General features: G+C 50.6%; 6 protein-coding genes across 32 annotated transcripts in view; 4 read left to right on the forward strand and 2 right to left on the reverse strand.

Annotated features, from left to right (window-relative positions):
• Positions 1 to 14,779: 14,779 nt before the first annotated feature.
• On the forward strand, positions 14,780 to 91,550 carry LOC105480444 (dystroglycan 1). 19 transcript variants are annotated; one of them, XM_071091726.1, is made up of 4 exons: positions 15,812 to 15,992; positions 22,440 to 22,496; positions 64,915 to 65,312; positions 86,741 to 91,550. In XM_071091726.1, the coding sequence occupies exons 3-4, from the start codon at positions 65,031 to 65,033 to the stop codon at positions 89,141 to 89,143; spliced, it is 2,685 nt and encodes an 894-aa protein (XP_070947827.1). In that variant the 5' UTR covers positions 15,812 to 15,992; positions 22,440 to 22,496; positions 64,915 to 65,030; the 3' UTR covers positions 89,144 to 91,550. The 19 variants fall into 19 exon arrangements, with proteins under 19 accessions (XP_011737634.1, XP_011737638.1, XP_011737637.1 ...); XM_071091725.1 differs by having other exon boundaries at positions 22,440 to 22,491; XM_071091720.1 differs by having other exon boundaries at positions 15,870 to 15,992; positions 22,440 to 22,491; positions 64,915 to 65,330; positions 86,741 to 89,275.
• A 20,951-nt stretch (positions 91,551 to 112,501) lies between these two features.
• LOC105480446 (bassoon presynaptic cytomatrix protein) lies at positions 112,502 to 230,875 on the forward strand. Of its 3 annotated transcripts, none has more exons than XM_071091728.1 (12): positions 112,502 to 112,858; positions 182,749 to 183,157; positions 200,960 to 201,844; positions 209,298 to 209,765; positions 210,229 to 216,891; positions 219,462 to 221,541; positions 221,855 to 222,687; positions 222,808 to 222,907; positions 223,452 to 223,583; positions 223,829 to 223,883; positions 224,264 to 224,353; positions 226,921 to 230,875. In XM_071091728.1, the coding sequence occupies exons 1-10, from the start codon at positions 112,635 to 112,637 to the stop codon at positions 223,867 to 223,869; spliced, it is 11,835 nt and encodes a 3,944-aa protein (XP_070947829.1). In that variant the 5' UTR covers positions 112,502 to 112,634; the 3' UTR covers positions 223,870 to 223,883; positions 224,264 to 224,353; positions 226,921 to 230,875. The 3 variants fall into 3 exon arrangements, with proteins under 3 accessions (XP_070947829.1, XP_070947831.1, XP_070947830.1); XM_071091730.1 differs by having other exon boundaries at positions 209,298 to 209,693; XM_071091729.1 differs by lacking the exon at positions 226,921 to 230,875 and adding an exon at positions 226,188 to 226,209.
• Positions 230,876 to 233,251: 2,376 nt separating this feature from the next.
• On the forward strand, positions 233,252 to 242,420 carry LOC105480452 (acylaminoacyl-peptide hydrolase). The gene is made up of 22 exons (XM_011739357.3): positions 233,252 to 233,401; positions 233,477 to 233,609; positions 234,164 to 234,290; positions 234,664 to 234,757; positions 234,861 to 234,936; positions 235,027 to 235,190; positions 235,349 to 235,486; positions 235,580 to 235,671; positions 235,748 to 235,788; positions 235,874 to 235,995; positions 236,545 to 236,605; positions 237,786 to 237,883; positions 238,535 to 238,586; positions 239,458 to 239,546; positions 240,019 to 240,157; positions 240,640 to 240,723; positions 240,806 to 240,886; positions 241,259 to 241,347; positions 241,457 to 241,647; positions 241,754 to 241,856; positions 241,951 to 242,057; positions 242,148 to 242,420. Exons 1-22 carry the CDS (start codon positions 233,390 to 233,392, stop codon positions 242,251 to 242,253), a joined length of 2,199 nt encoding a protein of 732 aa, XP_011737659.1. The 5' UTR covers positions 233,252 to 233,389; the 3' UTR covers positions 242,254 to 242,420.
• The window catches only part of LOC105480449 (ring finger protein 123), a 41,308-nt gene continuing 3,594 nt past the window's right edge, over positions 242,076 to 279,789 (forward strand). The window contains exons 1-35 of one of the 5 annotated variants that reach the window (XM_011739349.3): positions 242,076 to 242,095; positions 249,997 to 250,114; positions 250,292 to 250,376; positions 257,390 to 257,469; positions 257,610 to 257,704; positions 258,133 to 258,187; positions 258,300 to 258,385; positions 258,688 to 258,774; positions 259,002 to 259,069; positions 259,227 to 259,352; positions 259,730 to 259,844; positions 259,931 to 260,035; positions 260,490 to 260,615; positions 260,735 to 260,827; positions 260,899 to 260,972; positions 261,758 to 261,875; positions 262,076 to 262,175; positions 262,350 to 262,411; positions 262,600 to 262,671; positions 262,899 to 263,019; positions 263,668 to 263,769; positions 265,205 to 265,311; positions 265,539 to 265,737; positions 266,088 to 266,233; positions 266,541 to 266,624; positions 267,356 to 267,463; positions 273,996 to 274,173; positions 275,382 to 275,456; positions 275,606 to 275,693; positions 275,780 to 275,867; positions 275,960 to 276,044; positions 277,424 to 277,563; positions 277,671 to 277,859; positions 277,953 to 278,028; positions 278,259 to 278,343. In XM_011739349.3, coding sequence (XP_011737651.1) covers positions 250,033 to 250,114; positions 250,292 to 250,376; positions 257,390 to 257,469; positions 257,610 to 257,704; positions 258,133 to 258,187; positions 258,300 to 258,385; positions 258,688 to 258,774; positions 259,002 to 259,069; positions 259,227 to 259,352; positions 259,730 to 259,844; positions 259,931 to 260,035; positions 260,490 to 260,615; positions 260,735 to 260,827; positions 260,899 to 260,972; positions 261,758 to 261,875; positions 262,076 to 262,175; positions 262,350 to 262,411; positions 262,600 to 262,671; positions 262,899 to 263,019; positions 263,668 to 263,769; positions 265,205 to 265,311; positions 265,539 to 265,737; positions 266,088 to 266,233; positions 266,541 to 266,624; positions 267,356 to 267,463; positions 273,996 to 274,173; positions 275,382 to 275,456; positions 275,606 to 275,693; positions 275,780 to 275,867; positions 275,960 to 276,044; positions 277,424 to 277,563; positions 277,671 to 277,859; positions 277,953 to 278,028; positions 278,259 to 278,343 — 3,500 coding nt within the window. In that variant the 5' untranslated portion in view covers positions 242,076 to 242,095; positions 249,997 to 250,032. Of the gene's footprint in view, positions 242,096 to 248,375; positions 248,479 to 249,996; positions 250,115 to 250,291; positions 250,377 to 257,389; positions 257,470 to 257,609; positions 257,705 to 258,132; positions 258,188 to 258,289; positions 258,386 to 258,687; positions 258,775 to 259,001; positions 259,070 to 259,226; positions 259,353 to 259,729; positions 259,845 to 259,930; positions 260,036 to 260,489; positions 260,616 to 260,734; positions 260,828 to 260,898; positions 260,973 to 261,757; positions 261,876 to 262,075; positions 262,176 to 262,349; positions 262,412 to 262,599; positions 262,672 to 262,898; positions 263,020 to 263,667; positions 263,770 to 265,204; positions 265,312 to 265,538; positions 265,738 to 266,087; positions 266,234 to 266,540; positions 266,625 to 267,355; positions 267,464 to 273,995; positions 274,174 to 275,381; positions 275,457 to 275,605; positions 275,694 to 275,779; positions 275,868 to 275,959; positions 276,045 to 277,423; positions 277,564 to 277,670; positions 277,860 to 277,952; positions 278,029 to 278,258; positions 278,344 to 279,789 lie in introns of those variants that run through there. The other 4 variants (XM_011739348.3, XM_024792538.2, XM_011739353.2 and 1 more) reach the window with 4 other exon arrangements.
• On the reverse strand, positions 242,831 to 248,350 carry LOC105480450 (macrophage stimulating 1). 3 transcript variants are annotated; one of them, XM_011739354.3, is made up of 19 exons: positions 248,035 to 248,350; positions 247,455 to 247,635; positions 246,613 to 246,760; positions 246,424 to 246,536; positions 246,232 to 246,346; positions 246,017 to 246,153; positions 245,815 to 245,935; positions 245,552 to 245,670; positions 245,181 to 245,349; positions 244,936 to 245,066; positions 244,735 to 244,837; positions 244,475 to 244,611; positions 244,348 to 244,383; positions 244,139 to 244,259; positions 243,889 to 243,966; positions 243,615 to 243,761; positions 243,427 to 243,533; positions 243,191 to 243,330; positions 242,831 to 243,065 (listed from the first exon to the last, which is right to left on the reverse strand). In XM_011739354.3, exons 2-19 carry the CDS (start codon positions 247,546 to 247,548, stop codon positions 242,904 to 242,906), a joined length of 2,178 nt encoding a protein of 725 aa, XP_011737656.1. In that variant the 5' UTR covers positions 247,549 to 247,635; positions 248,035 to 248,350; the 3' UTR covers positions 242,831 to 242,903. The 3 variants fall into 3 exon arrangements, with proteins under 3 accessions (XP_011737656.1, XP_011737657.1, XP_024648307.1); XM_011739355.3 differs by lacking the exon at positions 247,455 to 247,635; XM_024792539.2 differs by lacking the exon at positions 246,613 to 246,760.
• Positions 278,695 to 279,789, reverse strand: part of LOC105480448 (adhesion molecule with Ig like domain 3) — a 2,920-nt gene continuing 1,825 nt past the window's right edge. The window contains exon 1 of the mRNA XM_011739347.3: positions 278,695 to 279,789. This exon is cut by the window's right edge and continues 1,825 nt beyond it. The gene's annotated coding sequence lies outside the window, so the exon portion shown is untranslated.

Raw genomic sequence — 279,789 nt, forward strand, 5'->3', positions numbered from 1 at the left:
CCACTGCACCCAGCCTTTTTGCTGCTTTTCTAAGGGGGTGAGCCAACCTGGAGGCCTCTGCCTTTTCTTCCTTACTGAGGTTGCCCTGCAGCCTCTTATCTCTGTCTCTGGATCCTGACTACTATCACAATTCAACAATGTCAAGACTCCACCAAGGTAAGTTCAAAGTAGCTGCTGGCCATGTGCCCAAGGTGGGAGAGGGACAGAAACCTAGCTTTGTTCCTCCAGGACTGGCCTGAAAGCCCATTACATGGCTCCAAGGCCTCTGTGTCCTGGGCCCCAGGGTTGAGTAGGTCCTGGTACCTGCAGTTTTGATGGAATTGTATCCATTCATTGACTCATTCAGCAAGCATTAGTGGAATTCCTATTCTGGGCCAGGCCCAGTAAAGGTTACAAAGATAAGCACAGATCCATAGCTTGGCCACTTACTGGCTATGCGACTTTTAGTAAGTGACTTAACCTTTGGGCCTCAGTTTTCTCATCTGTAATGTGGGGCCAATAATAACTATGACAGAGGGTTGTTGGAAGTCATGGTGAGATATTGTGTGCCAAGGATATAGGACAGCTCTCAGTGATGGTAACTTATTATCAAGGGCAATCGTTGCCCTCTAGAAGCTTGAGGTTTCCTAGACAATGAGGAGTCAGATGTCAGGAAGGCTTGGGGGTATTGTTCTTGAGTGGGGTGGGCAAAACTTGGGTAGGTGGAAGAAGAGGAGCCCTCACAAGTGAGAGTATCTACAGGGGGCTGAGGAGAGAGGAGGAGACTGGTAAGTCTTGACCAGCTCCTCCTCCATGTGGCCTTCTCACATGGAGGTCCCTGTTGTTCAGGGTAGGGTGAGGGTGGGGCTTAATTTATTCTGCAGGTGGCTGGGCATCCTTGAACGTCCTTGAAAGTGTGTGGGTTTGTGGAATTTGGGCTCAAAAATGCCAATGTGGAAGATCTCTCCAGAAGGCTACAGGTCTCCAGCACAGACTAAAAGATCCAAGAGGCCTATTTTTCTTCTTCTTTTTTTTTTTTTTTTGAGACAGAGTTTCGCTCTTATTGCCTATCCTGGAGTGCAATGGCGCAATCTCGGCTCACTGCAACCTCTGTCCCCCGGGGCCAAGCAATCCTACTCCCTCAGCCTATGGAGTAGCTGGGATTACAGGCACGTGCCACCATGCCTGGCTGATGTTTTGTATTTTTAATTAATTACTTGTTTTTTGAGACAAAGTTTTGCTCCTGTTGCCCAGGCTGGAGTGCAATGGCGAGATCTCAGCTCACTGCAACCTCCGCCTCCCGGATTCAAGCGATTCTTCTGCCTTAGCCTCCCGAGTAGCTGGGATTACAGACATGTGCCACCACGCCCGGGTAATTTTGTATTTTTCAGTAGAGACGAGGTTTCTCCATGTTGGTCACACTGGTCTCAAACTCCCAACCTCAGGTGATCCACCAGCCTTGGCTTCCCAAAGTGCTGGGATTACAGGTGTGAGCCACCACACTTGGCCAATTTTTTGTATTTTTAGTAGATATGGGACTTCACCATGTTGGCCAGGTTGGTGTCGAACTCCTGACCTCAGGTGATCCACGCGCCTCAGCCTCCCAAAGTGTTTGGGTTACAGGGACGAGCCACCATGCCCAGCAATAGGCCTAACATTCTTTTTTTTTTCTTTTCTTTTCTTTCTTTTTTCTTTTTTTTTTTTTGAGGCGGAGTTTTGTCACCTAGGCTGGAGTGCAGTGGTGTGATCTCAGCTCACTGCAACATCCACCTCCCAGGTTCAAGTGATTCTCCTGCCTCAGCCTCCTGAGTAGCTGGGACTACAGGTGCCCGTCACCACGACTGGCTAATTTTTGCTTTTTTTTTTTTTTTTTTTTTTTTTTGAGACGGAGTCTCGCTCTGTCGCCAAGGCTGGAGTGCAGTGGCGCGATCGACTCACTGCAAGCTCCGCTTCCCGGGTTCACGCCATTCTCCTGCCTCAGCCTCCCGAGTAGCTGGGACTACAGGCGCCACCACCTCGCCAGGCTAATGATTTTTGTATTTTTAGTAGAGACGAGGTTTCACCGTGTTAGCCAGGATGGTCTCGATCTCCTGACCTCGTGATCCGCCCGTCTCGGCCTCCCAAAGTGCTGGGATTACAGGCTTGAGTCACCGCGCCCGGCCTAATTTTTGCATTTTTAGTAGAGATGGGGTTTCACCTTGTTGGTCAGGCTGGTCTCAAACTACTGACCTCAGGTGACCCATCCACTGGGGCCTCCCAAAGTGCTGGGATTACAGGTTTAAGCCACCGCGACTGGCTAGAGGCCTAATTTTCAATCAGAATTTCATTCATGGCTAGGCGCAGTGGCTCACGCCTGTAATCCCAGCACTTTGGGAGGCCGAGGCGGGCTGATCACAAGGTCAGAAGTTTGAGACCAGCCTGGCCAATATGATGAAACCCCGTCTCTACTAAAAATACAAAAATTAATTGGGCATGGTGGCGGGTGCCTATAGTCGCAGCTACTTGGGAAGCTGAGGCGGAGAACTGCTTGAACCTGGGAGGTGGATGCAGTTAGCCAAGATTGTGTCACTGCACTCCAGCCTGGGCAACATAGCGAGACTCCGTTTCAAAAAAAAAAGAAAGATGTGGAAGTGGAGAGGCATGGGGAGAAGTGGAGTGTGAAGAAGCAGGGGGAGGTGAGGTAAAGTGGAGAGGATAGGACCAGGAGGCTGGTCGGGGGGAAGTGAGGGATCCTTGTCCTCCAGCAGCTGGAAGATAGGAAGAATGCTAAGCAGGGCAGGATCACAGGTAGATCACAGGCTGCTGCCACAGTGGACTGGATTAGCAGTGTACTGCACGCAGAGTCTCCAGCTGAGGACAGGGCCCTGTAGCCCCTCCTTCTGCAGGCCATTGTTCTTAGGAGGGAGAAGATATTCAGATGACCAAGGCCCAAGAAGATGAGATGGGTGCAGAGAGAGGCTGGCACCTCAGGCCTTGGCCCTAGAAAAGCCTGGGAACAGCAGCAGCTGCTGCTGCTGGCAAGGCAAGCGGGTAGGCAGCCCACGTCTGTGGTGGCCAGTGGGTGCCAGGGTCTCCAGGATTTGAGGCCAAGGACATCTGAAAGGGTGGTCAGCAAAGCCATCAAAACAGGGGAGGAGGAGGTTCTGGCAGGTCACCCAGGGACAGTGTCCCACCCTCATCCAGCTGTCTGGGAACAGCTGCAGGAAGAGGGAGGGAGGAGGCCTGGCAGTAGCAGGTGAGGAAGCTCTCTAGTTGCCTGGGCATGGGAAAGGAGAGCTGGTGTGGGTGGGAGGGAATTGAGGGAGGGTACCCAGGAAACGCATGGAAGCCTGTCCACGCCAAAGGGACTGCCTTGTTCTCACGCATGCAAATGCGGCTGGAATTCTTCAGGGAAAGAATGTGTGGGGGTGGGGGATTGGGAGTAGGGAGGGAACCAAGTGCTCTCCTCTTCCTTCCAGAGGTTCCCCCAAAGGCTATACTCCTAGGCTGCTCTGCCCCACCTCAGGACTCCTCCCCTCTCCTCACTACTTGGTTGAATTTTCCTCTTTCCCCACCCTCCTCTTTCCTTATCCACTCCTGTGGCTTGATCCTATCCCTAGGAAGAAAAGCAAACAGAAGGCCGGACGCAGTGGCTCACGCCTGTAATCCCAGCACTTTGGGAGGCCGAGGTAGGCAGATCACCTGAGGTCAGGAGTTAGAGACCATCCTGTCCAACATGGCGAAAACCCCGTCCCTACACACCTGTAATCCCAGATGCTCGGGAGGCTGAGGGAGGAGAACTGCTTGAACCCAGGAGGTGGAGGTTGCAGTGAGCCGAGATTGCGCCGTTGCACTCCAACCTGGGCGACAGAGCGAGACTCCATCTAAAAAAAAGCAAACAGAACCTAGGATTCCTAAGGGCCCTTTGGAAAGCTCTGGTCCACAAGAGTCAGAGGTGGAAAGGATACAGAGAGAAATCTTTGCCCAAGGCCCCAGTCAGTCAGAGGCAGGGACCAGGGCACCTGCTTGTGCATACCCAGCCCTTGGGGCCTTGACCCTAGGTAAGACCTTGACTGTGACAGCAAGTGGGCCTGGGCACCCCTGAGCTCTGCCTCCTGTGAGCTGAGGGGGGCTTACTAGAAACAAGTCTGTTCCCAGTGGTTGTAGGTGTCCTCAGGAGGCCTGAGATTTCCCAATTCTCTACTGGCCAGGGCCTCAGTGCTGCTGACCTTGAACAAATCGCTGAGAGCCCCAGGCAGCAGAGTGAGTATAGGGGGGTTTTGGGCAGAGGGAGAGTAGGGGGTCAGCTGAGGCCAGGCTTTCTCCCTGGGATTTCCCCAAGGTAGGAGGAGCAGCTGCTGGACCCTGGAGCAACCTTCCTCACACCTACATGTCCTCACCTTTATATTGTATCAGCTGCTACATTCTTTTAAGTATCCCAGGGTACAGAGATGATGAAATATTTCTTTTAACCTTTTATAGAAAAACCCTCCACACACCATGAATGGGTTTTTGTATGGCATTCGGGACATGTCAGTGCCTCTGCAGAGAGCCATGCTATAGCCAGTCATGCCCACCCCTGAAGGCCCACAGGCTAGACTTCAAGCTGGGGTCTCTCTCTTTCTTACCTTAGAGGCCAGTTCTGAGCTCAGCCCCTAATACTTCCCACTCCAGGCCTTCCTAGTCCCTGGGGTCCCCTACCAGGTCCAGCACAGTTAACTCATCTGATGGGCATAGACCTTTTCCTGAGGGTCACACATATTCGTGGGCGACCCCAGCCAGGACTTCTGTCCAGCTTGGTTAAGTGACAGCTGCTGGGAGGGACATTTGAGGGTCACTGGCCCAGAGCATCCCAGAGATGGATGGGACAGCTAGCCAGGGCTTTGTGCCTACCAGGTGACCCTGCACCTGTCCTGAGGGCCTCCAGCATGCTTGTGTCAAGCAGTATCTCTGGGAGAGGTAGATGGGGGATTGCCCTGGAATCCATCTTAAGGCAGGACCTTCCCCAACTGCTCCCTGCTCGCCAGCTGCCCTCTCCTCTCCACTCTCTCCTTTCTCCCACATCTGCCATTGGCCCAGTCCATGGGTTTCCTTTCCCCAGGCAGTTGACACTGGGCCCTCTCTGATGGGCCATGCTGGGTCTCCCCTGAAGTCCTTACATACAGAGTATAACAGGAGTTATCCAGCCCCAAGGTAGCCTTTCCTCCACCATGTCCCTTCCCCTTCCACCTTTCTCTCCTGGGGCTGGAAGGAGGGAAGTGGCCTCTCTGCATTCCAGGGAAGGTGGAGGCAGGAAAAGTGAGAAATTTTCTCTCTAAATGCTTGTTCTGACTTGACTTCCCCAGTGCCTGTTGTCCCTCGTCCACATGACCCCCATCTCTGCCTCCACTCTGCCTGCTCTCTCCTCCCCGACCCCTCCTCTGTGCTCCCACTTTTCTTTCCCCACCTAAAAGGGAAGGAAGGGCTGCAGGCCTGGAGCTCAGCTGCTGTCCCCTCACCCCTCACCCAACTGCATTCCTTCCTGGAGGCCTGAGGGCACTGCCTGCCCTGGCCCTCCCACCCTCCTTCTCCTCCTCCTCCTCCTTGCTCCCATCTTTCAGATTCCATGCCCCTTGCTCTTGGGATCCTACCTTTCTGGCAAAGTCCAGCCTAGTTAAATCTAGCGCTGGTGTCTGCTCTCCCATCTGTTGCTTTCTCTCCTTTATCACCACTTCATTCGCTGCTCAGGCCTTGGGGATTTCCAAGGTCTTTCAGGCCTGCCCTGACCACTTTCTCCTAAGCCTTCACTGTGGCCTTTCTCCATTCATTCTCCAGAAAACTGCAGGCTTTCCTCCTTCACCTCCTACAGGCTCTGCCTTCAGAGTGGATTTCCCTGATGTTCTGCACCACACAGTACACCCCGATTCCCCGCTTCCCTCTCATCCCCTACCTGATTATTACATTTGTATCTACTTATTTCATTTACTGTCTTGTTTGTCTGGAATTTGGGCTCCACAAGGGAAGGGCTTATCCCTTTTATTTCTTGCAGTGTTCCTAGCATACAATAGACTCAGTAAATTGTGGATTCAACAAGGCATGGATGGATGTTTCACCCCTGGCCCTGACTCAGTCACATAATCTGGTCTTCTGTCACATTTAGTGAGCAGACAGGGCCACAGCCCACATATGAAGTCACTTGATGATGAGGTGACCAAGGGGCTTAGAGAGGGCAAGCAGCTTTGCAAAGTCATACAGTGAACTTGGCTCTGAGTCTCATCAGGGGCTTATTCTTTATTCTTTTTTTTTTTTTTTTTTTTTGAGTTCGAGTTTCACTTTTGTTGCCCAGGCTGGAGTGCAGTGGCGCGAACTCGGTTCACTGAAACCTCTGCCTCCTGGGTTCAAGCGATTCTCCTGCCTCAGTCATCCAAGTAGCTGGGATTACAGGGATAGGCCACCACTCCCGGCTAATTTTGTGTTTTTAGTAGAGATGGGGTTTCTCCATGTTGGTCAGGCTGGTGTCTAACTCCTGACCTCAGGTGATCCGCCCGCCTCGGTCTCCCAAAGTTCTGGGATTACAGGCGTGAGCCACCACACCCAGCCAAGAAACACCTTCCCTGTGGGTGGACATACATGTCCAATGCCCCCTCCCTTAGCTGCATTCCGCTCCCTGCTGGCTCTGGGATAAGATAATCCCCCAAGGCTGACTTTGCATGCCTATTCCCAAAACACTGTATCTGTGGCCTTGAGCACTGGACTAAACACTAGATTAGGTTTAGTCTAGCCAGGCAGTCAGTGGAAGCAAGCAAAACTGGGGGGTCTGTTTGTTCATTCTCTTCAGTTACTGACCAGCTAGCCCCTAAATCCAGAGTCGTGGGGGACACCACCCATATTTGTCCAGTTTGGCAGAATTGTTCTGTTCTCCATCACATGTCAGTCCAAATCTGGCTCAGGGGTCAGCTGGGGCTTTTCTATGGCAGAAACACCTCTTCCTTTCAGAGCTGGCCAGATCTTATTTGGGCCTATCCTTCTCATTGGCCTGGGCACCCCTCAGTGGCCCTTTAGTCAGAGACATTGATGGGCTACCAAGCAAACACTGACTCTAACCCTGCTGTCATGGCTGATGAGTATGCTCCGGAAACACTGGAAAGTGTTGGATCCAGGTGAAAAGATAGCTTTTGCTTCTAGGCTGAGTGCTGACAGAGACAGGAAAGGCCTCTGAGAGCCCTACCTCTAATGTAGGGAATCCTCGACATTTCTGGGATGAGAGTGGTCCTGTGGCCATCTTGAGGTGAACTAATAAAAGAATAAAAGGTGAATGTTAGCTAATCAGTCACGTTTCCCAGTGTGTCCATGTAAAGAATAAGCCCCTGCTGAGGCCAGGTGCAGTGGCTCATGCCTGTAATCCCAGCACTTTGGGAGGCCAAGGTGGACAGATCACTTGAGGTCAGGAGTTCAAGACCAGCCTGGCCAACACAGTGAAAACCCATCTCTAGTAACAATACAAAAATTAGAAGCTGGGTGCAGTGGATTACGCCTGTAATCCCAGCACCTTGGGAGGCTGAGACGGGCAGATCACAAGGTCAGGAGATTGAGACCATCCTGGCTAACATGGTGAAACCCTGTCTCTACTACAAATACAAAAAAAAAAAAGAAAAATTAGCCAGGCGTAGTGGCAGGCGCCTGTAGTCCCAGCTACTCATGAGGCTGAGGCAGGAGAATGGCGTGAACCTGGGAGGCGGAGCTTGCAGTGAGCCGAGATCACACCGCTGCACTCCAGTCTGGGCGACTGAGCGAGACTCCGTCTCCAAAAAACAAACAAACAAATAAATAAATAAAATAAAAATAAAAATTAGCTGGGAGTGGTGGCGGGCACCTGTAATCCCAGCTACTCAGAAGGCTGAGGCAGGAGAATTGCTTGAGCCGGGGAGGTGGAGGTTGCAGTGAACAGAGATGGAGCCACTGAACTCCAGCCTGTATGACAGAGTGAGATTTCGTCTTAAAAAAAAAAAAAAAGATGGCCAGGCGTGGTGGCAGGCGCCGTGCCTGTATTCCCAGCTATTCAGGAGGCTGAGGCAGGAGAATCACTTGAGCCCAGGAGGCAGAAGTTGCAGTGAGCCAAGATTGCGCCACTGCATTCCAGCCTGGGTGACAGAGGGAGACTCTGTCTTAAAAAAAAAAAAGAAAAAAAGAATAAGGCCAGGCGTGGTGGCTCACACCTATAATCCCAGTACTTTGGGAGGCCGAGGCGGGTGGATCACCTGAGGTCAGGAGTTTGAGACCAGCCTGACCAACATGGTGAAACCCTGTCCCAACTAAAAATACAAAAATTAGCTGGGCGTGGCAGCAGGTGCCTGTAATCCTAGCTACTCTGGGGGCCGAGGCAGGAGAATTGCTTGAACCCGGGAGGCGGAGGTTGCAGTGAGCCAAGATAGCACCATTACAAACCAGCCTGGGAGACAAGAGCGAGACTTCGTCTCAAAGAAAAAAAAAAAAAAAAAAAAAAAAAAAAATAGGCCAGGCGCGGTGGCTCACTCCTGCAATCCCAGCATCTTGGGAGGCTGAGGCAGGCGGATCACCTGAGGTTGGGAGTTCACAACAACAGCGAAACTCCATAAAGAAAGAAAGGTGTCTTTTATTTATTCAACCAACACTCCCTCTTGCTATGGGGTTCCTGCCCCATAGGACTTTTATGTTTCTAGAGGGACAGGTGTGGAAGCTGTGGCCCAGTTGACTGGAGGAATGCTCTTTACCAGTCATATGTGGAGGGGTTTGGTGGAAGTGCTGGAGTGGAGGGCCCTGCAAGGGGAGAAACTGGCTTCTGGGAAGACCGGTGGTGACCCACAAACACGCCTACTGGCAGTTTCTCTGGGATGAACTTATCAGTCCTTTCTTTCTGCCAGAGCTGCCAAACAATCTGCCTTCTGTTAAATCCAGACAAAAGGGACTCCTCCCTTGCCGTGATTTGGCTGGCCCTGCTAGCTAGCCCTCTGCCTCAGGCAGGCCTGTGGCCCTGGCTTTTGGGTCAGGAGCCTCCACCCTTGACCAGCACCAGCCCCTGCCCCTTTCTGTCAGGCCTGGAGAGAGGAATCAGCAGCAGAGGCCTCCCTCCCCTGGGAAAAATTTGAGGATGAGCACTGGTCCTTGACCCTCAGCTTCTCAGAAACATGCCAGGGTAAAAAGCCCTGGAATCCTAGGACCATAGGAAAGTTTGGTCCAGGTAATGTCCCTTGGATTTGTTCTAATTAGAATCGAGGTCTTAGTTTAAGTCACATGAGCCCCTAGCAAATACTAGGACATTTGCCTTGGGCCTTGCACAGGGCATGGACCCTTGGAGATAACTGTTGACCAGGAGGTTAAGCAGGTAGCAACTTGCTTCCTTCCTTCCCAAACCAAAATTGAGCCTCTGCTATATGCCACTTTCTGTTAAGTGGTGGTTGCTATGTGGGGCCAAGCAAATTGGTCTCTGGCATCAAGGGCTCATACTTCAGTGGAGGAGACAAACCTTAATCAGATAATATTCCTGAATCCTCAGGCTGAGGGTCTATGTGGAGGAAACACTGGGGGCTGAAGGCCCAAGAGAGTTGGGAACTGACAGTCAGGCCGGAACATCCTCATTCTTTGCCTCCTGATCAGTCCTCCCCAGTCCATACCACATGAGTCCTTTGAGTAGCTGCTCCTGGGAGTAATCCAGACCTCTTTTTTTTTTTTCTTTCTGTCTTTTTTTTTGAGATGGATTCTCACTCTGTTGCCTAGACTGGAGTGAAGTGGCGCGATCTCGGCTCACTACAACCTCTGCCTCCTGGGTTCAAGTGATTCTCCTGCCTCAGCCTCCTGAGTAGTTGGGATTACAAGTGTGCACCACCATGCCTGGTTAATTTTCGTATTTTTAGTAGAGACGGGATTTCACCATATTGCTCAGGCTGGTCTGGAACTCCTGACCTCATGTTCCACCCACCTCGGCCTCCCAAAGTGTTGGGATTACAGGCGTGAACCACCACACCCAGCTTTTTTTTTTTTTTTTTTTTTTTTGAGATAGAGTCTTGCTCTGTCACCTGGCTGGAGTGCAGTGGCATAATTGCAGCTCACTGCAACCTCCACCTCCCAGGCTCAAGAGATCCACCTCAGCCTCCTGAGTATCTGGGACCACAGGTGGGTGCCATCATGCCTTGCTAACTTTTTACTTTTTTGTAGAGATGGGGGTCTTGCCAACATGTTGCTCAGTCTGGTCTCAAACTTCTCCCATCCAAGTACTAACCAGGCCCGACCCTGCTTAGCTTCTGAGATCAGACGAGCTTGGGTATATTCAGGGTGGTATGGCCATGGACAGCTCTTGAACTTCTGAGCTCAAATGATCCACCTGCCTTGGTCTACCAAAGTGCTGGGATTACAGGTATGAGCCACCGAGCCTGGCCCAGACCTCACTTTTGGTTCTGCCCTCCAACTGATTGTGAGCACCAAGCCTGGCCTGGAGTGGCCTAGGCTCTGTTGGGGTTTGGAAGATGAGTTACTGAGGACCTTGTGCTGAGCTTTAGAGTGGGCTGTCAGTTCCCACTGAGGGTAAAGGCTTTGACTCTTAGAACTAAAGGGATGGCCGGGTGCGGTGGCTCAAGCCTGTAATCCCAGCACTTTGGGAGGCCGAGACGGGCGGATCACAAGGTCAGGAGATCGAGACCATCCTGGCTAACACGGTGAAACCCCATCTCTACTAAAATATACAAAAAAAAAAAACTAGGCCGGGCGTGGTGGCTCAAGCCTGTAATCCCAGCACTTTGGGAGGCCGAGACGGGCGGATCACGAGGTCAGGAGATCGAGACCATCCTGGCTAACGTGGTGAAACCCCGTCTCTACCAAAAAAATACAAAAAATTAGCCGGGCAAGGTGGCGGGCACCTGTAGTCCCAGCTACTCGGGAGGCTGAGGCAGGAGAATGGCCTAAATCCGGGAGGCAGAGCTTGCAATGAGCTGAGATCCGGCCACTGCACTCCAGCCTGGGCGACAGAGTGAGACTCCGTCTCAAAAAAAAAAAAAACAAAAAAACAAAAAACTGGCTGGGTGAGGTGGCGGGTGCCTGTAGTCCCAGCTACTCGAGAGGCTGAGGCAGGAGAATGGCGTGAACCCGAAAGGCGGAGCTTGCAGTGAGCTGAGATCCGGCCACTGCACTCCAGCCTGGGCCACAGAGCGGGACTCCGTCTCCAAAAAAAAAAAAAAAAGAAAGAACTAAAGGGAGTAACGAGGCCTTAACTTTACAGCCCCAAGCCAGGCTAGGGGACCATGAAGACAGCTATTTCTGTGTCAGGTTTGGTATGGACTCCAGTAGGGGCGGGTTGGGTTCTGGTGGGGGGTGGTTAGGCCCCCTAATTGGCTTGTTCAGGTCTGGTCAGCCAAGCTTCCTGACTTTTTTTTTTTGGGACACAGTTTCCCTCTTGTTGCCCAGGCTGGAGTGCAGTGGTGTGATCTCGGCTCACTGCAACCTCTGCCTCCCTGGTTCAAGCGATTCTTCCGCCTCAGCCTCCCGAGTAGCTGGGATTACAGGCATATGACACAATGCCCGGCTAATTTTGTATTTTTAGTAGAGACGGGGTTTCTCCATGTTGGACAGGCTGGTCTTGAACTCCCGACCTCAGGTGATCCGCCCTCCTCATCCTCCCAAAGTGCTGAGATTACAGGCGTGAGCCATCGCGCTCAGCCTAAGCCTCCTGACTTTTTTTTTTTTGTTTTTTTTGTTTTTTGAGACAGAGTCTTGCTCTGTCACCCAGGCTGGAGTGCAGTGGCCGGATCTCAGCTCACTGCAAGCTCCGCCTCCCGGGTTTACGCCGTTCTCCTGCCTCAGCCTCCCGAGTAGCTGGGACTACAGGCGCCCGCCACCTCGCCCGGCTAGTTTTTTTGTATTTTTTAGTAGAGACGGGGTTTCACCGTGTTAGCCGGGATCGTCTCTCGATCTCCTGGCCTCGTGATCCGCCCGTCTTGGCCTCCCAAAGTGCTGGGATTACAGGCTTGAGCCACCGCGCCAGGCCGCCTCCTGACTTTTAAGGCCTAAAGAAAGAGTGGGTTGGGGGAACCCTTACTCCGAACAAAAAGGAAGAAAGGGCGCGGTGGCTCACACCTGTAGTCCCAGCACTTTGGGAGGCTGAGGCAGGTGGATCACAAGGTCAAAAGATCAAGACCATCCTGGCTAACATGGTGAAGCCCTGTCTCTACTAAAAACACAAAAAAATTGGCCGGCGGTGGCTCACGCCTGTAATCCCAGCACTTTGGGAGGCCGAGGTGGGCGGATCACGAGGTCAGGAGATCGAGACCATCCTAGCTAACATGGTGAAACCCCGTCTTTACCAAAAACACAAAAAATTAGCCGGGCATGGTGGCGGGCTCCTGTAGTCCCAGCTACTCGGGAGGCTGAGGCAGGAGAATGGCGTGAACTCGGGAGGCGGAGCTTGCAGTGAGCTGAGATTGCGCCACTGTACTCCAGCCTGGGCGACAGAATGAGACTCTGTCTCAAAAAAAAGGAAGAAAGACAGCAATGAGGCCCAGAGTTTTGGCTATTCTGGCCTGGGATCTGCCAAGGTTAGAGGGCTGGAGAAGAGGGAGGAGGAAAGCATTCCAGTCAGCCTGGGGCCTCAGCACCCTTAATTGAACCCCAAACCTGGGAAGGCAAGGACTGGAAAGGATTTGGCTATGAGGGCTTTAGGCAAGCTCTGGTTCTTTCTCTCTGCCCATAGTACTAGCAAGGGCCTATCCTATCCTTGAGCGCCAGATAATTAAAGTGGAGCCCCTCTCTCCAGTGGGGCTCTGGGGGTGGTTGGGCATGAGTGCTGGGACCCTGCAGGCCACCATAATCAGTCCTTATATTTCATAGCAAGAGCAACCCCCAAAAAAGGAAGATGGGGAGATGAGGCACTACTCTGGCATCTGTGAATGATCAGTGAGGTCTGAAGAGTGATGCTGCTTCTTTGTTTTTTGTTTTTTGTTTTTTTTTGAGATGCATTCTCGCTCTGTCGTCGCCCAGGCTGGAGTGCAGTGGCTTGATCTCGGCTCACTGTAAGCTCTGCCTCTCGGGTTCACACCATTCTCCTGCCTCAGCCTCCTGAGTAGCTGGGACTACAGGCGCTTGCCACCATTCCCGGCTAATTTGTTTTTGTATTTTTAGTAGAGACGGGGTTTGACCGTGTTAGCCAGGATGGTCTCGATTTTCTGACCTTGTGATCCGCCCGCCTTGGCCTCCCAAAGTGCTGGGATTACAGGCGTGAGCCATCGCACCTGGCCTGTTTCTTTTTTTTTTTTTTGGAGACAGGGTCTCAGTCTGTTGCCCATGCTGGAGTGCAGTGGTGTGATCATGGCTCACTGTAGTCTTTTTTTTTTTTTTTTGAGACGGAGTCTCGCTCTGTCGCCCAGGCTGGAGTGCAGTGGCGCGATCTCGGCTCACTGCAAGCTCCGCCTCCCGGGTTCACGCCATTCTCCTGCCTCAGCCTCCCGAGTAGCTGGGACTACAGGCGCCCACAACCGCGCCCGGCTAATTTTTTGTATTTTTAGTAGAGACGGGGTTTCACCGTGGTCTCGATCTCCTGACCTTGTGATCCGCCCGCCTCGGCCTCCCAAAGTGCTGGGATTACAGGCGTGAGCCACCGCGCCCGGCCGGCTCACTGTAGTCTTAACCTTCAAAGCTCAAGCACCTGGCTAATTAAAAAAATTTTTTTTGGAGAGATGGTTTCTCACTAGACAGTCTAGACTGGTCTTGAATCATGGGCTCAAGAGATCTACCCACCTTGGCCTCCCAAAGTGCTGGAATTACAGGCCTGAGATATATAACTATATAGTCAGACACAAAAATATGCAGCAGAACGTATGGCTGCAAAGCAGTGCACAGTGGTGGGGTGGGTGGTACACTCTCTGAGCCAAAGGAGTGAATGAGAGAATAGAATACATTTTGCTTAGAAACCCAAATAAATAATTTTCTGCATGGTTAGCCCCCCCCCGACTTTTTTTGGAGACAGGGTCTCCCTCTATTGCAAAGGCTGGAGTGCAGTGGTGTGAACACCCGCTCACTGCAGCCTCAACCTCCTGAGCTCAAGCAATCCTCCCACCTCAGCCTCCCAGGTAGCTGGGAGCACAGATCATGTGCCACCCCACTTGACTAATTTAATTTTTAATTTTAATTTTTTGAGACAGAGCCTTGCTCTGTTGCCCAGGTGAAGTTCAGTGGCAAGATCTCGGCTCACTGCAACGTCCTCCTCCCGGTTTAAGCGATTCTCCTGTCTCAGCCTCCTGAGTAGCTGGGACTACAGGCGTCTGCCACCATGCCTGGCTAATTTTTGTATTTTTAGTAGAGAAAGGGACGGGGTTTCACCTTGTTAGTCAGGCTGGTTTCAAACTCCTGACCTCAGGTGATCCACCCGCCTTGGCCTCCCAAAGTGCTGGCATTACACGTGTGAGCCACCGCGGCTAGTCAAATTCCTTTTTTTTCTTTTTCTTTTTTTTTTTGTATTTTTTGTAGAGGCGGGGTTTCGCCACGTTGCCCAGGCTGGTCTTGAACTCCCGAGCATAAGCTATCCATTCACCTGCCTAGGCCTCCCATAGTGCTGGGACTACAGGCAGGAGCACAGCACCTGGCCCCTTCCTTTTCTTGTCTCTGTGAATGAGGTTTGGAGCCTAGACACTGAAGTATAGAGAATTGTAAAAAGGTATGTTTTTGGGAGATGGGGCATTCCTTTCTTCTCTCTGTAACTTTCTTCTTCCAGACACTCCTGAGGAGGGAGCGAAAGCAAGGGAGCCCCAGAGCTCTCTGGGATCTAGGGAGGAGCCCATGGCTGGTGGCAGCCAGTTCTGTGTTCAGTATGTGCTTGCTGTCAAGAGTGCAGGCCTGGAATTCCAGGCTGGCCACAGGCCAAGGAGGTAATGGACCCATCCTGCCCATGGTGTGGGGATGAGAAGAAGCAGAGTCCATCACAGGTCTCATTCCCAGACCTATCCGGTAACTGTCAGGTTCAGTAACTGTAAAGTCTGGGGTTTTGGGGGTGGGGGGCTGCAAGTAAGTCCTGGGGAGAGCGAAAGCTACTTTAGGACCCTCCCCTTGAATGTTCCAGGCAGCAACCCCCGTCTCTTATTTCTTCCCCCACCCAAAGAATGCCGGCCACTAGGAGTGAGTGACCAGCGCCTGCGGGTTAGAGCTATTTTGGGCAGGAGAGCAGGCGTCGGATTCCAGCGTTCCAGGCAGGGGGAGGGGACGAGCGTTAGGCCTGAGGCGCTTTCCGACTCCCCAGCCTGCTGTGGGCGAGGCTCTAGGAGGTGAGCTAGCTTCCGGCCCCTCCTATCCCTGGCCTCAGTCTCCCATCCGTGTAAGGGCCGGGCAGCAAGGCTTTCATCTTTTGCAATTGAGAGAACTGAGAGAACGCTTCCTGATTGTTCTCATGGCTTAGAAATACCCCTTGATTTGCATTCGAAGGAAATTAGGAGCGCTGAACGCAGTCGACGGGTGGCCAGTTGCCGGGCCAGTTCGCAGTCCTAACTATCCCTTGACTAGTCTTAGAGGGCCAAAGGCCTTAAGTTGGGCGGGGCACCCCTCCCCCATACTCCTGGTCCTGAAGGCTCCGGACCACCCGGACCGGCCGCCGGGGTGTGTCCTGGAACGGACTTGCCTGGCCATGGGGGCGAGGCTTCCATGATGGGGCGTGACTTTTACGGTGGGGGCGTGGTTAGCCAATGAACAGAGAGGTGCGGGCCGGGGCGGGGCTTGCGCGCGGGTGTGGCGCGCTGCGGCGCGGCCGACGCAGGCAGAAGCGGGCGGCGCGCGGAGCTGGCCGCTGGATTGGCTGGAACACTCGCGTGTCAGGGGGTTGCTAGGCTCCGGCCGTGCGCCCCGCCCTCGCGCTCAGCGCCCTCTCACCGCCCGGTACGTGCTCGCGCGGAGGCTGCGGCGCGGCGCGGGGCTTTCGCTCCCTAGGCTTGGAGGCGGCAGCGGCGGCAGAGGCGGCAGCTTTGCGCCGAGTCCCCGGGGAGCGGCGGTGGCGGCGTCCTGGGGCCGGGAGGAGCGAACACCTGCCGCGGTCCTCCCGCCGGCGCTGGGTGAGTGCACTGCCCGCCCCAAGCCGCTGTGCCTGACTGCTCGGGCCCCCATCCCTGCTGCTGGCTGAGCCTTCCGCGGAACACCTGCTGCTGCTCGCTGTTAGGCCCGGGGCGGGGACACGGCCGCGGACGTCCTTGTGGGTGAGGAGGCGGAGCCGCCCATTTGCTCTCGGTCCCACAGGCAAAGGCTCGGAGCGTTCGGCTGCAAGGCCCGGGCCGCGCGCCGCGGCGGTGGGCCAGGCCTTAGCTCGGCCCGCGCTCCCAGGAACGCGGAGCCTGCGCTTTGGCCGCGGTCGTGAGCCGCCTGCGGGCCGCCTCCCGGGCTTCCAATAGGGGTTGTGGCCCATTTGGGCCGGATTCCGACTGTGGGCGTCGAGCCCCGCCAGAGGCAGGGAAGGGCACCGCTGCCACCACTGCTCGGTCAGAGCTGCTTAGAGCCTTGGTGGGTTCCCTCACCCTTACTTGAGCTCCTTTGGAAGCCTACTTACTTACTACCTTTTCATTTGTATTTGGCAGACCAGGTTCTCCTGGGAGTGTATTTGGATAGTGTCTCCATAGCAAATGTCATCTCGACTTGGAATCTTTTTGCCATAAATTCCAAGTTAATTTCCTACAGACTCATCTGGTAACTTAAAATGCATCCTTTAATCTCTATAACTTGAAAAGTTATTGTTTTTGTAAATCGAGTTACTGACGATGAAGTTTTGACTGATTGGGGCAAGAGCCTGGGACAGCACCTTCGTAGCGCAGAGTTCTAACTTAAGATTCCATCCTGCTGCTTCCCTAAATAAGCGAGTAGAAGTGACTCCTGGCATAGAAGCCAGACTTCGTGAAGGGAGGGTGGTGTTTATAGGACATAATTCCAGATAAAGAGTTGGATGTGCTTTCAGGTGTTTTGGAAAGTCTGGTCTAGATCGGGTATTGTAATTTTACCAGGTTCTATGCTTAGTGTTCAGAGACATTTTGGAATGTTCCTGTTCTAAAAAAGAATTTCACCTTACTACATTTTGGAGGCATAAAAATCCATAGTTTGAGTATGGAGAAGTTTAGTTGAACTTCTGTGCGTTTTGTTTTTGGCTGTGAACTAAGGAAGAAGAGCTCATGGCCTGTGTGCTTCAGAGAGGCTGAGGAGCTGTATTTTGGAGAAATCAGATTCAGTAGGGAGTTGGATCCATCATGTAAAGATCCTATGGGATATAAAAACTTGTGTTGATGTGTGCCTTTGGTAAAAGAAGCACAGTGCAAATCGTCACTGTTCTTAAAAATTGATTTGGCAAAAGCATTTTTTCATTTTAACAAGTATTTTGATTCACTACCTGCCAAATTCTGTGGTAGATCGTAGGAACCCATGTAAAAGAGTCTGCTTCTGCCCTTAAGGAATTCAGTTTAGCGGGCAGTGGGGACCGGGGAACCCATGATTAATAGTGTCTGCCCACTAAGCGTGCTCGCATAGTAGCCTGAGTGGAGAGGGAATTCCTGAGCTGTGGCTTTCAGGGCCAGCAGGAATTAGTGGGGGACATCAAGGCTTGGACACAGGGAACCACATGTACATGAGCACCTAAAATAGTGCTTGGGAGTCCTCCAGCTTGGCAGGTGGGAGCTCTGGGCCTGCCTTGTTTACAGGAGTTCCAACTTTGTATGCGGGGTGCAGGAGTCTAGGGAGCCTTTTAATTAGTAGAGTGGTGTGACCCAGACTTGTGTTTAGAAAGATACTGCTGGTGGAGGCCGGGCGCGGTGGCTCAAGCCTGTAATCCCAGCACTTTGGGAGGCCGAGACGGGCGGATCACGAGGTCAGGAGATCGAGACCATCCTGGGTAACACAGTGAAACCCCGTCTCTACTAAAAATACAAAAACTTAGCCGGGCGAGGTGGCAGGCGCCTGTAGTCCCAGCTACTCAGGAGGCTGAGGCAGGAGAATGGCGTGAACCCGGGAGGCGGAGCTTGCAGTGAGCTGAGATCCGGCCACTGCACTCCAGCCTGGGTGACAGAGCGAGACTCCGTCTCCAAAAAAAAAAAAAAAAAAAAAAGAAAGATATTGCTGGTGGAGTGTCAGGGAGAGGGAGGGGGCCAGGACCTCTGGCAGTTAAGTCAGCCAACAGAGGAGAGATGGGGAGGGAGAAGGGGCCATCAGAAAGGAGAGACTGAAAAGATAGTACAGAGGGGATGTCCTGCCGTGATAGGGGAGGAGCTACGTTCTGGAATGCCTGGGCCAGAAGACCAAGCATAACCAAGGATTTAAATTCCTTCTTGACTACCTGGTATAGTGGCCCACAGAGTTGCTTGTGTCTGGTTACTGTTGAGGATGGTGGGATTTGGAGGGACCACTTAGACTGCAGTCAATTCATGGGAAAGGAGGCCTGGCATTTGATCATTAAAAACTTTATCGCTGGGTGCGGTGGCTCACGCCTGTAATCCCAGCACTTTGGGAGGTTGAGGTGGGCGGATCACAAGGTCAGGAGATGGAGACCATATTGGCTAACACAGTGAAACCCCGTCCCTACTAAAAATAAAAAAATTAGCCGGGTGTGGTGGTGGGCGCCTGTAATCCCAGCTACTTGGGAGGCTGAGGCTGAGAATGGCGTGAACCTGGCAGGTGGAACTTGCAGCGAGCTGAGATTGCGCCTCTGCACTCCGGCCTGGGTGACAGAGTGAGACTCCTTGTCTCAAAAAAAATACAAAAAAACAAAAAACTTTATCTCCAGGCCGGGCGTGGTGGCTCATGCCTGTAATCCCAGCACTTTGGGAGTCCGAGGCAGGTGGATTACCTGAGGTAAGGCGTTCAGGACCAGCCTGGCCAACATGTTGAAACCCCATCTCTACTAAAAAATATAAAAATTAGACAGGCATGGTGGTGGGCTCCTGTAATCGCAGCTACTTGGGAGGCTGAGACAGGAGAATCACTTGAACCCGGCAGGCGGAGGTTGCAGTGAGCCGAAAGCCTGAATGACAAGAGCGAAACTCGGTCTCAAGAAAAAAATTAAAGAAAACCCAACTTTATCTCCTACTTGAACCTGGGGTATTGCATTTCCTCTTGGGCATAGCAGGCATCTTAACCCATGAGAGTCAATGTGTGTTCATGCTTGTGGAGGCAGATGAGAGCATACTTGATTTCTTTTCTTTCTTTTTTTTTTTTTTTTTTTTTTTTAGACGGAGTTTCGCTTTGTCGCCCAGGCTGGAGTGCAGTGGCCGGATCTCAGCTCACTGCAAGCTCCGCCTCCCGGGTTTACGCCATTCTCCTGCCTCAGCCTCCCGAGTAGCTGGGACTACAGGCGCCCACCACCTCGCCCGGCTAGTTTTTTTGTATTTTTTTTTAGTAGAGACGGGGTTTCACCATATTAGCCAGGATGGTCTCGATCTCCTGACCTCGTGATCCGCCCGTCTCGGCCTCCCAAAGTGCTGGGATTACAGGCTTGAGCCACCGCACCCGGCCAATTTCTTTTCTTTCTTTCTTTTTTTTTTTTTTTTGATACGGAGTCTTGCTCTGTCGCCCAGGCTGGAGTACAGTGGTGTGATCTCGGCTCACTGCAACCTCTGCCCCCTGGGTTCAAGTGATTCGCCTGCCTCAGCCTCCCAAGTGGCTGGGATTACAGGCATGTACCACCACGCCTGGCTAATTTTTGTATTTTTAGTAGAGAGGGGGTTTCGCCATGTTGGCCAGGCTGGTTTCAAACTCTTGACCTCAGGTGATCCACTCTCCTCGGCCTCCCAAAATGCTAGGATTACAGGCATGAGCCACTGCTCCCCGCCCTAATTTTTGTATTTTTTGTAGAGATGGGGTTGAACTTCTGAGCGCAAGTGATCTGCCTTCCTCAGCCTCCGAAAGTGCTGGGATTACAAGCGTGCTCTGTCGCCCAGGCTGGATGGAGTGCAGTGGCGCGATCTCAGCTCACTGTAAGCTCCGCTTCCCGGGTTCATGCCATTTTCCTGCCTCAACCTCCCAAGTAGCTGGGACTACAGGCGCCCGCCACCACGCCTGACTAATTTTTTTGTATTTTTAGTAGAGATGGGGTTTCACCGTGTTAACCAGGATGGTCTCAATCTCCTGACCTTGTGATCCGCCTGCCTCGGCCTCCCAAAGTGCCAGTATTAAAGGCGTGAGCCACCGCGTCTGGCTTTTCTTTTTTTTTTTTTACGATGGAGTTTCGCTCTTGTTGCCCAGATTGGTGTGCAATGGTGCGATATTGGTTCACCACAACCTTCGCCTCCCAGGTTCAAGCAATTCTCCTGCCTCAGCCTCCCGAGTAGCTGGGATTACAGATATGCATCACCACGCCTGGCTAATTTTGTATTTTTAGTAGAGACAGGGTTTCTCCATGTTGGTCAAGCTGGTCTCAAACTCCTGACCTCAGGTGATCCGCCTGCCTTGGCCTTCCAAAGTGCTGGGATTACAGGCGTGAGCCACCTTGCCCGGCCAGCTACTTTTTTTTTGAGATGGAGTCTCGCTCTTTCGCCCAGGCTGGAGTACAGTGGCGCGATCTTGGCTCACTGCAACCTCCACCTCCCGGGTTCAAGCGATTCTCCTGCTTCAGCCTCCCAAGTAGCTAGGATTACAGACATGTGCCACCACGCCCAGCTAATTTTTGTATTTTTAGTAAAGACGGAGTTTTACCATGTTGGTCAGGCTGGTCTTGAACTCCTGACCTTGTGATCTGCCTGCCTCGGCCTCCCAAAGTGTTGGGATTACAGGCGTGAGCCACCGCACCCAGCCAGCAATTTCTATATATAGGAATTTAGAGTAGCTTACAAAATTATACCAACCAGAAGGCTTAATTTAGTCTTAATGAATAGGGTTCTCTATTTTCCAATTTTTTAGGTTTGATAGCTAAGCATTTTCTCCCCCCCCCCCCCCCTTTTTTTTTTTGAGACAGAGTCTCGCTCAGTCACCCAGGCTGGAGTGCATTGGTGCAATCTCGGCTCACTGCAAGCTCTGCCTCCCGGGTTCATGCCATTCTCCTGCTTCAGGCTCCCGAGCAGCTGGGACTACAGGCACCCACCACCATGCCTGGCTAATTTTTTTTTTTTTTTGAGATGGAGTCTCGCTCTGTCGCCCAGGCTGGAGTGCAGTGGCCGGATCTCAGCTCACTGCAAGCTCCGCCTCCCGGGTTCACGCCATTCTCCTGCCTCAGCCTCCCGAGTAGCTGGGACTACAGGCGCCACCGTGCCCGGCCATTTTTTTTTTTTTATATTTAGTAGAGATGGGGTTTCACCGTGTTAGGATGGTCTTGATCTCCTGACCTCATGATCTGCCCACCTCGGCCTCCCAAAGTGCTGGGATTACAGGTGTGAGCCACCGCGCCTGGCCATAGCTGAGCGTTTTCTTGGTCTTACGCAGGATCCAGGGTAGGAAGGTGGATGAGATGCATTAGTAGAGGATCATAAACCGAGGGTGTCGGTTTATGATTGGTGAAGCTGGTCTGTGTTCTGTGTTGGAGTGATTAAATCTGAACAAACTTTAGCAGTATGTTGACTTAATTTATATTTATGTTTTAAAAGCAGGATTCTACTGGGAACAATCAGCTGCATATTTAAAAAATTACTTTTAGCCGGGCACGGTGGCTCAAGCCTGTAATCCCAGCACTTTGGGAGGCTGAGACGGGCGGATCACAAGGTCAGGAGATCGAGACCATCCTGGCTAACACGGTGAAACCCCGTCTCTACTAAAAAATACAAAAAACTAGCCAGGCGAGGTGGCGGGCGCCTGTAGTCCCAGCTACTCGGGAGGCTGAGGCAGGAGAATGGCGTAAACCCGGGAGGCGGAGCTTGCAGTGAGCTGAGATCCGGCCACTGCACTCCAGCCTGGGCGACAGAGCCAGACTCAGTCTCAAAAAAAAAAAAAAAAAAAAAAAAATTACTTTTATGACCAAATGTCTTTATCTTGCTTGTCATGAGATACATTTAATGGTGTTGAGGTTTTGGGCCGGGCGCAGTGGCTCACACCTGTAATCCCAGCACTTTGGGAGGCAGAGCCGGTTGGATCACCTGAGCTCAGGAGTTCGAGACCAACCTGTCCGACATGGTGAAACCCCTTCTCTACTAAAAAAATAAAAAAATTAGCTGGGCGTGGTGGCATGCACCTGTAATCCCAGCTACTTGGTAGGCAAATTGACTGAACCCAGCAAGTGGAGGTTGCAGTGAGCCAGGTTTGAGGTTTTGCAGTGTTGAGGTTTTGCTTCTCAGTTATACCTTTTTGAGCTAATCGTTTTAAAAAAACCCACTGTCTAAAATACGCTGAAATTAATTTTATTATTTATAATTTTTGGTTCTGGATTGACTGTACAGAAAATGTTTCATTTTCTTACTGTGACCTTTGACAAAGAAGGGTGACTAATTGGTGGTGTGGGCAGGAGACTCAGTGACATTCCCCACTTCCTCTGGAGTTGGTCAGTGTGGTATAATTCTATTTCAGTTGTGGGCATTCACCAATATTGTTTCCTCCTTTTCCTGCAGGGCCTCTGCTCTCCAGGAAGATAAGGCTTTTAAAGCAGCCTAGCACTAGAAGGTGAGGTAAGGTACTTGAAAAGAGACATTTCTGGCTGGGCGCGGTGGCTCATGCCTGTAATCCCAGCACTTTGGGCGGCCAAGACCGGCGGATCACGAGGTCAGGAGATCAAGACCATCCCGGCTAACACAGTGAAACCCCGTCTCTACTACAAATATAAAAAAAATTAGCTGGGCGTGGTGGCAGGTGCCTGTAGTCCCAGCTACTCGGGAGGCTGAGGCAGGAGAATGGCGTGAACCCGGGAGGCGGAGCTTGCAGTGAGCTGAGATCAAGCCACTGCACTCCGAGACAGAGCGAGACTCTGTCTCAAAAAAAAAAAAAAAAAAAAAAAAAAAGAAAAGAGACATTTCTGCAAAAGAAAGTTGAGGGATAGGCCGGGCGCGGTGGCTCAAGCCTGTAATCCCAGCACTTTGGGAGGCCGAGACGGGTGGATCACGAGGTCAGGAGATCGAGACCATCCTGGCTAACACGGTGAAACCCCGTCTCTACTAAAAAAAAATACAAAAATCTAGCCGGGCGAGGTGGCGGGCGCCTGTAGTCCCAGCTGCTCGGGAGGCTGAGGCAGGAGAATGGCGTAAACCCGGGAGGCGGAGCTTGCAGTGAGCTGAGATCCGGCCACTGCAGTCCAGCCTGGGCAACAGAGCGAGACTCCGTCTCAAAAAAAAAAAAAAAAAAAAAAAAAAAAAAAAAAAAAAAAAAAAAAAGAAAGTTGAGGGATAATCACATACTGGCCAAAATGATAACCACAGAATTATATTTATTTATTTTTTTGAGACAGAGTCTTGCTCTGTTGCCCAGGCTGGAGTGCAGTGGCGTGATCTTGTCTCACGGCACCCTCTGCCTCCTGGGTTCAAGCAATTCTCCTGCCTCAGCCTCCCAAGTAGCTGGGATTACAGGCATGCGCCATCACACCCAGCTAATTTTGTATTTTTTAGTAGAGGCGGGGTTTCTCCATGTTGGTCAGGCTGGTTTTGAACTCCCGACCTCAGGTGATCCGCCCATCTTGGCCTCCCAAAGTGCTGGGATTACAGGCATGAGACACTGTGCCCAGCTTATTTATTTGTTTTTGAGACAGGATCTCCGTCTGTCACCCATGCTGGAGTGCAGTGGCATGATTACAGCTCACTACAGACCTCGACTTCCTAGGCTCAAGCTATCCTCCGACCTTGGCCTCTCAAGTAGCTGGGACTACAGGGGCATGTCACCATGCCCGGCTAATTTTTTTAACTGTTTGTGGAGATGGGATCTCACTATGTTGTCCAGGATGATCTGAAACCCCTGGGCTCAAACAATCCTCCCACCTCAGCCTCTCAAAAAGTGCTGGGATTAATAGACATGAGCCACCGCACCTGACTTAGAATTTTAAAACATTAATAGCGGTGGAAAAGCTCTATTGGATAATACGTGTATTTAAGTAGTGTGGAAGATAAAAGTGGAAAGAGGCCGGGTGCGGTGGCTCATGCCTATAATCCCAGCACTTTGGGAGGCAGATGTGCACGGATCAACTGAGGTCAGGAATTTTGGACCAGCCTGGCCAACACGGTGAAACCCTGTCTCTACTAAAAATACAAAAATTATCTGGGCGTGGTGACAGGTACCTGTAATCCCAGCTACTTGGGAGGCTGAGAAAGGAGAATCACTTGAACCTGGGAGGTGGAGGTTGCAGTGAGCCGAGATCCCGCCATCCCACTACAGCCTGGGCAACAAGAGTGAAACTCCATCTCAAGAAAAAAGTGGAAAGAAAAGGGCTGGGCGCAGTGGCTCACACCTGTACTGCCAGCACTTTGGGAGGCCGAGGTGGGTACATCATTTGAGGTCAGGAGTTCGAGACCAGCCTGGCCAACATGGTAAAACCCCGTCTCTACTAAAAATACAAAAAGTAGCCAGGCGTGGTAGTGTGCACCTGTAATCCCAGCTACTTGGGAGGCTGAGGCAGGAGAATTGCTTGAATCTTGAATCTGGGAGGCAGAGGTTGCAGTGAGCCGAGATTGTGCTGCTGCACTCCATCCTGGGCGATGGAGTGAGACTGTGTCTCAAAAAAAAAAAAAAAGGCCGGGCGCGGTGGCTCACGCCTGTAATCCCAGCACTTTGGGAGGCCGAGGCGGGCGGATCACAAGGTCAGGAGATCGAGACCACGGTGAAACCCCGTCTCTACTAAAAATACAAAAAAAAAATTAGCCGGGTGTGGTAGCGGGCGCCTGTAGTCCCAGCTACTCAGGAGGCTGAGGCAGGAGAATGGCGTGAACCCGGGAGGCGGAGCTTGCAGTGAGCCGAGATCGCGCCACTGCACTCCAGCCTGGGCGACAGAGCGAGACTCCGTCTCAAAAAAAAAAAAAAAAAAAAAAAATGGTGGAAAGAAAAAAGAAAAGGAGGCGGATCTCATGCCTATAATCCCAGCACTTTGGGAGGCCAAGGTGGGAGGATTACTTGAAGTCAGGAGTTTGAGACTTAACTTGGGCAACAGAGAGAGACCCTGTCTCTACAAAAAATAAAATTAAAATTAGTTGAGTGTGGTGGCACGCGCCTGTAGTCCTAGCTACTCGGGAAGCTGAGGTGGGGGGATCTTTTGAGCCCAAGAGTTTTTATTTTTATCTTTTTTTTTTTTTTTTTTTGAGACGGAGTCTCGCTCTGTCGCCCAGGCTGGAGTGCAGTGGCCGGATCTCAGCTCACTGCAAGCTCCGCCTCGCGGGTTCACGCCATTCTCCTGCCTCAGCCTCCCGAGTAGCTGGGAGTACAGGCGCCCGCCACCTCGCCCGGCTAGTTTTTTGTATTTTTTAGTAGAGACGGGGTTTCACCGTGTTAGCCAGGATGGTCTCGATCTCCTGCACTCGTGATCCGCCCGTCTCGGCCTCCCAAAGTGCTGGGATTACAGGCTTGAGCCACCGCGCCCGGCCTTTATTTTTATCTTTATTATTTTTTGGCCGGGCGCGGTGGCTCAAGCCTGTAATCCCAGCACTTTGGGAGTCCGAGACGGGCGGATCACGAGTGCAGGAGATCGAGACCATCCTGGCTAACACGGTGAAACCCCGTCTCTACTAAAAAATACAAAAAACTAGCCGGGCGAGGTGGCGGGCGCCTGTAGTCCCAGCTACTCGGGAGGCTGAGGCAGGAGAATGGCTTGAACCCGGGAGGCGGAGCTTGCAGTGAGCTGAGATCCGGCCACTGCACTCCAGCCTGGGCGACAGAGCCAGACTCCGTCTCAAAAAAAAAAAAAAAAAAAAAAAATTTTTTTTGTAGAGACAGGATTTTGCCATGTTGCCCAGGCTAATCCGGAACTGCTGAGCTTAAGCGATCCACCTACCTCAGCCTCACAAACTGCTGGATTACAGATGTGAGCCAGTGGGCCTTAGCCTAGGAGTTCGAGGCTGCAGTGAGCTTTCGTCACAGCAAATCACGCCACTGCACTCCAGCATCGGTGACAAAGTGAGACCCTGGCTGAAAAAGAAAAAAAAAAGAAAAAGGAAAAATCCCTTGTTCCCCTTCCCTTTTTTTTTTTTTTTTTTTAAATGGAATCTCGCACTGTTGCCTAGGCTGGAGTGCAATGGCGTAATCTCAGCTCATTGCAACCTCTGCCTCCTGGGATCAAGCGATTCTCCTGCATCAGCCTATTTGAGTAGCTGGGATTACAGGTGCCCGCCACCACGCTGAGCTAAGTTTTTGTGTTTTCTTTCTTTTTTTTTTTTGAGACGGAGTCTCGCTCTGTCGCCCAGGCTGGAGTGCAGTGGCGCGATCTCGGCTCACTGCAAGCTCCGCCTCCCGGGTTCACGCCATTCTCCTGCCTCAGCCTCCCGAGTAGTTGGGACTACAGGCGCCCACAACCGCGCCCGGCTAATTTTTTGTATTTTTAGTAGAGATGGGGTTTCACCGTGGTCTCGATCTCCTGACCTTGTGATCCGCCCGCCTCGGCCTTCCAAAGTGCTGGGATTACAGGCGTGAGCCACCGCGCCCGGCAGTTTTTGTGTTTTCAGTAGAGATGGGGTTTCACTGTGTTAGCCAGGCTGATCTCCTGACCTCGTGATCCTCCCATCTTGGCCTCCCAAAGTGCTGGGATTGCAGGTGTGAGGCACTGCGCCCAGCCCCCATCCTGTTTTATTTTTTCTGTAAATAGGGAATACAACACATGGTACAAACTTAATTAAAAGTTCAAAAGGATTATACAAAGGAGGGAAAGAAACCTTCCTTCCATCTATCCCCTTAGCCTGTGGTTCGCCTTTCCAGAGGCATTTGTGATTCCTCCGATTCCTGGGTCTCCTCCAAAGATGGCCCTTGGCAATGTTTTTACCAAGTTTGAGTATAGATTTTTTTTTTTTTTTTTTGAGACAGAGTCTCTCTCTGTTGCCCAGACTGGAGTGCAGTAGCTTGATCTCTGCTCACTGCAGCCTTCACCTGCTGGATTCAAGTGATTCTCCTATCTCAGCCTCCTGAATAGCTGGAACTACAAGCGCGTGCTACCACACCCAGCTAATTTTTTTATATTCAGTAGAGACTAGGTTTCACCATGTTGGCCAGGCTGGCCTCGAACTCCTGAACTCAGGTGATCCCACCCATCTTGGTCTCCCGAAGTGCTGGGATTACAGGCGTGAGCCCCCATACTGGCCTGAATATAATATTTCTTTTTTTGTTTGAGATGGAGTTTTGCTCTTGTTGCCCAGGCTGGAGTGCAATGGTGCAATCTCAGCTTACTGCAGCCTCTGCCTCCTGGGTTCAAGCGTTTCTCCTGCCTCAGCCTCCCGAGTAGCTGGGATTACAGGCGTGCGCCATCACACCTGGCTAATTTTGTATTTTTAGTAGAGACGGGGTTCCTCCATGTTGGTCAGGCTGGTCTCGAACTCCTGACCTCAAATGATCTGCCCACCTCAGCCTCCCAAAGTGCTGGGATTACAGGCGTGAGCCACCATGCCCAGCCCTGAATATAACATTTTTTTCTTTTTTTTTTTTTTTTTTGAGACGGAGTCTCGCTCTGTCGCCCAGGCCAGAGTACAGTCGCGTGATCTTGGCTCACTGCAAGCCTCACCTCCCAGGTTCATGCTATTCTCCTGCCTCAGCCTCCTGAGTAGCTAGGACTACAGGCGCCCGCCACCACGCCCGGCTAATTTTTTGTATTTTTAGTAGAGATGGGGCTTCACCATGTAAGCCAGGATGGTCTCGATCTCCTGACCTTGTGGTCCATCTGCCTTGGCCTCCCAAAGTGCTGGGGTTACAGGCGTGAGCCACTGTGCTCAGTGAATATAACATTTCTAATGGTTAGTCTGTCCCTAGTTCTTAGACAGTTTGGTTCTTTTTTTGTTATTTTTTTTCTTATTATTTGTTTTAGCTATCTCCTACAGGAAAGAGGTTATTTCTTACTTTGGTTGTAATAGATAATGTTGCAATTAACATCTCTGCATAAAGTTTTTTAAAAGAGGTTTTAGTATCATAAGAAGTGACTTGTGATTTACAATTTTGTAGAAGCACATTTATCAATGTCAAGTAAGGCAGATTTGTAGTGATTTTTATTTTTAAGTATTGTGCACGTTTTCTATAGTCCTTTTTCTGTGACTTGCATGGATTTGTGATATTTATAGCCACGTAGAGACCTAGTCTCAGTGTTCCCTGCCCTTGGGGGCATCAGCAGCCACAGATTCATTCTTGCTGAGGCAGTCACGGCCCTTGGATACCCTAAGTATAGGGGAGTGTGCCAGTTGTGGGGAGCTCAAGGATGAATGAAGCACTTGGAAGGATATGTCGTATTCAGGGAAACAGTAGCCAGTGCCCAGCTTGGTTCTCTGTTGTGGCATTTACTCTTCATTTCTGTGGATGTTGTTTTTGTATATTAAGTATGAGAATCTACAAACAAGCACCTCTTACAGAGTTCTTTCTCCTAATCGGTACACAGTTTTCTGTATCTGTGGGTTCCACATCTGTGGATTCATCCAATTGTGGATTGAAAATATTTGGGAAAAAAGAATGGCTGCATCTGTGTGAAACATGAATAAACTTTTTCCTTGTCATCATTTCCTAAACGTTATAACAACTATTTTCATACCATTTACATTAGATGTTCGTACATTATTTGCAAATATTACACCATTTTATATAAGGGACTTGAGCATCTGTGGATTTTGGTATCCTGGAACCAATGCCTCATGGATACCGAGGGAAGAGTTTGTAAATGTATTAAAACAGAGTAGTGGGCCGGGCGCGGTGGCTCAAGCCTGTAATCCCAGCACTTTGGGAGGCCGAGACGGGCAGATCACAAGGTCAGGAGATCGAGACCATCCTGGCTAACATGGTGAAACCCCGTCTCTACTAAAAATACAAAAAAAAAACTAGCCGGGCGAGGTGGCGGGCGCCTGTAGTCCCAGCTACTCGGGAGGCTGAGGCAGGAGAATGGCGTAAACCCGGGAGGCGGAGCTTGCAGTGAGCTGAGATCCGGCCACTGCACTCCAGCCTGGGCGACAGAGCGAGACTCCGTCTCAAAAAAAAAAAAAAAAAAAAAACAGAGTAGTGGAATTGGAATTAAATTCTTTTGATTTTGCAGGTATCTCTGTTTAGCCTCTTCACTGTTCTGGGAACATTTTCCCGCAGGCATCCTAGGGGTTGACGGGAAATTTACTTAAGATTCCCAAGGCTGTCTATGGCAGAAGTGAACCAGTTCTGCCTTGGTTGTCATAAACACCTCTGTTAATTAGCTCAGTTGTTCTCCAGGGGTGGATTGATTCTCTAGCCAGCTTTTGCCAAGAAAAATGATGTAGTCAATAATGGAATTCCAAATAAGATTTCCTTTTTATTTGGCTATTAATCAGAACCTGGGTACCATCCATTTTCTGGGCCCTAATTTTACTATGGAATGTTTCCATAAAACATGCATCTGATTACTGTAAATGTCCTGTAAACACTCCTGCTTGGGCTGGTGGGTCATCTTTTTTTTTTTTTTTTTTTCTTTTGAGACAGAGTTTCAGTCTTGTTGCCCAGGCTGGAGTGCAATAGTGTGATCTCAGCTCACTGTAACCTTCCCCTCCTGGGTTCAAGTGATTCTCCTGCCACGGCCTCCCAAGTAACTGGAACGATACACCATGCGCCACCACGCCTGGCTAATTTTTATATGTTTAGTAGAGATGGGGTTTCTTCATGTTGGTCAGGCTGGTCTCGAACTGCTGACCTCAGGTGATCTGTCCTCCTTGGCCTTCTAAAGTGCTGGGATTACAGGCGTGAGCCACTGCACCCGGCCTGTAGGTCATCTTTATGTCCAATCTGCCCTGACCTCTGGGGAGGTCAAGGATACCTTGCCTTCTAGGATTTTTTATATTGGAGACCAGTCTGATGAGTAGCCCTTGAGCAGGGGGTGGATTCTAACTCTTGGAGAAAATGAGGAAGTTCTACCTCTTATGTGAGGTATGATTGAAGAAATTGTGTTTTCTTTGTTTTTTGACAGGCAGGGTCTTGCCCTGTTGCCTAGGTTGGAATGTGGTGGCATAATCATAGCTCACTGCAGTCTTGACCTCCTGGGGTCAAGCAATCCTCCCACTTCAGCCTCCTGAGTAGCTGGGACTACTAGCATGTGCCACTATGCCCAGCTAATTTTTTAATTTTTTTGTAGCGATGAGGTCTTGGCTATGTTGCCCAGGCTGGATCCTCCTGCCTCAGCCTCCTAAAGTGTTGGAATTATAGGGGTGAGCCACTATGCCCAGCCCAGAAGTGTCTTATATTTTTAGACTTTTGAGCAGTGTTGGAATGATTGAATCGCCTGAGTGGAGAAATTTGGTAGGAAGAGACTAGAAGAGAGGCTCTTTATTAAAGACCTAAAAATAGAATTCATTAAAGTCACAAATAGATAACAGTAGGATTCCTGTCTCACTCTCTCCTGCTTTGGGTTTGTGCTACCAGCTGTTGCATCTGCTTACCTAGAAAATAGAATAATATTTTGTCAGAAGGGTCAGCAGTATAGTCCTAAAACATTGTAAGTCTGAGGATGTGCTTTTTCCAGTTTTAAAAGTAGTTTAGAAACTGACCAGATTCTTTCATGTAGGGAGGAAATCTTAGCAGGAGACGTTGGTTCTTCTGCTCATAGTGCCAGTCCTAACCTGACAGGTCCTGTGGGGTCCCCCGTCTCTTCAGAGCCCTGAGCCTTTTTCCCTTCTAGTTAAACGTTGCTGACTAGGGAGGGATCTCCTATGTAGGTCATCTGATTACCTGATTTGATCATATGGTACTTCTGTTATTTTGGAGGAGAGGGTCTCCTTTTGATTCTAATAGCTGGAGATGAAAATGGCTCCGTATGCTTTCTTCCTGTGGAGGGCTCTGCTGCCCTGAGCTGCATGTGCCCTTTACATCTGTGTGAGGGGGTGGAGGAATGTCCTGGCCTCCCCGCTTCCATCCTGCTATGGGCTTCCAGGGAGAATGGGGCCCATTGTGGGCTGTGCCCAAAGGCACAGTCTTCTGCCTCAATGTCAGGCTTACTGTGGTCTCTGTGTCCAGTTTGCTGTGATCACTGGGTGCCAAGGGGCTGGGAGCTCAGGAAGCCATTGCTGCTTTTTTTTTTTTTTTTTTTTTGAGATGGAGTCTTGCTCTTGTCACCCAGGCTGTAGTGCAATGGCACAATCTCTGCTCACTGCAACCTCCGCCTCCCAGATTCAAGCAATTCTCCTGCCTCAGCCCCCGGAGTAGCTGGGACTACAGGCACCCGCCACCACGCCTGGCTAATTTTTTTTTTTTTTTTTTTTTTTTGAGACGGAGTCTCGCTCTGTCGCCCAGGCTGGAGTGCAGTGGCTGGATCTCGGCTCACTGCAAGCTCCGCCTCCCGGGTTCACGCCATTCTCCTGCCTCAGTCTCCCGAGTAGCTGGGACTACAGGCACCCGCCACCTCGCTCGGCTAGTTTTTTGTATTTTTTAGTAGAGACGGGGTTTCACCGTGTTAGCCAGGATGGTCTCGATTTCCTGACCTTGTGATCTGCCTGTCTTGGCCTCCCAAAGTGCTGGGATTACAGGCTTGAGCCTCCGCGCCCGGCCAAAATTTTTTTTTTGTGACAGAGTTTCACTCTTGTCACCCAGGCAGGAGTACAGTGGCACAATCTCAGCTCACTACAACCTCTGCCTCCTGGGTTCAAGCAATTCTCCTGCCTCAGCCTCCCGAGTAGCTGGGCTTGCAGATGCCTGCCACCATGCCCAGCTAATTTTTGTAATTTTGGTAGAGATGGGGTTTCACCATGTTGGCCAGGCTGGTCTCAAACTCCTGACCTCAGGTGATCCACCCGTCTCGGCCTCCCAGAGTTCTGGGATTACAGGTGTGAGCCACTGTGCCTGGCCTATTTTATTTTGATCTTATTTATTTATTTATATATTTTTGAGACGGAGTTTTGGTCTTGTCGCACAGGCTGTTGTGCAATGGCGCAATCTTAGCTCTCTGCAACCTGTGCCTCCCAGGTTCAAATGATTCTCCTTCCTCAGCCTCCCGAGTAACTGGAATTATAGGCACCCGCCACCACGTCCAGCTAATTTTTAAATTTTTAGTAGCGACAGAGTTTCTCCATGTTGGCCAGGCTGGTCTCGAACTCCTGAGTGATCTGCCTGCCTCAGCCTCTCAAAGAGCTGGGATTACAGGCATGAGCCACCGTACCCAGCCCCACTCTTGATTTTTAAATGGTTGCCTCAAACTCTGTCCTATGATTTTTCGGTTTAAAAACTTTTTCTGTGTTTGAATGCTATTTTAAAGCAGTTCCTTGTTTCTCCCTGTAGGGCATAGCCCAGAAATTGAGAAGTTAGCACAGCTGGAATTGAGTCTTTTTCATATCTATGTTATCAAGCCGGGTGGGCTGAGGTGAATATGGAAGGCTCTGTGGGCTGTGGTCATGGCCTCACCTGCTGGTCTCAAGCTCTGGGTAGAGAGACTTGCCTTACAGGATGGGATGTGTGTTCACTGCTAGTGCTGCTGCTATGCTGGCAGGTGGCTGAAGTTTTGAGCACTTGGAGGGGCAGAATGTTGATTAATTGTAGGATGGTCTCAGACTCCATGCCCAGGAACTTGTCAGCTGGTCTTGTCTTTCTTGTGTGCAGACCCTACTCCAGCTTACCCTGAAATTTGGTAGGCAGCCCAAGCCTGTGTCTTTTGTGAGGGTAACTCAGTGCTCACCTGAGAGACAGAGCCACTGCGTGATTGGCTGGCGCTATGAGAACGGAGTCTTGTTCTGTCGCCCAGGCTGGAGTGCAGTGGTGCGATCTCAGCTCACTGCAACCTTTTGGAGACAAAAGGCCATGGTCGTGTCTGACCTTTATCTTTGTTGTAACGACCCTGAAACCCTGGCCTGAGTCTTTGAGGTGGAATTTGCCCTAAGAGAAAGTGTCATGTAGTATACCAGAATTTATCAAGCCTTTCCCTAGTACTAGGACACTTAACATGTGCCTGCAGTATTTTTGTTCGTTTTGCTATTATTTCACATTTAATTTCATTTTTGTAAATACTTAAATAATTTTGAAGCCAAATTCAGATTTTTGCATCTTTATGTCCACTTAGGTTGCTTAGACCTCAGGTGGTAGACCAGGTTTTGTTTTCTTTTTCTTTTTTTTTTTTTTTTTTTGAGACGGAATCTCGCTCTGTCGCCCAGGCTGGAGTGCAGTGGGGCGATCTCGGCTCACTGCAAGCTCCGCCTCCCGGGTTCACGCCATTCTCCTGCCTCAGCCTCCCGAGTAGCTGGGACTACAGGCGCCCACAACCGCGCCCGGCTAATTTTTTGTATTTTTAGTAGAGACGGGGTTTCACCGTGGTCTCGATCTCCTGACCTTGTGATCCGCCCGCCTCGGCCTCCCAAAGTGCTGGGATTACAGGCGTGAGCCACCGCGCCCGGCCTTTTTTTTTTTTTTGAGACAAAATCTCACTGTTGTCCCCCAGGCTGGAGTGCAGTGGCATGATCATGGCTTAGTGCAGCCTGAATTCCTGGGCTTAAGCAATCCTCCTGCCTCAGCCTTCTGCAAAGCTGGAACTACAGACGTGTGCCACCATGCCAGCCTATTTTTTTTCTTTCTCTTTTGTAGAGACAGGGTCTTGTTATGTTGCCCAGGCTAGTCTCAAACTCCTAGCCTCAAGTGATCCTCTCGCCTCAGCCTTCCAAAGTGGTGGGATTACAGGTGTGAACCACCATGCCCAGTCTATTTTCTTGTTTTGAATTCAAGCTTTCTGAGGGTTGTCCTTTAGGAAGAGAATGTAAGGAATTCCAGAGTCAGGGAGGCATGGGCTGTGTTCTGGGAGAGGCCTAGGGAGGCACTGCTCTGGAACCGCCTGTAGGAGTGGGTGGGTGTCAGACTGCCAGCAGAAGCCAGGGTGGTGAGGGGAGGGATGAGTGTTCTGCAAGGGAGATTTATACCACTGTATTTTTTTTTCTTTTTTTTGAGACAGAGTCTCACTGTGGAGTATAGTAGAATGATCTCGGCTCACTGCAACATCCACCTCCTGGGTTCAAGTGATTCTCCTAACTCAGCCTCCCAGGTAGCTGGGATTACAGATGTGCATTACCATGCCTGGCTAATTTTTATATTTTTAGTAGAGACGGTTTCACCCTGTTGGCCAGGCTGGTCTCGAACTCCTGACCTCAGGTGATCTGCCCACCTCGGCCTCCCAAAGTGTTGGGTTTATAGGTGTGAGCCACTGCGCTCAGCTGGATATGAATATTCTTTTTTTTTTTTTTTTTTTTTTTTTGAGACGGAGTCTTGTTCTGTTGCCCAGGCTGGAGTGCAGTGGCCGGATCTCAGCTCACTGCAAGCTCTGCCTCCTAGGTTCAAGCCATTCTCCTGCCTCAGCCTCCCGAGTAGCTGGGACTACAGGCGCCTGCCACCTCGCCCAGCTAGTTTTTTTGTATTTTTTAGTAGAGATGGGGTTTCACCGTGTTAGCCAGGATGGTCTTGATCTCCTGACCTCGTGATCCGCCCGTCTCGGCCTCCCAAAGTGCTGGGATTACAGGCTTGAGCCACCGCGCCCGGCTAGATATGAATATTCTTGACAGTGTCTTCTGGGTATATACCTAAGAGTGAACTGTTAGATATATAGTATTTGATATATATACACACACACACACACACACATATATATATATATATTTTTGGAGATTCAGTCTCACTCTCTCACCCAGGCTGGAGTGCAGTGGTGTCATCTTGGCTCTTGGCTCACTGGATCCTCTGCCTCCCGGGTTCAAGTGATTCTCCTGTCTCAGCTTAACCATTAGCTGGGATTACAGGCGCATGCCACGACGCCCGGCTAATTTTTGTATTTTTAGTAATAATGGGGTTTCTCTGTGTTGCTCAGACTGGTCTCGAACTCCTGGATTGCTCAAGCCATCCACCTGCCTTGGCCTCCCAAAGTGCTGGGATTTACAGGTGTGAGCCACCGTGCCTGGCCTGATGTTTTAATTATTGAGAATTTTGTATTTTTTGTAGAGATGGGGTTCTTCCTCTCTCCCTAGGCACATGCCTGTCTATCCCAGATGGCGACACTGGCCTAGGACAGACGGTTCTACCCCCAGTACACCAAGGCCCTGGAGGGGCAACCTATAGAACAGCTGACCTCCTGTCTTCAGTAGTAGGACAAGTAACAAACTTAGACCCTGTCTTCAGTAGTAGGACAAGTAACAAACTTAGATTTGGCAATATAAATTTAGAAAAGGTTAATGTTTTCCAGAACAGTGAAACTACAGTATAAAGGTTAGACTTGAGAACCCAAAATTACTCCCTAGCTTCCGTTTCCTGCCCTTCGTGTGCTCAGCACTTGTATCTGTGTTCTCACTACCCTGAGCCCTGAGTTCTTTTGGGGTTGGCCCAGGAGTTGCCTTGGTCCAGAGAGATACCTGGGAGGAAACCACATGGAAGCAACAACAGTACTACGTATATGTTATTATTTGGAGTAATTAGCCCATAATTTTTTTTTTTTTTTTTTTTGAGATGGAGTCTCAGTCTGTCACCCAGGCTGGAGTGCAGTGGCGTGATCTCGGCTCACTGCAACCTCTGCCTCCCGGGTTCAAGCAATTCTTCTGCCTCTGCCTCCTGAGTAGCTGGGACTACAGGCGCCTGCCACCATATACGGCTAATTTTTTATATTTTTAGTAAAGACAGGGTTTCACCATGTTAGCCAGGATGGTCTTGATCTCCTGACCTCTTGATCTGCCCACCTCGGCCTCCCAAAGTGCTGGGATTACAGATGTGACCCACTGCGCCTGGCCAGCCCCATAAATTCTTGATAACAATTTTCCTGAGATACTCAAGTTTTACTAGAAAAACATAGCATCATGTTTTGATTCATTAGTTGTCTAGATGCTCATCCTCCTGTATTATACTGGCTATTAAGTACCATTACTCCCAGGTTGAATTTATGACATCTGCTGCCCACCATGCCCGTTAATCAAATCAATAAAGGCAGGGCAAACTGCTGTCTCGTGTTATTTCAAATTGCCCCACCTCCTTCCTCTTCCGTCTTATGTTATTAATGAAATAGTTTGACAATACTTAAATGTTAGTGAAAATAAGGGAAAAGTCGTTTGTATCTTTAGGTGAGGGTGTAAATTGAAGGACAGTTTTGCCAAATCTAACAATTCCAATGTACATATCCTTTGACCCAGCAATTCCACATCTAGGATTATATCCTTAGATATGTTCTAAGAAGAATGCAAGGATGAGTGTGAGAACACCCCGGAGAGCAAGATACGCAGGATATTTAGACATTTAAATGTACCATACACAATAGGGGTGAATGAAGAGATGGATCTACCCACTAGGGCTGAGGTCTCTCAGTTCTACTAAATTAGAAAAAGGAACAGTTACTTATTTTTGATACGGAGTCTCGTTCCGTCGCCCATGCTGGAGTGCAGTGGTGCGGTCGTGGCTCACTGAAACCTTTGCTTCCCAAACAAGCGATTCTCCTGCCTCAGCCACCTGAGTAGCTGGGATTACAGGCGCGCACCACCATGACCGTCTAATTTTTTGTATTTTTTTTTTTTTTTGAGATGGAGTCTGGCTCTGTCGTCCAGGCTGGAGTGCAGTGGCCAGATCTCAGCTCACTGCAAGCTCCGCCTCCCGGGTTTACGCCATTCTCCTGCCTCAGCCTCCTGAGTAGCTGGGACTACAGGCGCCCGCCACCTCGCCCGGCTAGTTTTTGTATTTTTTAGTAGAGACGGGGTTTCACCGTGTTAGCCAGGATGGTCTCAATCTCCTGACCTCGTGATCCGCCCGTCTCGGCCTCCCAAAGTGCTGGGATTACAGGCTTGAGCCACCGCGCCCGGCCTTTTTTGTATTTTTAATAGAGACGGTGTTTCATCATGTTGGCCAGGCTGGCCTCGAACTCCTGACCTTGTGATCCGCCCGCCAGTTGTGAGCCACTACGCCTGGCAAAAAAAGGAACAGTTTTGAAGAATTTGGTTTCATTTGAACGTTAAGAATGAAATAAAAAGAGATGTGCTTGTTTATGTGTTTAGAGATATTCAATGTGTCATATGTGGAGACCTACTGAGGAAAGTCAGTCTGCTCACCTGAGGACCTGGGAAGGAGACCTGCTTTTCACTTGTGTCCTAGTGTGGTGTTGGAATTTATTTTACCTCCATGTTAATTACTTTTTTTTTTTTTTTTTTTTTGAGACAGAGTTTGACTCTTGTTGCCCAGGCTCGAGTGCAATGGCATGATCTTGGCTCACTGCAACCTCCACCTCCTGGGTTCAAGCGATTCTCCTGCCTCAGCCTCCTGAGTAGCTGGGATTATAGGCACATGCCACCACACTCCACTAATTTTTGTATTTTTAGTAGAGACAGGGTTTCGTTGGCAGGTGATCCGCCCGCCTCGGCCTCCCAAAGTACTGGGATTACAGGCGTGAGTCACTGCGCCTGGCCTTTTTTTTTTTCTTGGAGACACAGTTTTGCTCTTGTTGCCCAGGCTGGAGTGCAATGGCGCGATCTCGGCTCACCGTAACCTCCGCCTTCCGGGTTCAGGCGATTCTCCTGCCTCAGCCTCCCGAATAGCTGGGATTACAGGCATGTGCCACCATGCCTGGCTAATTTTGTATTTTCATTTGAGAAGGGGTTTCTCCATGTTGGTTGGGCTGGTCTCGAACTCCCAACCTCAAGTGATCCGCCCCCCTCTGCCTCCCATAGTTCTGGGATTACAGGTGTGAGCCACCGTGCCTGGCCCGTGAATTACTTTTATTGCATTAAGTCAAAGGGGAGGACCAGACAGCTGATGACATCATTGTGAGATAGTGGGAACCAATAGTAGGGAATCAGATACTGGGAAACACCGGATGCAGCCTGCCCACATTTTGCCCTTAGCTCTGGGACCTCTGAACTTGGTAATGGTCTGATTTGGGTTTTTTTTGCTTTAGGAGGGAAGGTTCCTGGGAAGGGAAGATAGAATCTATTTTTAATATTAAGTAAATACAGCTCAATGTAGTAATTTTGGGCCCTAGTGTAACATTTTCTTCCATTATAACCCAAGTCACTTTTAAAACAAACAAAATCCTTTTTTTGGTGTATTTTGTGTTTGTAATGTTGCTAGAGGAAAATACTTTTGAAATATCCTCACTTCCCTTTGTAAACTTGGGAGAGCTTGGGACCTGGTGGGGTATGTGTTTTGAATCATGCTGTCTGGGGGATTAGTGCCTGAAATCCAGATTTCTACTGGACAAAGCGCTGGGGTTTGAGGTAAGTGGGGTGGGGTGGGGCGAGGGTTATATAGCTATCACAGATAACAGAGCTTACCTGCTGACTTTGCTTCACAATTGTCAGTGCATAGACCTGCTTTGGCACGGACATCCTGAGAGGGGACTTGGACCATGACCCGTATTCCTTTCTCTTACCACCGTGGCCGGCTATTTTAGTAACTTCTAAAAATTTTGGGCGCCGTGTCTCACGCCTGTAATCTCAACACTTTGGGAGGCCGAGGCGGGCGGATCACGAGGTCAGGAGATAGAGACAATCCTGGCTAACACGGTGAAACCCCGTCTCTACTAAAAATATAAAAAAAACTAGCCGGACTTGGTTGCAGGCGCTTGTAGTCCCAGCTATTCGGGCGGCTGAGGCAGGAGAATAATGTGAACCTGGGAGTAGGAGCTTGCAGTGAGCCGAAATTGCGCCACTGCCCTCTAGCCTGGGTGAAAGAGCAAGACTCCGTCTCAAAAAAAAAAAAAAAAAAATTTTTAATGTAACTTTAAATTTACAGAAAAATTGCAAGAATAATTCAAGAAACTCCCAAATACTCTGGAGTCACCATTTGTTTACATTTTGCTGTGTTTGCTCTGTCATTCTCTTTTCTATCTATATCTTTTTTTCTGAACCATCTGAACCATCTGTGAGTAATTGACAGAGATCATATCTCTTTACCCCTACTTTTTTTTTTTTTTTTTTTTTTTTTGGAGATAGGGTCTTGATCTGTCGCCTAGGCTGGAGAGTGGTGATGAGATTTCGGCTTATTGCCACCTCCGCCTCCCAGGCTTGAGTGATCTTCCTGCCTTAGCCTCCCTCTAGAGTAGCTGAGACTACAGGTGCAGGTTACCATGCTGGCCTAATTTTGTATTTTTTTGTAGAGACGGGGTTTGAGACCAGCCTGTTGCCCAGGCTGGTCTCAAACTCCTCAGCTCAAGCTATCTGCCCGCCTCAGCCTCCCAAAGTGCTGGGATTACAGACGTGAGCCACAACACCTGGCCTACTCCTAAATTCTTTTTTTTTTTTTTTTTGAGATGGAGTCTCACTCTGTTGTCCAGGTTGGAGTGCAGTGGCACGATCTTGGCTCACTGAAACCTCCAGCTCCCAGGTTCAAGCGATTTTCCTGCCACAGTCTTCCTGAGTAGCTGGGACTACAGGCACACACTACCACACCTAATTTTTGTATTTTTCGTAGAGACAGGTTTCACCACGTTGGCCAGGGTGGTCTCTAACTCCTGACCTCATGTGATCTGCCCTTCTTGGCCTCCCAAAGTACTGGGGTTACAGGCGTGAGCCACCGTGCCCAGCCCTCCTAAATTCTTAACTGTGTATTTCCTAAGGATGAGAATATTATCTTACATAATCACAGTATAGCTATCAAGGAAATTTAAGACTAGTAGAATACTGTTCTGTTATTTTTATTTTATTTTTTGAGACAAGGTCTGGCTCTATCGCCCAGGCTGGAGTGCAGTGGTGCAGTCTCGGCTTACCGCAGCCTTCACCTCTCAGGCTCAAGCCGTCCTCCCTCAGCCTCTTGAGTAGCTGGGACTATGGGTGCACACCACCATGCCTGGCTGATTTTTGTATAGACGGGGTTTTGCCATGTTGCCCAGGCTGGTCTCAAACTCCTGAGCTCAAGTGATCTGCCCACTTTAGCCTCCCAAAGTGCTGGGATTACAGGCATGAGCCACCATGTCTGGCCGAATACCGTTATCTAATCTACAGTCCATATTCACTTTGTCTCAGTTGTCCCAGTACATCTTTGGTATTGCCATATGAGTAGGCACAAGGTGCAGGTTTGTTTTGATGATCAACTCTGATTAAAGAGACACTTGGCAGTTTTCTCCATGAAAAGTTGATATTTTCTTCTTTGTAATTAATAAGTCATTTATGGGGGGAACACTTGAGACTATGTAAATATCCTGTTGCTTTCCTCATCAAATTTTGACCCTCTATCTTCAGCATTCAATGATGCTTCTGAGTCCATTAGTCCTTCTGCATTTGTTGTCACCTTACTGTAAGGAAGAGCTTTTCTCATCTCCTATGTTTACTCATTAATTGGTTATTTATATTCATATTAATAACTTATTCAATGTGGTGTAATACATTCATGTCACTGTTCATTTCTTTCTTTTTTTTTTTTTGAGACAGTCTTGCTCTCCCAGGTTCAAGTGATTCTCCTGCTTCAGCCTCCTAAGTAGCTGGGATTACAAGTGTGTACCACCATGCCTGGGTTATTTTTGTACTTTTAGTAGAGACAGGGTTTCTCTGTGTTGGTCAGGCTTGTCTCAAACTCCTGACCTCAAGTGATCTGCCCACCTCAGCCTCCCAAAATGCTGGGATTACAAGTGTGAGCCACTGTGCCCGGCCTTTTTTTTTCCCTCTTTTTTTAGAGACAGGATCTCACTCTGTTGCCCAGGCTGGTGTACAGTGGCATGATCATAGCTCACTACAGCCTTGATCTCCTGGGCTCAAGCAATCCTCCTGCCTCAGCCTCCTGAGTAGCTGTGACTACTGGCACACACCACCATGGCCAGCTAATTTTTTTCTATTTTTATTATTTATTTATTTTTTTGAGACAGAATCTCATTCTGTTGCCCAGGGTGGAGTGCAGTGGCGACATCTCGGCTCACTGCAACCTACACCTCCCCGGCTCAAGCGATTCTCCTGCCTCAGCCTCCCGAGTACCTGAGATTACAGGTGCCTGCCATCATGCTCAGCTAATTTCTGTATTTTTTTTAGTAGAGACGGGGTTTCACCCGTCTGGCCAGGTTGGTCTCGAACTCTTGACCCAGGTGGTCCCCCTGCCTCGGCCTCCCAAAGTCAGGGATTACAGGCATAAGCCACTGTACCCGGCATTTTTTTTCTGTTTTTAATAGAGATGGGGTCCCACTATGTTGCCGGAACTGGTCTCAAACTCCTGGGCTTAAGTGATCCTCCTGCCTCAGCCACCCGAAACGTTGGGATTACAGGCGTGAGCCACCGCTCCCACCCAAGTTTGTTTTTCGTTTCTTTTTTTTTTTTTTTGAGACGGAGTCTTGCTCTGTCCCCTAGGCTGGAATGTAGTGGCGCAATCTCGGCTCACTGCAAGCTCTGCCTCCCGGGTTCACGCCATTCTCCTGCCTCAGCCTCCTGAGTAGCTGGGACTACAGGCGCCTGCCACCGCGCCAGGCTAACTTTTTGTATTTTTAGTAGAGACGGGGTTTCACCGTGGTCTCGATCTCCTGACCTTGTGATCCGCCAGCCTCGGCCTCCTAAAGTGCTGGGATTACAGGCGTGAGCCACTGCGCCCGGCCTTGTTTCTTTTTTTTTTTGAGACAGAGTCTCATTCTTTTGCCCAGGTTGGAATGCAGTGGTGTGTTCTCGGCTCACTGCAACCTCTGCCTCCCAGATTCAAGCAATTCTGCCTCAGCCTCCTGAGTAACTGGGATTACAGGCATGGGCCTCCTAGCCCAGCTAATTTTTGTATTTTTAGTAGAGATGGGGTTTCACCATATTGGTCAGGCTGGTCTTGAACTCCTGACCTTGTGATCTGCCCCCATTGGCCTCCTAAATTGCTGGGATTACAGGCGTGAGCCACCGTACCTGGCCTGGCCCCAAGTCTATTCTTAAGACCACAGAACTTTTGATGTAAGATTCACTGGACAGATACACAACTACAAGACATAAATCTTTTATTTACAAAATAAGATCTTTAAGTAGTTAGCTCCCAGTTGAAATAATGATTTGCACTGAATGTGGTGGCTTATGCCTATAATCCCAGCATTTTAGGAGGCTGAGGTGGGAGAATTGCTTGAGCCCAGGAATTTGAGACCAGCCTGGGCAACATGGTGAGGCCCCATCTCTACAAAAGATAAAAAATTAGCCAAGTGTGGTGGTGTTATGCTTGTAATCCCAGCTATTTGGGAAGCTGAGGTGGGAGGATCACTTGAGCCTGGGAGGGCGAGACTGCAGTGAGCCATCATTGTGTCACTGCACTCCAGCCCAGGTGACGGAGTGAGACCCTGTATCTTTAAAGGAAAATTTAAAAAGGGATAAATGCAGGAGATCTTCATCTTATCAAAAGGGTGCTGTTGTAATTTATATATTTCTAAGTACTGGATGGGGAGGGGGAGTAGCAGCTCCAAGGTACTTTTCAGTGGTGGCCTTAATCTGCTGATGCGTGGAAGGTGTTTTCTTCTTCCAAATAGCCCTGGGATCTCCTGAATTTCTAGGTTGGGCCACTCAGGCATGGATTGACTCCTACAGTTCAGGTGGATGGAGATCCCACCAGCCCACAGCTTAATTCTTCAGATGCTTTATCTTCGTTTCTCATGTATCTTCAGTTGGCTTCTGATGTGAGCACATAAATACCCTGCAGAATTCCTTTCCAGTCTTTATGTAAATCATTAGTTTTGTTTTCTTTTTTTTTTTTTGAGACGACAGGGTCTTGCTGTGTCACACTGGCTGGAGTGCAGTGGCATGATCACGGCTCACTGCAACCTCAACCTCCCAGGCTCAAGCGATCCTCCCACTTCAGCCTCCTGAGTAGCTGAGATTTTAGGCATGCGTCACCACACTCAGCTAATTTTTAAAAATATTTTGTAGAGACGGTCTCTCTGTGTTGCCCAGCCTGGTCTCAAACTCCTGGGCTCTAGTAATCCATCCACCTTAGCCTCCCAAAGTGCTGGGATTACAGGCATGAACCACTGCCTTGCCTGCTTTTCATTTTTAATCCTTGGGTTCTAAAATGCAGGAATTAATTTCCAAATAATTAGTATGGAATGCAATCCCGCTTTTTCCTGTGTGCTGAGAGAATGATCAAAGACCACAGAAAGGAGATGGAGACAGAAGAAGGTGAGAGCAAGGGCATTTTTAAGGATTTCTTCAGTCTTGTTAATCTGGGTGTAAATTCTGTGTGGCAGATAGCAGCTGAGGATCCCCTGAAGTTTTGAGGAGGAGGAAAGCCCTTGAGAATAATGGGTTTTCTTGGTCTTACTTTGTATAAGAAGAGCCCGAACTGGACATATCTCCAGATATGTGCTATGGTCTTTAACAAGCAGCCCAACATCCTTTGCTGGGGAAGGCCAGCAATGTGGGAGCTAGTGGGGCCTGGCCCAGGAGCCTTGTGTTCACCAGGTCACTGGGAGCTGGTGCTCTCTGATGTCCTTCTATGCAAGCCTGATTCTGAAATCAGGTGTGGTGGGCATCATTGTCCATAGTGTTGGCCTGGCCTGTCATTTCACTGATCATAGAATGGCTGTGGCTTTGCAGAGCAGGGATTGCGAGAATGGAAGAATGTCTTTTGGCTCTTTTGCTCTAGTTTTTGGAAGCACGTCAGTTAGAGAAGTTTGTGATTTTTTAGAATTTGTTGCTGTGGTAAGGCTGAAGCAGGTAAAAGGGCCAATTAGAACCATCTGTGGGAGGGAAGGAATTCTGTTAGCAGGAAGGAAAACCTGAGCAAAGGGAGTGGGTGCTAGTTTTGTCTTGTTCTTTTATAAACAAAGTGTGTTGATATGGCAGTTTCTGGCATGGGTGAAATGTTTTTGATGGTTGAACATGAAGAATGTAGCCAAAAACAAGAATGGGGCTAAAAGCAAGTCACAACTTCAGACAATGAAGATTGAAGCATTTGCCTAGATAAATACTCTATAGTGAATATGCAAGAACTCCCACATACCTGTTTGGCTCCTGAGGCATTGTGCTTAGGGCCCCAGGCCTTTATTACAGAGCTGCTGGCAGGGTCAAGGGCTGGGTTGCCTGGAGTTTCGCTGACATTTCACCTCACTTCTCTGTTTTTGGAGTCTAATTAGCCAATTAGGTCAGAAAGGCCAGCAGCCAGCACACTTTTTCTAAATTTAATTCATCATTGCTAGATTAGCATATTAATTTTGAGCTGTGGCACTTACTTTTAATCTTTTGTAGTGTAATGGAAAAACCAGAAAGCTCAGCATTGAACTTCAAAGTGTGAAATCAGGTGATCATTGCCATTATGCTTGGTGAATTATTATTATTATTATTATTATTATTATTATTGAAGACAGAGTCTCGCACTGTCATCCAGGCTGGAGCACAGTGGCGTGATCTTGGCTCATTGCAACCTCCGCCTCGCAGGTTCAAGTGATTTTCCTGCCTCAGCCTCCCAAGTAGTTGGGACTACAGATGCGTGCCACCACGCCCAGCTAGTTTTTGTATTTTTAATAGAGACGGGGTTTCACCGTTAGCCAGGATGGTCTTGATCTCTTGACCTTGTGATTCGCCCGCCTCGGCCTCCCAAAGTGCTGGGATTACAGGTATGAGCCACTGGCGCCTGGCCACTTGGTGAATTATTTAGGGGATTTAGTGGAAGTTCCTTTCCTGTACTCTGCGGGCATCTGCTGAGTACCTGCTTGGTGCCAGGCATCTACTTGGAGAGAAAGCAGCAGAGTAAGTGCTGTCAAGACTCCTGTAGTGGACCTGTTCTCCCCCTTTTCTCTCAAGGGAACCATTGGCATCCAGCCTTGACCCCCAGTAGACACTGATCATCCTGCCCCCCCAGCATAGCCCCACTGTACCTTTGTACTGAGTTGGGGAGGGGATAGGATGGCCAGGGGGAGTTTCGGGAAGTCAGAAGGCAACTTCTAGTTTCTGTTACAGTAAGCACTTGGAAAATGACTGTTTATAATGTATTAGTATAAATACTTGGTTTGTTACCACTTGTGTTTCCTGATTTAGTAATGTATATAAACCTTAATTGAATATTTTTGTGTGAAACTTGGAAAGACTGCATCTGTAGCAAATAAAGCCTCACCTAGCACAGGGTAGGTAGTTGGTAAACATGTGCTGAAGTGTTAATTGTTGGGCTGTCTTCAGAGAATTGTAGTTTGCTTTAATTGCATTTTTGGATGCCACACGGGTACAAGGATGTGGTAATTCATTCCCACTTGGATTCTGCTGAGTCTGGCCACCCACCTCTCATACTTATTCCCCCACCACTACTCCACCTCCCACTCTAGCTGCTGCAGCCAAATGGACAGTTAGGGCCAGGCGCAGTGGCTCATGCCTGTAATCCCAGCACTTTGGGAGCCTGAGGTGGGCGGATCACAATGTCAGGAGTTCGAGAACAGCCTGGCCAATATGGTAAAACCCTGTCTCTACTAAAAATACAAAAATTAGCTGGGCATGGTGGCAGGCACCTGTAGCCCCAGCTACTCAGGAGGCTGAGGCAGGAGAATCGCTTGAACTCAGAAGGCAGAGGTTACAGTGAGCCGAGATGTCGCCACTGCACTCCAACCTGGGAGACAGAGCGAGACTCTGTCTCAAAAAACAAACAAAAAAAACCAGAAACCGAAATGGATGGTTAGGCCTGGTCCTTGTCCTTGGCCTCAGTTTATCCTTTTCTGTCTTCAGTGTCTTACCTGGGCACTGGTAATTAAAGGACTGGAGCATGTCATCACGGGGATATGCCCCTGAAAGCCTCCTAAATTATTTTCTTCTGAAGTCTAATTGATGTAACTCTAAGTGATGTTTTCTAAAATATTGTGGCAAAATATACGTAACAAAGATGGTGTATTTATTTATTTATCTATTTTGAGACAAGGTCTTGCTTTGTCACCCAGGCTGGAGCACAGTGGTGGAATCATGGCTCACTTCAGTCTTGACCTCCTGGACCAAGCAGTCCTCCCACCTCAGGCCGAGTAGCTGGGACTACAGGTGCATGCCCATATACCTCGCTAATTTTTTTTTTTTTTTTTTTTTTTTTTGAGACGGAGTCTCGCTCTGTCACCCAGGCTGGAGTGCAGTGGCCGGATCTCAGCTCACTGCAAGCTCCGCCTCCCGGGTTCACGCCATTCTCCTGCCTCAGCCTCCTGAGTAGCTGGGACTACAGGCGCCTGCCACCTCGCCCGGCTAAGTTTTTGTATTTTTAGTAGAGACGGGGTTTCACTGTGTTACCCAGGATGGTCTCGATCTCCTGACCTCGTGATCCGCCCGTCTCGGCCTCCCAAAGTGCTGGGATTACAGGCTTGAGCCACCGCGCCCGGCCTACCTCGCTAATTTTTAAAATTTTTTAAAAAATTTTATTTTACTTACTTTTTTTTTTGAGATTGAGTCTCACTCTGTCACCCAGGCTGGAGTGCAGTGGCGCAATCTCGACTCACCGCAACCTCCGCCTCCCAGGTTCAAGCAATTCTCCTGCCTCAGCCTCCTGAGTAGCTGGGACTATAGGCGTGCGCCTACCACGCCCGGCTAATTTTTTTTGTATTTTTAGTAGAGACAGGGTTTCACCATATTGGCCAGGATGGTCTCCATCTCTTGACCTTGTGATATGCCTTCCTCAGCCTCCCAGAGTGTTGGGATTACAGGTGTGAGCCACTACGCCTGGCCTAAATTTTTTTTTTTTGTAGGGATGGGGGTGTCACTGTGTTGCCCAGGCTTACGTTTTAATATGCCATCTTAACCATTAAAAATGTTTTTTTTTAGGGGCTGGGTGTAGTGGCTTGTCCCTATAATCCCAGTGCTTGGGGAGGCTGAGGCGGGAGGATTGTTTGAGCCAGGAGTTTGAGACTAGCCTGGGCAACATAGTGAGACCCTGTCTCTACAAAATAAAAACTAAAAAAATGGCCCAGCCTGATGACTCACACCTATAATCCCAGCACTTTGGGAGGCCGAGGTGGGCAGATCACCTGAGATCAGGAGTTCAAGACCATCGTGGCCAACATGGTGAAACCCCATCTCTACTAAAAATACAAAAATTAGCCGGGCGTCATAGTGGGCGCCTATAATCCCAGCTACTTGAGAGGTTGAGGCGAGAGAATCGCTTGAACCCAGGAGGCAGAGGTTGCAGTGAGCTGAGATTGTGCCGCTGCACTCTAGCCTAGGTGACAGAGCAAGACTGCATCTCAAAAAAAAATAATAAATTAATTAAAAAATGAACCACGCATGGTGGTGTGAACCAGGCTGAGGCAGAAGGATCACTTGAGCCCAGGAGTTCGAGGTTATAGAGGTTCATTGTACCACTGTACTCCACCCTGGGTGATAGATGAGAGACTGTCTCTCAAAACAAAACAAAACAAAAAAACAAACCCCAAACTCACCTTTTTAAATTGTAAAAAGCACAATATAAAACTTACCATCTTCAAAGTCAAGTATACTGTTCGGTAATGAATAATGTTTAACGCAGTGTATGGACTTCAGTGGAATGTAGAAGGAATTCTTTCAGTGAGCCCCAACATGTACCATGTTAAAATCTACTCAGATTAAAAGCCATGGTTCAGTGGAGAATGACTGTTCAGCCCTGGGTTTTGAACCTTGCCTTTCTTCCCTTTCCCTAGAACATGTCTGCACCTGGGTGGATTTATACCCAGGTTTTAAACCTTTGCTTCCTGTCTTTGTTGGAAAAAACCAAATCACCGCTAGCAGAAGCCACTGCCCTTGGTTTATCTGTGATAAGTGAGAATTTGCAAGAATTTTCCAAGTGAGAGAAGTGTTCAAAGTAGCTTTTCTGTTTGATAGAATGTTGTGTAGTGCTTGCCTCTCAGGGGTGGTATTTTTTCTCCCACATATTTTTACCTTTAAATCTCTTGCTGTATATGTGACCCTGACTTCCTTTGGTTGGTCCTCTAGCTCCCTGATGGTCCTGGGGCTGCCTCCAAATCGCTGGTGGTATTTCCACATTGCCTGCAGTTTAGGTAGGAACCTGTCCCATGTCAGGGAAACCTTATCTACCCCCTGAACTGAGCAATTTTAGGGTGATACCTTGAATCTTCACCAGTCACTTGGCTTTAGACGTTTCTCATCTGATGCCAAGGAGTCAAAAAGGCCTGTTTTTAACTAGAAGCAGAGAAATCTGACGGGTTTTTTTTTTTTGATATTTGGAGCTCAAATAAACAATGACTTCACACCATTGTTTTCCATTGTGTTGAGTACATCCTGTTGGCCATCATATTGAGAAGTTTTAAACTGGTTAACCTTTCAGAAACTACATTAATGTTGGACTGACAGTTAATATTTAACTTCTGAGTATCAAAGTGTTTTTTGCTAGATTGAACCTGAAGTGGTTAATATTTCTGCTTTTTGTGTTTTCCAAAATATTTACAACAGGAACATGGAATTTTATTATTTTAATCTGGTTTTAAAATGAATATCCCATTTTCTTTATTTTTATTTATTTATTATTTATTTTGAGATAGGGTCTTGCTGTGTCATCCAGGCTGGAGTGCAGTGTTGTAATCTCACTGCAGTCTCACCATCCTGGGTTCAAGCAATTCAGTCACCTCAGCCTCCCAAGTAACTATGATTACAGGCATGCGCCACCATGCCTGGCTAATTTTTGTACTTTTTTGTAGAAACAGAGTTTCGCCATGTTGCCCAGGCTGCCCTTGAACTCCTGGGCTCAAGCATTCTGCCCACCTCAGCCTGCCAAAGTACTGGGATTCTAGGTGTGTGCCACTGTACCTGACCATTCTTTAAATGTTTTAATTACTGTGGCAAATGATAGCAATTTAACAGCATAAGTACTATTTTTAGGTGACGTAGCTATTTGGGAGTAGGGGCTCCTAGGAGTGGTGGGATGGGCTACCTCTGCCAAATTTTGTGTGGTTAATAATGGGTTGAGTCTCCCAACTTTTCCTTTATTCTTGGGAAGCAAAAACTAGTAGAGAGCTGTTCTTTCAGAGTTTTTAGGTAAAATGTCTGAAAGTTTCAGAGCCAGGTCCTGTGCTTGTAGTCTCCTATTTGGGAGGCTGAGGTGGGAGGATTACTGGGGAGTTCAAGGCTGGTGAGGTATAATTGTTTCTGTGAAAAGCCACTGCACTGTAGCCTGGGCAACATAGTGAAACCCTGTCTTAAAACTAAACAAAGGTAGTTAAAAAAAAAAAAATATATATATATATATGTCTATATATCTATATATCTATATCTGAGGACTGGGCGTGGTGGCTCACGCCTGTAATCCCAGCACTTTGGGAGGCCGAGGCAGGCGGATCACGAGGTCAGGAGATCGAGACCATCCTGGCTAACACGGTTTGAAACCCGGTCTCTACTAAAAATACAAAAAATTAGCCGGGCGTGGTGGCGGGCGCCTGTAGTCCCAGCTACTCAGGAGGCTGAGGCAGGAGAATAGCGTGAGCCTGGGAGGCGGAGCTTGCAGTGAGCCGAGATCGCGCCACTGCACTCCAGCCTGGGCGACAGAGCGAGACTCCGTCTCAAAAAACAAAACAAAACAAACAAACAAACAAAAAATATATATCTGAAAGTTTCTTTCACTGAGTTTTTCTGTGGATGAGGAAACATTAAGTTTATTGCAAATTGAGTTGGTGCCAAATGTGCATTTGTTCCTCACATCTATTGAGTGGAGAGCATTTATTAACTGAGCTCCCTGTGTGCGTGGGGCACTCATAGCTCTGGGGAGGCAGTCTGAGTGGAACAGAGCTGTCTGTTCCATAAGGCTGTCTGGACAGAATGGGGTCATAAGGGCCTGGCTCTTCATGGGCATCTCCCCTTTCCTTCCACCAAGCAACATCCTTTGGTTTGCATCTTCCTGGCGAATGGTATTGGTGATGGTGACGGGAGGGTCCAGTGGGATCCTTACCTGCTGAACCTTACCCTTGGATGCCTGGTGTGCTTGCCAGTTACTGTATAATGTTTTGATTTCCTAGTTATTTCCCTGATGACTGATCTGATATATACTTTAAATATACCTGCCTCTAGGGCAGCTTTAATATACTTTGGCTACAAAAGTCACTACCTTTTAGGTACCATTGATAACTTGACATTTTACTTTACTTTTTTTTTTTTTTTTTTGAGACAGAGTCTTCCTCTGTCACCCAGACTGGAGTACAGCGGTGTGATCTTGGCTCACTGCAGCCTCCACCTCCCAGGTTCAAGCAATTTTCCTGCTTCAGCCTCCCCAGTAGCTGGGATTATAGGTGCCCGCCACCATGCCTGGCTAATTTTTGTATTTTTAGTAGATACAGGGTTTCACCATGTTGGCCAGGCTGGTCTTGAACTCCTGACCTCGTGATCCACCCACCTCAGCCTCCCAAAGTGCTGGGATTACAGGCGTGAGTCACTGTGCCTGGCCTGGCATTTTACTTCTGCCCATCACTTGAGAGTCCCACATATTACAACTGGGAGGAAGGGAGCGCCTGGTCATTGGCAGATGCGAGCCACTTACTGGGCCTACCCCAACTAGCTCTGGTTCTTCTGGCTGAGGGTGTTTATCTGCAGTGAGTCTCAAGGTCTGGGGCCTGGGGCAGTGCTGAGAGCTTAGACTCAGTTGTGGGTACTGCACTGGGTGCTGGCATAGAGGAATAAGGTTCCCATTTCCACTACTCAAAAAGGAGAGCTTCGGTAGCTCCTCTCAGCCAGTGGTGAATCCAGCTAAGACATGTTCTTGGGCTGCCTTGAGCACTTCCTACTCTTTTAGAGGATATAATGTGAATGAGTGTGAGGTGTTACAGTGGATAGCTGTGTCAGGAAGACTAGGTGGCTGTGGCCAGAATCTTTCTGTGGTTCCCACACTATTTTCTCCCACATTTTCTGGCCACCAAGCTGTAGGCAACCACAAATGAGTGTTTACCTCTGTTTGAAACTTGGTCTCTGAACCACGAGGTGGAGGATCTCTGTAGTGCCTCTATCTGAATGACTGAGGTTTTGAGTATGAAACTGTGTAAAAAAAAACTTCCAGAGGTACATTCTGATATAAGTATACGGATGCTACCTATCAGATTCCTAGCACAGGCAGACATGACCCTTGCTTATAGGAAGCCAGCATCAGAAAGACAAAAGGGTGTTTTATTACCAAGTTGCAAAAGAATTTTTCTCCTTAGAGCATGGAAAACCAACACATAGTAGATGGAGTTGTGCCCTGAACATCGCCCGCCTGCTAAATGCAGAGCACTTAGTCATGCCCATGAAACAGACACCCCATGTCGTCATGTGTCCGCAGATAGCAGACAGCTTAAGTTCCTGGTAAGGCAGGGTGTGTCTTATAACTGACTCTGTTTTCAAATAAGCTGAGAATTTTAAAATTCACAATCAGCTTAGAATAGTGAAAGATCAGCTGGATCTAATAAGTGAAGTAAAGACTAAAGATGATGGAAAGAAGCTAAAAGAAAGGTCCTGTGTCTCCCCATTCATTTATTAGGTGTATGGTATATGTCCGGCACTGGAAGAGTACTGGGCACATATTAGTGATTGCAACAGATGTATCCCAGCTCTCCCACCACTTACAGTCTTGTGAGGGTGTTGGTTGAGCTGAGCCATTTACTAAATTAGAATTAAAATGCGGCTGGGCACAGTGGTTCATGCCTGTAATTCCGGCACTTTGGGAGGCCGAGGTGGGCGGATCACCTGAGGTCAGGAGTTCAAGACCAGCCTGGCCAACACGGCGAAACTGTCTCTACTAAAAAATACAAAAATTAGCCAGGCGTGGTGGCAGGTGCTTATAGTCTAAGCTACTTGGGAGGCTGAGGTAGGGAGAACTGCTTGAACTCGGGAGGCAGAGATTGCAGTGAGCCGAGGTTACGCCACTGCACTCCAGCCTGGGTGACAGAGCGAGACTCCCTCTCCAAAAAAAAAAAAAAAAAAAAAAAAAAAGGATTAAAATGCATAAGGAAAAGGCCAGTAAAGAAAACACACACGATGCAGCAGTAAAGAAAACTGTAGTCCAGGCACAGTGACTCACACCTGTAATCCTAACACTTTGGGAGGCCAAGGCAGGAGAATTGCTTGAGCCCATGAGTTTGAAACCACCCTGGTTAATATAGTCTGTATCTCTTCAAAAAAATTTAAAAATTAGCCTGGTGTGGCGGCATACACCTGTAGTTCCAGCTACTTGAGAGGCTGTTAGGAGGTTTGCTTGAGACCAGAGGTTGAGGCTGCAGTGAGCTGTGATTATACCATTTCCAGCCTGGGCGACCAAAAAATCAAAACAAAACTACACAGAAAAGAGTTGAAGAAAAACGTTCAATTTGGAACACTTTCTAGAGACCTGAGGAGAACATCCTCACCAGAGTACTGGGAACGCTGGTTGTTGAGAAGGAGTTCCTGGTGGAGGACCCCTCAGACATCACTGGAAGTTAAATGGTTCTTGGAACTGATGCCCATAGGGCTTCACCCTCTATGTACATGGTCATTTGGTCCCTTTTGGTGAGTGTGGCACTTAACATTGCTGGTGAGCCTGTGGTGGGCAAAAGTGACCCAGCCATCTACTGATGGCAGCGGGGGAAGGTTCCTGCTGAGGAATGGGTCTGAAATCCTGTGAGAGCCACCTGGTCCCATGGGCCTTGGAGTGTGGGACAAGGTAGTAGAGAGGAAAGAGGACAATGTTTTTCCTATTGCTTATCTCACATTGATGAGAGGAATCAATAAAATTATATTGTGCTAAATTGTAAGACACCTAACTTTCTATGGCAGGTGAATTTCATTTGCTTTCTCATACCTTTGTAGAGCAGCTCAGTATGTTTTTCTGAGACTTTAAGGGGGAAGTAGTGTCTTAGGAACTAAGGATGTATGCAGACGTTGCTTTTGGGGTCAGGGGTTTGTGTAAACGTGTGTGACACAGACACTAAGAGATAGAGGTGGACAGAGATGGGGTGATGGGCAGGGCAGAAGCCCAGGGGCTGAGATAGGGCTTTTTGTTGTTGTTCAGAATTTGCTGAACATGTACATGAAGACAGGGCTTTCTAGTCCTAAGAAGATAGTGAAATAGAGCAAGAGTTGCTGGCTGTTTTAGGATTTTTAAAAATTTTTGAGATAACAGGATTCAGTCAAGCTCTGTACCTTCATGTGTTTCAAGTACTTAGTAGAGAACATAGCCTAACATCATATACCCCTAAGTATCTGCAACCCAACTGCTTTGTCACACCTTAATGTTGTTTCTTTCTTTCTTTCTTTTTTTTTTTTTTTTTGAGAATTTTGCTCTTGTTGCCCAGGCTGGAGTACAGTGGTGCGATCTCAGCTCACTGCAACCTCTGCCTCCTGGGCTCAAGCGATTCTCCTGCCTCAGCCTCCCATAAACATTTTACCTTAATGGTATTCTGTGTTCTGCAGTGGGCACTTTTCACTAAGCTTTTTTTTTTTTTTTTTTTTTTTTTTTGAGATGGAGTCTCGCTGTGTCTCCCAGGCTGGAGTGCAGTGGCATGATCTCGGCTCACTGCAAGCTCCGCCTCCCGGGTTCACGCCATTCTCCCGCCTCAGCCTCCCAAGTAGCTGAGACTACAGGCGCCCGCCACCACGCCCGGCTAGTTTTTTGTATTTTTAGTAGAGACGGGGTTTCACCATGTTAGCCAGGATAGTCTCGATCTCCTGACCTCGTGATCCACCCGCCTCGGCCTCCCAAAGTGCTGGGATTACAGGCTTGAGCCACCGCGCCCGGCGCATTTTTTTTTTTTTTTTGAGACAGAGTCTTGATCTGTCTCCCCACGCTGGAATGCAGTGGCGTGATCTTGACTCACTGTAACCTCTGTCTCCCGGGTTCAAGCGATTCTCCTGCCTCAGCCTCCAAGTAGCTGGGATTACAGGCGCCTGCCACCACACCTGGCTAATTTTTGTATTTTTAGTAGAGACGGGGTTTCACCATGTTGGCCAGGCTTATCTCGGGTTCCTGACCTCATGATCCGCCTGCCTAGGCCTCCCAAAGTGCTGGGATTACAGGTGTGAGCCACTGCGCCTGGCCTACCGACTTTAGGATTATTTTTAACTTTCCAGTGTTGCAGTGAACATGCTTGTGCCATCTCTCCATATATGTTTGCAGTTTCCTCTGTCTGTGTGCCTAGGAGTGGAAGGGCCCAGCTGAATGGTGAGTCTTCTCCAAGGTGTTGGGGCAGCTCACACTCCCACCAACAGCCATATGGTCCTGTCTCCTCAGTGGTGTCACATTGGAACATTTTGGCCCATCTGATTGGTGTGGAAAGGTTTTTGCTGTTACTTTAATTTTCTTTTCCTTGATTATTGGTAAGGTTGAGCATCCTTTTTGTAAGTTTACTGCTATTCAGGTTTTCTTCTGTGTGAATTACTTGTTGGTTCGTTCGTCCTATCTTCAGCCTATTTTTACTGTTTTGGGTTGCTTGATGTTTTTTGATAAGGATTCATTACCTATCACATGCATTGACCAGGCTGTGGTTAGCCATTTTTTTCTTTCTTTATGGTGTCCTTTAGGCCTTAAAAATTCTTGGCCAAGCCTAGTGGCACATGGTGAAATCCCAGAAGTTTGAGAGGCCGAGGTGGGTGGATTGCTTTAGCCCAGGATTTTGAGACCAGGCTGGTGCAACATGGTGAAACTGTCTCTACAGATACAAAAACATTAGCCAGGTGTGGTGGCACATGCCTGTGGTCCCAGCTACTTCGGAAGCTGAGGTGGGAGGATCACTTGAGCCTGGGAGGTTGAGGCTGCAGTGAGCTGTGATTGTGCCATTGCACTCCAGCCTGGGCCACAGAGTGAGACCCTGTCGCAAAAAAAAAGAAATTTAAAGCTTTTTTTTTGAGACAGTCTCACTGTCAGATTTAAAATTCACGCGGCCGGGCGCGGTGGCTCAAGCCTGTAATCCCAGCACTTTGGGAAGCCGAGATGGGCGGATCACGAGGTCAGGAGATCGAGACCATCCTGGCTAACACGGTGAAACCCCGTCTCTACTAAGAAATACAAAAAATAGCCGGGCGAGGTGGCAGCGCCTGTAGTCCCAGCTACTCGGGAGGCTGAGGCCGGAGAATGGCGTGAACCCGGGAGGCGGAGCTTGCAGTGAGCTGAGATCCGGCCACTGCACTCCAGCCTGGGCTACAGAGCGAGACTCCATCTCAAAAAAAAAAAAAAAAAAAAAAAAAAAAAAAGATTTAAAATTCACATTCAAATTTATCTTAAGATTTAAAAGATTTTTTGAGATAATTGTGGATTCACATTCAGTTGTTAGAAGAGGGATCCTATGTACAGTTACCCAGTTCCCCCCATGGTAACATCTTGCAAAACTGTAGTACAGTATATCACAGGCAGGATATTGAAAATGGTATAGTCAGGGTACAGAACGTTTCCATTACCACAGGATATTTTATGTTGTCCTTTTATAGCCACGTCTACCTCCCTCACACTCTGACCCCCTTCTGTAACTCCTGGCACCCACTAATCTGTTCTCTCTTTCTATAATTTTGTCATTTCAAGAATGTTATAAAAATGAAATCATATCGTATGTAACCTTTTGGGGTTGGCTTTTTTTTTTTTCGCTTAGCAAGATTGCTTGGAAATTATCCAAGTTGTTGAGCGTATCCATAGTTCATTCATTTTTATTGTTCATTAGTATTCCATGGTATGCATGTACCATAGTTTGTTTAATCATTCACCCATTGAAGGACATCTGGGTTGTACCATTTGTTGAAAAGGCAATTTTTTCCTCATTGAATTGTTTTTGCATTGTTGTCAAAAATCACTTGGGTATATTTGTGTAGGTCTATTTCTGGATTCCCTATTATATTCCATTGGTCTATGTATCTGTCCCTCCACCAATACAGCCTTTTTTTTTTTTTTTTTTTTTTGAGAAGGAGTCTCGCTCTGTCGCCCAGGCTGGAGTACAGTGGTGCGATCTCGGCTCACTGGAAGCTCCGCCTCCTGGGTTCGTGCTGTTCTTCTGCCTCAGCCTCCTGAGTAGCTGGGACTACAGGCGCCCGCCACCACGCCCGGCTACTTTTTTGTATTTTTAGTAGAGACAGGGTTTCACCGTGTTAGCCAGGATGGTCTCAATCTCCTGACCTTGTGATCTGCCCGCCTCGGCCTCCCAAAGTGCTGGGGTTACAGGCGTGAGCCACCGCCTCCTGCTTTTTTTTTTTTTTTTTTTAATTTTAAGATTATTACCATTATTTTTGAGACAAGGTCTTGCTCTGTTGCCCAGGCTGGAGTACAATGGTGTGAAAGTGACTCACTGAGCCTTGACTTGCCAGGCTTAAGTGATCCTCCCACCTCAGCCTTCCAAGTAACTGAGGCCACAGGTACATGCCTCCACACTTGGCTAATTTAAAAAATTTTTGCAGAGATGAGGTCTTACTATGTTGCCCAGGTTGGTTTCTCACTCCTGGGCTCAAGTGATCCTTCTGCCTCAGCCTCCCAGAGTGTTGGGATTATAGGTATGAGCTGCTGCATCCTGCCCTTATTGTTTTTTTAAATTACTATGTCGCCAAGGCTGGTGTCAGATTCCTGGGTTCCTCTGTCAGCCTGTTGCGTAGCTGGGATCACAGGTGTATGCATAGTTTTCAGCATACACATTCTGTACATGTTTGTTAGATTTACACCTAAGTGGGCCGGGCGCGGTGGCTCATGCCTGTAATCCCAGCACTTTGGGAGGCCGAGATGGGTGGCTCATGAGGTCAGGAGATCGAGACCATCCTGGCTAACACAGTGAAACCCCATCTCTACTAAAAATACAAAAAAAAGTAGCCGGGCATGGTGGTGGGTGCCTGTAGTCCCAGCTACTCAGGAGGCTGAGGCAGGAGAATGGCGTGAACCTGGGAGTTGGAGCTTGCAGTGAGCCAAGATCATGCCACTGCACTCCAGACCGGGTGACAGAGCGAGACTCCATCTCAAAAAAAAAAAAAAAAAAGATTTACACCTAAGTAATTTTTTGAATAGTTTAAATGATACTATATTTTTAATTTTGGTGTCCACATGGTTATTGCAGTATATAGAAATACAATTGATTTTTGAATGTTTTTGTGTTCTGTGACCTTGTTGAACTCACTTATTATAGAACTAATATAGGACTGTAAGGAGTTTTCTTTTTTTTTTTTTTTTTTGAGACGGAGTCTTGCTCTGTTGCCCAGGCTGGAGTGCAGCGGCCAGATCTCAGCTCACTGCAAGCTCCGCCTCCCGGGTTCACGCCATTCTCCTGCCTCAGCCTCCCGAGTAGCTGGGACTACAGGCGCCCGCCACCTCGCCCGGCTGGTTTTTTGTATTTTTTAGTAGAGACGGGGTTTCACCGTGTTAGCCAGGATGGTCTCGATCTCCTGACCTCGTGATCCACCCGTCTGGGCCTCCCAAAGTGCTGGGATTACAGGCTTGAGCCACCGCGCCCGGCCAGGACTGTAAAGAGTTTTCTTACAGATTCCTTGGCATTTTCTACATAGACAATTATGTCATCTGCAAATAAGGGCAGTTTTATTTTTTCTTTTCAATCTGTATGCCATACTTTTTTTTGTTGTTTTTTTTTGTTTTTTGAGACAGAGTTTCACTCTTGTTGCCCAGGCTGGAGTGCAGTGGCTTGATCTTGGCTCACTACAACCACCGCCTCCCGGGTTCAAGTGATTCTCCTGCCTTAGCCTCCTGAGTAGCTGGGATTACAGGTGCCTGCCACCACACCGGCTAATTTTTTGTATTTAGTAGAGATAAGTTTTCACCATGTTAGTCAGGCTGGTGTTGAACTCCTGACCCAGGTGATACACTGGCCTCAGCCTCCCAAAGTGCTGGGATTACAGGCATGGGCCACTGTGCCTAGCCACTACACTTTTTTTCTCACTTTATTGCACTAGCTATAATTTCTAGCATTATGTTGTGTACGAATGGTGATAGTGGACATTCTTTGCCTTGTTTCTGTTCTTAAGGATAAAACACTCAGTTTGTCACCAGTAAATGTTAGCTGTGGGGTTTTTTGGTAGATGCTCTTTATCAAGTTGAAGAAGTTCCCCTCCATTCCTATTTTTCTGAGAGTTTTTTTGTTATGAATTGGTGTTGAATTTTGTCAGATACTTTCTCTGCATCAGTTGGTATGATCATGTGATTTTTGTTCTGTAGCCTGTTAATATGGTTAATTTTCAAATATTGACCTGATTAATTTTCAGATATTGAGCTTTCCTTGCATCTGTGGAATAAGTACCACTTGGTCATGGTATATGTTTCTTTTAATATAATTTGCTGAATTCTGTTTGATCATGTTTTGTTAAAGACTTCTGTGTCTGTTTTCATGATAGATACTGGTCTATAGTTTTGTTGTAATATCTTGGTTTGATTTTGGTATCAGGATAATGCTACCTTAATAAAATGAATTGGAGGCAAGTGTGGTGGCAAATGCCTATAGTCCCAGCTACTCAGGAGGCTGAGGCGGGAGGATTGCTTGAGCCCAAGAGTTCAAATCCAGCTTGGGCAACATAGCAAGACCCCATTTCTGAAAAAGAAAAATGAAAAAAAAAAAAAAGAAAAATAGGTAAAACATGAAATAAAATTCAGTGTATTAAAACAAAATGAATCAGGATGTGTTTCCTCCTCGTCTGCTTTCTGGAAGAGTTTGTGCCTGCTGGTGGCTCATGCCTGTAATCCCAGAACTGTGGGAGGCCAAGGCGGGTGGATCACTTGAGGTCAGGAGTTCAGGACCAGCCTGGCCAACTCCTTCTGCAAAAAAAAAAAAAAAATTGGTAGAACTAACCACTCATGTCATTCGGCCTGTAATTTCTTTCTTTCTTTTTTTTTTTGTTGAGACAGAGTCTCGCTTTGTCGCCCAGACTGGAGTGCAGTGGCCAGATCTCAGCTCACTGCAAGCTCCGCCTCCCGGGTTCACGCCATTCTCCTGCCTCAGCCTCCCGAGTAGCTGGGACTACAGACGCCCGCCACCTCGCCCGGCTAGGTTTTTGTATTTTTTAGTAGAGACGGGGTTTCACCGTGTTAGCCAGGATGGTCTTGATCTCCTGACCTTGTGATCCGCCCATCTCGGCCTCCCAAAGTGCTGGGATTACAGGCTTGAGCCACCGCGCCCGGCCCCGGCCTGTAGATTTCTTTTTGTGGGAGTTTTAAAATTACAAATTCAGGGTCGGGCACCGTGGCTCACACCTGTAATCCCAGCACTTTGGGAGGCTGAGGTGGGCGGATCACCTGAGGTCAGGAGTTCAAGACCAGCCTGGCCAACATGGCGAAACCCCGTCTCTACTAAAAATACAAAATTAGGCATGGTGGCGCATGCCTGTAATCCCAGCTACTCGGGAGGCTGAGGCAGGAGAATCACTTGAACCCAGGAGGCGGAGGTTGCAGTGAGCCGAGATCACGCCATTGCACTCCAGCCTGGGCAAAAAGAGCGAAACTCCATCTCAAAAAAAAAAAAAAAAAACACAAAGGTTAGCTGGGCGTGGTGGCAGGAGCCTGTAATCCCAGCTACTTGGGAGGCTGATGCAGGAGAATGTTTGAACCTGGGAGGCGGAGGTTATAGTGAGCCAAGATTGTGACACTACATTCCAGTCTAGGCAATAGAGCAAGGCTCCATCTCAAAAAAAAAAAAAATTACATATTCAATTTCCTTAATAATTTTCTTCCTTTTCTTTTCTTCTTTATTTTTCTTTTTCTTTTCCTTTTTTTTTTTCCTTTTTCTTTTTCTTTTCTTTTGAGACAGAGTCTCACTCTGCCACCCAGGCTAGAGTACAGTGGTGTGATCATGGCTTATTACAGCCTTGAACTGCTGGGCCCAAGCCAACCTCCTGCCTTAGCCTCCTGAGTAGCTGGGACTTCTGTCTTTAAAAACATTTTATCCCTCCCTGCGTCTGTAGAAAAATTGTCTTAATAGAAATTATATCATATTAGATGAGTTATAGTTGTTTGTTTGTTTGTTTGTTTGTTTTGAGATGGAGTCTGGCACTGACACCCAGGCTGGAGTGCAGTGGCACAATCTCGGCTCACTGCAAGCTCTGCCTCCCGGGTTCACGCCATTCTCCTGCCTCAGCCTCCCGAATAGCTGGGACTACAGGCGCCCACCACCACACCTGGCTAATTTTTTGTGTTTTTAGTAGAGACAGGGTTTCACCATGTTAGCCAGGATGGTCTTGATCTCCTGACCTCGTGATCCGCCTGCATTGGCCTCCCAAAGTGCTGGGATTACAGGCGTGAGCCACCGCGCGCCTGGCTGTAGTTTGTATTTTTTCAGAGGAATCTGTTCGTTTAGTTTGATTCATATTTGTCTGTGTAGAGTTTTTTATAGTGTTTCCTTATTTTTCTTTTGATGCCTGCAGTATCTAGTGATATCTTCTGCTTCATTGTTGATGTTGGTAATTGCCTTCTCTTTTTTCCTCTATCATTCTTACTTGAGATTGATAATTTTGTTAATCTTTTCAAATAACTAGTTGTTTGTTTCATTGGTTTTTCTCTGTTTTTGTTTTCAGTTTAATTGGGTTTTTTTGCTTTTTATTATTTCCTTCTGCTTGCTTTTGGTTTATTTTGCCTTTTTTTTTTTTTTTTTTTTTTTTCCTTTAACGAGATGGAGTTTTGCTCTTGTTGCCCAGGCTGGAGTGCAATGGTACATTCTCAGCTTACTTCAACCACTGCCTCCTGGGTTCCAGCAATTCTCCAGCCTCAGCCTCCCGCGTAGCTGAGATTACAGGCGTCTGCCACCACACCTATTTTTTGTATTTGTTTGTTTGTATGTATGTATATATGTATGTATGTATGTATTGTTTTTGAGACAGGGTCTTGCTCTGTTGCCCAGGCTGGAGTGCAGTGGTGCAATCTCCGCTCACTGCAACGTCTGCCTAGCGGGTTCCAGTGATTCTCCTGCCTTAGCCTTCCAAGTAGCTGGGATTACAGGCACCTGCCACCACACCCGGCTAAATTTTGTATTTGTTTTTGTATGTATGTATGTATGTATGTATGTATGTATTGTTTTTGAGACAGGGTCTCGCTCTGTCACCCAGGCTGGAGTGCAGTGGTGCAGTCTCTGCTCACTGCAACCTCTGCCTCCTGGGTTCAAGCGATTCTCCTGCCTCGGCCTCCTGAGTAGCTGGGACTACAGGCGTGCACCACCACACCCGGCTAATTTTTGTATTTGTATTAGAGATGGGGTTTCACCATGTTGGCCAGGCTGGTCTCAAACTCCTGACATCAAGTGATCTACCCACCTAGGCCTCTGAAAGTGCTGGGATTGCAGGTGTGAGCCACTGCACCTGGCCGTAGTGGCTTTGTTTTCTTTAGAAATTTTGGGTTTATTTACTTTGCATTACTCAGGTCAGAAAATGTCACTTGACCTCTTAATAGCATGGGCTCAGGGCAGAGTTTAATCTTTTTCTAGAATGGAAATTGCTCATGATGGCTGTTGTCACCTGTGGGCCAGTAAGTTCTGAAAGGCATCTGTGTGCCTGCCAGCCTAGAGTAAGTGTCCTGAACTACCTGAAACTGATGGGGCCCAGAGTAAAATGTACAGATTTCTAGTCACTTTCTTGGGGGTGTGGGGCTTGTTTACTGGAGTGGAGTTTGCAAATATGTGTTTAATAAATGGGTCCTGTAGTGCCTAGGGTGGGTGTGAGGAGTGGGCAGGTGCAGCATTTCTCTATGCAGGTACTTTTTTTTTTTAAAGTCTTTTCAAAGTTTTTATTTTTTATTTTTTATTTTTTTTAATTAATTAATTTATTTATTTTTTTGAGACAGAGTCTCGCTCTGTCGCCCAGGCTGGAGTGCAGTGGCCAGATCTCAGCTCACTGCAAGCTCCGCCTCCCGGGTTTACGCCATTCTCCTGCCTCAGCCTCCTGAGTAGCTGGGACCACAGGCGCCGCCACCTCGCCCGGCTAATTTTTTTGTGTTTTTAGTAGAGACGGGGTTTCGCCGTGTTAGCCAGGATGGTCTCGATCTCCTGACCTTGTGATCCGCCCGTCTCGGCCTCCCAAAGTGCTGGGATTACAGGCTTGAGCCACCGCGCCCGGCCTAGTTTTTATTTATTTATTTATTTATTTATTTTTTTTTTTTGAGACGGAGTCTCGCTGTGTCTCCCAGGCTGGAGTGCAGTGGCCTGATCTCAGCTCACTGCAAGCTCCGCCTCCCGGGTTCACGCCATTCTCCCGCCTCAGCCTCCCAAGTAGCTGAGACTACAGGCGCCCGCCACCATGCCCGGCTAGTTTTTTGGATTTTTAGTAGAGACGGGGTTTCACCATGTTAGCCAGGATAGTCTCGATCTCCTGACCTCGTGATCCACCCGCCTCGGCCTCCCAAAGTGCTGGGATTACAGGCTTGAGCCACCGCGCCCGGCCTTTATTTTTATTTTTACTTTTTAGACGGAGTTTTTCTCTTGTTGCCCAGGCTGGAGTGCAATGGCGCGATCTCAGCTCCCTGCAGCCTCTGCCTCCTGGGTTCAAGTGATTCTCCTGCCTCAGCTTCCCATGTAGCACGTGGCATGCGCCACCACGTCCAGCTAATTTTGTATTTTTTGTAGATACTGTGTTTCACCATTTTGGTAGGGCTGGTCTCGAACTTCTGACCTTGTGATCCGCTCACCTTAGCCTCCGAAAGTGCTGGGATTACAGGCATGAGCCACCACGCCCGGCCCAAAGTTCTTTTTTTTTTTTTTTTTTTGGTGATGAAGTCTTGCTCTGTCACCCAGGCTGGAGTGCAGTGGCATGATCTCAGCTCACTGCAGCCTCCACCTCCTGGGTTCAAGCAATTCTTCTGCCTCAGCCTCCCAAGTAACTGGGATTACAGCCACGCGCCACCACACCTGGCTAATTTTTGTATTTGTATTTGTAGGTATGTATGTATGTCTATGTTTATTTGTTTATTGCTTTTGAGACAGGGTCTCGCTCTATCACCCAGGCTGGAGTGCGGTGGTGTAATCTCCGCTCACTGTAACTTCTGCCTCCCAGGTTCAAGGGATTCTCCTGCCTCAGCCTCCTAAGTAGCTGGGACTACAGGCACACACCACCACGTCCAGCTAATTTTTGTATCTGTAGTAGAGACGAGGTTTCATCATGTTGGCCAGGCTGGTCTTGAACTCCTGACCTCAGGTAATCCACCTGCCTTGGCCTCCCAAAGTGCTAGGGTTACAGGCGTGAGCCACCATGCCTGGCATATATTTTTAGTAGAGACAGGGTTTTACCGTACCATGTTGACCAGGCTGGTCTTGAACTCCTGACCTCAAGTGAACTGGCTGTCTCAGCCTCCCAAAGTGCTGGGATTACAAGCATGAGCCACTGCGCCCGCCCGCCCAGCCTCAAAAGTATTTTTCTAAGCCTCATTGTTACGTTTGCTACATGGCTGTATCTCTATATATACATGTATATATTTTTTCTTTGAATCATTTTGAAGTGAGTTACAAAGTGTTTGACACTTCATTCCTAAGTACTTCAAAATACAATTCATAAGATTGAGGATAATTCCCTGTAGAGTCATACTACCATCAGATCACCTAAGAAAATTAACAGTAAATCCCATTTCCAGTTTACATGCAAAATTCCTCAATTACCCCTTTGGGAGCTGGCATCATGTGTTTTTTAAAAAGTAAATCCAGGCCGGGCGCGGTGGCTCACGCCTATAATCCCAGCACTTTGGGGAGGCCGAGGCGGGCGGATCACGAGGTCAGGAGATCGAGACCATCCTGGCGAACACGGTGAAACCCTGTCTCTACTGAAAATACAAAAAAATTAGCCGGGTGTGGTGGTGGGCGCCTGTAGTCCCAGCTTCTAGGGAGGCTGAGGCAGGAGAATGGTGTGAACCCGGGAGGCGGCAGAGCTTGCAGTGAGTGGACATCGTGCCACTGCACTCTAGCCTGGGCGACAGAGCGAGACTCTATCTCAAAAAAAAAAAAAAGTAAATCCAGAATCCAGTCAAGATGTACACATTGGGCAAGATTGCTCACCTTTCTAATCCTGGGAGACTGAGGTAGGAGAATCGCTTAAGGCCAGGAATTTGAGGCCAGCCTGGGCAGCATAGTGGGACACTGGTCTGTACAGAAAAATTTTAAAAACTAGCTGAGTGGAGTGGTGTGTACCTGAAGTCCCATCTATTCACTTGAGCCCAGGAGTTCAAGGTTATGTTGAGCTATGAACACAATACTGTACTGTATCCTGGGCCACAGAGCAAGAGCCTTCTCTGTCCCCACTCCTCCACCCCCAAAAAGGTACACACATCAAGTCTGGTTGCTGTCTCTAAATTGAGAACAGTCATCTTATGTTTAGGAATGTCAGCATTTGGAGATACCAGGCCAGCTGTTTTGTAGAAGATCCCACATTCTAGTTTGTGCGATTTTTCTTTGCATGGCTCCCATATTTCCTGTAAATTGGAAGTTAGGTCTAAAGCAGTGCCACCCAACAGAAATATAACATGAGCCACATATGTCACTTAAATTTTCCTGGTAGCCACATGAATAAAAGCAGATTAAATTAATTTCAATCATATATTTTGTTTCATACTTTTTTTTTTTTTTTTTTTTTGAGGTGGAGTCTCGCTCTGTCACCCAGGCTGGACAGCAGTGGCTCAATCTTGGCTCACTGCAACCTCCACCTCCTGGGTTCAAGCGATTCTCCTGCCTCAGCCCCCTGAGTAGCTGGCATTACAGGTGCCCACCACCATGCCTGGCTAATTTTCATATTTTTAGTGGAGATGGGATTTCACCATGTTGGCCAGGCTGGTTTCGAACTCCTTATCTCAAGTGATCCGCCTGCCCTAGTCTCCCAAGGTGCCAGGATTACAGGTGTGAGCCACCACTCCTGTCCTATCTAATACATTTCTTTATTATTTATTCTTTGTTAATACTTATTGTTTACTTAATATATTTTACTGAATATATCTGACTATATTCAAAATATTACTAAAATACATATCATTTCAGTTTGCAATCAATATTTTAAAAGTATTCATGAGGCATTTTACATTCCTTTTTTATAAAGTTTTCAAAATCCAGTGTATATTTTACATTTAATGGACCAGCCACATTTCCAGTGCTAAGGAGTTGCACGAAACTGGTGGCTTCTGTATAAGAGAGCATGAGGGTAAGAGCCTTGATCCAACTCAGGGTAGATGTTTTTGGTAGTAACTCCTGGAGGATAGTATATGACTTTGAACCACTGGAATTGCTCAAGTCTGAATCTGCTTTTCTTTTTTTTTCAGGCTCTGTGTGCTCTGGGATGGAGCAGGTGTGCAGAGGGTGAGGACCCAGCTCTGGGACCAAGTCACTTGCTTCCTTACTTAGCAAGACTATCGACTTGAGCAAACTTGGGCCTCGAATGAGGATGTCTGTGGGCCTCTCGCTGCTGCTCCCCCTCTGGGGGATGGCACAAATCCTGTTCTCTGTGGCTATGGCTCAGTCCCACTGGCCCAGTGAACCCTCAGAGGCTGTCAGGGACTGGGATAACCAGCTTGAGGCATCCATGCACTCAGTGCTGTCAGACCTCCACGAGGCTGTTCCCACAGTGGTTGGCATTCCTGATGGCACGGCTGTCGTCGGGCGCTCATTTCGAGTGACCATTCCAACAGATTTGATTGCCTCCAGTGGAGACATCATCAAGGTGAGACTGGATATAGAGGTAAATGAGGAAGAGTTCTCATCTTCCGTTTTAGTTTTGGTGCCTTTTCCTTCTCAAGTCTAAGCTCCACCAATTCCGAGCTCAGTTCTTCCAGTACCCCCTTAGAAGAGGGACAGCCACTGATGTTCATGAGAGGATCCCTGTATACTCAGAATAGCATCCTAATCTTTATTCTTGTTCCCATTCTGAGGACATCACCATGTCACCTTTACTCTGGAAGTTCTACTGAAAACTGATTTAGGGATTTGTTGGAAGGGTCTGTCACATGTATAGGGAAAGGTTACCTTTCATAAATCACAGAGTTAAACCCAAAAAATATAGGACTTTTATGCTTTGAACTTACTTTTTAAAATAAGATATAAATAAATATAGGAGTTCTGCTCTGATTTGCTGATGTGTGTTTGCTAATGTAATTGATCACTTAAGAACCAAAATTAGTACCCAAACTTCAGCCTTGCCCCATATCCTTTAGAGAAGCCATCCAGAGAACAATGGAATCTGAGGCCCGTGTAGAGAAGAGTGTCTGGGTTGACCCAGGATAGAAATCAGGTGAAATAGGAAGCTTTTGTGTGATGAAGCACCATCTCTCTGTCTGACTTTGTGGAACCGTGGAATTTCCCCTAGGTCCTGAGTGAGTTTGTTTCACGGACAGGTGGGTGGCATGTACCCCTCAAGTTATGAACATCTTTTTTTTTTTTTTTTTTTTTTTTGAGACGGAGTCTCACTCTGTCACCCAGACTGGAGTGCAGTGACGTGATCTCAGCTCATTACAAGCTCCGCCTCCCGGGTTTACACCATTCTCCTGCCTTAGCCTCCCGAGTAGCTGGGACTATAGGCGCCCGCCACCTCGCCCGGCTAGTTTTTTGTATTTTTTAGTAGAGAAGGGGTTTCACCGTCTTAGCCAGGATGGTCTTGATCTCCTGACCTTGTGATCCGCCCGTCTCGGCCTCCCAAAGTGCTGGGATTACAGGCTTGAGCCACCGCGCCCGGCCGGGTTATGAACATCTTCTAGAGCAGAAGTCAACACACTTCACCCAAACTGGAGTGCACTGGCGTGATCATGGCTCACTGTAGCCTTGACCTCCCAGGCTCAAGTGGTGCTCCCACCTCAGCCTTCCAAGTAGCTGGGACTATAAGCACATGCCAGCACACCTGGCTAATTTTTGTACTTTTTGTAGAGATGGGGTTTTGCCATGTTGCTCAAGCTGGTCTCGAACTCCTGAGCTCAAACCATCTTCCTGCCTTGGCCTCCCAAAGTGCTGGGATTGCAGACATGCACCACTGCACCAAGTGCCACGCAGTAAATATTTTAGACTTTGCAGGCCATATGGTTTCTGTCAGAACTCTTCAACTCTGCCTGTGTAGTGTGAAAGTAGCCTTTACGATATGTGAATGAATGGGCAATAAAACTTTACTGTGGATACTTTTTCTTTTTTAGTTTTTTACACTTGTAGTCCCATTCTGACTTGAAACAGATTTTTGAATTTCATATGTCAAGAAAGAAATATTCTTTTACAATTTTTTTTTTTGAGACAAGGTCTTGCTTTGTTGTCCAGGCTGGAGTGCAGTGGTACAGCCATGGCTCACTGCAGCCTCAACCTTCCAGGTTTAAGCCTTCTTCCCTCTTCAGCTTCCCAAGTAGCTGGGACTACAGGTGTGCACCATCACACCCAGCTAATTTATTTATTTATTTATTTTTGAGACGGAGTTTCACTCTTGTCGCCCAGGCTGGAGTGCAGTGGCACAATCTTGGCTCACTGCAACCTCTGCCTCCTGGGCTCAAGCGATTCTCCTGCCTCAGCCTCCTCAGTAACTAGGATTACAGGTGCACATCACCATGCCCAGCTAATTTTTAAATTTTAATTTATTTTAATTAGTTAATTTTGAGATGGAGTCTCTCTCTGTCACCCAAGCTGGAGTGTAGTGATGCAATCTCAGCTCACTGCAACCTCCACCTCCTGGATTCAAGTGATTCTCCTGCCTCAGCCTCCCGAGTAGCTGGGATTACAGGCATGCACCACCATACCCGACTAATTTTGTATTTTTAGTAGAGACAGGGTTTCATCATGTTGTCCAGGCTGGTCTCAAACTCCTTACCTTGGGTGATCTGCCCGCCTCAGCCTCCCAACACCCAACTGATTAAAAAATATATTTTTTTAGTTTGGGTTTGATGACTTACACCTGTAATCCTAGCACTTTGGGAGGCTGAGGGAGGCAGATTGCTTGAGCCCAGGAGTTTGAGACCAGCCTGGGCAACATGGTGAAACCCCAACTCTACAAAAAATACAAAAATTAGTTCCAAAAAATTTTTTTTAGACAGAGTCTTACTCTGTCCCCCAGGCTGGTCTTGAAAACTTCTGGTTCCTGCCCTGCAGCATTCCTTCTCTAGAGGTGTGGCCTACATGTGAACTAAAAGTATTCTAAGACCTATACTTTGTTAGGTATTTTCTGTATCTTCTCTGCATTCAGACTTCTACATACATTTAGTGTTCTGGCTTTCTGTTGGTGTGTTTAAACCACCAAAACAGTGGTTTAAGACAACCAGCTTGTTTCACTCAACCAGGAATTTTTGACCAGGAATTCAGAGGTAAGGAACCTTGTCTCTGTTTCACGTGGTACTAGGTAGAGTGGCTCATCTGGGGCTGGGGAATCCACTTCTAAGTTGGCTAACACATGGCTGGCAAGTTGATGCTGCCTGTTAGGGAGCTTAGCTGGGGCTGTTGGTCAGTGTCCTTGTTTCCTCTTCATGTAGACCTCTCCGTGGGCTGCTTAGGTGTCCTCAAAGCACGATAGCTGGATTTTAAGATTAGATATTTTAAGAAACAGGAAAGGAAGCTGCCAATCTTTTAAGGCCCAGACTTGGAAACTTGCACAGCAACACTTCCATTTTACTTCATTGGTCAAAGCACATACAGGCTCTGATGGGTGTTTACCAGCTTGCCCCCTCTGACCCACAATCCCTAGGCTTCTAGATTAGAAATGGCCACAAGTTCTATGCCACTCTTTCCTTGGAGAGGTGAGTCTGTGCCCTTTTCCCTGAATCTGGGTGGACCTTCCCTTCAGCCTGCTTTTGTGCTCACCTCCTTTGCCCTGTTGGTCCCCTTCTTTTTAAGCCGTGACTTGTTCTCAGAGTGACCTTGAGGTCTCTGAGGCAACTGTATTTCTGAAGATCTTGGCCCATGTAGCAGCTCACATGTAGCAGTTTACAGAGCTCTTTCTAGTTTGCAGAGTGTTTGCATAAAGTTTCCTTATAATCTTTGTAATATCCCGGCAAGCCAGATGCTAATCTGACCATTAGATACAGAGTGGTAGTTCTGGAGGGTACATTTCTTGCCCAGCTTCAGATTTAATCCTGAATATCCATACCCTGCATTGGGTTGCCTTTGTTCCAGTAGCCATTGGAATGTTTTACATGGATTAATCTTAGCCAGAAGTGCCTTGAACTGATACAGCAAACTAGAGATTTGCTGTATTTGGCAGAGAGATGTTTAACAGGCTTATTTACCAGGGGGGTAAAGAGATTTTACTGAGAGAACAGGATTTTATCTGAGCCTATTTATCTGTGGAAAGCAGACCATTTAACAGCTGATGAGCTTGTAGAAAAACAGATGAAGATGTGTGACTTTTCTTTCCAGTCTTAACCACTAGGATTATATGGGTTCGGGAGTCAGAAGGTCAGAAAGCCTGATCTTGTTCCTGGAGCTTTGGTTTCTGCATCTGTAAAGCAGGATTTAGAAATTCTTTATATTAAAGGAATTTTTTTTCTTACTATAATAATGATGCATAAATGTACATTGTGGAAAATATAGAAAGGGAAAAAGAAAATCTGTGATTTCTAGCATTCGGAGTGAAGTCTACCATTTTCTGTGCTCATCAGGAGATGTTCATGTCACATACACACACAGACATCTTAACATATTAGACAGACCTAGGATCACAGTGGATATATTTTTTAATCTTTTTTTTTTTTTTTTTTTTTGAGGCAGAGTCTCACTCTGTTGCCCAGGCTGGAGTGCAGTGACACAACCTCAGCTCACTGCAACCTCCACCTCCCAGGTTCGAACAATTCTCCTGCCTCAGTCTCCCGAGTAGCTGGGACCACAGGCATGCGCTACCACACCCGGCATATATATATATGTGTGTGTGTGTGTATATATATGTGTGCGTGTGTGTATGTGTGTGTGTATATATATAAAAATATATTAAAAAATATAAAAATGTGTGTGTGTATGTGTGTGTATATATATATTATTATTGATCTCAGCTCAGTGCAACGTCCGCCACCTGGGTTCAAGCTATTCTTCTGCCTCAGCCTCCTGAATAGCTGCGACTATAGGCACACACCACCATGCCTGGCTAGGGTTTCACTATATTGGCCAGACTGGTCTCGAACTCCTGACCTCATAATCTGCCCACCTCAGCCTCCCATAGTGCTGGGATTACAAGGGTGAGCTTGCCCAACCCAAGTTTTGTATTTTTAGTAAAAAGAAACGGTTTCACCATGTTGGCCAGGCTGGTATCAGACTCCTGAACTCAGGTGCTGGGATTATAGGCATGAGCCACTGCACCGGGCCTATTTTTTTTTTTTTTTTAAACGTTTTTCATTCACTGTAGCTTGAGTTCTTTTTACCTGTAGTCATTAAATGTTATTTGGGAATGTAACTTTTAATGGCTGCCCAATATTCTTTTTTTTTTTTTTTTTTTTTTTTTTGGGAGACAGCTCTGTTGCCCAGGCTGGAGTACAGTGGCACTATTGTGGCTCACTGCAGCCTCCACATCCTAGCTCAAGCAATCCTCTCACCTCAGCCTTCCAAGTAACTGGGACTATAGGTGTGTGCCATCACACCCAGGTAATCTTTAAATTTTTTTGTAGAGATGGGTCTCACTTTGTTGCCCAGATTGGTCTTGAACTCCTAGGCTCAAGTGATCCTACTGTCTCAGCCTCCCAAAGTGCTAGGATTACAGACATGAGCCATCAGACCCAGCCTGCCCACTATTCTTGAGTGTGTGAGGAGCATTTCATATATGGGTCCTAAGGATGCTTGTTGAGGTGACCCCAGTCATATCTTGGGCTCACTGGTACTGCCCTTCATCCAAGCTACTGCTTGCTTACCTCTTCCTAGGCTCCCCCTGCCTTTGTTCTTGACCTCTCAATTTGTTCTCCATATTGAGTCAATAGATGTCTTTATCTTTCTAAAGCTTACATCTATTCAAAATCCCTTTTTATTGAGCTGCATCCAGAATTGAACCCCATACGATCTGGCCTATGACCTCTTCTCCCCCATCTTTTTCTTTGTATACTTTGTCCCAGCCACACTGGTCCTTTTCTGCCCAGTGAACACACCTAGCTTAGGGTCCACCCCAAGCTTTTGATTCTGTCTTCTTTTGTCATGGGTACAGCCACATCTTTCAGGCTCAACTTGGACATCATCTGTTGGAGCCCTTTCCTTCCACCCTGGTAAAAGCAGCTTTCCCACAAAACTCTATGTCATCTTCTAAACAGATTTCTGTACTTGAAATTCTTGGTTTTTTGTTAGTCATGTTTGCCTTCCATCACATAGTAGGCCCTCAAATGTTTGTAGACTGGCAAAGGGAATGAGCACCCATTCAGCACCTGCAAACCCGTTTTGGATTGTCAAAGCCTGCCTTGCTGTATGCGGGGAGAAATGCTAGCCTGTGTTGGGGCAGCAAGAGACTAAGCTCACCTGCTGCCCCACAGTGTACTATGGTCTTGCCGTGTATTGAGGCCTCAGGCCCTGTGACACACACACTTTCAAATGACTTCTTGTTGTATTTTTGCATTGGAAAGGGGCCCCACCCTGTCCCTCTAACTCTTGACTGTGTGTTTATTGATCCATTATTAGTACAAACTCAGTGTTTCTTAATAGTCAATAGTTTATTGCTCATCTTGATTATTGTGGTGGTCAAATTGTCCCAGATTTGACCATTGGGAGCCCCTTTAAGTTGGTTCCTGTGTTCTTGTGATATGCCCCTGTCAGTCATTTGAGTGCTTCCTTACTTTCTGGGATAAGATATTCCAGGCCCGTCTTGTATTCACCCTCCCTCAGCCATTTCTTCAAGGAGCCTGATTTCTTTTTGTGGTGAATGTTATTGGGGGTCCAGATCTGGGTGCCAGGTGAGTTCATTGCCACTGGAATTTCCTTGCTTCCGTGAGCCTTTCAGCAGATAATGTGGCTCCAGTTTTAGATGACAAAGTGGTAGCTAAGTGACTTATCCCAGAGCACATAGCTTGTAGGGACAGAGTTTATAGGGAGCACCCAAGAGGGTTTTTTTTTTTTTTTAAGATGGAGTCTCGCTCTGTCGCCCAGCCTGGAGTGCAGTGGTGCGATCTCGGCTCACTGCAACCTCCATCTCCCAGGTTCATGCCATTCTCCTGCCTCAGCCTCCTGAGCAGCTGGGACTACAGGTGCCTACTACCATGTCCGGCTAATTTTTTTGTATTTTTAGTAGAGACGTGGTTTCACTGTGTTAGCCAGGATGGTCTCGATCTCCTGACCTTGTGATCCGCCTGCCTTGGTCTCCCAAAGTGCTGGGATTACAGGCGTGAGCCATCGCGCCTGGCCCCCAAGAGGCTTCTTGAGCCTGTAGGATATAAGGTCTTATCTTCAGGTAACTGACCTGTGTTTATTTTGTATGGCAGCGTGCTTTGGAATTATAATTTAATGCTATGTTCTAGTCAGTTTTAGAAGACTTCCCTCGCAGTTGTCTGTTACCCTGCCTCTCACCTCCGACACTGCAGGGCTGTGGAAGAGAGAGAGAGACACTGAGTATGCCTTGACATGGATGGTGTCACATGTGGTGAGACAGGTTTGCACAACCTGCCATGCATGAGGGCATCTTTGAGCCAGAGCAGAAGCTGACCTATCATGGGGCTGGAAACTGTTTGCTAAGTATATGGCTGGTTTACAGTTCTGGCTTTTGGAATGAAGATTGTAGGACCACAGGTTTGGAAGATCAGGGCCAACCTTGGTGAAAGTGAAAGGAGAATCTGAGTGAAAGGTGATGTCTCTCTGGTAAGCTATCATTGTTCCCTGTGTAGGGTTCTAGATACTTGGCATAGGATCTGTTTCGAAGTAGATGCCTAATTGAAGTCTTGCTATGTGATAAAGCATTAACAGAGGTGGAGCAACAATGGGAAGACATGTGGGGCAGTGGTGGGTTGCAGAGCTCCATGTGGGGAATTTGAGAAGTTGTTGGGAGCACATGGAGTTGGGCTCCTCAGCAGAGAAAGGCCAGTGCCCACATGTGGCAGGGCTGTCAATTTGAGTGAAAGTAAATGGAGAGAGAAGTGCGTCCGTAAGGGGCTTTTCAAAGGCGTTCTTCCTCAAGTATCAGAGGAAGAAGAAGCTGGTGAAGAACTGAGGTAGGAGGTACTGAGCCTGGCCTGCTTCCTCCTAAGCTCCATGTGGGATGTCCCGATGAGGGTTAGTCTGTTTGGACAGGGCTGAGTTGCCAAATGAAGACTCAGGTGGAACATGATCTGCATGGTCTGTCCCAAGACCTGGTGAGATTAGATGGCATAGTTGTCATACCTGCTGACTGGTTAGGGGATATGCATGGGGGTTGGTGGTAGAATAATCCCATATTTGTAGCACACTTAGATGCTGGTCTGCTGAAGGGCTAGAAAATTAGGTTCTCATTCTAAGTGAGCTGTGTTGACTGCCTGCAAAGCCTGGCCTGACCTGTGTGGGCTGCTGGTTACTTTATTTCAGGAGGTTGTGCTTCCTGGTGTCAGTCTGTTGATATACCCAACAAAGCGCCTGAAGCAAATGCTTTGCTACTTTTTTTTTTTTTTTTTTTTTTGAGACGGAGTCTCGCTCTGTCACCCAGGCTGGAGTGCTGTGGCCGGATCTCAGCTCACTGCAAGCTCCGCCTCCCGGGTTCACGCCATTCTCCTGCCTCAGCCTCCCGAGTAGCTGGGACTACAGGCGCCCGCCACCTCACCCGGCTAGTTTTTTTGTATTTTTTAGTAGAGACAGGGTTTCACCGTGTTAGCCAGGATGGTCTCGATCTCCTGACCTCGTGATCCGCCCGTCTCGGCCTCCCAAAGTGCTGGGATTACAGGCTTGAGCCACCGCGCCCGGCCTTTGCTACATTTTTTATTGGTGTATACTTTACACATCAGTCTGCAGGGTCAGGACAATAAAGAAGGGACCTACCTGCCTGGAGGGTATAGCCCCAAGATCCTGGCTCTTTGCTCTGCCCCACACCTGACACTCCTTCATGTTCTGACAGCCCTTGTCCAGTCTCAGCCTGGCCGGCACTTGTTGATTAACCTGCTGTTCTCCAGTTCTGCCTTGAGAATTGATGTTCTGTTATTGACCCCAGCTTAACTCAAACATGGACTGCTTTGACCAGACGTGTGAGAAGGGACTGTGGGCTGCCTCGAGGGCCTCATGGCCAGCATAGCTTTTCTGAGAGACCTGTGCCATGGGGCTCCTGTCTCCTCTCTTGTGGCCTTAGGACACCCTAAAGCAGATAGTCTTGATGTTTGCTCCCTTGAATCAGACTGGATGCCTGTATACAAAGCTCAACCCAGCTCTTGACTCTCCTTGGCTCTCACAGCTACTTTTGGAGCTGAGAGGACCCTTTCTCCTTATCAGGGTCTGTGGGGATGGGTCCCACAGAAGCCAGCCTGGCCTTTGCTCAGTGGATCCTGGCCTGTCCTGGGCTGGCCACAGTATGAGCCACTCTTGTCTCCCTTGGGTTTGGTGCTGGATCCCTGCAGGTACCTCTCCTCTGACTTGAGTGTGGGCCTGGCTGAGAAGTGCGATTATATGCCAGGAGATGTTCTAACCTCTCCTCGAAGGCAGTCAGGGAGAGACATCTTTACATCCATGAAATGCCCAGGCTACCCCTCAGATGTCTCATTTTGGTAGATCCTGCAAGGATGGCTTTTCATCCCTGCTTCCCTTTAGCCTTCTTGCCTGCAGACAATGTGGACCTTCCCTCAGCCCAAGATGTCAGCAGGCTGGGAGCAGCCCTTCCTGGGACTGTGCTCTCAGCTGCTGGCATGGGCCCCCAATTGTTCCCCTGAGAACAATGGGCACTCTCTTTGACTAGGAAGGGGAGTTCATGAAAGGAGCATTTCTTTGGATGCTTGAGAGCTTTGTGGCAAACCCGCCTGTGTGAGATGAACTGCAATTTCTTCCTGCCTCGAGTGGGTGTTCCCCATTTCTGAATGGACCTCTTGTGAACAAAGCACACCGGGAAATGCTGGTTGGGGATGGAAGGCATCCTTGGGGGTGGGCTGTCAGAATGGCATTTGCCCAGACTCATCAACTCAAATGCTTAGTGAAAATATAGGCTTCTATGTTTAAAAAAATCACTGACAAAGACTGAAAGAGAACATAACAAAGTAAAATAGATGATGTCAGGGCTTCAGATTGAAGGACTGATTTGAGGATTTTATTAGTGGCTCTAACTATGTTAAGCTGCCCTTTACTTTTTTGGGGAAGAAGATTAATTTTTGCTTTTAGATGAGAACAGTGAACATGAGATAAAAATGCTTCGTAGCTCAGACCACAAGGGCATTGACTGGGCCGAACAGTGTGTTCAGTATTGATCCTGTGGCCTTGGTGTTTGTGGCAGGGGCCAGGTTCTGCTTTGAGGTTTGCATGTCTAACAGCAGGACCAATGATAATCTCTTGTGGGCGTGGCTCTGCTAAGGCCACATGTACTTAACTTCCCTCATGATTTTTTACCTCAGGTGGGGACAAAGGCCTGGCCCTCTGACCTTAAGCTAGAGGCTCTTCCTGTTGGTCTGTGCCATCTCTCTGCAGCACAGCCATGTGACTGCCCATGTTCCTCATTAGCAGAAGGCCACAGAGCAGATTTATCTCATTGTCTTAGTCCATGGCACAGACACAGGATAACCCTGAGTGTGAGTCAGCACCAAGGCTTATACTCCATCAGAGCGTCCATCTCCTGCTTCCCTAAGCAGAGGACACACAGTCAGCTTGCAGTGAGGAGGCTTTGACGGCCTTATGTGGGAGTGCCTCCAAGGTGTTGTCTATGGTACCCAGCCATAAATGGCTGCAGGTTGGCCCACCTCTGCAGCCTGACTAGGGATGAAGGAGCTGAGGGGTTGGGAATTGATGACCACGTCTGAAGGAAGGCAGGGACTTTGCCAAGGCAGGCCTCTACAGGTCCAGCATTGGGATGTCACAAGGCAGCAGTCTGTATCACTTTGAAATGGATCACTAAAAAGACCCCTAGGCATATCTGTTGGGGGACACGGCGAAGGGCCCAGCCCGCACCTTGGGGGCTGACATGTCCAGAGGTATTGGTGGAAGGTGCCACCACAAAGACCCAAAGTTCTCTCCAAAAGATTTGTAGTGAGAAGGAACGCTCACCAAATCAGTTTCTCGATTATATGTTATTCTTAGAATCCCTCTTTACTGGCCATCATCAGCTGTGAAAGTGCTCGTCTATCTGTCTAGAGTCTTTGCTTGCCATTTCTAAGTCCTGCGACTCCTGCATGGATAAGACATCATCTTGTGGGCCCTGAATGATAAAGCTTGTGTTTTCTTGGTTTCATAAGCCAATTATAGTTATTTGGCCCTAGAGAGAGCCTAATTCTTCAGTTTTGTTTTTCAGCTATGCATAACTGACTCAGACTGTGGGTGGAAACCTGCTTTTATGAGAACTAAGTAATAGAAGCTCCTCCACCCCTTTGCTCTTTCTTCAGGTGTGGAGTGGTACTGGCTTGGGGTGAGAGACTTTGCTTGTGTTTCGTGGTGGTTTTTTTTTTTTTTTTTTTGACAGAGTCTTGCTCTGTCACCCACGCTGGAGTGCAGTGATGCGATCTTGGCTCAATTCAAGCTCCACCTCCTGGTTCATGCCATTCTCCTGCCTCAGCCTCCCAAGTAGCTGGGACTACAGGCAACCACCACCACGCCTGGCTAATTTTTTTTTGTATTTTTAGTAGAAATGAGGTTTCACTGTGTTAGCCAGGATGGGCTCGATCTTCTGACCTCGTGATCCACCTGCCTCAGCCTCCCAAAGTGCTGGGATTACAGGCACGAGCCACCGCGCGCCCAGCCGTTTTATTGAGACAGGTCTCGCTCTGTCACCCAGGCCAGGGTGCAGTGGCGCAATCATAGCTCACTGCAGCCTTGACTTCCCCAGGTTCAAGCAGTCTTCCCACCTAAGCCTCCTGAGTAGCTGGGACCACCACAACCAGCTAATTTTTGTGTTTTTTGTAAAGATGGTGTTTCCCGGTGTTGCCCAGGCTGATGGTGTTTAGTGCCTATAGGTGCTGTATCTTTATCAAAGTCAGTGTGTGATGATCTATTGTGTGCAGGAGAGCACCAGTAAAACAGCTGGAGGGAGTGTCCCAGAGACTGAGGAGTGACCAAAATGTTCAAGTTTGGCAGTTCCCTGGTCGTTGGTCATGGTGATTTATTGTGGGCATCACAGTTTTAGAACTTTGCTTTTTTTTTTTTTTTTGAGACGGAGTCTCACTCTGTCGCCCAGGCTGGAGTACAGTGGCACGATCTTGGCTCACTGCAACCTCCCCTTCCTGGGTTCAAGCAATTCTTCTGCCTCAGCCTCCTAAGTAGCTGGGATTACAGGCATGCACCAACGTGCCCGGCTAATTTTTTTTTGTTTTAAATTTAATTTTGTTTTGTTTTTGAGACAAAGTCTCACTCTTGTCCCCCAGGCTGGAGTACAGTGGCGCGATCTCGGCTCACTGCAGCTTCCGCCTCCCGGGCTCAAGCAGTTCTCCTGCCTCAGCCTCCCAAGTAGCTGGGATTACAGGCGCCTGCCACCATGCCCAACTAATTTTTTAAATATTTTTAGTAGAGATGGGGTTTCACCATGTTGGCCAGGCTGGTCTCGAACTCCTGACCTCAGGTGATCCATCCACCTCAGCCTCCCAAAGTGCTGAGATTATAGGCGTGAGCCACCGCGCCTGGCCTTTTTTTTGTATTTTTAGTAGAGGTGGGGTTTCATCATGTTGGCCAGGCTGATCTTGAACTCCTGACCTCATGATCCATGCGCCTCGGCCTCCCAAAGTGCTGGGATTGCAGGCTTGAGCCACCACACCTGCCCCCGCACCCCCCTTTTTTTTTTTTAAGACTGCATCATGCTATGTTGCCCAGGCTGGGCTCAACTCCTGGCCTCTAAGTGATCCTCCCGCCTCAGCCTCCTGAGTAGCTGGGATTATAGGTGTGAGCCACCATGCCCAGCTCAGTCTTTGGATCTTTTTGTGGATCTGCCCAGGTTTTGTGGTTTTGATTCTTAATGTTTTGGGATGTACTTTGTGGGTCAGGATTTCAGAAGCTGGTTATATGGCTTTTCAAGATCTTTTTTTCCTTAATGCTAGACTCACTTTCTATCTCAGAAGCTCATTGTCTCTAAGGGTTGCTGAAACCGGAAGGTTTCCTGGCCTTTTGGGTGGCCTGTGAGCTAGAGCCTGTGATCTCGTTAAATCATGCTTTCTTGTGCAGTTTCTGCCTCCTGCAGATGTGCCTAGTAACTGTCTGAAGGCTTCTTTCAAGACAGCCTCTCCCAGCTCCAAGGCAGTGTTGGTGTTTAGTGTTGGCTGGTAGAGTGACCTGAAATGCTGGAGGAGTTCCATGGTGGGACCAGCTGGTCACCCCAAACTCATGTGCCTCTGTGCTTCTGCTGCTAAGGACCTCACAGCCCCAGTTCCTGCCTCTTTTCTGCCCTTCCTGGCCTGGCAGTCCTTAGAGGATTAGTTGTGGGTGACTATGTTACAGTAGGCAGAAATCTTTTTTTTTTTTTTTTTGAGATGGAGTCTCGCTCTTGTTGCCTAGGCTGGAGTGCAATGGCACGATCTCGGCTCACCGCAACCTCCGCCTCTTAGGTTCAAGCGATTCTCCTGTCTCAGCCTCCCTAGTAGCTGGGACTATAGGCATGTGCCACCACGCCCGGCTAATTTTGTATTTTTAGTAGAGATGGAGTTTCTCCATATTGATCAGGCTGGTCTCGAACTTCCGACCTCAGGTGATCCGCCCACCCCGGCCTCCCACAGTGCTGGGATTATAGGCATGAGCCACTGTGCCCGGTGGCAGAAATCTTTATACTCTAAAGTATTGGCAAACCAAGGACTCTAAGGATAGTCAGGATAGTCAAAATCCCATGCGTAAATGTGCCAGGATTTAGTGTACCCATTTTATTAATTATAGAGACAAAGTCTCACTATGTTGCCCAGGTTGGTCTTAAACTCCTGGCCTCAAACAATCCTCTCGACTTGGCCTCCTAGAGTGCTTGGGATTACAGGTGTGAGCCACTGTGCCTGGCCTAGTCCACCTGTTTTAGATTGAAGAAGTGAAAGCAGGTCTTTGGGTTCTCACCTGCAGCAGGTCCCCCACTTCCCCCATGCCCCTTAGTCTTTTCATCTACTTCTGGCAGACAAGGGTTGACAGGCAACTCCCTGAGCTTCCCCAGCCTCAGCTTTGTTTCTGCATATGATTTTGGCTCCCCCATTGCCTGTTGCCTCCCCACTTACCTTAGATACTTTGAGCTTCTGTTTTGTGGTATGAAGAGTTGAACAGGACCCCACTCTGCACTGGGTCCAAGGTCAGTTGGGAAGGAGAACTAGGAAGAGGAGCCTGGACATGCCCTGGGCTCCTTTATGCAGCAGCCTCAAATTACTGTTCTCAGAGCCCATGGGAGACATAGGAACCATTATTGGCAGAGTCCATCATGTACCTGGCACTATAATCATATGAGGTTGGGATTGTTTCCCTGATTTTACAGATGAGGACACTGGGGCCAAGGTTGGGTCAAGCGCCAGCCAGCCTGGAGCTGGGATTTGCAGTGAAAGATGGACCTTCTCATGGAGTGGGAGAATGAGGATTGTTATCCCCATTGTTACGGGGATGAGTCCTGGCTTGTCTTTGGACTGCATCTGTGAGAAGGAACTTTCATATCCTGTTTCACCCTTAGGCCTTGAGAGGAAGAGAAGTGATCTAGAGCCTGTAAGTTTTGAAAGCTGAGGAGGTATCCAGAGTTCCTGTGGACTGAGGGGCTCCTGCTTTGTTAGGGTAGAGCAGGTGCTTTATCCCCAAGCACCTCCAGGATGAGCTAAGCCCTGAGCTGAGTCCTTTTGGGAGGGTGGGGCTCCTAGTGGAATCCTCTGGGGACTGTGGACGCTGCCAAACCTTCAGGCATATTCAGACTTTCCAGGTAGGGGCTTTCCCCAAATGGCCTTGAAAATGCAGAGGTGCCAGTGTGCCTGTGACTTGGCTAGGTTCCTTGTGGAAATTAAGTTTGATTTGCTTCCTGTAGCCCTTCTATTAAAATGAATCATGACTGGGCATGGTGGCTCACACCTGTAATCCCAACACTTTGGCAGGCCGAGGCAGGAGGATCACTGACGCCCAGGAGTTCAAGACCAATCTGGACAACATAGCAAGACCCCATCTCTACAAAAAAGTTTTTAAATATTGGCCAGGCCTGGTGGCACACACCTGGCTCAAGTAGTCCCAGCTATTCAAGAGGCTGAAGTGGGATGATCACTTCAGCCCAGGAGTTTGAGATTGCAGTGAGCTGTGATTGCACCACTGCACTCCAGTCTGGTGACAGTGAGTGAGACCCTGGCTCAAAAAATGTATATTTAAGGGCTGGGCATGGTGGCCCACACCGGTAGTCCTGGGATTTTGGGACACTGAGGCAGGAGGATTGCTTGAGCCTAGAAGTTTAAAGCTAGTCTGGGCAATATAATGAGACCCTGTCTCTACAAAAAATAAAAAAAATAAAATAACCCAGGCATGTGCCTATGTCCCAGCTACTTGGGAGGCTGAGGTGGGAGGACTGCTTGAGCCTGGGAGGTTGAGGCTGCAATGTACCATGATCACACTACTGAACTCCAGCCTAGGCAACAGAGTGAGACCCATATATATATATATATATATAAAGAATCATTGCCACTGGAAGTGCTGCTTGGGCCTGATGTCACCAGTACCAAGACTGCTGGAGATGCAGGGGTTTTAGAACATTCAGGTTAATACTTTTTCTTCCTGAGTAGTACCCATGACCGTGGAGTGCCTGCCTGCTTCTGGGCTGTAGATCTAGACACCTGTCCTGCAGCCAGATAACGGCTGGGACTTCAGGACTCTGGGGAGCCAAAATTGCAGAGGGAAAAGCAGGTGACTAGGTTGGAAAGGCTTGGCTCTTGTATTAGTCTATTCTCGTGGTGCTATAAAGAAATACCTGCCGGGCGCGGTGGCTCAAGCCTGTAATCCCAGCACTTTGGGAGGCCGAGACGGGCGGATCACGAGGTCGGGAGATCGAGACCATCCTGGCTGACACAGTGAAACCCCGTCTCTACTAAAAAATACAAAAAAACTAGCCGGGCGAGGTGGCGGGCGCCTGTAGTCCCAGCTACTTGGGAGGCTGAGGCGGGAGAATGGTGTGAACCCGGGAGGCGGGGCTTGCAGTGAGCCAAGATCACGCCACTGCACTCCAGCCTGGGCGGCAGAGCGAGACTCTGTCTCAAAAAAAAAAAAAAAAAAAAAGAAATACCTGAGATTGCTAATTTATAGAGAAAAGAGGTTTAAAATTGGCCCATGGTTCTGCAGGCTTTACAGGGAACATAGTGGCTTCTGCTTCTGGGGATGCCTCAGGAAGCTTCCAATCATAGCAGAAAGCAAAGGGAGAGCTGGCACTTCACATAGCCGGCCAGAACAGGAGGAAGGCTGGAGGAGGTGCTACACACTTTTTTTTTTTTTTTTTTTTTTTGAGATGGAGTTTCGCTCTTTTGCCCAGGCTGGAGTGAAGTGGCGCGATCTCGGCTCACTGCAACCTCCGCTCTCTGGGTTCAAGCAACTCTCTTGCCTCAGCCTCTCGAGTAGCTGGGATTATAGGTGCCTGCCATCATGCCTGGCTAATTTTCGTATTTTTAATAGAGACAGGGTTTCGCCATGTTGACCAGGCTGGTCTTGAACTCCTGAACTCATTGATACACCCACTTCAGCTTCCCAAAGTACTAGCATTACAGGCATGAGCCTTTGCTCCCAGCCTATACTCTTTTAAACAACCAGATCTTGTGAGAACTCTATCATGAGAACAGCACTAGGGGGATGGTGCTAAACGATCCATGAGAAATCGCCCCCAAGATCCAGTCACCTCCCCCCAGGCCCCACCTCCAACACTGGGGGTAACAATTTGACATGAGATTTGGGCGGTATGTGAACCATATCAGCTCTGTTTTTCTGACATGACTTGCTCCAAAGACATGGGTAAACTTTACGTGGCTGCAAAAGCCATGGGTAGACGATAGTGAAATAATTTGGTCATGTGCAGTGGCTCATAACTGTAATCCCAGCACTTTGGGAGGCCGAGGCAGCCGGATCACTGGAGGCCAGGAGTTTGAGACCAGCCTGGGCAACATGGCGAAATCCCATCTCTAAAAAAAGAAAAAGAAAAAAAAATTAGCCGGGCATGGTGTCACTCACCTGTGGTCCCAGCTATTCAGGAGGCTGAAATTGGAGAATCATTTGAACCCAGGAAGCAGAGGTTACAGTGAACTGAGATCGTGCCACTGCACTCGAGCCCAGGTGACAGAGTGAGACTCTGTCTCAATAAATAAATAAATAAAATAGTGAAATAATTTGTTCTCAGTAGTCAAAGTAAAGCTCATTTCTCATCTCCTATCTCCCAATTTGAAATTGAGCATTATAACTTGCTTTGGTGAAACCTGAGGTTTCCTTTAGTGTTTGTTGTTTGTTACATGATATTAACATTTTTTAAAGTTACTTGGCATAGTTAAAATAAGTGTATGACTTCCAAGGATGGCTTCGCTGTGGGAGCCTTCCTATAGAATGGCCTGAGTTTGTTCTGTAGGAACTGCCTGATAGCAGAACTTTGGCTGTTGGGGTCAGCAGAATAGGAAGTGAGCCAGGCTGGGAAGCCCTTCTCTGTTTTCTCTGTTAAAAAGTGCACTTGTGGCCGGGCGCGGTGGCTCACGCCTGTAATCCCAGCACTTTGGGAGGCCGAGGTGGGCAGATCACGAGGTCAGGAGATTGATACCATCCTGGCTAACACGGTGAAACCCTGTCTCTACCAAAAATACAAAAAATTAGCCAGGTGTGGTGATGGGCACCTGTAGTCCCAGCTACTTGGGAGGCTGAGGCAGGAGAATGACATGATCCTGGGAGGCGGAGCCTGCAGTGAGCCCAGATCGCACCACTGCACTCCAGCCTGGGTGACAGAGCGAGACTCTGTCTAAAACAAAACAAAACAAAACAAAAGTGCCCTGTGTAGTTGAAGACAGACTTGCAGAGGCACCAGGCTGCTGACTTATCAACACTGATGGAGCACCTAGCCACTCAGGAATGTCCCGTGGTTCTAGAGCTTCTTTTTTTTTTTTTTTTGAGACGGAGTCTCACTCTGTCGCCCAGGCTGGAGTGCAGTGGCCGGATCTCAGCTCACTGCAAGCTCCGCCTCCCGGGTTTACACCATTCTCCTGCCTCAGCCTCCCGAGTAGCTGGGACTACAGGCGCCCGCCACCTCGCCTGGCTAGGTTTTTGTATTTTTTAGTAGAGATGGGGTTTCACTGGGTTAGCCAGGATGGTCTCGATCTGCTGACCTCATGATCCGCCCGTCTCGGCCTCCCAAAGTGCTGGGATTACAGGCTTGAGCCACCGCGCCCGGCCTTCTAGAGCTTCTTCTAGTCCCTCTCAACCTTGTTCAGTCTCCTCTGCAGGTGGCTTCTCCTTGGTTGACTTTACCCAGACCTCTATTCCAGGCCTTCCCTGTCACCTTTCTTCATCCTCCCTCTGCCATGTGAGCTCCTGTCCTACTGGTGGCCACTGGGATGGAGTAGAGTTAGGAAATAACCCTCAGGTGACCAAAAACCGGGGTCCACACCCTAATTCACCTACTCTCCACCTCTCAGGACCCTACTCCTGTCACACTCCTGTAAAGTCTCATGGGCCTTACTTATTTGCTTCATGGGTGGTTTTTTTTGTTTGTTTTGCAAAACAAGAGCATTCAACCTGTATTTTATGTGTTTACATACAGATGTGGCAGTTTTCTTATTTAACATAAATGAAAATGTAAAGCTTAGGTTTTTCAGCCAAAACATTTGAAATAAGTGTGATTTTTAGGCCGGGCGCGGTGGCTCAAGCCTGTAATCCCAGTACTTTGGGAGGCCGAGGCGGGTGGATCACGAAGTCAGAAGATCGAGACCATCCTGGCTAACATGGTGAAACCCCGTCTCTACTAAAAATACAAAAAACTAGCCGGGCGAGGTGGCGGGCGCCTGTAGTCCCAGCTACTCGGAGGCTGAGGCAGGAGAATGGCGTAAACCCGGGAGGCGGAGCTTGCAGTGAACCGAGATCGGGCCACTGTACTCCAGCCTGGGTGACACAGCGAGACTCCGTCTCAAAAAAAAAAAAAAAAAAAAAGAAATAAGTGTGATTTTTTTTTTTTTTTTTTTTTTTTTTTTGTGTGTGACAGAGTCACGCTCTGTCATCCAAGCTGGAGTGCAGTGGTGTGGTCTCTGCTCACTGCAGCCTCCGCCTCCCAGGTTCAAGCAATTCTTGTGCATCAGCCTCCCGACTAGCTGGGACTACAGGTGTGCACCACCATGCCTGACTAATTTTTGTGTTTTTAGTAGAGATGGGATTTTGCCATGTTGGCCAGGCTGGTCTCAAACTCCTGACTTCAAGTGATCCACCTGCCTCAACCTCCCAAAGTGCTGGGATTACAGGCGTGAGCCACCATGCCCAGCCAATAAGTGTGATTTTTATAGTTAAAAAAGATTTTAGAAGAAAAATATATTTAGTGTTTTTCATGAGTTTGAAGATACCCATGTTTACAGATATTTTAACATTTCTGATGTTTGATGGTGAGTGACAGGGTGGGAGATTCTTAATTAGATGATGGCACATCTTATAGTTGATGGAATGTGGTATCACAAAAGAAACACAATTTGCTGACCCTTAATGAGTGGCTCAGAGAGCAATTAGGAAATGATAACCCCGATAATAATAATTCCTTTTTTTTTTTTTTTTTGAGATGGAGTCTCACTCTGTCACCCAGGATGGAGTGCAGTGGCATGATCTCAGTTCACTGCAACCTCCGCATCCCAGGTTCAAGCAATTCTTCTGCCTCAGCCTCCTGAGTAGCTGGGACTACAGGCACACGCCACCACACCCGACTAATTTTTGTATTTTTAGTAGAGACAGGCTGGTCTTGAACTCCTGACCTCATGTTGGCCAGGCTGGTCTTGAACTCCTGACCTCAGGTGATCTGCCCACCTTGGCCTCCCAAAGTGCTGGGATTACAGGGGCGAGCCACCATGCCTGGCTCAATAATAACAACTCCTAACAATGTCAGTCATCTCATGGTTTAAAAAAATTTTTTTTTGAAATAAATACAGATGGGGTCTTGCTGTGTTGGCCAGGGTGGTCTCTAATGCCTCCTGGCCTCAAGCAATCCTCCTGAGCCTTGACCTCTCAAAGTACTGGGATTATAGGTATGAGCTACCATGCCCAGCTTTCCAATACGTTTTTGCTGGGTGTAGGTAATCTGTTTAAATTAGTTTAAAGGGGGGAAATTATCTAGTTTCTGATAAGGCTGCTGCTGCCTGACACCTGGGGACAAGCCTGGGGTCTCCTTTCCAAATCACTCAAGTACCTTGTCTTTTGGCAGGAGGAAGCTCAGGGAACCAGAGCCACTGGGGAACCCAGCAGTCATGGCTTTAGCTTTCCTGCCACAGGGACGGATCCTCATGTGGGATGAGGATCCCAATGTGCCTCCCTACCAGCCCCCACCGCCCTTCACAGCACCCATGGAGGGCAAGGGCTCCTGTCCCAAGAACACGACCCCACACCTGTCACCTCCTCCCTCTGTCCCTCCTTAACCCGCAAGCGCCTGAGTGGAGGCAGGGTAGGGCAGGGGCCTGAAGACAACATGGTGTTGTCTGTGGAGACCGGTGGCCTGCAGACCATCGCCCACCGGGAGCCGACACCTGACCTAGCACACACTGACACGGGCCTGGACAAGCCCGCCCTCTCTGGTCCTCCCAAACCCCAAAGCAGCTGGAGAGACTTTGGGGACTTTTTTATTTTTATTTTTTGCCTAACAGCTTTTGATTTGTTCATAGAGAATAATTATTCGCTTCGTTTTTGATGGCTGGCTCTGAAAGCACCATGTGGAGTGGAGGTGGAGGGAGCAAGGAACCATGAATGAACTCTATTGACAAGCAGTGGCTATGAAGGGCAGTCCTGGGCTAAGGCTGGCAGTGAGATGTACTGTGTGTTGGCCACTTTGTCTCTGGACTTGTTATAGGACAATGGAGATGAGAGTGCCTTCAGGCCAACCAGAGAATGGGGGGTGTCACCTTTCTTGCACTGGGGCAGGAGTAGGTGTTTCCCAAAAGTGAGAGGAGCCACACATGGGGCCAGGGCAAGAGCCAAGTCATATTTTCCTCTTGTCAGCTGATGGTGGAGGTTTCTATGGTGGCATTTCCGTGGGTGCTCTGAGTATGACCAGTTATATCTCTGTGGAAAGGGACTTCCACACTGAAAGAAGTCTGGGAGATGCTGTTGAGTTGGAATAAGGTGATGAGCTCCTTAGGCCTGCTTCTGTGCTTGGTCTCTCCAAGGGCAGAAGAGGGCTCTGTATATTTCCTGTACTTGATTGACTATAGAGCCTCTCTCTTTTAGAGAGACCAGAGCTCCTTGGGATTCCTTTAATAAGCACTATTCTAGAATAGTTGATTCTAGTCCCCGCTCCCTGGGCACCACAGTTTGTTTTAAGATTTGAGAAGCAGGGTAAATGAAAACATTAGATACAACTAACTTTCTTTGCTACACAAATGTGCCCCACTACACTTGAATGTAACGTGATGATGTAAAGTGAGTCCTTCAGGGCATTGAACCCTCCCTTGTACCCAGACCTGTATGCATCTCCACTTTGGGGCAGGAGGCATCCTCCAGGCCAGGCATGTGACCTGAGCAAAGATGTGGTGTCTGCAGAGGGTCAGGGAGAAGTCTGAGGCAAGGGTGGAAAGGATTGCTGAGGGCTGGGATGTGATTTGATTCTGCAGGTAGAATGGGCAAGTAGGTGGCAGGGTGTGTCACTGTTATAAAATCCACAACAGTCGTGAGCTCCATGGCATCAGTTCTCAGGAATGAGACATGTGCTTGAGTGCCAGCACTGCTGTCTCCCCACTGTGTGACCTTGGGTGAGATATTTGCCTCCCAAGCTAGCCCATCTCATAGCCCTAGTCTTGTGACAGATAAAGAAACTCAGTTGTGTCTCTCTAGGGGAGAGGAATTAGCTTCCCCAGCAGGCATTCTGAATTACACCCTAAGCTTGTCATACAATTCAGGTTAACTGTTGCGATCATATTCAGGTTATGCAGTGACAATAGTACTTTTAATTTATGCTTGTGTCTCTTCTAGGTATCAGCAGCAGGGAAGGAGGCTTTGCCATCTTGGCTGCACTGGGACCCACAGAGCCACACCCTGGAGGGCCTCCCCCTTGACACTGATAAGGGTGTGCATTACATTTCGGTGAGCGCTGCACGGCTGGGGGCCAACGGGAGTCACATCCCCCAGACCTCCAGTGTGTTCTCCATTGAGGTCTACCCTGAAGACCACAGTGAGCTGCAGTCAGTGAGGACAGCCTTCCCAGACCCTGGTGAGGTGGTATCATCTGCCTGTGCTGTGGATGAACCCGTGACTGTTTTGACGGTGATTTTGGATGCCGACCTCACCAAGATGACCCCAAAGCAAAGGATTGACCTCCTGCACAGGATGCGGAGCTTCTCAGAAGTAGAGCTTCACAATATGAAATTAGTGCCGGTGGTGAATAACAGACTATTTGACATGTCGGCCTTCATGGCTGGCCCGGGAAATGCAAAAAAGGTGGTGGAGAATGGGGCCCTTCTCTCCTGGAAGCTGGGCTGCTCCCTGAACCAGAACAGTGTGCCTGACATTCGTGGTGTGGAGGCTCCTGCCAGGGAGGGTGCTATGTCTGCTCAGCTTGGCTACCCTGTGGTGGGTTGGCACATCGCCAATAAGAAGCCCCCTCTTCCCAAACGCATCCGGAGGCAGATCCATGCCACACCCACACCTGTCACTGCCATTGGGCCCCCAACCACGGCTATCCAGGAGCCCCCATCCAGGATCGTGCCAACACCCACATCTCCAGCCATTGCTCCTCCAACAGAGACCATGGCTCCTCCAGTCAGGGATCCTGTTCCTGGGAAACCCACGGTCACCATCCGGACTCGAGGCGCCATTATTCAGACCCCAACCCTAGGCCCCATCCAGCCTACTCGGGTGTCAGAAGCTGGCACCACAGTTCCTGGCCAGATTCGCCCAACGATGACCATTCCTGGCTATGTGGAGCCTACTGCAGTTGCTACCCCTCCCACAACCACCACCAAGAAGCCACGAGTATCCACACCAAAACCAGCAACGCCTTCAACTGACTCCTCCACCACCACAACTCGCAGGCCAACCAAGAAACCACGGACACCCCGGCCAGTGCCCCGGGTCACCACCAAAGTTCCTATCACCAGATTGGAAACTGCCTCACCGCCTACTCGTATTCGCACCACCACCAGTGGAGTGCCCCGTGGCGGAGAACCCAACCAGCGCCCGGAGCTCAAGAACCATATTGACAGGGTAGATGCCTGGGTTGGCACCTACTTTGAGGTGAAGATCCCGTCAGACACTTTCTACGACCATGAGGACACCACCACTGACAAGCTGAAACTGACCCTGAAACTGCGGGAGCAGCAGCTGGTGGGCGAGAAGTCCTGGGTACAGTTCAACAGCAACAGCCAGCTCATGTATGGCCTTCCCGACAGCAGCCACGTGGGCAAACACGAGTATTTCATGCATGCCACAGACAAGGGGGGCCTGTCAGCTGTGGATGCCTTCGAGATCCATGTCCATAGGCGCCCCCAAGGGGATAGGGCTCCTGTAAGGTTCAAGGCCAAGTTTGTGGGTGACCCGGCACTGGTGTTGAATGACATCCACAAGAAGATTGCCTTGGTAAAGAAACTGGCCTTTGCCTTTGGAGACCGAAACTGTAGCACCGTCACCCTGCAGAATATCACCCGGGGCTCCATCGTGGTGGAATGGACCAACAACACACTGCCCTTGGAGCCCTGCCCCAAGGAGCAGATCGCTGGGCTGAGCCGCCGGATCGCTGAGGATGATGGAAAACCTCGGCCTGCCTTCTCCAACGCCCTAGAGCCTGACTTTAAGGCCACGAGCATCGCTGTGATGGGCTCTGGCAGTTGTCGGCACCTACAGTTTATTCCTGTGGCACCACCCAGGAGAGTGCCCTCAGAGGCGCCGCCCACAGAGGTGCCTGACAGGGACCCTGAGAAGAGCAGTGAGGATGATGTCTACCTGCACACAGTCATTCCGGCCGTGGTGGTCGCAGCCATCCTGCTCATTGCTGGCATCATTGCCATGATCTGCTACCGCAAGAAGCGGAAGGGCAAGCTTACCCTTGAGGACCAGGCCACCTTCATCAAGAAGGGGGTGCCTATCATCTTTGCGGACGAACTGGACGACTCCAAGCCCCCACCCTCCTCCAGCATGCCACTCATTCTGCAGGAGGAGAAGGCTCCCCTACCCCCTCCCGAGTACCCCAACCAGAGTGTGCCCGAGACCACTCCTCTGAACCAGGACACCGTGGGAGAGTACACGCCCCTGCGGGATGAGGATCCCAATGCGCCTCCCTACCAGCCCCCACCGCCCTTCACAGCACCCATGGAGGGCAAGGGCTCCCGTCCCAAGAACATGACCCCATACCGGTCACCTCCTCCCTATGTCCCTCCTTAACCCGCAAGCGCCTGGGTGGAGGCAGGGTAGGGCAGGGGCCTGGAGACAACATGGTGTTGTCTGTGGAGACCGGTGGCCTGCAGACCATCACCCACCAGAAGCCGACACCTGACCTAGCACACACTGACACGGGCCTGGACAAGCCCGCCCTCTCTGGTCCTCCCAAACCCCAAAGCAGCTGGAGAGACTTTGGGGACTTTTTTATTTTTATTTTTTGCCTAACAGCTTTTGGTTTGTTCATAGAGAATTCTTCGCTTCGTTTTTGATGGCTGGCTCTGAAAGCACCATGTGGAGTGGAGGTGGAGGGGGCGAGGAACCATGAATGAACTCGCAGGCAGTGCCGGGTGGCCCCCTGGCTCTCTGCGTTTTGCCTTTAACACTAACTGTACTGTTTTTTCTATTCACGTGTGTCTAGCTGCAGGATGTAACATGGAAAACAGTAACTAAAGATTAAATTCAAAGGACTTTCAGAAGTTAAGGTTAAGTTTTTACATTTAATCTGCTGTTTACCTAAACTTGTATGTATAATTTTTGGGTGGGTATGGGGAATTGCTTTGCTAAAAATAAGCTCCCAGGGTGTTTCAAACTTAGAGAAGACCAAGGGACAGTATTTTTTATCAAAGGAATCCTATTTTTTCACACTACGTCAACTTGGTTGCTCTGATACTCCAGAGCCTGATTGGGGGCCTCCCGGCCCTGGCTCATGCCAGGTCCTTGGTGCTGGGTTTGCTGTCCCGCTGTTGCCAGGGGCTGGAAGCTGGAGGGGTCTCTTGGGCCATGGACATCCCCACTTCCAGCCCACGTACACTAGTGGCCCACCACCAAGGGGTCTTCATTTCCATGAAAAAGGGACTCCAAGAGGCAGCGGTGGCTGTGGCCCCCAACTTTGGTGCTCCAGGATGGGCCAGCTGCTTGTGGGGTCACCCGGGAGGTCGAAGGTCTCGACCACATCAACCTATTTTGTTTTACCCTTCTGTGCGTGCGTTGTTGGTTTTTTTTTTCCTCCTAAAAGGAATACCACGGTTTTTTGAAACACTCAGTGGGGGACATTTTGGTGAAGATGCAATATTTTTATGTCATGTGATGCTCTTTCCTCACTTGACCTTGGCCGCTTTGTCCTAACAGTCCACAACCCTACCTGGACCCACCCCATCCCTTTTCTCTGGCACTCCAGTCCCAGGCCTTGGGCCTGAACTACTGGAAAAGGTCTGGTGGCTGGGGAGGAGTGCCAGCAATAGTTCATAATAAAAAATCTGTGAGCTCTCAAAGCTAATTTTTTACTAAAGTTTTTATACAGCCTCAAATTGTTTTATTAAAAAGATTAAAAATGGTGATGCTTACAGCAGTTTGTATGAGCTCTTAGTGTTGATTCCATGGAACTGACGGCTTTGCTTATTTTGATTTTTTCCCCCTACTTTTCCTAATGTTTAAATTCTGGAATTACACTGGGGTTCTTTTGCCTTTTTTAGCAGAACATCCGTCCGTCCATCTGCATCTCTGTCCCATGACTCAGGGGCGCCCACTCTGCTTTGATTCTCCTGTGGAAGAAACCATTTTGAGCATGACTTTTCTTGATGTCTGAGAGTTATTTTGGGTACCTTTTAGGGAGGAATGCCTTTTGCAATAATGTATCCCTTCCCTGATTGAGGGTGGGTGGGTGGACCCAGGCTCCCTTTGCACACGGAGCAGCTACTTCTAAGCCATATCGACTGTTCTGCAGAGGATTGGTGTGTGCTGCCTCAGGAGGGGAGGGCTGAGAGGAGGGGAGGGGTCTCCGTCCTACTGTTCTCCAGAGGGCATTTCCCCTTGCGCCTTCTCCCACAGGGCCCAGCCCCTCTCCCCTGCCCCAGTCCCCAGGGGTACTCTGGATTGAGCAGTGCTCCTGTGGGGGAGCCTGTAAATGCAGGCTCAGTGGACCACTGGTGACTGGGCTCATGCCTCCAAGTCAGAGTTTCCTTGGTGCCCCCAGAGACAGGAGCACAAGTGGGATCTGACCTGGTGAGATTATTTCTGATGACCTCATCAAAAAATAAACAATTCCCAATGTTCCAGGTGAGGGCTTTGAAAGGCCTTCCAAACAGCTCCGTTGCCCCTAGCAACTCCACCATTGGGCACTGCCATGCAAGAGACGTGGCTGGCCCAGAATGGCCAGTTGCCATAGCAACTGGAGGCGATGGGGCAGTGAACAGAATAACAACAGCAACAATGCCTTTGCAGGCAGCCTGCTCCCCTGAGTGCTGGGCTGCTGATGGCCGCTGGACTCTGTGAGATGGAGAGCCAATCTCACATTCAAGTGTTCACCAACCACTGATGTGTTTTTATTTCCTTCTATATGATTTTAAGATGTGTTTTCTGCATTCTGTAAAGAAACATATCAAACTAAATAAAAGCAGTGTCTTTATTACAACGCTGTTGCCTCTGGGCATCTGTTTCCCTGGCATCTGGAGAGGTTCCTGGACATGAGGGGTTGGGGGCTCATGTGACAGGGGGAAGAGGAGACTCAGCCAGGTCCACTTGGGGTTGGCCCAGTGGCCTCCACGTAAGCCTTACCATTTCTGTGCTGGGAGGGCTGGGTGTGCACTCCAGAAACTCTGCCGACATGTAATGCCCCCTTTGCCCCTCTTCTGCCTGTGAGCCAGCTAAAACAAGTCTCCTTCATCCTCAGTCCCCCATCTGTAAGGGGTGGGGAATAGCAGAGAACCCAGTGAGACTGGCTGGGAAGGAGGATGGTGGGAAAGATGTCACAGGTTTTCTGCCCCAGAGTGGGTCAGCCCCTGTACCTCCTGGGTAGGGGTCCTTCAGGCCAGGTCTCTGAAGATGGGGACCTAGGGATGCCTCTGGCTGCAGCTCTACCCCAGCTCCTGCCCACATTGTCTTGTGGGCTTGGGAATGGCTAGTCTCCCAGGTAGTCTCAAGGCAGGTTTGTGTTGGCTTCGGGGTGGGAACAATAGTTTCTGGCCAGGCTGCTCTGCCTTGGTTGACCTGTAGGTTCTGGGGGTTGGGGGGTGACCTTCAGTGTCTGGCTTGCGATGGACAGGCCAGCTGGGTAGGCTGATCATGACTCAGTGCCCAGGAAGGGGCAGATGGGTTGTCCTAGGACACTGCCCGGAGTGTGGGCGGCAGGAGATGCAGCAGCTGTATTTCAAGGAGCAAAGGGGCAGAATCAAGTGATTGGTCACAGAACAACTGGTGCCTCTTCTGGGCTCAACTCTGCCATCACTGGCTCCTTACCATGCCCCCTGCTCCTCTGCTCAAAGCTTTCAAGACCCAGAGAGGCAGATAAGAGCTGAGTCCCAGGGTCGGGGGTTGTTGAAGGTCCAACAACTACTTGGAGTTAAGACCTGAATGTGCACCACGCTAAGCACTGGGAAAGGCTGTCCCCAGCACACACTTCACTCCCTAGGCCTAGCAGCAGGGGCCCAGGAAATTACCCCATCCTTACTCTCTTGACCTCAGGAGGTTTTGCTTAACATCTAACCTGAAGCCACTGGGTAATGAGTGGACTCACTGTTCTGAACTCAAGTAAGGGAATACTTGATCTTGGCAGAGAACATTAAGGCCAGAAGGACCTCTGGCCTTGCCCTGCCTTGCCTCCTTTGGGGGATGGGGGAATATACCCTCTTTAGCCCAGCAGACCCTTGACCCCTGGCACTCCTGCCAGATCCCTGTTCCTTGATTTGGATGAGGACTGCTCAGGTCTTTTAAGCTGGGGTTAGAGGGTCGTAGACAAGAGGGCAGGAAAGAAGGAACATCAGACCTGCAGGAATCTACCTTCCCACATTCCTCTGACCTGGAATGACTCTGGCCTGGCTTGGAGACAGTGCTGGTCTTGGAAAATTCTAGAGGAATCTGCATTTTCTCTTGGCGTAAAGGCACTGCCTTGGGCCTAGATCTTTGAGCTAGTCTTGGGATCAGGGCTGTTAGCTGGAAAATCTTGTGATGTGTTTAGGCCAACCTGGCCTCTACAATACCACCAGTTTGGGACCGGGAACCGTAGCTCACAGCTGTAATCCCAGCACTTTGGGAGGCCAAGGCGGGCGGATCATGAGGTCAGGAGATGAGACCATTCTGGCCAACATGGTGAAACACCGTTTCTACTAAAAAATACAAAAAAATTAGCTGGGCATGGTGGCAGGCGCCTGTAGTCCGGGCTACTCGGGAGGCTGAGGCAGGAGAATGGCATGAACCATGGAGGCGGAGCTTGCAGTGAGCTGAGATGGCGCCATTGCACTGCACTCTAGCCTGGGTGACAAGAGCGAGACTCTGTCTAAAATAAAAAAAAAAGAGAAAAAAAGAATACCACCAGTCTTGGGGGGACTGGAGGCTCCACACTACTTACCTCATTGCAGCCCACAGCCTTGCCTCCCCTTGTTGCCAACAGGTTGAACAAGCTCCTAGGAGAGGCCCTTTCCTAGCTCCCCTAAAGCATAGAAGGCCCAATTCAAGCATCAGTCTTTCGAGAGTAAGCTTCATTTCTCTATTTCTTTTCTTTTCTTTTCTTTTCTTTTTTTTTTTTGTTTTGTTTTTTTAAGAGACTGAGTCTTGCTCTGTCGCCCAGGCTGGAGTGCAGTGGCATGATCTCAGTTCACTGCAACCTCACCCTCCTGGGTTCTAGCAATTCTCCTGCCTCAGCCTCCTGAGTAGCTGGGACTACAGGTGCAAGCTGCCATGCCTGGCTAGTTTTTTGTATTTTAGTAGAGATGGGGTTTCACCATGTGGCCCAGGCTGGTCTCGAACTCCTGAACTCAGGCAATCCACCCGCCTCGGCCTCCCAAAGTGCTAGGATTATAGGCATGAGCCACCGCATCAGGCCTATTTCCCTCCCCTCCCCTCCCATTCATTTCCTTTCCTTTCCTTTCCTTCTTTTCTTTTCTTTCTTTTTCTTTTTTTTTTTTTTTTTTGAGACAGTCTCGCTCTGTGGCCCAGGCTAGAGTGCAGTGGCGTGATCTTGGCTCACTGCAACCTCTGCCTCCCAGGTTAAAGCAATTCTCATGTCTCAGCCTCCCAAGTTGTTAGGACTACAGGCATGTGCTACCACACCCGGCTAATTTTTGTATTGTTTTTTGTAGAAATGGGGTTTTGCTATCTTGGCTAGGCTGGTTTGAAACTCCTGACTTCAAGTAAGTCATCATTCCACCTCGGCCTCCCAAAGCGCTGGGATTTCCTTTTTTTTTTTTTTTTTTTTTTTTTGAGACGGAGTCTTGTTCTGTTGCCCAGGCTGGAGTTCAGTGGCACCATCTTGGCTCACTGCAACCTCCGCCACCCAGGTTCAAGGGATTCACCTGCCTCAGCCTCCCAAGTAGCTGGGACTACAGGCGCGTGCCACCACGCCTGGCTCATTTTTTGTACTATTATTATTATTTTGAGACGGAGTCTTGCTTGCTCTGTTGCCCAGGCTGGTGCAGTGGTGCAGTTTCGACTCACTGCAAGCTCTGCCTCCCGGGTTCACGCCATTCTCCTGCCTCAGCCTCGCGACTAGCTGGGACTACAGGTGCCCGCCACCACACCTGGCTAATTTTTTTGTATTTTTAATAGAGACGGGGTTTCACCATTTTAGCCAGGATGGCCTCGATCTCCTGACCTTGTGATCCACCCGCCTCGGTGTCCCAAAGTGCTAGGATGACAGGCGTGAGCCACCGCGCCTGGCCTGGGATTTCAATATCTTAAAAATCCAAATCCATTGGTGACTCTTTCCCTGTTTTGCTCACTTTCTTGACAACTACCTTGAGGCAAAGGGACTGAGGCCCAGAGAGGGCAAGGGAGTTAGTTGGTCCGGGTCTTGTGGCTAGTGTGAGGCGTGTTCAGTTCTAAGTGTGACCCAAACACTTTAGGTATTATTATTATTATTATTATTATTATTATTATTTTATTATTTTGAGACAGTGTCTTGCTCTGTCGGCCAGGCTGGAGTGCAGTGACGCCATCTGGGCTCACTGCAACCTCCACTTCCTGGGTTCAAGCGATTCTCCTGCCTCAACCTCAGGAGTAGCTGGGATTACAGGCATCCGCCACCACAGCCGCCTAATTTATATATATGTATTTTTTAGGCGGAGTCTCACTCTGTCGCCCAGGCTGGAGTGCCGTGGCGCAATCTCGGCTCACTGCAAGCTCCGCCTCCTGGGTTCACGCCATTCTCCTGCCTCAGCCTCCTGAGTAGCTGGGACTACAGGCGCCCGCCACCACGCCCGGCTAATGTTTTGTATTTTTAGTAGAGACGGGGTTTCACCATGTTGGCCAGGCTGGTCTTGAAGTCCTGACCTCAGGTGATCCACTCACCTCGGCCTCCCAAAGTGCTGGGATTACAGGCGTGAGCTACCGTGCCCGGCCAGGTTTAATTCTGATCATGAAATTTTGTTCCTGTTGTAGAGCAGCAAAGAATTATTTGGGCCGGGCGCGGTGGCTCAAGCCTGTAATCCCAGCACTTTGGGAGGCCGAGACGGGCGGATCACGAGGTCAGGACATCGAGACCATCCTGGCTAATATGGTGAAACCCCGTCTCTACTTAAAATACAAAAAAAAAAACTAGCCGGGCGAGGTGGTGGGCGCCTGTAGTCCCAGCTACTCGGGAGGCTGAGGCAAGAGAATGGCGTAAACCCGGGAGGCGGAGCTTGCAGTGAGCTGAGATCCGGCCGCTGCACTCCAGCCTGGGCGACAAAGCGAGACTCTGTCTCAAAAAAAAAAAAAAAAAAAAAAAAAAAGAATTATTTGAAGCACCTATGGAGAAATGCTGGGTACCATTTCCCCGTGGGGAAGCTCCCATCAGCTGGAGTTCGGGAGCTCCTGCAGGAGGGGCCCTCCCAAGGACAGCCTAGGGCATGGGCAGCATGGAGAGCCGGTTGCTGGGGCCCTGGTTAGTAGCTCCACTACCCCTTTGGTGGCAAGTATCCTAGAGTCTCAGTTCGGATCGGAGGAATTATTCCGTCCATGTCCCGGTGAAGGCTCCGTGTGGCGAGACGCATGGCCTTGGGCAGGTTCGGGCTGGGGATAGGAAGAGCTTCCAACCTTGGTAGTGGCTCCAGATGCCCCCCAGGTGAGCCCAGCAGAGTGGACTGCCAGCAGCAGCTCTGTGCCGAAGAGGGAAACAGTGTCCGCTGCCTCCCAGGAGGTGGCGCCAGAGGATTAAGCCGCCAACGGTGGGCGGGGCTGAAGAGTCGCGCTGTGGGCGGGGCTAAGAACGCCGCCAGCTCCCGGAAAGCGCTAGCCGCAGGAGGCCGGCCGTGGGTCGAGCTGAGACGGCTCGGGAGTGGACGAAAGTCTCGGGCAGTGCGGGGCCGAACGAGGCTGTGGGCAGGGCTAAGGCCGTGGGGCGGGCGGGGCGGAGCCCGCGAGTAGCCCAACCGCTGGCAGCCTGTCTGAGCGCGGCCGCGGGCTGGTGGTGTAACTAGACTTGTCTTCTTTTTTTTTTTTTTTTTTGAGACGGAGTCTCGCTCTGTCGCCCAGGCTGGAGTGCAGTGGCCGGATCTCAGCTCACTGCAAGCTCCGCCTCCCGGGTTCACGCCATTCTCCTGCCTCAGCCTCCCGAGTAGCTGGGACTACAGGCGCCCGCAACCTCGCCCGGCTAGTTTTTTGTATTTTTTTAGTAGAGACGGGGTTTCACCGTGTTAGCCAGGATGGTCTCGATCTCCCGACCTCGTGATCCGCCCGTCTCGGCCTCCCAAAGTGCTGGGATTACAGGCTTGAGCCACCGCGCCCGGCCTAGACTTGTCTTCTGTCCACCACTGCCGCACAGCCCCTGAGGGCATCGGGGCGAGTGTAGCTGCAACCCGGGGAACCTGTGATTCGCCAGTGCCCTTCTCCCTGGGCAAGGGAAGCCGGCAGGCAATAAGAGGGGCGAGTCTGGGGCCCAGGCTTCCGCTCCCGAGACCCAAGTCAGCAAACCTTGAATTCAGAGGGCTCCAATAAGGAGCCCTCCTGTGCGCAGTCCCTCGCCTTAGCGTTTGCCTGCCTCCAGGCCCCGTGCCCCGCGGAGCCCAGCGAGTGACCTGCACACCGTATAGATAGAGCTCAGCGCTTACAGGAGGCTCTCTGTCTCTCCCTCCTCCAGCCAAAGAGCTCCTGAGGGCACCACCTAAGGGGGGTAGTCTGATAGGGTACTGTGAGATCTGGGAGGGTACTGGATGGAGATGAGGTGCCTCCACTTGTGTGATTGGATCCCCCTACTTGGCACTAGAAGCAGACGGGGGATGAGGCTGCTGCCGACTTACTCTTTCCCTGAGTGGGGGTACCCTGAAGCCCCAGGAAACACCTTTCCCAAAGCTGTCTTCACAGCTCCAGGCACGCATTGGGACAGCAGGGAACATGCAGTTGGGAGCTGGCCAGGGCCAGGGGTGAGGGTGCTGTTGTCTTCTGTCCGCATGGTGTCGCATCCTTAGGCTATAGAGGGCAAAACCAAGTTTGGGGCCTGCCAAAATGGTCCAGAGCTCACGCCAGACCAGCTCCCTTTCTAGGGAATTGGAACCAGTAGTCCAGGATCACTTCCCACTTCTATTGCAAAAGGTCTTGAGAGAGGCCAGGTGTAGTGGCTCATGCCTGTAATCCCAGCACTTTGGGAGGCCGAGGCGGGTGGATCACCTGAGGTTAGGAGTTCAAGACCAGCCTGGCCAACATGGTGAAACTCCGTCTCTACTAAAAATGCAAAAACTAGCCAGGTGTGGTGGCACACGCCTGTAGTCCCAGCTACTTGGGAGGCTGATGCAGAAGAACTGCTTGAACCTGGGAGGTGGAGGTTGCAGTGAGCCGGGATCTCACCACTGCATTCCAGCCTGGGCGAAACTCTGTCAAAAAAACAAAAACAAAAACAACAAAATCAACATTCAACTGGGACTTACTGACAATATAAAACCTAAACAGTTAATTTTCTTCTGCACTGTGGCCTGGCCACAGTACAAATTGAATAATGGCAGTTACTGGCCGGAAAGTGGCACTTTCAATCTCCAAATTCAATGCAACCTTTTTTTTTTTTTTTTTTTTGAGGTGGAGTTTCGCTCTGTCATCCAGGCTGGAGTGCAGTGGTACAATCTCAGCTCACTGCAACCTCTGCCTTCCACGTTCAAGAGATTCTCTTGCCTCAGCCTCCTTAGTAGCTGGGATTACAGGCATGCACCACCACACCCGGCTAATTTTTTGTATTTTTAGTAGAGATGGGGTTTCACCATGTTGGCCAGGCTGGTCGCAAACTCCTGACCACAGGTGATCTGCCTGCCTCGGCCTCCCAAAGTGCTGAGATTACAGGTGTGAGCCACAACGCCCAGCCCAAGCAATCTTTTTTCTTTTTCTTTTCTTTTTTTTTGAGATGGAGTCTTGCTCTGTCACCAGGCTGGAGTGCAGTGGCACAATCTTGGCTCACTGCAACCTCTGCCTCCCGGGTTCAAGTGATTCTCCTGCCTCAGCCTCCTGAGTAGCTGGGGCTATAGGCACATGCCACCATGCCCAGCTAATTTTTGTATTTTTAGTAGAGATGGGGTTTCACCATGTTGGCCAGGATGGTCTTGATTTCTTGACCTCATGATCTGCCCATCTCGGCCTCCCAAAGTGCTGAGATAACAGGCATGAGCCACCGCACCTGGCCCAGCCCAAGCAATTTTAACAATTTCTTACAATGAAATGGCAACTGGTCTGAGGTCCCCTATATCTAAGATTTCATGTATTTACACTCAAAACCTTCCCTCTATCAGTTTTGCTCCCTTCATCAAGTTTTATTGCTAAATGAAAACTCCCAGTCCCCTTTTCACCCCTCCCCTTCAGCCCCTGAAAGGAATTTTGACCCTGCTGAGGAATGTCCACCATATCTCCAGCCCCAGGCTCCCCAAGAGCCACCAGCACTATCGCCACCACCCTCATTGCCCTATCCTGCTGTCACTTGTTCAAAAAACAATCAGGGCTGGGTGTGGTGGCTCATGCCTGTAATCCCAGCACTTTGGGAGGCCGAGGCAGACAGATCACCTGATATCAGGAGTTCAAGACCAGCCTGACCAACATGGAGAAACCCTGTCTCTACTAAAAATACAAAATTAGCCCAGCGTGGTGGCACATGCCTGTAATCCCAGCTACTTGGGAGTCTGAGGCAGGAGAATCTCTTGAACCCAGGAAGCAGAGGTTGTGGTGAGCCGAGACTGCACCATTGCACTCCAGCCTGGGCAACAAGAGTGAAACTCTGTCTCAAAAAAAAAAAAAAAAAAAAATCAGACCCTGGCCACCCTTTCCCTCTGCGAAGTAGCCGGGGCAGAAGGCATAGTCAGGGTTCATGTTACCTTTTCAATCTCAGACATGTTGGCGATTAAGAGGCTCCTTGACTCTTTTTCCACTGGCCCATCCCACTTCCAGAAGGAATTTCTTTATATTACTCAGTCATATAATCTTACTTGGCACGACATTTATGTTATCCACTCTCACCCCAGATGAGAAAGAGCACATTTGGCTAGCTGCTGAAGCCCATGCTGACACACTTAATCAGCAGAATACAGTCCATAATTCTGTTGCGGCCATTGCAGTTCCCCTAGCTGATCCTGAGTGAACTTACCAACAGGGAGACCCTGGCATCCAATGCCATAACCATATGGTCACTTGTCTCCTGGCTGGCATGGAAAAATGTGCCCATAAGGCAGTAAATTATGAAAAAAATTAGAGAAATAACCCAAAGCCCAAATGAAAATCCAGTTCTTTTCCTATCAAGGTTATTAGAGACTATGCTCAAATACACAAAACTAGACCCTGAATCACAAGAGGGTCAAACCTATTTTCACTTACATTTCATTTCACAGTCAGCGCCAGATATCAGGAAACAGCTGCAAAAACTAGAGGAGGAACCCCAAACCCCACAAAGGGACCTTTTAAATCTGGCCTTCAAGGTCTTCAGCAACAGGGAGAAAGAACATAAAGTGCAAAAGGAGAAACAGGCTAAGATTAAATACCAGATGCTGGCCATTGCCCTCTAGAAGGAAAAATCACCTTCTCAGGGCCCTGGCACCTGTTTTTGATGCGGCAATCTGGGACACTGGGCAAAGGCCTGCCCAAACCCATGACCTCCAACAAAGCCTTGCCCTATATGTGGCATATGGGGACATTGGAAAATGGACCGCTCTCAACAAGAATGCCCTTCCCATTCAACAGCACCCTCCAGTCAGTCCCCAAACCCAACGCAGGGACACCTCTCCTCTTTGTTGGCACTAGCGGCCGAAGACTGATGGTGCCCGGGATTGCTTGTACCCATGCCATGTGAGTCTCCAGAACCCGGGGTAATTAGGATGGCATCTGGTAAGCCAATCTCCTTCTTATTGGATACTGGGGCAAGTTTCTCAGTTCTTCCAGAGTATGATGGACCCCTAAATTGTTCCCCCATTTCTGTAGTTGGGGTTGATGGCCACCCTACCACTCACTCTCAAACACCTCCATTATACCACACCTTATTCAATACTGCCTTTACTCACTCATTTGTAGTAATTCCACAGTGTCCTACACCTCTTATTAGAAGAGATATACTCAATAAATCTGGGGCCACATTACAATTGAATGCCCTACCTCAGGTGCCTGCATACTTGCTCCTTTGCCAGCCAGAAAACAATGAAGCCCAAACCCAGTCCTCAACAATTTCAGTCCAAGGGGTTAGCCCAATGGTATGGGACACTTCTCAGCCCACTGTTGCCATATACCACCAGCCATTTCTAATAAAACTTAAGGACCCCTCCCAAATTGTTTCACAACCCCAATATCCCCTCAGTCAGGCTGGACTTAAGGGAATAAAACCCATCATCACAGGTTACTAAAAGGTGGCATTTTGACAACCACCAATTCCCCCACTGCAACAAAATTAAATGGCATAGCTCCCTGGATACATTTCTCAAAACATAAAAGGGCTCCTCCTCTTAAACTCAACATGTCTCAATTTTCTTGTTTTCTTACAGGACTCAACAAACTCAAGATCACTTGACTCCCCACAATTCTTTAACCTCCAACTCTTCCAGTAATTTTATTTGCTGCCTTGTAGAAGACCTTTCCTGGTATCCAGGCTCCCCCCACCCCTCATAATTTATTTCTCCTCCTTTCATGAGGCATGGCTGCAGGAAACTTTTGCAGATTACACCCCATCTCAAATATCCTTTTTTTTCTTTTGTTCTTTGTCTCCTTCTAGTACCACTCTTTCCTTTTACTTAAACCATACCTTGCAGCTATCTTACAACTTACTAAAATAGGCCAACTTAGGCTCCACAGACCTCTGTTGGGTCTGCATGCTGCCCTTGTCCCCAATATACCATTATCTCCCTGGACCTTTAGAAGCCTGGGCCAATTCCTTGGCAACCCTCACCATTACCAAAACTACCTTAGGATCTGCATTCTGGGAATGAAGTACAAATCCTGTCACGGTCATAGCCGAAAAGGAACGTCAGGCCGTTCTCAAACAACTAACAACTTTATTCCCTATCCAAAGTCACGTGGTTACAGGACCTGTGGGAACCACCACTCTACTCACTACTCAGGCTCCTATATGTTTCACCTGCTTCTTTTTTTTTTTTTTTTTTTTTGAGACGGAGTCTCGCTCTGTCACCCAGGCTGGAGTGCAGTGGCCGGATCTCAGCTCACTGCAAGCTCCACCTCCCGGGTTCACGCCATTCTCCTGCCTCAGCCTCCCGAGTAGCTGGGACTACAGGCACCCGCCACCTCGCCCGGCTAGTTTTTTGTATTTTTTAGTAGAGACGGGGTTTCACCGTGTTAACCAGGATGGTCTCGATCTCCCGACCTCGTGATCCGCCCGTCTCGGCCTCCCAAAGTGCTGGGATTACAGGCTTGAGCCACCGCGCCCGGCCTCACCTGCTTCTTAAACAGAGTTCCAGTAGGGTCTTTAAAATGCTCGGACTGTAACCTCCCTCTTTCTTTCTCTCTCTCACACAACAGAGTCTAGTTATTCCTCTACAACAGGAGGAAGTGACCCATTCTCATCAGTGACCCAACTCATCAGCCATAGCCACTCCCCCTTACCCCTTCAGATTTTCTCTCCCTACATATAATAACGCTTATGAATGTAACCAAGGGTCAGATTTTTTTTTTTTTTTGGAGATGGAGTCTTTCTCTGTTGCCCAGACTGGAGTGCAGTGGCACAATCTTGGCTCACTGCAACCTCCGCCTCCCAGGTTCAAGCAATTCTCCTGCCTCAGCCTCCCAAGTAACCAGTATTACAGGCACCCACTACCACTCCTGGTTAATTTTTGTACTTTTAGTAGAGACGGGGTTTCACCATGTTGGCTAGGCTGGTTTTGAACTCCTGACCTCAAGTGACCCACCCACCTCGGTCTCCCAAATTGCTGGGATTACAGGCGCAAGCCACTGCACTCAGCCTGAAGGGTCAGATTTTTGCAGTGGGTGAGGGCCAGCTAATACATTGCCTTTATTCAATATCTATGGTAGACATGAAAAATCCAAATGCCAACTTCTTCCCCTTCTGGGTCCAACCCGATTCTTTCTCGATTCATCTGAACACAAACTATTCTCAGAAATACCTTTGGTAACTCATTACCCCCTTCTCCAACTATTAACCGATGCCCACCTAGCTTCCTCCTTTGTGTCATTTGAACGGGAAGGAGGATCAGGTCGGGATGCCTCAAACTACCACCTGTTATTTTAAGCAGATGTTGCTGCCTGTCTAGCCCCCTCCAGCCCTTATTTCTTCTTATGTTGACATAATTTCTACAGCTGCCTGTCTGCTAATTGGACTGGAACTTGCACTTTGGCTTAGTTACGCCTCCCTCGTCTGTTGCCACAAAGGACCAAGAATTTCTCCTCCCACCACACACACACACACACACATACACACACGTGTGCGTGCACCAAAATAAAAAGGGCAATCCAGCTAATTCCAATCCTCGCTGCTCTCGGAATCTCTTCTGCAATAGGTTTTAGTTCCGCAAGTTTATAGCTTTTTCAGTTCCCCTGTCTACCCAACTAAAGGAGGGACTAATGGAAATAGCAACTCAACTGGATCATATATAAGATCAGATAAACTCCCTTGCAGCAGTAGTACTTCAAAACCATAGGGGACTAGACATCCTCACTGCAAAAAAGGGAGGTCTATGCCTCTTCCTGCAAGAAGAATACTGTTTCTTTCTTTTCTTTCTTTCTTTCTCTCTCTCTCTCTTTCTTTCTTGCTTTCTTTTTGAGATGAACTTTCACTCTTGTTGCCCAGGCTGGAGTGCAATAGCATGATCTTGGCTCACTGCAACCTCTGCCTCCTGGGTTCAAGTGATTCTCCTGCCTCAGCCTCCCAAATAGCTGGGAGTACAGGCATGTGCCACCACACTGGGCTAATTTTGTATTTTTAGTCGAGACAGGGGTTCTCCATATTGGTCAGGCTGCTCTCAAACTCCTGACCTCAGGTGATCCGCCTGCCTCGGCCTCCCAAAATGCTGGGATTACAGGCATGAGCCACAGTGCCCAGCCAAGAATGCTGTTTCTTTACAAACAAATCTAGCTTGGTAAAAGAAGGAATATCCAAACCTAGATTGCAGAACGTCTACCCAAACAACCCGCCAATAACTTTTTCAGTTCTTTCATCCCTTGGGTACTCCTTTTCGTCAGCACTTTCATTGTTTTTACCCTGCTTGCTAAACTGTTTTCTTTTTTTTCTTTCTTTTTTTTTTTTTTTGATACAGAGTCTTGCTCTGTCACCTGGGCTGGAGTGCGGTGGCTCGATCTCGGCTCACTGCAAGCTCCGCCTTTGGGGTTCATGCCATTCTCCTGCCTCAGCCTCCCGAGTAGCTGGGACTACAGGCGACTGCCACCACGCCCGGCTAATTTTTTGTATTTTTAGTAGAGATGGAGTTTCACCGTGTTAGCCAGGATGGTCTCAATCTCCTGACCTCGTGATCCGCCCACCTCAGCCTCCCAAAGTGCTGGGATCACAGGCGTGAGCCACCATGCCCGGCTGCTAAATTGTTTTCAAAAGTTCATTTTAGAAACAGTTACTTCTTTTTTTTTTTTTTTTTTGAGACGGAGTCTCGCTCTGTCGCCCAGGCTGGAGTGCAGTGGCGGGATCTCGGCTCACTGCAAGCTCCGCCTCCCGGGTTTACACCATTCTCCTGCCTCAGCCTCCCGAGTAGCTGGGACTACAGGCGCTGGCCACCTCGCCCGGCTAGTTTTTTTTTGTATTTTTTAGTAGAGACGGGGTTTCACCGCTTTAGCCAGGATGGTCTCGATCTCCTGACCTCGTGATCCACCCGTCTCGGCCTCCCAAAGTGCTGGGATTACAGGCTTGAGCCACCGCGCCCGGCTAGAAACAGTTACTTCAATTGCTCGGGCCACCACAGTGGGACATATAAAGGTGGCATTCCTGCCACACCAACAACGAATGACTTCATCGCCAGAGGAAGGCTACCTCCACCGACACCATCACCCCTAAACCAGCAGGAAGCAGTCAGAACGAGTAGCTGCCCCTCTGCTAAAAACCCTATCCAAAGAGACAATTAAAACAAAGAGGGGGAGAATATGAGGACTAACAATAGTTATGCCATTTTACAACCTTGGCTACTGTGTCCTCAGAAACAAAGCAAATGTCAACCCTGCCTATAGCTTCAACAGAGCATAAGCGCCCTAACTACATCTACCCCCAGCTGGAAAAGTCCACAACAGTCCCAGCCAGCCAGCACTTCCCCAACCCCTCCCCAACAGAAACTTTGTTACAAAAGCCTCAGCTTGTCATGATCAGAGCCAGATGCTGACTGCCAGGCAGACTCCTGACTGGGACCCCTTGCAGGCTTATTTCTGTAAATAAACCTGTTTGGCTGTTTAGTTGCCTCCTGTCTTTTGCTCTCTTCCTATGCATCTTCCTAACAGTTTCCTGGGGGGATGCTGAAGATGTGTATTCCTGAGCTTCTTTGAGGAGCACATGGTATGCTTGGGGCAGGGGGCAACTCTGCCTTCCTGTGTCTAATGTAATGATTAGAATGCATATGAGAGGTTGAAGAGGTACTGAGTGTGACCCCAGTGGCTCTGACTCAGCAATCACTGTGCCCCAAACCCTGTCCTGGGTTCAGGCAGCACATGAGCTTACTCCTGGAACTCCATCCTCCTCAGAGAGGCTCGTGATCATGCAGGGCTAGGAGAGGGATGTGTCAACCCTGTGAGCCCCAAGAAGATCCTTGGAGCAGAGCTGGAGATGGAAGGTGGGCCTGGTTGGAATCTCAGCTGAATATGTGGCCTTTCTTGTTCTTTTGGTAGCAGATGATGTCCTTTGTCCAGCCTTAATAGGAATTCTCAGTCTGCACTGTCAGCTCATTGTCAGAAAGACTGCTTTCTCAGAAAGCTGATGTCCATTCCAGGCCTTCCAGCTGGAGGGGTTAATAATACATACATAGCTGTCGTAACCCAGATGTGGCTACCTGACTGATACCTGCTACCACCCAGCCCAGAACCTGGAGGAGCCAAGAGGGGTTCTCCTCAGACAACCCTGATGCCTGAGTATGACTTTAGTGCTCATGGCCTGGCCTGGTGATGCTGTGACCACACCCACCACTACAGGACAGGGCAGTGGTCCTGTATTGAGGGCCAGAAGTCAAGTCCTCCAGGTTCAGGGCCTGGTTTGAGCAGCAGACAGGCAAAGGCCAGACTTTGAAATCACAAGCTCAGTGAGGCCAGAAGGGTTTAGCAGTCTTGGCTTCTGCTGTATCCTGGGGGCCTGGCACAGTGCTGTCCTCATCCTAGAGCTCAAAAAGTGCCAATTTTTTGTTTGTGAGACAGTCTCGCCCTATTGCCCAAGCTGGAGTGCAGTGGCATGATCTCAGCTTGCTGCAACCTCTGCCTGCCGGTCTCAAGTGATCCTCCTGCCTCAGCCTCCTGAGTAGCTGTGACTACAGGCTTATGCCACCACACCTGGCTAATTTTGTATTTTTTGTAGAGATGGGTTTCACCATGTTGTTAGGCTGGTCTTGAACTCCTGGGCTCAAGCCATTTGCCTACCTCAGCCTCCCAAAGTGCTGGAATTACAGGCATGAGCCACCATGCCTGGCCCTATGGACCTTTCTCCTTGCCACAAGGCTCTTGCTTCACTATCAGAGACTCACTCTCTACCCCATTCTGTCTATCTTTCCTGGAAGGCAGAAGCTTTTCCAGTGGCTTCTGGGAGCTCCCTGGGCACTTGGTAAAGATGATAGAACAAACAAGCCCCTACTACAATCCATTCTGATTAGGACAGAGATAGAGCTCAGTGGAGAGAGTGGCTATGTCCCATGGCCTGAGATTCCTGATGGTAAAGGGTGATTCTCAGAAATGTCCTTGGGTTTGCAGTAGAAGAACCACAGAGGAGTCAGGAGGTAGGGACCTCTCTGAGAGACTTCCCTAAAGACATGCAGAACTGAGTCTGATAGAGGGGCTGAGCGAGCTGCCCCTTCCCATGAGCAGTCAGAGTCATGCCTGAACTGCTGTTGTCTGGGGTGGGACATCTGGGCTGGTCAGGAGAGGGCATAAGTGCATGACTTTCCACCCGGGCCTGTTCTCCCCCAATCTACGAAACAGAGATAGATGGGGACAGGATCACAATAGAGATTCTGGTGACATTTTCTATAGTTTATTGGAAACAATTTGTGTGCCTATCGCTGTCTTCCTGCAAACAGAGCTCCTCAAGGGCAGGTCTCACAGTCTTCTCTGGGCCTGGCATTATGTAGGAGTCAGGTATGCGCCGGCTGAAGGGGGATGAGCGCATGCATGCATGAGACAGGCAAAGCCAGCCCAGAGGCTTGTCTGGGGGAACACAAAGGGACAAGGGATGCAGGATTTTTTTTTTTTTTTTTTTTGAGATTGAGTCTTGCTCTGTCGCCCAAGGTACAGTGCAGTGGTGTGATCTCAGCTCATTGCAACCTCCGCCTCCTGGTTTCAAGTGATTCTCAGGCCTTAGCTTCCTGAGTAGCTAGGAGTACAGGCGCCTGCCACCGTGCCTGGCTAATTTTTGTATTTTTAGCAGAGACGGGGTTTCATCATCTTGGCCAGGCTGGTCTTGAACTCTTGACCTCGTGATCTGCCCGCCTTGGCCTCCCAAAATGCTGGGATTACAGGCGTGAGACACCACACTCGGCTGGGATGCAGTATGTTTTGACTTGGATGCTTACGACTTGGAGGAACCGTGTCTTCATTATTTTTTCTTGTCATAACAAACCTTCAGAATCATGTAACTCTAATAGCAATGGGCCTTAATTAGCTTTCTCGGGAGCAATGCATGGGTGGTGGGGTTAGGCTGGTGGTAAACATTTCTGACAATTTTTTACCAACTTTTTTCACATAATGCAAGCAAAGAGTTGCAAATTGCAACAGTAAAGGAATTATGTAGGCAAGGCATCAAGCAAATTCTGTATCTTCCAGGCTTATTCCTTTCTCCTGCTTTCCCAAGGGCCATGGCCAGCTTAAGACCTCAGTATACCAATGAGGTTGTCCAGGCCAGCCCAGGTGGGCTGCTGAGCAGAATGAAGGTACAATCACTTGTTTGTAGCTTCATGCCAGCCTAAGGCTTGCTTAGGGAACCGCCTTATTCTCTATGTTAGTGGGCAGTGCCAACAAACCTCGGCCAGGAAAGAAAACCTCTGTTTCTTTGGGCTTCCTTCCTTCCTCTTCAGTTCTGTTTCTCTCTCCCAAAGAAGGAACGGGGCAGGGAGCCAATTTCCTGAGTCGCTTCTCATTGGGAAGTGAGACAGGCCTCAGCAGCACTTTAGCAAAAAGAAGGGTGCAGAGTTCAAGGAGCCTTGTAGACAGGAGCCAGCTCTCTCAGCCTCTCTGGAATAGTCCAAAGTCCATGGCACTATATCCTCTAGATGTAGCCTATCCTGTGTCATCCTTCTCTATTGTCTTCCTCCTCTGATCTCTCTAATGCCTACTCTTGCCTGCAAAGTTTGCCATTCTTCTTCACCCCCATAGACATCTTCATCTTTGGATCTGGTGCCTCCCCATGGAGGCTGCCATGCTGAAAGGATCAGCCCAGGGTGAACTGGACTTATGGGGAAGCAGGGAAGAGTCTGAGCTCTACCTGTTCTCCCCTTCTTGGGGATGACCTGCATGGTGCTTTGCCCATGGCACAGCTGGCCTCTGGGTGTAGTTCCTAAGGTCCTGTCATCTCTTCATTCTTCCACGATTTGCCTTCTGGTGACTAATCATTTCCACTAATCCCAGCAGTGGGCTGGCTCTGATTGGGCCTTTTCCCACCTGAATTTTTTTGTTTCATTTTGTTTTGTTTTTTTGAGACAGGGTCTTGCTCTGTCACCCAGGTGGGAGTGCAGTGGCACCATCACAGCTCACTGAAGCTTCGACCTCCCAGGCTCAGGTGATCTACCCACCTTAGCCTCCCAAGTAGCTGGGACTACAGGTGCATGCCACCATACCCAACTAGTTTTTGTATTTAGTAGAGAAAGGGTTTAGCCACGTTGCCCAGGCTGGTCTCAAACTCCTGAGCTCAAGCAGTCCACCTGCCTTGGCCTCCCAAAGTGTTGGGATTACAGGAGTGAGCCACTGTGCATGGCCCTGGATGGTTTTTTGTTGTTGTTATTGTTTTCTGATTCCATTTTCCCTCTGGTCTTCTGCAAGTGTCTGAGAGCATAGGCTGGAGAAGCAAGCTGGGGGGTGTCCGTCAGTTCCATTTAGGCATGTGGATTGATTGTCCTCTCATCTGGCCATCTCCAAAATGGCTGCCATGTGTCACATGTTATGCTGAAGTGGGAAGATATTTCAGCAAGTGAAGCTTAGGGGACTGGGAAAATCCTGCAGGGTTTCTAGGTCCATCCTGTCCCTGGTGGGGCAGCAGTTGGACCCAGGAGGAAGCGATACTTGACATACCACACAGCTGGCTTGCACAAACTGAAAGGTTTGTTTATTCATTTGTCATAAAGCACAGTCAACCCTAGTGAATTCTCCTGGATGAGTGAAGACAGCTCATCAACAACCCCTCCATGAGGAGAAACCAAATGCAATCCCAGCACTCTCCCTGTTACTTATTAGGTCAGCAGCTAAAGCCAAAGATCTCTCTGGGTGTTTTTAAGCCTGGTGATTGGTGGACCCCTTAGAGGCACAGGTGAGGGAAATGCTCAGAGCGTCGTGGAGAATCCAGCACAACCATCAGCCTCAGAGGGCCTGCTGAAGGCCAGCCCAGGGGATAGGACCAGTCAGACAAGGTCCTGCTGTTGAGGAGCCCCAGTCTAGATCAAGAGGAGGTAAATAGCCTCTGGGACAGTGAATGAAAATGGGAGATTGAATCAGAGCCCCAGATAACCAGAGGCCAACACCATCCCATGGTCCGTAGGAGTCCCTGGGCTGAATGTTAGGGGTGAATGAACACAGGGCAGGCATGTTCCTGGGGATGCTCCTCAAAGGAAACAGAACTGGGAGAGTTTGAGAGGAGAGGAGGGGCACCTCTAACCTACATTTTCAGGTCCTCCTGGGTCCCCTGTGCTCTGCCCTTTGTCACCAAGGCAGCAGAGACCCTGGAGGTCTGCTAACAGCCAGGAATCCACTCTGAGGAGGGCAACTCCCCAGGCCTTCAGGCTGGGTAGAGCTAATTAACCACACAGGAACCAGAGGCATGTTGATTTAAATCTGTGGAAAGCCATAGCTCCTGTGGTTTCTACAAAAACAAAAAATAAACATCCTTTCCCCCATTTCAAGTAGCCCAACCCACACTGACTGGGGTCTGTGAAGCTATAACAGCCTGGGTTGGGACAAGGTCAGGCCACTGGCCTGCCCATAATGTTTGTGAGCATATTCTTCCCCAGGAGGAAATATGTGGCATAAGACTGCCACATCCCAGACCAACACCAGGGAGACAACTAATAACAGAGTTGTCATATATGTGCCAGTCACTTGTCCTGGTGGTGTACCTACATCAGCCTGGGTGCACTGACTCATGCTCATAATCCCAGCACTTTGGGAGGCTAAGGTGGGTGGATCACCAGAGGTCAGGAGTTCAAGACCAGTCTGGCCAACATGGTGAAATCCTGTCTCTACTAAAAATACAAAAACTAGCCAGGAGTGTTGGTGGGCACCTGCAATCCCAGCTACTAGGGAGGCTGAGGCAAGAGAATCATTTGAACCCGGGAGACGGACGCTGCAGTGAGCTGAGATCGCACCACTGAACTCCAGCCTGTGTGCTGGGTGACAGAGCGAGAATCTGTCTCAAAAAAAAAAAAAAAAAAAGAAAAAAATTAAGTATCGCCGGGCGCGGTGGCTCACGCCTGTAATCCCAGCACTTTGGGAGGCTGAGGCGGGTGGATCACAAGGTCAGGAGATCGAGACCACGGTGAAACCCCGTCTCTACTAAAAAAATACAAAAAATTAGCCGGGCGCGGTTGTGGGCGCCTGTAGTCCCAGCTACTGGGGAGGCTGAGGCAGGAGAATGGCGTGAACCTGGGAGGCGGAGCTTGCAGTGAGCCGAGATCGCGCCACTGCACTCCAGCCTGGGCCACAGAGCGAGACTCCGTCTCAAAAAAAAAAAAAAAAAAAAAAAAAATTAAGTATCTACATCAGCCACTTCACCCTTACAATCCCTCATATTCGAGGAGCTACTAAGATTCTAACTTTGCAGAATAGGAAATGGAGGCTCAGTGAGCCTAAGTCAGTTGCCAAGGGTCCTATCAGGGCTGAGATGTGGACTCTTTTGGAGCCTAAATGTGCACATGTAGTCACCACTCACGAAGCTGTATCAAACATCCTGCAGCACAGGAGGAAACACGGCAAGGACCATCATCTGCAGGAAGAGAGGCTCTCTTCATCCTAGGTCATCCCAGAGGGGCCAGGCAGTTTAGCGCAAAAGACGGGAGGTATAAAGTCAGGAGAAAGTGTCAGGAAGTGGGGGCTCTGCATTTCCTCTTTCTCTTACTTGCTCCATCCCAGAGGCCAGGAGTGGAGGGGGAGCAGCTTGGAGGGCACAGGGGAAGGCCCAGGGAGGGTCCTGGCTCCTCCTCACCAGAACTGACACAGCCACCAGTTTGTGCAGCAGGCTGGCTATCAGCATTCATTGGGATCCCTGGATTATTCTAGGTTCAGTTAGAACTGCTTACACCCGGCCGGGAGCGGTGGCTCAAGCCTGTAATCCCAGCACTTTGGGAAGCCGAGACGGGCGGATCACGAGGTCAGGAGATCGAGACCATCCCGGCTAACCCGGTGAAACCCCGTCTCTACTAAAAAATACAAAAAACTAGCCGGGCGAGGTGGCGGGCGCCTGTAGTCCCAGCTACTCGGGAGGCTGAGGCAGGAGAATGGTGTAAACCCGGGAGGCGGAGCTTGCGGTGAGCTGAGATCCGGCCACTGCACTCCAGCCTGGGCGACAGAGCGAGACTCCGTCTCAAAAACAAACAAACAAAAAAAAGAACTGCTTACACCCTATGTGATATATTCCACAACATTAGGAGAATTAAATGGGTTTGTAAAATGGGTTCAAGTTACTCAAGCCTTTCTACACAGTCATGATTTATGAAGCCAGAGATGAACTGGAATATAGGCTGCATTTCCTAGGAAATATTCTCCCATAGGAAAGTACAGGCTTGTGTGAGAAGCCACCAAAGCACACAATCCTGAGTAGTGGGCAGACACCGGTTGTAAATGTGAGGCAGCGGGGAAGTAATTCGGAAAGCTCTCAGGATAATGCAGAGGCAACATTATCCTGAGAGACAGCCCTGGGATCCACAGCTCCAGGCCTGAGAACCATAAACTCCTCTTCTCCATTCCCCAAGGTCACTCTCCCAGGGCTGACTGAGGTGGCCTCCCAGCTGGCTTCACGCAGCCCTGTCACACCCTCCATCTGTGCCCGGGGCACTTCCTGAGACTCCAGTTCCTCAGTGTGAATCCCAGATGGTTCCCATCACCATCTGGATAAAGGTTCCACTCCCCAGCTGGCCTTAGAGACCCTCACAATCCGGCCCGACCACCAAGCACCCTCCCTCTCCTTCCCTCTACGACTTCGCATCTCTGAACACACTTGTTCCTCTGCCTTCCCAACTCCTATGCATCCTTTGAGCCATCCTTGGGCCCCTCTCCTCTCCGAGGCCTGTCGTCACGACGTCTGCCCGCTGTGGCACTCCAGTTACCCGGAGGAGAGTTGCTACTCTCGAGTTCACCGAGGCGGAAAGCGCCCCCGGCTCCAAAGCAGGGCTCAGCGCGACGACCCCGAGGCCGCTTCTAGTGGCAGGTGCCCCTCCTCACAGGGCCCTCGCAGCGATCCCGCCGGGCCCCGCCCGGCTCCTTCTCAGCACGCGACAGCCGCGTGGGTCCTGGACAGCGCATGCGCGGGCGCCGGCGGCCGTTTCCCAGCGACCCCGAGGCTGGCGCGTGGACACACGTCCTAGCGGGCTGGCGGGAGCGCGCACAGGGGGGAGGGGGCGTATGCAGGGACGGGGGCCGCGAGACGCGCATGCGCAGCGGCAGGCGGCGGCGCGAGCCGAGCTGGGAGATGGCGGCGGCGCCGAGAGTGTGAGCACTGCCAGGCAGCCGCCGGCCCGGGCGCAGCGCGACCCCGACCCCGCCCGCCCGCCTGCCCGCCATGGGCAACGAGGCCAGCCTGGAGGGCGGCGCTGGCGACGGGCCGCTGCCGCCCGGAGGCGCCGGCCCCGGCCCCGGTCCCGGCCCCGGCCCCAGCCCCGGCGCAGGAAAGCCTCCTTCAGCACCGGCCGGCGGCGGACAGCTCCCCGCGGCTGGAGCAGCGCGGTCGACCGCTGTACCACCGGTCCCTGGCCCCGGCCCCGGCCCCGGCCCTGGCCCGGGCAGGTAAGCGCGTGTCTCGGCGCCCGGGGGGCGGTGAGCTGCAGCCTGAGGCCGGGGCCCGGGCCCAGGATCCCGCGATCTAGTGTGGACAGCGAGGTTCGACGTCCGGCCGCACTTTGAACCCTGCCGGACTGGTGTGAACTGGGTGGTCGCGGGAAGCGGCCCTTCCTTTCCAGCTGCCCCGCTTTGGCGTGGCAGGATGACGAGCGCAGGGTCAGTCGGGGCCTGCAGACCGTGACTCCGTCACGAACCCCAAATTCGTTTCTCCCCAACGCTCGGGCCTGACCGCTCAGGAGGGGCTTATGTAACCTTAGCCTGGTCCCTCCGCACAGGGGAGCAATGGGATGGAAAACGTCCTCCCTGTCTGCTGGTGTCTGCATGTGTCCATTGTGCTGGGCCGAGGAAAGAGCACAATGGGAGTGGCTGTCAGGGAAGATAAGTGTCACTGTGAGGAACAGAGAGATGAAAATAGTTGAACCATGAACTTGGTCTTGGGCTTTCCTTGGGCATTTAGTGGCTGTAATCACCTTTGGGGGAAAGGAAAATTGCCCACTGGACACCAAGAGGTGCTTATTTAGGCCCAACAATACTAATAGGATCATGTGCTTTCACCAAGGTTTAGGGAAACATTTTGGGGTGAAGCAAAAATGCTATTGAGTCATCCAGCACCAGATATGTTCTTGTTACCTTATGATTTAGATCAAACCAGTGGAAAAGCTGAAAGCCACACAGAATGCTTTAAACAGAACATATCTGATTAAATACTGTGAAACCAATTTGTTTTAAATGTATGCCAACCCAGGTCCTGCAAAAACAGTCAAGTGGCAGTGAAGGCTGTAAGGGAATGCCAATATATAATAAGTTGTAGACTGAAAACTCAGGAAAACTACTAAGAGATGACAGGATAAAATGGAAGGCATTATCTTTGCACCAAATAGGCTTGGGGAGTAGCAAAACCCCCGGGGGTGGGAGGGAGGTGCTTCCAGCTCCATGTGAGTCTGCTGATATATGTTGCCCTGGCTTTTCTGTGTGGGAGCACATAAACTGTGAGAATGCATAATTTTTTATTCTTTGGCTGCCCGACTGTATCTCTTGTGTGTTTATTTCCTCAGAAGTCATTTCTTAGACAACAAACAGTAATGAAAAGCTCTTAAGTAGCTTGAAACCTGCGGCAGACAGGTCAGCCTGTGAGCATCCTTTTTAGAGGTGGGATTTGTCCATTTTACACTAGCTATAATAGTAATGCAGTTGGATAGCACACAGCTCTTAGCACTGCAAACACTGTCCATTTTGCTGCGTGTTGAGTTGCTGTTTGGGTTTTAGCTTGACGGAGGCTCACCCAGGCTTTAGTGTTCTTCTTCTAAGGGAAAGCTTCTGTAGCTGAATGGAAAAACACCTTGTTGAGAGTTCCCTGTATGGGGAATTTGTCATTTCTCTTCTGATAACCAAACAGGCTGCTCTGCTTGTAGTTTATCAGATGTTGCAGAGCCAATCATACAAAATTCTGGAAAGACCTGGGCAGCTCAGAGGGACTGTAAGGAGGCTGATGTCTATTGCTCATATGCCTTTTTAGTGTTTCATTTCTACTTCATCTGTACATTCTGCTGCAGGGCAGACCCATGAACCGCTGTGGGTGAGGGGAACCACGGACTCTTGCTGGATTTAGTAGTCATACAATATCTTACCTGGCTGTGGGCAAGGCTCATACCTGGGCCTGTGGTGCTGAGGTCCTGCGACTATCAGGCTCAGGAAGTGAGAACCAGAGACCATTAGGAGGTGGGATTTACTCCTCCAGCTGATATTCAGCTTATCATAGCACCTCAGCTGAGCAGCACCTCCATGGCTTATCTCTCCTTCAGTATCACAATGGCTTCTACTTCCTCTCACTAGAGCATCTCAGGTACCTGATGCCAAATTTAGCATGTTCTCTTCTAAGATGCTACTGAACAGATTGGCCCATTGATGAGGAAAAAGCCCTGTAGATGTGCTTCTGGGCATTCAGGAAAGAGCATTAGCACAGAGACATATTTGCTTTCAGTAAGATTTTGAGTTTTGGGGCAGTCAGAAACCTCATAGAGGTGGGTAGAGGGCCAGGAAAAAGGGAGATGATTCTGGGGGAGTTAAATCCTATTGCCATATTACCTTGTCATCCCAGGCTGAATTAGTCTTTTCATCCTCATACTGAGCTGACTTGGACTCTGTGAGGAGGTGGCTCCAGCATTTGCCACTGAAAAGCCTGACTTGAATCCCATGAGTAGCAGTGCTGCCACACCCATAGTGCTGCCTCTTAGCCAGTTGGGATGATGTGGAGCTTTGGGCATTAGAGAATCCCTCAAGGAAGGTCTCTCTGTTTCTGGTGTCAAGGTGGCCATGTACAATTATATAATCTGTGTCTTTTCCAAGGAGTGCTGGTTTGGGAGAAAGCTGAACTCTATCCCAGGCTCCACTTTCCAAGCTGTGTGCCCTGGTGTAGGCTGCATCCTCTTAAAGGAAGGGGCATCATTCACTCATTAATTCATTTACTTATTTATGGAGATATGCCTAATGTACAGTGGAATGCACATATTGATGGGATTTTGTTTATACATACACTCATGGTACACTACCAGATCAAGACAGAACTTTATCGGTACCTCAGAAAGTACTTTTTAAAATAATTGCATGAAGGAGCCATGTAGACCAGTGGCAGCCTATCTAGTTCACACCAGCTCTGCGGCCTTGCACATGTTTTGTTGTTTGCAAATTGATATCTAGTCCATCAGCTAAGGTGTATTTGTCAGCTATCAAGAGCTATCAAGCACAGTTATTGGCTTTGTGGTGGGTATGGAAAGTATATATAGAGCTTCCCTGTCCTCCAGCAACTCACAGACTGGTTGGTCAGATAGCTCTTGAAGAGCCAAATCATGGAAGAACTCTAAGAGAGACACTGTGGGCAGCTCAGTGTCTGAGAAATGTCAAATAGGCAGTGCTTATAGGGTTGTTAATTGGGAAGAGTGGAGAGGCAGAGCTAGGCTTTAGGAGAAGTAGAGATGTAAGGCTGGAAAAGTGACTGGGTTAGGAGAGGTAGAGATAGAGAGAAATGGCATAAAGAATGTGATCTACACAGGCAGGGACAGTGACCAGAGAATGAGGCTGAGGTGGGGGAAAGCCAGGGCAAAGCCAAGAGAGGCCCTTCTCCCTCACTGCCCATCAGAATGCCAAATCAATGCCAAAGTCGCCTCTACTCACTTCTGGCCCATACGTTAAGGAGACAGACACCCTAAGCCAAAGGCAGCTAGGCACAGAGAACCTTGTTGTTTACTGGAAGGTGGGCAAGGCTGCTCTGAGAACCATACCCAGAATTCCTTTTTCAAAATGGATTTGTCAGGCATAGTATCTCTGGTCTGGGATTAGCCAGACTTGTTACATTTTATCAGCCAAGTCAGCCTCTAGAAAAATCTGACACTAACTTACAAAGATAAAATGAAAGGACATCATTGCCAGGTCTGGAAATAATGCTCCTTTGTCACTTAGAGATCTTCTTTGTCCCCAGTGGCTGGATCTCACAGAGGGTATGTCATGGAGTGTGACTTAAAGTAAACTTACATCTGAATGGTGATGATGTCAAAATTTTACCCAGAGGGCAACCATTTTTGCATTTCTCCATGGAAAGCAGGTTACTTTTGATAATACAGTTGCTCGCGGCATCATTAAGACTAATAAGGTGCTGTTGATTTAAAAAATGTAAAAATGTAATGGAGAGATTAGGAGGAGAAATACTATCTTTTGTTTGTTTGTTTGTTTTTTGTTTTTTTTTTTTGAGACAGAGTCTTGCTCTGTCCCCCAGTCTGGAGTGCAGTGGTGTGATCTCGGGTCACTGCAACCTCCGCCTCCCGGGTTCAAGCGATTCTCCTGCCTCAGCCTCCTGAGTAGCTGGGATTATAGGCACCCACCACCATGCCCAGCTAATTTTTGTATTTTTAGTAGAGACAGGGTTTCACCACGTTGGCCAGGCTGGTCTCAAACGCCTGACTTCAGGTGATCTGTCTGCCTCAGCCTCCCAAAGTGCTGGGATTATAGGCATGAGCCACTGTGCCTGGCCGAGAAATGCTATCTTAAAATTTTTTTTTATTATGGAAAATTTCAAGCATACATGAAAGCAGTGGAAATAGTCTAGTGAACTTCTCTGTTTCCATTGCTTAGCCACTGCCATCATCAACTTATGGCCAATTGAGTTTAATTTATCTCTCTCACATCCTACCCCCTACAAAAGCAAATTCCAGACATCCCAAAATTTCACCATCAGTATTTCAGTTTGTATTCCCAAGAAATAAGGGCTTTGGATGAACCTAACCACAGCACCACAGCCACATCTAAATAGGATAATGATCTCTTCTTAAACTCAGCAAATATTCAGTCAGGATTCCATTTTTCTGATTGTCTTATGATTTACTTTTACAATTGATTTGAATTGTGATCTAAACAGGGTCTACACATTGAATTTGTCTGATGCATCTCTCTAGTTTCTTTATGCATTTTCTCTCCTTTTTTCTCCTTGCTGTTTATTATTAGAGAACTGTGTCATTTGTCCTGTGGTTTCTCATATTCAGAATTATGCTGATTGCATCCCTGTGGTGTCATTTAAGATGTTCCTCTGTCCCATAGTTTTCTTGTATACTGGGAATTCTATCTAGAAGCTAATCAGATTCAGATTTTATTCTTTTGGTCAAGAAAGTCTAGCTTTTTAAAAAATGGTTTCTTGAAGGCTTCAGACATGGAGAGGCTGAGAGTTCACTGAAAGCAGAGCCAGGGTTTGGGCTAATTGGGAGCCAAAGAACAATGCAGTGGACTACTTTTCTGTTCCTTTTCTAAAACTCTCCTTCCTCTGACTCAGTTTGGTTCTCAGTTTAAGAAGCCTAAGCTTTCAGAGGAAAGCTTATTTTATTTTTATTTTTTTCCCAGAAAAGTCATGCCTTTCACCCCAGTTTGGGGGAGCCCTCCCTGCATATGTGAGTAGAAGGCTGCTGCTAGGATTTGGGGGCTTAATAAATCTTTCCCCTTATCACGGGTCCTGCATTTCTGAATTGGGCCCTTTCCTCTTGTTAATTGTGGGGTGTGGAGGGCCAGACCTACTATGTGTGGGCTATGTGAGGGGAACCTGCTGCTGGAGCCTGCGGGCCATGTGCAGTAAGTTGGGGCTAACTGTGAAGGTAGGTTGCAACACTGTAATAGCAGTTATAACTACCATTACTGAATGACTGCCTTATCACAGACATTCTGCTAGGCGTTATATTTCTTATTCCACCTGCTTGGCCTTTCAGCTTCTGCAGGCCTTGCCTGTCCTGGCTTTACTTACTGCCTGGGGACTAACTTTTTAAATGATAAAATGGTGGCTAAACCCTGCATGCCTACAGCAAGGGCTGACTGTCACTTTAGGACATGAAGCCTTCTGGGTAAGCTGGGACTTGGTGGACAATCTAACTGTGGGGGACTCCTGCTCAGTCCTTCCATTTGGTGCCAGGAGCATGTGATGCTGGTATTGATCCTGCATTTGTAGCACTTGTCCAAGCTCCTTTTCTGGAGGGACCTCTGCTATCTCCGTTCACTAGCATAGTGGTTGAAGCTGTGGAGTGAATTGGGACACTGGCCTGTGGGCTCCTGCCTGTGGTAGGGGTGATAGAATTTTGGTGTCTCATTCTCTGTGGTTCCTTCTGTACAGATTGGGCTTCTAGTGGGTGTCTGTTGTCCCCTGGCATTCTCTTGGCCCATTTGTCTTATACTTTAGGTTCTGGTCAGCTGTACTGTGGGATGGGATACTCTCTGACTCATGTGTTGTGCCTTGGGTTCCCAGGCTGGCCACAGGGCTGCTCTGATCTCTCCTTCTTATTCGTCTTTACGGGCACATAGGGTTCTAAAGACAGCTTTGCTCTAGCAGAGACCTGGTGCCCCTACTTCTTTCTAACAAGAGGGTCACATGGAGGCACACTGGAAGCCTCCAGGGAACTCTAGATCACCCCAGGATCAGATCAAATCTTGAATGGCCTGGAAAGGCCTGGCTGCCCCTGAAGTGGGTGGGACTGCTGTCAGGGCCAAAGGTGAAGAAGAGATTTTCCCTGAGGGGAAATAGAAGGGATGGCTTTTGGGTCTTGGTCCCAAACACTGAAAAGATCCAAGAGCCTCAGCAGCAAGGATCACCCCATGCAGTCCTATTTGGGACTGCCCCCTGTATACAGAGGAGCCCGAGCTCTTCAATGCCACTGGCTTGTGTGGGGAGCCAAACCTCCCAAAGATGTTGGAAGAACCACTAAGGCATTTGGGTACTTGGAAGAAAGGGTAGGTGAGGAATTTCCTAATAGTTACACTGTTACATTTGTGTTTGCAGGCAGGTAACAAGGGTCACTCCCATTTAAAAATGTTTTTAAATTAATTATTTAAATTGACAAAAATTATATACTGTATATGTATTATATACAACCTGATGTTTTGAAATATGTACATATTATGACATATTATGGAATGGCTAAGTCAAGTGAATTAACATAGTCGTGACTTAACATACTTACCATTTTTGTGGTGAGAATGCTTAAAATCTATTAGCAGTGATTTACAAGAATGTAATACATTGGTGTTAGCTATAGTCACCATGTTGTACAGTAGATCTCTTGTGTTTTTTTTTTTTTTTGAGACAAAGTCTCATTCTGTCACCCAGGCTGGACTGCAGTGGTGTGATCTGGGCTCACTGCAACCTCTGCCTCTTGGGATCAAGTGATTCTCATGTCTCAGCCTCCTGAATAGCTGGGATTACAGGTGTGTGCCACCATGCCTGTCTAATTTTTGCATTTTTAGTAGAGACTGGGTTTCACCATGTTAACCAGGCTGGTCTTGAACTCCTGGCCTCAAGTTATCCATCTGCCTCAGCCTCCCAAAGTGTTGAGATTGCAGACATGAGCCAGCCAGCATGCCCGGCCTTGATCTCTTGAATTTATTCCTCCTATCTAACTGAAATATCTCTTCAACCTTCCCATATGCCTCCTACCCTGTCACCTACACTTTTTTGTGTATGGGAGTGGTTGTGGGGATTTTTTTTTTTTTTTTTTTTTTTGAGACGGAGTCTTGCTCTGTCGCCCAGGCTGGAGTGCAGTGGCCGGATCTCAGCTCACTGCAAGCTCCGCCTCCCGGGTTCGGGCCATTCTCCTGTCTCAGCCTCCTGAGTAGCTGGGACTACAGGTGCCCGCCACCTCGCCCGGCTAGTTTTTTTTTTTTTTTGTATTTTTTAGTAGAGACGGGGTTTCACCGTGTTAGCCAGGATGGTCTCGATCTCCTGACCTAGTGATCCGCCCGTCTCAGCCTCCCAAAGTGCTGGGATTACAGGCTTGAGCCACCGCGCCCGGCCGGTTGTGGGGATTTTTACAGTTAGATTCTACATAGAAGTAGAACAATTTTAAAGTAAAATTTTATCCATGTATTCAGGAAACTCTGCTGAACATCTTTTGGATACCTATCCCTGGGTGAAGCGTGAGGAATAAAAGAAGGAGCACAAAATAGGCTCTGCCCTAAAGGGGCCCATGGTGTGGGGAGAGAGAACTCTTGTCCAGATCTTTAGCCTCAACTTCTTCTTTGTTAAATTAGAGATTGCTCCTGCCTTCTCTTTGTCTCACAGAGGTAAAAGAAATGAGAGTATGATTAAAAGGGGTTACATTATTTCATGTTCTAAAATAGTAGAGCATATATTTGTATGGTATTTTACAGCTTACAAAACACATTCATAACATTCACTTATTCTGTTGGGAAGCTCCAAAGGCCTAAGAGGAGTGATGTAGAAGAACAGCCAGCTAGCTAGCAGACTTTAGCAAACCAAAATGCCGAATGCTGCGGAAAACTGTGTGACTTCCCTGCCTCCTCCTCTGTGAAGATGGGAGATTTAGCAAGATGATGGGAACGGCTTTGAGGAGTGGGAAAGGGTTAGAAAGTAGGACATTTGACTAAAGGGCAGGGTAGGATGATGTGGAGGAAGAAGAATAGTGGAAGCATGCTGGCTGGGGGTTAGAAATTCGGTTTTTTTTTTTTTTTTTTTTTGAGATGGAGTCTCGCTCTGTCGCCCAGGCTGGAGTGCAGTGGCCGGATCTCAGCTCACTGCAAGCTCCGCCTCCCGGGTTTACACCATTCTCCTGCCTCAGCCTCCCGAGTAGCTGGGACTACAGGCGCCCGCCACCTCTCCTGGCTAGTTTTTTGTATTTGTTAGTAGAGACGGGGTTTCACCGTGTTAGCCAGGATGGTCTCGATCTCTTAGCCTCATGATCCACCCGTCTCGGCCTCCCAAAGTGCTGGGATTACAGGCTTGAGCCACCGCGCCCAGCCAGAAATTCAGTTTTAATCAATCATGACGTTGCCCAAACTTGGCTATGCACATTGGATATGTCCTTGTTTTTTTCATCTGTAAAATGAGAGATTTAACTAGATGATCTCCATAGTCTCTTCCAGCCCCGATGGCTGATTTCTGTGAAATGTGTAAAAAGGAAGGGTTATGCTTCCCAGTGTTCTTCAGCCCCACTGAGCATAGAAAACAAGGTCTAAATCAAAAGTACCTTCTGTACTTTTTAATTTACTTTGTAGCAGTTCTAAATGAAGAGGCTTGCCCTTCCATTGTGCGGCAGCGATTCTTCAGAATGAACAAGATGACTGCACATTCAAACCTGGAGCCAGGGGAGGGGCTGGCTGGCAGCCTGCCTCTGGGTTGCTTCTGGTAGGCAGGGGCTCTCGAAAAGCTGATGGCCTCCTCGTGCTGGGTTGGTTGGCCAGCCATCAAGGCTCCTACCCAGACCTGCAGAGCCTGCTGCAGGCTCCCTGTTCCCAGCTGTGCTCGGCTGCTTATCGCCCGAGTGTTGTTCCACCCACTTTCTACAGGTGCTCTAGCAGCAGCCAGTGGGCCATGATTTCCAGGGGAACTGGGGTTGGCAAATGCTTTGTGATGGGGAAGGATGGGGCATGGGAAGGGCTAGCCTGAAAGAGACTTTAGATCTGCAGACTCCAGTTTGAGCAGACTCCTTCATTTGTAGAATGAAGAGATAGATGTGGTGCACTCTGCAGCTTCTGCAGCTGTATGGGTTCTGTGGGCTCAGGCCAGCTCTCCAATGTCAAAGTCCAGTATGTGAGGCTGCTTCCTTCGGAAGTGTGGTTTGGCTTCAGCAGGTTATATGTTTGCTCTGATACCCTTTTATTTTGAGCATTGTATCCAACCCCCAACGAATGCCAGAATGTCTGTTGTCATACTCTGTATGGACTAGAGCTCTGCCTTGGTGTGAACACCCAAGATCAGCGGCCTTTGTTTCTTCTCAGGCAGATGATTCTATTGCTGGAGAATTCTTTTTTCCTGTTTGTCTGAAACAGGTTTCCTTACACCTCCTATCTGCTAGTCCTGGCTCTGCTCTCCAGCACCGCTGACTTATTTTTGCTCACAGGTTTAGCAGGCGCTCACTGTGCCTGCTATGTGCCAAGGCTGAGGACCCTGTGCTTACTTCCTCAGTCCTGATTTTCTTCTCTGGACTTCACTTCTCCAGCTCCTGTGGCTGCGATGGGACTCAGACCCTTGCCAGCCTGGACTGCCCTGCCCAAGGCTGTCAGTGTCCTCAAAGGACAGAGAGGACTTAGAGAACAGGGCCCAGGGCTCTGCATGTCACTTGGTCTATGAGTGACATAGTCTGAAGGACGTGGGGCCTTCCCTCTCACAGCATGAGAACACCCTTCCTACACCTTTATGAGAGCTTTTGGGAAGCTACTCCCACACTTATCTAGCCTCATGCCGGGCATCTTCACACGAAGTCTGGAGCCTTCCATCCTGGACTTACACAGCCCAAGTGTGAATCTGTGGAGGTCTGCATGAGTCTCTGCTGTTTTCTCTGGTTATACTTAGAGATCCTTTCCAACCTAGTGAGACTCTGACTGTGTTCCATGAACTGGGGGTAATAACTAAGTCAATGTGCTTGTTTCAGGAACCATACTGTGAGAACTTCTCCCCTTCCTAGGGCCCTGTGAGCCTACTTTCTAAACCCCTGCATCTGACCTGGAGTGGGGTGGCCAGTGTTGGATGCTCAAGGCCAAGGCCTTGCCAGCTCACGTTTGGAGTGATGATGGCTGAGTAGTGGGAGTAGCTGCCTGAGAGCACTCATAAATGTGTAGGAAGGGTGTTCTCATGCTGCAAGAGGAAGGCCCCTTGTCCTTCAGACTATGTCACTCATAGTTCAGGTGACATGACAGCTAGGGTTGGATTGGACAGGCAACCACCCCTTGCACCCTAACCATGGCAGCCCCTGTGCTCTGCAGAGGAAGCCCTTGTGCAGATTTGTCCTTTCCTGGTCAGCTATGTTATGCTGGCCTCTCTTTGGGGTGTACTGGCCTTTGGCTCTATAGGGTAGGTATCTCCAGGAGCAGCAAGTGCTCTGCAGATGAAAATTTCAAACACACATAAAAGGAGAAAGGTTAAAAAAAAAAAGAAGAAAAAAAGGAGAAAGGATGGTAGGCTGAAGTCCCTCCTGCAAACCTACCACCTAGCTTCAACAATTATTAGCATTTTGCCAACTTGTTTTATCTGTATTCCTCCACTTTTTTTTTTTTTTTTTTTTGAGACAGAGTCTTGCTCTGCTGCCTAGGCTAGAGTGCAGCGGCATGATCTCGGCTCACTGCAATTTCTGCCTCCCGGGTTCACGCCATTCTCCTGCCTCAGCCTCCCAAGTAGCTGGGACTACAGGCGCCTGCCATCACGCCAGCTAATTTTTTGTATTTTTAAGTAGAGACGGAGTTTCACCATTTTAGCCAGGATGGTCTCGATCTCCTGACCTTGTGATCCACCTGCCTCGGCCTCCCAAAGTGCTAGGATTACAGTGTGAGCCACCGCACTGGCCTTTTTTGGCTAGAGGATTTTCATTCAAAATAGAAATATATCATTTCACTCATAGTTTAGGATGTACTTCTAGTAGTTAGAGGGTGCTTTTCTATTTAATTCAATGGTATTATCACAACCAACAAAGTTAACTTTAATTTCTTACTATAACCCAATACCCAGTCCATGTTTAATTTTTCTTTATTGTTCCAAAAATGACATTTTATTTATTTATTTATTTATTTATTTATTTATTTATTTAATTTATTTTTTGAGACAGAGTCTCGTTCTGTCGCCCAGGCTGGAGTACAGTGGTGTGATCTCGGCTCACTGCAAGCTCTGCCTCCCGAGTTCACACCATTCTCCTGCCTCAGCCTCCCAAGTAGCTGGGACTACAGGCGCCTGCCACCAGGCCCGGCTAAGTTTTTGTATTTTTAGTAGAGACAGGGTTCCACTGTGTTAGCCAGGATGGTCTCGATCTCCTGACCTTGTGATCTGCCCACCTTGGCCTCCCAAAGTGCTGGGATTACAGGCGTGAGCCACCACGCCAGGCCCTACATTTTATTTTATTTTATTTATTTTTTTGAGACGGAGTCTCACCCTATTGCCTAGGCTAGAGTGCAGTGGTGCCATCTTGACTCACTGTAACCTCCACCTCTTGGGTTTAAGCAATTCTCCCTGCCTCAGCCTCCTGAGTAGCTGGGACTACAGGCGCACACCACCATGCCTGGCTAATTTTTGTATTTTTTAACTAGAGATGGGGTTTTGTCATGTTGGCCAGGCTGGTCTTGAACTACTGACCTCAGGTGATCTGCCCACCTCGGCCTCCCAAAGTGTTGGGATTACAGGCATGAGCCACTGTGCCTGGCCCCAAAAATGACATGTTGGTTTGTTCAAACAGTATCCAAACAAAGTCTACATATTGCATTTGGTTGATGTGTTCTCTAAGTTGCTAACAGTCTCCTTGCTCCTTTTGTTTTCAAATGCCATTTATTTGGTGAAGACATCAGGACATTTATCCTAGACAACCTCTCACTTTGATTTTGGCTAAGCACATCCTCTTGAGGTTATTTTACTTGCTTCCTAGTGTCCCCATATTTCCTATAAACTGGTAGTTACATCTAGATCAGAATAGATTCAATCTTTTTGGAAAGAACTCTTCATTGGTATTGTGTACTTCCTATTGCATCCCAGAAGGAGGCACTATGTCTGTCTCCTTGACCTGCTTTAGTGACGAAAAGATGGATCAGGCCTGGGTGCAATGGCTCATCCCTGTAATCTCAGCACTTTAGGAAGCTGGGATGGGTAGATTGCTTGAGCCCAGGAGTTTGAGACTAGCCTGGGCAATGTAGTGAGACCCCATCACTACAAAAAATACAAAAAAATTAGCCAGGCATGATGGCACATGTCTGTGGTCCCAGCTACTCGGGAGGCTGAGGTGGGAGGATCACTTGAAACTGGGAGGTCAAGACTGCAGTGAGCTGTAATCGTACCACTGCACTCCAGCCTGGGTGACAGAGTGAGACTGTGTTTCAGGAAAAAAAAAAAAAAGAAAAGAAAAAAAGATGGATTAGGAGATTCAGGTAGTATCAGTGATTAATCCATTATAAAGTCCTTATCAACTTTTTGCCTGATGAATTTGGCATTCACTAATGATCCTTAGCTAGATCCATTATTTAATAATAGGTTGCAAATTAGCTGAAATTCTTCTATAAAATTATCTGTCAACCTTTTTTTTTAATGCACCAAACATTTATTAAACATTGCAGTCAACAGCAGAAACACAAGAAGGAAAAAGACGGCCGGGCGCGGTGGCTCAAGCCTGTAATCCCAGCACTTTGGGAGGCCGAGACGGGCGGATCACGAGGTCAGGAGATCGAGACCATCCTGGCTGACACAGTGAAACCCCGTCTCTACTAAAAAATACAAAAAAACTAGCCGGGCGAGGTGGCGGGCGCCTGTAGTCCCAGCTACTCGGGAGGCTGAGGCAGGAGAATGGCGTGAACCCGGGAGGCGGAGCTTGCAGTGAGCCAAGATCACGCCACTGCACTCCAGCCTGGGCGGCAGAGCGAGACTCTGTCTCAAAAAAAAAAAAAAAAAAAAAAAAAAGAAGGAAAAAGACACAGTCCTACCCTCAAGATGCCCTCCAAACTGGGTTGAATCTCCATGTTTGATGCTCCTTTCAATGGATTGTTTTTAAATAATAATGTAGATATTTTTATTAACGATAATACTCATGAATGGTTTAAAACTTCCTTGTGGGCCGGGCGTGGTGGCTCAAGCCTGTAATCCCAGCACTTTGGGAGGCCGAGGTGGGCGGATCACAAGGTCAGGAGATCGAGACCACAGTGAAACCCCGTCTCTACTAAAAATACAAAAAATTAGCCGGGCGCGGTGGTGGGCGCCTGTAGTCCCAGCTACTCAGGAGGCTGAGGCAGGAGAATGGCGTGAACCCAGGAGGCGGAGCTTGCAGTGAGCCGAGATCGCGCCACTGCACTCCAGCCTGGGCAACAGCGTGAGACTCTGTCTCAAAAAAAAAAAAAAAACAAACAAACAAAAAAAACTTCCTTGTGGTTCCCTTTTCCCTTAGGTTATCCCTTTTCAGGGATATATAGTTCTCTGTTTTAGAGTTATTAGAAATGATTCTTCTCTGTGTGGTTATATGATTAAGAGGATATAAAATTAAGCTCTTTTTTTTCCAGTTTGTGTTTAATTTGTAAGGATTACTTTTTGATCAGTTTTCTGCTGTTACCATCATTCTGCACAATAAACCAGCCCAAACTCAGTAGCTTCAAATAGCAAATTTTTAATTCTCACTCATGCATCTGCATGCTGGCTAGAATTCACTGACCTAGGCTGGGCTCCAGGCTGCAGTTGGGTCCAGGTCAGATCCGTGTGTCTCTCATCTTCCCTGGACAGCAGCAGTCTAGCTGGGGCATGTTCTTCTTATGGTGATGAGAGACACACAAGAGGGTATGCCTAACCACACAGCACATTTCAAGCCTCTGATATTATGACACATCTGCTAACATTCCTTTAGTCAAGCAATTCATGGTTAAACCCAAGTCAAGGAGTTGTACTGCAGTTACTATGGCTGTGTAACACGTTACCCCAAAACTTAGTAGTGGAAAACAACCATTATTCTGGTCACAGATTCTGCAGGTCAGGAATTTGGGCAGGGCATAGTAGAATGGAGCTTGTTTCTGCTTCACAATGTCTGGACCTTCGGCTGGAAGACTTGAAGGCCAGAGATTAGAATCTTCTGAAGGCTCATCCTTATATGTTTGAGAGTTGATCCTGGCTGTTAGCTGGGAGCCCCAGGGCTTCTCCATATGATTTCTCCATATGGGCTAGTTTGGGCTGCCTCACAGCATGGCTGCTGAGTTCCAAGGGTGGGGAGAGGGCAAGGTAGGGGTTGGGAGACAGGTGGAAGACCATACTGACTTTTATGATTTAGTCTTAAAAGACATGCAGTGTCACTTCTGCCACATTCTATTCACTAACGCAGTCACAAGATCCTGCCTAGGTTTAAAAGGAGGGGACATGGACTCTGTAAGAACATGTGCGACTGGAAATCTTGCTGAGACCATTTTTGGAAAATACAGTCTGCCACAGCTGGAAAAAGTATATTCTGCCTCTAGTTGGAGGAACTGCAAAGACACATGGCAAAGAAGAGAAATCGATGGAAAGTAAGGAATTGAAAACAATGGCATATACCGTACTTTTTTTTAAATTTAATTTTTAAAAATTATATAAAGCTATCATATGATTCCAAATAAAACAAGGTATATTGAGAGAAGTCTAATTCCATCTTGTTCCCTCTACTTTATTCTCTCTGCCTTTCTGGTAAGAAACAATTTTTATCAGATTTTTCCCACTGTTTCTTTTTGCAAATTTAAGGGAAAAATATATTTGTTTACCTTTCTTTTTTTTTTTTTTTTTTTTTTTTTTTGAGACGGAGTCTCGCTCTGTCACCCAGGCTGGAGTGCAGTGGCCGGATCTCAGCTCACTGCAAGCTCCGCCTCCCGGGTTCACGCCATTCTCCTGCCTCAGCCTCCCGAGTAGCTGGGACTACAGGCGCCTGCCACCTCGCCCGGCTAAGTTTTTTTTGTATTTTTAGTAGAGACGGGGTTTCACTGTGTTAGCCAGGATGGTCTCGATCTCCTGACCTCGTGATCCACCCGTCTCGGCCTCCCAAAGTGCTGGGATTACAGGCTTGAGCCACCGCGCCCGGCCCTTACCTTTCTTTTTTATGTAAAAGGTAGCAGACTCTAAGTACTCTTCTGTACTTTGCTTTTTTCCATGTAATCAATCTTGAAGATCACCCTGTAGCAGAATATAGAAATTCTCCTGATTCCTTTTTGCATCTGCACTGTGCCTCACCATGTGGATGTGCCATGGTTTATCCATGGACATTGGGCTGTGTCCAGTCTTTTGCTCTTACAAAAAGAACCACAGTGAGGAATCTGGTAAATATGGCATTTTGTAATATTACCAGTGTGTCTGTGAGATAGTTTCCTAGAAGTAGGATTGCTGAAACAAAATGGTAAATGTATAAGTTGTTTTTCTCTGCGTTGCTAAGACTGAGGGCCAAGGGCAGAAGCAGTAGTATTCAGGCATGAGAGGATGATCATGGTAGGGTGTGGGGGGTTTGCAGGACAGGGAGGTGGGAAGGGGCTGAGTAGTAAGAGTGATGAAAAGTGCTCAACTTCTGAATATATTCTGGAAATTGAGCCAGAAGGTTTGCTGAAGGGTTGACTGTGAAGAGTTGAAGAGAGGAGTCAGGAGGAGCTCTGAGTTTTGGCCTGGGCATCTGGTGTACACAGGGAGGAGGAGGAATGGGCCTAGACCAGGATTTTGTTCTTGGACAAGTTGTTTTTTAGAGGCACCCAAGTGATATGTTAGGTAGGCAGCTGGGTATTCAAGTCTGGGCTGAAAAAATTAAGTAGCACTTCACCTGCAAATGCTTTCATATTAATGCCACCTGGTTCCTACAAGTACCCTGAAAAAGAGATATGGGAGAGGAGGAAATTGGGGCAATACTAGGGTTCTAAGAGAGTGAATCAAGTGCATTCAATTAAACAAATATTTACCTTATCAAATGAAATGTTGGAAATGAAAGCACTCAGCATGAGGCCTGCCATTAAGTGCCTACTAGTTGATGTCAGTTTCCATGCCCAGGACTGAGGATAGGAAGATGAACAGGTAGATTATGCCCTTATTTCCTACCCTAGATCATGTTTGAGTTAAACTTTATTGAGGGTATAGTCCCTGACCTCTGGGATCTCTGACTCAGTGGGGGATGCTTGGAGGGCCCAGGGGCCTACTGTGGTCCATCCTCCTCATCTTCACAGACAGCTGCTAAAACAGAATATAGAATCTGAGGCTCAGACTGGAGAGTTCACTTGAAAGGCCTGGCTCATTCTATTGGCTCTAGAATCTGCAGCTAGCCAGAGATGAAGCTCAGGCCACCAGAGCCACAGAGAATAGTCTCTGACTACAGGAAAAGTGTCAGTTTGATTCTTTAGCCCTCACTCCTGTTCAATAAACTTTATGTAGCCAGGTGGAGGGTGTTGGCCTTCAGCTGGAGTGACAGTCCTGTGAGACAGGCCCCCCTTGACAGATTTTGGGTATTGGGAAGAGGGCAGGAGGAAGGGAGTTTCAGGTCTGGGGCTGCTACTCTAGGGTTGTGATTTGCTGTTGGGCAGCTGAGCAGAGATACCATAATTTGACTTTGGGATGTATATTTCTCTGGACGTAGGGATCAGGATGCAGGCTGTAGCACATGAAGCTGGCTCAGAAGCCAGCAGACTGGAATAGGACTTTCTCAATGGCCAAGCACTCATCTCTGCTCCCTTCCTGTGCTGAAAGCACTTTTTGCAAATGATGGTACTTAGCACTGATTGCCTGGCAGTCTAAGATACACCACCTATAGAGCAGAGTCAGAGGGGTTTCCTGCCAGGGCACTTTTGGGGAGCTGTGATGCAGGCTAAGCCAGTGGAAGAAAGGGAGGAAGGGAGTAGACAGAACAGGGAGGCTTGATCTGGTGCTCCCAACAGACCAGGTTTGCCACACTGCTTCCCTCCACCCCATCCCTTCCTCCCCAGCTTTATTAGGGTGTGTGTTGGAGCCCACCCAAGGGTCCATGCTGTCATTAGTACTTTGCACCTACGTGGCCATTCTGTTGTTTACTTTGGTTTGAGCTGTGGAAACAGAGACTGAAGAGCAGCAGGCACCAGCCTCTCAGCTGTCCCTACTCAGGCCCCCATTTGGGAGTGAGGAGGCCTGGGAAGAGCATCCAAAGTTCCAGGGACAGATGCCAGAGCCACACAATCACCTCCTTTTCTAGATAGTAAAAAACAAAGAAAAACCCCTACACTCCTGAGAGTTGAGTGAGGAAAGCAAACATGTTCTCCCTGTATTCAACTTAGCCAGAGAGCCTGGTGGGGACTCTTGGGGACAACACCTCCCGTTCCAATGCCAAGACCCTGGCTCACTCCTCTGAGCCTGCCTGGTAGTGCTAATAACTTGTTTTCAGAGGCAAGAGGAAAGAGGAAACTAGAAGTTTGCCTTTTTGGAAAGCATCCTGTGCTACCTGCAGTCCCACATGAACACTGACTCTAGGGCTCCCAGGCCTGTGAAATGGAGCAGAAGCAACCCCAGGAGTACCAGAGCTGAGCCTTCCAGCAAAGTCTGGCAGGGAACGTGGGCCTCAGTCACACTCCTTCAGCTTCCTTTTCCTTAGTCCCTACTCGTGACTCAGGAAAAAAACAAGAAGTTCAGATAGCGACATGCATTGCTTTTGAAAAGATAGTAACAGTACTTAGTAGTAACTCAGGAATTTTTAAAATACACTCCTCTTTTTTTTTTTTAATTCTGTGTAGCTCTGGCCAATAGAGGGTTAAGATCACTGGTGGGATGGAAATACTAATTCCAGAGAGGTAGTGGGCATTTCCAAGCATCCCATAGCAAGTCAGGGGCAGGACAGGGAAGAGGAGCCTGGGTTTCCTAGCTCCAGCCTCTGCTTGGTGAATCTCCGTGGCTACTTTAGAATAAGAAAACTTTAGGCCGGGCGTGGTGGCTCAAGCCTGTAATCCCAGCAGTTTGGGAGGCCGAGACGTGCGGATCACGAGGTCAGGAGATTGAGACCATCCTGGCTAACACGGTGAAACCCCGTCTCTACTAAAAGAATACAAAAAACTAGCCGGGCGAGGTGGTGGGCACCTGTAGTCCCAGCTACTTGGGAGGCTGAGGCAGGAGAATGGCGTGAACCCGGGAGGCGGAGCTTGCAGTGAGCCCAGATCGTGCCACTGTACTCCAGCCTGGGCGACAGAGTGAGACTCCATCTCAAAAAAAAAAAAAAAAAAAAAAAAGAAGAAAACTTTCATGTGTACAGTGAAGGGTCAGGGCATCCAGTGGGTAAGAATGGCATACTTCCTGCTTCTGTTGCAGGGCACAGGCCTCTGGGTAGAGTAGACAGAGTAGACTGGGGTTGGGGAGTTGGGGATGGGCAGCTTCAAGTAGCTTTGGGGTATAAGGCTCCAGGGCCAGAAGAGCCCAGGTCTCATAGGAGGGAGTTTGGTGGCAAAGCCTCTGCCACAGCGAGACTACTTGGAACAGCCCACCTTGGTAGTGCACTCACTCTGAGCCAGGCCCCAGAGGCCTCAGGGTATAGTAGGGAATGAGGACAGAGATTGTTCATCCCTTTCTTCCTCCAACTGCCATGGACATGGGGGATAACTCTGTAAACAAACCGACATGTTCTAGATGCATATGGAGCACACAGCCATCAGGAGTAAGACCCACACCATGTAAGTGATTCTGGTAAAGTGTACTGATTATTATTCGATGGCATGCCATGGGGGTGGGTTTAGGCATAAGGGATAGAGGCAGCACCACCAACTCCCCATATCCCAATAAATTAGCTTTTCCAGAGACCCTGCTTTATCCTCAGAGAAGGCTTTGCTCCCCAGAGCACACAGCATTTTGAGAATGTTGTTTCTTTGTCCATTCATTCAACAAGCATTTAGCCCCTGCTGTGTATCAGAATCTGCGCAGGCTCTGAGTTCACAGAGGAAACACAACAATCAAGCTAGTTGGATCCCACAGATTGTATGAGCACGGAGGGCTCAGCTAAAGCCACGTAGAGGAAGGGGCAGACTTCTCCACAGTTCTCACTGTGGGTCTCAGAGTGCTGATGTCCTGTCACCCTTGAGCAGGGTTTCTTTTGTGGCTGGGCAGGCCTGAGCTTCAGGTGATGGCTGCTCTGCCCCAACACAGGCGCGCTCACACACACACACACACACACGTGCACACACCACACACCACATCCCACACTGATGCTGCTCCTAGGGCTTCAGGGATAACCTAATGGCCAGGTTCAGTGGATGCTCTCCTGTCTTTAACTGTGTAAACCTCTTTGTGGGGCTCAGATCCTTTTGACCACACTCTCCTAGAAATTCCCTTCTAGGTTTCTGTAGTGCCTCCTTGTTTACTTCTCAGTCTCCACTGTGGCACCACTTGCTCTGCCCGCCTAAGTCCCAGGACTCAGCCCTGAACCATCTCTGTTCTCCCTCTCACTGGCCCCCACACAGGGCTTCTGCTTGAGAGGTGCTGCATGCTGATGGTTCCAGACTGTCTTCAGCTCAGGTTCTCCAGTGCTCAGTGGACATCTCCATGTGGGCACCACCAGGCACCTCCCATGCAGAGTTCTATCACTTGCCCCCTTTGCTCCCCCTATTTCAGTATTTCAATACTGAAATAGCGTTGACCATTGGACTTGTAGGAGCTCTTTTCTTGGGAAAACTTTAGTCTATAATATGATGGAATTAATCTGACATAAAAGTTTTTTTTTTTTTTTTTTGAGACAGAGTCTCGCTCTGTTGCCCAGGCTGGAGTGCAGTGGCACAATCTCGGCTCACTGCAAGCTCTGCCTCCTGGGTTCACGCCATTCTCCTGCCTCAGCCTCCCGAGTAGCTGGGACTACAGGCGCCCGCCACCACGCCCGGCTAATTTTTTGTATTTTTAGTAGAGACGGGGTTTCACCGTGTTAGCCAGGATGGTCTCGATCTCCTGACCTCGTGGTCCGCCCGCCTTGGCCTCCCAAAGTGCTGGGATTACAGGTGTGCGCCACCGCGCCCAGCCGACATAAAAACTTTTTGAGGACAAAAATCAATGATTTTGTTTATTGTCCATAAGAGATCTTAAAAAGTCTTTTGTTTGAGAATGGAACCTCTTCTCAGACCCAGGTTTGGGCACCCTAGGGCCTCAAAGTCAGTGGGAGCAGCTGAGTAGGGTGTGGCTGATGGATCAAGGAACACGTTTAGAGGGAAATATCACAATCCAACTTGGACAGCCTCAGTTCAAAAGTGGGTGATATTTTAAGATCAAAGTGGTATCCTTTGGAACTCAAGGGTAGTTTGCAACCAGGTCTTGGACAAAGATGAGGAATCAGGGAAACCATCCCCTGTATCTACTTTCTTTCTTTCTTTTTGTTTTTTGAGATGGAGTCTCACTCTGTCACCCAAGCTGGAGTGCAATGGTGTGATCTCGGCTGACTGCAACCTCTGCCTCCCAGGTTCAAGCGATTCTCCTGCCTCAGCCTCCCGAGTAGTGGTTCAAGGGCTTCTCCTGCCTCAGCCTCCGGAGTAGCTGGGATTACAGGTGCCCACCACCATGCCTGGCTAATTTTTATGTTTTTAGTAGAGACATAGTTTCACCATGTTGGCCAGGCTGGTCTTGAACTCCGACCTCTAGTGATCCACCTGCCTCGGTCTCCCAAAGTGCTGGGATTACAGGTGTGAGCCACTGCGCCCAACCCCTACTTTCTTTCTTAATCTCCCTGCTGCTTCTTTCTCTTTCTGTAACCTGGCCATTTGGGCTTCTCCAGGCTGGTGGAATCTTGGCAACCCATGGCTCACATGCTCCTCTGCCTGCTCTCCTTTCTCTCCCGTTTTAGGTTTCCAGGGGGGCAATGTGGGCCAGGGACCAGCATCAGCTCTGAGCTGAAGTGCAGGTGGGGCTGCATCATACATGATCTGCACAGGACCTTCTGCAGATCTGGGGGGTGGTCCTAAAGGCAGCCTCTACAGTTGGGCAGGAGAGACAGAGATAAGAGATGAACTCGGGGGAAAATTCTGAAAGGTAAATTCATCTTTCTCACTCTCTTTCTCCTCTCCTCTCTCCCCCTCCTCTCTTAAGGCAAGACTAACCTCAGGGCCCTGTTCATTCTATTCTAGCCTGGCCCCCAAGGGTCTTGAGGCCTTCAGTCCCTGTTTGTCCACTGAGCCAGCTTCTCCAGTTTAGAGCTGTCCCTGCAGGGCTCATCTCAGTCTCTGCTTTCATAGATGATGGAATTGTGCTGCTCTTTCCAGTCCCTTTTTTTTCTTTTTTTTTTTGAGATGGAGTCTCGCTCTTTCACCCAGGCTGGAGTGCAGTGACGCGATCTCGGCTCACTGCAAGCTCCGCCTCCTGGGATCACACCATTCTCCTGCCTCAGCCTACTGTGTAGCTGGGACTACAGGGGCCCGCCACCATGCCCGGCTAATTTTTTGTGTTTTTAGTAGAGATGGGGTTTCACCATGTTAGCCAGGATAGTCTCGATCTCCTGACCTCGTGATCCGCCTGCCTCGGCCCCCAAGGTGCTGGGATTACAGGCATGAGCCACCGCACCCAGCCACCTTGCATTTTCATGGGCTCCTCAGATCCCTCAGCTGTGTGTGCAGAAGAAAGGGGAAAGGCCGGTGAATAGGCAGCAGCCTCTGCCAAGTACCTCTTTTGGGGATGACTCTCAGGTATTCTGAGACTGGGGGAGGCCAAGTCTTAGAGTACCTCAGGGACCCAGGCTCGTGGAGACGTCTCCACTCTATCTTTCCTAGGCGCTATGCTAGGGTCTCGGATGTAGTGGTGCGCAAAGCTGAAAATGCAGCCCTATTCTTAAGGAGATAAGGGCCTAATGGGAGAGACTAACTTTAATCACATACAAATCAAAATCAAAATGCTATTGAAGGAGTAGGACCAGAAGCCATGAGAACTCATGCCCAGAGGCAGTGATGCCAGGTGAAGACATGTGTGTGGCATGTGTCTGAGGGGTGAATAGGAATCAAGGAAATAGGTAGGTGGGGAGAAAAGGAGGTCAATCCTTTTAGGCAGGTGGAACCACATGTGCAAAGGCCCTGAGGCTCATGATTAAAGAAACAGGACATGACTTTTCAGTGGAAGATGGACCAGAAAGATAGAGGGGAGCAAAGGGACATGTTCTGGCAATGGTACACACAGCCTACTTCTAGCCAGGACATCCTCCTGCTATGATTGCTGGGGCTGGTTGTTCTGCCTCTCCTGTCCCCTTTAATTCCTCCCCAGCTTTTTCCTCTGGGCTCCAACAGGAGCTGACTGCCCCTCCCTGCTTTGGGGCTATTTGTCCAGCTAGTTGCTCCTGCCACTATGGGAGGACACCAAAATAGTTGTTGCCCCCCTGAGGAGAGGTAGAGAGGTAGCAGCAGTACTTTCTCTCTGTTTTTTTTTTTTTTTTTTTGAGACAGAATTTCGCTCTTGTTGCCCAGGCTGGAGTGCAATGGCGCAATCTTGGCTCACCGCAACTTCTGCCTCCTGGGTTCAAGCGATTCTCCTGCCTCAGCCTCCCGAGTAGCTAGTATTACAGTCATGTGCCACCATACCCAGTTAATTTTGTATTTTTAGTAGAAACAGGGTTTCTCCATGTTGGTCAGGCTGGTCTCGAACTCCTGACCTCAGGTGATCCACCTGCCTCGGCCTCCCAAAGTGCTGGGATTACAGGTGTGAGCCACTGCTCCCGGTCTCTCTGTTTTTGAGATGGAGTCTTGCTGCATTGCCCAGGCTGGAGTGCAGTGGTGCAATCATGGCCCATTGCAGCCTCAACCTCCCGGGCTCAAATGGTCCTCCCACCTCAGCCTCCTGGGTTGCTGGGACTAGTGGTGTGCATCACCACGTCTGGCTAATTTTTTTTTTTTTTTTTTTTGTAGAGACAGGGTTTAGCCATGTTGCCCAGGCTGGTCTTGAACTCCTGGGCTAAAGTGATCTGCCTGCCTCAGCCTCCCAAAGTGTTGCGATTATAGGCATGAGCCACTGTGCCCAGCCAACAGTACTTTTAAAAACATGTTTTTGGATGCATAGTGCCCATCCTCTCAGATTCTTTCTTCCCAGAGTCCTGCTTCAGGGGCCCCTTCTTTTGTTCTGGGACCATGAGTGTGCTTGATTGCTGTTTTCTACCCTGGAGTCCCCAACTTCCTTTGCTCCCCAGCCAGGTCCTTGTTGCTGGTCCCATTCTGTTTTCTATAAGTATACCTTCACCATGACATGGAGCCTCTGCCTGTGGCTGTGGCCTTAGTCCATGTCTTCATCTGTTCTTGTTGCTATAACAAAATGCCTGAGACTGGGTAATTTATAAAGAACAGAAATTTATTTTCTCATCATTTTGGATGCTAGAAGCCCCAGATCAAGGCACTAGCAGGTTCAGTGTCAGGTGAAGGTCAGGTCTCTGCTTCAAAGATGGCACCTTATTGCTGCAATCTCTGGAGGGGGCGAATGTTGTGTCCTCACTTGGCAGGAGGGACAGAGGGCAAAGAAGAGCCTAGCTAGTTCTCTCCACCTCTTTTATAAGGTTACTAATCCTATCCATGATGGCTCTGCTCTCATGACTTAATCATCTCTGAAAGGCCCCACCTCCTAATACTGTCACTTTGGAGTTTGAGTTCCAACATAAATTTTGGAGGAGACAAACATTTAAACCATAGCAGTCCAAAAACTTGGGACTGGGAGTGGGTGCAAGGAAAAGCTTGCTCCCTCCTTGTCTCATAGCAAAGCAGTGCTGAGAGGCTATCAGTAGCTACTGCGGCTCACTCACCAGGCTTCTCAAGGGCAAGAACTCCGTGTTACCCATCAGGAAACACTGGGGAGGAATGGAGCTCAGGGTCACCATAGCAAATTGTGGCCTCACTGTGGAGAAGCCTTGGCAGTGGGTGAACCCAGGTGTTTCTCCTGGAGTTGGAGGCTTGGTCTGTTTCATCTAAGGTTACTGCCCACTTCCCCTCTCTAAGCAGGTGTACAGCAAGGGCAGTAGCCCTCATTACCTATACCAGCCTGTCACAGGGTTCATAGGGAAGCCTTTGTTGCCAGTTTAGTCGAAAGACAAACCTCTTGAAACCCCAACAGCACAAGCTACACCTTTAGGAAGCCAAGACCAGACCTGCACACAGATGTAACAGGGACCCCCAGGGCTGACTCCATTGGTCTGCTGAGTTCATGAAGAAGAGATGTGGAGGGAAGAGACAGGAAGTGCATTGCAGGGGTGGGGACAGGAAAGCCTGCACATAGTAGCTTTTTTCAGGTGATTATGACACCGTTGACCACAGTTGGAGTGCAATGGCGTGGTCTCGGCTCACTGCAACCTCCTCCTCCTGGGTTCAAGTGAGTCTCCTGCCTCAGCCTCTCTAGTAACTGGGATTACAGGCACCTGCCACCACACCTGGCTAATTTTTGTGTTTTTCGTAGAGGTGGGGTTTCTTTTTTCTTTTTTCTTTTTTTTGTGAGACGGAGTCTCACTCTGTCACCCAGGCTGTAGTGCAGTGGCACAATCTTGGCTCACTGCAACCTCCGCCTCCTGCGTTCAAGCGATTCTTTTGCCCCAGCGAGTAGCTGGGACTACAGGCGTGTGCCACCATGCTCAGCTAATTTTTTTTTTTTCTTTTTAAGTAGAGATGGGGTTTCACTATGTTGGCCAGACTGGTCTTGAACTCCTGACCTCAAGTGATCTGCCCGCCTTGGCCTCCCAAAGTGCTGGGATTACAGGCATGAGCCACCGTACCCAGCTGGGGTCCCTTTTTTATATTACTCTTCTGAGTTCTGATATGTCCAGTACTTTTTAGTTTTGACTATGTTGATGAGATTCTTCTGGAATTTTTTCTTTTGGCTTAAAATTAGAAAAAAAATTATACAAGTTAGGCTGGATGTGTAATGCCAGCACTTTGGGAGGCCAAGGCAGGCATATCACTTGAGGTCGGGCATGAGTTGCCAAAGACCAGCCTGGGCAAAATGGCAAAATCCCGTCTCTACTAAAAATACAAAAATTAGCCAGGCATGGTGGTGGATGCCTGTGATCCCAGCTACTAGGGAGGCTGAGGCAGGAGAATCACTTGAACCTGGGAGACAGAGGTTGCAGTGACCCGAGATCGCACCACTGCACTCCAACCTGGGCAAGAGAATGAGACTCTGTTTCAAAAAAAAAAAAAATTATACAAGTAAGACACAAACACATTCTTGGAGTAATATTCAAACAATTCAGTCATATATTGAAGTACAGCATCTACTGCCCTTTTTTTCTAGTGCAGTCCATCTCCACCTGGGGTCAACTTCCACTGCCCCATCCTTTTCCAGCATTATTACTTTTCTGTGCATATTTCTAGGATCTTTTTAGAGGATTCTAGGATCTTTTTAGAAGATCCTAGAAATATGCATTTATATCTGTGAACCTATTGTGAATATACACACTCATACTTTTTTGAAGAAATGAGATCATTCTAAATGCATTGCTTTGCACCTTGCTTTTTTCACTGAACAATATGGGAGATACTTCTCCCCACCCTCCCACTTTTCAGAGAATTAGCTGTTTTGGTCCCAGATAACTTCTGTAAGAGACAAGGTATTGTCTCTTACTGAATTAGAGTAACCCCTGGTGCCTTTTGGGGCTGTTGGCTACCCCTATGTCCCAGGTGAATCTCCAAGTAAACCACTGTATCCTCTGTTCTAGCTGGATTCCTACTTGCTCCGTCTTTGAGGGCACTGTGAGCTGCAGCAGCATCCTACTTGGGGAGGACAGTGGCCTTGTCACTTAGGTTCTGCCTTTGGACTCCAGAGAGCTTCCAGGCTCTTGTCTCCCTTTCCGGCCAGGGCTGTCTCTCGAATGCAGGAATTTCTGGGAAATTCCCTGTTTCTTCCTTGGTATGAGGTGTGAATTCACTTTTCTTTTTTTTTCTTTTCTTTTCTTTTTTTTTTGGGGGGGGACAGTGTCTTGCTCTGTCACTCAGGCTGGAATGCAGTGGCACGATCTCAGCTCACTGTAACCTCCATCTCCTGGGTTCAAGCGATTCTTCCGCTTCAGCCTCCCAAGTAGCTGGGATTACAGGCACCCACCACGATGCTTAGCAAATTTTTTGAAATTTTAGTAGAGATGGGGTTTCACCATGTTGGCCAGGCTGGTCTTGAACTCCTGGCCTCAGGTGATCCACCCACCTTGGCCTCCAAAAGTGCTGGGATTACAGGCATGAGCCATTAAGCCTGGCCTCACTTTCTTTATTCATACCTTCATATCTGGGCAGTCTGCCTTGCTCAGACTGTTACTCATCTGAGCAGAAGACTGCTTTCAGAGGTTCCCTGGGAGCAGGGCCATTGCAGCATGAGCAGTCATTTACAGCCAGCATCCTGCCTTTCTTCTTGATGCCAGATGGTGCCCTACATTGGTATATGCTGCCTATGTCCCTTCAGAGATTCAGCCCCAATCCGGAAGGAGGGTGGTTCCCATCTCTCTGGAACTCTTCTCCATTAAGGGTTTTGGTGTTTGGAATTTGAAATTTTTTTCTAGTGCAGTCCATCTCCACCTCGGGTCAGACCTCCTCTCCAGGACAGGATAGTGCTTGGGGTCATTCATTTATTCAACAAATATGTATTGAACACCTGCTACATGCCAAACACTGTTCTAGGCAGTACTTAATGTTGGCTACTGATTATGTCCTGCTCCCGAATTTCTTCTCTATCTTGCTTGTTTCCCTACGGCTTGTGAGAGGCTTCTGCCTCTAAATTTACCCCAGGAATACGAATTTTGAATTACCAGACAATCAGATTACAAGAGTTTGTTCCAGGGCTTTAACTCAAATTCTACCTTACTAGGAACCTTTTTTATCTTCTATGAAATGGCAAACAGCTAGGAGACATGTTTCCTATGAACTGGCCTTCTTGGTGCATTTCAGAGGAAGCACTTCCTTTCAGAGGATTGAGATCATGAGAGTAGGGCTTAGAGGCCAGGAGTTCCCAGGCCAGGTCCTAGCCTTGCTGCCTGTTGTTCTGTTGACCTTCAGCTACTTTGTTTCTTTTTTCTTTTCTTTTCTTTTCTTTTTTTTTTTTTTGTAAGACAGAGTCCCGCTCTGTTATCCAGGCTGGGAGTGCAGTGGCACAATCATGGCTTACTACAACCTCCACCTCCCAGGTTAAAGCGATTCTCCTGCCTCAGTCTCCCAAGTAGCTGGGATTACAGGCACGCACCACCATGCCTGGCTACTTTTTATATTTTTAGTAGAGAAGGGGTTTCACCATGTTGCCCAGGCTGGTCTCAAACTCCTCACCTCAAGTAATCCGCCCACCTTGGCCTCCCAAAGTGCTGCGACTACAGGCGTGAGCCACCGCGTCAGCTTGCTTTGTTTCTTTCTTTTTTTTTTTTTGAAATGAAGTTTCGCTCCTGTTGCCAGGCTGGAGTGCAGTGGCACGATCTCGGCTCACTGCAGCCTCTGCCTCCCGGGTTCAAGCGATTCTCCGGCCTCAGCCTCCTGAGTAGCTGGGATTACAGGCGCCCGCCACCACGCCCGGCTAAGTTTTGTATATCTAGTAGAGACAGGGTTTCACCATGTTGACCAGGCCGGTCTTGAACTTCTGACCTCAGGTGATCCACCTGCCTCGGCCTCCCAAAGTGCTGGGATTACAGGCGTGAGCCAACACGCCCAGCAGCTTTGTTTCTTTAATCTTTAACTTTCTTGGAAAAAATGGAAATGATAAGAATACCCACCTGTGTGGTTGTTAGGCAGGTATTATGTAAAGGAAGAGCTTGGTACATAGAGTGAGCTGAGAACTGCTGGGCGTAGTGGGGTTACTGTCCTGATTCCCAGCAATGAAAGGCATTTAAATCATTACAGGTTTCACACCTAAGTTTTGTTTTTTCATTTTAAACATCACTTGTTATTTTCTAATTTTGTGGATGCTTAATACATTAGCACAGTAATACATGCTTACAATTTAGAAATGAATATTGCATATTTGGGGGCTGCAGTTTCAGCTATCCTTTTCTTAAAGACAGGGTCTTCCTTGTTGCCCACCCAGGCTGGTCTCAAACTCCTGGCCTCAATCCTGCCACAGCCTCCCAAGTAACTGGGATTATAGACGGCAAGCCACACTGTGCCTGGCTACTCTTTTAAAAATATCTTCCTGAGATATAATTCACTTACCATAGAATTCACCCATTTTAACTGTGCTATCCAATGGTTTTTAGTGCACTTAGAGTTCTACAACCAAAGCTACAATTTTTTTGTTGTTGTTGTTGACGGAGTCTCTCTCTGTCGCCCAGGCTGGAGTGCAGTGGTATGATCTTGGCTCACTGCAACTTCCGCCTCCTGGGTTCATGCCATTCTCCTGCCTCAGCCTCCCCAGTAGCTGGGACTACAGGCGCCCACCACCTTGCCCAGCCAATTTTTTTTTTATTTTTAGTAGAGACAGGGTTTCACTGTGTTAGCCAGGATGGTCTCAATCTCCTGACCTCGTGATTCACCTGCCTCAGCCTCCCAAAGTGCTGGGATTACAGCTGTGAGTCACCGCGCCCGGCCCAAAGCTACAATTTGAGAACATTTTCATCACCAAAAGAAACCCCATACCCAAAATGTCACTTTCCATTCCTCCCCCTCTATTTACCCTCCAGGCCTAAGGCAACCAGTAATCTACTATCCACCTCTGTGGATTTGCCTATTCTGGACATTTCATATAAATGGAATCATGCAATATGTGTTTTTGGGGTTTGGCTTTTTTTACTTAGTGTGTTTTCCAAGGCTCATCCAGAATGTAATATGTAGTGTGTATCAGCACTTCATTCCTTTATTCATTTATTTGTTTAGAGAGGGAATCTTACTCTGTCACCCAGAGGACATGGAGGCTGGAGTACAGTGGCATGATCATGGCTCACTGTAACCTCAAACTCCTGGGCTCAAGAGATCCTCCCATCTCAGCCTGCCAAGCAGCTAGGACTACAGGCATGCACCACCATGCCTGGCTAATTTTTTTTTTATAGTGACAGAATCTTTCTATGTTGCCCACGCTGGTCTCAAATTCATGGCTTCAAGTGATTCTTCTGCCTCAGCCTCCCAAAGTGCTAGGATTACAGGCATGAGCCACTGCACTCAGCCAGTACTTCATTCCTTCTTATTGCCCAGTGATATTTCATTGTATGGATGTACCACATTTTATCCATTTATCAATAAGTATAATTTTAGGTATGTGTTTTTCACAGATGCACTTTACAATTTTTTTTTTTTGAGACGAAGTCTCACACTGTCATCCAGGCTGGAGTGCAGTGGCACGATCTCTACTCACTGCAGCCTCTGACTCCAGGGTTCAAGCAATTCTCCTGCCTCAGCTTCCCATGTAGCTGAGATTACAAATGCCCATCACCACGCCCAGCTGATTTTTTTTTCTTTTTTTGTTTTTGTATTTTTAGTAGAGACAAGGTTTCACCATGTTGGTCAGGCTGATCTCAAACTCCTGACCTCGTGATCCGCCCGCCTCAGCCTCCCAAAAGTGCTGGGATTACAGGCGTGAGCCACCGCGCCTGGCCAGATGCACTTAAAAAAAATTGAAGTTCCTTTCTATTTCTAGTCTGTTAAATGTTTTAATCATAAAAAGGTATTGAATTGGAAAAGGTGTGAAATGCTTTCTGCATCTATCAAGATGATCATGTAGTTTTTGTAATCTTGATAGATGGTTTTTGTCCATCATTCTATTAATATGCTATATTAATTGATTTTTTAGATGTTAAACCATAATTGCATGTCTGAGAAAAATTCATTTGGTTATTATGTTAAATCCTTTCTATATGTCACTGGATTTGTTTTGCTAGTATGTTGTTTATAATTTTTGCATCTATAGTAACAAGATATATTGGTCTATAGTTTTCTTGTGATGTTTATGTCTTTTTTTTACAAATTTAATTTAATTATTTTATTTTGTTTATTTCATTTTATTTAGATACAGGGTCTCATTATGTTTCTGAGGCTAAATTCAAACTCCTGGGCTCAAGTGATCCTCCTATCTTATCCTCCTGAGTAGCTGGGACTACAGGCGCATGCCACCACATCCAACTTAAGTGTGGTTTTGATATCAGGGTAATTGTGGCCTCATGGAATGAATTGAGAAGTGTTTTATCCTGTTCTATTTTTTGGAAGAGTTTGTGAAAGATTAATATGAAATCTTCTTAAGACAGTTTTATTGAGATATAATTAATATGCCAGAAAATTTACCCATTTAAAGAGTATAATTCAGTGGTTTATTATATATTACATTATAAATTTTTTTTTGAGACAGGATCTTGCTGTGTTGCCCAGGCTGGAATGCAGTAGTGTGATCACGACTCACTGCAGCCTCAGCCTCCTGGGCTCAAGCAGTCCTCCCATCTCAGCCTCCCAAAGGAACTACAGGCATGCACCACCATGCTTGGCTAATTATTTTTTATTTTGAAGAGATAAGATATAGGTCCAGGCTGATCTCGAGCTACTAGACTCAAGCAATCCTCCTGCCTCTGCCTCCCAAAGTGCTGGGATTTACAGGCATGAGCCACTGTGCCTGGTCACATTATTAATCTTTTTAAAATGGTGATAAAATATAAATATCATAAATTTGCCATTTTAACCATTTTAAGTGTACAATTTAGTGGCATTAATTACTGCATATTCATGATGTTGTGCAACCATCACCACTGTCTATTTCTAAAACTTTTCTTCACCGCAAACTCTGACCATTAACCAGTATCTCCCCATTCACCCCTTTCTTCAGCACCTGTTACCTTTTTTTTTTTTTTTTTTTTTTTTTGTGAGACGGAGTCTCGCTCTGTCGCCCAGGCTGGAGTGCAGTGGCCGGATCTCAGCTCACTGCAAGCTCCGCCTCCCGGGTTCACGCCATTCTCCTGCCTCAGCCTCCCGAGTAGCTGGGACTACAGGCGCCCACCACCTCGCCCGGCTATTTTTTTGTATTTTTTTAGTAGAGACGGGGTTTCACCGTGTTCGCCAGGATGGTCTCGATCTCCTGACCTCGTGATCCACCCGTCTTGGCCTCCCAAAGTGCTGGGATTACAGGCTTGAGCCACCGCGCCCGGCCACCTTTTTTTTTTTTTCCTTTTTAAGACAGAGTTTCACTCTTGTCACTCAGGCTGGAGTGCAGTGGTGTAATCTTGGCTCACTGCAACCTCTGCCGCCCGGGCTCAAATGATTCTCATGCTTCAGACTCCCAAGTAGCTGGGACTATAGGCGTGTGCTACCATGCCAGGCTAATTTTTGTATTTTTAGTAGTAAAGACTGGGTTTCACCATGTTGGCCAGGCTGGTCTTGAACTCCTGACCTCAAGTGATCTGCTCACCTCAGCCTCCTAAAGTGCTGAAATTACAGGCATGAACCATTGTGCCCAGCCTATCTATTCAGTTATTGATGGACACTTGGGTTGTTTCTACTTTTTGACTCCAGTAGTCCCCCCTTATCTGCAGTCTTGCTTTCTGTGGTTTTAGTTACCCATGGTATGGTACAATCAGATATTTTGAGAGACAGAACACTTTCATATAGCATTTATTACAGTATATTATTGTAACTTCTATTTTATTATTAGTTATTGTGAATCTCTTTTTTTTTTTTTTTTTTTTTTTTGAGACGGAGTCTCACGCTGTTGCCCAGGCTGGAGTGCAGTGGCGTGATCTCGGCTCACTGCAAGCTCCGCCTCCCGGGTTCCCGCCATTCTCCTGCCTCAGCCTCCTGAGTAGCTGGGACTACAGGCGCCCGCCACCGCGCCCGGCTAATTTTTTGTATTTTTAGTAGAGACGGGGTTTCACTGTGGTCTCGATCTCCTGACCTTGTGATCCGCCCGCCTCGGCCTCCCAAAGTGCTGGGATTACAGGCTTGAGCCACCGCGCCCGGCCTATTGTGAATCTCTTATTATGCCTAATTTATACATTAAACTTCATCATAGGTTTGTATATGTAGGAAAAAACAAGGCCGGTCATGGTGGCTTATGCCTGTAATCCCAGCACTTTGGGAGGCCGAGGTGGGCGGATCACAAGGTCAGGAGATCAAGACCATCCTAGCCAACATGGTGAAACCCTGTCTCTACTAAAAATACAGAAATTAGCTGGGCATGGTGGCACGCACCTGTAATCCCAGCTACTTGGGAGGCTGAGGCAGGAGAATTGCTTGAACCCAGGAGGCAGAGGTTGCAGTGAGCCGAGATCGCGCCACTGCACTCTAGCCTGAAGAGAGAGCGAGATTTTGTTTCAAAACAAAACAAAACAAAAAAAACAACTTTGTGCATATAGGCATCTACTGGGGGTCTTGGAACATGTCCCCTGAGGATAAGTGGGGGCTACTATATTGTGAATAATGGTGTAATAAACATTGGCATTCAAGTATCTGTTCAAGTCCCTGGTTTTACTTCCTCTGGATATAAACCTAAGAGTGGAATTGCTGGATCATATGGTAATTTTATGTTTAGCTTTTCGAGGAGCTGCCAAAAATTTTTCTGTAGCTGCTGTACCATTTTACATTTCCACCATCATTGTATGAGGGTTCCAATTTTTCCACATCCTTGTCAACACTTGTTATTTTCTGTTTATTTTGTTTGTTTTTAGTAATAGCCTAAAGAGTATGAAGTAGTATCTTATTGTAGTTTTGATTTGCATTTTTCTAATCAATGGCTTACTGGCCATTTGTAAGTCTTTGGAGAAATGTCTATTCAAGTCCTTTGCCTTTTTTTTTTTTTTCAAGACAGGGTCTTGCTGTGTTGCCCAGGCTGGAGTTCAGTGGCTATTTACATTTGCAGCCATAACACACTACAGGCTCAAATTTCTGGGCTCAAGCAATCCTTTTGCTTCAGCCTGCTGAGGAACTGGAACTGCAGGCCCAGCTGAAATGAAACTGACTTTTGTGTGTTGATTTTGTATCCTTCAACTTTGCTAAAGCTGTTTATTAGTTCAAACTTTTTCTGTGGCCTGTTTAGGGTTATCTACATGTAAGATCATGTGGTCTGCAGGTAGAGGTAATTTTACTTCTTCCTTTCCAATTTGGATGTCTTTTTTTTTTTTTCTTGCCCAATAGCTCTGACTAGGACTTCCAGTACTATGTTAGATAGAAATGGTAAAACATCCTTGCACATTGTTGTCTTGTTTATGATTGTAGAGGGAAAGCTTCTAGTTTTTCACTATTGAGTATTGTGTTAGCTGTGAACTTTTCATAAATACCCCTTATCATATTGAGAAAGTTCCCTTCTATTTCTAGCTTAAGTCTTTTGAATCATGAATGCGTATTGACTTTTGTCAAATACTTTTTCTGCATCAATTGAGATAAACATACGGTTTCTTCCTTTCATTCCCTTCATTCTATTAATATGGGGTATTACATTTATTTATTTATTTATTTATTTATTTATTTATTTATTTATTTTTGAGACAGGGTCTTGCTCTGTTCCCCAGGCTGGAGTACAGTGGCACAATCTTGGCTCACTGCAGCCTCTGCCTCCCAGGTTCAGGAGATTCTCCTGCTTCAGCCTCCAGAGTAGCTGGATTACAGGTGTGCGCCATTACGCCTGGCTAATTTTTGTATTTTTAGTAGAGACGGGGTTTCACTGTGTTGGCCAGGCTATTCTCAAACTCCTGGCCTCAAGTGATTTGCCCACCTCTGCCTCCCAAAGTGCTGGGATTACAGGTGTGAGCCACTGTGCCCGGAACATTGATTGATTTTTGAAAGTTCAATCAACCTTGCATTCCAGAAACAAAGCCCAATAGAAGGATGTATAATCCTTCTAATATGCTGCTGAACTCAGTGTGCTAGTATTTTCTTAAGGATGTGTGCATCTCTATTCATAAGGAAAACTGACCTGTAGTTTTCTTGTAGTATCTTTGTTGATATTAATTTATTTTTGGCTGGGCACAGTGGCTCATGCTTCTAATCCCAGCACTGTGGGAGGCTGAGGTGGGAGGATCACTTGAACTCAGGAGTTCGAGGCTGCAGTGAACTATGATCCTGTCACTGCACTCCAGCCTGGATGACAGAGCAAGACCCTGTCTATTATAAAATAAAAATTTTTAAAAATAAATTCTTTTTCAATGGCTAGTGGAATGCACCAGTGAAGACAACTGAGCATAAGCTTTTCTTTATGGGAAGTTCTAAAATTACTTGTTCAGTTTATTTATGTGTTATAGGTCTATTCCAATTTTTCGTTTCTTCCTGAGTCAGTTTTGATAGTTTGCATCTTTCTTGGAATTTGTCAATTTCATCTAAATTGCCTAAGGACTTATGGTTGTTCATAGTATTCTCTTGCAATCCTATTTATTTATTTATTTATTTGAGATGGAATCTTGCACTGTCACCCAGGCTGGAGTACAGTGGTGTGATCTCGACTCACTGCAAGCTCTGCCACCCTTGTTCACGCCATTCTCCTGCCTCAGCCTCCTGAGTAGCTGGGACTACAGGCGCCCACCACTACGCCTGGCTAATTTTTTTTTTTTTCGTATTTTTAGTATTTTAGAGACAGGGTTTCACCATATTAGCCAGGATGATCTCGATCTCCTGACCTCGTGATCCACCCACTTTGGCCTCCCAAAGTGCTGGGATTATAGGCGTGAGCCACCACGCCCGGCCAAATCTTCATTTTCAATGACATTTGTTTTGTGTTGTAAAGTCTATTTAGTCTGGTATTAGTATAGCCATTACAGCGCTCTGTGGTTGCTGTTTGCATGATAATCTTTGCCCATTAAAAAAAATTTCAACCTATTTGTTTCTTTGAATCTAAAATATCTCCTTTAGATAGCATTTTGTTGGATTCTTTAAAAAAAAATCAAATCTGATAATCTCTGCCTTTAGATTAGATTATTTAATCCATTTTCATTTAATTAACATTATTGATATGGTTGGATTTATATCTGGCATTTTGCTTTTTTATTATTTGTCTCATGCTTTTTTATCTATCTCTTCCACTGTAATTTACTACTTTCTTTTTTTATTAAGTGGGCATTTTCTAGTGTAACATTTTTTTTTTTTTTGAGACGGAGTCTCGCTCTGTCTCCCAGGCTGGAGCACAGTGGCCGGATCTCGGCTCACTGCAAGCTCCACCTCCCGAGTTTACGCCATTCTCCTGCCTCAGCCTCCCAAGTAGCTGGGACTACAGGCGCCCGCCACTTCGCCCGGCTAGTTTTTTTTGTATTTTTTAGTAGAGACGGGGTTTCACCGTGTTAGCCAGGATGGTCTTGATCTCCTGACCTTGTGATCCACCCTCCTCGGCCTCCCAAAGTGCTGGGATTACAGGCGTGAGCCACCGCGCCGGGCCACGTAATTTAAAAATATATAACTAAAATGTTACACTAGGCCGGGTGCCTCCCGGGTTCAAGCGATTCTCTTGCCTCAGCCTCCCGAGTATCTGGGATTACAGGCATGCACCACCACGCCTGGCTAATTTTTGTATTTTTAGTAGAGACGGGGTTTTGCCATGTTGACCAGGCTAGTCTCGCACTTCTGACCTCAGGTGATCCACCCGCCTCAGGCTCCAAACTGCTGGGATTACAGCTGTGAGCCACCTTCCCTACCAATTATTTCTCAATTTTTTAAAAGTTGAGTTTCACATGCAGCTCTAAGAAATAATACAGAGAGATTCTTTTTACATTTTGCCCAATTTTTCTTAGTGGTAATGTTTAGCAAAATGGTGCGGTATTTATAACCCATATTCATAAAATCCACCAATCTTACTCAGATTTTTCTAGTTTAACTTGTACTTATTTGTGTGTGCTTAAGTTGTATACAATTTTATCACTTGTGTAGGTTTGTGTATCTATGACCACAGTCAAGATACTGAGCAGTTTTAAGCACAAGGATCCTTTGTGTTTTCTTTTTCTTTTTTTTTTTTTTTTTTTTGAGACGGAGTCTCGCTGTGTCTCCCAGGCTGGAGTGCAGTGGCCAGATCTCGGCTCACTGCAAGCTCCGCCTCCCGGGTTCACGCCATTCTCCCGCCTCAGCCTCCCAAGTAGCTGAGACTACAGGCGCCCGCCACCACGCCCGGCTAGTTTTTTGTATTTTTAGTAGAGACGGGGTTTCACCATGTTAGCCAGGATAGTCTCGATCTCCTGACCTCGTGATCCACCCGCCTCGGCCTCCCAAAGTGCTGGGATTACAGGCTTGAGCCACCGCGCCCGGCCTGTGTTTTCTTTTTACAACTACATTCACCTCCTTTTGCCCAACCCTTCTACCCCATCCCTAATCCCTGGCAACCACAAATCTGTCCTCCATTAAAATAAAATGTGTCATTTCAAACATGTAGTTAAAGTGGAATAATACAATATGTAACCTTTTGGGGCTGGCTTTTTTCACTCAGTATAATTCCCTAGAGATTCATCCACTTGTATCTGTCAATAGTTCATTCCATTTTATTGCTGAGTAGTATTTCATGGTATGTATGTATCACAGTTTGTTCAGCCATTCACTGTTGAAGGTCATCTGGGCTGACTCCAGTGTTGGTCTATTACAAGTAAACCTTTTATGAACATTGATGCACAGATTTTTGTGCACACGTAAGTCTTCATTTTTCTGGTATAAATGTCCAGGAATAAAATCACTGGGTCATTTGGTAGTCGCATGCTTAATTTTTAAAGAAATTGCCAAACTTTTCCAGGTTGATTGTGTCACTTACATTTCCACCAGCAACGTAAGAGTGATTCGGTCTCTCTGCATCTTTGTAAGTATTTGGTTGTTTTTCATTTTAGTTATCATTATAGGTCTGTAGTGAATCTTGTTGTGGTTTTAATTTGTATTTCCCTAATGGCTAATGATGTTGAACATCTTTTCATACTCTTTTTGCCATGTATATATCCTCTTCAGTATTCCTGTTCATGTTTTTGCTGTTTTCTAAATTTTTTTCTTCTGTTGAGTTTTGAGAGTTCTTTATATATTCTTGATATTAGTTTTTAAAAATTAGATATGTAGTTTCACATACATTCTCCCAGTCCGTAGCTTTTCTTTTCATTCTCTTCACATGGGCTTTAACAAAGCAAAACCTTTTAAATTTGATGAGATCTAATTTGTCAGTCTTTCCTGTAATGGCTTATGCTTTCAGTATCAAGTCTAAGAACTCTTTGTCTAGTTGTAGATCCTGAAACTTTTCCTGACATTTAAATCTATTCGCCATTGTTAGTTAATTCTTATATAAGGTTTCAGGCTTAGGCCAAAATTTATTTTTAAAAACAAATATGGATATCCCATTGTTCTAGCACCATTTGTTGAAAAGGCTATCTTTCCTCCATTGAGTTGTTTTTGCAGCTTTATAAAAAATCAGTTGAGTATATCTGTGTGGATCTATTTCTGAATTCTCTATTCTAAATCCTCTATTGATTTATGTGTTTATCCTTCCACCAATCATATACTGTTTTTATTACTGTAACTACACAGGAAATCTTAAATTGGGTAGAATAATTTCTCCCACTTTATTCTTTTTTGACAAGATTATTTTAGTATTCCAGGGTCCATGCCTTTCTATGTAAATTTCAGTATGAGTTTGTCTATGTCTATAAAAAATACTATGGAGATTTTGATAGGACTTGAATTAAATTTATGGATTAATTTGGGAAGAATGAACTCTTTTCTTTGTTTTTTTTTTTTTTTTTTGAGACGAAGTCTTGCTCTGTCGCCCAGGCTGGAGTGCAGTGGTGCAATCTCGGCTCACTGCAAGCTCCGCCTCCTGGGTTCACACCATTCTCCTGCCTCAGCCTCCCAAGTAGCTGGGACCACAGGTGCCCGCCACCACGCCCGGCTAATTTTTTGTATTTTTAGTAGAGATGGGGTTTCACTGTGTTAGCCAGGATGGTCTTGATCTCCTGACCTCATGATCTGCCCGCCTCGGCCTCCCAAAGTGCTGGGATTACAGACGTGAGCCACTGTGCCCGGCAGAATGAACTCTTTTCTACACTATGTTCAGTCCATGAACATAGTATATCTTCCCATTTATTTAGGTTTTTAAAAAATTTCTTTCATCAGCATTTTATAATTTTTAGCATACAGATCCTACAATTTTTTTGTGTGTGTTTAGAGTCTTGCTCTGTCACCAGGCTGGAGTGTAGTGGCACAGTCTCAGCTCACTGTCATCTCTGTCTCCCAGGTTCAAGTGATTCCCCTGGCTCAGCATCCCAAGTAGCTAGGACCACAGGTGTGCACCACCACCCGTGGCTAATTTTTTGTATTTTAGTAGAGATAGGGTTTCACCGTGTTGGCCAGGGTGGTCTTGATCTCCTGACCTTGTGATCCACGTGCCTTGGCCTCCCAAAGTGCTGGGATTACAGGCGTGAGCACCCTGGCCACAAATTTTTTTTTTTTTTTTTTGAGAGACAATGTTTTGCTTTGTTGTTCAGGCTAGAGTGCAGTGGCGTAATCATAGCTCACTGCAGCCTTGAACTCCTGGGCTCAAGGCATCCTCCCACTTTGGCCTCCCAAAATGCTGGGATTACAGGCATGAGCCACCACACCCAGCCCCTGTAAATGTTTTTTAAGTATATTCGTATTTCATTTTATTTGGAATTATTGTAAGTGGTGTTGTATTTTTATTTTGATTTCTTCACCTTCATTGTTAGTATATAGATATGTCATTGATTTTTATGTGTGTATTTTGTATCCTGCAACCTTGCTGAACTGGCTTAATAATTTTACATTGTTAGGCCGGGCGCGGTGGCTCACGCCTGTAATCCCAGCACTTTGGGAGGCCGAGGCGGGCGGATCACAAGGTCAGGAGATCGAGACCACGGTGAAACCCAGTCTCTACTAAAAATATAAAAAATTAGCCGGGCGAGGTGGCGGGCGCCTGTAGTCCCAGCTACTCAGGAGGCTGAGGCAGGAGAATGGCGTAAACCCAGGAGGCGGAGCTTGCAGTGAGCCGAGATTGCGCCACTGCACTCCAGCCTGGGCGACAGAGCGAGACTCCGTCTCAAAAAAAAAGAAAAAAAAAAAAAAAAAAAAAAAATAATTTTACATTGTTTTTTTTGGTAGATTTTTTTTTTTCTTTTTTTTTTTTTCTTGAGACAGAGTCTCGGTCTGTCGCCCAGGCTGAAGTACAGTGGTGTGATCTCAGCTCACAGCAAGCTCCGCCTCCTGGGTTCACGCCATTCTCCTGCCTCAGCCTCCCCAGTACCTGGAACTACAGGCACCTGCCACCACGCCTGGCTAATTTTTGTGTTTTTAATAGAGACGGAGTTTCACCTTGTTAGCTAGGATGGTCTTGATCTCCTGACCTCATGATCTGCCCACCTCAGCCTCCCAAAGTGCTGGGATTATAGGCGTGAGCCACCTCACCTGGCCTGGTGGATTCTTTAGGATGTTCTACATAGACAATTATGTCATCTGCAAATATATAGTTTTTCCAACTGGTTGTGTTTAAATATTAAAAATAGGAAGAAATATGTAGTTTTATTTCTTCCTTTCTAATCTATATGCCTTTTATTTCTTCTACTTATTTTATTTGCCTTATTGCAGTGACTAGAACTTCCATTACTATGTTGAATAACAATAGTGAGAGTGTATCTTTGCATCGTACACAGTTTTATGGGGAAAGCATTCTGTTTTTCACCATTAAGTATAATGGTGGTGGCCAGGTGTGATGGCTCATGCCTGTAATCCCAGCACTTTGGGAGGCTGAGGTGGGTGGATCACGAGGTCAGGAGACTGAGACCATCCTGGCTAACATGGTGAAACCCCATCTCTACTAAAAATAAAAAAGGTAGTCGGGCATGTTGGCAGGCACCTGTAGTCCCAGCTCCTGGGGAGGCTGAGGCAGGAGAATGGCGTGAACCTGGGAGGCAGAGCTTGCAGTGAGCCGAGACTGCACCACTGTACTCCAGCCTGGGTGACAGAGCAAGACTCAGTCTCAAAAAAAAAAAAAAAAAAGTATAATGGTGGCTCTGGTTTTTTTGTATGTGCTCTTTATGAAGTTGCAATAATTCCCTGTTATTCCTACTTGATGAGACTTTTTAAAATTAAAAACAATGTTTGTAATTTTAATTTTTTTGTAGAGATGAGGTCTCACTGTGTTGCCTTGAACTTTTGGCCCCAAGCAATCCTCCCAGCTTGGCCTCCCAAAGTGCTGGGATTACAGGCGTGAGGCACCATGCCTGGCCCTTTTGTAAACTCTAGAGAGGGTCTCGCTCTTTTGCTCAGGCTGGAGTGCAATCCTAGTCACAGATGTGATCATACCACACTACAGCCTTGAACTTCTAATATCAAGTGATCATGCTGTCTCAGCCTCCCAAGTAGCTGGGACTACAGCTGGGACTGCACCACTGCAACTGGTTTGCCGAAACTTTTTTTTTTTTTAAAGTCATGAGTGGGTGTTAGCTTTTGTCAAATACTTTTTCTGTGTCAATTGATGATATTATTAGATTTTTTTCCTTGTATTGTTGATGTGGTGGTTTACAATAATGGATTTTCAAAAGTTAAACCATTTGCTTTCATTTTTGAAAGATAGTTTTGCTGGATGTTAAACTCTTGATTGTCAGTTGAGCTTCTTAAATGTTTAGATTAATGTTTTCATCAAATTTGGGAACTTTTCAGACATTATTTCTTCGAACATTTTTTATGTTCCTTTATGTCTTATCCTTGTGTTCCCATATGTTGATACACTTAACGGTGTCCCACATTTATTTGAGGCTCTGTTCATTTTTCTTTATTCTTTTTTCTCTCTGTTCTTCAGATTGCCCAACCTTACTGATCTATATTTGAGTTCACTGTCTCTTTCTCCTGCCAGCTCAAATGTAGGATTTTTTTTTTTTTTTCGTTTCCATTAATGTACTTTTCTTTTCTTTTTTTAGAGATAGGGTCTTGCTCTGTCACCTGGGCTAGAGTGAAGTGGCATATTCACATCTTACTACAGCGTCGACTTCCCAGGCTCAAGCAATTCTCCCACGTCAGCCCCTTCTCCCCAACCCCCAGTAGCTGGGACTACAGGTGTGCCCCACCATGCCTAGCAAATTTTAAAATTTTTTTGTAGAGACAGGGTCTCACTATGTTGCCCAGGCTGGTCTTGAACTTCTGGCCTCAAGTGATCCTCTTGCCTTGGCCTCTCAAAGTGCTGAGATTACAGACATGAGCCACTGCACTTGGTTCATTATTGTACTTTTCAACACCATAATTTCTAGTTTATTTTTATAATTTCTCTTTATTGATAATCTTTATCTGATAAGACTTTGACATCATAGCTTCCTTTAATTCTTTTAGATGTGGTTTTCTTTGGTTCTTTGAACATATTTGTAATTGTTGCTTTGAAGTCTTTGCTAAGTTCAACATATAGACTCAAAAACAGTTTATATTGCTTAATTCATTTTCTGTGTATGAATGGGTTACATTTTCCTGTTGCTTTGCATGTCTCATAGTTTTTTGTTGAAAACTGGACATTTTAGGTAATATATTGTACAACTTGTTATTGAATCTGCCCTCTTTCAGGGTTTGATATTGTTGCTATTGTTTGCTTGGTCATTTGTTTAGTGACGTGGCTAAACTGACTCTATGGAGTCTGTTTTCCCTGAAGTGTGCAATTTCTGATATCAGATTTTTTTCTTGTTTTAATTTTTTATCCTAGGGGTCACCCCTGGGTCAGAGATCAAAGGTCAACAATTGATGAACTCTTGTGCTTAAGCCTCTTTGACCAGTCAGATTTTTACCCTTGAACTTTTGACCTCAAGCAGTCCTCCTGTCTTGGCCTCCCAAAGTGCTGGGATTATAGGAGTAAGGCACCATGCCTGGCCTTTTTGTAAATTCTAGAGAGGGTCTTGCTATTTTGCCCAGGCCAGAGGGATCCACTCACCTCGGCCTCCCAAAGTGCTGGGACTATAGGCATGAGCCACTGTGCCTGGCAACATCCATTAACTTAATGGTGAAAAACTGAATGCTTTCCCCGTAAAACTGTGTACAAAGCAAAGATATACTCTCACTATTGTTATTCAACATAGTAATGGAAGTTCTAGTCATTGCAATAAGGCAAATACAATAAGAAAAAGAAATAAAAGGCATATATATTAGAAAGGAAGAAATAAAACTACATATTTATTTCTTTTTTTTTAATATTTAATACATTGGATATACACATGTTTTGGAGGCGGCTATCACAGTTCAAGGAGTTTACGTTTTGCCCCACAGTCAGCCAGAAACTAGCAGGTTGGATTTTGATTGCTTCTGAGAGGTTGGAGCCTTGGGTATGTATAGAGTCTTCCAGGCAACTAGGGATGTGTGTAATTTTGCTTTTAAGCCTGTTTGCCCCTGGGTCTGAGTAGCTTTATTGCTCCATCAGTGTTTGGTCAGAGGTTGTGCTGAGGTCCTTCGTACCAGTGAGGCTTCCTCCTTTTATTGATAGAGACATTTGTTGCTTGGGGAATGTTTTCAAATCTGCCTTACATCCTGCTCTGATTGCTCATGAGTGAATGCGGCCTAGTGCATGTCCACAGCCTTCCTAATCCCTGGGGTTGACAGTGATCCTAAGCGGTATCTTCTTGGATATATCTTTCCCTGGAATACAGCTTCAGCAATGTGAACCTTTTTGGGGGTGGGTGTTGAGAAACCTGGAGGTCTGCCTCTCTTGGGGTGAAATTGTAGTCTTAAACTGGAAGTTGGGAGGAAAGGGAGCCCCATCTTCTTGGCCATACCTGCTGGGGGTAGAGCATCTGGAATAGCATTTTCATAAGACAGAGCTAGGGATGGGGGAGGGAATGAGTTGTAGTCCAAACACCACAGACTCTCACTGTTCTTACCAAGATTTAGTAGACTTTCTCGATTGAATATTTTTCCATTTGCTGTATGCCCTTAGGACAGTTAGCAGAGACTTTAAATGATTGTTCGTTATAATTTTCTCCACTTAAGTTGTTTTGTTGGAGAAATTGTTTACCAGCCTCTTCTCTCCACCATTCTAGAAGTCCTTTCCTAAGTTATTTTAAAATATTCTGTAACTCCTCAGCATAAAGCCAAATGTTGTTCTTCCTTATCAATTCTTATTTACTCCATGCATGGCCCTAGGAATCTTCCTGGGTGGGTAACATGGACTCTGTCGTTAAGGATTTGTCCAGTGGAGTAAAAAGAAGCAAAACACCTTGAATTTGCTTCCCCATATAAGCAACGAGGAAGGCCTGCTCTGTGCTTAGGCCCTGGCCTGCTGCCGGGGCCTGCACAGGGATAGGCCCTTTGTATTCAAGGAGCCAGAAGAAACCTCAGTGAGTGGCGAGCAAACCTCAGTGAGAGGCAAGCTCATCATCAAGTAATTTGCTGTGTAATGTATGAATTGGGAATGAAATGGTGGGTCGATGATTCCCACGACAACAGCTGTGTCAGTACTGGAGGAGGAGACAGAGGAGCTCAGAGGCAGATCCTGAATTGGCAGCCTGAGCCCAGGCCTTGAAGAACCAGGCCTTGAGCCTGGGCCTAGGGCTGGGATGTTGGCAGGGGAATGGGGGAGTGTTTAGGGAATGGGGGTCCAGGTAAGGAAGTCAGTGAAAGGATAATTATCTGTGCAGTGTGCAGGGGCTGTGAGGAGGCCAGCCTGACTGGAAAGGAGGGCTGGGCTAAGGGATCTCCATACATGAGATTGAGTAGGGTGGTAAGATCAGAAGCCAAGGGCTTGGAATGTCAGGCTAAAGCATTTAGACTTGAGTCTAAAGGTGGCAGAGGACCAGGTGCGGTGGCTTTGGGAGGCTAACACTTTGGGAGGCTGAGGTGGAAGGATCCTGTGCTCAAGCAAAACTCTTTGGCTGGAGCACAGGATTTTGGGACTGGCACAGGCAACACAGTAAGACCCTGTCTTCACAAAGGTAAAAATAAAAATAAAAAAATTGCCTGGTTGTAGTAAAGCATGCCTGTAATCTTAGCTACTCTGTAAGCTGAGACAGGAGGATTGCTTGAGCTGGGGAGGTTGAGGCTCCAGTGAGCTGTGATCACATCACTGCACTCCAGCCTGGGTGGCAGAGCAAGGCCCCATCTCTAAAAAATAAATAAATAAATAAAGGCAGCAGAGGAACCCTTAAGATTGCTAAGGTTTGTTAGGGAAATTCTTCTGGCTACTGTGTATGGTGTGCATGGAGGAGGGGAGCCTGTAGCCCTGGGAATGAGTGGAGGCTGTAGTCATAACCCAGAGGCCTCGTCTTGGAGCCAGTGACAGAGGTGACTGAGACAGAAGAATGGCCCCCCAGGAATGAGGAAGGAGTAGGTGAGGAGCCATCCCCAAGGTTTAGTCAAGGCAGGGCAAGAAGCCCCATTTATTTATACTTAGCTCCTGCGATATGGTCAGTAGCCAGTGGTAGATATCAACTCTCTCAGAGAAACTCCTCTAGGGCAGCAAACAGGAGAGCTGGTTCTCCAAGAGAAAGGCAAGTAGGGAGTGTCCTGGGCTCCAGAGAAAGGCAGCTAGTGGCTTAGAAATACGGCCAGAAAAACTGGAGGGACAGAGGAGGTGGTTTGCAGTGCAGGTAGCAATCATTAGAGCCATCTGGATGTCACATATGAGACCTTCCCCTTGAAGGTTGTGCAGGAGTTAAGGAGGTTCTTGTACTTCTGGGCATGACATGTGCTCAGCTCTGCCTTCCTTTCCAAGGTTTCATGGGATGTATCAGTGGCTGGAAGCCTGGAGAGACCTGAATAAGAGCATGGCTTCTTTGAGGTTGGTCTTCTGAGTATAGCACCTTCCTCCAGTGCCACCTTGTGACTCTGTGTCTTGGCCAAAAAGTTAAGGGTGAAGCCAAGTCTGGCAAATAGAGCCCAAGGCTTGGATGGGAGGACCAGGAGCTAATTCCTCTGGAGGCCATCGTTCTTACGGAAGCTGCTCCATGGTGTCGCTTTCAGAGTGAAGGCTGATTCTGAGTGTAACCTGGTTTATATCCAGTCTCAGAATGACACCAGAACAGTTTTCCAGTTTTTATATATATCACTAGCATGGTTTGCTTCTGAAGTATTTATTCTTTTTTTTTCTTTGTCTCGCTCTGCCGCCCAGGCTGGAGTGCAGTGGCGTGATCTCAGCTCACTGCAAGCTCCGCCTCCCAGATTAACGCCATCCTCCTGTCTCAGCCTCCCAAGTAGCTGGGACTACAGACACATGCCACCATGCCCGGCTAATTTTTTTGTATTTTTAGTAGAGACGGGGTTTCACCGTGTTAGCCAGGATGGTCTCGATCTCCTGACCTTGTGATCTGCCCACCTCAGCCTCCCAAAATGCTGGGATGACAGGCGTGAGCCACCGCACCCAGTCGTATTTATTCTTTTATTTTTCAATAGGAGGTAGTTATTAGATTTCTGAAAACTGTAGGATTTGTTTAAATGAGTCACAGCATTTGGCTGAAATAGAGAGGACTCCATCTGTTGCTTTTGCGTGGTCCCCAGTTCTGTTCTATGACTGAGCTATAAGAGAAGCAGGAGAACTTGATGTTCCCTGAGCTCACCATCACTGGCCCTGCCTGTCCGACAAGCCCTGCTCTAGTAGAGATGTGGGGAAGTGGGCCCTGTTTCCTGAGAGCCTCTCTACTTGGGACCCCTTTAATTAGCCTACTGTGTTTGGATGAGTTGGGTTAGGGGCTGGAGCCAAGGGCTCCTCATCCACTGAACTCTGCCAGCTCTTTCCTTGGAGTGCCCTTGAGTTTGCCCCTTGGATCAGAAAGAGGAGCATCCATTGCAGGGTGATTTCCTCAGGTCCTCTTGACCTGCTGTGCCCTGATGCTCTCCTCTGTGTCCCTAGGGCAGCAGGACAACTCATTCTGACTGAATCTGCCCCAGGGCAGCTGGCAGTGCCTCGAGTCAGGAAGGGTCATGGGAGTATGAAACAATACAAGGGAAACAGCATCGGCTTGGGGAAGGAGAGACCTAGGTACCAATCCTTGCTCTGCCTTATGTGCGTCACATCCTCTCTTTAAATCCTTTTTGTTTTCTTTTTTTGAGCCAGAGTCTCACTCTGTCTCCCAGGCTGGAGTGCAATGATGCTGTCTGGGCTCACTACAAACTCCGCCTCCTGGGTTCAAGTGATTCTCTTGCCTCAGCCTCACAAATAGCTGGGATTACAGGCTCACACCACCATGCCCAGCTAATTTTTGTATTTTTAGTAGAGATGGGATTTCACCATGTTGGCCAGGCTGATCTTGAACTTCTGACCTCAAGTGATCCATCCACCTTGGCCTCCTAAAATGCTGGGATCACAGGTGTGAGCCATCGCACCTGACCCTCTGTTTAAATCTCGATTTCCTCGTCTGTACCTCCAGTGCAGTGCTGTTAGGAGGATGATTAACTGATGGGTGTAAAATGTCTGGCACATGCTAAAAAACAACCAGTTTCCTGATCTTCTCCCATAGTCTGGCCTCCTCTCTTCTGCACACTCTGCCTCTTCTTCAGATCATGCTCATGAGCAGAGTGAAGGGAGAGGTGTGCTGTGAGTCAGGGCATGGCATGGAAGATGCTGACATCCCACGCAGCTCCCTGCAGGGTTGCTCCTGGCACTTCATGCTTGGCCAGCAGATCAGCCTGACCCACTTGGCCATACCTGCCTCTCACTGGACAGCTGGGGCCTGGTCTTCCACATCTGTGGCCAGGGCTGGGCCCCTCAAGTCATGCCCCTCCACTGCTGGCCCCTCCAGGACAACCAGCCTGGGAACTTGAGGGCCCCAGGTCCCACCCTGCTGCCTTCCTGCTCTGCACTAGGCCTGGGGACAGTCTCTGAGCTGTCACAGGAAGTGTGCTTGCCTCTGTAACTCACTCATCTCTGGTTGTTGGTGGTTGCTACATGGCTACTGTGGGATCTAGGTAAACTGTTCCTCCTGTAGGGCCAGTTGAAGTGGTGGTGAGCAGATGCCACCAGCCTTGCCCAATTCCTTCTTCGGTTCCTGACTTCTCAAGGTGTATCTTAGGAGTTGCTTGCTGAGGTTGCCACCCTAGGCAGTGTAGACCTGTTAGATTATACCACGATTATTGAATGAGCAAATGACTGGAGCTTTGTCTAAGAGGGTCCTCATGTATGAGGAGTGCTGAGTAGACCCTGTGGGTCAGAAAGAGGATGAAGGTCTGCAGGTTTGTTGGTGTGTTAGGTGAAGCCTACCTCATGGTAGGAGCAAGGTGAGGATCTCTGCAGTCAATTAGAAGTGTTCTCTGATCTTACACGTAAATTCTTTCTCTGAAATTCACATCACATAAAATTAACCAATTTAAAGTGAACAATTCAGTGGTATTTAATACATTCACAATGTTATGCAACCATCACCTCTATCTAGTTCCAAACCATTTTTGTCACCCTAAAAGAAAAACCCACACTCATTAAACAGTTGCTCCCCATTTCCCCCTCCCCTTCTAACCACTAGTCTGCTTTCTGTCTCTATGGATTTATCTATTTTGGATAGTTCATATAAATGGAATCATAAAATAGGTATCCTTTTGTACCTGGCTTTTCTCTTACTTAGCCTAAAGTTTTTGAGGTTCATCTGCATTGTAGTATGCATGTATCAGTACTTCATTCCTTTTGTTTTATCTTGTTTTGTTTTATTTATTGTGGTTAAAATATATAAATACACGTCACATAAAATGTACCTTTTTTTTTTTCTTCTAAAGAGATAGGATCTCACTATGTTACCCAGGCTGGCCTTCAACTCCTGGGCTCAGGTGATCCTCTTGCCTCGGCCTCCTGAGTAGCTGGGACTACAGGCACGTGCCACTGTGCCCAGCTCAAAATGTGTCATTTTAACCATTTTTAAGTGTACAATTCAGTGATATTAGATAAATTCACATTGTTGTGCAGCCATCACCACCATCCATCTCCAGAACTTTTTCATCATCCCAAATAGAAACTCTATACCCATTGAATAGTAGTAACTCCTCATTTTCCCCCAGCTTATGATAACTACTGTTTTAGTTTCTATCTCTATGAATTTGACAATTCTAGATACCTCGTGTAAGTAGAATTCTACAGTATTTGTCCTTTTGTGACTGGCAAATTTCACTTATCATCATTTCTTGAAGGTTCCTCCATATTGTAGCATGTATCAGAATTTCCTTCCTTTTTAGGGTTGAATAATACTCCACTGCATGTATATACCACATTTTTTTTTACCCATTCATCTATCAGTGGACATGGTTGCTTTCACCTTTTGGCTAGTGTGAATGATGCATGGATTCTTGAGTGCTGCAACAGGCTGGTGGACAGCTGGAGGAGGGACATACATTTGAGCACTGGACAAGATGCTGAGGTTTCCAAATGGGTCCAGGAACACAGTCTGCTCCCATTTTCCAGGCCTCCCACACCTACATCCCCTACCCCACCTCTCCCCATATTTCCCCTGACTATACCCCTCCAGCCATACTAGCCTGCTTGCTGCTCCCCACCTGCAATCCACAACCCTGCCTCAAAGCCTAAGACCCTGTCATTTCTTCCTCTGGGATGCCCTTCCTAGGGCCTTGGCATGGCCTCTCCCAATATATTAATATTTGCAGGCTTTTGCCATGCAGACATGGTGGTGGGTGCCAGTAATCCTAGCTACTTGGGAGGCTGAGGCAGAAGAATCGCTTGAGCCCAGGAGGCAGAAGTTGCAGTGGAGACCATGCCATTGCACTCCAGCCTGGGCAACAAGAGCGAAACTCCGTTTAAAAAAAAAAAAATCTATATCTATCTATATCTATATCTATATTTATTTATTTGCATGACTCTGCTCAGGGGTCCCCTTTTCAGAAGTGCCCCCTGACCCACCAGGGTAGTTTCTCTTCTTTCTCATTCATATTGTTCTTCTAAGCACCTATCATACTCTGAATGAATTGGACTTACCTATTTGTCTTCTTGGTCTTTGCTTGTATCCTGCACCATAAGACGAGTCCTATGAAATAAGTGGCCTTGTCTGCCTTGCTCACTACTAGGTAGCCAGCATCTGCAGTGCAGCCCAGTGCCAGGGGCCGTGAAGCTCCCAGTGAGGACCTGACATGTGGTAAAGCCACACACTTGTGCTGCTCTGGCCACCATTGGAGCCCTGACCCCTTCCACCTCCCCCTTTTGTATTTGGATTTGTATTCACATCCTCCATCCCCGGTACCCCACTCTGTTCTCTGGAACTCTCAAGCTGCCCTGAGTCCCCAGCACCTTCCCCAGACATTCCCTTTACCTTCTGCTAGGTAAAAACCTGGCCATGCCAAAATATTATTTGCAGGCCGCGTATAGGCTCACACCTGTAATCCCAGCACTTTGGGAGGCCGAGGCGGGCGGATCACCTGAGGTCAGGAGTTGGAGACCAGCCTGGCCAACATGGTGAAACCCTGTCTCTACTAAAAATACAAAAATCAGTCGGACATGGTGGTGGGCGCCTCAGTATGCAATATTCTTCTTACTCCCTCAGCAGGGCTGTGCGAACCTCCGTGCACTTGCCTGATCATCTGGGCCAGGGGGCCTTTGCATGAGCTTCGCTCTCAGACCCTGGTCTCTCCTCTTTTGTCAGACACAGGCCATACAGTTCTACCATTATCTCTCCCTTAGCACTGCTGCCTGGACTCCTCATTACTTCCCACTACCCTGAAGATTTTGGCAAAAGAATCCAGGCTTCGGCCGGGCGCGGTGGTTCAAGCCTGTAATCCCAGCACTTTGGGAGGCCGAGACGGGCGGATCACGAGGTCAGGAGATCGAGACCATCCTGGTTAACACGGTGAAACCCCGTCTCTACTAAAAAATACAAAAAACTAGCCGGGCCAGGTGGCGGGCGCCTGTAGTCCCAGCTACTCGGGAGGCTGAGGCAGGAGAATGGCGTGAACCCGGGAGGCGGAGCTTGCAGTGAGCTGAGATCCGGCCACTGCACTCCAGCCTGGGTGACAGAGCGAGACTCCGTCTCAAAAAAAAAAAAAAAAAAAAAGAATCCAGGCTTCCTGCCCACTCCACTTGTTGTCAAGCCAGGGAAGGAAGAAAGGGAGGAAGGCAAGGCTAATGTTTTTCTCAGTGCCTACTGGGCACTTGGCACTGCATTTCCTCATGCTGGGGTAGCCCTGGCCCCTCTGTTGGCTCAATCTGGCCCAGGCATTCTGGGTGTGGTGACTCAGGGCTGGGCTAGTCCCTCAGAGACTTGCCCTTCTCTCTGGGAGCAGGACTGCTTGGCAGTATATTACTCACTAGTCAGTGGCTAGCTACGTGCCATGGAGAGTGTGATCACATATGCTGTCACATGCTCTAACACACATGCACACAGTGCATGTGCATACTCACGTGTGAGCACACACTACGTGTGCACACAGTAGCTCATCATGCTTTTTTCTCAGGTTTTAGTCACCACTCTCAGATCAACAGGCGGATATTTCCTTTTTGAGAGCATCTGTCTTGATGGAATTTAGGCCACAGTAGCTGAATTTAATGGTCTCAATGTGTGAAAACATGTCAGGTAGGAACATGGGCATCCCTGAATCTGTGCTCCCCAGACGCAGAGCCCTAGAAAGGGGAAGAGAGTAGAGGAGGGAGCTCCTGGTGGTCTACCGGGGGAGGGCCTCTTCTAGTCAAGGGTGGGTCCAGTCACCTGAAAGGGATTGATGGCTCCTTGGATGGGAGGTTTTGGCCTTAGGCCGGGCCTTTGTGGCTGTTACCCCACATCAGGCTGAACAGTGAGGGGGACTGAGAATCAATCTCTGAGGCAGGAGGGAAGAATGGGAGGAAGGTATGGAGTGACGGCGGTCATCTGCAGGAAGCCTCTCACTGGGTGGTCTCTGCCTGCAGGAGGCAATCTCCCCAAGTGACCAATAGGGGAATTGTCCACAGGGAGAATCTGGAAATGAACCCCCAGCACCCTCCTGACTCTCACAGGCTGAGAGAGAAGGAAAGGCAGGAACCAAAGTGCCACAGATAGGTATTAGATTTCTCCTTCTGAGTTAGACCCCTCAAAAGTGAAAAACAAGAAAACCACAGAGGAAAGACTGCATAGTTGGCAAGAAAGGAAAACAAGCCACCATCTATGCACATTTTTCTGCAACTAGGCTGATAGGCATGTGGAACCATGGACATGGTAATGTCAAAGGCTGAAAAGTGGTGGATGGCTTTCCTTTTTAAATGTCCTTTGATGTTGCAGTAGGTATTATTTAGAAGAGGGGTTGTTTTTCCTGCTGGAATCTTGAGTCTCAGTTACTGTCTTGAGATGGCATTTTTTAATCATTCTCATCATCTTTCATAAGCCTTATAAAGAACTGTATTCAGGCTGGGCGTGATGGCTCATGCCTATAATCCCAGCACTTTGGGAGGCTGAGGTGGGTGGATCACGAGGTCAGGAGTTTGAGACCAGCCTGGCCAACATGGTGAAACCCTATCTATACTAAAAATACAAAAATTAGCCAGGCGTGGTGGCGGGTGCCTGTAATCCCTGCTACTCAGGAGGCTGAGGCAGGAGAATTGCTTGAACCCGGGAGGCAGAGGTTGCAGTGAGCCGAGATCGTGCTACTGCACTCTAGCCTGGGTGACAGAGCAAGACTCTGTCTTGAAAAAAAAAAAAAAGAATTACAGTCAATGGGTCAATACGTCCTTAACACCAACCCTGTCTGGGCATTTAGCTTCATGCTGCGTGCAGGTGAGGGGAGAGAGGGAGTCCAGAGGGAGCCCACAAGCTCACAAGGAGCCCTCCCTCATGAGGCCATGAAAAGTCTGCAGGAAGGCACAGCAGATTTCTGGGAACTGAGGAATCTTGTGAGGGTCCATAGCGGGCAGGATACTTAAACCAGGTTTTGAAGGTTAAATTGACTTTTTTTTTTTTTTTTTTTTTTTTTGAGACGGAGTCTCGCTCTGTCGCCCAGGCTGGAGTACAGTGGCCGGATCTCAGCTCACTGCAAGCTCCGCCTCCCAGGTTCACGCCATTCTCCTGCCTCAGCCTCCCAAGTAGCTGGGACTACAGGCGCCCGCCACCTCGCCCGGCTAATTTTTTTGTATTTTTTAGTAGAGACGGGGTTTCACTGTGCTAGCCAGGATGGTCTCGATCTCCTGACCTCGTGATCCGCCCGTCTCGGCCTCCCAAAGTGCTGGGATTACAGGCGTGAGCCACCGCGCCCAGCCTTTTTTTTTTTTTTTTTTGAGACAGAATCTTACTCTGTCACCTAGGTTGGATTGCAGAGCACAGTGGTGCAATCATAGCTTACTGCAACCTCAACCTCCTAGGCTCAAGGGATCCATTTGTCTCAGCCTCTCAAGAAGCTGGAACCACAGGCACATGCCACCATGCCTGGGTAATTTATTTTTATTTTTTTATTTTTTGTAGAGATGGGATCTCCCTATGTTGCCCAGGTTGGTCTCAAACTCCTAGGCACAAGGGATCCTCCCACCTCAGCCTCCCAAAGTGCTGGGACTATAGGTGTGAGCCACCGCACGCCTGGCCTGAATTGGCTTTTAAGGAAACTGCCTTGTAGAAAGAGAACACAGCATGAGCTGGTAGAGGTGGGGGTCAGATGAGGAGCCTCAGGAATCCCTGCTGAAGGCAGTGCAAGAAGAGGAAAAACTGCCTAGTTAGGAGGAGCCACATGGTAGAGTGCTTTGAAGGCTGTGGACAAGTGTGTCCAGGGTGGGGTGGTAACCCCGGATATGCTGCTGTGCCTGACATGCATATGGTGGGATTAGGTGGGAAGAGTGAGCACTTAGCATAATATAACTGGTGCGAGCTTTCACACGTGTGACTATGATCATGGCAGCTACCATAGGAAAGCCAGGCCTTTTTCAAACAGACTGTCTGAGTGAGACTCCTAAGCAGGGCCTACTCTCATGTCTCTGTACCAGGCTTCAGAGTCTTTTCTCCCCCAGACTTGTCTATCATCGGCCTGGGATGCCCTTGCAGGACCCGGGATTATTGCAGTGGGTCCTCTGTGTTCTATGCTCAGTGTGTCAGCCACTGCTACCACACAGAGCCTCTGCTTTCCTGATCAATCACCCGAGCCCATGGGCCATTCAGTCCACAAACATTTACTGAGCCCTGCTCTGGGCCAGGCCCTGTGCCAAACTCTAAGGACTCTGTGGTCACTGTGTGTAGAGGAAAGCCAGATGGCCCACTTTTCTCTGGAACCACCCCCCTTCCCCATGGCTTCCTCTAGGATTTTCTGGGACTCTGCCAGCCCACATTGATTTCTCCTTCTGGGAGCCCCCGGACCACAGACCCCTCCCACCACACACACACATGCACATTCAAGTTCCCATGCTTTTGTGTGTAACACTTGCTTTGTATTCTTTTGATGGCAATAAATTTGAAGTTGCAAGGCAAAGGTAGAGTTCAGAGGGTTTCATTCTCATTTTACTACCTGTTATTTCTAGGCGGGTGGATCACTTGAAATCAGGAGTTCAAGACCAGCTTGGCCAACATGGCGAAACTCCATCTCTACTAAAAATACAAAAAATTAGCTGGGCGTGGTGGCTGAGGGCTGTAATCCCAGCTACTCGGGAGGCTGAGTCAGGAGAATTGCTTGAACCTGGGAGGCGGAGGTTGCAGTGAGCCAAGATCACACCACTGCACTCCAGCCTGGGCAGCAAGAGCAAAATTTTGTCTCAAAAAAAAAAAAAAAAAAAAAGCAGACCTGATTTCTGGACAGAGAGGTTTTTAACATAGGATGAATAGATATTAGTTTGGTGTTTCTCCCACAAAATAGACAATAGGCATTATTTTTTAATTCCACTGATTTCCCATGAGAAATGTATTAAGGGGTCCCAGGCAGGGTTTCCCTGGAAGTCTCAAACAGGAGGCTCTGGGATGCCTCATACACTGGGATGTTTCTGGGGCCAGTCCAGTCCCCTGAGCACAGCGGATGTTCAGTGAATTCATGCATGCATTTAGTGTCTGCAAAGTGACGCAGACACTGGGTGATCTTGCCAACTGCATTGTTGGCCTGTATCTCTCTTCCTGTGCCTAGAGCAGGGCTGAGTGTGAAGTATACCCTTAGCCATCTTTGTGGGATAAAGATATGTCCAGGCAGCCCCTAAGGGCAGGCTGAGTGCTGAGTCTGTCATCAGTATTGGGTGTGATGACCGGTCAGGAACTTGAGCTTTCTGGGCCAGAGTCCTGGCTTCTGCCCTGTTGGGGGCAGGACTATGGGAAGTGGCTTGCTTCCTCCCTACTCACAAAGGCTTGCAGTTTTCTCTTAGTTTATCTTGACTTCCAGATTGCAGCAAAGTTTTGAAGAGAGCTGACAAGCACAGCATTGTCCCCTTGGTAAAAGGCTGCAGTAGCAGGATTTGCAGTAGCTGGAACCTGGGAAAAGCTGGCTCAGCTTTATGTAATGACTTCAGTCTCCTGATTTGAGCTTCCTAGCTTTAGGAGCTGACCTGGGTCAGAACACTGTGATGCTATACAACCCAAAGTTGTGTCATGTGGGGTCCTAATGCAAGTGTCTATGAGCCTGGGGCTGGCTGGGGAGCAGGAGCCTCCATGACTTGGGCTGCATCAGAACTCCTGGGCTATACTTGAGAGCCATGGTACTCCCAGAAGATGGGGTTAGGAAATGTGAAGAGGGCTGGCACTGGGGCCAAAGCTCCTTAGAAGTCTGTGGTGAGGTGGCTGAGAATTTACCTGGCCAGTTAGACGTTCCCTCAGAAAGCTGAGCCTAGTAGGGGAACATGTGGAGATAGCTGGTTGGCCTAGAACACTCTTTTTTTTTTTTTTTTTTTTTTGAGACGGAGTCTCGCCCTGCCGCCCAGGCTGGAGTGCAGTGGCCGGATCTCAGCTCACTGCAAGCTCCGCCTCCCGGGTTCACGCCATTCTCCTGCCTCAGCCTCCCGAGTAGCTGGGACTACAGGCGCCCAACACCGCGCCCGGCTAGATTTTTGTATTTTTTAGTAGAGACGGGGTTTCACCGTGTTAGCCAGGATGGTCTCGATCTCCTGACCTCGTGATCTGCCCGTCTTGGCCTCCCAAAGTGCTGGGATTACAGGCTTGAGCCACCGCGCCCGGCCTTAGAACACTCTTAAAAGGTGCCCCAGTCGGCCGGGCGCGGTGGCTCAAGCCTGTAATCCCAGCACTTTGGGAGGCCGAGACGGGCGGATCACGAGGTCAGGAGATCGAGACCATCCTGGCTAACACGGTGAAACCCCGTCTCTACTAAAAAAATACAAAAAACTAGCCGGGCGCGGTGGCGGGCGCCTGTAGTCCCAGCTACTCCGGAGGCGGAGGCAGGAGAATGGAGTGAACCCGGGAGGCGGAGCTTGCAGTGAGCTGAGATCCGGCCACTGCACTCCAGCCTGGGCGGCAGAGCGAGACTCCGTCTCAAAAAAAAAAAAATAAATAAATAAATAAAAAATTAAAAAAAAAAAAAAAAAAAAAAAAAAAAGGTGCCCCAGTCACTGTAGACTGGAAAGGCCAGGAAGGTCTTAGTGCAGGAATGCACTGTGACTTCTCAGAGAAGTGTCAATGTCTTGGGTTCTTCTGGTGTCCCAGGCCAGGGTCATCTGGAGAGTCTAGGAGATCATAGGGGGAGCTCCTCAAGGAGCTGCTGACCCAGGTCTTGGCTCTGGGTGGTGACTCTGGCCTGGCCACCTGCCTGCCTTCTCTTCCCTCCTCTCCTTCTCTTGGCTCCCAGCATGGGCTCCCACCTGTCCTAGCTCCCCTAGGAATTTCCTGCTGATGAGCTATTACCCAAGTCTGATGACTAGGTAGGAAAAAAGACATTTTTTCCTTCCAAAAACTGCAAGAAGAATAAGAAACAGAAAAGAAAACTCTACCTTCAACAAAAATAACAAACACCTGTAACCTGAAATACAACAAACAAAGATTGATTTTTGTTTGTTTGTTTTGTTTTTTTGTTTTTGAGACAGTCTTGCTCTGTCACCCAGGCTGGAGTGCAGTGGCATGCTCTTGGCTCACTGCAAGCTCCGCCTCCCAGGTTCACGCCATCCTCCTGCCTCAGCCTCCGAAGTAGCTGGGACTACAGGCGCATGCTGCCACGCTTGGCTAATTTTTTGTATTTTTGGTAGAGATGGGGTTTCACTGTGTTAGCCAGAATGGTCTCGATCTCCTGACCTTGTGATCTGCCTGCCTCAGCCTCCCAAAGTGCTGGGATTACAGGCGTGAGCCACCGCACCAGGCCAAACAATGATTTTCAAGTCCAGGATCAAAATCCGTCCAGGATGGAGGATTTTAGGAGGGGATACTTGTCAGAGTCCAGAGGACCAAAACAAATAACAATCTATTGGACCGGTTAGCAAAGCCAACATATGCAGACAAGCTTAGGGAGTATCTTTGAACCCTGTGTGATGCCAAGGAGTTACTAGGGAGGTGGAGTTACCCAAGGAATTGAGCAGAGTGTGGCAGGTGAGGGGAAAACTATGGGTTGCCAGCAGTTCAGACAATAGAAAAACAAAGGAAATTCAAAATAGGTGTAATTGGTATCTCCGGAGAAGAGAACAAAACCAATGGAACACAAAAATATTCAAAGATACAATAGAAGAAAACTTTCCCCCTGAAATAAAAGAACACATAAATCTTTTGTTTGAAAGGCTGGGGGCTGGGCATGGTGGCTCACGCCTGTAATCCCAGCACTTTGGGAGGCCAAGGCAGGCAGATTACCTGAGGTTGGGAGTTTCAGACGAGCCTGACCAACATGGAGAAACCCCATCTCTACTAAAAATACAAAAAACTACCTGGGTGTTGTGGTGCTTGCCTATAATCCCAGCTATTCAGGAGACTGAGGCAGGAGAATTTCTTGAACCTGGGAGGCAGAGGTTGCAGTGAGTAGAGACAGTGCCATTGCACTCCAGACTGGGCAACAAGAGTGAAACTCCATCTAAGAAAAAAAGAAAGGCCAGACTGAATTTTAGGAAAAATATACATATTTAACCCAAAAACATGACTTGGTGGTGTCACTGAATTCCAAAGAGAAAAAAATAGTTCTATTGCATCCAGAGGGGAAAAGTTTATATATATATATATATATATATATAAAACCCAGAGCTCTCCACAGTTATAATCAATGATAGAAAACAGAGGGGCTAGCTATATCTCCAAAGTCCTCATGGAGAGAAAGTGTAAACCCAGAATTTATATCCAGCCAACGTGTTCAAGTTTATTTTTTCATTATTATTATTATTTGGGACAGAGTTTTTGCTCTGTTTCCCAGGCTGGAGTGGAGTGGTGCATTCTCAGCTCACTGCAACCTCCACCTCCTGGGTTCAAGAGATTCTCCTGCCTCAACCTCCCAAGTAGCTGGGACTACAGGTATGTGCCACCATGCCTGGCTAATTTTTCTTTCTTTCTTTTCTTTTCTTTCTTTTTTTTTTTTGTATTTTTAGTAGAGACAGATTTTCTCCATGTTGGCCAGGCTGATCTCAAACTCCTGACCTCAGGTGATTGCCTGCCTTGGCCTCCCAAAGTGCTGGGATTACAGGCGTGAGCCCCCATGCCCAGCTGTAGTTCAAGTGTAAAGGTCATGAAGATGTGTTCAGACATTCAAGAACTCAGGAGACGTGGTTTCTATGAGTTCTTTTTAAATGAATGAATGAATAAAAACTTCTAGAGATAAATTCTATAAGACATACATGGAGATGCTGTGATTAAAGGAGTAGTAACCTCACCACCACTTACTTGCCCTCAGATGAGCCATCAATCACACAGTGCCTATTACAGGCACCTTGGTGCAAGAGACATTCAGTCTTTTTTTTTTTTTTTTTTTTGAGATGGAATCTCGCTCTGTCACCCAGACTGGAGTGCAGTGGTGCGATCTTGGCTCACTGCAAGCTCTGCCTCCCGGGTTCACACCATTCTTCTGCCTCAGCCTCCTGAGTAGCTGGGACTACAGGCACCTGCCACAACGTCCAGCTAATTTTTTGAAATTTTAGTAGAGACAGGGTTTCACCATGTTAGTCAGGATGGTCTCGATCTCCTGACCTCGTGATCCACCCGCCTTGGCCTCCCAAAGTGCTGGGATTACAGGCGTGAGCCACTGCGCCTGGCCAACATTCAGTCTTTAAAGTTATACTGAACTCATGGCATTTGACACTTCAGCTGACTCGTGGCCACATATATCTCTTGCTATTCTGGAAAAGCCATGGGATAGAGGTGAAAATGGGACTGAGGGGAAGATCAAAGGTAGACTCTACATGAACCACTACTGTATACCCACTGGTCTCTTTCTAGAATTTGGCCTGAGGTGGGCCTGGTGCAATTCTTAGTGAGACACTACAAGAATATGGATGTCACTTGAGGCAGGTCTAAGGGTTTGGTTTTGTTCTACATCATGGATGACAAGCCCATGACCTTTGTGCTTAATTGATGGTAACAATCTTTCCCGTGAATCCTTCCTGAACCTACCTCCCAGGCAGTCACTACCAATTCATTGGGGTTAAAGGAAAGTTACCCTTATTTCCCATCCTTGCTCTGGATTCTGGAGACTAGCTGGTCCCAGAGAAAACCAAAAGCAAATCAATTTGCCTGAGAGATGTTCTTTTTTTTTTTTTTTTGAGACGGAGTCTTGCTCTGTCACCCAGGCTGGAGCGCAGTGACCAGATCTCGGCTCACTGCAAGCTCCGCCTCCCGGGTTCCCGCCATTCTCCTGCCTCAGCCTCCCGAGTAGCTGGGACTACAGGCGCCCGCCACCTCGCCCGGCTAGTTTTTTGTATTTTTTAGTGGAGACGGGGTTTCACCGTGTTAGCCAGGATGGTCTCGATCTCCTGACCTCGTGATCCACCCGTCTCGGCCTCCCAAAGTGCTGGGATTACAGGCTTGAGCCACCGCGCCCGGCTCTGAGAGATGTTCTTAATCTAGTAGACCCACTCAGGCCCCAGGGCTGGGGAATGAGGTCTCCAAGGTTTACTCTTGTGGCAGTTATGCCCTGGCTTCCCTTTGCTCTCAGACTTCTGGTAGTCTCCCCCTCTGATGCTGGCAGCTTCTTCTAGCCTATGTTTAATGGCAGCAAGTCTTGTTCCTACCAGTCCCTCTTGTCACATTCTCCCCTTGCTGACCCACCTGCAGTCTCATGCTGGATTCTTTCTCTCAGCAACAGCACAGCAGTCAGAGCTCACTGCCTTAAACATGTTCTCTTCTGGCCCAAACAGGCTGGCCTGGAACAAATTGAGCCTTGTTGTTTGGCCACAGGAAGAGTCCCACCTGCCAGACATTTCTGAGTGGAAAGGATGAGTGGAGGTGGCAGGTGCCTGATAACACTGATGGTTCCTTCATATGGGTTTGTCTGCTCAGGGGTGTTGAGTGCATGTCTGCCCAAGGGCATCAGTATACACCTAGCATCACTGGGCCATCATGGTGCTTTGTCCCCAGCTCTACCAAGGACCTAGCTCTCTGGGTTATCTGGAATCTTTAGGGTCTTGAAAACTTACCATCAGAGTGGGACTACAACTTATAGGGGCTGGGAAGTTAGGAAGAGAAGATGTCAGCCTCAAGGGAGCTCTTGCCTGTGGCATGACCTCTCACCCTGCCCAGGAACCCTGGGTGTGGTACCTTACCTACCCAACCAGCAGACAGCACCTTAGAGGCTTTGAGCCCATGATACCATCTTCTTGGGCTCTTTCTGTGGCTGTGGCTGCGTGTTATGGAGATCCTTACCCTTGTGCTGTTGCCGTCAGTACTCCAAGTTCTTTTTGGCCCATAGGGCAATCAGGAAGCTGATGAGGCCAGCCCTTGATGGCTGGGGGCCTCCCTGTCACTGACCTAAGTACACTTTCCATGGAGCCTGGTGGAGGGTAGGACTGAATCTGGTCTGGGAAACCAACAGAAACTATTTTAAGGACTGGAGAGTGAGAGTTTAAGAATTTTCGGCCGGGCGCGGTGGCTCAAGCCTGTAATCCCAGCACTTTGGGAGGCCGAGACGGGTGGATCACGAGGTCAGAAGATTGAGACCATCCTGGCGAACACGGTGAAACCCCGTCTCTACTAAAAAATACAAAAAACTAGCCGGGCGAGATGGCGGGCGCCTGTAGTCCCAGCTACTCGGGAGGCTGAGGCAGGAGAATGGCGTAAACCCGGGAGGCGGAGCTTGTGGTGAGCTGAGATCCGGCCACTGCACTCCAGCCCGGGCGACAGAGCGAGACTCCGTCTCAAAAAAAAAAAAAAAAAAAAAAAAGAATTTTCGTAGCAGTGGCCTCAACTAGGACACATATGCCAAGGGGTCGAGGGATAGGGGAGGGACAAGGCAGAACATATGGAAATTTCTATTTACATTTATTGTCTATCCATCTTTTAAAACTTTTCCATTTGGGGAGGTGGGTTTTATAAAAAATAAGCATTTATATAATTGGTAGATGAATATTCACATGTTGGAGATGCTGAAACATGTTTTATTGATAGAGGCACATGATTAAAAAGGCAGGAGGCCACTGACTTGAAGGCTGGGCAGGCCAGGACATGTTTTCTTGTGCAAAAACTGGAATCTTTTTTCTAAGCCTAAACTTTCTAGATTTTCATATCCATTCCTGAGAGAGGAGCTCTAGGACACTGGACCTGGCCCCAGCACCCACTGCTCTGTAGCCTCTGCTGCCTGGGTGCACAGGAACCACTGGGGTAGCCCAGTAGTCCTTCCTGCCCTGGGCCTCAAAGGAGAGGGTCCTCCCACAGCATCTGCCCATCTCTAATTGCCCATTACAGAAAGGTCAGCCATGAATTTATCAAAACCTCTTTTGAAGCTTTGGGGCTTTTCTGTACACTCTGACTTAGAGAAACAGTTTCTTTAAGTTCACTGCCCTCCTGGTGAACAAAGACAGCCATTTATTAATGGGAAACATTTCTTTCAAATCCTCAACTGAAGGTGGTGGGGGGCATGCTCTGGAATGCTGCCTTGTGGAGCCCAGGTTGGTTTTCCCTCTGGCGCCTGCACTGGCCCCATGCCTGGCTGCTTTTCCTTCTGATCTGAATCAGCCTGGTCAGGCTCTCCTTCCCACTGTGTATCAGGGCAGCCACATCTCTCCTGGTGGTTCTGCCATTATAGATGTCCCTGGTGTCTGAAGCATTTTTTAGTCACTGACGCTTGCTGTCCTCATGCCTTTCTGGGGGCTTCTGACAGAGGGGAGCCTAGCCTCTCACCCGTGCAGTTGGGATTATGTCTCCCAGCAGTGGTCATGGGATGGGACAGGAGGCCACAGGGTACTAAGGATTGGTACGGGAGAGGCTAACTGAATTTGCTCTGTTCCCCTTCTTAGCAGCCCTCCTGTGGCCAGGGTGCTCCTTCCTGCCTTGGCAAACAGCCCTGAGTTAAGATTGTTTCTGATCAACTAATAGCCTTAAATGCTGAAAGGAAGAAAAGCTGGTAGAAATCCGGCTGTTTCTACATTGTTTACCTTTCTTGGCCATCTTAAAAATATATTTGTCCCAATACCTAATGCATATGGGGCCTAAAACCTAGATGACCAGTTGATAGATGCAGCAAACCACCGTGGTACATGTGTACCTATGTAACAAACCTGCACGTTCTGCACATGTGTCCCAGAACTTAAAGTAAAATAAAAAATTATATAGATAATTATATATATATATATCCCTAGATAAGGCATTTCTAGTCTTCCCTGTTTGGCTTCTAGCCACTCCTTCATCTTTCTGCCCTTTCCCTCCTGCACCTGCCTGTCTCCTGTGTGTCCTTTATGGCGGCACCCCTTTCCCCTCCTTGCTTACACACCCTTAAACTGGCCCTCCCCAGCAGTAGGGCTCCCATGGCTGCTGGGAGGAGCACTGGCTTCAAGGGGCCTCTCTGCTGATGAGGCCACATCCACGAGACCAAGTCTTCCTTGTGGGTCCTGCCTGTGGACACCTCCCTCTCTTTTTCCTCATTCCCTTCTTTCTCCTGCCCAGCAGCCATATTTTGGTGGAGACCTTTGTTTGTGTCTCTTAAGAAGAGCCTCCTGGAGGGCTTACTTCTTTCCTCCTGAGGAGGCCTTGGATGGTTGTAGTCACTGTGGCTCCCATGGAACGTGTGTTCAGGTGTATGGCACAGACAGTTATGACCCCTGGAGCTCCTGCCACAGTGGGCCCTCGTGTTCAGCTGGAGAAGGAACTGGCCCTTCCTAAGCTGGACTGGTTTGGGACAGGACTTGGGCATTTATGGTGTGTAGCCCTCATGGGTGTAGCCTTTCTTCCTGTGACTTCTTGACTTTCATATATGTAGACTTATCATGACAGGGGGCATTGTTGAGTGCTCCTCCTCATGGAAACTTCTATAACCCTGTGGGGTCATTCTCTTTTTTCTCCTTTCTCTGACTTCTCTGGTTCTGACATCTCCTCTACTCCTACCAACTTTGGTCCTCCCTACAAATCTTTCTTGGACCACTGCTCTCTGGGTGATTTCTAGCCTGAGAATTGTCTGTGAACAAGACCTATAAGTCTCCCAGATAAAAATATCTACACTTATCTGAATTGAACTGAAGCTGTGACCCATCTCTTAATGTCTCTTACCCCCTACCCCCACCTCAACACAACCAAACCCAAACTTGTGATTTTGTGATTTCACTTCCCATTTCTCACCCACTAATTGACTTCTCTCCTTGGATTCCCCATCTCAATTTAAAGGAACACTTCTCCCTGGAGCCAAAGCCAGAACACCTGCTGCTGTACCTTCCCTTCCTCTTGCCACGCAGACTATTTCCTGGGCCAGTGCCTTATTCTCATTGGTTTCCCTACCTCATCATCTTCTTGAAAAGACCCTAAACATTCCCCTATGTGAAAACCTTACAGGCTCTGTTCATTTTAGCTTTTAGCTTCCCAATTGGCTCAGGTAGTTCAACACACACTATCACATGATTGCTGGGAGCTGTTCTAGGTGCTGGGAGCAGCAAAGACTGACGTCTTCCAAGCTTACCCTGCATAGCTACTCAGACTGAGCATGCTCTGCTGTGCCTCTGAGTCTTCGTGCATGTTGTTGCCTCTGCCTAGCATGCCCTGTCACCTTGGCATGAACAGCCCATCTTTTAAGGCCCAGTTTAAATGTCTTCTCATCCTCAAAGACTTCTGCTTCTGTCCATCACTGGACCAGTGTGTCTTGCAGGGATTTGTTTGCACATCTGTCTCTACTCTAGACCAGAGGCTCTTGGAGGACTGGACTCCTATATGAATCATTTTTTAAAAAAATTATTTTAATTAAATATTAAATGATTGTTTATAAAGAATACAAGAATACTTAAACAACATGTATAAGATGTGAAGAATAACAATATGAACACCTGTGGACCCACCTTCCATTGAAGAGATATAATTCCTTTATACCATCAATACCTATTATAGGGCCTGGAAGTAATCCAGGGGTCAGTAAATGTGAATGCCTGAATGAATGAACATCTGTTGTTGGAGTCATTTTCTCTATGAGTCTCTCAGCGTTGCTAGTTAAGTCCCAGGTGAATGGTGTCATGGCCCTAGCCCAGCCCCACTCCGTGAGCCCATTCTACTGTTCACACATTGTTCTGGTCATTGTGCATGTCCTTATTGAGTGTCCACTCAATGCCAAGCGTGGCGCTGGGTCCTAAGGATATAGTGGGGAGCAAAATGGTGAAACCTCTTCCCAGGGAGCTTCCATGTAAGCAGCTCTTCAGAAAAAATAATCCAAAGAACCCAAACTGCAGTGTTTTCTACCCCCTCTACAGCTACATGGTGTTCCCCTGAAAGGCAGTGTGGGACATGGTTAAGGACATGGACTGGTGACCTAGATTTTGGAATCCCAGCTCCACCATTTGCAAGTCATGATGGCTTTGCATGTTACTTAACTTTTATGTATGGCAGTTTTCTCATCTGTAAAATGGGCAAAATAGATGCTATTCAGTGAATTTGCTGTGAGGCTTAATGCAGTTACTATGTGACAGGTGGCTCATGGTGAGGGCTCGGTCAGCATTACCACAATTATTGTCAGCAGAGCCTTCTATGGTATGGCTGGGGGTGTAGCCAACTGCTGTGGGGAGGAACTTTAGGTATTATTCCTGAAGTTCTCTCCTGCATGAAGTCAGACCCAGAGAAGGGCCGAGTGCCATGCCAGGCGCTTGCCGTGTTTCCTCAGCTTTAAAACTTTGGGGCCACATTTTACTACTCTGAGTCATTTAGTGCCTACAGTCAACCCATTCAGGAAATACATATCGAGTATCCAGTTTCTGCCAGGCACTGTGGTAGGCCCTGGGACACAGCTGTGAGGAAAGCACACGCAGGCCGTGCCCACACAGAACTGGCAGTTTAATTCAGGGATCCCAGAGGATATACAAAAGCAATAAATTTGTTATATGATGGGTCAGAAGGTGCTCAGTGCCACAGAGAACAAAGAGGCAGGGGAGACAAGTGCAGTTTTAAATACAGTCAGGTTAAGTGTCCCTGAAAGTATGCCACCAGAGCAAAGACTTGAGAGGGAGCAAGCGTCTGCAGAAAAAACAGCAAATCTGAGGCGGGCAGATCACAAGGTCAGGAGTTCAAGACCAGCCTGGCCAATATGGTTAAACCTTGTGTCTACTAAAAATACAAAAATTAACTGGGCGTGGTGGCTCATGCCTGTAGTCCCAGCTACTTGGGAGACTGAGACAGAAGAATCTCTTGAACCCAGGAGGGGGAGGTTGCTGTGAGTTGAGATCGTGGCACTGCACTCCAGCCTGGGTGACAGAGTGAGACTCTGTCTCAAAAACAAAACAAAACAAAAAAAGAAAAAAGAAGAAGAAGAAAGAACAGCAAATCCAATGGCCAAATACACATGTCAGGAGTGGGCCTGGCATAAGGGAAGTGGAGTCGGGGAGAGGGTAATCAGAGAGGAAGCCAGAGGGAAAGGGGCTAAATCTCATGGGGCCTTGTGGGCCATTGTAAGACTTTTGGCTTTTCTTTTGGGAGGTAAAGGAAGCCAGTGCAGGGCTTAAGCAAAGTAGAGAAGTCAAGCAAAGCCTGACTCGTGTATTTAAAGCCTTATCGAGGGACTGGGCGTGGTGGCTCATGCCTGTAATCCCAGCACTTTGGGAGGCCGAGGTGGGTGGATCACTTCAGGTCAGGAGTTCGAGACCAGCCTGGCCAACATGGCAAAACTCTGACTCTACTAAAAATACAAAAAATTAGCCAAGTGTGCTGGTGTGCACCTGTAGTCCCAGCTACGTTGCAGTGAGCCGAGACTGCACCACTGCACTCCAGCCTGGGCAACAGAAGGAGACTCTCTCTCACACATACACACACACAAAGCCTTATCCTGGCAACTGAGAATGGCTCAAACCAGGTGGGGTGAGGAGGAGGGTGTAGGTAGTAGTGGCCAGCTTCAGAAACTAACAAGCTATACTGCTGGATTGACTTAGGATGAGACAGGAAGGGAGGCAGAGACGGCACCAAGGGGGAGACTAGGAGGCCCACATTTAGGGGCAAGATCAGGGGCTCAGCTTGGGTGTGTCAAGGTGAAGATGCCTACAGGGCATCTCTGTGAAGATGTGGAGTTGGCAGTTAAACAGGTGAAGAGTTCAGAGCAGAGTTCTGGGCCAGAGATAGACATTTAGTGGGTATCAGTGGAAAGTGGATTTAAAGCCCTGAGACTGGGTAAGTCTTGAGACTTAGGGATTGTGAGTACTCACAGAAGCACATTTGTGTAAAGACTGAGCCCTGGGTCTCTCCAGTGTAAGGAGTGGGGTTCTGGGGTTGGCATATGAGGAAGAACCTGCAAAAGAGATTAGAAAAGTGTGGCCAGGCAGGAGGAGGAAATTCAGGAGAAGGTGGTATTCCTGAAGGCAAATAGAGAACTTATCTCAGGAAGGATGGAGTGATCATCTGGGATCAAGTGCTGCTGATGGTCAAATGAGATGAGAAACTGAGATGTGACTGTCGGATTTGACGATGTGGAGGTCCCTACTGACTGTGACCTGAGGAATGTCTGTGGAGTGATGGGCAAAAGCCAGATTGGAGGGGTGGGTTGAGAGGGAGAGAGGAGAGGAGTGGGAGGTAGTGAGTGGAGGCAGTTCTTTTATTATTTATTTTAGAGACAGAGTCTTGCTCTGTCACTCAGGCTGGAGCGTAGTGGCATCGTCCTAGCTCACTGTAACCTTGATCTCCTGGGCTCAAGAGATCCTCCTGCCTCAGTCTCCCAAGTTGGGGTTACAGGTGCAAGTCACCTTGTCAGGCAAGTGGAGATAATTATTTTAAGGAGTTTTGCTGTAAAGAAGAGGAGAGAAATGGGGCAGTAGCTGAAGGAGTAGTGGAGCAAAGTGCTGCTGCTTCTACTTTTTTGTTTTTTAGGATGGGAGAAGCTTGTTTGTATGATAATTGAAATGATCCAATAGAGAGGGGGAAATGGATGATGAAGGAGAGGGGAGAATTTGTGAAGGTGAGAAGTGGGCCTTGGGATCAGGAGGCAGGTGAACACTGGGGGACAGGAATAGGGAGGCTGAAGTTGTGCAGGTTTCTTCTGGTGGGTCCAACTTTCTTTGTGAGATGGTGAGCAGGTCATCAGTGGCAGTTAAGAGACAGAGGGAGGTGTTTGGAAGCTTGAAGATCAAGGAGAGGGTATAAGGAAGCATCTAGGAAGACAGGAGAGTACAAAGACCATGGGCATATATTGCGATCTCCAGGTGTCATGATGGCTACCATGAGGCGTGTGGGCACACATCAATGCCAGGAACATTGCCCTCGCATGCAGACTTTGCTGGGTGCAGAAGACATTGTTTGTTTATTCACTGTCACCACGGCTGAGTTTAGAACCCTAATCTTCATAAAAAATGTGTCCAGAAAGACTACACTGTGATACAACATTGATTTAAAAAGTCGCTGTGTATATAGATTGCCTGCTACTTATTGGGCAACACAAATACAATAGAAGTGGCTACATTTCTCAGAAGGCTTGCACAGCCTGGAGAGGGGTGGGGGCCACAGCCCATTCACATGTTTATAAAAGGCTCTCAATGTCTTCTGATTTGCTTTCAAGGGCTGCCTTTAAACTCCAGTCCCAAATAATTTAAGTAAAAAATGAAACTTAATTTGGACAAGTGGGAAATATTTCTTTAGGATACCTAGAAATTAGTATACTGAAAGGGCTCAGAGAAGCCCAGGTTCCCAATGTGGGCCACAGATGCTATGGCCACCACCATGCTAGGCTTCATAGCTGGTGGCAAAGATGGCCCTGAGGGGTTGGACTCAAACTCTGGTTGTCTTGCTGAAGAAGAAATTGGTGGGTCTGTGACTGGATGATTAGGTCTATGCTATTGATGGCTGATGACAGGAATGTTAAACACTGTAATAGTGTTTCTTTTTTTTTTTTTTTTTTTTTTTTTGAGGCGGAGTCTTCACTCTGTCGCCCAGGCTGGAGTACAATGGCGCGATCTCGGCTCCCGGGTTCGCGCCATTCTTCTGCCTCAGCCTCCCGAGTAGCTGGGACTACAGGCGCCCGCCACCGCGCCCGGCTAATTTTTTGTATTTTAGTAGAGACGGGGTTTCACTGTGTTAGCCAGGATGGTCTCGATCTCCTGACCTCATGATCCGCCCACCTCGGCCTCCCAAAGTGCAGGGATTACAGGCATGAGCCACCGCGCCCGGCCTAGTGTTTCTTTTTTTTAGGAGAGTCTTTTTTTTTTTTTTTTTTTTTTTTTGAGACGGAGTCTCGCTCTGTCGCCCAGGCTGGAGTGCAGTGGCACAATCTCGGCTCACTGCAAGCTCCGCCTCCCGGGTTCACGCCATTCTCCTGCCTCAGCCTCCCGAGTAGCTGGGACTACAGGCGCCCGCCCCTGCGCCCGGCTAATTTTTTCTATTTTTAGTAGAGACGGGGTTTCACCATGGTCTCGATCTCCTGACCTTGTGATCCGCCCACCTCAGCCTCCCAAAGTGCTGGGATTACAGGCGTGAGCCACCACGCCCGGCCTTAGGAGAGTCTTTATTAGATCAAGGATATGTTTCTCTACCTGCCAGTTCCTCAGAAGGGAGGAAGGACTGCAAAGTATCTTGGGGTCAGTGTCCCCAGGCGGGCTCCTCATCTTCCCCCTGAAATGACTTGTCCTAAGATGCCCTACCAGTTGGCTCTTAACTCTTTGGCAAGCAGATGGCCTTCAGATGGGGGCAGCAAACTTAGAATCTTCTCCTGTCAGTCAGACCCTGGGGCACTGAGGCAGAAGCTACCAGGGCAGTCTCCTGCACAGGCTAGGCCTCCACACTGCTCTCAGCAAGTCAGCCCTGTTTCCTGAGTGCCGGCATTCACCCCAATGAGTACAGACTAAAGCAGGAAGAGAATTTCAGGGAAGCAGTATAAAGCATTGCCTTTGGCTTTTTGTGCTCATCCTCTTTCAAACTAGAAAAGAGGAAAATTGCAGAGATGAACTTAAGTTGGGTCAAAGGAGAAGGAATATATGATTGACTTTTAGCCTGACAATTTGCTTTCTACCTCATGGAACTACCCAACACTGCTGGCTCCTCTGCAGCCAGATTGGGATGGAGGTGAGGGTTAGACGCATTGGATCTCACTCAGTGGTTCCTCAAGGCTGGATCCTGGAACTCCAACCCTACCCAACTTCACACTAGTGGAAAAGTAACACTTTATCCCATCTTGGTAGATTTGGTCTGGCATCAGGCTTGCCAGAGGGCTACCAGAAGGAAGGCTCCTTTGTGTAGAGGCAGGCCCCTGGTACAGGAGATGGCATTAACTAGGCATTGCAGTATCCCCCATCCCCAGCGATCTAGGTTCAGCCTCTGAAGGGGTTCAAGGCAGGATATAACAGATTGGCCAGTATAGTATCTCAGTATAGTAACTTGGGCTCATGTTGGAATCACCTAGGGAAGAAAAAATACTAATGCCAGGGTCCTGCCTCCACAGAATTTTATGTAATTCAATTTTTATATAATTCGGGGTGCAGTCTGGGAGTCAGAATTTTAAAAATCACCCTAGCTATTTCTTTCTTTTTTTTTTTGAAACAGAGTCTCACTCTGTAGCCCAGGCTGGAGTGCAGTGGCACTATCTCGGCTCACTGCAAGCTCCACCTCCTGGGTTCACGCCATTCTTCTGCCTTAGCCTCCCAACTAGCTGGGACTACAGGCGCCCGCCATCACACTTGGCTAATTTTTTGTATTTTTAGTAGAGACAGGGTTTCACTGTGTTAGCCAGGATGGTCTCGATCTCCTGACCTCTTGATCCGCATGTGCTGGGATTCCAGGCATGAGCCACCGTGCCCGGCCCCCCTTTTTTTTTTTTTTTTTTTTGAGACGGAGTCTTTGCTCTGTCGCCCAGGCTGGAGTGCAGTGGCGCGAACTCGGCTCACTACAAGCTCCGCCTCCTGGGTTTACGCCATTCTCCTGCCTCAGCCTCCCAAGTAGCTGGGACTACAGGCGCCCGCCACCTCGCCCGGCCAGTTTTTTGTATTTTTAGTAGAGACGGGGTTTCACCGTGTTAGCCAGGATGGTCTCGATCTCCTGACCTTGTGATCCGCCCGTCTCGGCCTCCCAAAGTGCTGGGATTATAGGCGTGAGCCACCGTGCCCAGCCTTTTTTTTTTTTTTTTAAGACCGGGTCTCACTCTCTTGCCCAGGCTGGAGTGCAGTGGCACGATCTTTGCTCACTGCAACCTCTGCCTCCCGAGTTCAAGTGATTCTCCCGCCTCAGCCTTCCATGTAGCTGGGATTACAGGTGTCACCACCAAGCCCAGCTAATTTTTGTAATTTTAGTAGAGACGGAGTTTCACCATGTTGGCCAGGCTGGTCTTGAACTCCTGACCTCAAGTGATCTGCCTACCTCGGCCTCCCAAAATGCTGGGATTACAGGCTTGAGCCACCATACCTGGCCCATCCAGGTATTTCTAATGTGTAGGTTTAGAATCTTGGTATTCAAAGCATGGGCCTCAGACCAGAGTACTGGCATCACCTTAGAGCTTCTTACAATGCAGACCCTACTCAGATCTACTGAATCAGAGTCTGTACTTTATCAGAATGTGAGAGGACATGTTCTGATCCTGCCTCATGCCCTGGTGCCAAGGGTTCAAGTTGGAGATGCTTGTCAAGGCTCAGCACAGGACACAGCAAATGAGGGCTATGATGATTCTTCTGGGCAGGAGGAGGAGGGTAGTGATGGGGCTTGGCAGGGTCACCTAGCTTGGTAGAGACCTCTGCAAGTTGATTGTTTAAGATGTATCTCTAACAGTCATTTTCAATGTCATTTCAGCACTTCCCGGAGACTGGACCCCAAGGAATCCCTGGGTAGCCAGAGAGCAGCTTCCCCAACTCCGAAACAAGCTTCTGCTACCACTCCTGGCCAAGAGAGCCCCCGGGAGACAAGGGCACAGGGACCAGCAGGCCAGGAGGCTGATGGTCCCCGCAGGACACTGCAGGTAGACAGCAGGACACAGAGATCAGGGCGGTCCCCCTCAGTGTCACCGGACAGAGGCAGCACCCCTACATCACCCTACTCCGTCCCTCAGATCGCTCCCCTTCCCAGCAGCACACTATGTCCCATATGCAAGACTTCGGACCTCACGTCGACCCCCAGCCAGCCAAACTTCAACACCTGCACCCAGTGTCACAACAAGGTCTGCAACCAGTGTGGGTTCAACCCCAACCCTCATCTCACCCAGGTAACCACCTCTGCGCCGGCTCCCCACTCACCTGCCACCTCATTAGCATGCCTCCCCTGGTTTCCTTCCCCTCTTTCACCAACTCTCTTTTCCTGGTCGTTTCCCTTGATCACCAGCATCTGTGTCCTCCTGCAGGGATGTGTCCTGGTTCCAAGATGTGGCAGCAAAGAACAGGGCCTGGTCCCAGATCTCCCAAGGGATTTCTGCATCCCCTGAAAGCTTGGGCAGAGTCTGAGAGTAGAAGATACTTTCTAACCTGGTCCAAGTTTGGTCTGGAAAAATGGCCTTCGAGAGGACCAAATTGTTCTTATGAACAATTTTTTCCCAATGGAACTTATTTGGAGTGGGCCATGAGCAGCTATAGGATACAGAGGGAGGCAAATTTCCCTGATCTAGGCCAGAAGGCCTCTCTCTTTGACAACAGTCTCTAGAGGGGGATGCTGGTGAGGGGAGAAAGGTTTCATGGGAGGCAGGAAACTGCTCTGGGAAGCACCTCCTCTGGGCTTTAGTTCTAGTCAGCTGGGGACCTGAGGTGGTGGGGCAGCTACCCCATCCCTAAAGAAATGACCTTAGGGTAAAGAACCAGGCTGGGAACCAAGCATTCACCAAGGATGACAGTGTCCCACACTCGCCAAGAAGCCACTGTAAGACCATTTCTGTGAGTTTGGCTTCTTTTTCACCCAAGAGGACAAGAGGACTCTGGGTCCACAGCCCCAGCCTGGCTTTGTTCAGGATGCTTTCAATGACTGTGGGATGTCTCACCAAGTGAATCGGGGCTGTCGCTTTAAAATGAACAGAGTAGGTCTGCTGATTTCCTCCTACTCCTCTGGGAGTGGAAGCCTCTGTTTCTCCCCATAAGGATCTGTCTTTGGATAGAATGGAGAGAGGCTGGCTGTAGGCACGGGCATGGCTGCCTCTGGAATTAACAGCAGCTGGAGCTGTTTGGACCATGTGGGAGGGGGCTGAGTGAGAATAATTGTTCACAGGTCAGGGTCTATATATGCCATGAGGTGCTGTGGGTGTGGGATGTGTGGTTTGTGAGAGGTAAGTGTGAGATTCTGAGGAAGGAGCTGTCGGTGTGGGGAGATGACTCAGTGCCTTTGGAGTCGCTCCTGGAGTGTGGAGGCTTCCTGAGGAGGCGTGCACGCTCGTGATTATTGCATCTGTGATTAGAAACAGGCCATCCTGCACTGTTCAGTTAGGTAAGCGCTTGCTGTTCAGAATTTAGAACAATACGATTAAGGCCAGGGAAGCTCACCTGTGTGTTTCTGCCAGTGAGAAGCCAGAAGCCCCTCACAGGAACAGGGAGGCTTGGCAGGTGGACTGTACCACTATGGGACACCCCCTCCTTATGCTGGCCTTGCCCCTCTGGGTTCCAGCTCCCTTGAGATGCACTGCAGCACCTGGACAACTCCGGGTGAGGTGGGTGGGGATAAGGAAGAGTCACACATGGTGGCCCCAGGCTCCTGGTGGGCATCCCATTCCTCACCAAACCATGGCCCCTGCCTGTAGGCTGTCCAAGCCCAGGACCTTCAGTGAGGTGGGAAGGGAGCCAGTCTTTGACTGTGCCTGGAAAAACAGCAGAGTAGGAAGACCTTGGAGACACTCAGTTCATCTGCCTCATTGTGCTGGGAGGAAGCTGAGGCTCAGGGCCAGGAGAAGATGGGGCCTCACACTTACTGCAGATCCATAGTGTTTTGTGAGGGGTGGATCTCAGCCAAATACTTCAAACAAATGCTGGGCCGGACAAATGAAATGTTTCTTTACTATGAGATTCCTTAGGACTTTCAGTGTCCTGAGGGGTACCACAGAGTTCCAGGACAGGACTGTGGTTGGCAGCCTTTCCCAGACTTGCTTTCACAGAACATCTTAGGAGCTGCTGTTCCATGGCACCCAGTTTGGGAATTGCTGACCTGGTCCCTTCTCCAAGTTCACACATTGTGAATACCCTTTTGTGCTGGGATTTTCAGGTAGAACCTTCACTTCTCCAGAGTTGGCTTTCAGTGTTGTTCTTGTCAAGGAAAAATAATCCTTGGCACATCTTCCCGAGGGGTGGCAAAGCATAATTCTTGAACCAGTGCAGTTGTTCTTTGTCACTTTGCTAAGAGCAGGTTCACCTTCCTGGTCATGCTTCCATGTGATGAGAAAACAGGTTTGCAGGCTTTGCTCACACACCTGCTGTTAGATCTGTTCTAGTCAGACTACATCTGTCCTGGCCACTTCTAACTTGATGTTATGTCAGCCAAGAAGGCTGGGAGTGCCCTGGTGTCTGTGGGCTGAACTCCTGCCTGGTCTGAAGTTCTGGGCATGTGTAAGGGGCTGGTTCTGAAGTTAGGTGTCTGGGTGACAGGGGGTCAGAGAGAGTGACTTTTTCCAGGAAACTCAGCTATAGCACTCACTTTCTTTTTCAGTTCCTCACTTCCCAGGAGTGGCCCAATCAGAGTAGAAAAAGATAGGGGTACTGCCAGACCCAGCGCAGATGCACTGCAGACACTGGCCACTGGAGAGTGTCCTGGGGACCCTGTGTGGACTGGGGAGTGTGCCTGGAGCTGCTAGTGTAGTCACTCTGAGCCTGGTTGAGGAGGTCCAGACACTGGCCACTGGAGAGTGTCCTGGAGACCCTGTGTGGACTGGGGAGTGTGCCTGGAGCTGCTAGTGTAGTCACTCTGAGCCTGGTTGAGGAGGTCCGGCAGCCTGGGTGCTGTGTCCAGGGCGTGTCAGCAGGATGCGTTGTTCCTCAACTTTCCAGTGGACAGAGGGATATAGCAGTCCCAGAGAAGGACGTGGGCCACACAAGTGACATGGAGGCTTTCAGGGCCTCTCCAAGACCACTAGTGAAACTGCTTGGAACTTTGAAATGTGACCACAGATAATGGAACTTTGTTCATGTGTGTCACTAATAGAGACTCACTGGCTGGTGTGGAACTCAAGCTGCTGCATAGATCTGGAGTGTGATTGAACAGTTGTGCCGAATGGCTGCATGAGGACAAATGCACAGAAAGGAGGGAAAGAACTTGGCCCCACTGGGCAGTGGTCACCAGGACTTGGTGTTTTTGTTTTTGTGTATGATGGCATCAGTCAGAGTTATTACTTTAGCTGAGTACTTCAGAAACAGCAGACCAGGTCTGGAGATGGGAATCACACACAGTTAGCCCCATTTGGCTAGAAGCAGTGTCTGAGATCTGGAATCACTGTTTTTCTGGCCAGCGGACCCAAGTTTCCCCTATCAGCCCTAGGCTGCTGGAGAGCTACTACACTCACACAGACTGACATGGTACTCACCATTCTGCCCATCCAACAGAGAGGAGGAAGCCTGCCCATGTAGTTTGGTGGGTTTCTGAGAGCCTGGAGCATGTTGAGACTGCATGGAAACTGGGGAAGGAGCTCAGAGCACAGTCCCTGTTTACAGATGAGGAGACTGAGTCTTAGAAAGTCTTGGCTTATTCTGGGTTATTCTGGAGCAAAAGAGCTGTGGACCTAGACCAGTGGCTTGGTCTCCAGCTTTCCCCCAGGGATATGCAGCCTCATTTTCCCCATTCATAGTCCATTTTGCTCAGGCTGAAGCTGGTTCAGAACAAATAGGGCAGTCCCAGATACTCTTCTTTTTTTTTTTTTTTTTTTTTTTTTTTTTTTTTTTTTTTTTTGAGACGGAGTCTCGCTCTGCCGCCCAGGCTAGAGTGCAGTGGCCGGATCTCAGCTCACTGCAAGCTCCGCCTCCCGGGTTTACGCCATTCTCCTGCCTCAGCCTCCCGAGTAGCTGGGACTACAGGCGCCCGCCACGTCGCCCGGCTAGTTTTTTGTATTTTTTTAGTAGAGACGGGGTTTCACCGTGTTAGCCAGGATGGTCTCGATCTCCCGACCTCGTGATCCGCCCGTCTCGGCCTCCCAAAGTGCTGGGATTACAGGCTTGAGCCACCGCGCCCGGCCCCCAGATACTCTTCTTGGTGGGGGCCATTTCTTTCCGGATTTCCCCAGTCCTGGTAGCTCAGGGTAAGTGAGTAATCTAACCTGTCCGAAACCACAGAGAAAGACTGGGTGTTTCTGTTTGAGGCCTCAACATTTCTCACCACTCACAAGAGATCCTCCCTCTGACAATGCACTGATGCCAGGGGGCCAGAGGTGTTAGCATTCAGTCCTCACTGATGAGAAGAAGGCAGGAAGACCATTCTCCTTTTCTCTCTATAGATGTGGGGTTTTAGACAAGTACTTGAATTTCTTGAATGTCAGATTTCTCTGAAGGAAAAGCAGGAATCCAGGGATTGGCGTCAGTGGCTTTTCTAATGCCCATGCCTGCTCAGGCCTGTGAGTTCACCTCTCCATTCTTTAGTGACTTACATGTAGGCCCGCCACCCCTTTCTGCACCAGAAGGGTGGCCCGTGTTGCCCTTGTTGGGCTTCTATTCCAACAGCTGGGAGTGGGAGACAAGGCATGGGCCTGAGCCTGCTAAGTAGAAGATGGGAAGGTGCAGTTGGGGTGGGCAGTGGGGATGGGAGTGAGTTGCTGGAGAATATGAACCATGGCCTGGAGCAGGCACAGCCTGCTTCTATAGGCCTCTCAGGGGCTTCCATGCCCCACTCAGAGCAGCCCCAGAAGCACATCCTAGCCTGGAGCTCCTCCAGATGCCAGTCTGTCCTCATCCTCAGAGTGGCATCCCAGGAGTGAGTGTGGTACAGAGGCCGCGTTGCCTGCATGCCCGAGCCTCCAGTCTGATCAGCTGAATCCTCCCAGAGCACCATCTAGAGTGAAGGGGCCCACCCTCTGCCCCTGTGGGGAGCAGCAGGGCTGCCACCCCATCCCCAGCCTTCCAGGCCAAGGTGGTCCATCTGCCTCCCACCACCCTTGCTCTAGTCAGAATTACTTATAAGCCTCTCTAGGAAGACTACAGAGGAGTAAGCGTGGTCTTCCCTCACCCATTCCAAGGTCTGGACTTTGCTGAGGCCAAGCCAAGGATGTTTAACCCATACCATCCCCTATTGCTACCCAATGGCAAGCCATGAGCCTACGCAGTTTCCCAGAGTGGGCGGCGTGGAGAAGGGAGGGAGAAAATGCAGGGGCTCTGAGCCTCTCTCTCTCCTGCCTGCATCCCACTGCTTTCCAGCAAGGGCCAGGGCACCAGATGGCTCGGGGGTGGTGCTGTGAGTTCAGCACAGATCCCTTTGCTGCAGCCAGCAGCCTTGTCTCATTCCCTCTGCTCCCTTCTGGCCACACTGCTGCCTGGGCCAGAGAGGAATGAGGAGCAGGTTTCAGGATATGGGACCAGCAGTGTACTGAGGGGAAGTAAAGGTGTCTTCCTCTTTCCTGGGCCTAGGGGTGTGTCTGCCCAGCCTTCCAGTGCTCACCTCCAAACAAAATGGAAGTGGACCTCTAGGTGGTAGGCTCTCCAGGAGGCCTTTCTCCCACCAAATAGCTAGTCCTTGGGCAATTTGCTTTAGAGTAGCCACTTTGACCTAAACAGTCTCCAAGTCAATAGAGAAATGCTCTCCAAACTTCAGTCACTCTGGAGCAGCCAGCCCTGTTGCTTAGTGCATGCCCCGAGGTGGTCCATGTTCCCAGAAGACAGGACCTTTGGCCTACTTACTTGCTTGGACCATGCAGGGTGGAGGCCAGAGCCACTGGGGCCATGAGGAGACAACAGGCATGGAATTCTACCTTTTAGTTATGGAAGAGGGCCATAAGTTAAGCTAAGAATGAATGTAAAATTAATTCAGATCTGAAAATATGAAATTTTACTCCTAAAACACTTGTTTTCATATCTAAGGGCAAAGGAAACAGAATAAAAAGAACATGCAGTAAAAATGGTAGAGAAAAAGAGAAATCCATAAATAAAGTAGGAGTGGGAAGAAGTGGAAGAAGGCACAAGAAGGGGAGGCAGGAAAAGGAGATGATGGAAAGAGAGCCAGAGGCAGGAAGAGGCAGGGAACAGGAAATCTTGGTAAAGTTCCCAGTTGCTGGCTAGTAACCTGTTGGTTTTGCTGCTTCCACTCTTTATTTTGCTCAGCCTTTGGCCTGGACAGGCATGCTTAACCTACTGAGTCAGAGGGTAGCCCTCTCCCTTCTTCCTGTCCTTGCCTCCCTCCACAGTGCTTTTCAGTCCTACTGATAGTCGGGAACTGTCCCAGACACTGGAGAAACAGGTAGAAATGAAGCAGATGTGTTGCTCAGCTCTGTGAAGCCTTCAGGCCAGTGCAGGAGGCACCACTGCCACCAAGAACCACACAAGCAAACACACAATCACATCTGGGGTCAAGGAGGGGAAGGTTGTGGGGGGTGCTGTTGGTACGATGCTGAGACAAGATTCCTGGAAGTAGCTGGGCATGGTGGCTCACACCTGTAATCCCAACACTTTGAGCAGCCAAGATGGGCAAATCGCTTGAGCCCGGGAGTTCAAGACTAGTGTGGGCAACAACATGGCAAAACCCCATCTCTATAGTATTTGGGAGGCTGACATGAGAAGATCACTTGAACCTGGGAAGGTCTAGGCTGCATGAGCCAATGATCATGCCACTGCTCTCCAGCCCAGGTGACAGAGTAAGACCCTGTCTCAAAAAAAAAGAAAAAAAAATTATTGGGGGCTTCTCCAAAGAGTGAGCATTAGGCTGTAGAATGTTAGAGCTGCTAGACAGGAGGCAGTTGGAAAAGAGGAGGCCTGAGGGGAGGTGCTTGGTCCATGTGAGGGCTTGGGAGCAAAGGTCCAGGACAGCTGTACCACAGGACAGGACCAGAAGGCATGCAGGTCCTGCTGGGCTTGCTGGGGTCTCCTGATGCACTCCCACGGTTTGGGAAGGTGGAAGTAGGAAGGTCAGATGTGTGTTTAAAACACCCCTCTGGGCCGGGCGCGGTGGCTCAAGCCTGTAATCCCAGCACTTTGGGAGGCCGAGATCGGTGGATCACAAGGTCAGGAGATCGAGACCATCCTGGCTAACACGGTGAAACCCCGTCTCTACTAAAAAATACAAAAAACTAGCCAGGCGAGGTGGCGGGCGCCTGTAGTCCCAGCTACTCGGGAGGCTGAGGCAGGAGAATGGCTTGAACCTGGGAGGCGGAGCTTGCAGTGAGCTGAGATCCGGCCACTGCACTCCAGCCTGGGTGACAGAGCCAGACTCCGTCTCAAAAAACAAAACAAAACAAAAAAACACCCCTCTGATGCAATCTCAAGGGCCCTTCAAATAGCCAAAACAATTGTGAAAAAGAAGAAGAAAGCTGAAGAACTCACATTTCCTGATTTCAAAACTTACTACAAAGTTACAGTAATCAAAACAGTATGGTACTGGCATAAAGAGAGACATGTAGACCAATGGAGTAGAATACATAGCCCAGAAATAAACCCTCACATATATGGTCAGATGATTTTTGGTAAGAGTGCCAAGACCATTCAGTAGGGAAAGAACAATCTTTCAACAAATGGTGTTGGGAAAACTGGATATCTACATGCAAAAAAATGAAGTTGGACCTTTTCCTTACATCATATACAAAAATTAACTCAAAATAGATCGAATACCTAAACATAAAAGCTAAAACTATAAAACTCTTAGAAGACAACATAGGGGATAAGCTTCACAACGTTGGATTTGGCAGTGATTTCTTGGATATGACACCAACAGCACAGGCAACAAAAGAAAAAATAGACAAAATAGACTTCATGAAAATTTAAAAATTTTTTACAGCTGAAGGCACTATCAACAGAGTAAAAAGGCAACCCACAGAATGGGAAAAAATACTTGCTAATTATGTACTTGATAAGGGATCGATATCCAGAATATACGGAGAAGTCCTACAACTCAACAACAAAAATAAACAAACTAACAAAAATCCAATTAAAAGTGGGCAAAGAGGCCAGACACAGTGGCTCACGCCTGTAATCCCAGGACTTTGGGAGGCTGAGGCAGGTGGATCGCCTGAGCTCAGGAGTTTGAGACCAGCTTGAGCAACACGGTGAAGCCCCATCTCTACTAAAAATACAAACATTAGCTGGGCATGGTGGTGGGCACCTGTGGTCCCAGCTACTCAGGTGGCTGAGGCAGGAGAATTGCTTGAGCCCAGGAGGCAGAGGTTGCAGTGAATCAAGATTGCACTACTGGGTGGCAGAGCCAGACTGTGTCTAAAAAAAAAAGGGCGTGGGGCAAAGAGGAGTCAGGTGTGGTGACACACACCTGTAGTCCCAGCTACTTTAGAGGCTAAGGCAGGAGGACATCTTGAGCCTAGGAGTTTGAGACCAGCCTAGGCAGATAGCTAGACCCTGTCTCTGAAAAGCAAAATGGGCACAGGACTTGAAGAAACATTTCTCCAAGGAAGATATACAAATGGTCAATAACCTCCCAAAAGATACTCAACATAGGTTGGCTGTGGTGGCTCATGCCTGTAATCCCAGCACTTGGGGTGGCCGAGGCGGGTGGATCACCTGAGGTCAGGAGTTTGAGACTGGCCAACAAGGTGAAACTCCATCTCTACTAAAAATACAAAAAGTTAGCTGGGTGTGGTGGTGGGCACCTGTAATCCCAGTTGCTCAGGAGGCTGAGGCAAGGAGAATCGCTTGAACCCAGGAGGCGGAGGTTGCAGTGAGCTGAGATCACACCGCTGCACTCTAGCCTGGGCAACTGAGTGAGACTCTGTCTCAAAAAAAAAAAAAAAAAGAAAAAGAAAAAAAGAAAATATACTCAACATGACTAATCATTAGAGAAATTCAAATTGAAACTACAATGAGATACCATTTCATACTTGTTAAGGATGGCTGCTATAAAAAAAACCCAGAAAATAAATGTTGGCAAGAATGTGGAGAAATTGGAACCCTTGTGCACTGTTTTTGGGAATGTAAAATGGTACAGCCACTCTGGAAAACAGTATGGCAGTTCCTCAAAAAATTATAAATAGAATTACCATATGATCCAACAATTCCACTTCTGGGTGTACACTCAAATGAATTGAAAGGAAGGTCTTGAAGAGATATTTGTACACCCATGTTCATAGCAGCATTTTTCACAATAGCTAAAATGTGAAAACAACCAACAGCCCATTGACAAATGAACAAATAAGCAAAAAAAATATATATACATACATACACACAATGGAATATCACTCTGCCTTAAAAGAGGAAGGACAATCTGACACATGATACAACATAGACGAACCTTAAGGACATTATGCTAAGTGAAATAAGCCAGTCACAAAAAGACAAATATGAGGTAGTTAGAGTAGTCAAAGTCACAGAGACAGAAAGTAGAATGGTAGTTGTCAAGAGCTGGAGGAACGGGGAGCCGGGTGCGGTGGCTCACGCCTGTAATCCCAGCACTTTGGGAGGCTGAGGCGGGCGGATCAGAAGGTCAGGAGATTGAGACCAGCTTGGCCAACATGGTGAAACCTCATCTCTACTAAAATACAAAAAAAATTAGCCGGGCATGGTGGCCCATGCCCGTAGTCCCAGCTACTTGGGAGGCTGAGGCAGGGGAATTGCTTGAACCTGGGAGGTGGAGGTTGCAGTGAGCTGAGATAGTGCCACTGCACTCCAGCCTGGTGACAGAGCAAGACTCTACCTCAGGAAAAAAAAAAAAAAAAAAAAAAGCTGGAGGAATGGGGAGTTTCATGGGCACAGTTTCAGATTTACAGGATGGAAAGAATTACAAAGATGAATGGTGGTGATGGTTGCACAGCATTATGAATATATTACCACCGACCTGTACACTTAAAAATGGTTAAGGTAGGCCGGGCGCGGTGGCTCAAGCCTGTAATCCCAGCACTTTGGGAGGCCGAGACGGGCGGATCACGAGGTCAGGAGATCGAGACCATCCTGGCGAACACGGTGAAACCCCGTCTCTACTAAAAAATACAAAAAACTAGCCGGGCGAGGCGGCGGGCGCCTGTAGTCTCAGCTGCTCGGGAGGCTGAGGCAGGAGAATGGCGTAAACCCGGGAGGCGGAGCTTGCAGTGAGCTGAGATCCGGCCACTGCACTCCAGCCCGGGCGACAGAGCCAGACTCCGTCTCAAAAAAAAAAAAAAGGTTAAGGTAGTAAATTTATGTATATTTTACCACAATAAAAACAATGCAAATTTTTGTTTATTTGTTTGTTTGAGACAGAGTCTCGCTTTGTCGCCCAGGCTCGAGTGCAGTGGCGCAATCTCGGCTCACTGCAACCTCCGCCTCCAGCCTCCCAAGTAGCTGAGATTACAGGCATGTGCCACCACGCCCGGCTAAGTTTTGTATTTTTAGTAGAGATGGGGTTTAACCACATTGGCCAGACTGGTCTCGAAATCCTGACCTCAAGTGATCCACGCACCTCACCCTCCCAAAGTGTGTGAGCCACAGTGTCCGGCCAAAAATAATGCAAATTTTAAAAACCCTCTGGAAATAGAGGTGATGGTTACACATTATGAATTATTAATACCACTGAACTGTATACTTTAAGATGGTTAAAATGGCAATTTTATATTTATTTTAACACACACTGTATATGTGTGTACATATATATACATATACACTAAAACAACACACACACATACACACACATATATATACACCACCACCCCCCACCAGCTGCTATGTGAAGAACAGCCTGTAGGGGTAGCGGGTGGGCGCTGGAAACCAGAGTGGCAGAAGGGGCTGAGGCTGAGGTTGGGGTAGTGGCAATGATGACTGTGAAGAGCCATGAGAGATTCCTGGTGTGTTTGGGTCCCTAAACAGACAGAATTGGATTGGATGTGGAGGGTAAGAGATGGAGACAGGGTATTTTTCTGTTTGGGCCATTACCAAGTTGAAGGTGCCTGACACATCTAAGACCCTGGCATGAAGCAGGCAAGTTGGGATGGAGACTTCTGTTTCATATTCACAAGCATATAATGACATTTAAAGTGCCATAGAAGAGATGTGGACAGAGAGAAGAGGTGCCAGGATCTGGGCTCCCCAGCACTGAGAAGAACCCAGCAAAGGTGGCTGGCAAGGATAAGCAAAGAAGAGTAGAAAGGCCAGCAAGTGGAGGGCCGAGGGATCCAGGAGGGGAGAATATCTGGGCAGTAGTAGGGAGTCAACTGCCAAGAGCCCATCACAGGAACTCTTGATGCCTTGCTGGGTGGAGCAACACAGAACAACCAGGTCAACAACTCTTTTACCCCCAACATCATGTTATGAACATTTTCAAGCCACAAAGTTGTTGAAAGAATTGTACAAGGAACACCCACAAAGCTACTATCTAGATTTATAATGAACCCCTCCTTTCCTGGCTTTGTCACATATCCATTCTACCATCTATTTGTTTTTCTGTCTGTCCATCTATCCATATATCTTTTTGTTGAATGTCAAAGTATATTGCAGTGTGCCAGGCATGGTCGCTCATGCCTGTAATACCAGCACTTTGAGAGGCAAAGGTGGGAAGATTGCTTGACCCCAGGGATTCAAGACCAGCCTGAGTAACATGACAAAACCCTGCCTCTACCAAAAAAATACAAAAATTAGCTGGATGTGGTGGCACCATGCCTGTAGTCCCAGCTACTCGGGAGGCTGAGGTGGGAGGATCACTTGAGCCTGGGAGGTGGAGGTTGTAGTGAGCCGTGATCATGGCGCTGCACTTCAGAACCAGAACCTGTCTCAAAAAAATAAATAAATAAAAGTACATCGCCGATATCAGTATACTTCCCACTAAGCACTTCACCAAGCATATCATTAACTAGAGTTCAGTATTTATTTAAGGTTTCTTTTTTTTAGGTAAAATTTACATATAATGCAATGTACAGAGGTTAATTATTCCGGTCGGTGAGCTTTGAGAAGCGGTCTGCAGCTCAGCCTCATGTGGGTTGCAGGTCATCTGGAGTGACCATGGGAGTCATTTAGCAGGAGTTTAAGAGGTGAGGGCCAAGGACTTGCAAGCCAGGATAAAGGGGCCTGGAGGGAGGGCAGCAGAAACCAGGAGGGAAAGCCGGGGATGAACCAAAGGGTCCTGGGGATTTTAAGGAGAAGTTGAGGCTAGTCCAAGGGTCCAGCCTCTTCTGGAAAGGGTGACTGGGGACTAAGAGGAGTGTGTATGGGGAGGGTGCAGGGGAGATGGCCGGTCATGGATGGGGTGTGTTACAGGGTGCACTGGATTGTCCTGTTGTTGTGGGGGAGGGGAGGCTGTCCAGAGCAGTGTGGGAGGGGTTGAGAGATATTGAGGGCAGAGAGACACATGTGTCCAGGGATCAGCAAGGGGATGGATCCTCTCCTTTCATGGAGATCCAAGCCAGTGAGGCCTTCTAGCCCCAGGAGCGATTAGTTTCAGCCTCCACTCCCCAGATCCTGACCTCAGGTGCTGGGCAAGTTCCCAAGACCTTCCTCAGGGCTCTGATAGATTGGCACAGGCCTCCCCTGGCTGGTCCAGCTCTGGATCAGTGTGACCCTGCCCACTGGGACCCTGTGGTACCTGCTTCCTGACCCTGAGGTCAGCCAGCTGACAGTAAGATGCTAGATGGGGCAGGCGACATGTCCATTGCTGTACCAGTGTGAATATCCAGGCCAGGCCTAACTCCTTCCCTCTCAGCTGCCACCTTAGCTGCCCTTCTGCACATTGGCCTGTCCTTGTTGTCCAGGGGGCATGGGAAGGTATGTTCCTCCTGCTGAGACCTGGCCAGTGACTCATAACCCAGAAAGGCATATAGTCACACTGGCCAGTGGGGACCTCCCAGGAACCTCTAGATTCCTGCGGAGAGGGCTCCTTTATGAGCTGTTTCTGTGATGTTTCAACTTGTACCAAAATGAAAAGCATGAATGCGGCATCAGGCATGATGTCAGTGCTGAGTGATCTGAAACACTGAATGCCTGCTCTCCCTGGTAGGGCTGGGTCTCTCCACAGGAAGAAGGCTGAGTGACGTCTGTAACCCTCCTTTTCCTTGCTGCTGGGGGAGGTGAGAGGAGGGGAGTGGGAAGAGAACTTGTGACTTCGGGGGGCTCTCAGAACTTCCTGACAGCCATGGAGGTGACCGTGAGGTAGACTCCACCCTGTGAGCATCCTTTGGGGCCAGATATGGCAAGCAAGTCTGAGTCCCACTCTTGAGGGCTGAGGCACTCTGTGTAGCCAGTGTTCCTGAAGGGAAGATGTAGAAGCTCTTCCCAGAACTGCCCTCCTTGCTCCAGAGCCCAGTGGAGGAATTAGCAGGGAGTGACCATTACAGACAGATCATAGCTGCTCATTCAACTTAGAGTTCATATAGCCTCCAGCTTGGGCCTCAAGCCTCTGGATCCTTGGCCAGTACCACCTTAGCTGCCCTTCTGCACACTGAATAGTTTGAGTAAGGAAGCAGCTAAGAAAGACTCTTCTCAGGGAGAAAGTCCTCTCAGAGCTACAGAGCCCACAGGGTCCTACCTTTCCAATTCCCTAGCAGACTCATGGCAGAGCAGGTGGCAGTGGCTCCCTGAAAAGCCTGTAGGAAGGCTTCCTGTAGCTTCTGCTTCCCCCACCTCTTAAACCACCTCTTGACCTTGTACTGCACTGAGCCTTCCCATCCTTACTGCCACCTAGGCCCCCGCTGGGCCAGGGTGCACAGGCTTCCATGGAGGTCCCTACCAGTTCTTGGAGATGGAAAGATGGGCTTCTTGCTAGCAAGAAGAGTCAGCTCGATCAAAGCTAATGTCTGGCAGAGCTGTCCACCTTAGGGTAGCCCCAGGAAGGCTCCTGAGACATGAGGCTCATGGCTGGTAGCCTGCACATCTCCTGCCCATGTGCCAGATCAGGATCTTGGAGGTATTAGATAGCAGAACCCTAGCTGAGGCATCTTGTCACACTGGTAAAAGTATAGTCCCTCTGATTCTAGTGGAGAGCCAGCTTGAGAGGGCCTAGGAGCCACAGGGAGCCTTCTGGGTTCATCCTCCTGATGAGGAGGCATCACTGTGTGCAGCTAAGGAAGGCTCTAATTGTACTGGCACTGAGGCCAGGGGAGTCTGCCACAGAACTATTCATGTATACCCAGGCTGGGTGGGCGGAGATAGGGCCTTGCAGTAGGGAGGAAGAGGCTTAGGTTGGGCTCCTCCCAGGAAACTCCTGGGGAGGCAGAGAGGGGGAAGTCTTGCTGGCCTCAGAAAGCTCCCTCAGCCAGTGTCCTCCTTAGGAGGCCTTGCATGCTGGGCCTGAGCCTGGGAGGGGTTGTGGGGAGGGTGCGGTCAAGGTTCCTCACTGTCTGGAAAAGGCTGGATAGAAATAGCTGCACCCATCTGGGCGATGAGTCACTGAGGGGCGTTTCAGCCTTTTCTTGGAGAAATTCTATTTTAGGTGAGATGCCTGTGCCACAGCCTGGATGATGGGGGCTGGGGAAAGGAAAGTTCTGGTGGTGAGTGCAGGAGGTTTGGCATGTGCCTTTGTTCAGCCTGATTCAGAACCCCAGGGAGAGTCACCCCAAAGTCCCAGGATAAGAAGCCTTACCTCCTAAATCCCCTTTCCCAGGAATAAGTCTCACCTCAGGACACGCTGCAGTGCCCAGGTGAATGAGAGCGATGGGACCTTGGGTGTGGGCTGGGCACCCACAGCAAGAACTGAATTTGTGGCTGCCACCCTGGGCCAGAGGCTGAGCTTCCCCTCTGGGGAGTAATCCCCTTCCAGAGTTCCTCTCCGAATGAGTAGAAATGGCCTGCTCTTGGGAACTCCCACTTTGATGGGAATAAGCCTCTCCCTCCCAAGAATGACCTTTCTAAAAAGGTCTTTAGACTGGGTTCAGGGACTGAAATTGTTTTCTCTCTGGCTTTCTCTGCCCAAACATAGACAAATAGACAAAGCTGCCTTGCTTCTTTTTTTTTTTTTCTTTTCTTTTTTTTTTTTTTTGAGACAGAGTCTTGCTCTGTTGCCCAGGCTGGAGTGTAGTGGCATGATTTCAGCTCACTGCAACCTCTGTCTCCCGGGTTTGAGTGATTCTCCTGCTCAGCCTCCCAAGTAGCTGGGACTACAGGTGTGTGCCACAATGCCCAGCTAATTTTTTGTATTTTTAGTAGAGACAGGATTTCACCATGTTAGCCAGGATGGTCTCTATCTCTTGACCTCGTGATCCACCCGCCTCGGCCTCCCAAAGTGCTGGGATTCCAGGCGTGAGCCACCGTGCCCGGCTTGCCTTGCTTCTTAAAAAGCATCTGGGTGGGTTAATGGTTCCCAGCTAGGGGGATGGCTTCTCACCTCACTGCCTCAGCATCACTGTTCTTAGAGTTTCTAGAACTGGGATTGGCCTGTGGAGGGCTCTGCCAGGGTTTGCAGTGCTGACTTCTAGAGCCTGATTTGCCCTTTGGAAGAGGCAGGACTGCAGAAGGCACCAGGCTCCAGGCTGTCCAGGCTGCGGTTTAGGAGCTGCACAGAACTGTCAGGGCTGATCTTGCCAGCAGCAACACTTCCTAGCCAGGGAACCATTGAGAGCACGTTGCTAAAACATCTCAGATCTTGGTTTTCTCTCCTGTGAGGACAAAATGAGAGAATGCCTGTGAACATGCCCTTTGTGGTGCTTGGCACAAGAGGGTGCTCGCCAAAGTGCAGTGTTCTTCCTCTTCTTGGCTGCTGCTCTTGGGTTGCTGGGATAAGGCACCTGAGCCCAGGCCCCCTAACTGGCAAGTCAACCTGCAGCAGTAGCCCTGGGGCCTCAAGGCAGAGAGCAGGGCTGGAGTCACATGTGCGAGTAAATAAAAGGGGCCTTCTGCCCCAGAGATGAGACGACACCTTCCCTTCATAATGAATGGGTGGCCAACAGGGTGCATTCAGAACCTCTGGCTGCAACCACAGACAGAGAACAACCTTGGCCTCCAGCCTTGGCTCTGGTTGATGAGGAGGAGCCTTTTCATTGAGGCACCAAATCTCGGGACTTCCACCTTGTTGAGCTGTGACCCGCATGACCAAATTGTCAGGATGAATGAAGCAAGCCCCTCTGGGATGAGCCCTGCTCTGTACCACATGTTGTGTGCAGCCCTAAGAACACCCTATCAACGAGAGCTCATGGGCTGCTTTGGGGGACAGGAGATACCTCATAAACAACAAATTAGTAGACACTTTGAGAAAGAATGAGCACTATGAAGAAAATAAGCTGGGTGATTTGATGCAGAGTACCCAGAGGGTGTTTTATTTTTATTTATTTATTTAATTATCTTGAGATGGACCTTCGCTCTGTTGTTCAGGCTGGAGTACAGTGGCACAGTCTTGGCTTACTGCAACCTCCGCCTCCTGGGTTCAAGCAATTCTCCTGCCTCAGCCTCCCAAGTAGCTGAGATGACAGGCGTTCGCCACCACACCCGGCCAATTCTTACTATTTTCAGTAGAGATGGGATTTCACCATGTTGGTCAGTCTGTCTCGAGCTCCTGACCTCAAATGATCCTCCTGCCTCTGCCTCCAAAGTACCTGGATTAAAGGTGTGAGCCACCGCACCTGGCTAAAGGAGAGCGTTTTAGATTGTGTGGCCAGAGGAGTCCCTGGTGGGAAAGTGATACCTCATCTGAAATCTATAGAAGCTGGGCCAGGGAGCAGAGGGAATAAGGAGTACAAAGGCCCTGGTACAGAAATGAGCTCAGGGGACCACTTGGCAGAGCAGACAGCCTAGAGCATCTGCAGTGAGACAGCCAAGGGGAGATGGCAGGAAAAGAGGCCAGAGAGAGGGGGAGGCTGGGGTGGGTGACAGGGTTGTGCTGAAGAGTTCCCAAGGTGTTGTGGAAATCCACTTGGAGTGTTTGATCCTATTGGTGAGATGCTCTGATTTACATGTGGGCTTTTTGCAGAAAAATTATTGGCTCATGTACCTGGAAGTCCAAGGGTAGACTTGAGGCATAGCCAGATCCAGGGAATGGAATGAAGTCATCAGATCTACTCCTTTCTCCTTTCCTTGACTCCTACCATCTATGGATGTCATTCTTAGCATCTCTCCATATGTTGGGAAAGAAGACTACTACTGCTCCAAAGCTATATCCTTCTGATTAGTAATCCAAAGGAAAAGGAATAAAGGCCCTCTCTCCTGTTGTTCATTACCAGATAACGTGGAGGGCTCTAACTGACTCTTTGCCAGGTCATGTGCCCATCCCTGCATGGGGCTAATGACAGAGGGAAACTATGTGTTTATCATGTGGATAGTGGCACGTGTCTCCTTTGCTCTGGAGGCATGAATTATCCCATTTCTTTAAAAAGCTATCTTCCTTAAGGGAAAAAAAAGGCTTTTAAAAATTCTACTTAACATCAGTCACTTACATTGCATTACTTTACCCTCACTTATTTTGTTTTCAAGATTTTTCATTCTGTCTCTTCTTTCTTCAGCTAGACTCTAAGCTCCTTCAGGATAGAAATCATGGGTTCTTTTTATTCTCTATGCCTCCTTCTCCCACGTATTACTCTTCACTTATTTATTCATTCTGCGAGTTTTTACTGAATACCCATTGCATACAGGCACTGCTCTAGGGCCATGCCTTTCCTCTTGGATTAGGTTTTAAAAGATCAGTCTGGTTGCTGTGTGCAAATGGCCTGAAGTGGGAAGCAGGGGAAGGCTACTAGGTTCATCCAAGCAAGGAGGTTGGGGTGCACAGATCTGAGGCACTGCCAGGGGGTGGCAGGGATGACTCTCAAGCAGGAGGGTCTGGCAGGCAGTGGGTTGGTGGTTGGGGTGGGGTTGGGGGATGGGACTGCCTCCGCTCTGCCTCACATGCCCGGCAACTCCTAGAGGGCAGGGGAGTGCCATCTGTCCTTCAACCCTGCCCCCAGCAGCCCAGAAATACCTGAGCAGGACTTGGTGCTCCTGCCTGTGCTAGGAGTGGCCTTGGCTGCTGTGAGACCTGCACTGACCTGAGCCATGAGTACCGCCAGTCCTGGCCACCCTACTGACTATTTTGCTTCTCTCTTCAGGTGAAGGAGTGGCTCTGTCTGAACTGTCAGATGCAGAGGGCTCTGGGAATGGACATGACCACTGCACCTCGCTCCAAGAGCCAGCAGCAGCTGCACTCCCCAGCCCTGTCTCCTGCCCACTCCCCGGCCAAACAGCCCCTGGGGAAGCCAGAGCAAGAGAGATCTCGGGGTCCAGGAGGACTACAGCCTGGGTCCCACCAGGGTGAGATAGCCAGGGCCACCTCAGTGCCGGAGCCTGCCCAAGCAGCTGCCCCTCCAGAGGTGGGGAGGGTGTCTCCTCAGCCCCCTCAACCCACCAAGCCTTCCACAGCTGAGCCCAGGCCACCTGCAGGAGAGGCCCCAGCCAAAAGTGCCACTGCAGTGCCCACTGGTCTTGGTGCCACCGAGCAGACCCAGGAGGGCCTCACTGGTAAGCTCTTTGGCCTTGGCGCGTCGCTGCTAACCCAGGCGAGCACCCTCATGTCTGTGCAACCTGAAGCTGACACCCAGGGCCAGCCTGCCCCCAGCAAGGGGTCACCCAAGATCGTCTTCAGTGATGCCAGCAAGGAGGCTGGCCCAAAACCCTTGGGCTTAGGGCCCGGACCTGGGCCAGCACCTGGAGCCAAAACTGAGCCTGGGACTAGAACGGGTCCTGGATCTGGACCTGGAGCCCTGCCGAAAACTGGGGGAACAACCAGTCCAAAGCATGGAAGAGCAGAACATCAGGCAGCATCGAAGGCTGCTGCCAAGCCAAAGACCATGCCGAAGGAAAGGGCCACCTGCCCACTGTGCCAAGCCGAGCTCAATGTGGGCAGCAAGAGCCCAGCCAACTATAACACATGCACTACCTGCAGGCTCCAGGTGTGCAACCTGTGTGGCTTTAACCCAACACCCCACTTGGTGGAGGTAAGAGCTAGACCAAGCATGCTCCCTTGAGCCTTGATGAGAGGCTGGGCCTGGGTAGTGGGTGGCATGGGAACCAGAAAGAGTACTGGGTCTGCAGCAGCCATGGGGCTGCCCCTGCACAATGAATGCTGCAGAGGGGCTGCATTCCTTTTCCTGTCCCTACCTCAGGCCCCAGTTCTACTCAGAACTAACTTTCACTCAGAGAACTAACTGGCACAGTAGTTGGGGGTAATGGTGCCTACTGACTCTGACTAGTGCCCTAAGGCTGATCCCAGAGTCCCTGAGCTGGCCTCCCCATTTCCAGCTACCATGGGCATGGCCCTGATGAAAGACACCACCCTCCCCTGCTCAGATAGGAGAGCCTGAGGTCCCACACTGCCAGGGACCTGTGACCTTCAGAAGGGTAGGGATTGAATGGCCATGGGGTAGACGGTTGTGTCCCATGTCCAGGGTCAGGTGGGAGGCTTTCTCACAATGGGGCAGGGCATGTCCCACTGTCCAGGCTCCAGCCCAGCTAGGTAGTATTCAACCTTGATTGTCTCTTCTGAGGTCATAAGTGTTGATGTCTGCTTGTCAAAGTCACAGCCTTTGGTCTACATATTTTACCCAGGGTGGGCCTGGGCTCTCCTTAGAGCTGCTGGTGGGATGCTCAGAGATGCTCCTCTTTCCCACAGGAAGGTTTGAGACAGACCTGGGGTTGTGGCTGTTCTCTCTGCAGTCCCTGCTCCAGGGAAGGGCACTGGGCACTGTGCTGCGCTAGGCAGGAGGGAGCAGGAGGCCCAGTGTAAGGCTCAGTGTTCTCTCGAAGCCTGGAGTCCAGCCCAAGAGGCTCAGAAGGTGAAGGTGCCCTGGCAGAACTAGACCAGCCTGGGCCAGGAGCAGATGCTGCTTCTGCTCCTCCCTCAGTCCTGTGGCCCACTCTTCCTGGCCCAGGGCCACCCATGTGATCCCTACCGTGCTGCCTTGGGTATAGCTTGGTGTGTCTCCTTCCTTAGAGTGCCCTCAGTCTTGATAGGTGAATGTGTTTCCCAGCTGTGTCACGTTAGGAGATGTTCGAGCCAAGGCCTTGCATCTTGCACATGGGCAGCCACCTGAGCCCTCTGGTCTCTTGGGCTGAGCCATTTGTAGCTGATGGTGGCGCAGGGGTGTGTGGAGTGCAAACCACCACTGGCCCAGGATGGGACAAGAGAGGAGAGCATGGTGTTGCCATGGCCTCTGTGGCACCTTGTTCTGAATTCCCTTGGACCAGGACTCCACAGGAGTCCCCATGAGACCCCAGGGTGACAGGAAGACTACTTTGGCCATCAAAGGCCACACTTTCCAATATGCAGGGAAGGGCAGCCCTGAGCAAGACAACTGACTTCCTCATGTGGCACCCATGTGGCCTTCTTGGTGCCACGAAGCCAACTCTCCAAGCTCTAGGTCTGGTGGCTCACTGGTGACAGTTTTGCCTCACTGGCTCGGGGGAAGGGGTGCACCAGGGTGTCACCACAAGACCAGGAGAACCCTAGCTGGCTGCTCTGCCCAGAGACCTCCAGGCACAAGCTCACTGCTGGTCAGGTGGGGCACCCTGACACTGAGCTATTGTGAGCCCCAGTGGACTTCTGAGTTGGCCTGGCCTGGAGGACTCCTGTCCCCAAGAGACCTTCCAGCCCACATTTCCTTATTAAGCAGAATAAGCATGAATGGGAGGGGAAAACTGTCTCTGTCCAGGAGCATAAATGTTCCTGACAGCTCCTCTTGGCGGCCCCTGGGCCAGGCCATGGGAAGTGCTGATTCTGCCCAAACAGAAGAGTTTCGTCCACACACTGACTAGATGAAATGTCTGGATTCTGACCTAGGCCTCTCATTAGCTGCTTGGTCCTGGCTTTCCTGGACCCTGGAGCTTCTGTCTCTTGATGGCCAGTGTTTCCCCCCATCACACTCCTCTCAATTTCCTGCTGTCTCCATGTCCCGCCCCACTGCCCCCTCCTTAGCCAGGACTACTCTCGTCTCCACAGGGTCTGATGGGTCCCATGGGCCTGAAAGCAAAGCTGGGGGATGTCCTGGTCCTAGTCCTGGTCCTACCTCATTCCCAGCCCAGGCTGCTCCTGACAGCAGTCAGGGGTGATGAAGTCTCTCTAACTCCTTTCTCGTAGCTCTCCCTGTCAATGCTGCTGTCCCCAGAGGGCCTGCGGCTGTTCTGGGGAAGGTGTGGATAGGCGGCCCTAATGCCCCTCCCATGGTTCCCACCATAGAGATTGTACCACCATCCACCACCAGAGACACAAGCCAGCAGCTCAGGGTCATCCTCACCTCCTCCTCTTTAACCTCTGCACCTGCTCCGTGGACCAAACCCTGCCAGCTCTGTCTCCCCACTGTCACAAGAATCTGGCCTCTCTCCCACCCATGGTCACAGCCTTAGTCCTTTCATCCTTATCCTGCCTTACCCACACAATGACCAAAACCTCTGTGTAGCACGAGGGGCTGGTGTTGATATGTTCCCCATTCCCTCAGCATTGCTTTTCTTTATTGAGGCCCCTAACCAGGCCGTGGGCTGTCTTGGATCTCACCTCAGCCAATGGCCACTTGGCATCCTGAGCAATTTTGTGCTTCCCTGTGACCTACTTTGTGTGTTCTTGGTTAGAGGTTTCTGATTTCTCAGCACTTGCCAGAGACACTTACCCTGCCTTGGGAGTGTGGTGGTAAGGCCAGCAGGTCCTTCTCCGGGTCCTAAGGGTGGGTCTGCCATGGCTGTCTCTCTCTGGACCTTGCCGGCTCAAGAATGACTGTGCTGTGTCTCTGTGCACAAAGAAGGGACAGACCAGTGGAGCCCCACTCATAGCTCCCCACAGCCCTGTTAGACCTCCTGGGACTCCACCTGAGGCCAGAGTCAACCATCTGGGCTAATGGGTTGGGAATTTTCCCCATAGGTTGGAAATTTTCCTGAACATTTCTGAGCTGTAAAAGTCTTTCTTTCTAGATTGGGAGTTCAGAGCACACAGTAGAGGAGGGAGTAAAATTGGATCCTTTTTCCTTTTGAACTTTCCTCTGAAAAAAATAACCATAGTGCTATTTAGTAAGCCATTTCATAAAATTAAGAGTTGTTGATTCCAATTTTTTTTTACCTATTTATCTTTTGGAAGGATAATAGTACCCTCTGGCTTAATTTTTGATTGACTTTCAGTTCAAAATAGAGTTTGTGAAGAAATTAGTAGAATTGGAATTGTGACAGTAACATTACCAGTCTCTTATTGTATCATCATTGCCAAAATTCCAGCTGTGCCCTCGAGAAGTCGGGCCTCCCTGGGCAAAGTCCCTTGCACTTGTGATATGTGGGGCTGGGCTTGCTCATTGGGGCAGGGGTTGCAGCAGGGGCATCAGGCCAGAGGCCCTGTTACCTCCCATGTAGAATAGGGACCACAATACTCCCTCTTAGGTTTCTGTGAGAAGCAGGTGAGATGCTGTACCTCAGATACTTATGCAAGGCCTGACACAGTCGGCCCTTAAGCCAGGATATTGGAACAGGAGTATCCTAAAAGAGGGTCTCTGTGTGAGACAGGAAGCGTCCCCACGAGCCCCTATCTGGCTGTGGATGGACCCTGTGCCCACTGTAAGCTCTTGGTATCATGAGGGATGCCCCACAGGGAATGAACACATTTTGTGCTGGGGAGTGTGGGGGGTACAGCCCAGCCAAAGGATACACACTGGGGACACCAGGGACGGTTTATTTTATGAGAGGAAGAGGCCGAGAAAGAAGGAGCTTAGGCATGTCCAATGACAGGGAGGCTCAGGGTAGCAGAGTCAGGAGAGGAATAGCAGCACCAGTGATGGCCATCCTTGTGGTCCAGTGTCCTCCAAGATGACCCCTGGGCATCCTTTTCTCTAGAGTTCTCATTCACAGCCCCCTGGTCTGGCAGCAGGGCTGAGGGTGTTTAGGGCCAGGCAGCTGGCCATAGGGCATTGACTGGGATTGGTGTCACCATAACCATACTGGCATGCAGGCCAGCTCCACACATGAAGAGATTACGTGGACTGCAGGTTTATTTAGACGATAGCAGACAGTGCAGGATCTGTCCCGAGTCACAAGGCACAATAGCAAGTGGTCCCAGAAGGCAGCAGCTCTCACGTGCCTAGAGGGTACCCCACTAACTCAGTCATCTCATTTCCCCTCCTTTACCCTAAATAGTGATGCCCTGAACCACTGAGTGCCATCTGATGGCATACACACCTGCCTCTCCCACTATTAGGTAATGATTGTCCTTAGGGAATTTGTACCTTTCTGCCCCAGAAAGGAACTGGACAGAGGGAGTGAGACAGAAGTAGTCATCAGAGCCACCCCATTATCCATCCCCTGCCCTTTTGTCAAAGAGGCCAGGTGAAGGGGTAAGCAGGCAGCACTTTCCCAAGGACTGGGGCTGGCATGGGCTGAGTGAGGCCGAGTACAAGAGGGCTGTGCAATCAATGGATGGCTGAATGAGAAATGAACACTGAAACTGGGGAATGGAAACGAGCAGAAGAATAAGGGAATGAACTATTGGGATGGAGGTAGGGGTATGTTGGGGTTGGAGAAAGTGAGAATAGAATGAATAAAGAAATTGGAACCCCAGCAACTGTGTCCCCGCCCCCAGACACAGAGATTCTACATGGCCTGCCTTCCACCTGATTCTCATTCCCCAGAAGACTTGGGCCTGGGCCAGGTCTCCCCTGGCTCTACTACCAGCACCAGTGCCCTGTACCCTTCTTCCCCACTCCCAGGGGGCTTGTGAAGGGCCTCCAGCAGCCAGGTCAATGTTTATTTTTAGCCCTTACTTTACACGCCTCTTCCTGCCTGCTCTCCCTTCCCCACTGCCTACTACAGCAGAGCCAGGAGCAAGAGGGCCTGCCAGGCAACCTGCAACCTGGCTGTCTCCGTGAATAAGTGTATGAAGGAGCAAAGCCCCAGGGAGCATGTGACCACAGGTAACATCTCTGCTGAGGGCTGGGCCTCTGGGCTCAGGCAAGCAGGCCTCTCCAGCATTTGGTCAGAGCACTTAGCATTAGGTCTGCCTCCTCCATCCAGACCACCCTTCCAAGGTGACTTGTTTCATTTAGACTGTTGCTTCTGTGTGGGGTTTCCAGGCCAGAGATGGAGTTAGGGGTTTGCCAGGCCACCAAGGTAGGCCAGGGCAGATAACCAAACTTTAAGAGGCCTAACATGGGATGGGTGTGCACAGGGCTCCAAAGTGGAGTTAGGGCAGCATTGCCTTGGTCCAGCCCACTGGGCCTAGATCCTAAACCCATCATGCTGACCATAGGGCTGGGGAAGGGGCTGTTTGCTTATTTCCAGAGCTCTCTCTCTTGGTCTTTGCCTATAGCCCTGCCATCTCTCCGGGGTCATTTTGCCACCTCACAGTCCTTTCTGACATGGGGGAATTTCCATTGTGTACACAGGTGATGCTGGGGGCGTGTGAGCTAGGGTTCCTGGATCAGGCTGTGTGCTCTCCTATGTCTTGTTCTTCTGGGGCTTGGTCTCAACCTATCCAGAATTCTCCCCAGGCACCTCTGGGGGTACACCCTGCCAGGCCAAGTGAGCCCAGGTCCTGGCCAGTGGCCAGCACTTACTGCCTTGTGGGGTTTTTTGTGGAGACACATTGAGCGTCAGATAAGGTTCAAGGGAGTCAAAAGTGGTGTTAGGGCTGGGCTGTGCAGAGAACAGAGTGAATATATGTATGTAGGGCATCTAAAGGGTTCCCCTCCACAGCTGGGCCACTGCCCCATTCCTCTGCCTGGGACTTGTGCATAGGGTTGGGCCTTGGGGAAGAGCAGAAGCTCCAGTGGGAAAGAAGCAGTCTCGACCCTGAGTAACCAGCCTGCGGAGCAAGCCTGTCCCTCAGCACACACCAAGGCCCTACCACCTGCCCAGCCTGTCCTCTGCTGAAGCCTAGAGAAGAGAAGTGGAGTGTAGCTCTCTGTGGACAGCAAACCAGGGCAGAATCATTGACATGTTATCTGCCATGGTGGCCCTAGGATGCCAGGCTGAGGCAGGCACCCTAGGGGTACCAGACTTCCAAGGCTGCAAGAGGCAGCATGTGAGGTGAGGGTACTGAAGTTGTTAGCCTTCCTGGGGGTGGCAAGGGCCAAGGGTCACCTCCTTTTCCAGTTCTCTGGCTTTGTGACCTTGTGATTCTTCCGGTCCATCTCAGTGACAGAGTTGCTGGTGGGAGCCTATATGTCCAGGCACCTGGCATGAGTGAGCTCCCTGCAGGACGGAGGGAGTAATAAGGCTCTGTGCCTCAGAGTAAGAACAGGCACAGGTGTCTGTGGGACCCTGCTCTGGGCTCCCCTGTAACTCTCATTTCCCATCGCATGTGGGCCAGGGAAGGACTTCAAATCCTGCCAAGGAGGAACCCTGACTCTGGAGGAGGCTACTGGGAGACATGCCCCTCTCAGCCTCAGACCTGCTTCAGGAATCACCCATTTAGGCCACAGAGATGCCCAAACCCTACACCTGTACAAGGCAGCTGGGGCTGGGAGACTTGGACTTCGCTTCTTGTATTCTGGGAGCTTCACCATTAATACCTGTGTCATACTTGTAAATGACCTGTTTGGGGTTGTGGGCTCCAGAAAGGCTGCATGCCAGTGCCTGTCTGTCTGCTGAGTCATGGCTGTCTTCAGCTCCCAACCCTGGGCCTGAAACAGTAGAGGATCCTGAGAGTGGTGGACTGATGGTTGAGAATTTGATCCCAGTCCAGCTCTGGAAGGAGCAGGGCCCCTGACACAAGGACCACCACACATAGTCCCCATCAGAGGAACAGTCCAGTGCCCTGGGGGCAGGAAGAAGCCTCTACCTAAGGGTCTCTGCTGGCCTTAGACAAGGTGACTTGGGCTGGGGATTTGAGCAGGGAGGACTGCACAGCCCCTCTATCCTCCACCAAGCAGGGCTACTCCCAGATAGCCTCCCCTGGCCCCAGGAGTCTGCACCCTGTCTAGCATAGCCCTTACCTGGGGAAGAGTGTGGAGAAGGAGGGAGTCAGACCTGAGAGCTGGGAGGCAGGGGAAGAGTAGTGCCTCCAGGAAGTGCTCCATGCTTGGATGCCACTCCTGTTCTGCAAGAGTTCTCAACTGCCTGCTAGGAGCTGTTTGCTCCCTCAGATTGAGACCTCAGCTTCCACCTGTGCTTAGGGCTAGACCCTCCCATTCCCCACAGATCTTCCCCTTTTCTGGCTGGGTGAAAAGTTCTCTGTGGGTCAAGGAAAGTACTCTTCTTTGGGGTTGTTACTTACATTTTGACTTTGTGTATGTTCATCTTAAGGATAGGGGAGTTGGTTATTTGGGGGTAGTAAATCGATCTGTCTTTTTTTCCTTATGTCTTTGGTGTCATGCTTTGAAAGTTCTCTCCTCCCTAAGGTTACAGAAATAGTTATGGAAATATTATTTGAGGACTTCAGTGTCTTTTTAATTTTCATCAACCCCGTCTCCCATTTCCTTGCAGAAAACAGAGTGGCTGTGTCTGAACTGCCAAACCAAGCGGCTACTGGAGGGCAGCCTGGGAGAGCCGACCCCTGTGCTGCCACCCACCTCACAGCAGCCCCCTGTGGGGGCCCCTCACCGTGCATCTGGAGCATCCCCTCTGAAGCAGAAAGGGTCACAGGGGCTGGGCCAGCCATCAGGCCCCCTGCCTGCCAAGGCCAGCCCTTTACCCACCAAGGCCAGCCCTCTGCCCACCAAGGCCAGCCCCCAGGCCAAGCCCCTCAGGGCTTCTGAACCCAGCAAGACCCCAAGCAGTGCCCAGGAAAAGAAGACCGGAGTCCCCACTAAAGCTGAGCCCATGCCGAAGCCACCTCCAGAGACTACCCCAACCCCTGGGACTCCTAAAGTAAAGAGTGGGGTGAGGAGGGCTGAACCTGCCACCCCTGTCGTCAAGGCTATTCCAGAAGCCCCCAAGGGTGGGGAGGCGGAGGTCAGTCCCATTCACTTCCCAGAGACCCTAGCTTTCAGATAGGACAGTCTATGGAAAGGCTTACCTCCCTGGGTGGCTGAGACTGTAGGCTCAGGACAGGTGCCTTGGGGCCACACAGGAGGGAAGGGACACAATAGGAGGAAAGTCTAGATGAGGTTCTGGCAAGCTTGGAGACTGTGAGTTTTACACTGGTGCTGTGTCCGGCACCTTGTTAGATGCTTTGCTGGGTTTTGATACTCTTTGATCTAGTAAAGTTTCTCTTTGAAGACCAAGGGCTGGTTTGGGCCTGCCATGGATCCTTCAGATTATTCAAGGCCAGAAGGAGATAGGGTGGGTGGCGGGCCCTAAACCCTTGAGAAATGGACAGACTCTTCCCCAGGGTCCTGGGATTGACAGGGAGGGTTGGGTTCCCACCACAGGCTTTGCCATGGGGAGTCAGTGTCTGCTTTTCACCCTGCTGCAGGACCTGGTGGGCAAGCCTTACTCTCAGGACATGTCTCGGAGCCCACAGAGCCTCAGTGACACAGGCTATTCCTCCGACGGCATCTCTAGCTCCCAGAGTGAGATCACAGGAGTCGTGCAGCAGGAGGTGGAACAGCTGGACAGTGCAGGGGTGACAGGGCCACATCCACCCAGCCCCTCCGAGATCCACAAGGTGGGGAGCAGCATGCGGCCTTTGCTACAGGCCCAGGGCCTGGCCCCCAGTGGTGAGCGGAGCAAGCCACTCTCCAGCAGTACTGGCGAGGAGCAGAAGCAGCGGCCCCACTCCTTGTCCATCACGCCTGAGGCCTTTGACTCTGATGAGGAGCTGGAGGATATCCTGGAGGAAGACGAAGACTCTGTTGAGTGGAGGCGCCGGAGAGAGAAGCAGGACACTGCTGAGTCCTCAGACGACTTTGGCAGCCAACTGAGGCACGACTATGTGGAGGACAGCAGCGAGGGTGGCCTGTCACCTCTTCCACCCCAGCCCCCAGCCCGGGCAGCAGAACTGACTGATGAGGAGTTCATGCGACGGCAGATTCTGGAGATGAGCGCCGAGGAAGACAACCTGGAGGAGGATGATACTGCCACCTCCGGGCGTGGCCTGGCCAAACATGGCACCCAGAAGGGTGGCCCCAGACCCAGGCCTGAGCCTAGCCAAGAACCAGCAGCACTGCCCAAGAGGCGCCTGCCCCACAATGCCACCACAGGCTATGAGGAGCTGCTCCCTGAGGGAGGCCCAGCAGAAGCTACTGATGGCAGTGGGGCCCTGCAGGGTGGGCTCCGTCGCTTCAAGACCATTGAGCTCAACAGCACGGGCAGTTATAGTCATGAGCTGGACCTGGGCCAAGGCCCAGACCCCAGTCTGGACCGGGAGCCCGAGCTGGAGATGGAGAGCCTGACGGGCTCCCCTGAGGACCGTTCCCGTGGTGAGCACTCCTCTACACTGCCTGCCTCCACACCCAGCTACACCTCAGGCACCTCTCCCACCTCTCTGTCCTCCCTAGAGGAGGACAGTGACAGCAGCCCCAGCCGCAGGCAGCGTCTAGAAGAAGCGAAGCAGCAGCGCAAGGCCCGGCACCGCTCCCATGGGCCCCTGCTACCCACCATTGAGGACTCTTCAGAGGAGGAGGAGCTGCGGGAGGAAGAGGAGCTACTGCGTGAGCAAGAGAAGATGCGGGAGGTGGAGCAGCAGCGCATCCGCAGCACGGCCCGCAAGACCCGGCGGGACAAGGAAGAACTGCGGGCCCAGCGGAGGCGAGAGCGCTCCAAGACACCACCCAGTAACTTGTCACCCATTGAGGACGCCTCCCCCACGGAGGAGCTGAGGCAGGCGGCCGAGATGGAGGAGCTGCACCGCTCCTCCTGCTCTGAGTACTCACCCTCGCCCTCCCTTGACTCTGAGGCTGAGGCCTTGGATGGTGGCCCTAGCCGGCTTTACAAGTCAGGCAGTGAGTACAACCTGCCCACCTTCATGTCCCTCTACTCACCAACCGAGACACCCTCTGGCAGCTCCACCACTCCCAGTTCCGGACGGCCCCTCAAGAGCGCCGAGGAGGCTTATGAGGAGATGATGCGCAAAGCTGAGCTGCTTCAGAGGCAGCAAGGCCAGGCAGCAGGGGCCCGGGGACCCCATGGCGGCCCCTCTCAGCCCACAGGCCCCAGGGGCCTGGGCTCCTTCGAATATCAAGACACTGCAGACCGTGACTATGGCCGGGCTGCTCAGCCTGTCGCAGAGGGCACGCCAGCCAGCCTGGGAGCAGCCATGTATGAAGAAATCCTTCAGACATCACAGAGCATAGTCCGCATGCGGCAGGCCTCCTCACGAGACCTGGCTTTTGCTGAGGACAAAAAGAAGGAGAAGCAGTTTCTAAATGCTGAGAGTGCATACATGGACCCAATGAAGCAAAATGGCGGCCCCCTTACCCCTGGTACCAGTCCCACCCAGCTCACGGCCCCTGTGTCCTTCTCTACCCCCACCTCCTCAGACAGCAGCGGGGGCCGAGTTATTCCCGATGTCCGTGTCACTCAGCATTTTGCAAAGGAGACTCAGGACCCCCTCAAGCTGCACAGCTCTCCTGCCTCCGCCAGCTTAACCTCCAAGGAGGTAGGCATGCCCTTTTCCCAGGGCCCTGGGACCCCAGCCACCACAGCTGTGGCTCCTTGTCCAGCTGGGCTGCCACGAGGATATATGACTCCAGCCTCCCCAGCAGGCTCCGAGCGCAGTCCTTCACCATCTTCCACAGCCCACAGCTATGGACACAGCCCAACCACTGCAAACTATGGGTCCCAAACTGAAGATCTACCCCAGGCCCCCATTGGCCTTGCTGCAGCTGGACAGGCTGCTAGAGAGAAGCCCCTGAGTGCGAGTGATGGTGAGGGTGGCACTCCTCAGCCTTCCCGGGCATATTCCTATGTTGCAAGCTCCAGCCCACCTCTCTCCCCATCTTCCCCCTCAGAGAGTCCCACATTCTCCCCTGGCAAGCTGGGCCCAAGGGCCACAGCAGAGTTCTCTACACAGACGCCAAGTCCAGCCCCTGCCTCAGACATGCCACGGAGCCCTGGTGCCCCCATTCCATCACCTATGGTAGCCCAGGGCACACAAACACCACATCGACCCAGCACGCCTCGCCTGGTGTGGCAGGAGTCCTCTCAGGAGGCTCCCTTTATGGTCATCACACTGGCATCAGACGCCTCCAGCCAGACCAGAATGGTACATGCCAGTGCCTCCACCTCCCCGCTCTGCTCACCTACTGAAATCCAGCCCACCACCCATGGCTACAGCCAGACAACACCTCCGAGTGTGTCTCAGCTGCCCCCCGAGCCACCTGGGCCACCTGGCTTTCCACGGGCACCCAGTGCTGGTGCGGACGGGCCCCTGGCACTATATGGCTGGGGTGCCCTCCCTGCTGAGAACATCTCCCTGTGCCGGATCTCCTCTGTCCCTGGGACATCTAGGGTTGAGCCAGGCCCCAGGCCCCCTGGCACTGCAGTGGTAGATCTCCGCACAGCTGTCAAGCCCACTCCCATCATCCTCACTGACCAGGGCATGGACCTCACCTCTCTTGCTGTGGAAGCGAGGAAGTATGGTCTTGCCCTGGATCCAATCCCAGGACGGCAGTCGACTGCCGTGCAGCCCTTGGTTATCAACCTCAATGCCCAGGAGCAGACCCATACCTTCCTTGCCACTGCCACCACAGTGAGCATCACCATGGCCTCGTCTGTGCTCATGGCTCAACAAAAGCAGCCTGTGGTCTATGGAGACCCCTACCAGAGCCGCCTTGATTTTGGCCAGGGTGGGGGTAGCCCTGTGTGCCTGGCCCAGGTCAAACAAGTAGAGCAGGCTGTCCAGACAGCCCCATACCGAAGTGGGCCCCGGGGAAGACCCAGGGAGGCCAAGTTTGCCAGATATAATCTGCCCAACCAAGTAGCACCTCTGGCCAGAAGGGATGTTTTGATCACTCAAATGGGCACCGCCCAGAGCATTGGCCTCAAGCCAGGCCCAGTGCCAGAGCTGGGTGCCGAGCCCCACCGGGCTACCCCTGCAGAGTTGCGGTCACATGCTCTGCCAGGTGCCAGGAAGCCACACACAGTGGTGGTACAGATGGGAGAGGGCACAGCAGGCACTGTGACCACACTGCTCCCAGAGGAGCCTGCGGGTGCCCTGGACCTTACTGGGATGAGGCCTGAGAGCCAGCTGGCATGCTGTGACATGGTCTACAAGCTCCCCTTTGGCAGCAGCTGCACTGGCACCTTCCACCCAGCCCCCAGTGTGCCTGAGAAGAGCATGGCAGATGCTGCCCCACCTGGCCAAAGCAGTGGCCCCTTCTATGGTCCCCGGGACCCTGAGCCTCCTGAGCCCCCCACCTACCGGGCACAGGGGGCTGTGGGCCCTGGGCCCCATGAGGAGCAGAGGCCCTATCCACAAGGCCTGCCTGGTAGGCTGTACTCCTCCATGTCTGACACCAATTTGGCTGAGGCTGGCCTCAACTACCATGCCCAGAGGATCGGGCAGCTCTTCCAGGGTCCTGGACGAGAGTCAGCTATGGATCTCAGCTCGCTGAAGCACTCCTACAGTCTGGGCTTTGCGGACGGACGCTACCTAGGGCAGGGCTTGCAGTATGGCTCAGTCACGGACCTGCGTCATCCTACAGACCTTTTGGCTCACCCGCTTCCCATGCGGCGCTATAGCTCAGTGTCAAACATCTATTCAGACCACAGGTACGGCCCACGGGGAGAGGCAATTGGCTTCCAGGAGGCCAGCCTGGCCCAGTACAGTGCCACCACAGCCCGTGAAATCAGTCGCATGTGCGCTGCCCTCAACTCCATGGACCAGTATGGTGGGCGGCATGGCATTGGTGGTGGTGGCCCTGACCTTGTGCAGTACCAGCCTCAGCACGGGCCCGGGCTCAGTGCTCCGCAGAGTCTGGCTCCCCTCAGACCTGGACTCCTTGGTAACCCCACCTTTCCAGAGGGCCACCCAAGTCCTGGGAACTTTGCCCAGTATGGGCCTGCAGCAGGCCAGGGAACAGCAGTCAGACAGCTGCTGCCGTCCACAGCCACTGTACGTGCAGCTGATGGCATGATCTACTCGACTATCAATACCCCAATTGCTGCAACACTGCCCATCACCACCCAGCCTGCCTCAGTCCTGCGGCCCATGGTGCGTGGTGGCATGTACAGGCCTTATGCATCTGGTGGAATCACAGCCGTGCCACTCACCAGTCTGACACGTGTGCCCATGATTGCCCCCCGGGTACCTCTTGGACCCACAGGGCTGTACCGATATCCTGCACCAAGTAGATTTCCCATTGCTTCCAGTGTTCCACCTGCAGAAGGGCCTGTCTATCTGGGGAAACCTGCTGCTGCCAAGGCCTCTGGGGCTGGGGGCCCTCCAAGGCCAGAGATACCAGTAGGGGCTGTACGAGAAGAGCCTCTTCCCACAACCACCCCTGCTGCCATCAAGGAGGCTGCAGGAGCCCCAGCTCCTGCCCCACTAGCTGGCCGGAAGCCACCAGTAGATGCTGCTCCTGGGGGTGGCAGCGGGGCCCTCAGCCGGTCAGGGCTCGAGAAAGAGGAAGCATCACAGGAGGAGAGGCAGCGGAAGCAACAGGAGCAGCTGCTCCAGCTAGAGCGGGAGCGGGTGGAGTTGGAGAAGCTGCGACAACTTCGGCTGCAAGAGGAGCTAGAGCGGGAACGTGTGGAGCTGCAGAGACACCGTGAGGAGGAGCAGCTGCTGGTGCAGCGGGAGTTGCAGGAACTGCAGACCATCAAGCACCATGTGCTGCAGCAGCAGCAAGAGGAACGCCAGGCTCAATTTGCACTGCAGCGGGAACAGCTAGCGCAGCAGCGTCTGCAGCTGGAGCAGATCCAGCAGCTGCAGCAGCAGCTGCAGCAGCAGCTAGAGGAGCAGAAGCAGCGGCAGAAGGCTCCCTTTCCTGCAGCCTGTGAGGCACCTGGCCGAGGACCTCCCCTAGCGGCTGCTGAGCTGGCCCAGAATGGCCAGTATTGGCCCCCACTTACCCATGCAGCCTTCATTGCCATGGCAGGGCCTGAAGGACCTGGCCAACCTCGTGAGCCTGTGTTGCACCGGGGTCTCCCCAGCTCTGCCTCAGACATGTCACTGCAAACAGAGGAGCAGTGGGAGGCCAGCCGTGGTGGCATCAAGAAGCGGCACTCCATGCCACGCCTGCGGGATGCCTGTGAGCCAGAGTCTGCGGCTGAGCCCTGTATGGTCAGGAGGATTGCCGACAGCAGCGTGCAGACAGATGATGAGGATGGGGAGGGCCGCTACCTCTTGAGTCGGCGACGCCGGGCACGGCGGAGTGCTGACTGCAGCGTGCAGACGGACGACGAGGATAGTGCTGAGTGGGAGCAGCCAGTGCGCCGCCGCAGGTCTCGTCTTCCCCGCCACTCAGACTCAGGCTCTGACAGCAAGCACGATGCCACTGCCTCGTCATCCAGTGCTGCTGCCACTGTGAGGGCCATGAGCAGCGTGGGCATCCAGACCATCAGTGACTGCTCTGTGCAGACGGAGCCTGACCAGCTGCCCAGGGTCTCTCCAGCCATCCACATCACAGCTGCCACCGATCCCAAGGTGGAGATCATCAGGTACATATCGGCGCCAGAGAAGACTGGGCGCGGGGAGAGCCTGGCCTGCCAGACGGAGCCAGATGGGCAGGCCCAGGGTGTAGCCGGGCCGCAGCTTGTAGGGCCAACTGCCATCAGCCCCTACCTGCCTGGCATCCAGATCGTCACCCCAGGGCCTCTGGGCAGATTTGAAAAAAAGAAGCCAGATCCCCTGGAGATTGGGTACCAGGCCCACCTGCCTCCGGAGTCTCTCTCACAGCTTGTGAGCCGCCAGCCTCCCAAGTCCCCTCAGGTCCTCTACTCACCAGTCTCACCCCTGTCCCCTCACCGGCTCCTGGACACCTCCTTTGCTTCCAGTGAGAGGCTGAACAAGGCTCATGTGAGTCCCCAGAAGCACTTCACGGCTGACAGCGCTCTCCGCCAGCAGACGCTGCCTCGCCCCATGAAGACCCTGCAGCGGTCCTTGTCTGACCCTAAGCCCCTCAGCCCCACCGCTGAAGAGTCTGCCAAAGAGAGATTCTCCCTCTACCAGCACCAGGGGGGACTGGGTAGCCAGGTATGGGAACAGGGGCTGTTCCAGGGTGGGACAGGGGTCTCTGCCTAGCCTGAGGGGCCCCCACAGGGAGGGGCTTCTTCTGGGGTGGGAGTAGAGGCATCTTTGGCCCCAGAGGCCCAGGGGAAGGTGTCAATGAGCAGATGCTCCTTGGTGCACATCTGATAGAGCCTGCAGCCCGGCAGACAGCCTGGCAGATACAGACACACACATGGGCCCCCACAGCCTTCCAGCCATATACCCCACTAGGAGCTTCAGCCTCCTCCCAGCACTGTCCCTTCACCATCCATACCTGGTCCACCCCTGCTGCCTCCCCACTTCAGGCTTCTTCAGCTCTCACTTCTAGTCTAGACCCCTTCCACTCCAAACTTCATCTATGGGCGTTTCCTAAGAAGATCAGTCACATGGACTTGGCAGGGGTGCTCTCATCCTCTCAGTCCTGGCCTGGTTTCCACTGCCACACAGGAAGCCCACGCCCCCATGGCCTAGCACTAGGGGCCCATCCCAGCGGGCTGCAGTGTGCTCTCTGCCCCAGGGTGTTCCCTGCCCCTACCTGGCCCTCGGTAAATCTGTTTACACACCTGTCTGCTCCCCTAGATAGGGGATTCAGAAGCATAAAATAACCCTTGGCTGTGGCTTTATTTGCCAGTGATGGAAGGGGACTGTGAGAAGTGGCTTGGCTGTGGGCTGCAGCAGAAGTGAGAATAGGGGGTTGTGAGGGCCTAATGCCAACAACTGAGTGCCAGGCTGAGGAGGGTTGGCTTTTCCTAAAGACCCTGGAAGCCTCTGGAGGTTTTAGGCAGGTGAGATGGGACAAAGCAGATGTTTTGGAAAGTTTCCTGGGCAGAATGTGGGATGATGGGCTGAAGGAAGAGATCTGGCAGAGGAGTCAGGAACCAGAGGCATCGTGAGGTAGATTTGCCCATTTTCAGGGTGTGATGCAGAGAGGAGAAAAGTGGGGCCTTAGAATGGATTTGTGGAGGTGATGATCTTGGGTAGTGAATAGTCTTGGTATATGCAGGCCATATAGGGGTGTGGGTGGGATCAGGGACTCTAGGCTGGCAGGGAGGGCAGGTCAGACAGGCAGGGTGGTCCTTGCTGCAGGCACAGAGGTCCCATGGGCTGGCCATGTGAGACCAGGCCATGATAGGCACTCATGATGCGTGGCCAGAATAAGAAAAGAGATAACAGAGTGAGGGGTTCAAAAGGCTAAATTTATTCCATAAAAGGCCCACCCTGAAATTTTGGGGGCACACTCTAATTTTTATTATGATACATGGTGGACATAGTTGGGAGGTTTTTAGGTAGTTACTTGGCAAGGTAAAAAGTAAGAATCCGGCTGGGCGCGGTGGCTCACGCCTGTAATCCCAACACTTTGGGAGGCCGAGGCGGGTGGATTACCTGAGGTCAGGAGTTCAAGACTAGCCTGGCCAACATGGTGAAACGCCGTCTCTACTAAAAATACAAAAATGAGCCAGGCGTGGTGGCACACCCCTGTAATCCCAGCAACTCGGGAGGCTGAGACAAGAGAATTGCTTGAGCCTGAGAGGCAGAGGTTGCAGTGAGCCGAGATCGTGCCACTGCACTCCAGCCTGGCTGACAGAGTGAGACTCTGTCTCAAAAAAAAAAAAGTAAGAATCCTGTATGAGTCACTTCCCAGTATATTTTGGAATTTGGGTGGTCCATGAAACCCAAGGGTATGGGGCATTCTGGGAAGGCTAGGAGCTAGAGAAAAAGGGAGAAGGCAGAGTGAACTGCCAGGCAATGTGGACCTTCAGGCAATGCAGAGTATCTAGGGTAGGCACTGTTAGGGAACCTTGACCAGGAAGCCATGCTGCTGGAGGTAGGGCTGGAGAGGACTTACAGGTGCGCTGGTGGCTCCAGAGAACAGCAGGTTGACCGAGGGACATGGAGGGAGCTGGGGACCAGGCCAAGAGCACAGCCCAAAGGGTTTGGCAGAGGGTGGTGCAGGGCACTAGAGGAAGAGGGTGGGCAGGCAGCTGAGAAGCCTGCCACTTTAGAGAGGACTAGAGCAGGATGCAGAATGACTTAGAGCCTGCCACGATTGGCATACAGTCCACATGTGTCCCTTCCCATGATCCTCTAGGGAGCCTGGCGGGCCCAGGACCCTCTCCACTCCATGCCTCCTGTTCATACTCCACTGATCTCAACCCCTGTCAGCTGCTAGGCCCCAGACCCAGAGCCACAGCTGTATTCTCACCTCAATGTGAAGCAGAGGGTGGCAGGCCCACTGAAGATGTGCAGGGGTTCTCAAAGCAATGTGCTGGGCCAGTACAGGACATTGGCATGAAGGGAACCTGCCCCTACCCTCCTGCTTCCCAGAGCTCTGGGGAAGAGAAAGGCTGTAAAATATCACAGATCTTCCCTCCATGGCAAAGAAAACAAGGCCTATGGGTGGGCAGGGTAGGCCTCCAGGCTGCCTGGTAAATCAGGGCACCAGCAGGATGGAACCCAGCTCCTTCCCCAGCCCAGGCCTGGGTTCTGTCACCCCACACCCCGTCAAGTCACCACACCTTGGGTCTCAGTGCTGCCCACCCTTCCCTCTGTCTCAGGTGTCGGCGTTGCCACCCAACAGCCTGGTCCGCAAGGTGAAGCGGACACTGCCCAGCCCCCCTCCAGAGGAGGCTCACCTTCCCCTGGCTGGCCAGGCCTCCCCACAGCTGTATGCAGCCAGCCTGCTGCAGCGAGGGCTGACGGGGCCCACCTCTGTCCCTGCTACCAAGGCCAGCCTGCTCCGGGAGCTGGACCGGGACCTGCGGCTGGTGGAGCATGAGTCCACCAAGCTGCGCAAGAAGCAGGCGGAGCTGGATGAGGAGGAGAAGGAGATTGACGCCAAGCTCAAGTACCTGGAGCTGGGTATCACACAACGCAAAGAGTCTTTGGCCAAAGACCGGGGTGGCCGTGACTACCCACCCTTGCGTGGTCTTGGTGAGCATCGTGACTACCTGTCGGACAGTGAACTCAACCAGCTGCGGCTCCAGGGCTGCACCACTCCCGCTGGCCAGTACGTGGACTTCCCTGCCACTGCCACTGCTCCTGCCGCCCCCTCTGGTCCCACTGCCTTCCAGCAGCCCCGCTTCCAGCCTCCGACCCCACAGTATTCTGCAGGCAGTGGTGGGCCAACTCAGAATGGATTCCCTGCCCACCAGGCCCCCACCTACCCTGGCCCCAACACATACCCAGCTCCTGCCTTTCCTCCTGGCACCAGTTACCCAGCTGAGCCTGGCCTGCCAAACCAGCAGGCTTTCCGTCCCACAGGCCACTACGCAGGTCAAACACCCATGCCAACCACACAGAGCACCCTTTTTCCAGTCCCCGCTGATAGCCGTGCCCCACTGCAGAAGCCACACCAGACATCGCTAGCTGACTTGGAGCAGAAGGTGCCCACCAACTATGAGGTGATCGCCAGCCCCGTTGTGGCCATGTCTTCAGCCCCATCTGAAACCAGCTACAGTGGCTCAGCAGTGAGCAGCAGCTATGAGCAGGGCAAGGTCCCTGAGGTGCCCCGGGCTAGTGAACGTGGCAGTGCAAGCCAGAGCCCAGCCCCTACCTACCCCTCTGATTCACACTATACCAGTCTGGAGCAGAACGTTCCTCGAAACTACGTAATGATCGATGACATCAGTGAACTGACCAAGGACAGCACCTCTACTGCTCCTGATAGCCAGCGGCTGGAGCCCCTGGGGCCAGGCAGCAGTGGGCGTCCAGGGAAGGAGCTTGGAGAACCAGGTGTCCTTGAGGGGCCTACACTGCCCTGCTGCTATGCCAGAGGAGAAGAGGAATCTGAGGAGGACTCATACGACCCCCGCGGGAAGGGTGGCCACCTCCGGAGCATGGAGAGCAATGGTCGACCAGCCAGTAGCCACTACTATGGTGACAGTGACTACAGGCATGGGGCTCGAGCAGAGAAGTATGGTCCAGGGCCCATGGGGCCCAAGCATCCCTCCAAGAGCCTGGCTCCAGCTGCCATCTCCTCAAAGCGCAGCAAGCACCGGAAGCAGGGCATGGAACAAAAGATCTCCAAGTTCTCACCTATTGAAGAGGCCAAGGATGTGGAGTCAGACCTGGCGTCCTACCCCCCACCTGCAGTCAGCAGCAGCCTGGTCTCTCGGGGCAGGAAGTTCCAGGATGAAATCACCTATGGGCTCAAGAAGAACGTGTATGAGCAGCAGAGATACTATGGGATGTCCACCCGGGACACAGTGGAGGAGGACGACCGCATTTATGGTGGGAGCAGCCGGTCCCGGGTACCTTCTGCATACAGTGGGGAGAAGCTGTCCAGCCACGACTTCAGTGGCCGGGGCAAGGGGTATGAAAGGGAACGGGAGGCTGTGGAGCGACTTCAAAAAGCGGGCCCCAAGCCCTCATCCCTAAGTATGGCCCACAGCCGGGCACGACCCCCCATGCGGAGCCAGGCCTCTGAAGAGGAGAGCCCCGTCAGCCCCTTGGGGAGGCCCCGCCCTGCCGGAGGGCCCCTCCCTCCCAGCGGGGATACCTGCCCACAGTTCTGCTCCAGTCACTCCATGCCTGATGTCCAGGAGCATGTCAAGGACGGACCTCGGGCCCACGCATATAAGCGTGAGGAGGGCTACATCCTGGATGATTCCCACTGCGTGGTTTCCGACAGCGAAGGTAATGGCAGCCAGGGGTGATTTCTGCGGATACTCAGCACCTGGGGGGCCTGCCTGCCTGTGGGGCCCTGGACCCTGAGATGTCCCAGCAGGGTCTGGTCTGGTGCCTCATCTGCTGGGCCCTGCTGCAGGCAGGCTGCCCTTGTCTGCTCCATCTGTGCCCTGGTCCCTGGTTGCGGGAGGGTGGGCTGGGGGCCTGTTGATCTGCTTGTGGCTGTGGCACCCATTCTCTTGGTTTCTTTGCATGGCTTCAGCTAGGCCTCCCCCTGCGGCCAGCCCGGGGGTTGATGGTATTCTGTTTTTGGTCTCTGAAGCTTATCACCTGGGCCAGGAGGAGACAGACTGGTTTGATAAGCCCCGGGATGCCCGCTCTGACCGGTTCAGGCACCACGGGGGCCATGCAGTTTCCTCCTCCTCCCAGAAGCGAGGCCCTGCCAGGCACAGCTACCATGACTACGATGAACCCCCTGAGGAGGGCCTGTGGCCTCATGATGAGGGTGGCCCAGGCCGCCATGCCTCAGCCAAGGAACACCGGCATCACGGTGACCACGGGCGGCACTCAGGCCGCCACACTGGTGAGGAGCCAGGACGGCGTGCTGCCAAACCACACGCTCGGGACCTGGGTCGCCATGAGGCCCGGCCCCACTCTCAGCCCAGCTCTGCTCCAGCTATGCCGAAGAAGGGTCAGCCTGGGTACCCCAGCTCTGCTGAGTACTCACAGCCATCCCGTGCTCCATCCGCATACCATCATGCCTCTGACAGCAAGAAGGGCTCCCGGCAAGCCCACTCCGGGCCCGCTGCACTGCAGTCAAAAGCAGAACCCCAGGCACAGCCACAGTTGCAAGGTCGGCAGGCAGCTCCAGGACCACAACAGTCACAGTCACCATCATCCAGGCAAATGCCCTCTGGGGCAGCATCGCGCCAGCCACAGCCACAGCAGCAGCAGCAGCAGCAGCAGCAGCAGCAGCAGCAGCAGCAGCAGCAGCAAAGTCTTGGGCTGCAGCCCCCACAGCAGGCTCCGACGCAGGCTCGGCTGCAGCAACAGAGCCAGCCAACCGCCCGGGGCTCAGCCCCTGCTGCCAGCCAGCCTGCAGGGAAGCCTCAGCCAGGCCCCACCACAGCCACAGGCCCTCAACCAGCAGGACCGGTAAGCAGAGCTCCCATGTATGGGTTGTAACCAGGGCAGATGTTATGAATGAAGCTTGGACATCCCTTTGGTTCCAGGCTGGGCATGGGCAGAATCTTAGCTATAGGTTCTGTGTTGCAGCCACGGGCAGAACAGACAAATGGCTCTAAAGGGACAGCCAAAGCACCACAACAGGGGAGGGCTCCTCAGGCCCAGCCAACGCCAGGACCTGGACCTGCAGGTGAGCCTATCCTTTGGCACCCTCGGCTATGGCCCAGAGCACCCAGGCTGTTCTCTCTCTATACCACCTGTGCCCTGGGTGGTATATGCACCTCACACTGCATATCCTCAATAATCCCTGAGAAGGTACCCCACGGGCTGTAGACTGCCCCAGCAGAAAACAAGCCTGGGGTTAGAATAAGCCAATGAGGTCACCAGCACAGGGGCTTTAGGGCCCAAGCAGCTCTGGGCAGAGAAGCTGGAAGGCACTGGTGAGCATAGGGTGGGGACCATGGCTTCTTGCTCCCTCCTTCCTTCCCCTTTCCTCCTCTCCTCTGCCTTTTCTTTCCTTTCTTCTTCTTTGCCTTCCTCAACCTCCTTTTTTCTGCCTCCTCCCACCCCTTGTCTTCCTGTTCTTACCTTCTTCTCCTTATTCCCCTAGCCTCCTTCTCACCTTCCCACCTCATGGGGTACCTGTGTTTGGATTCCCTTGTGGCTACTTGCCCTCTCAGACCCTAAAGAGCCAGGCCATGCATAGCTCATTATGGTGATTTCTTTCCTCCTAGGTGTGAAGGCTGGAGCCAGGCCTGGAGGAACCCCAGGGGCTCCCGCCAGCCAGCCAGGTGCCGATGGGGAGAGCGTGTTCTCCAAGATCCTCCCTGGCGGGGCAGCAGAGCAAGCTGGCAAACTGACGGAAGGTATGCACTGCCTGTAACTGGGTCTGTGGTGGGTGGCTGCTGTGGTATAGGCTGGGTCTGAGAGATGATTCCAGACTCAGTCACCCAGGCAGAAGCCAGCCAGAGGGCCCACCTGCTGATGCCCAGTTGTTCTCCAGGCAGTCCCTGCCTCTTGGGCTGAGCTTGGCTTCACTGTGCCAAGTGGCCCTGACTGGGAGGGGTCTGGCCCAATTTCCTGATGGCTGTCTCCTCTTTCTATGTCACAGCTGTCTCTGCTTTTGGCAAAAAATTTTCCTCATTCTGGTGACCATGCCCAGCATGGTGAGTACAAGCAGCCTGTACCTTGCCTCTTCTGGGAAAGGCCCGAGGAACTGGGGGTGGGGGTGGGGCTTTAAGTCCCAAGGGGTCTTCTGGGAGGAGTCTGGTCTTCGGCTGGTTCAGTGCCCAGAGCTGCAATGTTCCCTTCTCTGAATGTGGGAGGAGAAGAAGGAGGGACGCTGTGCACAGAGCCCCTACCATGGGGCCAACACAGTAGGAGTCCCCAGCAAAGGAGGGGCCAAAGCCAGGGCCAATGCCCCCTTGTCTTTCAAACCATCTGCTATCCCCTGCAGGGCTGTCATAGCACTGGGCTGGCACTGGGTTGTAGGTAGGCCTCCAGGGATGCAGCTCCTCTCCAGCCCTCCTCTGTAAATGCTCCACAGGCTCTTGAAGAAATGAAGAGAGGTATCATTGCTGTGGAAAAATCTCTGGAGTCAGAGGTCTGGGCGCAGCTCTGGACTCTGCGTATAACAGTGAGTATCAGGATCAGGGTGAAATGGGCCAGAGGAGGGGTGAAGGGCCAAGGCCTAGCTGATGACAGCTAGCCAGTTCTGACAAGTGTGAACTGGGAAGAGCCTGGTGGGTTTCCTTCAGCTGTGATGGGTCAGCAGCCCTCCACCCCGCAGAGGCAGGGGCCACAGAGCTGCCTGAGATGTTGCTGGATAAGTCAGGTGGCACCCTTGGAGAAGAGCCCAGCACAGCCAACTGCACCCCACAACTTGAAGTCTATGTGCTGAGCACTGAGTTCAAAGTCGTCCTGAAGGACATGGTGGTCTGTGGCACCTGTAGGGGAACATGCTTCTTCCCTGATGTCTGCTGCTGGTGCCTTTGCTCCAGCCACTTGGAAGAGATTAGAGTCCCCAAACCCTGCAGAGCTGCATCTGCAGCTCTGAGAATGAAGTCAAAACACTCCTGGCTTCACAGGCTGAGCTTGTGGCCCACAGGATAGAAGAGTGGAAGGAGTAGAGAGGCAGACAGGAAGGGACATAGAGGAAAGGAAGTCTCAGCCCCAGACTAAGTCAGCTCAGGGAGAGGGCAGAAGGGCCTCAGGATGGGAGCCCTGGCCCTGTCTGGGCTGCAGTGGCCAAGGCAGGATGGGACACCACTTCCTGGAGCCTGCCCTGGCCCTGGCCTTGACCCTGCCTCTGTGGGAGGAGGAGGAAGTGCATCATCCTGGGTGGGAGGAGAATTGCCTGGCTGTTGGTACAGCTCTGTGCACAGCCAGGACCACTGACCACCATCCCATAGCCCTCGGGCCCTCCTCTTCTCCCTCCTTGCCCCTTCAGGATGCTTCTCACAGTGCACAGGCATATATGTGTTATCCATGGCGAGGCCTGGCCGTCAATGAGCAGGTCACTTCAAGGGAGCCCTGGGGCCAGAAGATGCTGGGCCCAGACCAGCACTGGTTGTGGGAGGGAAGGAGCTAGGTGTGATACCTCACAGGCTACCTCTCTCTGGAAAAGCAGTGGGGCTCTGGAAAGGCCCAGGCTTCCATCCATTTATTCAACAAATGTTTGTCAAGCCCCAGGTATGTGCTAGGCACTCTTCCAGGCTCTGGGGATATGGCAGAGAACAAAACCAACTCCCTGCCCTCTGAAGCTGACAATCCATTAAAGAAGATAGAGAATAAATAAGTTTAAAAATAAAATTCAATTAAAAAGGTACTTTCTGAAAGGGATAAGTGTTATAAAGCCAGCAAGGCAGAGCTATGGAAGCAGTGGGGTCTGCTCTAGTCAAAGTGCAGATATGTGAAGATATGTGAGGGAAGCTTGAGGGAGGAGGACGGCTGCTGTGGGATGAAAAAAGGGGAGGGAACAGCACTGATGGATGATCGGATGCTGGGATGGGATGGGGGGGCACCAGGGACAGGGAAAAGGCCAGCACAGCCAGGGCCACAGTGCAGTGGAGAGGTGCAAGGGGGTGGCAGCCAGCTGGGATGGGTTGTACAGGCCAAGTAAGGAGCCTGGAATTTATTCTAATTACAGTAGCCATAATGCAGTCCTCAGCGTTCTTCCTGCCTTCACCCTCCCACAGCGGGCTTCCTGCAGCTTTCCACTTAGCCGATGTTTCCTTGGAGTTGCCCTGGAACAGATGTGAAATCACAAGTGATGCTAAGAGGAGGGGAAGGAGGGACAGCCCATGGCCTGGATTCATGGCAGTACCTACCTTGGGTTTGGGGCCAGGGTATGGTTCCTGAACAGGGAAAGGAAGCACAGACACAGCTTTGTTCTGCGTCCTGCCACATGGTGTGGGTGGGCCACTGAGACCACTCACCTTATAGTTAAAGAAATCTCCCTCGAATTCTAGCATTCGGCTAATGATTGGGTCAAGTGGACAGTGCTGCCGTGAGTATCCCTCTCCTGAAGTTCTTTTTTTTTTTTTTTTTTTTTTTTGAGGCGGAGTCTCGCTCTGTCGCCCAGGCTGGAGTGCAGTGGCGCGATCTCGGCTCACTGCAAGCTCCGCCTCCCGGGTTCCCGCCATTCTCCTGCCTCAGCCTCCCGAGTAGCTGGGACTACAGGCGCCGCCACCACGCCCGGCTAATTTTTTTGTATTTTTAGTGGAGACGGGGTTTCATTGTGTTAGCCAGGATGGTCTCGATCTCCTGACCTCGTGATCCGCCCGTCTCGGCCTCCCAAAGTGCTGGGATTACAGGCTTGAGCCACCGCGCCCGGCCCCCTGAAGTTCTTTATGACAATTTCAGAGATGGGCTTGGAGAGGTTTGCCATTTCAAACCAAATCCCATCTCCATCACTCTTAAGCCAAAAAAAAAAAAAAAAGGAACTTTTGTTACATTAAAAGAAGTGTCCCTTCCTGGCTGACCTGATTCTTCTTTCTTGCTGTCCTCTCTGTGACCTCCAACCTGCCCAAGCACCCATTTCCCCAAGCCTAAGTGGCATGGCACCTCATGGGTGAGGAGGTGGCCACTGGCACAGGCAGATGGCTGAGAGAAATGTGAGGGTGAGAAGCAGCTATCTACAGTTCTTGACAGAATCCTTTCTTTTCTTCTTTCCTTCCTCCCTCCCTCCTTTTCTCTTTCAAGCATCTACAATCTGGCACACCCTTGGCCCAAAGACTCACCAGGTGGGACGTGGCAGGCAGGCCTCAGTTGAGGACGTGATGTTTTCTCACAGCAGCTGCCTGGGTGAAGCATCTGCTGGACAAGTTGGACCATTGGCCGGGGGACCTTTAATTGTCTTTCCAGAGATGCTGCTCTCTGCAGGGCACCACCTTCAAGGCACAGCTCTCGTTGGGAGGGAGGACCCTCTCTAGAAACCCTGCCACCACGTTGTCTTGCCGTACTTCCCACAGCCGCCTTTTTGCGGCCTGGCCGGCCAGGCTTCCAATGCGTTATACACAGAGTTTGGGCACACACTGCCCTCCCTCCAAGATGCCAGAAGTTTTTCCACAGCCTTGGAGCGGGGCTTTGACTGAGGGCTGGGGTCCCCAGCTCCGTTTCCTTCACATTCCAGCTGGCCCGGATCCCTCTGTGGCACAGGGCCCTGCCCCTGTCACCTGCCCTCTGGGTGACATTGGAGCAGACCTCCATGTGGCCAGCATGGGGTTGGGAGAACTTTACAAACATTAGGACCTAACACTGTCTCATCGCTGAAATAAGAGGCCATAGCACCGAAAAGCAGCATGGGCGCCGGCTGAGGCTTCTCCCAGCCCGTGGGTGGCAGCGTGCTAGCACACTGCCACCATTTCAAAGCCATCCCCCTAGCCATCGTGAGCATCCCAGCGGCACCACCATTGTCTCAACCAGCCGGCTCCTCATCCGTACACCTGGGGATTTCTTTTGATTTCAAGAACAGCCTTAATCATTCCAGTTTGATTTACGTGTATACCTCATAAACATTTTTCTTTTGTTTCTCTCTTCCCCTTTCTCTCTTCTCTTGGCTCACTCCCTTGCCTCTCCCCCTCCAACACCACCTTGTGACTGATGGTTCGGTTTCCTCTCTGCTCTGCCCCTGCTCAGCACAGGGAGAATGCTGACTTAGAAGCAATAGGGGGCAGCAGGCCACCAAGAGCACAACCCCAGGGCGAGGTCTAGGGAGGCTCCCCAGCCTGCGTCTGTTTACTGTGCAATTCCAGTCCTTCTTAAGCCATCACCAGTGGGTGTACTCAGAGCAGAGGGGCCAGGACTTCTGCCAGCCAAGGGAAAGACCCAGAGCCCTGTACAGGGGAATGTGGCACTGTCTATCCATCTGGTGGACTGGGCGGCATTCCTCCCCAAGGCCCTTCCCTTGGGGGCCTCCTTTCATCTGGGGCACAGCCACAAGTCTCATCTCTAACGTTCTATGCAATGAAATATAAACCCTCAATGACAACTGTTAATATTTAATAAATTCCATGTTATGTATAAGGAGTTAATTGCAAACACGCAATTGAGAAACTGGATAGATATGCTCATATCACCCCCACCCCCCTACCCACCCCTGCTCCCATTGTGTGTGTGAAATTCTCAGTCTGTGGCATGTTTGACCTGTGGCAGGACTCGCTGCTGCCAGGTGAGTCACCGCCTGTCCCGCAGTGGAGCATGCACAGCTCGCAGCCTCTTTGCACGATTTCATCCATTTTAAATGCTCGACCCTCTTGCTTGGAGTTCTTTTTGCCTCAGAACCTCTCCTTCAGGAGCACTTCTAGTTGACTTCTGCACAAGCTAGTGAGGACCTGCCAGAATTGTTGCCTGAGCGTGCCAGGCTGCAGGGCAGGCAGTATAAGGCCCCCACATACCCTGCAGTTTTCTCTGTCCAGGATAGCAGGTAAAAAGGAGTCCCCAGAGCAGACTCAATGGTAGGAGCCTGCACAGGATGTGTGTGTATGGACATTCTGAAGGTTTGCTGTAGGATTTCTGTCTGTCTGTCATTTTTCCCTTCCTACCCCAACCCTGAGCCAGAGGCATCTGACAGCCCTTTCCCAGAGGGCACTACACAAGGGCAGAGCTGGGCAGCATCCATGGCCAGAGAGGCAGAGGCAAGAGTAGAGCCAGGCTGTGCCTGAGGGACCCCAGCTCTAGATTGCACCTGTTTCATGCCTCTCCTCTGTGGCTAGGAGGCTCAAAGGACTGTAAGGCAGGAGATCTGGGCTGGAGCTAGGGGGTCAATGGATGCTCAGGAAGAGCTGGGCCTTTGGCACTTGTGGTGAGAACAGTTGACAATGGTCATCTGCAACTGTTCATATAAACAATGGCTTCAAGCTAAGTTTCTTGTGAAGTTTCTCAATAGCAAATCTTACAGAAGGTCCTGTGTGACCCTCTCTGCATCTGTCCCCAGGATCTATGCTCCCTACCCACCCCCTTCTCCAAAGCCCAAGCGTCCTGCTGCTCATCAGCTTTTTTTACCACTGAGCCAGGAGTGCGGCAGGCAGTAGCTGCCTGGCCCTTCAAGGCCTGACCTTCATCCAGAGTGCTCTGGTTTGCACGATGCATTTCTCAGGGGTCCACATTTCTCATGCTTTTCTATAAGGTCTACACATCCCTTCAGAGAGGGCTCCTCGCTCATCTCTGGTAGCTATGGATGGGACAGGAAGCTGCCAACCTTTGTGTTGGACTTAACAACCTTGCCTTTCTGGAACTTGACCTCACCCAACCCATGGAATACCTGCCTCATCCCAGAGATCAGGTATGGACTGAATGCAGCCATCTGAGCAAGGGCTGAGGGAAGCCATCATCTAACACCTCTGGCCACCCAGGACCAAGTCTGTGTGGGGATGTGCCTTGGAGACCAAGGCAATAGTCCTTTCCACTACAGGCCAGGGGATGGGACAAGAAGCAGGGAACAGGCAGGGAAATGTTAGGAGGTCAGCCTCCAGCAGGCCCAGTCTCAACGCTCTAAAGTACTGACTTTTCAGCAAATTTCCTTTCTGGCAAAGCCCTCTGAGTTTGAAATTCTGACATCTGCCACTCCTCATCCCTCACTGTACCCACAGCATACATCATCGCCCCTCTGTGAAGGTGGCTGGAGCAGGCCTCTGGTCCATGGACTGTCCTTCCTGGCCCTTGCATGGATGCAGTTGTGACTCTGGGGACAATGCAGCCAGAAGCTGAGGGACCAGCATTCGGTGCCTTGGAAAGTAGAGAGCAACAGACACATCTCCAAATGGGCAAGGAGTCTCTAGCATGCAACCCAGGACTTCTCCATACCCCTCTCCCCAGCATCATGAGCAAGGGCATTGCCTCCTCTCTCTGCCCACTTCAGGGCCCAGTGCACTCACTTTACAGTGACAGATCTCCCCCTACCATCATCCTTTTAGTCCTTGGGCAGAGCATGTGGTCTCAGGGCCCACAGTGAAAGAACAGCAGTGGTGGCAACTATGCCTTGTCTTCTGGAGCCTGTAGGGAGTTTTCCAGGCAGGTCCTTTGCCATGACAGCATGGTCTGGCCCTGTTGGCCCCTCCCCTCTCCTGTTACCCACCCCCGTGCTGTAAATACTTGTCATCATGGACTCCAACAGGGTCAGAGGGACAGGCCTAATCAACTGAAACTCCTCGGAGATGCCATCTCTGTCTCCCTGGGTGCCAGCAGCCCTGCTGCCATGTGCACTGGGGTGGCACTGGAGAGCCATGGAAGTTGTGAGATATTGTGTGTGTATGCACATATGTGTGTGTGTGTGTGTGTGTGTATATGTTTCTGCCTCATTCAGTTTCCGGGGTGAAATCAGCTCCTTCTCTCCAAATGCACTACCCTGGAGAGTGGTGGCCACTCAATACCTTTTCCTCTAGCTTTCATGTCTTGGTTTTTGCTTTCCCCTTCCTCCTCCCTCTCTCCCTTTCTTTCCTTCTCTCCTTCTTTATTTGAGGGGGGAAGAGTGCTGTACAAAGTCAAACAAACAAGTTTACAGTTGTAAGTGCAATGACCCGAGTCCTCCACATGACCTTGTGAATTGTGTGCTGTCCTCCTGTGCTCTGTGAGAACTCGTGGTACTTCAGTGTCCCTCCCCCTGTATTGTGACAAGGTAATTCTGTGGTATCAGAATAAAAGGACTTGATATAAACAATCTACAGACTGTTTCTGGAATGCTTTCTCAAGTGGGAAGGCTTAGCTGAAGGAGCAAATCCCCAAATTTGCGACAATCCTGTCCATGGTTAAAGGGAAAAGGATGGACAGAGTTGCAGAAGTGCTGGCACAGCATGGGGCTGAGTCCACACCAAGCCATCCAAAGACAATGGGCCCTCCACAAAGGTGCCCAAGGGGAGGTCCCAAGCTTGGACCTGGAGCAGGCAGTCAGTGCACAGGCTGTTAAGGGACAGCACCTCCATGGCCTTTAGGTGTGTTGGCTGCACACACAGCTTTCTGTGTGTTCCTGTGGTTCCACGGAGGCAGTGAACAAATGCTGCCCCCTGGTGCTGCCAACAAGCCCTACACCTCTCTGCCTTTCTCTGATTTTTCCGACCCCCAAACTCTTGCTGGCTGTCAGACCTTAGGCCTTCCTCAGATGGTCAGGAGTACCTCCTTACCAAAGTCACCCAGAGTTGTTAGATTTTTTTTTTTTTTTTTAACACAGATAAACAAGAATCCCAGGTCCACCTCTGGCCCTCTCCCCAGAGTTAACATCTTGATGCATGTCCTTCTTTCCTGTTTGTTGTTCCAGTCTTCATTTTAAACCGAACCCAGAAGGTGCAATATATCCTGTTTTCTAGCTTTCTGTTTATTTCCACATGTTTATTTCAGGTACTTAAATGTTCGTCTTCCAGTGCTCAACCTCCAGAGAGATACATGAGTTCGTAGCCAGTCTACCACACACAACCTTAGGAACAGGTGCTATGTTCCCAGTGTTCCTATCATAAACAATGCTTGATGAACAGCCTAGTTTCCAATCTTTCCACCCAAACTGGTGGCTGGGGCCACTCGTTCTACTCCTGTTTCTGGCCTTGATACAGTCCTGTACATACTCACAAATGCAGTGGCGTCAGAAAGTTGGTACTCTTTTTTTTTTTCCTTGAGACAGAGTTTCACTCTTGTTGCCCAGGCTAGAGTGCAATGGCACGATCTCGGCTCATTGCAACCTCCACCTCCCAGGTTCAAGAGATTCTCCTGCCTCAGCCTCCCAAGTAGCTGGGATCACAGGCGCATGCCACCACACTCCACTAATTTTTGTATTTTTAGTAGAGACAGGATTTCACCGTGTTGGCCAGGCTGGTCTTGAACTCCCGGCCTCAGGTGATCCACCCGCCTCGGCCCTCCAAAGTGCTGGGATTACAGGCGTGAGCCAGCGCGCCCGGCCGGCCAGGACTCTTTTTTTTAACTTAACTAGTAATCTTGAGTAAGTAATGATGCGGTTGATGGGAAAGGGGAAGCTGCAGGCCAGACAGGTGGACTCTCAATCACAAGCACACCATGGAGCAGGGAGCCAGGGCCCTGATGTGGAAGACCAGCCAGACTCAGGTATATGGAGGGGACATCCTTACTGTCCAGCCTCTCCTGATCTCTGCTGGCACCTTAGCCCAGCCAATCCTGTGCCACGTGCACAGGAAGCCTGCCTGCCTAGGTTCTTTCCACAGGAAGCTCCCTGGACCTTGGTGGAGTCTGAGCCCACCAGGGTCCCCACACCCAAGAGCTCAGGTTGAGGCCTGGGGAGGAGGGGAAGGAACCCACCGGCTCACAGTCCCCAACAAGGAGCCACTGAGAAGGGTGGGTAAAGGCTGCGGGGATAGATAGCTCTTGCGGCAGGCCTGGTGACTGATAAGCCCAGGCAGCACCCTGAGAGTTGGCACTCGCCCCTCTGCCCCGCACCCCAGGGCTTTGCTTTGCGCCCTCCGCCCGGACTCTGGCCTTTCTCTTCTTCGTCTGCCTGGGAGTCCCTCCAGGGCAGGGCCTGGCACTGTCTAGTGAATGTCGGCTCGTAGTGGACCCGAAGGAACCCTACAGTCAGCCCCAGAGCCGCGGGAGATCCATGCGGCCGGCTCCCCCCTCCCCGCCCTCACCCTCACGGGCTCCCGGCTCCTCATTCCTCGCGGGGCTCCACTCTGGACCCGCCCGCCTCGCCCTTCATCCTCAGAGACTCATTGGTCCCATTCCCCTCGGGCCTCGCCCTTCAGGTGCTCGGGCCATGCCCGTCCGACCGCGCTGCTTCCGCCTCGCAGTCCTGTCTCACCCGCTTCTCTCGTAGGCCCTTCTACCCCCCCCCGAAGCCCGGCTCCCGGGTTCCGCTTCCACAGGGCCGCCCTCTCTCCTCCGAGATCCAACGCCTCGCCCCTCGGTAAGAGGCCCGGGACTCGGCCCACGGCCCCGCCCCCCACTTGACTAGTCCGCCCCTGAAGGCCAGCTCCTCCTCTCGACGCCCCTGCTCTCTCCACCCGGGACTTCTCGCTGCCAGGCCGGGTCCTCTCACCGTCAAGGCCCGCCCCTTGCCAACGGTTCTCGCCTATTCGCCGAAAGCCCCCCCTCCCAGATTGCCGCAGGGCAGGGGCGGAGACAGCCCGGGCGGTCCCAGGCTCCGCCCCCGGAAGCCTCACTTCCGGGCGCGAGCACCCCCCCCGCCCCGCCTCGCCCAGGCGGCAGAGAGGAGACTATGGAACGTCAGGTGAGGGCTCGGCCCGCGGTCCCCGTGGTCCCTGCAGCCCGGACCGGGCCTGACCCTGGTGTGTCCCCTGCGCAGGTGCTGCTGAGCGAGCCCGAGGAGGCGGCGGCTCTGTATCGGGGCCTTAGCCGCCAGCCGGCGCTGAGCGCCGCCTGCCTGGGCCCGGAGGTCACCACACAGTACGGCGGCCAGTACCGGACGGTGCACACTGGTGTGTGTGCGAAGGGGAACTGGCTGGCGACGGGGTCGCGCACTGGGGTGGGAAGGAAGCGGGTGTGGAGGGCTCGCTGCTTGACAATGTGTAAGGGTGTATGGGGAGCCCGCCTGTACTTGGAGGATACACTCCCACAGGTCCCTGCACACAGGTGTGTGGGGAGGCGGGGGCGTGCGGGGCGTTATCGGATGGTGCCCATGAGTGCACGAGATGATGGTGTAGGGGTAGAATTCAAACCTGGGCTCAGGGCGTGGACTTTGTAGGGTGCTCCGCCAACACTCCATCCCATACACATGCCAGGCTGCCCTCAAGATTCCAGGGTGGGTGCTGGGGTTACTAGGGGGTTCTCTCAAAGAGGCTGTCAGCTCAGGCTCTGGAGGCCTGGACTAGGGTTGTGGACAAGTGTTGTCCAGCCCGCAGCCAGGGTGTCAGTGTCTGGAGACAGATTGAGAGACTGAGGAAGATCTAGGCCTTCCTGGGTCAGGTGGGCTGGGGGGCAGTAGCCAGGAGTAGCCAAGACAAGGTGAGCAGCCTCATGCCTCCCCTCACAGAGTGGACCCAGAGGGACCTGGAACGCATGGAGAACATTCGATTCTGCCGCCAATACCTGGTGTTCCATGACGGAGACTCAGTGGTGTTTGCCGGACCTGCAGGCAACAGTGTGGAGACCCGGGGGGAGTAAGTTTGAGGAAGGAATCTTGTGAGCAAGGCCACAGCGTCTGCAATGCAAGTCTTTTGTGAATGCCCACCATGTGCCTAGAAGGGAGGCCAGGAGCCAGATTCTTGCCCCCTTGGGAGCTCATTCAGTTTCTGGTGACATGGCCTGATAAGCAACGGAGGCTTGCTCCAAACTCACCTGGACTAGAGCCTGTGGTGGCCTGGGGGAGCTGGGGAGAGTAGAGTTTCTGCCTCAGGGAGGAAAGGCAAGGTGCTCCAGAAGCTGGTGTGGGGCCAGAGCCTCAAGAATCTCTCCTAAGAGGTGGTGCCCAGTAAGGGAGCAGGAAGGGGTTATTGCAAGATACTCCTGACCTGTGCTACCCCATGTCCACAGACTGCTGAGCAGAGAGTCTCCTTCAGGCAGCATGAAAGCTGTGCTGCGCAAGGCTGGAGGCACGGGCCCTGGGGAAGAGAAGCAGTTCCTGGAGGTGAGTCTACATGGGACCAGGTAGTGGGTGACTAGAGAGAGGCTCTGCCCCACAGATAAGGCTCTGTTAGCGGGCAAACAGCCTAATGCCCAGATGTCCTCAGGTCTGGGAGAAGAACCGGAAGCTCAAGAGTTTCAACCTATCAGTGCTGGAGAAACATGGGCCTGTTTATGAGGATGGTGAGGCATCTGGCTGGTGAGCAGGCAGGGTGGACAGGAGGGGTAGCCGTAGCCCTGGGCCCCCCCCTGATTGGCCCTCCCTGCACCCAGACTGTTTTGGCTGCCTGTCCTGGTCGCACTCGGAGACACACTTGTTGTATGTGGCAGAGAGGAAGCGCCCCAAGGCCGAGTCCTTCTTTCAGACCAAAGCCTTGGACGTCAGTGCCAGCGATGATGAGATAGCCAGGCTGAAGAAGCCAGACCAACCCATCAAGGTGCTCGTGGTCAATCCACGAAGGCCCAGCAGGGCAGCCCTGGGGCTCAGTGTGCTCCCTTCCCATACTGTGCTTGTCAGACCTGGGGAGGCAGTAGCTTCTAGGAAGCAGAGCAGGTCCTATAGACAGGCTGGGCATTGAGTATCTTGTGTTCTCAGGGGGATCAGTTTGTGTTTTACGAAGACTGGGGAGAAAACATGGTTTCCAAAAGCATCCCTGTGCTCTGCGTGCTGGATGTCGAGAGTGGCAACATCTCTGTGCTTGAGGGGGTCCCTGAGAATGTGTCCCCTGGACAGGTCAGCAGCAACAGCCTATGTCCCTCCTGGAGTCTGGGGCCCTTCTTCAGCTACCATCCCTTGCTCACTTCTGCCCTGTGATCTTGTTTGCAGGCATTCTGGGCCCCTGGAGATGCTGGTGTGGTGTTTGTGGGCTGGTGGCATGAGCCCTTCCGGTTGGGCATCCGCTTTTGCACCAATCGCAGGTGAGGGAGTGGGGCAAGGCAAGGGACCTTGCAGCCCAGCTGGCCTTGAGACTGAATGTCTGTCTCGCGGTTCCAGGTCAGCCCTGTACTATGTGGACCTCATCGGGGGGAAGTGTGGTAAGTGGCTGATGCCCACCTGTGCTTTGCTGACACATGTTGGCCCTGCCAGCCTGCGTGATGCTCTTGTTTCCATCTGGCCCAGAGCTCCTCTCAGATGATTCCCTGGCTGTCTCTTCTCCCCGGCTGAGCCCAGACCAATGTCGCATTGTCTACCTGCAGTACCCATCTCTGATCCCCCATCATCAGTGCAGCCAGCTGTGCCTGGTGAGCTGGAGGTGGCGGGGATGGGAGGATGGTCAGCAAGAAGATGGGATGGTGGATGAGAGCTGAAGGGCCAGCATCATCTCCCCATGGGCCCTCAGTAGGTGCCCTTCTGTCCTCAGTGCAGCAGCAGTGTGAGTTCTGCCTGTCCTCTCAAGGCAGGGCCTAGAGGTTGAGAGTGCTGCCATGGAGAGCTTTGCACTGTTGGGGCATGCCACCTTGAGAGAATGCTGATCTGCAAGAATGCTCCTCCCCTTGGCTCTCAACTGCATGTAACCAGGCTCTGCAAGGGGCTGGGATATAGTGGGGAGTTACACAATCCCAGACCCTCCCCAGGAAGAGCTCTGAGCCCCTAGTAAAAGTCAGAGGGACATGCCTATCTGAGGCCCCTTGGGCATCTGGTCCAGGTCACCAGAAAAGAGATATATCAGGCTTATTCCAGTTCCCTCCTCTCCTGGGGCTACCTGAGGCAAAAGGGGATAGGCACGGGGCACTGTGCCCTAAGGGAACTGCCTGTCCCCTACTGGGCCTGACCATTGTGTTCTCTTGCAGTATGACTGGTATACCAAGGTTACCTCAGTGGTGGTAGACATTGTGCCTCGGCAGCTGGGAGGTAAGGCATACCTGGCTGGGTGGGTGCAGTGGGGCCTGTAGCTCTGCTTTCCTGCCATCTGTTGCATCCCGCCCCGTTCTTCTTTCCTAGGTTCCTTCTGAGGGCCCTCCCTCCCTGCTGGGCCAGCCCTATGCCCAGCATCCTCAGGGAGTGGGGCTGTCACCATAGGGAACAATTCGATAGCAAGGAGTTGTAGGACCAAGCTGAGATCAGAGTGGCCCAAGCTGATGATGTGTTATTTCCTGTGCTGCAGGTCATAATTAGATTTTTCTTATTTTTCCAATGGCTGGTTCAAACCAAAACCATGATTCCTTCGAGTGGGTCTCAGGAAGTGCACTAGGTTGGAATGTCACACTTGAGAGGCTCTGGACCCAAGGACATGATATTATCCTGTCCGCCATCCTAACCCCAGCAACCTTTGTCCAGCTCTGAAGTCAGCTGGGTCTTCAGGAGGGTGGCTCTTGGCTGAGAGACTCCTGTCTTGAGTGTTCATAGCTCTGCTTGGATTCTCCTGGAACATCTCAAGGATGAGTCTCTTGTTTTCTCAGGCCACCCGGCCAGTTCCAGGAGTTCAGTGGATGAGGGATAGCCTCTTTGTCTTCTCTTTGGGTTGCAGAGATGCAGTGGTGGGAACGTAGTATGAATCCCAGCTCTGCCCTAAATTAGCTATGTCCTCGGACAGGGTCCTGGCCTCCCTGAGCTCCCATTTCTTCATGGAGGGGTGATTATGTCTGCCTGCCTCATAGGATTATAGTGAGCGTTAAGTGAGTGATGATATTAAAGGGTAGGATTTACTGAGCCCCCTGTGCCAGACGCTGTGCTAAGCACCACAGTGGAGATAAGACAGACAAATGATATCTTGGTTAAAGCACCTGGTACCTACCTGGGCTCAACTGAAGCAACTCAGGAGAGCAAGTGCTTTTCCTCTCAGCACCCACGGTTTCTCTCTGGAGCTCTTGAGCTCTGCCTCTCTGGGTCCCCAGAGGCCTCTGCCCCTCAGCCACCACTCAGGCAGTTCCTCATCGCGTAGGGTGCCCCCATGTGTGCCACAAGCTGCAGGGGCCCGACTGGTGCCTGAGCAGGGCCCTGGGTGAATTCCCCAGTACCCTAGCCTGCCTTGTAGACTTGACCCTCCCTACCTCTACTGCTGGATGCAGCCCCAGCCCTCCTGTCTTTACAGAGAACTTCTCTGGGATCTACTGCAGCCTTCTGCCTCTGGGATGCTGGTCAGCTGACAGCCAGAGAGTGGTCTTTGACTCGGCTCAGCGCAGCCGGCAGGTGAGGGACACTGATGGTGTTGAGGGGCAGCCCCTGTGGTCAACCCCCAGGAGCCCTGCGCCCCGAGACATAGCACGTGCATGCCCCTGGGTGAAATGCCCAGCCACAAAGTCTCATCAGCCCCTTAAAACCCTGCCTACCCATCCTGGACTCATTTCTCTTGGAAGGGACAGGCTGGCCTGGTACACCACAGCAGAACTCAGGCCTTTTCATCTGAGGCAGAGATGCAACCCCTCCCAGGCATTTCTAGCTGGGGGTCAAGGGGACTGCCACTGGGGTGGGTCCCTGAACACACTGTAATGGCAGCTGATGGGGACAGGACTGAGCCCTTCCCCCAGGGATGGAGTAAAGGCACCCACAGTGTGCCAGGCTCCTTTTGGGTGTGATATTTGGTGCTCGTGCCAACTCAAAGGGGCTCAAAGCCATTCCTTACCTTGCCCAGGGTCACCCAGCAAGTTGTGATGGTGCTGGGATTTGAACCCAAGCCCTCACGCTACTCCCTACTGCACTGAGTAACCATCACCATAGCTGTCCACAGCCTTGGTCTGGCCAGGGCTCTCCAAGACGGTAGAGAGGAGGTAGGGGAGGGACCCATAGGTAGAGGGAGTACTCTTGGATGTGGTCCCACATGTGGCCTCCTCTCTGCTTCAGGACCTGTTTGCTGTGGACACCCAAGTGGGCACTGTGACCTCCCTTACAGCTGGTGAGCAAGGCTTTGGGGATGGTGGTAAGGACAGGGCTGGTGAGCAAGCCTGCCAGGCAGTGGGGGACTGGAGCTCCAGCATGTGGGGCAGTGATGGCATTCTCAGCCACTCAGCACCACTGACTGTTCCACAGCCTTTACTAACAGGTCCCCAAAGGCCCTGTCCGTGCAGACCCTTACCCAACCAACAGACTAGCTTCCCTGCTCTACTGCCCTTTAGCACTTAACTCTGCTCCATGTGTCCTGGCCCAGCCTCAGCATGGCCCCTACCTCTGCTCCTAAAACCCACAAAACTCTCTCTTACCAAGATCTGCCAGAGTCATCTTTCTCCCTCTGCAAACCTTGGGTGCCTGTCTCAGGCAGAGGCAGCTCTGCCACCTCAGGGCTCAGGAAAAGCCCAGTGTTGACTCTTGCATCTTCCCCATACTTAGGCCTGGTGATTCTGCCCTTGAGATGTGTTTTGAGTCCTCCACCTGACCTGACTGTACCCGCTCCTCCACAAAGCTACCAAAATATTATTCCAAAGCTACATCTCATTGTACAACTGCTTCAGAATCTGCTTGGACACCACTGCCCCAAATCAGCACACTCCCCGGTCCCAGCTGCCACCCTGCACACAGCAGCCACCAAGGGACAGGCAGATGTGTCTGCATGGTCTGATGTATCTCAAGGTCTGGCAGTTCCCAGCCCAGCCAGTGTCTGTCAGATGAACAAGGGACTGAGAGCAGGAGGCTCATCCAGGGCCATGTGCAGTTGGGCACCTTCTTGGGCACCTTTCCATAGAATCTCCAGCCTGGGACTCTGTTAAAGAGAAGCAGGTAAGAAAGGTGATGGCTCCTGCTAAGCACTTAGTGGCATCTGCCTTTTCCAGGAGGGTCAGGTGGGAGCTGGAAGCTGCTCACAATTGACCGGGACCTCATGGTGGCACAGTTTTCCACACCCAGCCTACCTCCAACCCTGGTGAGTGTCGGTGGGTCCCAGGCCGTGGAGGCAGGGGGTCTGGGCAGGCCAAGCTCACCAGGTCAGGGAATTGGCCCCCGAGTCTGACCATGGCTGGTCAGCATACAGATGGGCCAAGACACAGGCCCAGCTTGGCATGGTCCATGAGGGTTTGGCACTCACAGGGACGAACTACTAGGCTAGAATCTGCTCTGTACAGAACAAGGTGCCTGGGGAAGTACCCAGTCCTGGTATTATAGATCTAAGGAGACAACAGAGCCTAAAAGCTGAGGAGGGAAGGGTGTGCCTGTGTGTGATTGTATGAGTGTGAATACCTTGGTATATACCATCCCACAACAGGAAGCCATGCTATACCCTCTGGAGGTGGGTGGAGGGCCCAGCATAGTGAGAGCTGCCTATTTCCCACTGTGGGCAAAAGGGAAGGGCAGGGAGGCAGCCAGGCCACCTGTGACATATTCCTTCCCCTTGGCAGAAAGTTGGGTTCCTGCCTTCTGCAGGGAAGGAGCAGTCAGTGTTGTGGGTGTCCCTGGAGGAGGCCGAGCCCATTCCTGACATCCACTGGGGCATCCGGGTGCTACAGCCACCCCCAGAGCAAGAGAATGTGCAGTATGGTGAGCTGGGCCAGGGGCAGAGGGATGTCTTCTCCAGGTTCCCCAGCACAAAGCCTCTGCGGTGACCTTTGCTACCTCCTGTCTCACATTGTGGGGTTTCTGGGGATGACCTCTAAGAGGTTTTCTGTTCCTCTTGTGGATGGGCATGGGAAGTAGCATCTAGACATCTGAGCGCCTGCTCTGGGTATCACCTGGGCTCCACCAGGCCAAATCATGTGTGGTGGGAAGACCCAGGTCCAAAGAAAATAGGCCTCATACAAGTCTCAGTGACCACACCTCATCCTGAATGCTGTCCCTGCAGGGTGGGGCTCCCTGACGAGGGCAGAAGAAGCATGAGACTTCTGGGGTCCATGTGTCATGGTGTGGACTACCTTGGCCAGGTCTCTGACCCAGAGGTCAGCCCCAGACCTGCAGCTACAGATGGGCCCTTGGTTGGGGAAGCCCCTAGGCTGGCCCTGCTGACTGCTGCCCTCTCCTTGCAGCTGGCCTTGACTTTGAAGCAATCCTACTGCAGCCCTGCAACCCTCCAGATAAGACCCAGGTGCCCATGGTGGTTATGCCCCACGGTAGGCATCTGGTGTTAAAGAGCCCTTGCCCTCCCAGCCCTCCTCCTAGCTGGCCCTTTCACCCTCTGCTCCCTGTCTGCAGGGGGGCCCCATTCATCCTTTGTCACTGCCTGGATGCTGTTCCCAGCCATGCTTTGCAAGATGGGCTTTGCGGTACTACTAGGTGAGTGAGCAGGGACCCACAGCTCTGTTAGGACTGTGGTGGAGTGAGAGGGGTGGACCTGGTTTGTACAAGCACCATGGGTGCCACTCTAGTCTCCAGGTCTTTCTGTAGCCCAGACCTAGTAACCACTACCAGGAACTGCCGGGGCCCAGCCTCTGGTTCTGTGGCATAGTGATAACAAGGACTAACTTGGGACTTCCAGGGGAAGGGCACTGTGGTTACTCGGTGGCAGCCTCAAATCTCTGGGTCCCTTCCCCTTGACAGTCTGTGGTATAGCTGGCCCCAGGGCCTACTTCACAGATGTGTGGAAAGGGTGTCCAGGGGGCTGGGAATGTTGCCTGACTACACTGTCTGGTCCCTCCCCGCCCTCAGTGAACTATCGTGGCTCCACGGGCTTTGGCCAGGACAGCATCCTCTCCCTCCCAGGCAATGTGGGCCACCAGGATGTGAAGGATGTCCAGGTAGCAGGGGCTGGGGCTTCTGGACAGGCTGAAACATGGGCTGCCAGGGGGATGCCCCCATTCAGCTGAGTGGGCAGCTGGCTGCAGCATGCTTTGCCCCACCCTACAGTTTGCAGTGGAACAGGTGCTCCAGGAGGAACACTTTGATGCAAGCCATGTGGCCCTTATGGGTGGTTCCCATGGTGGCTTCATCTCCTGCCACTTGATTGGTCAGTACCCAGAAACCTACAGGGCCTGTGTGGCCCGGAACCCTGTGATCAACATCGCCTCCATGTTGGGCTCCACTGACATCCCTGACTGGTAGGCATACACCACAGGTCCCTGCCCTTCCCTCCTCTACCTCATATTCTCATGGAGCCCTGCAGGCCTAGAATTCCTGGGTCTGCATCAGCTCAGTGTCTTGCAGGTGCGTGGTGGAGGCTGGCTTTCCTTTCAGCAGTGACTGCCTGCCAGACCTCAGCGTGTGGGCTGAGATGCTGGACAAATCGCCCATCAAATACATCCCTCAGGTATGCAGCCCCCTCCTTGCCCTGTGTGCTGCCCATCCATCCAGAACCCAGGGCCCAGCTCAACACAGCTCCCCACTCCTCTCCGAACACCCAGGTGAAGACACCACTGTTACTGATGTTGGGCCAGGAGGACCGGCGTGTGCCCTTCAAGCAGGGCATGGAGTATTACCGTGCCCTCAAGACCCGGAATGTGCCTGTTCGGTGAGTGCAGCAGGAAGGCCCTGGCAGCTGGTGGGCAGGTGAGCATAGGAGGACCCTCCAACCTTAAATGTTGCTGACTAATTTCTACAGGCTCCTGCTCTATCCCAAAAGCACCCACGCACTATCAGAGGTGGAGGTGGAGTCAGACAGCTTCATGAATGCTGTGCTCTGGCTACGCACACACTTGGGCAGCTGAAGCCCTGCCATTCTGCATGAGCTGATCAGCCTATGCCACACTTCGCTCTTGGGGAGCTCCAAGGTCTGGCAGGGCAACAGGAGGCTTTCTGGGCTCTGGACTCCACGGATGCGTGGGCAGAGGAATGTGGGCTATGTAGTCATAATAAATTAGGACACAGAGCCTGGTTCCTGCTGGTACTTTGTACCAAGCCAATCCCAACACCACCTCCCACCCTGGTGTGCAGAGACCCTAGGTTCTGGGTGTGGTAGCCACAAGGGCTTCATCTGCCTCCAGTGTGAGAAGGGAAGGAACAGTGAGAGGCTTAGCCTCTGCCTGTCCTGGCAACCAGGACTCTGTACGAGCCTAGCTTCCCTGTTGCAGCCCCTTCCATTAGCAACGACTCTGCACCACCCTTCCCAAGAGTATGTCTGGGGGACTAGTGAGACCCTGCCTTTCCACGGCACCCATGGGCAAAAGTAGTCCCAGGGACAGATCACCTAGCCCAGGGTGTGCTGGGCTCAAGCCACCCAGGCCCTAGCAAGGAGTCACTGACTCATTTCCTGGAAGCAGAGGCTAAGAAGCATCTGTACAGGCGTAAAGAGGAAAAGTGGCTTTATGTCTGACAAGAAGTTTTGTCCTTCCCAAGGCATATGGGGTCAAGGCTGGGCCTAAGCCAGTCTCATGACCTTGTGAATCCAGTCCACAAACACAGAGACACGCGTGAAGACGGCTGGCCAGCGGGACCTTGCGCACACTCGGTTGGGGATTATAATTCCTTCCAGGACCCAGCAGTTGTGGGTAAAGCAGGCAAGTGGGCCCCCGTAGTCACCCTGGCAAGTAGGAGAACTGATGAGGGCCCTGGGCCACAGCAATGACTAGCCCCCTTCATGATAAAATAGTTCATTTCTAGCCCCCCCATACCCTCCCAGGGCTGGCCCAGGGCCCTGCCACCAACCTCACAGGCCCCCACAGGGGCCAACAGTCCATCAGTGCACATCTCGCTCTCCCGCACACGTCCTCGGTGCTTGATGTTACACTCCTGGTTGGAGATGACGTTCAGCAAGGCCACATTTAGGACTGTGTCATTACCCGTACCTGCAGTGAGGCGAATGGGGAGAAGGAGAGGGCCCTGGAGGAAGATCCAAGGCTGGGCTTCCTGGCCACGAGCAGTCCTGTGCACTGTGCTCTTACCTTTGGTCTCACCCCAGCCTGCAATCTCACACTTGGTCCCTGGAGGCACCACATACCATTCAGGGGGCAGGCAGATCAGGGCCACACGCTGGTTCAGGGTCACAGATCTTTAGCAAGAATGGGGGCACTCAGGGTCTGAGGCCACAAGGCCCAGTCCCACCTCACACCCTCCCAGGTTGTCCACATACCTCTCCAGCTTGAGCAGGACAAGCTGGGAGCCTGAGGGCCCACACACCATCTTGGCTACTGGGACCCGCTGTAGGCCTGGCTCTCCATGCTGTGGGTTCTGGAACAGGGTGCCCAACCATACCTCATAGCCCATGAGAGGCATATGGCTGGGAGAGAAGCTCTGTTAGGTCATTTGTGACTCTCAGTCCATTGCCACAAGGCTCACTGGTTAGCTTGCCTGGGGAAGGGGGAAGGTGGGATGAGACTGGGTCCCCAAACACAAGGGAGGCTCACCAGGAGGAGAAGCACTGCCGGGCAGTCAGTATCCACTGCTCCTTCACTAGAGACCCGCCACAGAAATGCTGGCCCTGCCTGGAGGAGTGGGGAATTAGGACAGGGAACAGAGTCCTGGGACAGATGCTAGACCTGCCATCTTCTGGCTAGGACCTCTAGGGGCAGGGATAGATTCCCAACCCCCAGTGGGATAACTACAGAGGACACAACCTTAGCTGCTCTCTGTGGGAGACAAGCAGTTGTGCCTCACCGATTCCGCAAGCTGACTGTCCAGGGTGAGTTGCCCGGATGGCCTCCAACCACACGCAGCTTGGAACGACGCTGATCCAGTCGATCCACCCTCTTGCCACACTTCTCAAACTGCACCTGGTCTGTGGGACGGGATGGGCTGGATGAAACCCAGACTGTGTGGATGTGGTGGGCTAAAGGGCCTGACCCATAACTGGCCCAACTCCTAACCTGGGGGGTCCAGGATTGATGGCGGCTGGTCATCAGCTGAAAGACAAAGTTCACTGGGGTTAAGGGAGCCAGTCTTTGGTGGTGGGGGTTGAGGCAGGGTCATGGGGGAAGCATCACTAGTGCTCACCGCAGCGTCGCAGGGCACAGTAGTCGAATGGGGTCCCTGGGTCCATCGTGTAGCACCAGGGCCCATGGCTATCCCCATCTGGGTTCCGGCAGAAGTTCTCCTCCAGTTGTGCGTGCGGTTCAGGGGTAAACGTGAACCTAGGAGCGGGAGCAAAATCGTGGCAGAGTCGTGTCAACCATCTCCAGGCTCAGATCCCAGACACCAAAACATGCCGCCCCGGGGTTAGGGCCCTGGCGGGGCCGGGAGCACCAGGAACTCACTGCGGCTTGTGCGGTGTCTCAGCGGACCAGCGCTGGCACTGGACACCCTTGCGGGTCTTGCTGACCGTGCCGCGGTACTGCTCCCCTGTGCCGTGGTAGCAGTCTGCGGCGGGTGGGGGCAGCCATCAGGCCGAGACCTCGCCCTGGCCCTCCGGTTCCAGGCTTCCAGCCCCGGCTCTAGCCCCCAAGCTTGGGCCTCACCCTGGGGCCGCACGTCGTCCGCACAACGCCGAATCTGGTAGCAAAAGGCCACGCGCATGCCGGGCCGCAGTGTAAAGCACCAGGGCGCCTCTGAGCCGTCGGGGTTCCGGCAGAAGTTCTCCCGAAGGTCTCTAAGCAGGCGCTCCACTCAGTCCTAGCCCGCCAGCCTCCAGCCCTAAGCCCGTGACTACCCTCCTCCCGTCTCACCCGCGGCAGCACGTCCCAACACCCGCCCCCCACCTCACTTGCACGCGTATTTTTCTGGCGTAAATCGGTGCTGATGCGGGATTTGCGCGTCCCAACGCTGGCAAGGTACGCCCGCGGTGGTGGTGTTGGCTGTGCCCCGGTAGCCCTCACCCTTCCCGCGGAAGCAGCTGACAGTCGTGGCCTCGTGGCGGGGCTGTGCCTCGGACCCTTGGATGGACCGAGATAGGTCAGACCCCGAGCTATAGCTGAGATCCCTCTGGGGCTGGGACCAAACCCGCCTTTCGCAGGTGTACGGTACTCCAAGGGATATGCTCTCAGGTCACGACCAGCCCCTCTTCCCTCCCCAGTCAAGCCACGCCCCTCCCCAAGGTTCCCAGGTACCCTCACAGGCCCGGTTCCCGCCGCCTACCGCAGCGGGGAAGGTCACAGAACTCTCGCTCGAGCTGCGGATCCGTAGTGTAGCACCAGGGCCGCTCCGAGCCGTCAGGATTCCGGCAATAGTTGTCGTCTAGACCTTGGTCGAGGAATCTGGGGGCGGTAATGGGGCGTGAACAAGACCCTGGGACTCAGGCTTGTCTGGCCCCGCCCAATTGCCCTACACGGAGCCCTGTCCCTGGAGTCCTGGACCTTCCCTAGCCCGGCCCCCTGGGTGCCGACACCGCCTGCGCGTACTTGCCCGGCTCGAAGGGGTGCTGGTGCGGGTGCTGGAGATCCCAGCGCTGGCACTCGCGCCCTGACTCCGTGCGATCCACCGCGCCGCGGTAATCCTCGCCATTGCACCAAACACACGCGGCTGGAGACAAACAGCCAGTGGGTTGGTGGACGGGCGTGGGATTGTCCCTCCACTCTCCCAGCTTGACCCGGCGCCGCTTACCCTCCCGGCAGGATTTGATGCCGCAGCTCTGGAAGCGCACGGCAGGGTTTGTTGTGTAGCACCAAGGACCTCCGGGGTCGCCATCAGGGTTACGGCAGAAGTTCTCTTCCAGGCCATTCCGGAGCGTGGGCGTGTATCTGAGGGCCCAGAACAGCACTATAGTGTGTGCCGGGGGAAGGCCCCAGGCCGGGATGGAGGGAAGGTGTTTGTCTCACCTGTGATCATTCGGGAACTTGTGGCTCCAAGCCTGGCAGGGCAGGCCATCTACGGTTGTGGCCACGGTGCCCCGGTACCCAACCCCATTGTCCATGATGCAGGTCCGTATGTAGTCTGGGAGCAAGAGACAGAAAATCAACTTGGGCTGAGGTCCCCTATCTCCCACCCTGTCCCTCTCCACCCCTACTCGCCTTTCTTCTGGAAGAGGTCACAGCGCCCAGAATGCCGCAGCCTCGTGTGGGGCGAGTGTTGAGTCCATGGCAGCAGTTGGCAACCATGGCTGCTCACATTGTAGTGGAAGGCCCTGGAGAAGGCACAGGGTAACGCCACAGCCCAGCCTGCCCTGCCCCCAGTCTTATCTAGGCCCAGTGGCCACTCACTGGCAGTCCAGTAAGGGCCCACAGCGACCAGCACACTCTTCAGCATCTGCCACATCCTCCTGCCAAGGCCCGGGCACCACTGCATGTAGCAGGTGCTGTAGCTCTGTGCCCCGGAGCACCTGGAAGTCATTCAATGGCGAGCGCTGCCCTGCAGAGTGGGCATGAGTGGGTGCGGGTCAGGTGGGCATACATGTCAGTAATGTGTATTGGTATGTCCATACTTTGTTCATGCAGGGGATCAAAGCTACAAGAGTTCTGGGATGGACCCTGTATGCACTTTCAAGGGCCAGTCTAGCTGCCCTGCACAGATACTTGTGAAAAAAATTTCCCCTGGGAAGCAGGCCCAGACTTGGTAGTTATCACCAGTGCCTCTGCTTAGTGGCAGGCACCGGGCTCAGATCTAACATGTACGCTCTGTGAGAGCAGTTGGTGATGGAGCCTGCCCCATCTCATCTCTCAAATGAGAATGCTAAGGCCCAGAGCCATCACATTACCCAGCCAGGGGCCCTGGCTAGGCATTCAGACACCAAATCTGGGCTCTCACCTGCACAGAGGCATATGCTAGGTTAGAGGGGTAGATCAGGCTCTGGAGAGGTCACTACCTGCTGTGTGCATGCATCTGTGTGGTCCCAACACTGCCTCAGTGCTAGAGCAGACGTGCTAATAGAGGCCTAAGTGGGCAATGTATGTGTGTTCCTAGGGCTTCCCAGCTGTGCTCAAGAGGCCAAGGTCACTGCCCCATGTACACTGAGCCTCTGGCTCCCCAGCTTTTTTCTCATCCTAGGAGGATGGGCCCAACCCCCTCCTGAAGGTAGATGGAGATCAGGGTGGGAGGCACTCACCAGGGACCCCTAAGCATTGGGTCAGAAGCAGCAGGAGTGGGAGCCACTCCATCCTTCTGGCTGGAGGCTGCACTGTGACCCACCACAGCCCCATCCGCGAAGTTGTGAAACCTGTCCCTACGGGATTGGGTGGCTCTGGCTCCACATGTCAGGTCAGGGCTGCTGGACCCTGACCTGAGACCTGGTGACAGGAGCCATGAGGGGCCAGGCCTCAGGTCCCATAGGTCAGTTGCAAGGGTCAGTTACAGCTAATCCCCTGAGAGGCCTCCCTACTAAGTGGACAGGTGTTAGGAAGGTTTGGTGGGGACACTTGAGGTGTCCTGGGGTTGGGGTGAAACCCCTCTGCAGCCTAGTCGCCCAAGGGCATTGTGAAAGTGAGAGCTGCTAAAGGTCTGGGTTCCAGCCCCTGGGTGACATTATACTTTTCTGAATTTCAGTTTTTCCCTGTAAATTGGGGAAAATTACTTGCCCCAGCTTCAACACTGCCTCCCCTCCACCCTTTTGCTGCCACCTTATCAGGCCCCAGCTGTAGGCAGGTCAGCCCACGCCCGGCTGCAGAGCCCAGGGAGGCCCATCTCACCCGCCAGAAGTGTCATCCCAGGGATGAGCGAGGCTGTCCACTAGGACTAAATAAGGGTGGAGGTAACAGGTAGCAGGGACTCTGGCAGGAACGGCCTTTCAGACGTTTTAAGGATCGTCTGAGCGGGGCCTCCAAGTATGGGTAGGAGACAGGTGGCCTAGGGATTCCGGTTAGCACTTCGCATTCTACCGCAGCAGGGCTGGGAGCATCCCCAGAGCAGGCGGAGGTCGGAGGTGGTGTGGCCTTCCGGCAAAGCTGAGGCCTGGAACAACCCTGTGGGAGGCCCTGGAGGGGATCCACTAGCGCAGGCTGGGCTCGGGCCAGTGCGCGTGCGCGGCTGGAGGCGCTGTGCGCGATCGTGCGCGTGATTTGGCCCTGGACGGACGCCGTAGCCAAGAGGTTGGGCGGATGTTGTGAGCCGGGTCGCGGCGGCCGAGGCTCGGGGTGAGTGAGGGGCGGCTGGGCTCTGAGCCTGGCGGGTTCCGGCTGCTCCCTTCGCGGTCCAGGCTAGTCCAGTGCGAGGGCAGCTGCAGCGCAGGGATCGTGGTGCTAAACTCCGAGCGGGAGCTGTTCTGGCAGGTCCTCTGGAGCTTGGGGCCAGGCGGGGGCGACTTGGGGGAGCCATACCCCGCCCTCGCTGTCCTTGGGCTCCCAGACGGCGGAGTAGGTTAGGTTTTGAGCCCGAATACCCCGGCGGGGCTGGATGGGATAGCCGTGACAGGGAGTCCCCGGGCGGGGACAAGGTCCGTCTCTCACCTGGGTCCTCAGCAACTGACACCCGGAGTGCGTGTCTCGAAGGTTTGCTCATCAAATGAATGACTGCGTTTAATCAGACCTTCAACTACTCTGGTAGTGAAGGGGCACCGATCACGGACGCCCACCGAGGGCCCGAGGTCGGGAAAACCACCTTCCCGAGGGGCAGGCGTGGTGCAGACCCACAAGGGTTTGTGGCGGGAGTAGAGGGTCTGTTTGGGGTGAGATAAGAGGCTGAGCTGCAGAGTAGGGAGTGCTGGCTAAGGCAGTGCTGCAGAGCGAAACTCTAGACCTGCGCTGTCTAATAGAACTTTATATGGTGGTGGGAATGTCCTACCTTTGTGCTGTCCAATAAAGTAACCATTAGCCACTTGCGGTCATTGAACTCTTGAAATGTGGCTAAGGCAACTGAGAAATCTAATTGTTAATTTTTACAACTTTAAATTTAAGTAACCTCATGTGGATGATGGCTGCTGTGTTGGACAGCACAGCTACACATCAGTGAGACCAGCACCAGGGACTCAGTGCAGGTTCTGGAGCAGCTGCAGCAGCAACATGATATGAGGGATAGATGCACTAGGAGGACCAGTGGAGTTTGCCATGAGGGCTGGGCAAAGGTGGTGCTTGGATGAGGTGGGAGGCCCCATGTGTGAGTGGAAACAGGGGAACTATCAGGACCATGGATAAAAGAAGGGAGGAACCCAGGGCTGAGGAAAGAGCCTCCAGCCTTGTGGGGAGTAAGTGGGACTTATGGCTAGAGATGACCAGACCAGTGGTGGTCTGCACTTGGGGGAATGTGTAGGACTCTCGCTTCTGGTTGTGAGCTGGACTCAGGATGGCTTACAACTGAGATGGAAACAGGGGCTCTGCCCCAGGACACCTCACTTATGACATTTTGGTCTGATTTCCACAGAGCTGAGACATTTAGTTATGGTTCAGCAAAAATGTATCTGGTACCTGCTCTCTGCCCAGGCCTGTGCTGGGCACAGGGACACTGGAGAACAAGAAGTGGTCCCTGTCACATGGGCCTAGACCCCGGCTACCCTCCCTGTGTAGGAAGCTGGGAGCCCCTGCATTCCCCTGCCCTATGTGTTAGTGTGCATGCCCCTGGCCTCACCTGCTCCCAAGCCTTCCTGCCATGGCAGGACTGAGGTCAGGTTTGGGGGCCCCTGGCTGGCCCTGAGTAGACAAGCTCTGTGTCTGGCTCAGCCTCCAGGAACACTGGCTGCCCATAAGAGATGAAGGATGGCATCCAAGGGGGCCGGCATGTCTTTCTCCCGCAAGAGCTATAGGCTGACCTCAGATGCTGAGAAATCCAGGGTCACAGGTAAGGGCTGGCAGGGAAGGAAGGAGGCTCCTCTTGTTGGGAGGAGAAGGAAGGGACAAAGGCCTCAGGCCTTGCTGCATCTGTGGCTGGCCTAAGACCAGAAGTCTCTGGGGCCTGCAGGGGCCAGGAGCTACACTGATCATGTGGCCCTTTTCTCCCTTCTGACTTGTGGCTCAGGCATTGTGCAGGAGAAGCTGCTGAATGACTACCTGAACCGCATCTTTTCCTCTTCTGACCATGTACCCCCAGCAGCCACCAGCAGGTATGGCTGGGTGGGTGGCCCCTCCTCACTCCGCTGGACCAGACCAGAGCAGGGAGGCTGCAGTTGTAGGGAAAGGGAGCCTGGGCTCTGGACAGATAGGCTTAGGCTCTGTTCTTACTGTGCTCCTGGCTGCAAGATCTCTGGCCAGAGAGTCTGCCTTCCATACTCTGTCTGCTTCTTCCTGTCTCCAGGCAGTGCTAGTTCCTTCTGAGAATCAGGGAGCAGAGGTCAGGGAGCAGGTGCACATTCATGCCCAGCTAGCACCTGGCACCTACTCCACACCCAGCATCTGGCCTTGCATGTACCTGTCCACACCTTGGCCTCAGCCTGGCCCCTTGTAGCTTCTGACTGATCTTGTAAAGAACAAACCCCTCCAGGGCCTTTTCTTTACAAGTTTAATACTTTGAAGTGTAGTCAGTATAAAAGTTACAAGTACATTTTAGCAGAAACTTAGAGACAGAGGGCCAGGCACAGTGGTTCACACCTGTAATCCCAGCACTTTGGGAGGCCAAGGTGGGTGGATTGCTTGAGTCCAGGAGTTCAAGACCAGCCTGAGCAACATGGCGAGACCCCATCTCTACAATAAAATATAGAAATTAACTGGGCATGGTGGCGTGCACCTGTAGTCCCACTATTAGGGAGGATGATGTGGGAGGATCACTTGAGCCTAGGAGGTTGAGGCTGCAGTGAGCTGGCCTCTGCATGCCGCTGCACTCTAGCCTGGGTGACAGAGCAAGACGCTGTCTCAAAAAAAAGAAGGAAAAGCACCTGCTATCTTGTTATTTTAACATGACCATTCAAATGTGATTCTTTTCTGTTTTCTTTGTGTTACATTTTTAATTTTTATTTTTTGTGGGTATATAGTAGGTATATATATTTATGGGGTACCTGAGATACTTTGATACAGGCATGCAATGCATAATAACCACATCATGGGAAATGGGGTATCCATCCCCTCAAGCATTTATCCTTTGTGTTATAAACAATCTAGTTATACTCTTTTAGTTATTTTTAAATGTACAATTATTATTTACTGTAGTCACTCTGTTCTGCTACCAGATAGGTCTTATTAATTCTATTTTTTTGTACCCATTAGCCATCTCCATCTCCCCACAAGCCCTACACTACCCTTCCAAGCCTCTGGTAACCATCCAATACTTTGCCTGCATGAGTTCAATTGTTTTAATTTTTAGCTCTCGCAAGTAAGTGATAACATGCAATGTTTGTCTTTTTCTGCCTGGCTTATTTCACTTAACATAGTGACCTCCAGTTCCATCCATGTTGTTGCAAATGACAGGATCTCATTCTTTTTTATGGCTGAATAGTACTCCGTTGTGTATATGTACCATGTTTTCTTTATTCATTTGCTGATGGACACTTAGATTGCTTCCAAATCTTGGCTATTGTGAACAGTGCTGCAACAAACATGGGAATGCAGATATCTCTTCGATATACTGATTTCCCTTCTTTCAGGTATATACCCAGCAATGGGACTGCTGGATCTTATGGTAGCTCAGTTTTTAGTTTAGCTTTTTTTTTTTTGAGACGGAGTTTTGCTCTTGTTGCCCAGGCTGGAGTGCAGTGGCATGATCTTGGCTCACTACAACCTCCTGAGTTCTAGCGATTCTCCTGCCTCAGCCTCCCGAGTAGCTGGGATTACAGATACACCACCACGCCCTGCTAATTTTGGTATTTTTAGTAGAGATGGGGTTTCACCACGTTGGCCAGGCTGGTCTCGAACTCCTGGCCTCAGGTGATCCTCCCACTTCGACGTCCCAAAGTGCTGAGATTACAGGCATGAGCCACCACACCTGGCCAATTTTTAGTTTTTTTAAGGAACCTCCAAACTGTTCTTGATAGTGATTGCACTATCATAATTTACATTCCCACTAACAGCGTACAGGGGTTCCCTTGTTCCACATCCTCGCCAGCATTTGTTATTTCCTGTCTTTTGGATATAAGTCATTTTAACTGGGGTGAGATGATATCTCATTGTAGTTTTGATTTGCATTTCTCTGATGACCAGTGACATTGAATACCTTTTCTTTTCTTTTTTTTTTTTTTTGAGATGGAGTCTCACTCTGTCGCCCAGGCTGGAGTGCAGTGGCCAGATCTCGACTCACTGCAAGCTCCGCCTCCCGGGTTCATGCCATTCTCCTGCCTCAGCCTCCCAAGTAGCTGGGACTACAGGCGCCCGCCACCTCGCCCAGCTAGTTTTTTGTATTTTTTAGTAGAGACCGGGTTTCACCGTGTTAGCCAGGATGGTCTCGATCTCCTGACCTCGTAATCCGCCTGTCTCGGCCTCCCAAAGTGCTGGGATTACAGGCTTGAGCCACCGCGCCCAGCGAATACCTTTTCATATGCCTGTTTACCATTCGTATGTTTTCTTTTTTTCTTTTTCTTTTTTTTTTTTTTTTTTTTGAGACAGAGTCTCACTTTGTCGCCCAGGCTGGAGTGCAGTGGCGCGATTTTGGCTCACTGCAAGCTCCGCTTCCCGGGTTCACGCCATTCTCCTGCCTCTGCCTCCCGAGTAGCTGGGACTACAGGTGCCCGCCACCGCACCAGGCTAATTTTTTTGTATTTTTAGTAGAGACAGGGTTTCACCGTGTTAGCCAGGATGGTCTTGATCTCCTGACCTCGTGATCCGCCCGCCTCGGCCTCCCAAAGTGCTGGGATTACAGGCATGAGCCACCATGCCTGGCCCATTCGTATGATTTCTTTTGAGAAATGCCTATTCGTATATTTTCCCCATCTTTTGATGGAATTATTAGTTTTTTTCCTATAGAGTTGTTTGCGTTCTTTATATATTCTGGTTATTAATCCCTTGTCAGATGGGTAGTTTGCAAATATTTTCTCCCATTTGTGGGCTGTCTCTTCACTTTGTTGATCATTTACTTTGCTCTGCAGAAGCTTTTTAACTTCATGTCTGTTTTCTTTATCTCATAATGTATGTAGTTCAGATTATGCTGTATAGAAAACTTTAAAAAAATTTGTCACCTTTAGTTCTTAAAACATTTTTATTGAGCTATGATTAATATACAATAAACTACACATATTTAAAGTATACAATTTGATAAGTGTTAACATATAACCCGTGAAACCATCACTACTCTCAAGGTAATGGACATGTCCCTCACTTCCAAAAGTTTATAGAAGTTTGCATCCTATTTTTATCATCAAATGTTATCCCGAGAGTATTTTTCCACATTATCAATTTATCTTACTGAGCGTCTTTAGGGCCGGGGGTCTGCTGTGGCCCATACAACTGCCCTAGTTTGGAAGGACTTTTGCTTTTGTAAACAATGCTGTGAGGATGCCCAGGGCTGGAGTCGTGTGGCTAGAGTGTTTGAATTGCAGTCACTTTTAAGACTGTTGCCAGATTACTTCTTCAGAGGATCAAGTAGGTTCTCCCTCCCTGCAGTGAGGCACGGTTGTCCCTGTCTCTCACCCCCTCAGCAGCCTTAGCTGTTCTGTCTTTCACGACTTCTGCTCTTTAGGCAGGTCCAAAAGGCAGCATCATTACCTGTTCCATTTAAGTAGCTGTGGTGGTCAGAAAGTTCCTGCTTGCAGAGAGTTCCTGCCCACCCCCACCCCATACTCAGTCCTGGCCTGTTCCCAGAGCCATCTGATCCCTACCTCATGTGATACCAGAGATGGTTCTGCTGCTGCTGCTGTGGCCGCCAGGAGAGAGAGCAGGTGGTAGGGCCATCAGTCAGTGGTTATGGGGTTTCAGGGCCCTGAACTGGGGCCTAGGAGATCCAAAAAGGTCAGGCAAGTTGCTAGTCTTGGCCAAATGGGCAGCGCTGCAGGCACTCAGTGGTGGCTCTCAGGCCGACTGCCCACAGATATGTGCAGTCTGCTGTCAGGATCAGGCACACGACTTTTGGGGTCTGATACAAGAGTAGCCGTCCCAAGTGTGGGCTTGTTAAGAATTGTTGCCGGGCGTGGTGGCTCACGCCTGTAATCCCAGCACTTTGGGAGGCCGAGGTGGGCGGATCACAAGGTCAGGAGATCGAGACCATGGTGAAACCCCGTCTCTACTAAAAATAGAAAAAATTAGCCGGGCGCAGGGGCTGGCGCCTGTAGTCCCAGCTACTCGGGAGGCTGAGGCAGGAGAATGGTGTGAACCCAGGAGGCGGAGCTTGCAGTGAGCCGAGATTGCGCCACTGCACTCCAGCCTGGGCGACAGAGCGAGATTCTGTCTCAAAAAAAAAAAAAAAAAAAAGAATTGTTTTCTTTTGAGACAGGGTCTTGCTATGTCACAGTCATAGCTGACTGCAACCTTAAAGTCCCTGGCTCAAGGAATCCTCCCACCTAAGCCTCCCATATATCTGGGACCACAAGCACATGCCACAGCACCCAACTAATTTTTTTTTTTTTTTTTTTAAGAGACAGGGTCTTACTGTGTCACCCAGGCTGGTCTCAAACCCCTGGGCTCAAGTGATTCTCCCACCTCAGCCTCCCAAAGTGCTGAGACTACAGGTGTGAGCCACCATGCTTAGCCTATAACTGCTTTTGAGGAAGGCTGCTTTATCCTTGGGCCCACTGGGGTATTCAGAGATGGGGTTGGCTTTAGCCTTCTGTGCCGCTAGCTGAGCACCCCAACTGCATAGCCACCACCTGGCCTTGGCCTGGGACTGAGCAGGAGTGGGGAGGGGCCTTTGTGCATCTCCGCTCCTATAGCTCAGGGCTGGGAGTGACTTACACTGGGGGAATATGTGATCCCTGAGCCTGGGTAGTGGCTACCTTGTCAGGGTGGTTTGTCCCATCTTCGTCCCCTTCCAGAGCCTTCTGTCTGTGTGGATGAGTAGGGAGAAACTGGCATTAAAGGTGGAAGAGCAGGTGGTGGCAGCCTGTGGGTAGCCAGGTATGTAATGGGCCTCCGTTCTGCCTGAGTCCTGCTGGTTACCACCACCTCACTCCCTGCTATTCTGCTGAGCTCAGGACAGCACTGACTGGCATTAGACAGTACCCTTTTCCCTCTAGGCATGTGTGTTGAGAGGATGAGGGGGCCACCCAGACAGATTTTTCCCAACTCTTTTGGCTCGAGTAGGTGGGACATGTGCTCTGCTGATCATTTATGGATTGGCGGGTACAGGACAAAGCCATCCAGCAGCTCAGAGGGCTGAGCCTTTCATACTTCCAGGACATGTCCCATTCAACACAGACTCCCCTGGCTGGGTGGTGGCGAGACTGGAATCTGCCCCAAAGGAACCACAGGCCTAGGGGCAAGGGCTGGACTAGGTAGCCTTGGTACTGACCACTTTGGGAACCAGCATTTCTCCCAGCCTCCTTCTTCCAGACATCATCAACACAGCCACTTTTGAGAGTGGGCAGGTTATGTGCTATGCAGACAGCACATGTTATTCCCTGGGCTCTTCACAGCATCTCTGACATAAGCCATTATTCTGTTTTTACAGATGAAGGAATTAAGACTTAGAGAGGGCTACTATATAGTATATAAAATATGTATATAGATAGTTATATGTAAATATAATACATTATATATGTATATATGTGTACATATATATATATGTATTTCTTTTTGGAGACTTATTTTTTTTTTGAGTCTTATTCTGTCACCCAGGCTGGAGTGCAGTGGCGCTATCATGGCTCACTGCAACCTCTACCTCCCGGGTTCAAACAATTCTCCTGCCTCTGCCTCCCAAGTAGCTGGGATTACAGGTACACACCACCAAGCCCAGCTACTTTTTGTATTTTTAGTAGAGTTGGGATTTCACCATGTTGGCCAGGCTGGTTTTGAACTACTGACTTCGTGATCTGCTCACTTCAGCCTCCCAAAGTGCTGGGATTGCAAGAGTGAGCCACCACACCCGGCCCCTATTTTTTTTTTTTTTTTTTTTGAGTCTCACTCTGTCCCCCTGGCTGGAGTGCAGTGGCGCGATCTTGGCTCACTGCAAGCTCTGCCTCCCGGGATCATGCCATTCTCCTGCCTCAGCCTCCTGAGTAGCTGGGACTACAGGTGCCCGCCACCGCACCCAGCTAATGTTTTGTATTTTTTTTTTTTTATTTTTATTTATTTATTTATTTATTTATTTTTTTGAGACAGAGTCTCGCTTTGTCACCCAGGCTGGAGTGCAGTGGCCGGATCTCAGCTCACTGCAAGCTCCGCCTCCCGGGTTTACGCCATTCTCCTGCCTCAGCCTCCCGAGTAGCTGGGACTATAGGCGCCCGCCACCTCGCCCAGGTAGTTTTTTGTATTTTTTAGTAGAGACGGGGTTTCACCGTGTTAGCCAGGATGGTCTCGATCTCCTGACCTCGTGATCCACCCGTCTCAGCCTCCCAAAGTGCTGGGATTACAGGTTTGAGCCACCGCGCCCGACTATTTTTTGTATTTTTAGTAGAGACAGGGTTTCACCGTGGTCTCGATCTCCTGCCCTTGTGATCCGCCTGCCTCGGCCTCCCAAAGTACTGGGATTACAAGTGTGAGCCACCGCGCCTGGCCTATTTTTTTTAACAGTCCTGAAGTGCACCAGGTTGAACCGATTATACTTTTTTTTTTTTTTTTTTTGGAGATAGAGTCTCACTCTTGTTGCCCGGGCTGGAGTGCAATGACACGATCTCGGCTCACTACAACCTCTGCCCCACCAAGGTTCAAGTGATTCTCCTGCCTCTGCCTCCCAAGTAGCTGGGATTGTATGTACACACCACCACACCCAGCTAATTTTTGTATTTTAGTAGGGATGGGGTTTTACTATGTGGCCAGACTGGTCTCGAACTCCTGACCTCAGGTGATCAGCCTGCCTTGGCCTCCCAAAGTGCTGGGATTACAGGCATGGGCCACCATGCCCGGCCTGGACTGGTTATACTTTTGAATTTAGTGGATAATTCAGCCTTCTGACCTCCTGCGTGCCAGAGTCTAGGACTAGGCACAGCCCTTTTTCTGGAGTCTAGGCAGCCACACTGTGAGCTCAGGGGAAAGGGTGGGATTTAGTGTCATCTGGCTGATTTCAAGGACTTGTGGACCCCTGGCAGCCTCTCACTCTCCCCAGGAAACCCCTGAACTTCCAGAACCTGCCAGAACATTTGGACCAGTTGCTACAGGTGGACAATGAAGAGGAGGAAAGCCAGGGTATGTGGCCGCCTCTGTAGTGGGGTTGGGAGCTGCAGAGCTGGGACCTAGGGGACCTGGAGACATCTGGTGAGCTCAGGACACCCTATGCATCCTTTCAAATGCTCTTCCCTGCCTGATCCCACCTCTCCCCTTTTCAGGACAGGTTGAAGGGCGGCTTGGCCCATCCACTGTGGTCCTGGACCACACAGGTGGCTTTGAGGGGCTTCTCCTGGTGGATGATGACCTGCTGGGGGTGAGTGAGAGTGAGGTTTGGAGACCCAGGTCCAGCCCCTTCTGACACAGCCCCAAGCTCCTCCTGATGTGGCCCTAGTCTCTCTACTCATCTTGATGGGGCTGCAGCCAAAACTTGCCCTGACATGACCCCAGACCATTGTGTTCTCAGTCCTCAAACTCTCCCACCAAAGCCCTGAAACAGTCTTGATGTGGCCTCAGCCCCCAGCCCTTCCCAGCACAGCCTTGAGTTCTTCTCTCATCCTGCCCTGGCCCAGGATCCCTCCTGATACAAGCGTACCCCCTCCCACCATCCTCAGGCACAGTGCAGTGTTGGCCACCACAGGCAAATACCACCAGGGCTGGCTCAGTTGGGGATGGGGTCTTTTTCCCCTGGGGAGATGCTCTGTGTGCCTGGGAGCAAGCCCACCACCCCTCTTCTTCACCTAGGTGATTGGACACAGCAACTTTGGCACCATCCGCTCTACCACATGCGTGTACAAAGGTGAGACCTTACCCTGCTGTGGCCTAGGTAGTTGGGAGAAAGTTTAAGGGCCCAGGCATGAGGCAAGAGGCAGTCTTTGTCCACCTCGTGGCCCTAACTCAGCTCTTTCCAGGGAAATGGGTCTACGAGGTCCTCATCTCCTCCCAGGGGCTCATGCAGATCGGCTGGTGCACCATCAGCTGCCGCTTCAACCAGGAGGTACAAGTTGGGGAGGGGACCCCTCCCTGGGCCCAGGGAGAGCTTCTCCTGCCGCAGGCCTCATCAGGTCTCTGGATCCCCTCAGAACTGCCCAGGACCCTAACCAACCTGGACTACCCTCTGGAGAAGAAACATGTCCAACCCCATCCCAGGCACCCTAGTTCAGAGAACACCCCTTACTCTTTCCCTCAGATCATCTGCTCCCTTCTCTAGAGCCATATGCGTCCAAGGCTGGTGATTGGTGGGCTCTAGCCCAGCCCCTGCCTGCCTCACCAGGGACCTCACAGGCATTTCCTCCCTAGGAGGGGGTTGGAGATACACACAACTCCTATGCCTATGATGGCAACCGCGTGCGCAAGTGGAACGTGACCACGACGAATTATGGCAAGGTGAGAGCCAAGCCCCTGTGGGTCATCCGCCCCATGACTGTCACTACAGCTTATTTGGAGCCACTGGGAAGCCATAAGGACTATAGGGCACCAGGGAAGGGTCAGGGACCCAGGTCCTTTGTCCTTGTGGCCAGTCTCCCCTGGGTGGTTCTGGAAACGCAGCTGGGGTTCAGAGCCAGCAGGCTGCTGGGCTTCTGTGCATCTGATGAGGCCTCCTCTCATGGCAGGCGTGGGCAGCGGGGGACATTGTGAGCTGCCTGATCGACCTGGATGATGGCACTCTGTCCTTCTGCCTGTGAGTTTCCTGTCTCTATGCCCAGGCCTGGTCCCTGGGGCCTCCCAAGACTGCCCCCAGTTTCCTGGGCCCTGTAAGGGGCCAGGCTGAGTTTGATAGCCTGAGGGTGGGCAGCCACATCCTTAGCACTGGCTCACAGACCCACCCTTCTCCCCAGGAATGGTGTATCACTGGGCACTGCCTTTGAGAACCTGTCCAGGGGCCTGGGCATGGCCTACTTCCCAGCCATCAGCCTGTCTTTCAAGGAGTCCGTGGCCTTCAACTTTGGCAGCCGTCCTCTGCGATATCATTTTGTGAAGATGGCTGTGGGCTGCTCAGAAGCTCTTGGGGGAGCTGGGATGAGGGACTCCCTACCCCAGGGATGCCATGGGCTGGTGGCAGGCCCTGGCTGCTGCAGAGTTAGTTGGGGGCCATGTAGGGTGTCGAAGACAACTTTCCTTGCAGTAGCCTGGTTGGTTGGGTGCCCTTGTCTCCATTGAACAGATGAGGAATGTGAAGCGTCCTCCCTAGGGAGAGTAAGTGGGCAAGTTGTGATGCAAACCAGCCCTGCCTTAGAGCCCAGGCCCCTGAGGGGGTGGGCAGTGGAGAGGGAGTGGGCAGTGGAGAGGGAGTGGGCATGTCTGAGCCACAGATAAGGCGTTGCTGGCTTAACTCTGGCACCTACCCAGTGGCGGGCTACCGGCCCCTGCAGGACCCACCGAGTGCTGACCTAGTGCGGGCACAGAGGTTGCTGGGCTGCTTCCGGGCAGTGCTGAGTGTGGAGCTGGATCCTGTGGTGAGCTGGGGTCTGGGCCTGGCCGGCTGGGGGACCTCCACAGCCTCCTGCCCCTCACACTTCTCCCTCCTCCCCCCTCCACACAGGAGGGACGGCTGTTGGACAAGGAGAGCTCCAAGTGGCGGTTGCGGGGCCAGCCCACCGTCCTCCTCACACTGGCCCACATCTTCCATCGCTTCGCACCGCTCCTGGTGAGCAGCATTGGGAGGGGAGGAGACACGCCATGCTAGACACGCCCATGGTAGATGTGCCTTCACTTGGGGCTGCGGTACTGAGGTGTCCGAGGTCCCGTAGCATTACCTGGTAGGGGCCCCATGTGACCAGGGCCCTCAGACCTCAAAGTCAGTCCTCCAGGGAAACGGGGACATTGCCAACCAAGGGCATCAGGGGATGTCCTGGAAGGAAGACTGAAGGATCATAACATCACAGGCCAAGGAAACTGCATGTGCCAAGCCTTAGAGGAGCCACGGGGCAATGGCCTTCTTGTCCCTCAGTCAGACCCTGGAAGGGCTCACCTATGTTTGGTGTTGCTCAAGTGGCTCAAGGCTCTGTGCCTGAGGCTTCTGCCTCGGCCATGTGCCAGGGCAGGGGTGCCTTGACCAGAGTGGAAGGCTGCCACCTCACCAGTGCCTGGCCTTGGTGCAGCGCAAGGTGTACCTGGTGGAGGCTGTGCTCATGAGCTTCCTGCTGGGCATCGTGGAGAAGGGCACACCCGCACAGGCACAGTCCGTGGTGCACCAGGTCCTGGACCTCTTGTGGCTCTTCATGGAGGTGAGGCTCCTGACCTCAGGCCTCAGGCCTGGCAGTCAATCTTCACTGGGGTCGGGAAAATACAGGGAGAATCTTGGAAAAGGCCCCAATCATGGCTGCCTTGGCATCTGTTCCCCCAGGACTATGAGGTACAAGATTGCCTCAAGCAGTTGATGATGTCCCTGCTTCGGCTGTACCGGTTCTCGCCCATCGTCCCAGACCTGGGCCTGCAGGTGGGAGCCCCTGCCCCTGCCCTGATTCCCCTGGGACTCGCCTGTCCACTCTGAACACCCCCTCTCCACAGATCCATTACCTGCGGCTCACTATCGCCATCCTGAGGCATGAGAAGTCCCGCAAGTTTCTGCTTAGCAATGTTCTGTATCCTTTCCTTGCTACCAGGCAGGCCAGACATGGGGTGCCCTCTGGATTCAGCAGAGGCCAGGAAGGAGAGTGTCCATCAGGCCAGGGGTCCCCTGGGAGGATCAGGAGGACCAGAGCTGCCCAACATGTGGCACTTTCTCTACAGAGCAAGGACGAGAGAGCAAAGGACTGAGCCTGGCCAGCCAGCCTAGCCAGGGGGTTCCAAATGACTGCAGACTCGGGCTATGTGGAGGTGTGGGAGGGGCCACAGGGCCTGCCCTCTTCAGCCACAGCCCAGCACTTTTGTTCATGTTCCACATTGGGGATTCCTGCAAGATCTTTAAGGAGGCAGCTCTTCCTGCTTCCCAAAATTGTTGAGAACTGCATGAGTGAGTGAGAGAGCATAGCTTTGAGCCCCTGACTGGGAAGCCTGAGCTCATAGCCGTTTTCTTGGTCTGGGTTCTTCCAGCCTCCAGGGGGCAGATACAAAGCTGGAAGACACAGAGGTCAGAGTTGGGGCCTGAGAAAAGGTCCCCAGGCCCTCTCTCCAGCTTATCCGACAGTCATGTGTTCCTGTGACAAGCCCTTATTGTGCACCTGCTTTGTACTGGACCTGGTGGGCTTAACCACCACAGCTTTTTGTCAGGGAGCATGCCCTGGGGGTCAGACACATAGCAGCAGCATGCCCCTGTGGTGGTGGGAGAGCTGCGGTAGGCACATCCAGGGATGGGCTCCCGGGGAGGACTCTTGAGGGTGTGCAGAGTGCCCTTGGGCAAGCAGAGCCTTGCCTTGACACCCGCCAGCTTCGATGTGCTCCGCTCCGTCGTCTTCTTTTACATCAAGAGCCCCCTGCGTGTGGAGGAGGCCGGCCTGCAGGAGCTCATTCCCACCACCTGGTGGCCCCACCGCTCCAGTAGGGAGGTGGGTGCACCCCAAATGAGATGAGCAGAGGTCATGGTGAGGGCTGGCCTGGGCACCTGGCCACCAGGCACCTAGCATGAGACCTTTTCACTGGCCCTGGTCCTTGGAGCCCTGGGGATGGGGTGTGGGTGTTCTGAGTGAAGGAGGCCTGGCTAGGTCCTGCGTGACCCTGCTGTATTCCACCTGCTACCCCTGCCTAGGGCAAAGAGAGCACAGAGATGAAGGAGGAGACCGCAGAGGAGCGGCTGCGGCGGCGAGCCTACGAACGGGGCTGCCAGCGGCTCAGGAAGCGCATCGAAGGTCGGCCTGCTTTGGGCACAGGGTAGGGTGGGAGGTGTGTGTATGCACATGAAGGCGCTTGGAGGTGCCCATGTCTAGGTGGGACTCGGGGAACCCTGGTGGTGGAGCCCTGGCCCAAACCTGCTTCCCATCCACCCATGAGCCTGAGGGCCATGTTCCTCACTTTACCTCCAGTGGTGGAAGAACTACAGGTCCAAATCCTGAAGCTGCTGCTGGACAATACAGATGACAATGGGGTGAGCGACTCCCAGAGCCCTGGGTGGGGCCCTGTGGGGAGGGATGCTGCACTGGGCCTTAAGACCCAGAGGGTGGGGACTGGCTTTGGTTCACATGGCAGGGGCTGGGGGAAGGTGCATCACTGAGCCAGCCCAGTCTGGGCCTGCATTCTCAGCTCAGCACAGCCTCACTTTTCCCTCCCTCAAAGGGCGAAGCTTCTAGGTACATCTTCCTGACCAAGTTTCGCAAGTTTCTGCAGGAGAACGCCAGTGGCCGGGGGGTAGGTGTCCTCCAGGCCAGCCCACTGTGGACCCCTGGTTGCACTACACAGGCCACGCCCTCAGCACCTGGTGCCTCTCCGACTGCCTTGTCCCTGCCTAGCCCCGAGCTTTTCTCTGCTGCTTTTCCCTCCCTGCTAAACCCTTGACCCTCGGGCAGGACCTTGGATGAGGAATGGGTGAAGCTCTGGGTTGGTACCAATGCATGTTTCATGCCTGGTGCCCACAGAACATGCCCGTGCTCTGCCCCCCTGAGTATATGGTCTGCTTCTTACACCGGCTGATCTCTGCCCTGCGCTACTATTGGGATGAATACAAGGCTTCCAATCCCCATGCTTCCTTCAGTGAGGGTGAGTGGCACTGGGGCCCCAGGTCAGTGAGGCTAGACAGAGCCAGGCGTAAGGTAGCCCCTAATGTTAGTGCTGAGCTGAGGGCCTGTGGGGAGCTGTCCCCAGCATCCTGCCTGGTTGAGTCCTACCCAGCCACAGGTGCCTTCTCCACTGGGGCAGCAAGAGCACTGCACCCCAGGCCTGCCGATCCTGTGTTAGCTCTGACTGTCCCATGGGCTCTTACCGCTATGGGCTCTTTTCTTTGGTCCTCGCCCCCCATTTCTCTGTGTGTCCTTTATAGGGCTGCCTTGGGTGGGTGCTGGGGGGCCCTGTGTTTGAGTCCCCAAGGGTCAGTGGGAGCCTTACCTGCCCTGGATTGGGGGATATCCCACAGGGCTGAGACTGGGCCTCTCTGCTTCTCCCGAGTGAACAGCTGCCATGAGTACCCCCATGACCCCAAGTTATGCAGCTGCTGGCTCTGACCTGAAATGGCAGGGGTGGGGAGGAGGTAGAGGAGGTCTGGGCTCTGATTCCTCTGTCTGTCTGGGTGGGTGGGTGGCCAAGCCCAGAATTCCCAGGCTGTGCTAGGCCAGATTGGAGGGGAGGGCTGTGGGGAGGGTCTTCCTGCTGGGCCCTGACCACTGGTCTGGCCTCCTCAACTCCTCGCAGAGGCCTACATCCCTCCCCAGGTCTTCTATAATGGCAAGGTGGACTACTTTGACCTGCAGCGTCTGGGGGGCCTCCTCTCGCACCTGCGGAAGACCCTCAAAGGTGTGTGCAGTCCTGTGGATTGAGAACAGGTCTGGGGCCAGGTTGGGGACTGTCCCTGAGCCTGCTTAGCTGTGGATGCTGAGCCATCCTATGGCCACCAGAGGGTGCCCGAGTCTCCACCCACTCAGGCTGGGAGACACTGATCCACCTGCCCCGCATCTGGGCAGCTTCTCTTTCCCTCCGGCACCCATGCCATAGGGGTCAGGCGTGCCTGGCAGGGGACCAGGGATCTTGGTGAGGTGTGGTTGGGGTGTGCAGGTGCTGCCGGAGCTGCCTTCAGGGATGAGCACAAGCTGCTCTGGTGCAGGGCTGAGGGCACAGCGAGAGCAAGGCCCTGAGCCAGGCATGAGAGTGTGTCTGTGCTGTCAGAACCTCTCTCTGGCGCCGCAGTGTGGACACCGGAGTGTAGGGGCTGAGAGACAGGGAGGTCAGGTGTCCACACACAGGAGATAAGGGCATGCCCCAGGGAGGTAGGAGAGGGCACAGGTGGAGGGGAGGAGTCAGGATGACCCCAGGCTTCCTGCCAGAGGTTGTGTGGATAGGGCTCCATCAGGGAGAGTGGCTGCAGGAGGTGGTGGAGATGAGAAATTCTGTGTTGGACACAGCACGTTTAGCGGGGAGCAAGGCCTGGGCTGGAGGCAGTGAAGGCAGGGTCGGTTGTTAGCATGGAAGTGGGGATGAACCTGGGATGAGGCTTGGCTCCCAGTGGGAGTGCCCAGAATGAAGCAGCCCTGGCATCTCCTTTTGTTTATTGAGTAGTCAGAGTAGAGGAGGCCCTGGAGAACAGGAGGTCCTGGGAAACAAAACCGGGGACTGGCAGGAAGGGCATGATGGGCTTACATCTATGTAGAATAAAGAAAGTCAATTTGGGCTGGGCGCTGTGACTCAGGCCTGTAATCCCAGCACTTTGGGAGGCCGAGGCGGGCGGACCACAAGGTCAGGAGATCGAGAACATCCTGGCTAACATGGTGAAACCCTGTCTCTAATTTAAAAAAAATACAAAAAATTAGCCAGGCGTGGTGGCAGGCGCCTGTAGTCCCAGCTACTCGGGAAGCTGAGGCAGGAGAATGGCATGAACCCGGGAGGCGGAGCTTGCAGTGAGCTGAGATGGCACCACTGCACCTCCAACCTGGGCGGCAGAGCGAGACTCCGTCTCAAAAAAAAGAAAAAAAAGAAAGTCAATTTGAAAATAAATGAAAAAGAAGAGTATGATGGGGAAGGCCTCCTGCTATTGAGTGGCGGCTAGACGGGGCCCTTGAGATTCAGAGTGAAGGCTGGGTGGAGCAGGCAGAGGGATAAGGGACAGATACGGTGCTAAACTGGGCTCTGCAAGGCCTCCTGCCCAGCGTGCTGGGCTCTCTCACCATCCTGGGCACTTCCACTGTGGCCTCTTGTACCACCACTGGCCTGAGAACCCTCCTGCTCTTCCTCCCAGATGACCTTGCTTCCAAAGCCAACATTGTGATCGACCCACTGGAGCTCCAGTCAACCACCATGGATGACCTAGACGAGGATGAGGAGCCAGCCCCAGCTATGGCCCAGGTGCCGCAATGGCTGCAGGTGGTGGGATTTGTGTTGGGCTTTACCTGTATCTTGTGGGCAGGAGTCTCATCCAGGGCCACCTCCCACTCCATGCAGGCAAGGGGTTTCTCACCAGGCTGGTCCCTCGCTGTGGGTGGAGGCATGGACCCTCCCTCATGATTCTCGAGCCCCGTGGGCCAAGGGAACCTTGAGCCAGCCCTGGTCCTGGCCTCCTTTCTTCACTGCAGCGCCCCATGCAGGCCCTGGCTGTTGGGGGGCCACTGCCCCTGCCCCGGCCCGGCTGGCTCAGTTCTCCAACTTTGGGCCGAGCCAACCGCTTCCTCAGCACAGCGGCTGTGAGCCTCATGACCCCACGGCGGCCTCTGAGCACCTCGGAGAAAGTGAAGGTCCGCACACTGAGCGTGGAACAGAGGACCCGTGAGGACAGTAGGTGCTGGGTGGGGTCAGGCAGGTCCCCAAAGGACCCTTCGACAGTGTACAATCCCCGCCCCAGGCAAAGCCAAAATACACCCCGTGCCCTCCCAGCCCTGTGGCCTGGCAGCATCCCAGGAGTGAAGGAATCACACTCTGAGGGCAGGAGATCAATGCCACAGAAATAGGTCCTGGTACCGCAGGCCTTGCCCTGTACCCCACCCCACCCCCATGCCCCCATGGGCTCCCTGTGGGTCCCTCCTTGGGCACAGGAATGGGAGAGACAATTTCCTTTCCTGCTGTGAGGAAGGCTCAGGAGAGCCGGGATGGCCCTACCCTTGACCCTGCCCTCCCTGACTCCCCAGTTGAAGGCAGCCACTGGAACGAGGGCTTGCTGCTGGGGCGGCCCCCCGAGGAGCCTGAGCAGCCCCTCACCGAGAACTCGCTGCTGGAAGTCCTAGATGGGGCAGTCATGATGTACAACCTCAGCGTACACCAGCAGCTGGGCAAGGTCGTGCACTCTTGGACCCCGCGTTGGGTGGGGGGTGGTGTGCGTGTTTGGTGGTGTGTGTGTATGCCTGTATGCACATGGGCCTGCAGGGCTGCCTATGCAAGACCGTGCATGGGAGCACATGCCTCAGTGAGGCTGATTTCTGCTCCTGCTGCCTCAGTCTGACCTGCTGACTGTTGTGGGAATGGGACCGCCCTGGGCCTCAGGTTGGGACCTTGGCAGGGCTGGGGTGGTCCACACTGGGTCTGAAGAAGCCTGGATGAAGTGCCTAAGGGGCCCTCTGGACACGTGGTCCCATGCTGTGTAGATGGTGGGTGTCTCCGATGATGTCAATGAATACGCTATGGCTCTGAGGGACACAGAGGACAAGCTCCGCCGGTGCCCCAAGCGGGTAAGGCCCACATAGTCTCGGTGGGGGGCAGCTTGCTTACTCGTATGAGTAACCACAGATGAAGTCTGGTTCTGGGGGCTGCCCTGGTAGTTCTCATCCCCACCCTAACCCTGGCCATAGCACGCCAGTGAGAGTGGGGCTGGCAGCAAGGCCTGGCACCTATCACCAGTGTGGCCTGTGCCTAGGTGCCCCCCACCCCCTGGGCCCAATAAGTGCTGAAGCACACCCAGTCTCCTCATAAATTATGCATTGACCCTGAGTGCTTCCTCGGCCACTTGCAGAGTCAGCAGGAAGCGGGGCCTGGCTCCGCTGCACCCTCCGGAGCCCTCTGCTGTAGCTGCCCTGGCCTAGGAAGGTGGGGCCCAGTGTGCCCAGGATGAGCTTCCTTGACAGCTCCCACCCACCCCCACCTGTCAGCAGATCCCTGGGCCTGGCAGCTGGGGGAGCAGTGGTTCTGATATCAGCTCCCTGGGTGCTCTGGCCAGGGGCTCACAGACCCCCAGCTGGGCCTTACTTCCATGTCATGAGGGGACCACCATGGCCCTGTTCTGAGGCTGGCTCAGGGTCACCAGAGGGTCAGTGGCAGAAGAAGATTTTGAAAAAGGGAGCCCAATCCCTTGCCCACTCCAGGCACTAGAGGGCCCTTCCTAGGCTGCCTGCAGGGTTAGGGTTAGGGTGGACGTGAGCATGGGACCATGTCTTGATTGTCCTCCTTTCCCCTTGGGTGGCAGAGGAAGGACATCCTTGCAGAGTTGACGAAGAGCCAGAAGGTTTTCTCAGAAAAGCTGGACCACCTGAGCCGTCGTCTTGCCTGGGTCCATGCCACTGTCTACTCCCAGGTAAGCCAGTATTGCAGCTGCCCCTCCCCGACCTCACTGTCTGGCCAGGTTGTGCCAGGGCCCTTGATGCCCCTGCCCTCGCGGGCCTCTGGCACACACATGTCCCTTCCCACTTCAGACTCCATCACCCCATGCCATGTTCCCTGTACTCCTCATGCCCTGTGGACTGAGGAAGCGCTGTTTCTGGACTTTCAGTACGCCTCATAGACCTGTCCTTCGAGGAACAAGCTTGCTCTGTCTGCCTCCCCTGCTCCCACCCCCTCCCAGTTTCTTGGCTCCCCTCCTTCTCTCCCAGTGCATCAGGGGCTCTGCAGTCTTTCCCGGAGCCACACCCCACCCTCTGTGTCTGCCTCTGTCTGACTCATTACCACCCAAGGCCACTGGCTTGTTCTCTACTCACTCGCTCATTCACTTGCTCATTCATTCAATAACATGCACCCAAAACCTGGTGTGTGCCAGGTGCCGTCCTGGACACTAGGGACACACACACATTAATAAATCAGAAAGACGAGCTTCTGCCCTCCCAAGGCACTCAGCCTGGTCAGATACATGGATGGACAGATGGATGGATGGGGCACTCCTGTTATGACTGAAGTTTTATCCCCAGGCCTCAGACCCTCTGGACTTGTTTCCTCTCCCTGTCTCTCCTGGCATCTCTTCCCCCACCAGTGAATGCCTTGAGGATCTCTTAAGGTGCCCAGTTCAGGGTATCTGCTGTCTTCTTGGCCGTATCCCTGCATGACTGGGTGATTGAGGCCTTTGGGGTCGCCATTTCTATCATCTCTGCTTGCTGTTTCTTCTCATGGCTCCTCCCCAAAACCCAAACCACCTCCACCTTTTTCCCACTCCTGACTCTCTTGCTACCCTGGATGACTGTGCTTACTGCCCCATGCCGAGAACTTCCTCTCCCTTCTGTCCTGAGATTTCCTGCCTGCCCACCTCCCTCAGAAGTTTGGCTGCCCTCTCCCACACTGTCTTCTCAAGACCCTCTCCCTCTCATCTCTCTGCCTTTTTTTAGTTGTGCTAAAATATGTGTGACATAACATTTACCATCTTAGCTTTTTTTTTTTTTTTTTTTGGAGACAGAGTCTCACCCTGTTGCCCAGGCTGGAGTGCAATGGCATGATCTTGGCTCACTGCAACCTCCATCTCCTGGGTTCAAGCACTTCTCCTGGATTATAGGCGTGCCACTGTGCCTAGCTAATTTTTGTATTTTTTAGTAGAGACAGGGTTTCGCTATGTTGGCATGGCTGGTCTCGAACTCCTGGCCTCGTGTGATCCTCCCACCTCGGCCTCCCAAAGTGCTGGGGTTACAGGCGTGCATCACCGTGCCCGGCCACCCATGATAGCCATTTTTAAGTGTTAAGTCTGTTCACATTGTCGTACAGCCAATCTCCAGACTCATTTCATCTTGCAAAACTGATACTCTGTGCCCGTTAAACAGAACCTCCTGTGCTCCCCTCCCCAGCCCTTGGCAACCACCATCCTACTTTCTGTCTCTGAATTTGACTATCCTAAGCACCTCATCTAGGGAGAATCATACACTATTCGTTTTTTTGTGTCTGGCTTTAGCATAATGTCCTCAAGCTTCATTTGTGTTATAGCATGTGTCAGAATTTCTTCGTTTTCCAGGCTGAATAATATTCCACTGTATGGACACCACATTTCGTGTATCCAGTCCTTTGTTGATGGACGCTTGAGTTGCTTCTACTTTGGGCTACTGTGAATAATGCTGTAATGAACATGGGTGTGCAAGGATCTCTTTAAGACCCTAATTTCAATTCTTTTGGTTATATACCCAGAAGTGGAATTGCTATATCATATGGTAATTCTGTTTTTTATTTTATTTTATTTTATTTTTGAGATGGAGTCTCACTCTGTTGCCCAGGCTGGAGTGCAATGGCGCGACTCAGCTCACATCCTGGGTTCAGGTGTTCTCCTGCCTCAGCCTCCCATGTAGCTGGGACTACAGGCGCGCACCACAATGCTCGGCTAATTATTTATTTATTTATTTATTTTTTTTGAGGTGGAGTTTTGCTCTTGTTGCCCAGGCTGGAGTGCAATGGCGCGATCTCGGCTCATGGCAGCCTCTCCCTCCCAGGTTCAAGTGATTCTCCTGCCTCAGCCTCTTGAGTAGCTGGGATTACAGGCATGCGCCACCATGCCTGGCTAATTTTGTATTTTTTTTAGTAGAGATGGGGTTTCTTCATGTTGATCAGGCTGGTCTTGAACTCCCGACCTCAGGTGATTTGACAGCCTCGGCCTCCCAAAGTGCTGGGGTTACAGGCATGAGCCACTGCGCCTGGCAATTTTTGTATTTTTTGTAGAGATGGGGTTTCACTATGTTGGTCAGGATGACCTTGAACTCCTGACCTCAGGTGATCCGCCTGCCTCAGCCTCCCAAAGTGCTGGGATTACAAGCATGAGCCACTGTGCCTAGCCAATTCTGCTTTTTAATTTTTTGGAAACTACCATATTGTTTCTACAGTGGCTGGGCCTGTTACATTCTCACCAGTAGTGCACGAGGGTTCCAATTTTTCCATACATATCCTTACTAACACTTGTTATTTTCTGCCCTGCTTTTTTCTTGGTAGAGACAGGGTCTCACTATGTTGCCCAGTTGTCAAACTCCTGGGTTCAAGGAATCCTCCTGCATCGGCCTCCCAAAGTGCTGGGATTATAGGCATGAGCCACCACACCTGGCAGTTTCTACTTTTTTAATAGTAAATCCTAATGGGTAGGATATGGTACCTCATTGTGGTTCGGCATTTTCCTAATGATTAGTGATATTATAGCAAATAGTACCTTTATATGCACTTATTGGCCATTTGCATATCTTTTTGTTTGTTTGTTTGTTTTGTTTGAGAGTCTCGCTCTGTGGCCCAGGCTGGAGTGCAGTGGCAAGATTTTGGCTCACTGCAACCTCTGCCTCCCAGGTAGCTGGGACTATAGGCATGCGCCACCACACCCAGCTAATTTTTGTATTTTTAGTAGATACGGGGTTTCACCTTGTTGGTCAGGCTGGTCTCAAACTCCTGACCGCAGGTGATCCGCCTGCCTCGGCCTCCCAAAGTGCTGGAATTGCAGGTATGAGCCACCATGCCCAGCCTGCTGTAAGTTTTGAAATCAGGAAGTGAGACCTCCAACTTTGTTGTTTTTCTTTTTTCTTTTTTTTTTAACTTTGTTGTTTTTCAAGATTGTTTTGGCCATTTGAGGTCCTTTGAAATTCCATATTAATTTTTAGAGGAGTATTTCTGTTTCTGCAGAAAATACCACTGGGCTTTTGATAGAGATTGCATGAATACATAGATTCCTTTGAGTGGTATTGACATCTTAACAATATTAACAGTTCATGAACACAGGATGGCTTTCCATTTATTTAGATCTTTAATTTCTTTTTTTTTTTTTTTTTTTTTTTTTTTTTTGAGACGGAGTCTCGCTCTGTCGCCCAGCCCAGGCTGGAGTGCAGTGGTGCGATCTCGGCTCACTGCAAGCTCTGCCTCCCGGGTTCACGCCATTCTCCTGCCTCAGCCTCCCGAGTAGCTGGGACTACAGGCGCCCACAACCGCGCCCGGCTAATTTTTTGTAATTTTTAGTAGAGACGGGGTTTCACCGTGGTCTCGATCTCCTGACCTTGTGATCCGCCCGCCTCGGCCTCCCAAAGTGCTGGGATTACAGGCGTGAGCCACCGCACCCGGCCAGATCTTTAATTTCTTTTAGCAGCATTTTGTAGTTTTCAAGATAGCTTCAAGTCTTTTGCTTCCTTGGTTAAGTTTATTCCAGTGTATTTTATTCTTTTTTTGATGCTATTGTAAATGGGATTGTTTTCTTGATTACTTTGCAGGTTTTCACCTGTGTCTTTCTAATCCCATGATGCCTATAGTCCCAGCTACCTGGGAGGCAGAGGTTGCAGTGAGCCAAAATCTTGCCACTGCACTCCAGCATAGTGATTTTGCATAGTGATTTTGTATCCTACAATTTTTTTTTTTTTTTTTAGACAGAGTCTCTGTCATCTGGGCTGGAGTGCAGTGGCACAATGGCACAATCTCAGCTCACTGCAGCCTCTGCCTCCTGGGTTCAAGCAAGTCTCCTGCCTCAGCTTCCTGAGTAGCTGGGATTACAGATGCCCGCCACTGCCCACGGCTAATTTTTGTATTTTTAGTAGAGATGGGGTTTTACCATGTTGGCCAGGCTGATCTTGAACTCCTGACCTCAGGTGATCTGCCTGCCTCGGCCTCCCAAAGTGCTAGGATTACAGGCTTGAGCCACTGCACCTGACCGTATCCTATAATTTTGCTGAATTTATTTATTAATCCTAGTTGGGGTTTTTTTTGTGTGTGTGTATCTTTAGGATTTTCTACTTATAAAATCATGTCTGTGAACAGAGATAATTTTACTTTATCCTTTCCAGTGTGGTTTCCTTTCTTTTTCATGCTTAGTTGCTGTGGCTGGGATTTCCAGGAGTATGCTAAGCAGAAGTAGAGAAAGTGGCACACTTGTCTTGTTCTTGGTCTGAGGGAGGGAGAGATTACAGTCTGTTGCCATTGAGTGTGATGTTAGATGGAGGCTTTTCATATGGTCTTTATTATGTTGAACTGCCTTCATTCTCCACATCTTCAGCACTAACTCACCTGTGTCTTTCTAATCCCATTTTTTTTTTTTTTTTTTTTTTTTTTTTTTTTTTTTTTTGAGACGGAGTCTGGCTCTGTCGCCCGGGCTGGAGTGCAGTGGCCGGATCTCAGCTCACTGCAAGCTCCGCCCCCCGGGTTTACGCCATTCTCCTGCCTCAGCCTCCCGAGTAGCTGGGACTACAGGCGCCCGCCGCCTCGCCCGGCTAGTTTTTTGTATTTTTTAGTAGAGACGGGGTTTCACCGTGTTAACCAGGATGGTCTCGATCTCCTGACCTAGTGATCCGCCCGTCTCGGCCTCCCAAAGTGCTGGGATTACAGGCTTGAGCCACCGCGCCCGGCCTCTAATCCCATTATTAATGGAAAGATTCACTCTTGTAGAACAGCTCTTTGGGAGGCTGAAGCGTGAGGATCGCTTGAAGCCAGGAGTTCATGAGCAGCCTGGACAACCCATCTTTACAAAAAAAAAAAAAAAAAAAAATCAATTAGCGGGGCATGGCGATGCATACCTGTAGTCTCAGCTACTCTGAGGTCAGGAGTTCAAGACCAGCCTGGCCAACATGGCAAAACCCCATCTCTACTAAAAATACAAAAATTAGCCGGGCATGGTATCACATACCTGTAGTCCCAGCTACTCTAGAGGCTGAGGCAGGAGGATCACATGAGCTCAGGAGTTCCAGGTTGCAGTGAACTGTGATTGTGCCACTGCACTCCAGCCTTGACTCTACATGTGCTCAAAAGTTATGCTGTCTCCTTCTTTCTCTGTCTTAGCTGCTTCATCTTCTCCTTCATCTCCCTCTAGCATGGGCTCTTCCCCACCTCTGAAACAGTCTCACCAGGGTCTCTGTCTGCCCCCATCTCAATCCAGCTGGCACATTTCCATCTCCCTTGCATTGATGCCTTAGCTCTCATGGGGCCATTGCCATTCCCTTGCCAGACTCAATCTTCCCTGGCCTTCTGTAGCAGCAGGATCATCGTTGCCTAGGTTTGCACCCAGGCCCGCCCCTTAAACTCTTGCTTACATCTTCTCCTAAGCTCCTTGGGTTTTAGGGCACATCAGAGAGCTGGTGTGAAGCCCAGGTGCTCTGACCGCACTCCAAGACACACACGTGCTGTGGGTCTGGGCTGGGACCTGAGGCCGCATTCTTGCCTGGGCTCCCTGACATGGACTCTGTGGAAACCAATTGTGGGGAGCAGGGCCCTCAGCAGGTTTTGTCTGTTTCCTGTGACCTCTGTTCCACCAGTCACACTGCCCCCTGCCTTCCCACCACCTTCTCCTTTGCACTCCAGATCAAATTTCTGCCTGCCTGCTTACCATCGCCAGCTCTCTTGGGCCCTCCATGCATCTTATACTCCACTTTTCAACACAGACTTCTGGTCACAGCACTCTCTTGCCTAAAACTTGCTTACGGGCTGAGGCAGGTGAATCACCTGAGGTCAGGAGTTCAAGATCAGCCTGGCCTACGTGGCAAAACCCTATCTCTACTAAAAATGCAAAAATTAGCTGGGCGTGGTATCACATACCTGTAGTCCCAGCTACTTGGGAGGCTGAGGCAAGACAATCCCTTGAACTTGGGAGGCGGAGGTTCCAGTGAGCCGAGATGGCGTCACTACACTCCAGCCTGGGCGACTCAATCTCAAAAAAAAAAAAAAGAACTTGCTTACAAATATGCTGACCAGAGTTCTGGCTGGGTTGCAGTAATACGCCCTCCAGACTGAGTGCGTCCCTCTTGCCTGCTGAGGACTCGATTGCCCTGCTTAAGCCACTGCTCGTGCTTCCTGAAATCCAGGTCTCAGTTGTGCTGTCATAGGCCTGGGGAGGCCTTTCCTGATCCCCAGGCCAGGACATGAGCCCAAGACCCCACTGGTGCACAACCCAGCAGCACCCCATGTGCCTCCTGCAGGAGAAGATGCTGGACATCTACTGGCTGCTGCGCGTCTGCCTGCAGACCATTGAGCACGGTGATCGCACAGGGTCTCTCTTTGCCTTCATGCCCGAGTTCTACCTGAGCGTGGCCATCAACAGCTACAGTGCTCTCAAGAATTACTTCGGTCCCGTGCACAGCATGGAGGAGCTCCCAGGTGATGGAACCATTCAGGCTGGGGCAGAAGCAGAAAAGGGGTCTCTAGTGTGAGCCCTAGGAGCCCTGGTCTGAGACCTCTGTGGCCCAGCAACACACATCCATGGGGGGCAGGGAGGGGAGGAGCTTCCTCTGTGGTTCACCCTGCAGCAAACAAATGTTTGCACCCTGCCCTGGGACCTGCAGCCACAGATCCAACAGCTCCCTGGCAAAGGAAAACAGACAAGATGGAACACAGTGGGTGGAGACCCCTTGGCTTTCACTTCCTTCCTAGTGCTATGAGCAACTGCTGTGGTGCAGCAGCCAGCTGGCCCTGCACCCTGACTCCCTGGCACTGGTCACAAAGCGTGGCAGTTGGTCAGGGGCAGAATGGTTTGTCTTGGTAAATCACAGCAGGGGGTGGACCCTGCTAGGGTCCACATCCGAACCTGGGCTTCTCGCAGCCCACTGATTCCAGGCTAAGCTGTACTGTGTATGTCTGGATCAGGCAGTGAGCTGTCATAGCCCCTAGCCCACCCCCTACCTAGCCCCAGGCCTTGGTGTAGGCTTTGTCTTCAAAGACAGAGCTGTAGGCCGGGCGTGGTGGCTCAAGCCTGTAATCCCAGCACTTTGGGAGGCCGAGACGGGCGGATCACGAGGTCAGGAGATCGAGACCATCCTGGCTAACCCGGTGAAACCCCGTCTCTACTAAAAAATACAAAAAAAAACTAGCCGGGCGAGGTGGCAGGCGCCTGTAGTCCCAGCTACTCGGGAGGCTGAGGCAGGAGAATGGCGTAAACCCAGGAGGCGGAGCTTGCAGTGAGCTGAGATCCGGCCACTGCACTCCAGCCCGGGCGACAGAGCGAGACTCCCGTCTCAAAAAAAAATAAAAAATAAAAAATAAATAAAAAACAAAAATAAAAAACAAAGACAGAGCTGTGGGTGCCCAAGGAGCTTTGACTGCTCATCAGGTGTGTGTGCTGAGATGGGTTTGAGCCCAGGTCAGGGCTCCTGCCAGGGCCTGTCATCCCCTCACAGTGAGCCTATGCCTTAGCCCCTCCACAGCCACCAATGAATGCCTTGCCTGATGTCCCCAGATGCCAGCCTGGGTCCAGGCTGGCCTTGGGAGCCAGCTCTAGAGCCTGCTACCCAAGCCCACCCAACCTGCTGACATGCCTGCCTCTGGAGCCCCCACTCCTAGCCAACACGTCTCAATTCCTACCCTTGCAGGCTATGAAGAGACTCTGACCCGCCTGGCTGCCATTCTCGCCAAACACTTTGCTGACACACGCATCGTGGGCACTGGTGAGGGGCCCTACAGAGGGTACAGGGGGAAGGGGATGGGATGGCACCTCTGGTTGGCTTTCTTCTATGAAAAATGTGGCCAGGTGGGCATGAGACATGGGTTCAGGGCTCATGCCAAGCCCCTACTGAGGCACGGCGTCTCCCCACAGACATCCGAGACTCGCTGATGCAGGCCCTGGCCAGCTACGTGTGCTACCCACACTCCCTGCGGGCTGTGGAGCGAATCCCTGAGGAGCAGTGAGTGGGGCCTGGGAGGCACACACCCTGGCCACGAGCACCGTGCCCAGCCTCACCCCATGTCTCTCCCCTCCTTGCCCTCACAGGCGTATCGCCATGGTGAGGAACCTCCTGGCACCCTATGAGCAGCGGCCCTGGGCCCAGACCAACTGGATCCTGGTGCGGCTCTGGAGGGTAAGCCTGACTCAAGGGGAGGTGGCTGAGACTGGCTGAAGGGAGAGGGTGCCCTGTCCCATTGACCTGAGCACCGACCCCCACTTCCACAGGGCTGTGGCTTCGGGTACCGCTATACACGGCTGCCACATCTGCTGAAAACCAAACTTGAGGATGCCAATTTGCCCAGCCTCCAGAGTGAGTATCTGGGTTGGTGGAGTCCTGAGCAAGGCAGGCGGGGGTGTTTACCCCCTACCCATGGGTTCTTTCAGACTCTCCAGTTCTTCCAGCCCCTCTCTGGTTCCCCCATTGGGTCCCAGACTCCCTACTTGTCCCCTGGGGTTTCCACTTTCCTTGCTTTCTTCCAGCCCAAGGATGCTCGGGCTGGGACTCCCCCTCCCCCACCTTGCCCACAGTCCTACATGTGCCCTTTGGGCCTGGACGCTCTACATGGGTCATGGTGAGAGGTGGCACCATCTTCCTGGCCTGCCGCAGCTCATGCAGACTGAATACTCTGTCCCTTGCCCTCAAAGCTAGCTCCCTGACCTCCAGCCTTGTCCCAGCACCATGTCCTTCTGCTTCTTTTTTGCTCTCTGCTGGTGCCAGACCCTGGCCTTGGCTTCGGCCTTGGACACCTGAGTCCAGTGGGAGCACAGATTGGAGGTTGGCCAGGTGCCCAGAGGGTATTCACGGGGGTCCCTGGAGGAAGGGACATTTAGTTGGGAGCAGAGGGCAAGTATCATGAGCCCGAGGATTTTACCCTAGGCCTGGCCCTTGCAGAGTGCCTACCACACACTGTCTTCACCCTTCGTGGTGACTCTTCTTGGCTCATGTAGTCTGTTTCTGCCCTTGTGGGCAGTGTTTTGATCTGAAGGGTGTCCCCAGAGAGGCTGAGTGTCTTGTGCTAAGTCACACAGCAAGTCCTTGCCAGTTGCTGTGGTCCTGCCTCCAGGGTGGAACTGAGCTGCAAGTGGAGAGCAGCAGTGGGGCCAGGCCCGTCCTGCTGCTGCGGGAACTATTGATTTGCATCAAGCCGGTGGGGAGGTGCGCCGGGCCAGTTGCAGCTGAGGGCTCTGGTTACTGCTGCCTGCCAGCCCAGACTTGGCGCCCACCACCTTGGCCATATGCCAAGGCCAGGCCAAGGGCAGCAGAGGACAGTAGAGGACAGCAGGTTTGCAGCAGGGCTCAGAGTAGGCTCTTGGAGGAGCTGGCCTTGGTGCTGGTGGGGAAGCGTCTAAGCCACCCTGTCTAGGTCTGACCCTATCTGAAGGGTATGTGACCCAGAACTTGCTGAGGGTCAGGCTCTGGCTGTGTGGCTGCTCCAGGCCTGGGGTGGATGGTGTGGTGTCAGAGCTGGAAACAACTGCAGCCTGGAGTTTGCCTACTAGAAGGAGGGGACAGATTCTGTCCTAACTACAAGGCAGCTGTCCCCTGTCCCCTGCTTTCATGACCTGAGCATTCCTAGGGAGCTGTCTTTCTGTCCTTATACCAAAGTCTCAATGGGCGAGGACAGAGGCAAACAGGCAGAGGCCACTGCAGTGGAGTCCCTGATGATGCTACCTCCTGTCCCCCTGCAGAGCCCTGCCCCTCCACCCTGCTGCAGCAGCACATGGCGGACCTCCTGCAGCAGGGTCCTGATGTGGCGCCCAGCTTCCTCAACAGTGTCCTCAATCAGCTCAACTGGGCCTTCTCTGAATTCATTGGCATGATCCAGGAGGTGGGCTGTGGTGCAGCCTCGTGGGTTAGGGTGGTGCAGGGGATGAGGCCTGGTCCCGGGCTAGAGCCAGGTGCTGACCGCTGCATGTCCACATGTTGGTGGATCAGATCCAGCAGGCTGCTGAGCGCCTGGAGCGGAACTTTGTGGACAGCCGGCAGCTCAAGGTATGTGCCACCTGCTTTGACCTCTCAGTCAGCCTGCTGCGTGTCTTGGAGATGACTATCACACTGGTGCCTGAGATATTCCTTGACTGGACCCGGCCTACCTCCGAGATGCTGCTGCGGCGTCTTGCACAGGTGTGGCCATCTGGGCAGCAAGGGTTCTCGGAATGCCCCTTTCATCAGTGGTGGCGCTCCCCATCCACCAATGGACTCCTGCTCCCCTCACAGCTGCTAAACCAGGTGCTGAACCGAGTGACAGCTGAGAGGAACCTGTTTGATCGTGTGGTCACCCTACGGCTGCCTGGTGAGGACCTAGATGCCCTGCACCCCAACACACTACAGGCCTTGGTTCCTCTGCTAGGAACAGTGATGCCCAATTCCACATTCTGCCCCCGGACAGCCAGGCTTGGCGCTCTGCAGCCTTGGCTCACCCTTCTGTAGGGAGGGCAGTGGGCAGGGTGGACCGTGTCAGGCCCGGAGTCCTTGCAGCAGGAGTGTGTGGGTGGCTCATGTCCTTCTTCCCCTTCCCCTCAGGCTTAGAGAGCGTGGACCACTACCCCATTCTGGTGGCAGTGACGGGCATCCTGGTGCAGCTCCTGGTGCGTGGCCCAGCCTCAGAGTGAGTGTTTGGGACCGTGGGCCCCTGTGGGAGCTGGGTGTGTCTGGTGAGAAGGGGCTGGACAGGGCCTCCTGGTACCTCAGTTTCCTCATCTGGAAAATGGACCTCAGTATCAGGTTTTGAGGCAGAGGGAAGGTAGTGAGGTGTGAACGGCCTAAATAGGGGTCAGAGGGAGCTTCTCTAAGTAGGAGAATCTGGGACCCCAGCAGGACAGGTGGCCCTGGCCCACAGAGCCACTGGTTTGTGGCCATGCCTCAGGCCGGGCATGGGAGGCAGGACTCCGGAAGGTGTGTCATCCTGTGGTGGACAGGGCCAGGCCTCCGGGAGAGCTGAACACACACAGGACCACCATTGTCTACAAAGGCTCCAGCAATAAAGCACATGCTGCCTTTATTAAGAAACTCTGGAGCAGTGGGGTCCAGGATGGCCATGGGGGCCCCCAGCTCGGCCCTACACATGAAGGGCTCCCAGACACCCATTCCCTGCCCTCCCGCAGTGGGAGCAGTGAGATGCATGTGAAGCCAGGGCACCGCCTCAGCCATTAGGCTGAGACCAGTGCCAGCCCTTAAGAGGCCCCTGCTCTCGAGGGACATGGAGTTCCGGCTCGGCCCTCCCAACTTGGCCATGCTCTCCAGGCTTTTTGGGCTTTTTACTGCTGAAAAGCAGGGGCGCAGGCCATGATCCCCTTCACTGTGTCTTGTAAGCCCACGGAATGGGCTGTGCCTTCAGAACAACAGCTGGATGCCCCGGGCCAGAGAGAGCAGGGCCTCTGACTGGGGCTTAGGCCAGCCCCCCCAGGAGTCTCTTCAGGAGCCTTTCCTGCCTAGTTCCTGCCCACTGGACTCTGCGTGAATCTGTGAAGCTTTCAGGCGGTTGGGAGGGAGTCCCATTTCACCAGAGGGCGGGCTTGTTTCTTCTTTCTGTCCTGGGGTGTGGGCGACATCTTCCTTCAGAGCCGTCGTCTTTTCCCTGTGGGCCCACTCCCTCCCACCCCCTTGGGAAGGGGAGATGACCCTGCGTCAGCTCTTCAGCACCACTCCTGGAGAGCTGCCTCGGACCCTGAGGGTGGACAGGGGGCTCTGCTACAGGGGTTCTTCCACAGGCTGTAGAAGAACACAGCTACTTCCATGGCTGTGCTGTGTTGAAAGCCACAGGGGCCTGGGTCTCTCAGGCTCACAGGGCATTTGGGCACTAGGAAGTCCCCGGGAAAGCAGGCACTAGCACAGCTTGCAGGGCCTGGGGCCTTTGGGTCCTGTGCAGGGGCAGAGCAGAAGGCAGGTTGGGGACTACGACGCCTGTCTCTACCAGTGAGTGAGAAAGCCCATTGTGTTTCGAGGCCCATACAGGAAGCTGGGGGGCCAGGCACAGTGCTTCCCACCAGCATCTGCCAGTTCTCTGGACCGAAGCAGACAGCAGGGCGAGCAGCAAGAGGGTGGGGGCCTGGGT

This window comes from Macaca nemestrina, chromosome 2 (assembly GCF_043159975.1).
Source record: "Macaca nemestrina isolate mMacNem1 chromosome 2, mMacNem.hap1, whole genome shotgun sequence".
Lineage (NCBI taxonomy): Eukaryota > Metazoa > Chordata > Mammalia > Primates > Cercopithecidae > Macaca > Macaca nemestrina.

What these genes read in the sequence shown, in the direction of transcription:
- LOC105480452 (XM_011739357.3), top strand. An exon ending in AGTGCAGCCAGCTGTGCCTG is followed by an intron (nt 235,996 to 236,544) that starts GTGAGCTGGAGG and finishes GTTCTCTTGCAG; the next exon opens with TATGACTGGTATACCAAGGT. An exon ending in CGGCTCAGCGCAGCCGGCAG is followed by an intron (nt 237,884 to 238,534) that starts GTGAGGGACACT and finishes TCTCTGCTTCAG; the next exon opens with GACCTGTTTGCTGTGGACAC.
- LOC105480444 (XM_011739332.2), top strand. Translation starts at nt 65,031, where the DNA reads ATGAGGATGTCTGTGGGCCTCTCGCTGCTGCTCCCCCTCTGGGGGATG. An exon ending in AGGTGAGACTGGATATAGAG is followed by an intron (nt 65,331 to 86,740) that starts GTAAATGAGGAA and finishes TGTCTCTTCTAG; the next exon opens with GTATCAGCAGCAGGGAAGGA.
- LOC105480450 (XM_011739354.3), bottom strand. Translation starts at nt 247,548, where the DNA reads ATGGGGCTGTGGTGGGTCACAGTGCAGCCTCCAGCCAGAAGGATGGAG. An exon ending in CATCAAATCCTGCCGGGAGG is followed by an intron (nt 245,936 to 246,016) that starts GTAAGCGGCGCC and finishes GTTTGTCTCCAG; the next exon opens with CCGCGTGTGTTTGGTGCAAT. An exon ending in GAGACACCGCACAAGCCGCA is followed by an intron (nt 244,612 to 244,734) that starts GTGAGTTCCTGG and finishes TCCCGCTCCTAG; the next exon opens with GTTCACGTTTACCCCTGAAC.
- LOC105480446 (XM_071091728.1), top strand. Translation starts at nt 112,635, where the DNA reads ATGGGCAACGAGGCCAGCCTGGAGGGCGGCGCTGGCGACGGGCCGCTG. An exon ending in CCAACCCTCATCTCACCCAG is followed by an intron (nt 183,158 to 200,959) that starts GTAACCACCTCT and finishes TTCTCTCTTCAG; the next exon opens with GTGAAGGAGTGGCTCTGTCT. An exon ending in AGGGGGGACTGGGTAGCCAG is followed by an intron (nt 216,892 to 219,461) that starts GTATGGGAACAG and finishes CCTCTGTCTCAG; the next exon opens with GTGTCGGCGTTGCCACCCAA.